The 273148-nt window shown below is 37.7% G+C and overlaps 7 protein-coding genes and 1 non-coding gene across 11 annotated transcripts in view; 3 read left to right on the top strand and 5 right to left on the bottom strand.

Moving 5' to 3' along the window:
* Window positions 1–47199: 47199 nt before the first annotated feature.
* LOC127416063 (transcription cofactor vestigial-like protein 2) lies at window positions 47200–53895 on the bottom strand. 3 transcript variants are annotated; one of them, XM_051655179.1, is made up of 4 exons: window positions 53698–53895; window positions 51960–52251; window positions 49863–50379; window positions 47200–48375 (listed from the first exon to the last, which is right to left on the bottom strand). In XM_051655179.1, exons 1-4 carry the CDS (start codon window positions 53779–53781, stop codon window positions 48237–48239), a joined length of 1032 nt encoding a protein of 343 aa, XP_051511139.1. In that variant the 5' UTR covers window positions 53782–53895; the 3' UTR covers window positions 47200–48236. The 3 variants fall into 3 exon arrangements, with proteins under 3 accessions (XP_051511139.1, XP_051511141.1, XP_051511140.1); XM_051655181.1 differs by having other exon boundaries at window positions 49897–50379; XM_051655180.1 differs by lacking the exon at window positions 47200–48375 and having other exon boundaries at window positions 49792–50379.
* A 49532-nt stretch (window positions 53896–103427) lies between these two features.
* On the bottom strand, window positions 103428–123441 carry rfx6 (regulatory factor X, 6). Its single transcript, XM_051655203.1, has 19 exons — window positions 123177–123441; window positions 122862–123015; window positions 122650–122773; window positions 122358–122419; window positions 122181–122258; window positions 121966–121993; window positions 120956–121063; window positions 119760–119837; window positions 119561–119674; window positions 118758–118807; window positions 118079–118238; window positions 117865–118003; window positions 117655–117764; window positions 117085–117202; window positions 114958–115080; window positions 114657–114863; window positions 112648–113166; window positions 111547–111756; window positions 103428–103928 (listed from the first exon to the last, which is right to left on the bottom strand). Exons 1-19 carry the CDS (start codon window positions 123370–123372, stop codon window positions 103750–103752), a joined length of 2757 nt encoding a protein of 918 aa, XP_051511163.1. The 5' UTR covers window positions 123373–123441; the 3' UTR covers window positions 103428–103749.
* An 18274-nt stretch (window positions 123442–141715) lies between these two features.
* On the top strand, window positions 141716–149482 carry tdrd15 (tudor domain containing 15). The gene is made up of 4 exons (XM_051654361.1): window positions 141716–141789; window positions 142124–147723; window positions 148942–148970; window positions 149082–149482. Exons 1-3 carry the CDS (start codon window positions 141716–141718, stop codon window positions 148953–148955), a joined length of 5688 nt encoding a protein of 1895 aa, XP_051510321.1. The 3' UTR covers window positions 148956–148970; window positions 149082–149482.
* Window positions 149483–149655: 173 nt separating this feature from the next.
* trnal-cag (transfer RNA leucine (anticodon CAG)) lies at window positions 149656–149738 on the bottom strand. Its single transcript has one exon. It is a non-coding gene; the product is annotated as a tRNA-Leu (tRNA).
* A 995-nt stretch (window positions 149739–150733) lies between these two features.
* LOC127415590 (cation-independent mannose-6-phosphate receptor-like) lies at window positions 150734–219086 on the top strand. The gene is made up of 43 exons (XM_051654360.1): window positions 150734–150900; window positions 159484–159602; window positions 160391–160489; window positions 161788–161920; window positions 162230–162341; window positions 168823–168925; window positions 169076–169235; window positions 169551–169737; window positions 169868–169971; window positions 170185–170340; window positions 174060–174206; window positions 174811–175098; window positions 175943–176097; window positions 178303–178418; window positions 178686–178845; window positions 184796–184972; window positions 185516–185617; window positions 185740–185841; window positions 185986–186160; window positions 187453–187626; window positions 187985–188128; window positions 190506–190681; window positions 191347–191434; window positions 191522–191725; window positions 196898–197028; window positions 197114–197217; window positions 197326–197459; window positions 197722–197918; window positions 199226–199352; window positions 199960–200091; window positions 201171–201433; window positions 203791–204003; window positions 205250–205399; window positions 206626–206784; window positions 209290–209488; window positions 209734–209886; window positions 210335–210572; window positions 211813–211949; window positions 212026–212143; window positions 214686–214832; window positions 215041–215225; window positions 217240–217426; window positions 217540–219086. Exons 1-43 carry the CDS (start codon window positions 150870–150872, stop codon window positions 217682–217684), a joined length of 6531 nt encoding a protein of 2176 aa, XP_051510320.1. The 5' UTR covers window positions 150734–150869; the 3' UTR covers window positions 217685–219086.
* A 950-nt stretch (window positions 219087–220036) lies between these two features.
* Window positions 220037–227991, top strand: slc22a2 (solute carrier family 22 member 2). Its single transcript, XM_051655819.1, has 11 exons — window positions 220037–220954; window positions 221068–221171; window positions 222112–222266; window positions 222578–222746; window positions 223305–223419; window positions 223506–223609; window positions 223698–223912; window positions 226919–227027; window positions 227160–227272; window positions 227487–227586; window positions 227686–227991. The coding sequence occupies exons 1-11, from the start codon at window positions 220538–220540 to the stop codon at window positions 227771–227773; spliced, it is 1689 nt and encodes a 562-aa protein (XP_051511779.1). The 5' UTR covers window positions 220037–220537; the 3' UTR covers window positions 227774–227991.
* A 978-nt stretch (window positions 227992–228969) lies between these two features.
* On the bottom strand, window positions 228970–250854 carry plg (plasminogen). Of its 2 annotated transcripts, none has more exons than XM_051655702.1 (20): window positions 250757–250854; window positions 250559–250588; window positions 250025–250151; window positions 248909–249015; window positions 248301–248415; window positions 248039–248178; window positions 240438–240558; window positions 240240–240358; window positions 239991–240153; window positions 237550–237674; window positions 236438–236594; window positions 233652–233851; window positions 233403–233551; window positions 233220–233313; window positions 232956–233070; window positions 230853–230930; window positions 230506–230646; window positions 229823–229929; window positions 229560–229705; window positions 228970–229312 (listed from the first exon to the last, which is right to left on the bottom strand). In XM_051655702.1, the coding sequence occupies exons 1-20, from the start codon at window positions 250803–250805 to the stop codon at window positions 229151–229153; spliced, it is 2445 nt and encodes an 814-aa protein (XP_051511662.1). In that variant the 5' UTR covers window positions 250806–250854; the 3' UTR covers window positions 228970–229150. The 2 variants fall into 2 exon arrangements, with proteins under 2 accessions (XP_051511662.1, XP_051511661.1); XM_051655701.1 differs by having other exon boundaries at window positions 250025–250160; window positions 250757–250846.
* Window positions 250855–271447: 20593 nt separating this feature from the next.
* gpr31 (G protein-coupled receptor 31) overlaps window positions 271448–273148 on the bottom strand; it is a 4432-nt gene continuing 2731 nt past the window's right edge. The window contains exon 2 of the mRNA XM_051654359.1: window positions 271448–273148. This exon is cut by the window's right edge and continues 117 nt beyond it. Coding sequence (XP_051510319.1) covers window positions 272226–273148 — 923 coding nt within the window. The 3' untranslated portion in view covers window positions 271448–272225.

Genomic DNA, 273148 nt, shown 5'->3' with positions numbered 1-273148 from the left:
GATATGTGGTATGCAGTGGTGGGGCCAAAAGGGTGGCACGGGGTGGCAGATGCCACCCTAAAAATGAGCTTTGCCACCCCGACTCGGACCCCACTCGAGTCCTGTAGACGGTGTGCAACGGCTTAACCCGTCTGTGCCATGCATGTTCCATAACAACGTCTGCCCGTGTCTGAGAAGACACACCTCCCAGTTTAATTTTTTGTAGATACTAATAGATTTTATAGTATGAAAATGAAATTACAGAATATATTAAGTATAAAACTAGTATATTGTACAATACTGTATTGTTGTATAGTAAATACAGTATATTATATACAGGTGCATCTCAATAAATTAGAATGTCGTGGAAAAGTTCATTTATTTCAGTAATTCAACTCAAATTGTGAAACTTGTGTATTAAATAAATTCAATGCACACAGACTGAAGTAGTTTAAGTCTTTGGTTCTTTTAATTGTGATGATTTTGGCTCACATTTAACAAAAACCCACCAATTCACTATCTCAAAAAATTAGAATATGGTGACATGCCAATCAGCTAATCAACTCAAAACACCTGCAAAGGTTTCCTGAGCCTTCAAAATGGTCTCTCAGTTTGGTTCAATAGGCTACACAATCATGGGGAAGACTGCTGATCTGACAGTTGTCCAGAAGACAATCATTGACACCCTTCACAAGGAGGGTAAGCCACAAACATCCATTGCCAAAGAAGCTGGCTGTTCACAGAGTGCTGTATCCAAGCATGTTAACAGAAAGTTGAGTGGAAGGAAAAAGTGTGGAAGAAAAAGATGAACAACCAACCGAGAGAACCGCAGCCTTATGAGGATTGTCAAGCAAAATCGATTCAAGAATTTGGGTGAACTTCACAAGGAATGGACTGAGGCTGGGGTCAAGGCATCAAGAGCCACCACACACAGACATGTCAAGGAATCTGGCTACAGTTGTCGTATTCCTCTTGTTAAGCCACTCCTGAACCACAGACAACGTCAGAGGCGTCTTACCTGGGCTAAGGAGAAGAAGAACTGGACTGTTGCCCAATGGTCCAAAGTCCTCTTTTCAGATGAGCAAGTTTTGTATTTCATTTGGAAACCAAGGTCCTAGAGTCTGGAGGAAGGGTGGAGAAGCTCATAGCCCAAGTTGCTTGAAGTCCAGTGTTAAGTTTCCACAGTCTGTGATGATTTGGGGTGCAGTGTCATCTGCTGGTGTTGCTCCATTGTGTTTTTTGAAAACCAAAGTCACTGCACCTGTTTACCAAGAAATTTTGGAGCACTTCATGCTTCCTTCTGCTGACCAGCTTTTTAAAGATGCTGATTTCATTTTCCAGCAGGATTTGGCACCTGCCCACACTGCCAAAAGCACCAAAAGTTGGTTAAATGACCATGGTGTTGGTGTGCTTGACTGGCCAGCAAACTCACCAGACTTGAACCCCATAGAGAATCTATGGGGTATTGTCAAGAGGAAAATGAGAAACAAGAGACCAAAAAATGCAGATGAGCTGAAGGCCACTGTCAAAGAAACCTGGGCTTCCATACCACCTCAGCAGTGCCACAAACTGATCACCTCCATGCCACGCCAAATTGAGTTAGTAATTAAAGCAAAAGGAGCCCCTACCAAGTATTGAGTACATATACAGTAAATGAACATACTTTCCAGAAGGCCAACAATTCACTAAAAATGTTTCTTTTATTGGTCTTGTGATGTATTCTAATTTTTTGAGATGGTGAATTGGTGGGTTTTTGTTAAATGCGAGCTAAAATCATCACAATTAAAAGAACCAAAGACTTAAACTACTTCAGTCTGTGTGCACTGAATTCATTTAATACACGAGTTTCACAATTTGAGTTGAATTACTGAAATAAATGAACTTTTCCACGACATTCTAATTTATTGAGATGCACCTGTATTATATATAATAGTACAGTATATATAGAATATAAGTATATTATAGATACTGAGTGTAATATAGATATTGAGTGCATAGTGTAAATAGCATGCAGAGTAAAAGTACAGAGCATACTATTGTTAGTAAATATAGCATAGATGATTAGTATAGATACTGAGTTTTGTAATTTCCTTATTAAAATTAGTATGTACTGTATAGTGTATGTACAGTATAGTGTATTTACTGAGTATAGTACAGGTGTTTAGACATATTGATGTAGGATATGTGGTGTGTTAAGATTTTTGGTATAAAACCCTATAGAGTATAGTATAGATAGTGTATTTATAGTATACTGTAGATATTCAGTATAGCTACTTAATATGTAGTATGTCATGTAGTATAGTACATTGAGAAGGCTATAGATATTGTAGCCTATTAAGTTGTAGTACATACTAATAGACATGTGATATAGTATGACAATCAAATATTAAGTATGAATATTATATTGTACAATACTATACAGCTCTGGAAAAATTTAAGAGACCACTGCAAAATTATCAGTTTCTCTGGATTTACTACTTATATATACTGTATGTGTTTGAGTAAAATGACATTTTTTGTTTTATTCTGTGAACTACTGACAACATTTCTCCCAAATTCCAAATAAAAATATTGTCATTTAGAGCATTTATTTGCAGAAAATGACAACTGGTCAAAATACAAAAAATAAAAAAATGCAGTGTTTCCAGACCTCGAATAATGCAAAGAAAACAAGTTCATATTCATTTTTCAACAACACAATACTAATGTTTTAACTTAGGAAGAGTTCAGAAATCAATATTTGGTGGAATAACCCTGATTTTCAATCACAGCTTTCATGCGTCATGCTCTCTACCAGTCTTTCACATTGATGTTTGGTGACTTTTGGCCATCCATCTTCCTCTTGATCACATTCCAGAGGTTTTCAATGGGGTTCAGGTCTGGAGTTTGGGCTGGCCATGACAGGGTCTTGATCTGGTGGTCCTCCATCCACACCTTGATTGACCTGGCTGTGTGGCATGGAGCATTGTCCTGCTGGAAAAAAAAACAATCCTCAGAGTTGGGGAACATTGTCAGAGCAGAAGGAAGCAAGTTTTCTTCCAGGATAACCTTGTATGTGGCTTGATTCGTGCGTCCTTCACAAAGACGAATCTGCCCATTTCCAGCCTTGCTGAAGCACCCCCAGATCATCACCGATCCTCCACCAAATTTCACAGTGTGTGCGAGACACTGTGGCTTATAGGCCTCTCCGGGTCTCTAAACATTAGACAACCAGGTGGAGGATCGATGATGATTTGGGGGTGCTTCATAGTATATTAATAGTATATGAGTATATATACTATACACTATGGGCTACTATACTATTTTTTTACATACCACATATCTTATATCTGTCTTTCTAAACACGTATACTATACTCAGTAATTAAACAATAAATACACTGAATATTAACTAAGTATATATATATATATATATATATATATATATATATATATATATATATATATATATATATATATATATATATAATTAATTGGTATAGATAATGAGTTTTGTAAGTTACTTAGTTAAGTTATATACCTTCTTAATATGTAGTATGCACACTATATTATGCTTCTTAACAGTAGCATAGTACACTGATAGCAATAGATACTGTAGCCTATTTAATTTTTTGTAGATACTTATAACAGATACATCATATAGTATGAAAATTATATATATTAAGTATGAATATATTGTATTTAACAATACTGTAGATTGTATATATAGTATATTATATGTTATAATACAAAATGTATATTTAAAGTTTATGAGTATATCATAGATACTGAGTATAATTAGATGTTGAGTGCATAGTATAGTATGTAGAGTAAAGGTTCTGAGCATAGTATTGTTAGTTAACATAGCATAGATAATTGGAATAGATACTGAGTTTTGTATCGTTACTTAGTAAAGTTAGTATGTATAGTGTATGTATAGTATAAAATATAATATAGGAATTGAGCATAGTATAGTATACTGTTAACACATTAAATAATCTTGATACCCAGAGTAGATATTTATTATATTATAAATGGTCATAGAGATAGGCCTATTTGGTATAGAATTAATACTGAGAATGAGTGCGAATGAGAGTTAATAATTCATAAGAATCCAGTCGTGTGAAGTTTTAATGATTAGGTAAATCTGACTAACCTTCATCAGTTTATGGTGGATTTAAAGCACTTTCAGAGATGCAGATAGTCTGTTATTAAAGACAACGGATCAGTACATATTTAAGTTGGGCCCCCATTTTATATACTATATATGTTATATAATATAAGATATATAAGATAGAATTATTATTATTGAAAATGGACTGAATAAAAACAAAATCATTATATAACTATTTATTCTATAAGGCTTTCTATGTAATTTCAAGCAGTGACCAGTGGATTTCCCCAAACATATAGCTCTTTACAGTCTCTAAACCATATGACACGTCCCCTGTCCCAGGACAGCACAGGCCTGTCTTTAACTTCCTAGACCATAAAGTTTTATTACAGTAATTTGACAAACCCAGTGGCCACTTATCGTGCAAAGATCAATTAATGATTATACCAGAGAGACGCTAATCTTTCCAGTTTAATAGTTCCTTTTAGATTTATTCCTATAAAGCCCAATGAATACAACAAACTGAGATTGTTTGTTGCAGTTTTAGCATATTTATTATTGTATATAATAATATTTATATTAATTAACTAATTAATAAATGTTTAAAATGTAATAATTTAAAATTTTATATAAAACAACAGTTATCCAGACTTTTTTCAGATCTGTATACAGTACATCTTACATGTCACTCAGAAGTGGAGATCAGTCTGAATAATTCTGATGAGCTTGACTCTTCAGGCCACATTTCTAAAGCTATTGCACCCTCTTGTGGAGACAAATCACACCACACACAGAAATATGTGTGAGGTAGTATGGAAAACATATTATTTTCCACCTGAAAAAATCTGTTGTTTTATGCCACCGTTTTCACTGCAGCAACACTTTCAGCACAGTGGCAGCATAAAATAATTTGTTTTGAAGACTGCACTGTTTTTATGTATATACTTGCAAGAAAATAAAGCAACACACATACTACAAAACTACAAAAAAAAACATAGGCCTAGATATATGGTGAATAGAGGTAAAATCTTGTAATTTTACACCATCTAAAACATCTGTAAATCATTTTTTTTTTTTATCTAACACAACCAGAAAGGTTGTTATATAATGCATTCCTTTCACTGACACACTGATTTGAAACACTAAATTACTTGCATACTCTTGTTGTTGCAACCTAGTGAAATCTAGAGAAAAGCACTAGATGGCGCTGTTGATTATATTTCTTTGATATTAGCACTTCTGAAACTTCTGGATCAAAGCAGTCTTATTTCATTGAGAAGTAAGTGAAAATCTATACAAGCATAAGCTAAGTAATAATAGATGCAATTGCTCTGCATCTGAGAACTTTGACAGAAATACATAGAACCACAAAGTAATGTGTAATAATCTGAGTAGTAGTGGCTCAGATCATTCTGACACCTGTACAGTCATAAGCACAAGTGCAGCTCATAACTGTATCATCACAGACATTTGTGAATGAAGGCCTGTAATGTAATACAGAGGCTGTAAGAACATAATGTCTCATTCACACTCGGGTTTCTACAGCTGTCCGAGCTCCCTGTAAAATTCAAAATGTTAACAGAGCAAGTACACATCACTCAATGCAAACACAATGTTGCTTATTCTGTTTATTCTTTTTGAAACTTTCTTTCTTTCTTTCTTTCTTTCTTTCTTTCTTTCTTTCTTTCTATCTTTCTTTCTTAAAAACAGTTGGAATATACAAACATAATTAGACTATTACTATAATGCAAAATCCAAATCTGACATTTATATTGTGAGTAGACTGGAAAAATGCTATTTGGTCACCTTGCCAAATCAAGAAAAACAGGCTTTGTTCTTTTTCTATATTTCATTGTTAAAGTACAAACTCAGCTAACAATAATTAGGTTTTTTTAGAACATTCTGGAAACATTTGTTTATGGTTATCAAAATAAAACCTAAAAAGAACGTTCCTTAAATGTTAGGAATTAGTTCCCCCCAAACAAATGTGAACCATACACTAACGTTCAGAGAACATTCTTTGTTTGCTGGGAGTTACATGTATATCATTTTACTCCCTTGGAGATGTATGTAAGAAATTGTCTGTTATCGCGACAGGTCTGTCTCTCTAATGACACACAAAGGTAAAACACTCTGCTGTAACATAATAATAACATACCAATAACACAAAAACCTTTGTGTTTATTTCAAGACGCTCTCGCAGAGTTCAACAACTCAGTCAGTGTTTGACTTCTTACTTTTCTTTCAACTACTTTAATTTCTTTAGAGGAATCGTCTGGGACCCCTGCTGCTGAGGATGACATCATGAACAAATGCAATAGTTGTAGATTTATTTATCAATGACAATAAATCATAACACAAATACCACAGCTTTCCGAGGGTCCACTGTAACACCACAGGTTAGTGTTTCACCTCATTGCTCACATACTACTTTAAAGATGACATTTGTTAAACTGAGTTATTTAAAGAAATAATTGACCCAATGATGAAAATTCTGGCATATTTACAGTACTCATATCTCACGTCTAGCCCATGTCTGCATTCAGGTGACGTCACGAGACTCCCCCTTTTCATTCTGGACCCAACCGCAGGCGTGAAAAATATCAGTGAAATAGCTTGCATATAATAGCATAAATGTGCTGTTCGCTGAAAAAAACTCATGTTTTTTTTTACATGTTTTCCAGTAAAAATATCTAAACATTCTTAAAGTAAGATACATTTACTTGAGAAGCAGAAAAGACATACAAGGCAAATAGTATTTTCTTGTTTTAAGCATAAATGTTACTTAATATTGTTAGATTTATCTGAAAACAAGACTTAATGCCATTCTTTTTCTCAAGCAATTTTTTTTAAGCATGTTTGATTTTAAGGATGTTTGCAGCAAAATGATGAAAGAAATAAAAGCTGAAATAAATCATTCTCTCTACTATTATCCTGACATTTCACATTCTTTTTTTAAATTTTTTTATTTTTTTTATCCCCTTTTCTCCCCAATTTGGATTGCCCAATTCCCACTATTTACTAGGTCCTCGTGGTGGCGCGGTTACTCACCTCAATCCAGGTGGCTCAGTCAAGTCTCAGTTGCCTCCGCTTCTGAGACCATCAATCCGCGCATCTTATCACACCACGGAGACTCCATGTGGAGGCTCATGCTACACATCGCGATCCAAGCACAACTTACCACGCACCGATTGAGAGCGAGAACCACTAATCTCGACCACGAGGAGGTTACCCCATGTGACTCTACCCTCCCTAGCAACCTGGCCAATTTGGTTGCTTAGGAGACCTATCTGGAGTCACTCAGCACACCCTGGATTCGAACACGCGACTCCAGAGGTGGTAGTCCGCGTAGTCCGCGTCAATACTCGCTGAGCTACCCAGGCACCCCCGGCCTTCTACTTACATTAAACACCCCCCTCTCACCACAAGGATCTGTGGCATCACATTCCACACATACAGTTCGTTTAACACAATTAACTGCTTCCAGAGTAACCATGTGACCATTCTTGAAAATATCCCTTTTGAAGATTTCAGAATTGCGGAAGATGAAAAAAAAAACAAACACAAGCTGAAAAATAAAAAGTGGAAGAAACTTATGGATGTGTTTATATGCCACTGGAGTATTTGTGATGCATTCCAGAGGATTGCTGGAATACCTGAAAGATTTCATCTATAGAGAACAAAGAAAGAATGGTGTAAGACCTTGAAAACCCATTTTTACATGAAGGATAGGCTATTGACAGCACTTTTAAACTGATGTCTGGCTTTTTAGCTGTCGCTACAAGTATTGCCATTCACTTTATTGGAGCATGGAGTGATGTTATGTGTTTGATGAAGGGCCAAAAAACACACCTCCCTTTTTTGTAAAAGAGCAATTTAGAAGAATGAAGCAGATTTTACTGAAGAAAGACAAGGTTAAATTTTTTTTTAATGAAGCTTTATTAATGAAGTGCCATTCAAGTCATTTGATGGAGGTGAGACTTGTGACGGTAATTTTTCAAGTGTACCAAATTTAAAGACAAATCAAACCGCAGTATGGATTGATCAATTAATGCAACTTTGTGTGTGACTTACATGTTTCAGACTGATATTAAATCCTTCATGCTATGTTGACCTTTGTGAATTATTCACATATATATGATAATAATACTTGATTGCATTTTGAAGCTTGTATAGACTTTTTTTATTTTTTTTTTTTAACCATATGTAGGCTTTGCTTTTGTGACACACACAAAGTATGTGCACATTTGTGTAATTTGTTTTAGATGTGTATTACTTGTGATATTCAAAATGTGCACAAACTCATGTTTTCTGAGTGAGGGACTTTTATTATGACATTTTCATATCTGGTGAGGTGCCATATGAAACAAAGTCCAGTTTGAGGGTCCACAGTGCAGCCGTCTCCACGAAGGAAGAGAAATCGTTACAGTGGGATCCACCGGTTGACCTCATAGTCTAACTCAAGAACAGCAAACAACAGCCAGGAAAATGCTGCATGAGGAGTCCGCTGCTTTCACCCGAGACAGTAATGATATTGGTTGCATACCAACCCTGCAGATGTCTATCAACCTTCAGGATGATATACCCATACAGAAAGCATACTCATGGGTGCCAAAGCCCTTATTCAAGGAAGTTAAATATTACATCCAGGACCTCCTTACAAAAGGGTGGATAGTCAAGTCTAAGTCTCCCTACTCTGCCCTGGTCGTCTGTGTCAGGAAGAAGGACGGTACATTACATCTCTGTGTTGATTACCGCCTTCTAAATAAGAAGACCGTTCCTGATAGGCATCCATTGCTAAGAATCCAAGACCTGGTTGACACCCTCGAAGAGTATTCCTGGTTCGGTATCCTTGACCAAGGGAAGGCTTATCATCAGGGCTTTATAGCAGAGGGGTCCAGGCACATGACAGAGTTTACCACCCCCTGGGGACTGTACAAATGGGTGAGAATTCCGTTTGGGCTGTCCAATGCTCCTGCGGCGTTCTAACGTAGCATGGAAGAAATGCTGGATTCACTCAGGGATGAGTGTTGCATTCCGTATCTCGACGATGTCCTGTGTTATGTGAAGTCATTTGAGGAGCATGTGGAAGGAGTGCGGAAAGTCCCGGAGTCTCTTCCACGCCATGGAGTCAAATTTAGGTCTGAGAAATGTGAACTGTTTTGAAACAAAGTCAGGTATGTGGGTCGCCTAGTGTCTGCTGAGGGAGTACGGATAGACCCAAAAGACCTTGAAGCAGTACTTTCTTTGAAAAGTAAGACTCCACAGACAGTTGGCGATGTGAGGAGACTCCTGGGATTTCTGAGCTACTACCATGCTTTCATTCAAGATTTCTCATGTGTAGCTAAGTCTATCTATGAGCTGCTCCAGGTACAGTCAGGAACAGTCCCCAACCATAAGGGTCAAAGGAAGTCCAAGGGTCCCCAGATGTCCTCCATGACTCCTGTTGAATGGACAAATGAACACCAGAGAACCCTTGAAAGACTCATTGACATGCTGGTGAACCCACCGGTATTGGCCTACCCAGATTTTAATCTGCCATTCACACTGCACACGAATGCATCTGAAAGAAGCCTCTGGGCAATCCTTTATCAGCACTAGAATGGAAAGTTAAGGGTCACTGGTTATGGTTCAAGAACGCTGACTCCAGCTGAAAGAAACTACAGGTTACACAGTGGAAAGCTTGAGTTCCTCACTTTAAATAGGGCAGTGTTTGAGAAATTTAGGGACTACCTATTCTACGCTTCATACTTCACTATCTATACAACCCGCTGACTTATGTCATGAGCACGGCAAAGCTGAACGCTGTTGGCCACTGCTGGGTGGGGGAGTTGTCTGATTTCCAATTTGACATTAAGTACCAACCAGGCAAAGCGAACACCAACACGCTCTCTCGTATACCGGTTGACATAGAAGAGTACATGACAGAGTGTACTGAAAAGCTGACTCAAGAGGTGGTACAAGCAGCCTGGGAAGGAAGTCATGTTGCTCAGAGGAAGAATGTGCCTTGGATTGCTCTCTCGCCATGTATTCTCAAAGTAAAGAACAAATGCCTCACTGCTTATTGCTGCCAATGATCAGTCATAATGAACTTATCACAACTCAAAGGGAAGATCCAGTCATTTCCAAAGTGATCAAGCTGAAAGAAGAATAGCTTGGTAGCAGATAATGACACCAAGAAGGGAGTAGCTGGTGTGACCAGAAAACACTTGTACGAGTGGAGCAGATTACATATGGAAAATTGACTCCTCTGTCGAAGAACCATGGAGAGGAGACAGCTTGTTCTCCCTACTAAGTACAAGCAACTGGCTCTAGAATACCAGCATGATCGGATGGGACATGTTGGAACTGAACGAGTGCTGCACCTGGTGAGAGACAGATTCTACTGGCCTTTCATGAAGAGGGAAGTAGAGGAGTATATCACAAGAAAGTGCCCATGTATCAAACAGAAAAAGCCAGTCACCAGTGTCAGAGCACCAATTGGGAGCATAACGTCAAATTCACCTCTTGAAATGGTTTGTATTGACTACTTGCATCTGGAGCCGAGCCGTGGAGGTTATGAGTATATATTAGTAGTTGTGGATCACTTCACCAGGTTCTCTCAGGCTTACCCAACAAAGAACAAGTCGGGGCGGACTGCAGCTGAACGCCTTTTTAATGATTACATCCCTCGTTTTGGATACCCCGGCAAATTACACCATGACCAGGGCATGGAGTTTAAAAATGAGCTCTTCCGTACACTTCAGCAACTGTCAGGAGTAAGACAATTGAGGACGTCACCATATCACCCTCAAAGCAATCCAGCCGAGTGGTTCAACAGAACACTCTTGCAGATGCTACGAACATTCGCTGACAAGGAGAAGGAAAGGTGGAAGGACCATCTCCTGCAAATTGTACATGTTTACAATTGTACGCATCATGAGTCCACCGGATATTCCCCTTTCTATCTATTGTATCCACACCTATCTGTTGACCTGATATTTGGTCTTGTCGAGAAAAGTGATCCGGTGTCACCCAAAGGATTTTCTGACCAGCGGACGAAAAGAATGACCGAAGCTAATTGTACAGCACAGGAAAACAGCAAACATGCTTGTGCACGAGGCAAGGTGCTCTACGATCTGAAAGCCAAAGGTGTAATGCTGAAACCTGGTGACAGATTTCTTGTAAAAAATCTCAGCGAGCGAGGGGGTCCAGGAAAGCTGAGGTCCAACAATCAAGCTGAAGTTAGACGATCTGCCAGAGATAGGAGGCCAAAACAAATGTTCACATATGAAGCTTTCATTGCAACCACACACCACCCTCAATACTGTGGCAGCCCATACACTACCTCACTTACCTTAATGGGGCACACCTTATTACATTCCCCAACCTTTCCATCACATACACTACACATCATATATTGACTGGAGTTGGGTTAAAAAAAATATGGGAAAAAAGAGTTTTAAGAGTGTTGGGACCAAGAGTTTTGGAGTTTAAAGAAGTGTTAATAACTGGAGCTTGATTTATTTTGTCAGGGAGGATGTGACACACACAAAGTATGTGCTCATTTGTGGAATTTGTTTTAAATGATTATTACTTGTGATATTCAAATGTGATAAAATATGTTTATCATTTATATGAATTTATTTTTCTAGGAAATAGCAAAATGCGCACAAACTCATGTTTTCTGAGTGAGGGACATTTATTATGACATTTTCATGTCTGGCGAGGGATTTCAGGAGATCACGGGTGAAGCAGCACTACTGCGCATGTCTCCTCATAACTTTTGAGGAGCTGAGAAGAACAGACGTCTTTTCCCCTGTCTCCTTATTTTCTTCTTGTTTTTACATGTATGCCTTACAAATAATGTATGAAACATATCAATATTGACTGATTTACCAACTAAATGAGTATATTGACTGTGTAACTGTTTTTTGTTTTTTTGTAATTCAGAGTGGTAATTTGCATTTTTTTTTTTGTTTTGTTTTTTGTGAAAAGTGCTGATTCCCTGATGCTCCAGCGTGTTAAAAGTTAATTTTTGTAGACTTCAAATGACCTTTAAAAGAGTTATAATGCTGTATGTTTGTATTTTAATGTTATAGTCATTTCATCTGCTCAATTTTGGACTTAACAGTTTAAATAAGTTCATTGCACTTAATGTTCTCAGTTTGGCGTGCTCCTCTGGTCACGTGATGTATTGCTCACAATAGTGAATGTCTAATAAACATGTTGTATGCTGTGAAATACACTGGAACTAAAACTTATGGAACTTTAAGGGGTGAAATTAATTTACATTTATACAGAGTGTCTCAGATATGCATCAGTGCTTACAGATACTGAATATTCTGTCACTTTTCAATGTTTAATGTAACAATTATTTTCAGTGTACTTGAAGTTGAATTATTGTACAGATTTGGTTTACTTAATGCCAGAAAAGGAAAAGAGAAAATACTGAATGTGTGTCAAGATTAGTGCATGTTGAAATTGTGATTATTTTTTGATAAAAAAGAGCTTCAGAGTGTATAAGAGAGAGAAAAAGAGATGACACATGAACACTGAAAAAGTGAAACTTTATTTGCTCTTAAGAGCAAATGTGAATTCTGACAAATGTTTAATAAATAACAATTGAGGAGCTGAGACGAACAGACCACTTTCCCCTTGTTTTCTTATTTTCTCCTTGTTTTTACAGATAATTCTCATCTGTTGAGTTGGCCTCCTGGGTGGGGTCAGCAACACTTTATGTGAATTGAGTTTATGTAACATCTTGTCACTTTATGTCTCTTAATAATGACTATTAAACAAAATACCAAGGCCTTTTGCCTGTGTTTTCTGTAAAGTCTTTAAAAAGAGATTTATATATAAAATGATTCCAAAATGAAATTTATGCATTGCAGTTTTTCTCAATCGCTTTGGCTCAATTTTCAAATGAGAATTATTTGTTTTTCAAAACATTAAGTTCAAGTCTCTGAACAATTAGTTTCTTGTTCACACCAGATTTGAATTTCTTATTAATTTAAGCAAATTGCACGTGTTTTGGCACATGTCTGCAAAAGAGTAAATACAATTGTCTACAGTTTGCACAATAACTAAATGTACATGGCTTGCTGATCAAAACTGATGAGTTGATTCTCAGTGAAATTGTCATACTCTTCACAACTTCTAAACATCATCATGTGAGCCATCACATACAAAATTATCCATTTAATTATCAAAATCTGTCAGACATACATGTACAGGTGCATCTCAATAAATTAGAATGTCGTGGAAAAGTTCATTTACTTCAGTAATTCAACTCAAATTGTGAAACTCGTGTATTAAATAAATTCAGTGCACACAGACTGAAGTAGTTTAAGTCTTTGGTTCTTTTAATTGTGATGATTTTGGCTCACATTTAACAAAAACCCACCAATTCACTATCTCAAAAAATTAGAATACATCATAAGACCAATAAAAAAAACATTTTTAGTGAATTGTTGGCCTTCTGGAAAGTATGTTCATTTACTGTATATGTACTCAATACTTGGTAGGGGCTCCTTTTGCTTTAATTACTGCCTCAATTCAGCGTGGCATGGAGGTGATCAGTTTGTGGCACTGCTGAGGTGGTATGGAAGCCCAGGTTTCTTTGACAGTGGCCTTCAGCTCATCTGCATTTTTTGGTCTCTTGTTTCTCATTTTCCTCTTGACAATACCCCATAGATTCTCTATGAGTGGGGTTCAGGTCTGGTGAGTTTGCTGGCCAGTCAAGCACACCAACACCATGGTCATTTAACCAACTTTTGGTGCTTTTGGCAGTGTGGGCAGGTGTCAAATCCTGCTGGAAAATGAAATCAGCATCTTTAAAAAGCTGGTCAGCAGAAGGAAGCATGAAGTGCTCCAAAATTTCTTGGTAAACGGGTGCAGTGACTTTGCTTTTCAAAAAAACACAATGGACCAACACCAGCGGATGACATTGCACCCCAAATCATCACAGACTGTGGAAACTTAACACTGGACTTCAAGCAACTTGGGCTATGAGCTTCTCCACCCTTCCTCCAGACTCTAGGACCTTGGTTTCCAAATGAAATACAAAACTTGCTCTCATCTGAAAAGAAGACTTTGGACCACTGGGCAACAGTCCAGTTCTTCTTCTCCTTAGCCCAGATAAGATGCCTCTGACGTTATCTGTGGTTCAGGAGTGGCTTAACAAGAGGAATATGACAACTGTAGCCAAATTCCTTGACACGTCTGTGTGTGGTGGCTCTTGATGCCTTGACCCCAGCCTCAGTCCATTCCTTGTGAAGTTCACCCAAATTCTTGAATCGATTTTGCTTGACAATCCTCATAAGGCTGCGGTTCTCTCGGTTGGTTGTGCATCTTTTTCTTCCACACTTTTTCCTTCCACTCAACTTTCTGTTAACATGCTTGGATACAGCACTCTGTGAACAGCCAGCTTCTTTGGCAATGAATGTTTGTGGCTTACCCTCCTTGTGAAGGGTGTCAATGATTGTCTTCTGGACAACTGTCAGATCAGCAGTCTTCCCCATGATTGTGTAGCCCAGTGAACCAAACTGAGAGACCATTTTGAAGGCTCAGGAAACCTTTGCAGGTGTTTTGAGTTGATTAGCTGATTGGCATGTCACCATATTCTAATTTTTTGAGATAGTGAATTGGTGGGTTTTTGTTAAATGTGAGCCAAAATCATCACAATTAAAAGAACCAAAGACTTAAACTACTTCAGTCTGTGTGCATTGAATTTATTTAATACACAAGTTTCACAATTTGAGTTGAATTACTGAAATAAATGAACTTTTCCACGACATTCTAATTTATTGAGATGCACCTGTATATTCCATAAACATAATGACATGGAACGTTTTTTTTTGTTGCTTTTTTTTTTTGCATGAATGTCATTTTGTGGCAATTTTCTGTTTTTCTCATTTGCTAAGACACGCTTACAGTTTTTTTTTAAATTGGTTTGGTGCAGTTTTCACAAGCAAGTGGTACATTTTCAAAACTCTTAGTACAAAACTTTAAACTGATCACACTTGTAACATCGCTAGTCATTTTTTCAAAACCTGATCTCATGCTTTCATTCTAGTTGCACATATTTTCATTCCACATAATCATTGTTTCAAAACACAAGATCATCGTGATATGTAATGAGAACATTTGGTTTAATCACCAAAACACAACAGTAAGATCTTCTTTCAACTTAGTACTTTTAACAATCAGTTCATTCAGTAGCAAACAATACAAGGTACAGGTTTCAAATCACCCTCGGTGCTGAATGAATGTTACTTTACTGTAAAACTATACACAGCCATAACAATGGATGTTACACTTACGTTCAAACAAACTGACAAAAGCCGTAAAAAAAATAAATAAAAAACTGTAAATGGAGATCTGAAATACACAAAATATTAATTAACATCAAGCCGGTCTTCAACATTTGGCCATAAATTTATCAACATCACAGTGAATGTCCTCACTGATCAGGCACCATGGGAAAAACCTTCTGGCATGATGAATCCAGGCTTGACATTGCTCTGCAGTTATATCATTGCAAGCTTAATCCATGGCTTGAAGAAGGGTGACATGCTCATGGGGATGGCGATCATACACCTTCCACCTCCATGTAGAGAAGAATTCCTCAATTGGGTTGAGGAAAGGGGAGTATGGGGGAAGGTAGAGGGTCATGAACAGAGGATGTGCCTGAAACCATTCCCGAACCAGCTCTGCATGGTGGAAACTGACATTGTCCCACACAATAACAAAGATAACATCTTCACCCTGACAGGCCTGCTCAAGCTCATTTAGAAAAGCTATCAGGTGTTCAGTATTGTATGATCCAAGAACTGGTCTATGGCCTACCACACCATCTTCAGATATAGCCGCACACATTGAGATGTTTCCCCCACGTTGTTCAGGCACTTGGATGGTTGCCCTTTGGCCAATAAGGTTACGTCCACGGCGTCTGGTTTTTGCCAGATTGAAACCCACCTCATCAACAAAAATATACTTGTGATGATTCACAGCAGCATCCAGCTCCATCACCCTCTAAAATAATCTGGTTAGCTCTTTTACAAATAATAGTTGACATTGTTGTACATTTCTAAATTGCATGTCTATCACACAGTAAAAGCTGAACATACAGTACACCGATTTAGTGTTGTACCTGAACATATTCTGAACGCAGTTGTTTCACCTGGGCTTTGTTTCTCTCAAAAGGCACCAGGTAAATTTGTTTCATAGAAACCTGGTGCTTCTTCAAAAGGCAGGCAATGGTTGGAAGGCTAATTGTTGCCACATTGGAAAAGGTGTAATTGCTCTCCTTGATAGCCTGCTTGATTTCAGACAGCCGTATTCCACCTGACCATTTCCACCACAGCCAACTCCTGCTGGTCAGTCAGAACACGTGGGCGACCACCACCAGGTTGTCTCCTGTTACTGTAATTCTGAGTGTAAAACAGTATGCTGTCAATATTTTACTACTATAAATGACATAAAACTGTGACAATTACATGTTGTTCTTCTATACAGTAATGCCATTTACAGTACTATATTGGAAAAGTATAGTGAATAGTTACTGTAGCAGACTTACCGGTTTTCTTGGCGAAAAGTTCTGATGATAGAGCTGACAGTTGACCTTTGTAAGTTAGGCTGAACTAACCTGGTCAACCACATGGTCAACAATGATGGCCCAGACTTCATTTGGGATGACAGTACGCTGCCTTCTGCCTACATTTCTCTGAAGACCACCTCTTTGTTGAGGAACACCACCACCTCTTTGTCTAGGCCCATGGCCACCTCTTTGTTGAGGAACACCACCACCTCTTTGATGCAGGTTTTCTCTCTACAAATCTATCCTGCTCCATGTTTGAACATTGCAAATTCTCACACACAGTTCTACTTATATGTTATCTAATTGTGATCATCGGGTGAAAGTAATTAGTAATATTTGGGATTATTATAATTGGTCTTTCTTGACTGAAAGCTTTTACAGTAATTTGTAACTTACAAATTATCAGACAACAATCAGACCAGTTGAAAATCTGTGGACATAATAAATAATTAATTGATTAAACATTCAAAGATCAGTTGAATTAAATGACAGACAAACTGAATGATAAGAGATGCAAATCAAAAGTTTGATATTGATAAGATTATGAAAGGCAGTTACTATGAATGAATAGTTGATATTGATGAAACATAATAAGGATACTTTGTGATTTTGTGTTTTGTACTAACACAATTGAAAATATGCTGAAATGTTTGAAAAAAGTGTATTTTTGATGATCCGTTGTGAGATTAGTACTAAGAGTTTTGAAAATGTACCATTTGCTTGTGAAAATTGCACCAAACCAATTAAAAAAAAACTGTAATGAAACTGGGATCCACTTGATCTTCATCATCACCTTCTTAGCACAGCAGAAGCCTTCTCTTGCAAATGTCTTAACATTTTTTAATTGTTTCACACATTTTTCACACCCTTTGTTAAAACAGTTACCACAGATCTCATTGAAAGACTCCAAACTCTATTGGATTAACTGTGTTGAACAAAAGGAAAACATCTATTCACAGCTGATAGAAAGTACTTGCATAATTATGAATCTCTAATGCACCTGTGTGAAACTCGTTTGCACAACTCTTCAATCAGCAATCAGTCCTCATCCATCTATAAAAGATGCCACCTCTGTGTTGCTATTTGCAAGCATGGATCAAAGAGGCCAAAGGCATGGAAGGAGAGTAAGAGGCCATAGCAGAGGGACCCGAGGAAGAGGAGATTGCATGCATGCATGTGTGGTGGAGGAGCCACAGCAAGAGGAGAAAATAGAGCTCAAGTTTCAAATGAAATTTGGGCAGCAATTATTGACCATGTCATCAATCATGGCTTGTCCTTTCAGGAGGCTGGACAAAGGGTCCAGCCCATTCTGAGTCGGAGCACTGTGGCATCTATTGTCAGGCTTTTTCAGAATGAGAACAGGTAAGTCACAGTGTTACTGTATACCATTGTGTATTTCAGCTTTACTGTATTGCCCTGTTGGTAGAACAAACTGTGCGATTGGACTGCATGAAATCCAGGCAGCAGTAATTGCAGATCAGGGAGCATTTAGAAATATCAACAGTGAGTTTGGCATCTATTGATAGAGTCCTTAAACGAAACCATGTCAGAATGAAGCAGCTGTACAGAGTTCCATTCCAAAGAAACTCTGACATCATGAAGGAGGCAAGATTCCAGTATGTGCAGGTACGGATTTGCTATCGTAATGCCTTGTCATACCATACAGTTACATGCAACTGGAATAATTTACTTTATGAATTTGCTTTTTTTCTTGGAGAATAATGGAGCTTGAAACTGAAGGGGCACATCACAAATTCATTTGTGGATGAAGCCGGCTTCAACCAATCAGTCAGAGGGGTGCCAATATCACCATGTGTGCTGCCATCTCCAATGATGGTGTCCTTTGCCACATACCAACTATCGGCCCATACAGTACAGAACGCCTCACCACATTTCTTGATGTACTGAATGAAAGATGGGTTCCACCCGAAGAGAGAGGGCTGTTGAGGCCTGGCATGACTCTGTATGTCATAATTTGGGACAATGTTGCCTACCACCACTCTCGCCTTGTGAATGAATGGTTTGCAACACAGCCCCATATGATGATACAATTCCTCCCTGCATACACTCCTTTTCTGAACTCAGTTGAAGAGTTCTCTGCTTGGAGATGGAAGGTGTATGATCACTGGCCATATGAGCAGATGTCCCTCCTGGAGGCAATGAATGCTGGGTGCCTGGTGATTGGTGCAGAGGACTGCCAGGGATGGATACGCCATGCAAAGAGGTATTTCCCTCGGTGCATTGCAAGGGAAAACATCCAATGCGATGAAAGCTGTATTTTGTTGTCCATTGTGTAATGATTGATTGAAAGAATATTAATTTGACCACAAGTTGTGGTGTTTGATGGAAATATTTGCTTTTGTTGCGTGTTTTTAATGTTTTGTGAGTGTTAGAGCATTTTGCAAACAAAGTTAGTCATTTTGGCCAGTGAGCTTCAGTTTTAGCCTGTGTGTTAACTGTTTTGAAAATGTGATGTCAGAGTGGACAAATGTGTTTAAGCAATTGAGGAAAAACTGTAATTAAAAATAACAAAGCATCAAGGCAAAATCCTAAAAGCTAAGCTTTAGTTCCTCTTCATAAGAGGTCTCTTTAGAGTGTGCTTTATTGAAAACAAACTCAAAGTAACCTGATGTTCAAGGAGGAAAGAAATATAATAGATTTGAGCTTTCTTACAGGAGATTAAACTTTAGTCCCTTTACTCTCTCTACTAATTTGTTGCTTAATAATGGACTTCTAGATGAGGCTTCAAAGACATCAGAAACACTATTGAAAGAAGTGAGGTGATGGAACTTACTTTCCTGGTCTTTGAGATCCACAGACTCTATTATACGAAACCAAGCACATGCTGTTGTGCTCACTATACCTTCATCTGGTTCAAGGTTTTTGGGGGATAATAGCTATTTTAGGCCGAACAAAAGAGACTGTACAGATAAATTGTGTCTAAGCCAAAACCGGTTTAGGTTGACAATGAAAGACACTTGTTTCGACACAGGACTGAAAGGATGAATTTGAGGGAGAGGTGCAAGGATAAGGCCCTTTACTGTGAGCTTACACTTCTTTTCCAGGGGCCCTGACATCTCTTCATATCCTTGCAGTCTTTATAAATGCTGAGGAATCATTACTAAATTACTGTAAGAAAATGTTTCTATGAGAGACCATTCAAAGTCAGGTTTATAGTCATTTTTAACACTTTAACATAGCATAGTTGAGGAAAAAATGTCATTTGTGGTTCTTCAGGAAACTGCAGTGCATAGTTATAAAGTAGATTGCAGACAATAAATAAAATAGATAGGCAGATAGATAGATAGATAGGTGGACAGACAGACTGACTGAATGATAGATAGATAGAATACTGTTGATAGACAGACAAATAGATAGATAATACTGTAGATAGACAGACGGAGGGACGGACAGACAGATACATAGATATAGATAAATGATATGTTATGAGTTTAACATACTCTTTATTTTTTTGTTGTAACAGGTCAATTATACTCAGCAAAGTGAGTAAATCCAGCCAGGTCTAATCATGTTCATTCTTTATAATTGAAATGAAAACATCAGGCTCCAAATTATTTTTTGGTTAGGTTTTTCACTTCTCTCAAAAACTGGTAAAGTTACACTATCTGCTTTATAAAGCCAATTACATGGCCAATAAAATGGAAATAATCTGTTAAGAACAATGTTTTCCTAAGGAAAAATGAGAAGGAACACTAATCTCCATAATGGTGACTTAAAATAAAACAGAAACACTCAGCTAAAACAAGAATTGTTTTTTTTCTAATTGACTTAAACAATTGACACACGTGCATTAAAAACACAGAGAATACAAACATGTCATTCTTTAGTAAAATGAAAAACAATTAAAATAAATCAAAAATCCATATCATATAATTCAAATAAGCCACATATATATATATATATATGGTGTAGACAGATGCATATGTAGATGGACAGACAGACAGACAGAGATAGGTAGATAGGTAAATACATATAGTTTTATGAGTTTGACTCAATCATAAAGCCAGTTTTGTTAAATAAACTGGAACGAGCAAGGTGAAAGTGTAAACATGTCCCTGTAAACGTATCCAGGCCTGATGTACAAAGAATTAAATGTAAAGATGAGATTTAAGTTGTTATTTTCAAGGTGCTAAAACTGGGGTCAGAAGTACCAAAATGTAGGTATTTCTCTTCTTTTTAAATATATTTGAGGCCTCTGAACCTCCTTTATTCTCAGCAAATTTGTGCAACTCCAGGTATGCTGAGTCTATATGTTTGAAATATTGCTGAAAATGAGCTGTTTTATCTTGGCTGTCCTATCTGACCTGAGCTGATGTTCAATTATACCAGTAAAACACCTGTGTACCTTTTCTTTTCAACTTTGAACCAGATGGAATTTTAATTAAACTCATGGCAGATGCTGAAATTAAAGGAATCTTATTTTCTAATGGGAACTGCTTCTTGGACAGCTATATCACAGATAATTGAATTTTTCAAAGGGCAACATTTATTTACTGATTATTGAGGGTTACACAATTTTAACTGCAGGTTTCTGTCTTTCTTCTTAATCTTTAAACTAATTTATGAGAAAGTGATGTTTGATTCTACTGATTTAAAAAGGAAAAATGTCAAAATAGGATACTGAACAACCGTTCACAATAGGAAGACACAGAATGAACACTTTACCATCCCCACATTCCACATTTAAGATATACAGTGTTTCTCTTCTGGGAGAAGAGAAACAATGGACCAAATGGACCAAAAATGTTCAATAGGAAATACATCAACACAGTAAGGAAAACTCTGCTACTCAAGCCATTTCATGGGGTCTTGAAATTATTTGACCTAAATTATTAGCGTAAACTTTGAGGAAGAAGAAGAAGAAGAAGAATTTGAGGCAAATCAATCCAGTATTAAGCACTGTAATAAATTAAATGTTTCTATGACACTGTTTAATCATAAAAAGTAACCTACTCATGACCTAGACAAAGACGGTTCTTGGACCCAAACTCACTGGAGAATTTGAAGGGCTCTGGTGTGTTCTGTCCCTATAGGAGACAACACATCTCCCTTCAGAGCTGCACAGCTGTCTGTGCAGAAAGAGAATACCAAGCAACACTGTAACCATCACATCAATCTCTGCCTGCTTGACAGGCGCTATGCCCACCTGTTCATGGGTGCTGCAGTCCTGGCCACAGCTTACGTGTATGATAGCTAGTGGCACGTCTGCTGGTGTTTCTCAATCCTCGGATTACAAACAGTATGTGAACTTTAAGAACCAATGAGTTGTTATCTCACAATCTTTTGTATTTTATCTCCAAATGGTTAGCTGACCTGACATGTCAAGCAGTGGCATCAGTGAGTGCATTTACATGAACACCAATACACTAATAACAACCAAAAATCATCAAAATCATCCAAACATTTGACAAAGAGAAATAAAACATTTACATTTGGGTAATTCTCTACTTTGACATCAAAACATAAGCAAGCACACACACAACACTTGGATAAGCTGGTAAAAACACAAAATTGGGGTAATGGGCAACATTCTACATGTGTCAAAAAACATTTATGACCTTACCCAGATAGAAGAAAACCATTTACATGACCATGCACGTTACACGATTATGCATAATAAGCTAACAATGCATAAGGTCATGTAAGCACCGTAATCAGTTTTCCGTTGTCAGGCAAAGGTAATAAATGGCTTAAGAATAAACCAATCGGCACACACAGATTTTGTCCCATTACCCCGATTTCGTGTTGCATTTTAACACGTTTACATGCAACGCGTTCTTCCCGGTTTATCCAATATGCACAAGCATTGTGCGCATGACTGATTACGTTTTAATATCAATATCAGTGAATTTTCTTGCATTGTCAGATTTTAAAAAAATAAGCTGATTTGATAGTTATCAGCGTATTGGTGTGCATGTAAACTTTGTAAATTCGATGGCAAAATAAAATTTCAATATCATCATATTTTTGCTATAGTTGTTGGGTAAACACAATAAAACCACACTGGGATACATTCAGGCAAGGGTCAGCTTTATAATGAAAGTAGATTTTAATCAAAAAGTTACAATGTGTTTGATTAAAATGCAGGTGTTTATTGTAAATGTCAGGTCGGGGCACATTGGCACATGTATTTAAATGTTTTAATATTTATGAATTTCACAATTTATTAATTACAATTTCTGTTGACCAAAAAAAGTTTTCATATTTTTGTATGCTGTTTTTCATTTTTGCTTGTTTTGGGAATTGTTTTGTGCTTCATAAATGTTTATCTATTTAAATTTCTTTGCAAATCAACCAAATAGCCTATAAAAGCTGCAGGTTCCCATTTGTGACACAATTTACCCCAAATAGTGACAACATGCTCCACTACTATTCAATAAACAGTATCTTTTTGCACGGCCAATAACTGTGGAAATATTCAATATCTTTTTGTAGTCTATACTGTATGTGCTTACACTGTACAAAATTTTACAGTATTTTAAGTTTAAATCTAACTTAAGAAATATTCACTGGAGTAAAAGGTGTGACAACTAGCCCCGGTCTCCCCTACACTCAAAAGTTAGCAATTCACAAGCATTTTTACACATCTGTGGTGATTGATTTAGCAGAATGAACACATTCACTCTTCACCTTCTCAAGGCATTACTTGCTCTTGGAAAGGTATGCAAATCACATTTTAGTTTCACACCCTACCACCTCTCATCCCAGTTCTCTTTCTTCTCCCTAACACTATACCCCATCCGTTTCCCCTTCAGTTGCTGCTTTCAGCTTAATGTAGCTAAAGTCCATTAGTAGCCATCCCATCTCCCCCCCCCCCCCATCACGTAAAGGCCCTGCACCCTGGGGCAGAGGCCTAATGGCAGGGGTGGCTAAAACTGAGCTCTTAAAAATCCACAGCAGTTGGGGCTCTCAAGTTACCTGTCCAGGCAAGACAATGTTTGTTTACTTTTATAGATGTATGTCTGAAAGTCACGGGACATGAAGAAGTGCTGAAGCGTTAGAAGTTGGAGGCTTGTTTACGTTGAAATAGGTTGACACTCAATCCCGATATTGTGTGAGATCTAATGTTAGGACACTAAGGTGAACACATTCCCAAAACCAGTCATGTATCTGGGCTGACATGTGTTGAGGTTCTGCATGTGTTGTGCAGCTTGATCCTTGATCCTCTAATCTTCACTACAACCTAAACAAACATGTGTGTCCACCCAGGTAAAACAAAAAGGATGTGTCATTTTCTGAAAAGAGTCTCATCAATCATCATCTTACCTGGCAAATACTTCCAATACTGATGCTGTATCAAAAGGATCAATCCTGAGATAAAAATAGCAATTCTGAAGTTTAAAAAATAAAAAATAAACTAGTGATTTTATTATTAATTGAACATGAATATTAAAACATCTTATAATAAAGAAACTTCACTAAGTTGTGACATTTTAAATAATACCAAGCTATAGAAAGTCAGATTTTTTTTTTTTTTTTTTGCAAACAAAATCTTAATGCTCTCTCTTTGCACTGTCAAACAAACAAGTGACAGCCAGTGCTGAAGTAATCAGAAATTAGCATAATTCATTCTGGTACAAGAAATGGCCAATCACTGCCAGCCATGTTAAAATAAAATGATACAGTACAAATTCTGAATCTATGTACTGACTACAATTGTCCCATGTCTGCCAAACATGTTGAGTGGTCCAAACATTAGCATGAAACTGAACTTTTGTTTGGATGTTAGGAGCGAACCACATGGCTGCATAGGAAAGCTAAAGGATGCTCCTTTGCTCCATATTTAGTCAATGAATTAACCTCCAGTGTGCTGTCTGTCTGCACTGGTCACAGAACAGTTTGAAACCTTATTTTCATCCTAACTCCATATAAAGCCTCTGAAAGCAAAATTTTTCAACTTTTGGATGAACCCACTGATTCCCAATGTGATAATGCACAGTTAATATAGGATTTCTAAGGGAAAAAGGCCTATAGTCCTCCTAAGAAGTCATTGTGTTTAACAGCATGCCATTTCACTCAAATTCAAAAAATGGCATATTGGATGAAACTAGAAATTTGACACTTTTGATACAAACCGGTTTCTATGTAAAAATGTAACAAGGTTTCTTACCAGATGTAGTTTTGTTGGCTTTTCTCACAAAGACAAACTCCGCTGAGAGACATATATGCTTATAACAAAAAAACGATTTGCCAGTGGGGTAACATTTCTTACAACATTGGCAAATATATATATTTTTTCTTGTTTTAAGCATAAACCCCACTAAATGTTGTTAGATTTCTCTGAAAACAATAATTTATATTTTAAGTGATTCTGCATCTCAAGTACTTTTTTTATTGTTTTAAGTATGTTTACATATTTTTTTACTGGAAAATAAGTCAGAAATACTCAGTAAAAAAATATTTTTGCAGTATATAAATGTAAAAAGAAAAGAAAAAAAAGATGGCTTTTAAATATCATTTTAAATGGCTAAAATGACCCAATTTAGGATGGGTCTGTTGTTTAAACCATCCAGCCCACAATTGTTTTTCTGCCATTAACTCCTGGCCCCAGTGCGGCTGCATGCCCTGTACTGCCTGTGGTTATGCTACTGATTCTGCTCTACAAAGCCAAAATGCAGTATATCAACAGTGAAACTGTGGTCTGCGGTCGAAAGTTTGGTGCGTGCTTACCAAAACTGAAGTGAAATTGCACCCAGTTGGCTACACTGCAAAAAATTATTCTCAAGACAAGTATTTTTGTCTTGTTTTCCTGTAAAATTATCTAAGCATTCTTAAAACGTGATTTATTTACTTGTCAAGCAAAATGGGATAAGATATTAAGTCTTGTTTTAAGATAAATCTGACAACATTTTGTGAACTACAAGACTTAAAATCTTATGCCAGTTTGCTTGTCAAGTAAATAAATCACATTTTAAGAATGTTTAGATATTTTTACTGGAAAACAAGACAAAAATACATTTTTTGCAGTGTAAAACTGGAAGTGTTGTTGACTAGTTTCACTAGGATGAAATGTCCACAGTGTGGCACCACATGCGAGTTGTATTTTCAGTTGTAAATGGTGTAATACAGTCAAAAGGAATGGATATTTTATTAAACCTACCCCCTTCACCCTAACCTTACCATCAGCAGAGTAAAAATGTAATTTAAGAGCAAGAATGGAACCCCCGAATCATGCTCACCATTGTTTATGATGTGAACACGTTGCTTACTTGTTTCGATGTCTTTCTAGGCCGTACCATCAGGCACAGTCTACCCCTTTGAAAGGAAAAATACACCACCAAAACAAATCACAGAAGGCCCTTTATCACTGGCAGTACTTAAGCCCGTTTTAGGTACTTTTCCCCGGTATTAGTGCTTTTCGCCACTTTTGCACCTGAGGAACTTTAGTTCCTCAAAGCCATTTTAGGGGACATTTTTAGCTCCTACTCCAGGGTAGGTACTTTTGGGGTGTATAGGGACTGTGGCAGACTATGGGAGGTGCTGCAGCCTGTGACTGGTCAAAAACCATGACACACAAAGCATTGAGAAAGGAGAGGAGCTTCACAGCTGCCAGTGGTAAACAAACTAGCAGCTAGCCTGCTATTCAGAGTTTTGTGCTAATTTTACAATTCTCTTAACAGAATATATATAACAAAGTATCCAATGAGAATCGTCCGTTTCACATATGTATGTGTGTGTGTGTGTGTGTGTGTGTGTGAGACTTCATTGGGAGACACATTTTAGTTTTCATCTCATCTGTTCCGTTTGTACTGTATGACTATACATAAAATAAAGTGATTTCTGGATTACTATATACAGTTGTACTGAGATGATGGATATAAATAATCAGCTGTTTATCGAGAGTGAGTAACTGAATTCTGTTCTAAACTAAACAGTCATGAAATCTAGTTTACATCAAGGAAGTATTGTGTGCCTGTTACTGCATGGTTACTTGCATCAAGGCATCTTTAAGTGAGCATTTCAGTACAGTAATTTATGTTGAGTCATAAAAGCCTTTATCGTAATAGATCGTGTTGATAAATAGGTTTAGTGAATTTTCAACATGTCGCTGCTTTCAGCGTGTGCTCCGTGGTCAAAGAGTGCTTTAGACGCCTCGTCTCTCCTCTCACTCTGACTGCAGCATGGAGAACCACAGGCACGGCTCATGAGCCCAGGTTAAACTGTAACCTGAAGACACAGGCTGCATCAGAAAACTGGAAAATGTTGTCTTTGGAGGCTGTATAAGGATGGATGAAGGTAGAATGAAATAAACTGCTTTTTAAACTGTTCAGAGGGTTCCGATCAAACAAAACCACTGTTGTTTAAACCATTAACTGATTAGGCAGCTGTCTACATTTTCTGATGCAGCCAAAGTTAGTATAAAACAGCCCTAATAAAAGTGTAACTCTGATACCGGAGTCCTCCTCCATCGGTGTTGTTGATTTTGTTGCCAAGGAATCACACGTGCAAATAACATCACAAGAAAAATGGTTGATACTACATGATGTCACAACAGGATTACTTTGGTGTGTGCAAATGCAACAGGGGAAAAGACTCCACGGGTTTCCAGCTCCTCTTAAGGGTTCTCATCTAGAGAGTTACTGAGGGAAAAGTACCAGGACTGTAGGTGGGAAAGGACCTGATACTTTTCCCTTTCCACATTTCAGAATCACTGCAATGCTGGCACAGGATGTTCCTCTAGATGCCAAGCTTCCAATGTTCTTCCAAGTCTTCCGAAACAGCAGTGAGTTACGACATAGCTTCCCTGAGTTGGCCCGGGCTGCTTTGGTGAAGTCACTGTGAAGACATTAACACTGAGAACATGCCATGTGAAGACGCAACTGCCCAGTCGTGATTGGTAGCAACTTATCCTTGATCCATAAAAAGACCCAAGGCCCTGTGAATTCAAATGCACAGAAGAGGTCCTGAAATAGGAATAACCACATGAGCTGGCAACTCATCAGAATGTAATTTATCCTTTCTATTTTTTAATGTCCTAGCACGTTCTGTTAATTTAATCTGGTGGTGGTGGGCCGGTGGAGGTTACCGTGTTAACACACAGATACAGCAATGTGATAGATTGTGAGCAGACTTATAAAGCAATGGCTTACATGTGATTGGCTAGGAGTTACCTAGCTAATGGTACGACGATGTACATCTGCTAGTCTTCCCACTAGAGCTACGCTGCGCTTATATTTCTTGGAGTGGAAGAGAGGAGAACACAGGAATAACTTTAGACTAGGAAATCTAGGAAACAACACAACATTGCAATACATAACCAACTAAATAACACTTTAAGAACTGACAAGGAATGAACAAAACAGGAGGGTATTTATACAAAAAGGTGCTGATGAAGGAATGGAGAACAGGTGAGGAGGATTGGGAACAGATGGCAGTGATGAGGGCAGTGCATTATGGGAAGTGTAGTCCGGGGGAAACTAAGGAAGGATGACACAAAACCAATTCAAAATAAGATTCCATGGAACAGAAGGCTGAATAACTGAGACAACAACTTGATTTTTCCAGTAATGACAACGCAGGGGTTTGCACTCAGTGTATATAGGCTGATATAGGTAACAGGAAAATTATTAGCCAGACAGCTGAGGGAAAAAACTTTTCCAATACAATACTAGTGATTAAACAGGAGGATAAACAGATATTTGCAGCTAAAGATAGAAATAAAGTATTCCAATAATATTATGAAAAGTTATATACATCGACAACATATACTAATTCTATCCAAGAAGAAATTGAACGGTTCCTTTCAAATGTGGACGTACCTAGGCTGCAGCCTGATGAGGTAGAGTAACAGTAAATTAAATAAAAAAAAGAAATTTCTTCAATGAAAATTGGAAAATCGGCAGATTATGACGGTCTTCCAGTTGAGTATTATAAAGAATGTACTGACATTCTTGCACCGATACTTCAGGAGTTGTATCAGGAGATGTTTAGGAAGCAATTTTCTCTCTACTTTGATCTCTCTACTTCCTAAGAAAGGTAAAGACACTATGGACCCGTCTAATATTAGACCCATCAGATTGCTTAATCTTGATCTGAAAATTATGACAAAAAGCCACTCATTTGCAAAGGGTTTTGCCAAATATTATTCACCCCAACCAAGTGGGTTTTATGAACATTAGATCTTCATCCGACAACATGAGATTGCTGTTTCACCTTATGTGGTTGTGTCAGTCTAAAAGTACCCCAATAACTGCTCTCTCACTGGATGCAGAGAAAGCCTTCGATGAGGTGGAATGGCAATTTTTGTTCTCCACTTTATCGCACTTTGGTTTTGTGCCCAACTTTATCTCATGGGTAGAAATATTATATAAAGAACCAAAGGCTGCTTTGATTACTAATGGAGTAGTCTCTCCCTTTTTTAACCTCTCTAGAGGGACATGCCAGGGGTGCTCTTTAAGCCCACTGCTGTTCATAATTTTTTTTTTATATATATATATATATATATATTGCCGATTACTATCAGAGCACACCCTGGGATTAGGGGGGTTGAAGGAGGCGACAAGGAACACAAGTTACTGCTTAATGCAGATGACATTTTAGCTGTGGTAACTGAGCCCTTGACATCCTTACCATACCTGGTGGATACCATACAATCATTCTCAAAATTGTTAGGCTATACAATTAATTGGAATAAATCTGAAGCCATACCCCTTTCCAATCTATGTTTACCATTTATGGTAGAAAAGTTCAAATTTAAATGAGTCCTTAAAGGAATGAAATATTTAGGAATAAGATTGTCTCAGGAGATAACAGAACTAAATTTTAATCCATTAAAAAACAATCTGGAGAAGTGCGAGAAGATTAAATTTACATTATGGGGAGAAATCAGTATGATCAAGATGGTAGTGGCCCCCCAGTTCAGTTACATATTAATGATGCTCCCGATTAAAATACCAACAGCAATTTTTAAACGATTTGACAATACAGTACAACGAAGCATTTCCTGTGGGATAGGAAAAGGCCAAGGATTAAATTAAGTTCTGTGCCCCAAAAGAGAAAGGAGGTTTGGGTTTTCTTTACTGTAGACTATATCATTTATCTTTTGCAATGGCAAAAATAGCAAAATACTGGAATCAGGTAGAGGATAAAACAGACTGGATGGATGTTTAATATAAATTCTGTTCACCTTTTACTCCCACTTAAGTATTATCGCAGACTGCTGTTAATATTACAAATCCTGTTCTCTTACATTCAAAGGATGTCTGGACCAAAATTTATAAAATGTATAAACTTTCACACAGTTCACAGAAATATTCTTCACTATTGTACAACCCTGCAATCTGTATTGGGAAAAAATGGCTTATTGGAAGCACTGGCATCACAAGGGTATAAGTACAGCTGATGATTTGTATGAGGTTGGGCTTTTCAGGTCATATGAGAATTTAACAGAGCGATTGTAACAAGGTTGACATGGGAAAGGAGGAGGCGGGAACCGGCTGAACCGTCAAAATAATAGTTTAATGAAAACTTAAAAAAAATACGGAACACAAACGCACACACTGCAGCTGCGTGTCTCTCTCTCTCTCCCGAACTGCTGCATTCCGCTGCACTTATCCCTCTCCTCGGCTGACTCGTACTACGCACACCCGGCCCCACCCTACTCCTCATCACAGCGATATAATCTAGTGGGGAAAGATACTTTCTTGAAGTACTTACAAATACGGAACTGTATAATGGCCATATTTTGCAATGTGACTGATAATTTCATCATAGAATACCTCAAACAACCACAGGAAGCTTGTAAGCCTCACAATTTTATAAAATGGTCAACACTTTTAGGAACAGCGATTTAGGAAATTTTAAAATGATATGGATAAGGGACCTTGGTGAAGAAACTGATTCTGAAAAGTGGTCTAGCATTCTGCCTGGGTGTGGGAAATATGTAAAAGAAGCAAAGGGGAAGTTCACACAATACAAGCTACTTCATAGATATTACCAAGGATGGATTTAGAACTGAGAGGCCCATGGGCCGGTACACCATGGAGGCCCCCCCATGACGTGTCACGTGACTACATTTACTTTTATGTGTTACAGGACACTTGCCAGATTTGGTTGGATTTTTCAAATTTATGGAATAAAAGTTTGGAGCAATGTCTTAAACGGCCAGTTATATGTAATTTTTAATTATGAACCGATCCAAAATCATGCATTATTAATAGGGATGTGCATGGTATTCAAATACCAAAATCACTATTCGGTTGTTCTGCACGTGTTTAGAGGTCTTCAACCTGATCTGAGTCCAACGGTACCCGACAAACCTACATGTTTTGGGCCAGGCTCAGAGTGTCGAGGCCATGTAAACACACATCTTTGATCGTTGTCCCACAACTCACTGTAAAGTTTAAAAGAACTTTAATATTTATAAATGCATCTCAAGACACCTGCGTTCTGTTTTACAATTTGTTGTGCAGGACCGTCACATTTTTTTAGACACTGTTAACTTAAAAATAATTTCAATATTTATTTATGCATCTGAGACACCTGTGTTCTGTTTCACCATTTGTTGTGCTGCATCAGACTTTTTCAGCGCTGGTGTCACAAATCAACATTCTGATGAAGTTCAAGTTGCAAAGAGGACCTAATGTGACTGTTACACATGATTCCAGATTGTTTTTCAACTGGCAAAGTTTCAGCAATTTTTGCACTTCTGTTTCTTTTTTCTTTTCTTTTTTTGCAGTTCTAAACAATAGATATCACATTTAACGGAACATTATAAATTCATAATATGCATATTTTGATGTTTTAATTTTTCTAATTTAATTTATTTTGTTAGGTGTTTCTTTATATCACACACAGAATTTTTAAATTAATACAACACATTAAATGTATGTAATGAATTGTAAATAAACCATCAGTTTTTCATATCAACATTTTAATGCTTGTTTTGACCGATATGCTAATGGTTTTAATTTGGTCAATAACTGGCTGATGCATTTTTTTATAATTGACAATGGTCAATTATACAGTTAGCGGTCATTATGAAAGAATATTTGACCACAAAATGCCACGATTAACTAATCAGAACCAAGTATTCCATAGAGCTGTGTTATATGTACAATATACTGTATATTTATATATAAAAGTATTTATAAAAAATAATTTTCCCCAGGAAATCAAAGTAAAGAATTCTTGCTTCACCACTTATGTGAAATTTAACAACGCAATATTATTTAATCTTAAGAAAACCAGGCTTTACAGGGACGCCATGCGAGGAGCAGACATGTAAGCGACGAGCTCTGCGCACTTTGCTAGTTTTTTAATTATTTTCATGTTATAATCTGGTGAGATTTGATACACCCAGTTACATAATTGTTCTTTGAGGTAAACATGGCAAAGAAGTCAAAATCCTCGGGCTCTGGAGACATTAAAAGACACTTACATGCTCAAGATGAAACCTCTGATGGGCCTGCTGACCGGGAACTCGATTTGGATGGGTCCATCGTCAACTGTCCAATATGTCTGTGATGCTGACGAAGGTTGTTGCTGACTTGGAGGATCTCGCTGTAATACGTCGATCGATTACAGAGATGGAAACAAAATTCTCTGAGTTGGTTACAAGAGTGGCAGATGTTGAGAAATGGATGGATTATTTGGAGTCATTGGAAAGGGAATTATCCGCTAATCTGCTCACGACCAAAATAGATGCAGGAAATATTTTGGAAAAACTGGAAGATCTTGAAAATAGGAGCCGAAGAAATAACATACGGATTGTTGGAATTCCTGAGCATGAAGAAGGCAGAGATATGGTTAAATTCCTAGACGAGCTCTTCCTGAGTCTGCTTGACATAACAGGCTATAAGCTGGAAATTGAGCGAGCTCACAGAGTCCCGGCTCGCAGATCGGCTAAGGGAAACAGGCCCCAATCAATCCTGGCCAAATTTTTGAGATCATCCGATAAAAATCTCATGTTGCGTGACGTGAGGAGCAAAGGAAAGCTTTCTTGGAAGAATCACAATATTTTCTTGTTCCCGGATTTTGCGAATTCAACGAGAGAAACACGATCGATTCAAGGAGTGTAAAAAACTCTTGCATCAATGGAAGATCGCTTTTGCACTGATGTTCCCGGCAAAACTGAGAACAGGTACGAAGGATGGCCGCAAAATATTTACGTGTCCCAAACAAGCACTGTCCTTCATACATTGGAGTAAGTAAGCCATTTGTTGTTTCTCATGTGAGTGGATTGACTCACTGAACATACACTCGATGGCCTGAGCTGGGCGCCATTTTTGTTTCTGTTCGTGTTGGTTCCACCTAGTGGCTGGAGTTTGTTTTGTGGAATAACACTTCTCCTTCAAGAAACTTTTGCATTGACGGAGGATCGCTTTTGCACTGGGGTTCCCGGCCAGATTGAGAATGGATGCTGTGGATGGCCGCAAAATATCTACATGCCCACACAAAGGATGTCTTTTATAAAGTTGACGGACTGAGTAAGTCATGGAGTATTTTTTCATGCAGCCTCAGAGTGAACTTCACTCTTGACCATCCGAGGAAATGGGACGCCTGTTTTGTTTCTTTTTGTGTTGGTTCTGCCTAGGATCTGGAGTTTGTTTTGTGGAATAACACTGCTTCGGGACAGTTGTGGAAGAATCTTTTCATTCTTTGTGCTTATGCCTCCTGTTGGCTGGAGTTTGTTTTGTGGAGTACTTTTTGTAGGTCATTGGAATGATTACGTCATCTGCTGCACTCATATACAGCTGGCTTACTGAACACTTGTTTGTCTGTCTGAGGAAACTGAACGGCTTTATATCGGTTGGGATTTGTTTTGTGGAGGAACACACTTTCGAGACAGTTCTGTGAATGAATCTACACTTTCTTTGTTTTATTCTGCCTATTGGCTGGGGTTTGTTTTACAAAGTATTTTCTGTTATGTAATTTTGCCTAACAAAATTTGTGCAGAAGCACCGGACTTGAGCAATCCGATGGCAAAGTTGTCGCGGGGGCTCTCGTAGGCGTACATGGACCTTTTGAGTTTAGAGGGATTGACGCTGGTTGGCGCTGTCGTGTGCGGGGTTAATGCACACGTTTTTTTCTTTGTTGCACTAATGTTGGAATGTGGTCTGTATAATCTTGTTCTTGACACACAATTTATTTTGTCTATTATATCAAAATGTTAAATGTTAATATGAGTGGGTTATCTTTCTCCACATGGAATGTGAATGGGTTATTTAATTTCTTAAGCGTAAGATATGTGATATAGTGTTTCTTCAAGAAACCCATCTTTCCCTGCAGGAAGCTAAAAAAATTGGGAAGATATGGGGTGGACATGTTTTTTTAGTGCTGGCTCAAGTAAGAGTAGGGAAGTCATTACATTGATAAGTAAACATCTACAATTCAAATCTCTCAAACAGATTAAAGATAAATTAGGGAGAATCATTATTGTTTTAGCAGAAATTCAGGGGCAAATGTTGGTTTTGGCTAATATTTACACACCTAACATTGATGATCAGGGTTTTTTTATTGATCTTGAAGGGATGTTGCAAGCCGCTGGCACCCCCATGATATAATATTGGGAGGAGACTTTAATCTTTTGATGGACTCAGTCCTTGATCATAGTGAAGCAAAAGTGTGTAAGCCCCCTAGAGAAACACTGACGCTTCACAGGATGTGTAAAAATCTTGGTCTTGCAGATATTTGGTGACTTTTGAACCCAGCTGGTAGGGACTATAACATTTTTTCATCAGTCCACAAGATTTATTCTAGAATAGATTTTTATTTATTTATATCTAAGTCCCTCATTTCATCTGTTGTGGATTGCTCAGTTGGAAACATCTTAGTCTGAGATCACGCCCTGGTGAATTTAGAGATGTTGCCACATATGGAGAAAAAGAAATCATATAGTTGGTGCTTTAATGTGTCCCTGTTGCAAAATCCTGATTTCCAACAAATGTTAAAGACTGAAATCAATGTTTATATGGAGACCAACAGGTCCTCAGTATCTTCTGTGGGTGTGGCTTGGGAGGCACTTAATGTGGTTCTTAGGGGTCGGATCATACAGTATGCCTCATTTACCAAAAAATCCAAAGCACGAGAACTCGTGGAGTTGGAAGGGAATATTAAAAGTGCCGAGGCAGAGCTGAAGCACTGAATGTCATCTGATGGAACCATTAGCAGCCACGATAAGAAAAGAGGATGATTTTCCAGGGGTGATGGCGGGAGGTGTGGCGCATAAGCTTCTGCTTTACGCAGATGATATTTTATTATTTGTCTCTGACCCTACTAGATCTATGCCTTGCCTCCACAGAATTATTAATTCATTTTCCAAGTTCTCAGGAGACAAAGTCAACTGGTCTAAATCCGAAGCTTTGGTTCTGACAGCGTACTGTCCAGTAACGGCCTTCCAGCCGGGTGCCTTCCAGTGGCCCAAACAGGGCATTAAGTATTTGGGTATTTTATTCCCAGCAAATTTGGCTGGTTTAGTTAGAGTTAATTTTGACCCTTTAATAAAAAGGTTTTCGAGCGATGTGGACAGTTGGGCTTCATTACATTTATAGATGATTGGGAAGGTTAATGTTATTAAAATGAATTGTATTCCAAAATTCAACTGCCTCCTACAATCTCTCCCAGTAGCAATTTGATAGCATAGCGAAGTCCTTCATTTGGAATGGTAAACTTCCCAGACAACATTTCAACAAATTACATAGGCCAATTGACAAAGGTGGGCTAGGCCTACCCAAGATTTTGTTTTATTATTATGCGTTCGGTCTCAGGCATTTGGCTCACTGATCGCTTCCACCTGAAAGAGCCCCTCCCTGGTTTTCTATTGAACAGGAAGTTCAATATTTCGTCACTGCAAAGCCTTTCTATTAAACTAACCAGAGAAGTTAAGTCACACCCCGTTATTTCACATTTGCACGTGATTTGGACAAGAGTGGCCAGAGTATTTAATTCAGACATTTTTTTAAATGTTGCCTTGAGCATATGGCTGAACCCCAAATGATGTATCAACAAGTCCCCTTTTTGCTGGTCAGAGTGGATTGGGAGGGGGGTTACTACAGCTGTGCCACCTGCTCTGTACTGTTTTTGGGAGTAGTTTACACCCCCCCTAATGCAGCAGATACTCTGGGAGTGGTGATTACTGCTTTTGGAAAAGGTCATAAGGTATCAGTGTATTACTTCCTGCTAATTCAGAGTCTGGGGGACAGAACTTCAACTTCTCTTAAGAGATTGTGGGAGAGAGATCTAGACTTGGTGTTGGAGGAGGGAAAGTGGGCTAGGATTCTAAAAAATGTCAAGTCTGCATCTAGAGATGCAAGGGTTCGCCTTATGCAATTTAAGAGTCTACTGGACCCCCTCTAGATTGTATAGGCTTGGTCTTAATGATACACCCACCTGCTGGCGATTTCAGTCAAACGATGGAGACACAACCTATGTCTTTTGGGGATGTGTTAATATTCAAGAGCTTTATGTGCAAGGTTTTGACATCTCAAATTGTATTTTGCCCCAGACTCTATATTTTAGGAGATGGGGCAGTCATTAATTTGGAGAATGAGCACGTGAAAAACTGGGTCCTAACTAGTCTTTATGATTGCCAGACAAATAAAATTTGGTTCGGCAATCATTATTTTAAGGAGTTGGAAGTCGGCTGGAGCGCCCCCATTTCAGGAGTAGTGTTCAGAAATGGCAAGAGTGGCAGCTTTTGAGGAGGGGGTAGCCAGAAGACTGGGGAGTCTAGACCTGTTTGTGGAGAAATGGGGCATATATCTTTCTTTTTTGGAGGGCTCTCGGGGAGGGACAGTGGAGAGATGTGTAGTGGATGTGTGTGATTAGTGTGTATATATATATATATATATATATATATATACAGGTGCATCTCAATAAATTAGAATGTCGTGGAAAAGTTCATTTATTTCAGTAATTCAACTCAAATTGTGAAACTCGTGTATTAAATAAATTCAATGCACACAGACTGAAGTAGTTTAAGTCTCTGGTTCTTTTAATTGTGATGATTTTGGCTCACATTTAACAAAAACCCACCAATTCACTATCTCAAAAAATTAGAATACTTCATAAGACCAATAAAAAAAAAACATTTTTAGTGAATTGTTGGTCTTCTGGAAAGTATGTTCATTTACTGTATATGTACTCAATACTTGGTAGGGGCTCCTTTTGCTTTAATTACTGCCTCAATTCAGCGTGGCATGGAGGTGATCAGTTTGTGCCACTGCTGAGGTGGTATGGAAGCCCAGGTTTCTTTGACAGTGGCCTTCAGCTCATCTGCATTTTTTGGTCTCTTGTTTCTCATTTTCCTCTTGACAATACCCCATAGATTCTCTATGGGTTTCAGGTCTGGTGAGTTTGCTGGCCAGTTAAGCACAGCAACACCATGGTCATTTAACCAACTTTTGGTGCTTTTGGCAGTGTGGGCAGATGCCAAATCCTGCTGGAAAATGAAATTTAAAAAGCTGGTCAGCAGAAGGAAGCATGAAGTGCTCCACAATTCCTTGGTAAATGGGTGCAGTGACTTTGGTTTTCAAAAAACACAATGGACCAACACCAGCAGATGACATTGCACCCCAAATCATCACAGACTGTGGAAACTTAACACTGGACTTCAAGCAACTTGGGCTATGAGCTTCTCCACCCTTCCTCCAGACTCTAGGACCTTGGTTTCCAAATGAAATACAAAACTTGCTCTCATCTGAAAAGAGGACTTTGGACCACTGGGCAACAGTCCAGTTCTTCTTCTCCTTAGCCCAGGTAAGACACCTCTGACGTTGTCTGTGGTTCAGGAGTGGCTTAACAAGAGGAATACGACAACTGTAGTCAAATTCCTTGACATGTCTGTGTGTGGTGGCTCTTGATGCCTTGACCCCAGCCTCAGTCCATTCCTTGTGAAGTTCACCCAAATTCTTGAATCGATTTTGCTTGACAATCATAAGGCTGCGGTTCTCTCGGTTGGTTGTGCATCTTTTTCTTCCACACTTTTTCCTTCCACTCAACTTTCTGTTAACATGCTTGGATACAGCACTCTGTGAACAGCCAGCTTCTTTGGCAATGAATGTTTGTGTCTTACCCTCCTTGTGAAGGGTGTCAATGATTGTCTTCTGGACAACTGTCAGATCAGCAGTCTTCCCCATGATTGTGTAGCCTAGTGAACCAAACTGAGAGACCATTTTGAAGGCTCAGGAAACCTTTGCAGGTGTTTTGAGTTGATTAGCTGATTGTCATGTCACCATATTCTAATTTTTTGAGATAGTGAATTGGTGGGTTTTTGTTAAATGTCAGCCAAAATCATCACAATTAAAAGAACCAAAGACTTAAACTACTTCAGTCTGTGTGCAGTGAATTTATTTAATAAACGAGTTTCACAATTTGAGTTGAATTACTGAAATAAATGAACTTTTCCATGACATTCTAATTTATTGAGATGCACCTGTATATAGGTAGTGAGGGTTAAATATTGATTCTGTATGTATATGTTTTGCTGTTCTTTATTTAATAGATGAATCAATAAAAATGTTAATCGCAAAAAGAAAACCAGGCTTTGTAAGAAGCAAACCAAAGAGGCCACATCCAAGGACAATGTTTGTTCAGGAGGAGTTCTGTGTTATCTATCCTCTGCTGAAGAGTGACTGTTCCAGGCTTTGGGGTTTCGGTCAATGAAAAAGTTTTCACAAACCTGCTGGTCTTAGATGGAGGATCAACAACATTCCACAGCCATTAAAATAGCTCTCTGACTTTATTAAGTCATTATTCTTGTAATTAAAATTATAATATCAATCCTAAGGCATGCTCATGGTTGAACATTGTTTGTGATATTTAGTTAGTTATTCTATTTAATGTGATGAGTGTAATGTAAAAATATTCTCTCCCATCCCAGCTTAATATGCAGGGACAACTCAGTATTGCTCTGTTTGAGCATCCTGACTAGCCCGACACAGCAACATTTGTTCAACCAATGGTGTGAGTTTGTGACGGGACTTTATGTTTGTCCAACCAATGGTAAGAAAATTAATGTCAGCCTCAAATATCTTATCTATAAAAAAGGCAAATAGCCCACAAATTAAAAATCAACAATATGTATTTTATGAAAAGCTACAGTATCTGTCTTTGTACGCTGTATGCTCCACCAATGTTATCACACACACTCCAACATCTACCTCTTCCGCCCGCAAGGTGAAGGTTCTTTCTTCTCGTGGACATGTGCCACCTAACAAACCTCAACCCTGATCATTTACTTTTGTTTGTAACCGTTTCAAAAAAGACCACACAATAAAAAGGTGACTGTACTGGTTGCCATGAGCGTGCTTTTGTAAATAAAATCAACAGACTGTATAATTTGGAAGGGGTAAGTTTAGGCCAGTGGTTCTCAAAGTGTAGGGGCGCAGAAGGCTGTTGTAGTTCTCAAATCTCGTTCACTTTTTGTCACAGTCCCTGTGGGTCTACCTGTTTTTTTCCTGTGTGTCTGCGTGTTGTTGTTTCTCCCTCGTGTGTTTTCCTCTGCCACATGAGCGGTGTAATTTGCATCTCCATGGAGACGCTCATTCGCACTGTTCATGAGCTGAAAATCTCCACCTGTCCCTCGTTTCCCGCTGCCTATTTGAGGGCCACCACGATTTGAGGGTGGTGTTCAGTAGGTCCCAAGCTGCTTCTCTTCCTCCGCACCACCCGTATGACTGTACGATTGATCTGCTTCCTGATACTTCTCCACCTCGAGGTCATCTCTATTCTCTCTCTACCCCTGAGAGGGAGTCCATGGAGAAGTACATCAGCGATTCTCTGGTGGCAGGTATCATTCGTCCCTCTTCCTCTCTTGCTGGGGTGGGGTTCTTCTTCGTGGGGAAGAAGGATGGCTCCTTAAGACCCTGCATTGATTATCATGGGCTGAACGACATCACGGTAAAGAATCACTATACTTTGCCGTTGATGTCTTCAGCTTTCGAACTCTTGCAGGGAGCCACTGTCTTCACAAAGTTGGACCTACACAACGCTTACCACCGAGTCCGGATAAGAGAGGGGGACGAATGGAAGACAGCCTTTTAACACACCCACTGTGCATGCTGAATATTTGGTTTTGCCCTTTGGCCTTTCCAATGCCCCGGCCGTCTTCCAAGCACTCGTCAATGATGTGCTCTGGGACATGGTCAACTGATTCATGATTGTTTATCTTAATGACATTTTGATTTTCTACTGTAATATCAATGACTATGTCCAGAATGTCATGCACTGCACCTCTGAGGAGTCTAACCTCCACCAAGACGTGTTTCTGTTGATTTTTGCATGCGCAGTCTGCATTTGAAAAATGTAAAGGCTGCTTTGGTTCAGCTCCCATTCTGATTAATCCTGACCCAACTCGCCAGTTTGTGATCGAGGTTGATGCGTTGGAGGTTGGGTTGGGGGCGGTTTTGTCCCAGAAATCCCCATCAAATGAAAGGTTGCATCCCTGCACTTTCTTTTCTCATCGTCTTACCCAGACAGAGCGGAATTACAACATTGGTAACAGAATTACAGGCTGTCAGGTTGGTGTTGGGCGAGTGGCATCATTGGTTGGAGGGGTTGGGGTCCCTTTCGTGGTTTGGACCGATCACAATAACCTTGAATACATCCGTACCGTTAAACGCCTAATTTCTAGACAGGCACACTGGGCACTTTTTTTGGGCAGATTCAACTTTTCCATCTCTTATCGCCCCTGGTAGAAGAAAGGCAAACCTGATGCATTGTCCCGCTCTTTTGAGATCGAGAGCACCTCGACTTCCCCGGATACCGCTCTTCTGCCCAGTCAGGTGGTGGCTGTGGTATCTTTGAAGATAGAGTCCAAAGTCTGCTCAGCCTTGTGTGACATCACCACTCCAGTGGAGTGTCCAGCAAATCTGTTATTCATTCCTGAGTTGGTCTGAAATCACGTCCTCCAGTGGGGTCATTCCTCTAACCTGGTTTGCCTCCCAGGAGCTGCTCGCACCCAGAAGTTACTTAAGCAGTGGTTCTGGTGGCCTTCGCTGGCACGGGATGTTCATCAGTTTGTTATGGCCTGTCCAGTGTGTGACTGTGGCAAGACTTCTAGTTGATCCCCCGCTGTCAGTCCCTTCGAGACCCTGGTCTCACATTGCCATGGATTTTGTTACTTGTTTACCCTCATCCAGTGGCAACACAGTTATCTTGACTGTGGTGGACTGTTTCTTGAAGGTGGCTCATTTTATTCCCCTCCCCAAATTACCTTCAGTGAGGGAGACAGCGGCTATTGTCATTGATCACGTCTTTCGCATTCATGGCCTCCCTACAGATGTGGTCTCTGACAGGGGTCCCCAGTTTGTCTCTAAGTTTTGAGCAGAAAACTGTTGACAACCGGGGGCAACTGCGAGTTTGTCTTCTGGGTTTCATCCCCAGACCAATGGGCAGTCTGAGTGAGTCAACCAAGATTTGGAGAGGGTCTTGCACTGTGTGGCCTCCCGGGAACCGTCGAATTGGAGTTCCAAACTTGCCTGGGTCGAGTACGCAAATTCCCTGCCGGTCTCGTCTACGGGTCTGTCACCCTTCCAGTGTTGTTTAGGCTACCAGTCCCCATTGTTCCCTCCCAAGAACCTGACACTATTGTTCCAGAGATTCAGTTGCACCTGAAGGATCACCAGAGAAGCCCTTCTCTGGACTAGCGATCGGAAAAAAGTCCTAGTGGGTTTACCTGTTTTTTTCCTGTGTATCTTCGTGTTGTTGTATCTCCCTCATGTGTTTTCTTCCGCCACGTGAGCGGTGTAATTTGAGTCTCCAAGGAGACATTCATTCCGCCATTCACAAGCTGATTATCTCCACCTGTCCCTTGTTTTCCCCTGCCTATTTATTCCCCTTCATTTCTCGTGTTCAGTGCCAGATTGTCATTTCATGTTAGCTTTTCAGTTTTGCCTTGTCAGTCGGTCTTTTTTTGTTTCTCTATCTCAGTTTCTCTGAGTCAAGTTTTGTTCCTGTTATCGGCCATCTCTAGATTACCACTCTGTGGATTATTCATTGAACTGTCTAACCTGTTATTACTTACTGCCATCGCCAGCTCTCTGCCCGGGTGCCCCACATGGTTCTTCCTCATCATTCTCACCTCTGTCGTCTGCAGTCATCCAGACATCAGCAGCTTGAGCCGGAATTATCATCATTATATTTCCATTTCATTGTGCTTTCAATAAAGACTGTTTACTTGTATTCTCCGCATCTGTGGGTCCTACCCTTACTACTAGTAACACTTTTACTCATTCAAATCTGCAGCGGTGACAAATACACAAAAGAAACAATGAAGTGTGTGCGCATTTTCTTTTTTTCCACCACCTTCTGTCAGGAGCGCACACTGTGCTAATGTTAACTAAGACATTGTTGTGTGCACACCAGATTCGAATGGGTAAAGGGAAAGATTATTAGTGATTAACACTTACATTTCAGTCTGTTCCTCACACACCACTATAATATGGCTTCAGATGACTTGAAATATACCGCATGGGTGGAAAAATTTTTATGGTGCTTTTATCTGACTTCAGGAGAGTAAATGTCAGAATTTTTCATTTTTGGGTGAGCTATTCTTTCAACATTGCTTCTACAAAGTAGCATCACTTTTTAATTAATTCCATTTTTGGATCTTTAAAAAAGTGTGTTATTAAAATGCTTAATTTATATATGTTTTTCTAGCACAGAATAAATACAGTAAATAACAGAACAATGTAGACAAGGGATGCCAACTTTTCACCAAAGCATTTTGAGTGCATCAATATGGGACGTTTCACTGTCCTTCCACCTCGAAAGTTTCACCGCTGAAATACAGGACAAATTTTGGGCAAAATATAGGACATCCTGCCTAAAATTGAACAGTTGGCAACCCTAATGTAGACCAAGTGACAAAAAGTTTATTTGTGATTTTTATTTAGCAAAATGGAAGAATGTGTGTAGATTCCATTATATTTTTGCTAAAACATATTTTTTACATTTCATTTTGTTTTATGAAATAGACTTGATAAAACTCTTTTCGTTGTTCACCAGAAAGAGTGACATGACGCTGAAAGAAAAAGCAGTAAATGTTTTTGAAGCATTTTTTTTTTTCTTTTTTACAATATTTTGTTTCATGGTTTTCTTTTCTTTTCTTTTCAAGTTTCCTAGAAATAAAATTTAGAACTTCTGGTGTAAGCAGAACAGAACTACAAAACTGAACTACAAGAATTAAAGGGATAGTTCACCAAAAAAATGAAAATTATGTCATTAATTACTCTCCACATGCCATTTCTAACCTGTATGACTTTCTGTGTGTGCGGTTTTGCGAGGGCGTAAAGCACAAAGTTACGGTGCTTGAAGTGCGTGCCGAGATGGAGTTACTATGAACAGGAAGGGATCTGCTCAGATCTACATCGGCTAAGATTCCAATCAAGTTATTTGCAAAATAGCTTTCAGGGGTGTCTCCAGTTCTTTCTGGGGGGTCTCCGGTTCCTTCCGGGGGTTCTCAGACCCCCGTAATTCGCACCGTGGATTTGGAATGAAGTGAGGGTGAGTTAATGATGACAGAATCTTCATGTTTGAGTGAACTATTCCTTTAATACACTCACTTGTCTCTGAAAAAAGATTTGTCATAAGAGGAAAGCTCCTTTATTAACAGTAATCTAATCTGTGGCACGGTGCCTGGAGTCGAGTGTGACGGATGTTCAGTGGCTCTGTCTGTGTTTGTACAACTCGAAGTGAGAGATTTATTCACAAGCTAAATAAAAAGCACAATTCCCTCAGTGATTTGTCCAGCATGTGTTTACATTCGCATCTCGACTATTGAGGTTGGATTACCGCAGGAGATATATGGAGATTATGTTTTGGCAGAATTTAGTTGACAGCTCTCTGATCTCTTATTATAGAATAAATGCTGAAATGTAGTTGAGCGCATTCATTTTGGGGGCGGTGTGTGCTGGGGGGGAGGGTGGATGGGTGTCGCTGTCCTTTTTTGCATATCGCGGCCCCCTTCAGCATATCTCGGCGCCGTTTTGCAGCCCTCTTCAGCCAGTCGCAGTCCGTTCGGCCCACCGGGAAAAGTTCCTAGTCCTATGGCCAGTCCGCCCCTGCCCCAAATGGCAGGCAAAGTGACAAGTTACCACGGATTACTCGACGCCACACCAAAAAACTACATGGGAGTGCGTTTGATTTTTGGGGGGGATAATGTGACTGACAGCTCACCCTCTCACCCCTAATTAGCGCTTGGGAATTTATGAGCTACTGCTGTGAGATTGTCACATGTTCACAAATCCTCCAGTCACGGAAATGGAAAATATCAAGTGTCACGCGCTGAACGGATGTGATGAGAGTCCAATGCATCCAGTTGTAAATAGTCCAGTCATGCTAATATTAGCGCTGGAGTTACCAGGCAAGAATTAAAATTAGCTCAACAGCTTTGCGTAATCATATGCTTTAAGCCTATATTTTTGGTAACACTTTACAATAAGGTTGTATTCATTAACTACATTAGTTAGCATGAACAAGCAATGAACACGTGTAGGCCATTTTCGTAGAATAACATTTTCATTAACTGCTTTACAGTAAAGGAACAATCCAGGTTCAATACAAGTTAAGGTCAGTCGACAGCATTTGTGACATAATGTTCATTACCACAAAAATTCATTTCAATTCATTTATCCTTTTCTTTAAAAAATAAATAAAATGCCCCATTCACTTGCATTGTAAGTACCTCACTGTAACCACGATATTTACATCTTTTTTTTTCATGTTGAAATATATTTTTGTGGTAATCAACTATTTTGTCACAAATGCAGTTGTATTGAACCCAGAATATTCTTTTATATTAGAATGGGCTAATTTTTGGAATTGTCTCTTCAAAACAAAAATTCCATATTGTGACATTTTTGTAATATCTGAGGTAAAATATTTGGGTAAAAAAAAAGAAAATGAACACAATAACCGGCATAAATTTTCAATAGGGTTTCAATAGTCATACTTATAAAATACCCTTACTGTCCTTACTGGTCAATAACACAATTTAGCTTCGTAGCTGCTGCTTAAAAACTGTAGCAACTCTTTACAAAAAAGTTTGTAGTCGTTAACATTAGTTAACAACATTAGTTAACATGAACTAACAATGAACAATACTTTTACAGCATTGATTAATCTTGGATAATGATAATTTTACCATATGCTAATACATTTTAACATTAAAAGTTGTCTATGTTATTGAACTAACATGAACAAACTGATCCATAGTATTTTGATACATTTACATTAACTGAGATTACTAAATGCCGGTAAAGATGAATGTTCACTGGTAATTCTTGATACTTAATTAATTAACTAATGTTAACGTATTATTCTAAAGAGTTGGCCTCCCAAAAAGGATTACAATATTAGGCTAACAAATGTACCTGCTTAATTATTCTTGAACTGTTTCACAAGAGTCCTTTTGCAAGCTCTCTCTACTTTCTGACAGTCCTAAGTGCCACTTTTAAAAAGATTCCATTGTTTCACCCACTTAAGCAAGAAAAACATCTGGCCACCCATCTCTTATCCATCATTGCTGTTGTCATAAGCCAGTATTAATCTTCAGCTGTCCAGTATTCACTGCAATTGCAACCAAAAAGAAAGGGATCAAATGGCAGCATGATCTCCCTCTTTTTTTCCTCGCTTTCCATTTGCTTTTCTTTGCCTGTCTCTATAGTTCAGTGGGAAAAAAAACAACATATAGACTAGAGAGTATTCTGTGTTTACATTTTACCATTTTTGTGTTGCAATGAGAGAACACATCAACATAGAAACTCATCTTTTGTGTTGCCTCTCATTGACCAGTTACCGTTTTCTGTGGGTTTTTCTTCAGAAGGTCAATTTTGTTCTTTACATGTACTGCATAATCTAGCAAATGGTACAGTAAGACCTTCACTTGCCTTTAGAATTCAGACTCCCTCAACTGAATGTCTGTAGCAGTGGCAGTATTTATAAAACTCTGAGAGACAATAAAGGTTACCAAATTCATTCAAAGAAACCCTGAACAGGGAATAAATTGGTAAAAAAATAAATACATTTTTTTTTTTTAAAATGAATGGTAAAATGAAACTCTGATGGTGCTGCTTTTGAGGGTTTGAAGGTTGCAGTCAAGTTTATCGGGTCTGTAATACACTCTCTTTTGTTTCCTTCTCGGAACCCAGAGCAGAAATAATAAAAAGATGAGTGAATATGCTCAAGTTTGTAAAGTCAATTGCAAAAAAATCTGTGAGGAAAGCAAACTTTTGTGAGCAGCCTCAAAAATACTGAAGGGCAGCCAAAATGTGCAAATTTGCATTTTATTACAGTGCTTGCAAGACAGCCTTGTATTGATATTCCTCAAATATTTTGGTTAAAGTTTATTCTAAAGTACACATTAAGCTTCTGAAGCTTAAAGGACTATTCCAGGTTCAATACAACTTAAGCTCAATCGACAGCATTTGTGGCATTATGTTGATTACCACAAACAATTATTTTGACTTGTCCCAAAAAAGCTCAAATCGATGCTACACTGAAGCACTTACAAATCTAGTGAATGGGGACAATCCGTAAACATTAAAATACTCACTGCTTCAAAAGTATAACCATGTTTTATGTGTAATAAAATGGCTTACTAACCTTATCTGTGTAAAGTTCAATCCAATTTTAATGATGTAACAGCATAAACCCTGTAATCCCACAAAAACTATGATTTAAAGCTCTAATAATACTCAAGTTTTAAAGGTGCTGTCAGTGATTTTAGTCGTTCTAACTTCATTGAGATAGATCCGTTGAATTGGCCACGCCCCCTCTTCCCAAAGAAGTAGAAGACCAACTGGAATTCATAATGTAAAAATTACATTGTTGTTGGTTAGATTTTGAACACAGACCACCAATGAAAGTCAGTAGACAATTATGGTCAGTCAGTTATTAAAGGAATATTCCAGGTTCAATACAAGTTAAGCTCAATCGACAGCATTTGTGGCATAAGCTTATATTGATTATCACACAAATTAATTTGGACTCATCCCTCCTTTTCTTTAAAAAAAGCAAAGACCTGGGTAACAGTGAGGCACTTAAAACAGAAGTGAATGGGGGCCAATATTTGAACAGTAAAATACTCACTTTTTCAAAAATTTTGCCACAAGACATAAACAATATGCATGTTAACATGATTTTAGAATCACTTACTTACCTTTTCTGTGTAAAGTTAGAGCCAGTTTTACAACTTTGTTGCCATGAAGGTGTAATGCCAACATACTCTAAAACACTAAAATGACAGTAATATGACCATTTAAACAACTTCACAGCTCAAATAATACATGAGTTTTAACAGAAGAATTAAATTAAATGCTTTTATAAAATTATAAGCTTCACATTTCTGCCTTGAAACCCTCCAAAAATTGGCCCCATTAACTTCCATTGTAAGTGCCTCACTGTAACACCAATTATTGCTTTTTTAAAGAAAATAGGGGGGAGTCTAAATTATATATTTTTTTTGGTAATCAACATTATACCACAAATGCTGTCGATTGAGCTTAACTTGTTTTGAACCCAGAATATTCCTTTAAAAACTGACTGACCATAATTATCCACTGACTTGCATTGACAGAATGTTCTGTGATCAAAATCTAACCGACAACAATGTAATTTTTGCATTATGAATTCCGATTGGCCTTCTTTCTAACATCTATTTGCATACTAAATTGTGATTGATCTTGTCTTGCTTGTATCTGTTAAACCACCTATTGCCAGATCACTTATATTATTATGATTTATTATTATTAAAATTTTTGTAGGCTTATGCTATTTTTGTAGTCTTATTGTAGATTTTTTAGTTACCATTGTGCAAAAAGCCATAAATAAAACAATTATTAAATATCAGTTCTGCATATCAGTTATCAGACATGTAAACAAATTATCGGTCATATCTTAAAAAAAAAAAAAATCAATATCGTTCAATAAAGCAGCAGAACCAAAGCCTAAAATATAAGCTTACCTGACACGTTTACACTTTTCTTTGTTTGCCTTGCAAGCACTGGGTTTCCTTTAGAAAATGTAAATCTAGTTTCAACTGCTCTGTTGTTTATTAGAATAAGGAGAGGTAAATAGACAATAATATATACAGCTAAATGGTGTTTGTCCACTTCCTGTCAAACAGCAACACAAGCCCACACTTCCCTAGCAACATCACACCTCCCAAGAAATTAAATGCCAAACCAGTTGTTCCCTCTTGCTGTGTCCAGATACAACAAAATGCCTCTTTCATGAAATCCAGGGCACTCGCTTGGTCAAACAGTGCACAGTGAAACTGCCAATGTGTGTGCGTCTGCTAAGTTCCACAACAGTTGTCCATGACAGGTGCTGAAAGCAATATAGATAGAGTCAAGTGGCTTCAAATAGCCTCTCTATGTCTTCTGTCATGATAGGGAATGCTGTTATCTGATCCGAAACTCTCATTTCTAGTCAAAAGAAAAGTCTTCATATAACACGCCCGCCACATTTCCGTTCTCACATGTCCCGCAAAAGACATATCTGTTCTTTTTCAGTTTGTTTTGGGTCCGTTTTGCTGAGAGCATTCGGTTGGTGGGGGGCATGGACGGGTGAGAGCAGCTACCAATCGCACCACCAAATATTTCTGGAAAGCTCATGTTTAGTCTCATTGCTTCTTTCTCTTTACTGTCTTTTCTTTCTCAAGAGTCATCCGAATGGTTCTTGAAATGGTTTGGAGAGATATTATCCCCTGCTGCTTAATGTTCAGCTTAGGATGGTCCCACTGCAGAGGGTGAAGCGCCGAGCTGCAAGTGAGATGAAAAATCTGTTACAGACAAGCCTGTGATTGTCTAAAAGGCAGAGAAAGACAAGCCAGTGGAGGAAGAAGTGGCTGCAGTGCATTAAAACCAGTACAAGTCCTTGCTTTTATCCTGGCTCTGTAGACCTGAGAGGAAGAATAAGGAAAAGAAGAGAGAAATGCAGCAAATACAGAGATTTGAGAGGACCTGAAGCGAGAAAGCATTAGAGGTTTAAAGTCTAAAAGATTAAAGAGTGAAAAACCAAGTAAACAGTCAGCTAAGCATGTTTTGCACACAGCGTTGGGCCTTCTATAATGTCAACTCTACATTGGGAATAACTACACTAAACCTAAAAACTATGCTTCATGTGGTAAAATGAATTAAAATGTATTTAACATCACTGAATTAACCCTGAATACATTAGATTACACCAACAGGTAGAAATAGCTCTTTAAGGTAACAATTGTTGGTTACCACTTTTTACAGTGCCTAAAAGCTCTTCAAGAAATATTCTGTTACCACCAAAAAATAATTTTGACCCTCCTTTTCTGTAAAAACAGCAAAAATTGAGGTTATAGTGAGGCACTTACAATGGAAGTGAATGGGGCCAATTTTTGGAGGGTTTCAAGGCAGAAATGTGAAGTTTATAATTTTAACAAAGCACTTAATTCTTGTGTTCAACTCGGCTATTAGTGTTTGAAGCATTCGTCAAGGCAACAATCTTGTAAAATAACTTTACACAGAAAAGATTAGTATGCTATTTTATCACACTAAATTTCATGTTAACATGAATATTGCTAGCATCTTATGGCATTTCTTTTGAAACAGTGAGTATTCAACGTTTACAGATTGGCTCCATTTACTTCCATTGTAAGTGCCTCACTGTAACCCAGATTTTTTTTTAAAGACAAGGAGGGACAAGTCAAAACAAATTTTTGAGGTAATCAACATTTTGCAACAAATGCTGTCGGTTGAGCTTATATTGAACCCTGAATATTCTTTTAAACTTCCTTTAAACTTATATTCACAATAATTTCACAAACTGACCTTGTACTTCAAGAAGCACTAGACATTTTTTTTAAGTATATTTTTTTATATTTTTTATATTTTACAGTATCTGGACACTTAAATCACACTAATAAATGTCTGAATGTTATTGCATTAAAAATCTTCCTTTCAAATCAAGTGTCATCTGGAAACAAATGATGGTAGAGCTTTTGTCAGAACTAACTTTACTTTGAACTGTGTGATTTTTAGCCAAAATATGACCAAAAGATGATTTTCAGTTGATGAATGAAGTCATTCCACATAGATTTTCACTATGAACATTTTAACATTTGATAACCAAAAAGTGTCCAATTACTGTTTCTTGAACATTATTTGTGTTGTTTCACCATTTAAAAATGTAAAAGTGTACTTGTGGACATCTTTCTTTCAAATGAATCCAATGCAATCATATTTAGACATTTTAAGAATGCCTTAAGTGTCCATACTTTTTTTGACCTCTGTATGTACTGTAGTTCACACCTGCATCCATGTTCAGACTGAGGCTCTGGCCCATGTCAGAGCTTGTTGCTGTGAAAGCTCCGGTCCATGCTGAGCTGCCTGGTTCGCTCTTACTGATATCGCACAGTGAGGCTCCAGGTGCGGGTACCGTAGCTGGGGGCAGTCTATGCGGCCGCACCGAGGGAACAAGCAGAGAGCCGTAACGGGGGTCAAAGTGTGTTCCATACATATCATGCATGGAGGGTCGTGAGTATGCGGATGCCTGGGTGCTGATAGCTCCACTGAGCGAGTAAGGGTGATGGTGGTGAGAAGGGTGCCAGGGTTCTGGGGTGGCCTGGTGAAGGTGGCTATGTAGGGGGGTAGTGGAATAGGGGTCTGCTGGGAAGGGAAGATCGGTGTGGGAGGTACTCAGGGTGCTGCTGAGAGATGCAGTGACTGATGGCTGATAGGCGCTATTCCAGAACGAAGGAGGGAAGCTCCTCTGGCTCATAGGGAATGATCCTTCTGGGGAGACACACATCCAGATGTACATATGTACTGTATAAAACCCTTAAAATCAGTAAAATCTCACATATTTAAAGGGAGAGTTCACCCAAAAATGAAACTTCTCTCATTTACTCACCCTAATGCCATCCCAGATGTGTATGACTTTCTTTCTTCTACTGAATACAAAGATTTTTAAAAGAATATTTCAGCTCTGTAGGTCTATACAATGCAAATGAATGGTGATCAGACCTTTGTAGCTCCAAAAATCACATATAGGAAACATAAAAGTAATCCTTAAGTAATCCTCCAGTGGTTAAATCCATATCTTCTGAAACAATATGATAGGTGTGGGTGAGAAACAGTTAAAAATGTAAGTCCTTTTTTTTTTACTCTAAATCTCCACTTTCACTTTTACATCTCAAAGTCACATGTGTTTCACTTTCACATCTGAAAGTAAAAGTGAAAGTGGAGATTTATATTAAAAAAGGACTTAAATTTTGATCTGTTTCTCACCCAACCCTATCATATCGCTTCTAAAGATATGAATTTAACCACTAGAGTCATATAGATTACTTTTATGTTTGCTTTATGTGATTTATGTAACTACAAATGTCTGATCACCATTCACTTGCCTTGTGAGGACCGACAGAGCTGAAATATTCTTCTAAAAATCTTTGTTCATGTTCTACAGAAGAAAGAAAGTCATACACATCTGGGATTGCATGAGGGTGAGTAAATACTGAGATAATTTTCATTTTTGGGTGAACTATCCCTTTAATTCTGTCATCATTCACTCTCCCTCATGTTGTTTCAAACCTGTATGAGTATCTTATATGGAAAACAAAAAGAGATGTTAGCCAGAACGTCATCTTGAAAGTAAAATGTGACTGCCGTTGCCATTCTAACATCTTCTTTTGTGTGACATAATGGAATGAAAGTCATATGGGTTTGGAACAACATGGGGGTGAGTAAATAATGGCAGAATATTCAGTTTTGAGTGAATTATCCCTTTAACAATTAAAAATTAATGTCTAAGATATTAAGATATAAAAAATAAATGGTTATTTCTTTGGATTAACAAAACATGTCTGTTTTCAAACCAATCTGTTTCAAAAATCATGAAAAGCATGCACATCCAAGAAATGACTAATACATGAATAATGGATACCAAAATGCAAAAAGGTTGGAACAAATTTGCTCTGGAGACATTTTTTTTAAATTTTTCTCACCAAAAACACAATTTTAAGTTTTTGGTGAGAATAGGCCTACAACTAAAATTAAAATCAAATGTGTTGACCTTGTTGTGTTTCGGTTTATCTGTATGCCATAATTTAATACATTTGCATTAGGTTTAAAAACAACTGTGAATTTCTAGTATTAATCTAGTATTTGTGTTTTGAAACATTGCTGATCAAAGCATAATTGTATAAATGAGGCAAAAAGCAAACATTTATCAAGTTCCACTAGATAGACGTGAAATACAAAAATGGAAAATCTTCCCCATTTTGTCTTATAACAAATGACAGTGGTATCTTAAAGAAAAAAATATTAACTGTTACATAGCACAAATGATAAATGCAGGTACGTTTGATTCCCACCTCTCCAGGATGATGTACCTCTCGCAGTTTTGCTGTTGATGGATCCAGGTGCATAGCTGCTTGACTGACTCAAAGACCGGCTGAAATGTTCATCCACCACAGAACTGATGTCCCCCTGGAAATAGGTTAAGAGCACGCATCTAGAGCTGATGTACTCGGCCTCTGGCGGGTGATCTTTCTCCTGGGTGCAGTCCTCCTCTTTTATGGGTAGCCCGGAGAGGTTGGGAAAAGATGAGCTGCTTCCACTGACCATTTCTGGTGATTCTTGCATTTTTGAGTAAAATGCCAATTTCTGTAAACATGTAAAAAAAAATATAAAAATAAAAAAATTAATAAAAAATTGTAAAATCAATTGGCATTAGACTTTAATATAAACAATATGCATATAAACATACACTCACACACATATTCTGTTAACACAAGAAAGATTCATGGATTTATGGAATCAACAGTCATATATTCCAGTCTATGTGTTTTGTGTTGCACAGTTTGTGCTGCTGTATATTTGATCACTGCAAAAAAATAAATAAAATAAAATAAAATAAAATAAATTCATTTGCATAATTAGCATTTTTGTCTTGTTTTCCAGTAAAAATATGTAAACTTTCTTAAAACAAGAAAAATTTACTTGACAAGCAAAATGGCATTAGAAATTGGTCTTGTTTAAAAAAATAAAATAAAATAAATCTAACTACATTTAGTGAAGTTTATGTTTAAAACAAGAAAAAATAATAATAATAATTTTGCCAATGGGGTAAGAAAAATAAACTTGTTTTCCCTTTTAAATAAGTACATTGGTAGATTTTTTTTCTTGTTTTAAGCATAAAGTTTACTAAATGTTGTCAGATTTCTCTGAAGACAAGACTTCATATCTAATGCCATTTTGCTTGCCAAGTTAATGTGTCTTGTTTTAAGAATATTTACATATTTTTACTGGAAAACCAGACAAAAATACTAATTATTATTATTATTTATTTATTTTAAATTTTATTTTTTTGCAGTGTTGATTATATATACAAAGTTGTATATATGATGAAAGATGTATATATATATATATATATATATATATATATATATATATATAGATAGATAGATAGATAGATAGATAGATAAAGATACAAATGACTTTACATAAGACAAAACTGTTACACATGCCAACAGCATTATTTATACCAATTAGAGAATTATCCAACTATGTTCATTTTCATGTCCATCTTATCTTTTATTGTATCATTTTAAAAATATTCTCATTATTAAAAATATGCCAGCTCATAACTATTCAGAACAACTAAAAAAGCTCTTTTGTATATTTAACTTAAAAAAATAAATAATAATAATAATCTAACTGTTAACTCTAACTTTTATGTATAATGATAATAGCCTATTTCTTACCATTATAGCCTATATATATGCCAGTACACTGTCAACAACAACAACAAAAAACACACTTTGTGTTTTTGACATATATCTTTAAATAACACATAAAACGCCCTTAATCAAGTTAACATCTGCCAACACTTCTAAAAATCTAACTATGCGATTAATATACATTTTAATTAAGTTTGAAACTGTTATATAATAGAGCTGTTTGTGTAGGATCACAGGCGCAACAGTCCTGGAACGAAAGTTTTTACGCACGGAATCAAAAAAGCAAAAAACTAAAACTGCAACAAAATAAAATTAAAATAAATGTTCTTCTCATTCAATGGAAACATAATACACGTAGCTTATAACATACCTGATGGTGATAAGGTGTGTATGCTGCGGCAAAATAAGTCTGAGGTGGACCATAAACTTGGTACATTACATCCAAGCAGCTCATGGCGAAGACAGCTGTTGTATCACGTATAAAACCTTAGTAACGGAATGAGAGGACGCTTCATCTGAAATAAAGCGGCGGTTCAGTGTGTACACACAGAAAAAAACAGAAGCGCCGTGCGTTGAGTCCGCCTGAAGCGTGCAGTGAGCACATCTTATGTTCCGTATTCTGTCCTTATGCACGAGTCTTATTCAAACCCACGACTCGGTTCATTCGGACAATTCAGTTCAATGAACCGACTCGTTTGGTTCATCACTCAAAAGTGTTCACAAAAGTGCAACGGAAGTGCTCTTCCTTAGTTATGTACATATATAAATAAATACTGCTGTTTATCACTATGCTTTCGATTAATGCTGTCTTGTTTGGAAAAAGGTTATGTGCGAAAAGTGGGGTTATTTGTGCTTCTAAAATATTTCCTACCTCAGTTTTTCACTCTCAAATTTCGAGGAACTTAAAATCCTTTTGCGGTTTATGTAACATGAATTGGTTAAAAAACGACTCCTTCTGAATAGGATGTCTTTATTAAACATGCGTCTCTCAGCAATTCATGTGCAGCCATACAGTTGCAATCGAAATTATTCAACCCCCCCAAAGACAGTAAGGATTTACAAAGGTAAGCTTTTCTGATGACCCAGAATTTTTAAACTTTACATCTATATCAGTTGAGTGACACATTCAAAGTCATAGTGTGAATATATAACCTAATATTTGAAAATAGCAGGATTTTTTTTTTAAAATACAGCCATGTCATAATTATTCAACCCCTATTTTATGTAGCTGTTTCTTAAATATGTAAGGCTACACAAGTAATTGTTTTAAAACAAAATTAAGTCATCAATCTGCAATGGCACTTATTTAAGTTTTAAAATGTAAATTTAGGGTTGTAAGCAAAAATGTATTTCTATGCAAAAAATGCAATTAAAAATAAGCTGTCTCAAAAGCTAATAGAGGAGGTTATTTCATTACACAAGAAAGGTCATGGCTAAAAGTACATTTCCAAGGCACTTCAATTTCCAGTAGACAAAGTTGGCAGCACCATTCATACATTTTATAAAAATGGTACAACAGCAACGTTCTTGGGGTGTGAAGAAAGCAAAACTTCACCAAGGGAAATGTTGACTTGAATATTCAAGAAGTAATTAGGAAATACATGTGGAGTCCTGGAAGAAGGTTTTATTGACGTATGACACTAAACTGAAAATGAGTTTTAGACCCATGGGTCAGCAGTACGTCTGGAGTAAGATGACAAGGTGATGACATGAACGACACCATTCCCACAGTCAAGCATGGAGCTGGGTCAGTCCTGTTATGGGGGTGTTATGCGGCTGCAGGGAACGGCTATCCTGACTATGTGATTGACACCATGGATTCTTTCAGGTATCGGGCCATTTTGGCATGAAAAATGTGATGCCTTCAGTGTGTAAATTGAAGCTCGGTGATCACTGAACTTTCCAGCAAGACAGTAACACCAAGGATACGTCCAAGTTGTCCAAAATCTGGTTCAGGGATAGGTCGTTGAATGTTCTTAAATGGCCCTTTCAGTCCATCATTAAAATCCCATTGCAAACCTTTGTTGGGATTTCAAGGAAGCAGTGGCAGCACAGAAACCAAAGAATGTCAATGAGCTGGAAGCTTTTGCTCATGAGAAATGTGTAAAAATTAAAAACTTACTTTGACTGTTTACTGAGGTTTTAGTTGGGGGGTGGGGGGGTTGAATAATTTTGATTGCAACTGTATGTGTGATTTGATTGCAACCTCCCAATTTATGTTTCGTTATTACAAAGAAATAAATAGCACTTTTTATTGATATTCCTCATGTTGTATATGGTTTCTAACCCCGCCAATAGCAAAATTTGTGCAATTAATTAAACCCAAACTCCACTCAAATTTTGTTTAGTGGATCTTTTTAGGCTAAGGTGTGCTATCTATTTTTGTTTTCATAACTAAATGCTTTTTAATAAATTCATGATTAAAATGTGAAAATCTTCCATTGACACTGGCTGTGTCTCGTTTCGAAGGCTGCATGCTAGGTAGGATGCATCCTTTGAAGGCTGCAGTATACCGAGTGTCCTCCTTTAAACAAGCCTCATTTAAACGAGACGGCCTTCCTAGGACAAACGGAAACGGAACGTAACATGGTTGCTATGACAGCACGCCATTCTTTAACAAGCGCGAGCGCTTTGAGTGAGAAGGGAACAAAGTCCTTCTGGAAGGGAATATGAGGTACATTTTAGGAGAGTTATAATGATGTAAAGAGAAAAGAAAATAGATTTTACAGGTGTACTTTTAGTCTAATACTTTATTTTAATTAAACATCATATTTACGGGCAAATTGCCGTCATTTTTTTGTTTTAGACATTTCTGTTGAAGCAAAGAATTGTGGGTTGTGAGTGCCCACGAAGGATACACCTCATGCATCCTCCGAATTCCCGTGAAAGAAGGTCGCATTCAAAGGCTGCATTCGAAGTGTCCTACTTGCTTTTCTGAAACGAGACAGCCTCGATGACGTATGCGGCCGACAAATGCGACCTCCAGAGGACGCATCCTTCCAAACGAGACACAGCCATTGATAGCATTGATAGCATGGGGTCGTAATAACATACTGAACTCTTGATTGGGTGTCTTTTTTTTAAACGTAATTGCAAACTGAATTGTGATTTGTCTCTTTTGCCTTGTATCTATTGAACCACATAGCCACCTTTACACTCACATTGTTCTTTAGCTGCCTTGCAATCAGTGTTATTTCTTCCAGAAAATAGTTTTTAGGTTAAGAACAGTTGAAATAGTTCTTGCAAAAGAACTGTAGTTAATCAACAAAACATTTAATGTTAGCGGTGTTCAGAGCATTTAAACAATGAACAACCAATTTACAATTGAGGCAACAGTGATTTAAATTTTATGGGGAAATTTTTTTTTTGGCTATAATATTACAATCTGATCACTTGTATGAACCAAATAAATTAATGCTAAAGTGTGCTGCCTACGGTCTATTTAAAGGAATATTCTGGGTTTAATACAAGTTAAGCTCAATTAACAGAATTTGTGGCATGATGTTGATTGCCACAAAGAATAATTTTGACTCGTCCCTCCTTTAAAAAGCAAAGAAAAAAAGCAAAAATCGAGGTTACAGTGAGGAACCTATAATGTAAGTAAATGGGGCCAATCCGTAAAGGTACAAATGCTCACGTTAACATGAATGTAGTGTGATAAAATCACTTACTAACCTTTTCTGTGTACAGTCATATCCAATTGTGCAAATTTTTATGACAACGTAATGCCATAAACACAAATAACCGAAAACAACTGAAAAAAATGACGATTTAAACAACTTTATAGCTCAAGTAATACAAAAGTTATTTTAAACATGTTTACAGAAATTGGCATTTTACTCAGAAATGCAAGAATCACCAGAAATGGTCAGTGGAAGCAACTCATCTTTTTCCAACCTGTCCGGGCGACCCTTAAAAGAAGAGGGCTGCGCCCGGGAGAAAGATCACCCACCAGAGGCCGGGTACATCAGCTCCAGATGCGTGCTCTTCACCTATTTCCACCAAAAGTTTTAACAGAAGTATTGATGTAAGTGCATTTTATAAAATTCTAAGCTTAACATTTCTGACTCTAAACCCTCCAAAAATTACCCCAATCACTTCTATTGTAAGTGCCTCACTGCCACATCTGTTTTAGTTGTTTTTTTTTTCTTTTAAAGAAAAGGAGGAACAAGTTGAAATATTTTTTTGTGGTTATCAACATTATGTCACAAATGCTGTCGATTGAGCTTGTGTTGAACCTGGAATATTTCTTTAAAATGCCATAGTTCCCTGTGCCTATTGCACTGGGCTCTTTAGATTTTTGGATCAAAGGTTAAATAGTTTTCAAGCAATTGGTGCTGGGGTCAAGGGGCTGATTATTTCTGTCATTAAGACCCTTAAAATTACCAATATGCTGCAACTAAGAAAACACTGATACACTGGCCAGTCTGAGACAATGACACCGCTGCTGTAGTAACCAATACACTTGAGCAGAGCAGCTGAAGTGGTGTAGTTAAAGCGCATCATGATTTTACTGGGAATTTCACAGGAATCTTTGGTATTTTGGCACTATGTACCCACTTCATGGAGTCTTTCACATATTAAGCTAAACTAGCGCTGTCCAGAGTGCTGGAGGCCAAATATTCAGGTTATTTCTCAGCAAACACTGATACCAGAATCTGAGGTGTAAAGTGATCCTCATTACAGTTTTTAAGCCCTGTACTTACTCTTCCTCAGATAGACTTTCCCAGACATTCTTGTGTATTTTATAAGGGCCCTACTTTTTGTGTACAGTTAGAATAAAATGTTTCCTTCTTGTACGGTACGAGATCTATCCACATTTGCAGTACTGCATGTTTGTTTGCCAGTTAAGAAACATATGGTTTTCTATTCAATAACAAAACGTAAAACTTAATCTGTATGCTGCGGAACGACTCCTACCATAGAACTGGAAGTATCAGTTTGGACAGAAGAATACATTTTGCATTGTGTCGGTCCATCTCGTCCACTGTGACACTCTCAAATGACTTCAAAATACCAAATTGAAATCACAAACACAATGACATCAAAAGCTTGACGGGAATGTGATCAGTGGTGATTTTAGTAATTTTTTACTCCTACAAACAATAAAACTTTCCTAAAAATGTGTACTGTACTGTTAAAGAGAAAAAGTGAAACTAAAAACATGTTTTCATGGTTGTTTATTTCTTTGATCAAGTTGCAATTTAAAATTCAAAACATAAAAATAAGCACAAAAAAAAAAAAAAAGAGGTCACATTCAAAATAAATCTTTAAACACTATACTGTAAGTGCTATAATAAACAATGTAAAATATATATATTTTTTTTAATATTTTTTTTCTAGTAAAAAAATATACAGAGAATATGGCAATAAAAATATATACTATTAGCTACTAATTCAACTCAAATTCATTGTTCCCACTTCAAATTTAGCCATTTCACTGTTCGTGGATAGAGTTACAGTGTTCTGAAGTGACAGCTCTCAAACAATGGGGGTTTTAGACTGCTAACCTGACAAGGTTTCTATTTCTACCCAAATAGCTTAAGGACAAGGAAATGTTGAGTTCTAACACCCAGCGAATAGGACCTAACCTGCTGAAACAACAGTGCACTCAACACATCTAATGAATAAGAGAAGATCAGGGCACATCACTTATTTTTTAACTGCCTCCTGTTATCAACATATGCTCTTTTCTCAAGACTAATATTTGAGAATAAAGTAGTCTCCTGGCTTTGTGCTTCTTCTGGCAGAGGGGACCCTTGGCCCCAGCCGTCCATTTGCAGGTAATCTGCCCGGGTCCATCCAAGTGAGGGTGGGGCCGAGGAGGGGAGATGAGAGAAAACGAGAGCAAAGACATTGTCAAGGCAAGTTGAAGAAAGGAAGGAATGTAAACATATACTTGAGAAAAGGATATAGAAATGTTTCAGCTAAATGGTGACACTTGGCTCCTACGTTCCACACACACATTTGTGAAAGTTTTGTACCTGCTTGGCACACAAATGTTAAAAGAATAGATCACAGAAAAAGGAAAATTCTGTCATTATTTACTCACCCTTGTGGCTTCCTTTTGTGAAACACAAAAGGAGAAGCTTAGCATAATGATCGCACTGCTCTTCTCTTACAACAAAATCATAGTGACCAAGGGCTGTCAAGCTCCTAAATGGACAAAAAAGTGCAACCTGGTCTCATAGAATGAACATTACTTTATATACTGTACATTTTTGCAAACTGACTTGTATGTTTTGCTGCAGTTTCCTGGTGAAATGAACACAAGAGGAGCTACAACAACTGTGTGGTTTAATCATTGTCACATAAATCACTAGTTACAATTGCTGATTTAGATTTTATAAAAACGTTTTTTTTACTCTATTACTCACCCCCTGCTATGTAATGATATCAAAAAACTTTTACTTTAACGCATGATTTGAAAAACGAAACATTTTAACACTTGTATTACAGACCCACCTACATTTACGAACTTATTCCTCTATCGTTAGTTTACTTGGTAGCTCACCTCCTAGTGTTGAACTTTGAGCTTGACGGCTGTGGATTGAGTCCAGCCAAAGACGCATGGAAGTGAAAATGGCATAGAAGCGACACAAAATGTTGTGGATGCTTCAGTTTATGTGTGTTTTTTTTTTTTTTTTTTTTGCATTTTAAAACACTATCGGTTAGGTGTTGGTTAAGGGTAAGGATGTCTATTTTGTTAAACTTTCATTTATCTTTCTGGTCACTATTGGTTAGGTTTAGGGTAAATTTTATTTTAGGGATGTACGTTTTATTATTAAAACCTCCATATAAAAAACACCTTTATAAACCATGTCTGAGTACAACCTAATTTCACTTGTTTTTGGCACCCCCCGCTGGACATTTCACTTTAAAACTGCTGCCAAACGTGTAATGAAGCACGTAATTTCAGTTTGCAAAAACTCTAAGTAAATTTCATGTGACCAGGCTGAAAAAGTACCATAAAAGCACAGTGAAAGAAGAGAAACAGTTGTATTCTATGTCTCTGACTCCTCTTAAAAATAAAGGTTCTTAAATGGCTCTTTGTCGGGGTGTTTGGTTCCATAAAGAACCTTAATCATCCATGGAACCTTGCCACAAAAGTTCTTTGTAGGAGAAAAATTACTTTTTCAGTGAATAACTACTGAAAGTTTGGTCTGTGCCTCACAGAAAGCTATCATATGTCTTAAGAAGTCTTGGAATGTAGTGCACAAGTAATATAGAATACTTTTATTATGCTCTTTTTCCTTTTTGAACAGCTCAAAAAGAGGAAACAAGTAGCATCAACATTTTGCTAAACTTCTATGTTCTACAACAGAAAGAAAATCATATGAGTTTGGAACAAAATGAAGGTGAGCAAATAATTACAGACTTTTAATTTTCGGGTGAACTGTGCCTTTAAAGGAATATTTCATGTTCAGTACATGTTAAGCTCAATCGACAGCATTTGTGGCATAATGTGAATTACCACAAAAAAAATAATAATTTCAACTCGTCCCTCCTTTTCTTTAAAAAAAATAAAAAAGCAAAAATCGATGTTATATTGAGGCACCTACAAGGAAGTGAATAGGGGCCAATTTTAGGAGGGTTTGAAGGCAGAAATTTGAAAATTATAATTGTATAAAAGCACATTCATTAATTCTCCTGTTAAAACTTGTGTATTATTTAAGTTGTAAAGTTGCTGCAATTGTTGTTTTGTGGTGGACTACCAAATTACCTGTATAACATGGTTTACGGTGTTGTGTCTTCATAGCAACGAAGATGTAAAATTGGATATAACTTTACACAGAATAGGTTAGTATGCAATTTTATACCACTAAATTTATGTTAACATGGATCTCAACATTGTGCCACAAATTCTGTGGATTGAACTTAACTTGTATTGAATCTGAAATAAACCATTAACCTTGGTAAAATGTGCAGGTCTCCTCAAGAAACAACCATGTAAAGACAAGTAAGAAGTGACTGCAGCTGGACTGTAGTCAGGGGAACAGTTGAGGTCCATGTGTTGCTGATGAGGCAACAGGAGACTTCATGAATTGTGGAACTGTGACATGGAAGTGATCCACTGCACTCTATGTGACCAAGGCAACTGTTGAGGGATGAGGGGGGTCCGCTGTGAAACATGAAACAGAGAATGTCTGTTATAACTGCCATGGCACCTGTCCCAGCCAAAGAGAGAGAACAACGTATGGCCAAACTATTTCAGGGCCACTGAGGGTCTTTAGATCCGAGGAGGCCTTAAGAACTTGTTGTTTTACTGTGTAAGGGCTGCTGTAGGGGCAAAGGTCAGATTTAGGAATTGTCTGATAATTTTCTGTTATGGATTAAAGGTTGCAGGTCAGTTCTGATATAGTCATGAACAGCAGGAGAAAAAAAAAACAATGCTTAAATGCAAATACTTAAAGTGAGAAATGTTAGGCAGAATGTGAGTCTCAACCACCATTCACTTTAATTATATGAAACATTTTATTTTATTTTACATCTTAATATTTTTATTTAAACTAATTTGTAATTTAAAATTCAAAACAATAAAATACAAAAAACTAAACTAAAATAGTTTTTAATAAAATATATAAACAATATACTGTAAGTGCTTTAATAACCAAAAATGTTGGAAAACCTTTTTTTAAATAAAACAATGATTTAGTTGCTAAACACAAACAAAGATTTTTAGAAGGATTTTTCAGCTCTGTAGCTCCTCACAATGCAAGTGAATGGGTACCAGAAATCTGAAGCTCAAAAAAGCATATAAAGGCAGCATAAAAGTCATCCATAAGACTCCAGTGCTTAAATTCATATATGAAATGAGATATGAAAGGTGTGGGTGAGAAACAGATCAATATTCAAGTCCTTTTTTACAATCAATCTCCACTTTTGACTCACATTCTTCTTCTTTTGTTTTTGGCAATTCACATTCTTCAGACACCAGTGAAGCAGAGCTGGAACTACAAGCCTGCTTTGACTGCACTGATTGGAGTGTTTTTGAAGCTGCAGACACCAATCTGGATGAGCTCACAGATACTGTGACATCATATATCAGTTTCTGTGAGCAGCGGCGGGCCGTGCATTTAAAGTCTAGGCCTTCAGTGTGATTCATGCCATTAAGAAAACACAGTTTCACAATGAATAAGACACCCTATGCCTTTGGGCATCATACATTATGTCACAGCTAACTAGTAAAACCAATTGACATTTTAAAAACACGTTCACGCACGAAAGCCAAAACTTGAAACGACACTTAATGCTCAAGCAAGCCTAATTTTAACTGTCTTAAAATTCATTGTCTCCCGAACAGACATTCAAATAATAATTTTTCATATGAATCTACCAAGGAGGTCTATAATACCTGGAAAATCTATCTAATAATATTTGCGATTTAAATGTTGCTTGCAATAAATTTAGTTTCGTCAGGGTACACAGGTTATGCCGCGTCCCATTCAAGTTGGATGTGGGATATTCCTACTTAATATCTCCGACCATAAATGCATTCCATTCCCCGATATTCGGAAGGTGACGTTTAAGGAAACAAAACTGCAATGCTCCTGTCAGCTTAGCAGGGGTTTGACTCTCATTAGAGATGTCTCCTAGCAACCCAACTGATAAACAATGCTGCAGCGCTAGCATTTGTGCTTCAGGTGTACAATTATCAAAAGAGATTATAATGTTTTATACACCTGTTTCTGCAGGCGTTTGTTAAACAAGCTTTAATATCATGTAATGTGAAAACGAACACATTTATCGATGTTACTTAATATAGTGAATGTTTATCACTCACTTTATATATCTCCCTGAGTGTCGACATGTTTGTATGACATCATGCCCCTGAGTTGAGAATTTCTGCACAAGCCTACAAGTTGTAATTCTGACTTCAAGATGCATTCCATTGCACTTTTCCTAGTAGGATGTTGTAAAATCTGTTGAGTTGAATGGAACGCAGCACTATTCAAAACTTGATCCAACACTGAATGCTCAAGCAGCCTAATTTACACTTAGAAAACTCCTGATGTTGCTATAACAATGCAAAAACACTTACCAATTTTCTTGAAGTGAAAATCAGTCCTCCTTTCCTGTTTAATAAATTAAGCAATCACACGGTCATGCAGAACGTCTCGTGTTTTTAAATCCATAAGGATCTCTTTCTCAATGGTGATAGCGGCAGTGATGATGATCTCACGCTCTTTGCTTTCAAATTACGTACATCACTTAAAGCGTGATTGCGTCACTCAAGGCCAGCTAGAAGGCTTCGACCGGGATATATCCTAAAGATCACACCCAACAAGAACAAATAAATCAGTCTGATTGGCTGATGAATCTGACAATCTGACTTTCGTTGCCCATTCATTTGCAATGTTGAGGGATTCTGTGGAAATTCTGAAGGCCTGAGGGGGTGGAGCTCAGACTCACGCGCTGCTTCGGGCATGCGATTTGTGAAACAGTTGTCACACTTTGCTTGTAAGTATCAAGGAATAAATTCTGACTGGATAAACTTTTCATTTTTCTCTATTTGTTTGTAGATTAATTAAGAGTGGAAAGCGATTAAAAATACATACAAGGCGATTGAGAATGAAAATATGAAAAATATTTTTTTATTTGGCATGTTAGGCCAGCAGAGAAGGGTTTGCTGGCCCTGAGAATTCGCAACTGTCTGTGATGATATGTGCATTCTTACTAGGACTTATTTAACATTCAACAATGACAAACCATGGTTTAGCAAAACTCAGGCAGCTTCGTCAGGCCAAAGAGGATGCTTATAGAAGTGGGGATAAAATCTTGTATAATCAGGCCGGAAACACACTGACAAAAGAGATTAAAGTGGCTAAAAGAAGCTACTCTGAGAAGCTGAAAAACATGTTTTCAGCTAATGACCCTGCATCAGTGTGGAGAGGCCTGAAAGACATTACTAACTACAAGACACCATCCCCAACACTGTAGGGAATCAATAACTGGCTGATGAACTGAATGTGTTTTACTGTTGATTTGAAAAGCCCAGTCTCACACCATACACCCGCTCTGAACTTCACCTCACACAAACATCAACACCTCCTGCAACCATCCTCCTTCCCCCTCCTGCTACTCAACCTGCACTTGAGATCTGTGAAGAGAATGTGTGCCGGGTCTTCGGAAACAAAAGACAAAGAAAGCACAGGGTCCAGACAATGTTTCACCAACTTGTCTAAACTCCTGTGCTGACCAGCTGGCCCCCATTTCACACAGATCATCAACAGATCACTTGAGCAGTGTGAAGTTCCCTGCTGCTTCAAATGCTCCACCATCATCCCTGTCCCAAAGAAACCCCAAATCACAGGACTTAATGACTACAGACCCATCTCTCTGATGTCTGTGTTCATGAAGATATTTGAGAGACTGGTGTTGGCCTACCTGAAGGACATCACTGGACCCTTTCTGGAGCCCCTTAAATTTGCTTATTGAGCAAACAGGTCTGTGGATGATGCAGTCAACATGGGATTGCATCATATCCTGCAACATCTGGACAGACCAGGATGACGATGAGTCTGCATACAGAAGGGAGGTTGAACAGCTGGCTTTCTGGTGCAGTCAAAACAACCTGGAGCTCAAAACAATGTAGATGATAGTGGACTTTAGGAGGAACACCCCAACATTGAGCCCACTCACCATTCTGAACAGCACTGTGGCAGCAATGGAGTCATTCAGGTTCCTGGGCTCTACCATCTCACAGGACCTGAAATGGGAGACCAACATTGACTCCATTGTGAAAAAGGCCTAGCAGAGGTTGTACTTCCTTCGCCAGTTGAGGACGTTCAACCTGCCACAGGCGCTGCTGATACAGTTCTACTCAGCAGACACTGAGTCTGTCCTCTGCACTTCAATAACCATGTGGTTTGGTTCAGCTACGAAATCGGACATCAGAAGACTACAAAGGACAGTTCGGACTGCTGAGCGGATTATTGGTTGCCCCCTGCCCTCCCTTCAAGAACTGTACACTTCCAGAGTGAAGAAAAGGGCTGGAAAAATCACTCTGGACCCCACTCACCCAGCCCACTACCTCTTTGAACTGTCTTCTGGCTGGCGCTACAGAGCACAGAGCACCAGAACCGTCAGGCACAAGATTACAGATTTGTGTTTGTACATATGTATATATATATACATATATATATATATATATATATATATATGTATATATATATACATGTATATGTATATACATGTATATGTATATACATGTATATGTATATATGTATATGTATATATATATATATGTATATATATATGTATATATATATATATATATATATATATATATATATATATATATATATATATATATATATATATATATATATATATATATATATATATATATATATATATATATATATGTCTTATTGTGTATTTCTATATACACTTATTTTTTTCTATTCACTTTTTATTTTTATTCTATTTTTTTATTATCTCTGTCTTGTTGTATTGTTAGTGCACTGGAAGCTTCTGTCACCAAGACAAATTCATTGTATGTGTAAGCATACTTAAAATAAACTCATTCTGATTCTGATTCATGCATTTCGCCACCTACTGGGCAGGGTGGAGAATTTATGGTAAAAAAAGGACTTAAATATTGATCTGTTTCTCAACCACACTTATTATATCGCTTCTGAAGATATAGATTTAACCACTGGAGATGCATGGATTACTTTGATGCTGCCTTAATGTGCTTTTGGAGCTTCAAAGTTTTGGTCACCATTCACTTGCACTGTGAGGACCAACAGAGCTGAAATATTCTTCTAAAAATCATTGTTTGTGTTCTGCTGAAGAAAGAAAGGCATATACATCTACAATGGTATAAGGGTGAGTAAATAATAAATTTACATTATTGGGTGAACTATTCCTTTTATGTCATTTTACTTTTCAAGTAAATTTATATTGTTTTAAGGATGTTAAATATTTTTACTGGAAAACTTGACAAAAATACTCATCATAAGCGTAGCCAAGTGGAGAAATTTCATGACATTTAACTCTAGTCATAAATTGGACGTGGCCCCTTTAAGAACTGGAGTTGTGCAACACCGAAGTTTTGTGACACCAGCTTTCTGACACTCTCTCGTGTTAGAAACGTGAGAACATATATTGTGCAAGAGAGCTCCTGGTTTTGTTCATCATTTGAGAATTCTTTGGGTAAATAGTAAATTTGACAAAAAATGCTTATAAATTGCATTAAATATTTTTAGAAGAGTTGTATGTTAAAACTGAGTATTTGTTATGTATAATTTTTGAAGGATGCATATGGATTGCATGTGTGGAGTTTGGCCACATTTTGTGCACATGCGAGGACTGGGTATGAAAATTTTGAATTAATCATATCTTATATGATTTATAGCCCAGAGTATTTTCCAGTTGTGTGAATAACTGTGATACATTTTATATGTGAAAATATGAGTGATATTGTTGAAACTGTTATGTCCTTTAAGCCTGGTTAAAAATGCATAAAATGCTTTGAGTGATTTAAGCATGTGTTAAATGCATGAAATACTGTGAATGATATAAGCATGTATTAATGTGATGTTTGCTGAATCATATGGGTAGGCTAATGCCCTGTATGTATTTTCATTTGACATTAGCCTCAACCGTATTTCATTTTCATAACTGTTTTTTATTTTTTATTTTTTAAACACAATACCACATATAACCACAATAACACATCAACCACTGTTTTTTTATTTATTATTTTTTTTTATAAAAAACGTCCATCAGATAAAACCTCCCAAAAAGAGTTTTGTATCCTGTGTGATTATTTACAACTCACCGGCTACATAAGAAAATTATTTCTTGTAGTGTATTCAATTAAATGCATGCAGTGGAATTATATGAATGTCCATTTTTTAGCTATACTTTTCAAAGTTTCCTGAAATACAAAATGAATGCAAGCTTTTATTTATGTCCAGCGGAAAACAAAATAATGGAAATGACTAATGTTTTCAGGCAATATTAGAGACTGAGTTGATTGACCTGAATAAAATAGTAATTTGATGAAGCGTGTGACACAACTGTTGCTGCTTTCGGGCAGCGATGAAGCTGTGACCCAGACTGAGGAGGAAATGAGTAAATCTATTCAGGCTGGATCAGCTCTTCACTCACTGAGGACACAGTGTCAGCTGTGAGTTTAGCTCCAACTCCAGTTTGAGTGTCAGCAGATACAGTGAACTCACAGATCCACACACACTGTCTCCATACACTTGTGCTTTTAACACGCTCTTCATGGCCCTCACAGGTCTCATTGTCAAATCAACCCCTGGCTGTACATTATTCAAATGATATACACTTCCATTTAAAGGTTTGGACACACTTGACTGAATTTATGTTTGTCATGATCTCAAGGTATGTGCTTACACTGGTTTTGTTTGTCCAAATATGAAAATTCTATTATCATTAACTCACCTTATGTCGTTCCAAAACCCATAAGACTTTCTTTCTTCTGTGGAACACAAAAGGAGATGTAAGGCAGAATGTTAGGAACTGATAGCCTAAGTTACCATTCAAGTTGATTTTATAGAAAAAGACAACCCGGTCTCAAGACAAGCTGTAATAGTAGTACAATACAACAAAATCGTAAGAAATTGTATGTTGAAAAACATAAGAAATCATAGTTGGTGCATACAAAAGCGTACAACTTTTCCTCCAATAGAGAAAAATAAACAAACAATGTTATTAAGATTTTTCCTAAGTTTAACCCCAAAACTTAACCTTGATTTTAATAGGATCACTGTTGTTTCCATAGAAGAAAGAAAACATCTGGGTTTTGAACGAACGTTCTTACGATTTTTACAAACAACAGGATAACGGGTGGGGCCGGCTGTAGGCATGGGCAGGGGTGGGCTGAGCCCACCCAAACGTGAGTCTTGCCCACCCAATCAAACATTTGGGAAACATGGTTTTAAATAAAATATATATTTTTTTCCAATTTGTGCATTGGTTAAAAACAATATGGGGGTGTGCTGTGTGTTGAAAACATTGAGGGTGGTCTGTAGACTGCCCAACCAATCACAAAACAGCACCTGAAATGTGTAGTGCTTTTTATTTTTGCATTAGCCGAAAGCAACGCTACACATTTAAGAAGCGGCTGCTGCAATCCAGAGAGTCCGATACGTTACGTGAGCGAGAACGGTAATAAGAGATATTTTTGTGCAATGTATAGGTTTTAGTGCCCATATAGAAGCCTGGTGCTGTCTCAGTGTGCAGTGACCATGTGGCTGCTGTGAATGTATAACAGCTCCCTCTTATCAAATATCTCTCTCCACATCAGCTACCCAAAATCACACTGCGGGTGTTCGTGAAGTACTGGACCTGAATTATAAAGTAGATGTATGTGCGGGATGTATTTTTCAGACCTGCTCACGAGAGATTCTGTCCCGCTCCCGCAAAAAAATATGCAATATTTTGTCCCGCTCCCGCCTGCAACTTTCACGTTTTGTCCTGTTTCCGCCTGCAAAAGCCTGCAGGTAGTGGTCTGCACGAATTTTTCAGTTCCACTCCCGTAAGATTCTGTCCCTTCGAACTATTTTTATTATAATCCCCATCCGAAAATGGGTAGAGAGAGAAAAAAACACATTTTGTTAACTAAGTTTTGTTTGTACCTTTCTTTAATAAAGCGTTAACATCCATAGCACTAAGGGACTTTCCGCTGCATGGAGCACAAGGAAGAATTTGTATGAATCAACCCTGCGCCTGTAAATCGTTAATTTTTTGGTTGCTCTTGTGCAATAGACGGATAAGACGAATAACACTCTGTACCTTAAATACATGAAATAAATCTGTTTTATTTTTTAAATAGATTTATATTTATATTTTGCGGGAGTCAAGCGGGTCATTTCTTTCTCCTGTTCCCGCACACACATCATCCCGCCCACACCTGCACTCAGCATTCAAAACATGTCCCGCACCGCACTGTTGCGGGACGTGTGCTTCTGTTTTCCCTGTTGTTAATTCACAACAGCCATTGTTTCAAAGCAGCTGAACATGAAATTATGCTATAACAGAAAATGAATTAATATAATGCTAATATTAGTTATGTTTAGAACTAATAGTGGTTATAATTAGTAAACTAAGTAAGTGCGTATGATTATATATGTTTATCAGTTTATTTCAATATATTTTTTAATATGGGGAAAAAGTGTGAAATATAGCTATATTGGGTCTTATGATCTTGACAATTACGCCATGTTACGCCAATTAAAGACATTAAATTAGTAGTCTGACTAACCCTTCCCCCATCCCAAATGCCCACCTATGATATACCCACCCCACCCTAGCATAGCTATCAGAAGCCGGGCCTGATAACAGGATTTTAAGCTTTTATTCCCAATAATGTAACTAAATGGGTTATTGACATTCAATATGGATAATTGTCTGAAGTGTTTAAAAGCCTTTAATATGGCAGTGCATTGAGAAGTTGGTTGTAGCATTAATGTGGGCATAAGCAAGAAAAAAGATCTATTCAGAGTTTAAATGAACTGACTAAATCAACTCTGCATATTAACTAGAAAAAGAAATGTGCCAAAATGAATCACAGACTATTTTTAATTACATTTTCATTCACGGTCAATGTTTAATTACAGAAACAGATTATTTATCCTTGCCAAGTTCTTCTATTATTTCGATTGGGCTGTGTTAACTTAAAACATCCTTTTTAGAAAACACTTTCTCCTGCCTCAATAAGCCACTGCCCAGACATTCAAACTAGGGATGGACCGATACCACTTTTTTCTCTTCCAGTCCGATTCCGATATCTGAAATCTCAGTAACGGCAGATACCAATACCAATCCCCATCCCGATCCGATACAAGTGTTGTTGTTTTTTGCATAATCAGTTTAGAATATCTTTTACATTGTTGTGTGGAACTAATTGGGGGTACTCTGTAATATGTAAAGAAACACAAACCTCTAATTACACATTATTTCAATATAAATGTATAGCTTATTAAGAAAAACTTTATTTTTAACTAGTCTACTGGATAGTATAGCAGCAAAATTAACAGTAATTCGAGTCTAAGTGTTCAGTAGAAAAGAAGGCAGTTTTTCTTTTTTTTTTGTTTTTTTGCAAATTTGTTCAATTTTGTATCTGGATTTTAAAGGATTCAGATACATTTTTTGTTCAATTTAATTGTAAGATATCAGTTCAATTTTCATTCACAGTTATTTTTTGGAACCCATTCAACTTAAATATTGTTATAATTTATAACAAATAACAACAACAATAATAATAATATTACTATTATTATTGACTTTTAGAATTTTAAATACAACAGTAATATTTCTCAATCGTGCATCTTTAACTTTAAACCCCTCAGGCTTTTATTTTGACATTCTGAACTCTCCAGTAAGTCCTGTATGTGTCTGTTTGTAGGCACACAGTTCACAGTAGTTTAATTCGCTTCTTATTCTAATTCTGGTAAAATGCACCTCTGATGCCGTTCATGACTAATATACTGTATCGTATTTGGATCGGTCTCGTCAGACCGATACCCGATCCATTTAAAAACGTCAGTATCGGTGCCATCCCTAAGTCAAACATCAAACTCAATAGCCCATTCAATGCAATTTCCTTTCATTTTTAAGTTATTCTTGTGCTTGCTGCACAAGGCCAGCTATTTAAATTGAGATTTGAATAACCAAATGGTTTGTTGGAGCTATTTGGCCATCCTAGCTGATGTAGAAAGGACCAGTGTAGAGTTTCTGCAATGAAGACCTTGAAAGTTCAGGGCCTGGTACGCAACCGATAAGCGTTCTTTCTTTTCCTAGTACTTATGAAGTGTTAACGTGTTTCTGTTGAAGTGAAGAATTCCTGTACCACACACAGAGTCAGTCAGTGAGGTTCATTCGTTTATTTGCAATAAAAAAAAAAAGAAAAAAAAAGAAAATGTCAACTCAAGGTACCAAAAGAAAATGTGAATCTTTGTTAAAGAAATCATCAAGGCAAACTCATGTTTTACCCCTTTTGAAAAAAATAAACCAGATGGAACAGTATTGACCAATCTGGTTATATTTGCTTGGGGTTTATCAAGTAGCATTTTATCTACACTTATTTTAGTTCATCTGATGATAACGTTGCAGGGTACTTCAAGGTACTGATGCTCAGAGGGACGTTTTTGGTTTCAAGTTTTTTCCGTTATTGCAGAAAATTATGTTGTTTACCTGAACAATGCATTGAAAATTGCTCCGTATATGAGCACCGACATCCAATTAATCAGGATTTTGAAGAGCATAGCTTGAGATGCTTGTTTGGAGCATAACTTAAAATAATACAGACCATTTCATTGAAGAAAGAGTGTTCTTCTCTGATTAGGAAGCGATTTGGAACAACTCTTGAGTCTCGTCTCGTGAAGATTACAAGAGTACCTTCTCATTAAACCAGAAAGTCCAAAAAAAAGTAGAAATCATTTGGATGTTTACAACTAGTAAAGGTCATGCTACAGTTGTGTATATAGTATATACTGAGCGCAATCTTTCTTAAATGGCAAATTTCACATTGAAATACCAAGGCCGTAACCAAGTCTTGAACACTGGGGAAACCAAATAATTTTGAGGTTGGGAGGGTCATGGGTGTTTAGGTCAACAATATAATGGTCCTCTTTGGTCCTTTAAAATAGTAAAGGCGCTGAATGCAATAATTTTCTGAATAAAGGCTTTAAATGTGATAAAGGCCCAAAATGTGATCATTTTTGGTTTAAAAAAATTCATGATTTTTTTTTAGTTCACACAGTAAAATACAAACACTGTGTCTGCATTGCTAGCAATTTGCCTGTTTCAGTCATCTTTTCTTTCATTTTTTGTGCTGTCTCAAAGAAAAGAAGAATATAATTTTAATTTCTTTTCATCACTGATGTCTCTGTAAAATGACATGACTGTGTCAGCTGGTTAGCAAAAACAAAATACACAAAATTATTTATTTTCCACATGTTGTCCCTCATTGTTTTTCCTCCCAGTACAATCTTTATACACAATATTTTCTTCAAGAACACTAACAGTTCACATTGATCACTGCTGTCAAGGTCCAAAGAGAAAAACAAATCATTATAAAAATAACATAAAATTAGTCAATACAACACAAAGCTGTTGTGTTGCCCCAGAAAGCTTGGAATAAAGTGCACAAGTCATATGGGCTATGATGTCTTTAGACTGAACCTTTAATAGTACTTTATAGTATTTGTCCTTTATGAAGCTCGACAGCTCCTGCTCACTATAAACTGTTATTCTCTGGAATAGAGATGCTTAAAATATCTGTTTTTGTGTTCCAAGAAAAAGTAACAGCATATGAGTTTTGAATAACATAAGGTTGAGTAAATAAGTGAGTAAAAGTAAATTTTCCATTTTTAGGTGAACAACTACTTTAACTGGTGGCTCATTTTTTTGAGCACAGACCTGACAAGGACATACTCAAAATAAAACGGTCTCTTATAAAAGAAGACTCTTAAGAGATGCTGTACAAAATCCAGAATTAATTAAAGACAAAAATAAATTATTTAGAAAATCTTTATTAAATTACCTTATAATATTTGAATTATAAATATATGACACTGTCCTTGCCACAATCTAAAAACTCACATTCATACATTGTGTTCGTCACTCACGGGAACGAGCTCCAATTTGCTTATGATTTCGGGCTTTTGTCGGCGATCTCCACAAAACTGTCGGCGAGTGAAAATCAGGCCTAAAATCATGTAGTGTAAACTCGGCATTAGCTGTTTATATACTCTTACACTGGCTCTGTGATTGGTTGGATTAAATAAACTTGCTCCTCCTGAACCTTGTTAATACAACTAAATTTAAAGTTTTATCAGTATTATGCAACAAATGCTTTCTATTGAGCTTAGCTTGTATTGAACCCGGAATATTTCTTAAAGTAATTAGTACAAGGGTTGGATCTGGCCCCCAACCCATGGTGAAAAACCCCTAACACTATGTTAAGTGACAATGAAGTTTCTAGAATTATTCCAAATTTGGAAAGTTGTGTTTTGTTTGGCTAACATGAGATGGCTTCAAAATGTACCCTAAGATGTGAAAGTCCCCCTCTTGACCTTTCCTGACCAAGCTATCCTAAATGCACCAAAGGGTCTGGCCCAGATGATCCCATTATGATGTATCATCACAAGGCCCTAATCAGCTCATACTGTATTCAACAAAGGCTTGGGGACTCTAGTGGTCAGCGTGTGCTGTATCAGCCAAAGGTCCCGGGGTCCCAAGTGATGAGCTTGCACTGTACTTGCCATGGGTCTGGGGCCCTAGTGGTCAACTTGCACTGTATTAGCCACGGGCCCTGGTGTTCACCTTCCTTTGGCAGTCCAGAGGCTTTGGACACCCCTGGTAGACTGAGGCCCTCCGGTACTGTCTGGCCCCACACTTGATCTTGATCAGTACCATTATATAGTGATGGTATCAGATGGTAATACAGTAGCACTTTAAAAATTACTACATTATCTCTTTTTATACCCTGAAAGGGCAGGGTATCCTGGGGCACACAAACAATAAAATCGAAAATACTAGCAGTATTTTTAAGAAAACATGAAATTATGATATTCAGGCCCTAGCAATAAATACATTTTCTGAGGTTTCTTTATGGTCTTGCCCTTTTTAGGGTTAAAGTTTCGTTCAGTTATTTTGGGCTACTTTAATAAGTTTTATACATTAACGAATGAATTGTTTTTTGTGAAGAGTAATCTGAATGGTGTACACTCACATGAGATGAAGACTGTACTCATAATAGTTTTCTATAAAAAGTGTTTTTATTATACATGGTGCGGGTCACCCCCTTCAGTATGTTTTGCCATGTTGAAATCACCCGCTGTGTTTCACTAAACATCGAAGAAGAGAATCCTTGCGCTCATTGGCTGCCGCCTATGTAGACATGCTTGGCTATGCTTAGCGCAGTGTTGTTTGGTGATGCAAAGGGCGAAAAGAACACAATGGAACATATTTATTATCGTGCTTTAGCAGCGGAGACAACGGGAGATTCAGTAGCTGTACTGCAGAAGAAGCGAAAAAGGACTGAAGACAGAAAGACCGGCAAAGGCAAAAAACTAGAGTAAATATTGGTACGGCATACACAAGGTTGAAAGATTTGATAATGGAGAAAAACCTGATTAGGGATGCCGATGTTGCTTCTTTGTTGGACTGGTAAGGAATTATTAATTGTTTAGATCATGCACTCTCTAAAAAAGTATAAGTAGAACTAACAGAAAACTCATACAAGTTTCCCTCGAACTTTTTACAATGTGCAGTCAACGTATGACAGTAATGGACAGCTTTCAGTGGCATTTACAAACACAACCAAAAAGCACTTTTCTTTTCTTTGTTATCACAACTATAGTAAGGGTTGCCCATCTATGAAATGGCATACATCATCATTCGTTTAGTGCAAAGTATCTTGGCACAGCGATTGTTGTGGATTTTGTGTAAACCATGACTTTGGTTGCTTGGAAACAAAACAAGTTCATCAAATACAGTATTCATGGCACAATTCTAATCTTTCGTTTACAACGACATACTGTATCGCTAGATAATTGAGGTTTATTTTATGCTAAGCAGTAATAAAGGTAATAACTGTCTTTAGAAATAAAGTGAAACTTAGACAGTCTCCAAAGATTATTGATATGAGGGACAACAATAATCTGTCCTTGACTGTAGTTGTCTGTTCGCTTGAATTCTAACATTTGTTTTTAGGAAAAGCAATTATACTATAGTAGTAATAACTTTAGAAATGACCTCAAACTCTGACATTTTCCAGATGCAAATGTTATTCCAAAGCTGGCAGGGGCAGCAGAGATGAGCATGCTGATCCACGTTGCTAGATGGCAGTACAGCATCTAACACCACTGTCGTATTGGTACTTAAAGTACACAAAGAAGAGCAATGCTAACGCTACCTAAAGAACTACTGAATGCCCCTTTAAAAAAAAAAGCATTGGTTAACAGTGAGGCACTTAAAATGGAAGTGAACGGTGCCAAATGTAAACGTTAAAATATTCAAAAGTATATCCACATGATGTAAACGATATGCATGGTAACATAATTATAGTGTGATAACTAAACTGATTTACTCTTTTCTGAGTAAAGTTATATCTAACTTCGTTGCCATGACAACTTAACGCCGTAAACCTTGTAAATCCGCAAAAACTATTTTTTAAACAAATTTACAGATGAAATAATACAGTTTATAATACAAAAGAGTTTTAACAGAAGACTTAAAGTAAGTGCTCTGTCACTCTGGAAGTCACTCTGGAAACCAAGTTGTGTTTACATACAACGTCAACACAAAACTGGCATATCTCAGTGAACAGGGACCTGCACTGTTTGTCATTAAAATGCAAGCAAAAACAGCTAAATCTCATTGGCATAAGGACCAGGAACAAAAACGGAAACGATCTGAATTTGTTTTGCAGAACAAAACCAAAAACAGAAACAAAGTCATTTTCAATTGTTCCGGAGTGAAAACGATGTTTTTAAATGCCGATAACCCATTATAACCAGTAAATGTCGTTCCGATCATTTGTTTATCACAGTAAATGTCTGAAAAAAATTAAACATGTGCTTTGATCCTGATGGAAACTGCTGTACATTTCTTTGCCTTATTGTCCGTTGTGGATGTTGCATTCTGTGAATGAAGACCTTTTTGACAACTATGTACAGTATAATTACCACATACAGTATACTGTACATGCACGGCTAATTCAGATACAAGAAAAACATTATTAGAGGTAAAAAGTATATTTCTCAGATGTTTCCAATTCTTCACTGAATTCTTGTTAGATATGATAAATGAATACAGATTAGATACTGCCGGGTTTTGACTGAGAAGCAGATCTGTAATTAAAATTATACTTAACTGTTAATTAACTGCATGCTTGTTATGATTTTTATGCTGATAAATCCACCACACAGGAAAAAATATTAATTGCTTATTTTCGCTTATTTTGGTGAGGGAAGTGGCTTATTTTGGGCTTGTTTCCCCATACCAGGTTACTTGTTTCTCTTGCGAGATCTGGCAACACTACAGTTGGTATTTCACCCACCCCATAGCGCAGAGTCTTGTCATTATAAAAAGAACGTTATTAACTGTTCTTTTATTTTGTTCCTTCTTTGAAGGAAGGCTACGGAACTTCTGAACCGGAACGAAAAAATACTGTTTTTGCACAGAACGACCTGAAATTAAAAACATTTAATTTTTTAGTCCCTGATAAGGATAATATATATATATATATATATATATATATATATATATATATATATATATATATATATATATATATATATATATATATATATATATATATATATGTATACACTATACAGGCCAAAGGTAAGAAATATTTATGGCTGGTAAATTTTCTCAATTCACTTTGGATAAAACTGCTAAACCATTTAATTTAAATGCACTGTTTGCATCTGTAATACTAAGGAGAGAGGATGGCATTTAGGTCTGAGGGGTCAGGGATTAGGGTGGATGGGTCACAAGGGGGGAAACTGGGAAACAGAGCAACAGGAATCGAGGAAGACGATATTATTACTGCATTTTCACAGGGGCAAGAAATTCCACCCGGCTCAAATGTGTTTTGGCTGTAGTCCTGACTCCTTGTCAAACCCATGACTGTCAGTCGGTGAGCTATTTCTGGCAGGGTCTTGGATCCAGGCAGGGCTGAGGCTGGGCCCATTAGTGGTTAAAATTAGGGTGGCCCGCTTCTAACAACACACTCTCTTCCAACAAAGGAGGATAGAGGAGCACTAGGGTGCGGTGTCATTGTCATGTGCTGTCCATCATCATCGGATCCTGTGATTTGGGAGACAGCTGGGAGCGAGGGGAGTGGGAGGGTATTCTTGGGGTTCTAAGGGAACTAGGTAATGGATGACACCGTTTTACAATAGTCTGCATGTTCTTAAATTGTTAGTTCACCTAAATATGAAACTTCCAACCCAGTTATAATTATAAATACTAAATAATAATTAATATGAAATGGCGAAATTGAACAAGTTGACTTTTACTCCCATAGAGTAAAATAATTTCTCCTAAATTTAACCCCAGACCTAAACCTAACCATACATTCTAAGACCTTACCCAAATCCTTAATCTAACCAACATTTTAATAGGAAAATACCTTTTGTGTATCATGGAAGAAAGAAAACATCAGGGTTTGAGTCAAAACAAGCGAAGTGTACTACGTGTTATTGGCTTACTTCAGTCATTTGTACTGAATAAATACAAATGGAATGAGTAACTAAATTTGTTCACTGACATTTCCCTTCTTAAAATAAAGTGTTGGATAGGAGGCTAGCTAAAATGTGATGCCTGTATTAATGCCTGTCGATTTACAATTCTCTTTTAAAGATTAAAAGTCTTACCTTTTTGTACGAGCCAAGTCATATGATATCTTATGATTTTGACTCCTTGTACGAATTATTCGAGAGTCGTCACGAGACTACATTGAAACCTCTTTCATCATTCACTCTACCTGGGTTCCAAACCCGTATTAATTTTTTCTTATGGCACTTTTCCACTGCACGTTACAGTTCGACTCGACTCGACTCTGCTTGCATTACTTTTCTGAGTTTGCTTTTCCACTGCAGTTTAGTGCCGCCTCAATGTGGGTGAGATTATAGGCTGATCGTCATAGTTGCGCCGCCTCTACTGCCGTGACATCATCTTAAACGTGACACAAACATTACTGACCATAAACAATAACACGACCGCTAGCTGTTAGCTACTAGCTCATTGTGCTGCATAAAGCAGTTGTTGCATGGTGATTTTACACAAGTGTAACAGTTGAATTGGCCTGGTTGTTTTAGAAGCAAGCTTTCCAGTAGCTGGTCAACTAAATAAAGTGAAGCTTTCGAGCAGAATATAGAGTTAACGTAACAAAACGTACCATCCTCCATCGTAGACTCCAACAACGCCGAGTCCAGGGCACTCTCCCTCCCATTGCTCGCAGGTCTATTGCCATAGATAGCGACCATTTGGTCGAACCACTTCCACTTTCTTCTGTTTGAACCACTCCGGCTGTTGTGGTCCTTGATGGTTCTGTAGTCACTTTTAAGTTTTTTTTTTTTACTTTTCCCTACACTGTTGGTAGGTCCGGTGCGGCCAACAGCTGAGACACTTCCTGAAAGACTTTTTCGCTTCGCATCGTTTCATTCGTCGCTAAAAAGAGGAACGGCTGCACCTCATTTATTGACCACGGCGTGGTTTTGCGCACAGCCATTTCTTTTTACAATTCGAAAGTTGCGTCAACAAATGATATTGCTGTCGCTGTTGCTAACTTTAAAACTAGCGGGTTGATGTCCCGTGTCGCAAATCCAGTGACGCTGGTAGTGACGATTCTCTCTGACCAATCAGTGATCTGCAGGGTTTTGATGTCACATTTAGTATCGGCTCGGCTCGCTTGGAACCTCGACTAAAAAAAGTATCCGGTACCAGGTACTATCCACAGTGGAAATCCCCCAAAAAGCGAGCAGAGTCGAGTCGAGTCGAGCTGTACCGTGCAGTGGAAAAGCCCCGTAAGTCACTATTCACTGTCATTATATGGAAAAAATATGCAATAAAAGTGAATGATGACTGAGACTAACAAACTGCCTAACATCTCATTTTGTATTCCACGCAACAAAGAAAGTTATACAGGTTTGGAATGGCATTAGGAAGAGTACTGGCAGACTGTTTCTTTAAATAAGGCTTTAAATAATATTTGCTAAAAATCTAATTTGTGTTAGTGAATGAAGTCAACAGAATGATTGAACTATTGCTCAGCACTGTGAATGGGGTTCGAAAAACATTATCAGTGTTGGTTAATTTAAAGTAGCCAATTGAAAGACTTCTAACACATATGTGTGTGGTGTGAGTTTGGGATCAAAAGGTTTAGTTGTGTGTTAGTACACATGCAAGCACTAATCTTTGTGTTTTTCAGCATTGCCAGTGGCGTCTGGGACACCTAATGGACAATGCAACACAAAATAAAATGAATTGATTGTGCCTCTGCAGACCACATGGGCAGATGTGTCCTTGCTCTCTGAAACCTCCTTTGAGGTTTTTGTTTCTGTACCTTATTTGTAAGGGGCCATTCTGGTTCTGGGGGTGGGGGGTGGGGGCGGGGATTAGCAGAAAAACAAGTGTAAGGTACATACCATGAGAGCACCTAGAGTAGCCCTGCGCCTGCAGACAGAGGCAGCTGTCCCGTCTTTTTTGCCCTTCTCTGTTGCCAATCATTTCCCACAAAGGCCCCCAGTGACAGTTCCCTCATAGTGGCCATACTTGGAAGCAAGGTGCATGACAGACATTGGGAGAATTAGATAGACAGTTTATGTGCAAACAGCCGCCATGAAACCACAGACAGTAAGACCACTGTCACCTAGATGGAAAAAGCTAAAGAAAGACTGTATGCAATATAAACGAACACCTCTTTTTTATGTCAAATTATGACATCATATATATTGTAAAAATATAAATATACAGTATATAATTATAATATTATTATTATTTAAAATATAATTAAAAATAATATCATATAATATAATCACTCAAATTATATATACATTTATTTTAAATATACAGGGATTAAATGTGTATTTGATTGAACAACAGCAATTTGAAAGTCATTTAAACTCAGTTAACAAAATATATTATCTTTCATATACCAACATGGAAACGAACAAGAAAATAAGCAAGTAAGCCTTACAATGTTAAGAGGAATAATAAGGACTGTAAAAATGCATTATGTATCAATCTGACAATGAAAGGACAATGCACTGATTATCAAATTTAATAATCAATTATTATTATTATATTACTCAATGCATTAATTTCTCATCCATAATGCATTAAAAAATATTTTTTTAAATAACTTTTTCAAAGGAATCATACCAAAATTATCAAATCAAATTGAAGCAAATTTTGACCAAATTTTTGATTTCATGATAGATTGCATCATTTAGTTAATTGTAATAAAATTGAATTGTTGTCAGGTTAAATAGTTACACACAACTGTATGGGAAGTTTGCAAGTTACAGAATTAAAGTTTGATAAAATTCTGTGTTCGTTATTTTTTTCAGATCCATGTTTAAACAACTATCAAAGTAACTTAATTATGGTTTCTTCTGAAAGGATCATCTCTCTTGCAGTGGCTCCTTGGGGTCCGAAATATTGCCTCTCAGCTATGTAAATGAGATATGTTAATGAATAGCTCCTTTCATCACATGGAGTGCAAAGCAACAATTCTATCTATGTGTACCTAGGCTTGTGTTTATGAAGAGAGTGTGCCAAGCACTCAGAGTAAATGAAAATATACACTGGGAGAACCATCCCAGGCATCTCCTATAACAAGCTGCAGAAACTCTCTAAAGCATTGCTGCTATGTTGTGGGGAATCTTGAGAATCTAAAGCTTAAAGCACCATGCCTTCAAGCCTTCAGCGAGACCTCAGGGGTGAAGGGGTGACCGTGGATCATCACCAGTGGCTCACACGATTAAAATGATTTTCCAGGATATGGGCCACAAAGGTTTATGTCATGGACAGCTGGAAAGTGATTTGCTGGAGTCTTAGTTGAACGAGTCGGGCAAGGTGGCATCGCACAGTGCCCATGTGTGGTCTCTGCCACAGTGTCATTATTGTTAACAAAAACAAAACAAAAAAACATGAAAACATGAATTCAATGAAATAACAATAAAAACTTGCATAATTGGAATTAATGCTAAACTTTTTTTTTTATGACTCCAATGCAACGTCCACACTAAAACGTTTTCATTTGAAAACTGATTCATTTTGCTACGTTCACGCCTCTCCTCCACACTAGAATCGTGTTTTACTTCTCTGAAAATGTATTAAAACATATTTATAAGAAATAAGTAAATGTATTAACTTTGACAGGCCTAAAACGCTAATACTACAGCATGATCACACAGGAAATCAACATGTAGGCTCCGAATATACCCTGAAATCAACCCCATACTGCCAAATTACTGACAAGTGCCAACCGCCTTCAGACATTTTTGCATCAATCAAACCATGATCAATCGTGTACACTACCTCCAAGACAGCGGTTCTGGTCCCACATGAACAACAAATTAACTGTGTTACTATGAATAAAAAAGTAAATGGTGAGAGTGATCATTTGGAGGCTGAATTTTTGCTCTAAAATTAAATTTTTCTCCATTGACGGTAAGGTCTAGGGTTGGGTTTTGGGTTAGGGGCTGGAGTTTAAAAAAATATGCATTCCTGTTGACTGTTTTACATCATTGACAAATAAAATTAAACTCACTTCTGGTGCCACTCTGTGGACATTTCACCCGGAAACTGGAGTTCACGTATTCTCATAACAACACTTTCAGCTTCAGGAGGCAGTGATTTAAATTTGGTATGCACAGACCGATTTCAGCAGCAGAGCATTCAACTTTCATGTACTGTTGCCAAATTCACAGTGTGATCATTTTGAATATTAAAATTAAAAACTAAATATACAGTACAACAGGGCTATTGCTCCCTCAGGGTAAAAGGCACTTTTGATTTTATTTTCTCCTGAAACATTAAATAGCAACAAATTCTACCAGAGCGCTTCCCTAAACTTCTGTTTGTCACTATGCATTGCAAAATTTCCCTGATCCATGAGGTCATCGCATGCAATGTCTAAATGTTGACTCTGAGGTCTTGATTTGATCTAACAATTAGTAACTTTTAAGATGTTGCAATGTATGCAATTAATACTTAAACAGCAAAAAAAAAAAAAAAAAAAAAAAAAAAATCCTCCATCGTGGACTCCAACAACGCCAAGTCCAGGGCACTCTCCCTCCCATTGTTCGCAGGTCTATTGCCATAGATAGCGTCCATTTGGTCGAACCACTTCCACTTTCTTCTGTCTGAACCACTCCAGCTGTTAAAAACTAAAAACGTATTTGTCATTATCTGTTTTGTTCAAGGTGATTTAATTACAAGTTTTTTTTTTAAGTACTGTCCAATAAGTACAGTACACTGTAAAAAAAAAAAAAATAAAAATCCTGTTAAATTTATAGTAAAAAAAACTTGCAGCTGTTGTTGCCAGAAATTCACCATAAAATATAGTAACCACGTTTAGGGCTTTACGGGATGTCATTTTGATGCCTGTATACTTTATGGTGCATTAACGTCATTTATATTATTCAATTATAAACTTGATACATTAACCTTTTGAAACTGTAAAAATCTGCTTTTAACTTAATAATGTATTGTTAAATCACCATAGTAATTACAGAAGGGCACATGATGAAATGAAGTTCATCAGTAATGGCCCTTCCAGGAGCAATAACCAATAAACATGTAGAGACAGTGCTCAGTGTCACTCACACAAACACTTAACACCATCAGGGTAACACATGTGAAATTAAACAAATGCAATAAACATTTACTGAACTACATCAAATATAACACAGAACACCCTTATTTTTAATACATAACTGATTTTAAAAATAAGAAGAAACATAACTGTTACCATAAAATATAATGAAATGTAATGGGTCACGCAGGCAATTCAGGTAACGCCCGATTGTTTTTTTACCATAATTTTAACAATTATTTACCATAAAAGTATATGTACTCTCTTGTTAAACATAATATACATTTTCACCGTTAATTATACGGGAAAATCATACTTTTTACAGTATGATTTTTTTTTTTTTTACAACATTTTACCGTAAAACTGCATGTATGTCTTTTTAAATATATTTTTTTACAGCATAAGTTTTTTTACTGTAGCATTTTTTTAATCTTTTACCGTTAAAATTGTGGACATTATTTACACTGTTTAGGGATGGTATTTAGGGTAAAAAGCCTTTGTTGCAGGTGGCTAATGGTTCCCATAAAACACATTATTAACACTTGAGATGTTATGAAATGATTAAATTTAACAGGAAATGGTGCACCTTTTCTGAAGTATTTATTTTGAATAAGCACTATATTACTTTTTTACTCAAAAAAGCATCTTGCTGTCTTAAAAGTAGGCTATTTGCATAAGTTGACCAATGACACTATACCTGTATCACTACAACCCCCAGGGTCTTTTACCCCAAGTGTGAGGTTAAATTATTTTATTTTATTTATGAATTTTAAATCAAAGCAGCCTTCTGGTTTTATTTTCACACAAAGTATGTTGCTCCATCAATATTCAATACAAATACATTTATTTTTTCAATCTTGATACACTTTGCGACCAGAAAAAAGAACATTGTCTTTAGCCCCATTGCACCTTACTGAAAAACTATAACAAAACTGAAACTAGAAAACACTGAAAACTCTAAAGCCAAACTAAAACTAACAACCAAAGAGTGAAAATAATGAAAACAAAACAAAATGTAAAGGACAGAAATACAAACTAAATAAAAAATTCATGCAGCATGGCAAAGCTGACTATAACATGTTGTTCAACCTGAACTTACACCACATGGGTCTTGACTAATAAGCTAGAAGCTGAAAATGCACAATGCTAGTGTGAATACTGGGTGATAAATTGAGCACTGAACCCGGGGAATGAAAACTTTTACAGCATGGCACCTTGGGAAACATGCCCCAAGAGTAATAGGCTTGTTCCGCTCAGAAGCACACTAGTAGCAGTTATATACGGATCATGGCAAGAATTCCTGATTCTTGTGGTGTCTCAATAAAACCAGACACAGCCAATAAATCATAAACATACAGTATTAAAAAAAACGAGTCAATTTCAAAAAGTCAATAATAGAAGCTGGTTAATAAAACGCATTATTATATGGCGAAAAAATCCAATCGATTTACATTGAAGGAGGGAAGTGAGCCATATAGAAACCAGGATAGAGACTTTGGGGTGGGATTTTTGAGTATGGCCAGTAAGCAACCACAGAGAACACCCTAGCAACCGCATAAAAATGTCCTAGCAACCTACCATAACACCCTGGCATTGTGGTGTTGAGTTTTGCATAGGCAAACACCACACACATTTTCTTCAACAAATGTAAAAATTTACAGTAGTCTTTTAACAACCTAGCTTCATAAATGGCCGCTGTCCCTGTCATGTGTACACATAAGTCATCAATGTGAATTTTGCTTTGACTCGATCAGGTTTCATGTCAGAACCTAGAAAAGCACTTTTATGTCAGTCGCTTGGGTCCTGTGACCAGCAGGGCCAACATTTTGCAGTATTTCAGGATGAGGTCACAATCTTTTTCTTTACTCAGGTGCTCTGCCAGTTTCTCGACACCTGGCTTGGGACTGACAGCTCTATGAGTGTCCCCATGAATCAACGGTCATGTGGCAGAGCCTCCACACACTAGGACAGACACCAAGTTATAAACAGCCTTGTAACCCTAGCTGGACAGCTGAAAAAGACACCCAAGACACAAAATGAGAGCCTCATAGTGAGGAGCCGAAGAGTGTAGTGTATTTGTGTATCAATTTAAAAATATGAGGTCAGCTAACAGCACCTTACAGAAAAAGCTTTTGGCTGACCTCATATTTTTAAATCGGACCCTGATCTATCTATCTATCTATCCACCAACATCTGTCTGTCTGTCTGTCTATCTGTCTATCTATCTATCTCTCCACCAACATCTGTCTGTCCGTCCATCCGTCCATCCATCCATCCATCCATCTAGCACTGACATCTGTCTGTCTGTCTGTCTGTCTTTCTACAGTATGTATCAATCTATCTGTTAATCAGATACATCAGTCGTAATCTATGCAAACTGGTACTGAGGTGGCCATAATTAGCTCATTAGTGCAAGTATTTGTATTAATTAACTTCTTCGTATCATTAAGATCCCGATCATTCTTTAGTATGCTGATACTGCAAAAAGACATGAACGTGTGAATTCGACCCCGGCGGGCAGCGGAGACTTTTTTGAGGAATACATTTGAGTTGCCAAGGGCCCAGGTATTCATCAGCTTCAAGTCAGACAGGTAATTCATTCTGTGGCAATAAAAGGCTTAATTATACAGCCCTAAATACACCATTTGAAAAACATTTCTGACATTTTAGCTTTGCACCATTTGGGATAATATGAGAATTTGCTCATTGACGTTATAATATCATTATACCGGCATCACCTTAATTAAACATCCAGACCAGTGGTTCCCAACCCTCTTCCTGGAGGCCCCCCAACATTACACGTTTTGGATATCTCCCTAATTAAACACACCTGATTCAACTCATAAGCTCATTAATGGAGACCCCAAGATCTGAATTGGGTGTGTCAGAAAAGGGAGATATACAAAATGTGCAGTGTTGGGGAGCCTCCAGGAACAGGGTTGCGAACCACTGATCTAGACATATCTCCTAATTAAGACCCTTTTCAAACCTATTCAATGTCCGCCTCGAAGAATAGACCTTTTTTTCTTGCTTGTCTCCTGCCCAGCATTTTTCTGCCTCCTCCAAAGACTTTAATTGAACGCTCATGTAGTGCTATTGCTGTAGGTGAGGCGGCCGCGACAAAAGACAGGGCAGACAGCGAGATGAAAAGGATGTCACCAGCTTGAGGAGCCATTCTACAAATGTAATCATTAACAGACGAAAGATCTGCGCTCTACATATTCTTCTAATTCACGCTGCAACAGGTGCAAATCAAAAAATGATTGTGTCTTGGTGATATGACTCTTCCCCCCATTTGTTTGGACAACAATTGTGGGTTTCCATCCAACTATTTTTATGCGCATTTTGAAATTGCGCATAAGAAATCCTGAATTGAAATGCTTGATATTCGAATAAACGTTCTAAATTCACTTAAAATGTTATGTGATAGGAGGAGGTGGATTTGCTAAAGTTTCGCATTAGTTAAAATTCTCATTAAGGTGATAGATATGGTTTATTTGGCTCCGACTCCCCTGCCAGAGCAACGCACATTTCACATCTCATTGCTTTAGTGCAGGACCCATACTGCATATTCCCTTTAATACATTTCTAAATTCAGGCCAGTTAGTCCCCAAAATCAGCAGATGGGTCAGTCGGGAACTAACCGTGGCCTCCACTCTATGTTTTGTTCTACAAAATTTAATCACAAGGGTCACCACAGGGTAGTTGTGAATATCCCCATGCACACACTTCACCCTCACCATTTTATCTGTGCCCAAAGCCTCGTGTTGAACCAAGTGTTGGTGGATAGTGGTTTGATTACAACCTGTGTCCACCAATGCTTGGTGAGTACACCCCTTGACACTTACCGGTATCCGGTATGCTCCGGCCTGGTCGGGGGCAGCCTGCGGAGCGTCGGGGATCTGGACCACCATCCCCAGCTCCATCACAGGGCACTGATCCCAGAAGTGTTCTGGATCTCCACAACTCCAATAGGCTGGCCCAGGCGCTATGCCCGCACCTGCATCGGCGGGTGCCTCCACCTGAGAGGGAGAGCGGCGGGGCACCATAGATGTTGGGGGTACCGACCCCCGCACGCGGGGAACTGGCCTCGGTGACGGGACTCCTCACCTCCGCGGGGCAGGAATGGGCTCTGGGGAGAGAGCAGAATGAGAGAGCAGAGGGGAGGGGGAAGAGAGTGGGGAAAATACAGGGGGAGTGGAGAGAGAGTAGGAGGGCTCTTCCGCCCTCGGGTACACCGTCATATGGTCCTCCGCCAGTCAGACAGCTTCCTCCACCGATGCCGGGCGGTGGCACTGGACCCACTCCGCCGTTCCTCTTGGCAGTCGATGGATTAGCTCAAAGAACCGGCGATCTTGGTCTTGGCGAAGCTCAAGCAGGGATTGTTGGTGAGTCTGGTGTAGGCTGGCGAGGGACTTGAGGATCTCTGCCAACTGCGAGGACTCCATGGGGCGTACTTCAGTGTCCTGGGTTTTGGCAATAGTGTAACACAACTTCACAGCAGAAGAGAAGGAGAACACAGGGAAGCGGGTATTCCAGGCTCAAGTAAGACTTTTAATCGGCCACTTCAGTGCTTTACAACTTCACAAACTCATCAGCTTCACAGGCACGATAGATTAAATGCAACAGCTTCAGGAGCACCGTGGCCTTCCTTCTGCCAGACTCTCTCTCTCTCCCTCTCTGCTGGTCACATGGTTGCTTATATGCTGCACTCCCTATGCTCACTGGAATTAGAGACAGGTGTTAAACATAATCTAGCTCAGGTGCAAGCACCCTTACCGCTTTCTCTCTCTCCGGACTGACGCTTGACCATGCCTCATGAACGAGAGTGCGCAGTTGGTGCTGAAATGTCTGAAGGCATTCAGATGGAGGATAGCGGTTCCACTGAAACTTTATCAGAGGCTCCTGGTGCATATGGCAACCTCAGCGGCGGCCACACCGCTCGGGTTGATGCATATGAGACCGCTTCAGCACTGGCTTCAGACTTCAGTCCCGAGATGGGCATGGTGCCGTGGGACTGTCACCGCCTCTTCAACCCTTGGACCGACCTTGCATTTCTATGGGCAGGGGTTCCCCTAGAGCAGGTCTCCAGGCGCGTCGTGGTTACAACAGACGCCTCCAAGACGGGCTGGGGCGCCGGATGCAATGGGCACACAGCCGCCGGCTCCTGGACTGGCCCGTGGCTGCGTTGGCACATCAACTGCCTAGAGTTGTTGGCAGTACTTCTCGCCCTGCAGAGGTTCCGGCCATTGATCCAGGCAAGCACGTGTTGGTCCGGACGGACAACACAGCGACGGTAGCATACATCAACCGTCATTGCATGTCACAACTCGCCCGCTGTCTCCTCCTCTGGAGTCAGTAGCGCCTCAAGTCGCTACGAGCCACTCACATCTCGGGCGACCTCAACACCGCAGCGGACGTGCTGTAATGTCAGGTTTCCCTCAGGGGAGAGTGGAGACTCCACCCTCAGGTGGTCCAGCTTATTTGGAGTCGATTCGGTCGAGCACAGGTAGACCTGTTTGCTTCCCGGGAGTCCTTCCACTGCCCGCTTTGGTATGCCCTGACCGAGGCACCCCTCAGTATAGATGCACTGGCACACAGCTGGCCCCCTGGACTACGCAAATATGCGTTTCCCCCAGTGAGCCTACTTGCACAGACCCTGTGCAAGGTCAGGGAGGACAAGGAGCAGGTCGTCCTAGTAGCAACCTACTGGCCCACCCAGATGTGGTTCTCAGATTTCATGCTCCTCGCGACAGCCCCCCCGATGAATACCCCTAAGGAAGGACCTTATTTCTCAGGGACAGGGCACCATCTGGCACCCGTGACCAGACCTCTGGAATCTCCAAGTCTGGCCCCTGGACGGGACGTGGAAGACCTAAGTGGCCTACCACCTACAGTTGTAGACATGATCACTCAGGCTAGGGCTCCCTCTACGAGGCACCTGTATGCCTTGAAGTGGCATCTGTTCACTAAGTGGTGTTCTTCCCAACGTGAAGACCCCTAGAGATGCACAGTCAGATCGGTGCTTTCCTTCCTGAAAGAGAGGCTGGAGGGGCAGCTGTCCCCCTCCACCTTGAAGGTGTATGTAGCCGCTATTTCGGCTCATCATGATGCAGTAGATGGTAAGTACTTGGGGAAGCACAACTTGATCAGCAGGCTCCTGAGAGGCGCTAGGAGGTTGAATCCCTCCAGACCGCGCCTCGTCCCCTCGTGGGACCTCTCTGTAGTCCTTCGGGGTCTAAAGGGAGCTCCCTTTGAGCCCTTGGAGTCAGCTGAGCTTAAGGCACTCTCTTTGAAGACTGCCCTCCTGACTGCGCTCACTTCCATCAAAAGGGTAGGAGACCTGCAGTTGTTCTCTGTCAGCGAATCGTGCCTGGAGTTCGGTCTGGGTTACTCTCACGTGATCCTGAGAACCCGACCGGGCTATGAGCCCAAGGTTCCCACGACCCCTTTTAGGGATCAGGTGGTGAACCTGCAAGCGCTGCTCCAGGAGGAGGTAGACCCAGTGTAGAGCCGAGGAGGGCGGGGCCGGGCTGGAATGAGACACACCCGGTCTCCAATCAGCCTGATGGGGCGCGCGAGGGATAAAGGCGGCCGGGGACGACAGTTCAGGAGAGAGAGAATTGCAGACAGCTGTACTGTGTGTTTTTAGTTGTGTGTTTTTGGTTGTGTTTTTTGTTTAATAAATTGTTATTTAAGTTGTCAAGCCGGTTCTCGCCTCCTCCTTTCCACTAAACCCCCTTACACTGGTGCCGAAACCCGGGAAGGAGGAGGGATTCCCGTCGCAGGGTCCTCGACACTGCCGTCCACCCAGGGGAGCGCCGCTGCTGTCCGACGGGGGACGGAGTAGCCCGACCACCCGGACGCGGGGAACGGCCGCCGTCCGCGAGGCGAGTGGGGACGGGACTCCTTGACCGCCTGGAGTGAGGGAGCCGCTGCCGGGGGCAGAGGAGTGCCCTGCCGTCCCCCGGGAACACGGAGGGGTCGAGAGAAGACCGCCGTTCGCAGGGGGAGGAGGGAAGCGACTCCCCGACCACCTGGAGTGGTAGGGCCGCTGCTAGGGGCGGAGGAGAGTCCCCACGGGACGCCGGGAACGCGGAGGGGCGTTCTGTCTGCTGGGGATCGGAGGTCTGACTCCGGTCCTCCCGGGGAGGAGCGGCTGCAGTCCGCCTGAGAGGGTGGAGTAGTGATCAAGGACCACGCGACGGCGCATCAGAGAACCGGTGAGGTTTTTTTTTCTCTCTCTCCTCTCTCTCTCTCTCTGTCGCTCCGTGTTGGCCTTTCCCTCGCCATTTTGTGTTGTTTTTTCCCCTCCTGTCTCCTCCCAGGTCGAGGAAGGCGGGGAGGACCCGCCGGCAGTCGGGGCATAAGGCACGCCCCCCCCCAGAGAGGAAGGGTGGGGGGGATGTACGTCATGCCGGGGGCTCCCCGGCCTGAGGCAACACCGGGAGGAGTGTAGAGCCGAGGAGGGTGGGGCCGGGCTGGAATGAGACACACCCAGTCCCCAATCAGCCTGATGGGGTGCGCGAGGGATAAAGGCGGCCGGGGATGACAGTTCGGGAGAGAGAGAATTGCAGACAGCTGTACTGTGTGTTTTTAGTTGTGTGTTTTTGGTTGTGTTTTTTGTTTAATAAACTGTTATTTAAGTTGTCAAGTCGGTTCTCGCCTCCTCCTTTCCACTAAACCCCCTTACACCCAGATTTGGCAATGCTGTGTCCGGTGCGAGCTTTACGCATCTATTTGGATTGCACGCAGAGCCTTAGAAGCTCCAAGCTGCTCTTTGTCAGCTTTGGTGGACAGCGGAAAGGAAGCGCTGTCTCCAAACAGAGGATAGCCCACTGGGTCATGCCATCGCAATGGCATATCAGGCTCAGGACGTGCCACCACCTGCGGGGTTGCGAGCCCACTCTACCAGGAGTGTTGCGGCCTCCTGGGCCCTGGCCAGTGGCGCCTCTTTGGTAGACATCTGCAGAGCAGCGAGCTGGGCAACACCTTTGCGAGGTTCTACAATATCCGGGTTGAGCCGGTCTCGTCCCGTGTATTGGCAGGCACGAGCAGGTAAGTTCCGGGACAGCTGGCCAGGTGTACCGCTTGTGCATAGCACCTTTCCCCTCCCTTGAGGTGAAGACGTGCGCTCTTGACTCCCAGTCGTGTTCACAGACTGTGATCCCTGGATGACTTTCCTCCTCAGCCCTCTGGCAGTTGAGTTTGCAGAGAAACTCGCTGACTGGCCCAGTAAGTGCGCTAATGAGCCCCTTTACTGAGGTAGGTGCTCCACATGTGCTGGTTCCCCGAAGGTGACCCCATGTGATATTTTCCGCAAAATCATTTCCCTGTCGACAAACTGCGTCTTCCTTGGGCAGAGGCCCCTCTGCCCCCGGTCGCCATGCTCTGTAGAAACTCCTCCCCCTTTGGGTAGGACCTACCATGGGACCTCTCCGCATGACATACTTCCAACAAGACTCGGTAAGACCATGTGACGAATTCCACTCAAAATACCCCCCCCCTTTTTGGGCAGGGTGTGGTCTCCGCAGGACACCCCCTGACACAGACACTTATGGCTCCCTGTCAGTTAACAAATTCCACTCTTTTTGGGGAGAAAAGAGAGGGAAAGAGGCCTCGGCTGGGCTTGCCTGTCCCTATAGTTGGGCAGTTGACTTGTTCCTGATGGACCGTTTGACGCTCATAAGAGTGTTGGGGGAGGTTACATGATGGCCTGGTGTGCTAGCTACGAGGCACACAGTGGTCTGCCCATCACACACCACCAGTTCATGTAACACAGTTCAGATAGTTGTGGCATTTTGTATAGGGACCACTAGTGTCACTACATTGACACAACGTCTTGTGAGTGACAGATAGGGAATGTCCTGGTTACTTTCGTAACCTCTGTTCCCTGATGGAGCGAACGAGACGTTGTGTCCCTCTTGCCACAATGCTGAACTACCTGCTGAAATGGCCTGGACCTGGTCTAGGCTCATCAACACAAAACCTGAATGAGTGGTTGCATACCAGCTCCTTTTATAACTGTGTGGCATGCAAATACCACTCACCAATTCTCATTGGCCTTTTTTCAAAAAAGCAGAGCTGTTTGGGGCTCCCAAGAGTGACCCTTAATGTCACTATATCGACACAACGTCTCGTGCCCTCCATCAGGGAACGGAGGTTACGAAAGTAACCAGGACGTTTTTGGCCATTTCAAGCATTGTATAGCCTTCATACCTCAAAACAATGACGGACTGATGAGTTTCTAGAGAAAGCTGTTTCTTTTTAGTCAAAAAAAAAAAGTCCTTAGTTTTATCCTTAAGCCATTTTTCCACAACTTTGGAGGTATGCTTGGGGTCATTGTCTATTTGGAAGACCCATCTGCGACTAAGCTTTAACTTCCTGGCTGATGTCTTGAGATGTTGCTTCAATATACCCACATCATTTTCCTTCCTCATGATGCCATCTATTTTGTGAGGTGCACCAGTCCCTCCTGCAGCAAAGCACCCCCACAACATGATGCTGCCACCCCCATGCTTCATGGTTGGGATGGTGTTCTTAGGCTTGCAAGCCTCACACTTTTCCTCCAAACATAACAATGGTCATTATGGCCTAACAGTTCAAATTTTGTTTAATCAGACCAGAGCACATTTCTCCAAAAGTAAGATCTTTGTCCCTATGTGCACTTGCAAAGTGTAGTCTGGCTTTTTTATGGTGGTTTTGGAGCAGTGGCTTCTTCCTTGCTGAGCAGCCTTTCAGGTTATGTCGATATAGGACTCGTTTTATTCTGGATATACAGTAGATACTTGTCTACCTCTTTCCTCCAGCATCTTCACAAGGTCCTTTGCTGTTGTTCTGGGATTGATTTGCACTTTTCGCACCAAACTATGTTCATCTTTAGGAGACAGAATATGTTTCCTTCCTGAGCGGTATGATGGCTACGTGGTCCCATGGTGTTTATACTTGCGTACCGTTGTTTGTACAGATGAACGTGGTACCTTCAGGCATATGGAAATTGCTCCCAAGGATAAACCAGACTTGTGGAGGTCCACAATTTTTTTTTTTCTGAGGTCTTGGCTGATTTCTTTTGATTTTCCCATGATGTCAAGCAAAGAGGCACTGAGTTTGAAGATAGGCCTTAAAATACATCCAGAGGTACACCTCCAGTTCAGTACACCTCCTATCAGGAGCTAATTGGCTAATTGTTTAAAGGCTTGCCATCATTTTCTGGAATTTTCCAAGTTACTTCAAGGCACAGTTAACTTAGTCTATGTATACTTCTGACCCACTGGAATTGTGAAAGTCAATTAAAAGTGAAACAATCTGTCTGTAAACAATTGTTGGAAAAATTACTCGTGTCATGCACAAAGTAGGTGTCCTAAACGACTTGCCAAAACTATAGTTTGTTAATATTAAATCTGTGGATTGGTTAAAAATATAAGTTTTAATGACTTCAACCTATGTGTATGTACATTTCTGACTTCAACTGTAGCTATTTTTGATGTACTATGCTTGTTTTCCACTTTCCAATGAACTTTTTAAAATATAATTGTTCTGTAAAATGACTGATTAATACTGTAAATGTGCAGACATTTGTCTTTGGTTTTATGTACTTATTGCAATGTTATACATTATTTCTTAGTTATTGTACATGAAATATATATATATATATTTCAATAGAAAATTACTGTAGATAGACTGGGTAGTTTAATAAAGTAACTAATAAAAGCCCTAAATTTACAGAGATTAACCTGAAGTGGTTTTAATGTATATTGACATATCTGTTTTGTTTTGTTTTTTCGCTAATTAATGAACATTTATCAACAATAATATACTGTAATTTAATTAATTTTGACTGTAAAATCTGCCCTGTATTTTTACAGTTTATTGCATGTAATTATGTGGTTATTTACTGTAATTTGACGGTATCTGTCTGGAAACTTTGCTGCCAGACTTTTTACAGTTTTTTTATTTTATTTTTTATTTTTATTATTATTATTATTATTATTATTATTATTATTATTATTTTTTACAGTGTAGCACTTTCAATAAGACAGCAGCTTTATTTTCCCCTTCCATTTTTAGAATAAAATTTAGCTCAAAGAACATCAGAACACAAGAAATTTCCTGCTCAGAATGCTGTAGATTCCACACAGACACTGAGCGCTGACTACTCAAGGCCAAACAAGAAAAATGGTGCCCCTCAAAGGACTTCAAATGATTTTCAAATTACATTTTATAGGCAGGCAAACAGTTTTCTGCTTGTATATATTGTTCCCTAGTTGCACAGCCCTCAACAGATCTATTAGTGTTCAAAGTGAAGAGATAGTAAGCAATCAGTGAATGTTGTGCATCATTGTTGATCATTTTTTTTTACCTTTTAAAAGAATAGTTCATCCACAAAAAAAAAAAAAAAAAAAAGAAATATATATATATATATATATATTTAAAAATTCTCTCATCATTTACTCACCCTCATGCCAGCAGATGTGTGTAATTTCCTTTCTTCTGCAGAACATAAAGATTTTTAGAAGAATATCTCAGCTCTGTAGGTCCATACAATGCAAGTGAATGGTGGCCAGAGCTTTAAAGCATATAAAGGCAGCATAAAAGTAATCCATACAACCCCATGTCTTCAGAAAAAAATATGATAGGTGTGGGTGAGAAACAGATCAATATTTAAATCCTTTTTTTCCCTATAAATTCTCCTTCCTGCCCAGTATGTGGCAATATGCATAAACAATGCAAATAGCCAAAATCAAAGTAGAATGTGAAAGCAAAATTGGAGATTTTTAGTATATATATATATATATAAAAATATCTATTTTTGGGTAATTTGAACAATCCCTTTAAATTACATGCAGTCCAAGCAATTTTAAAAAAAAAAAAAATTATTTGACAAAGTTTATGGATTGACAAATTTAAAACAAAATGTTTTTGTTTTCATTTCATTTTGCACAGTATGAATCAAATGTGCACAAATTTGTGACACTGAAAATGTTAACTTCTTTGTACAAAACTTCCGATTTATTTTTTCCATTGAAGCACATAAAATGCTCTTTGAAACATTCTCAGATCATTCTGGAATAAAATGGTGTGTAAACTTAATTAACTGTAAAGTTAATTGTTAATGGAATACTCCGGTTAAATGAAGCTCAATCGACAGAATTGCATATGCAGAATCTGCATAATGTTGATGACTGCAAAAATGTATTTCTACTTTCCCTTTTTTTGCCTTTTTTATCCATCAATTTTATAAAAACTATATAGCAAACCATGTTATTATATAGTATATAATGTTATGGTATTATAATAAAATAATTGTTAATTAGTTGAATGCTATGGTGTCTTGTTCCTGCATTCGTTGTATTGTCTATAAATAGAAAAAGAGTACATTACTGCCCAATAGTACATGGTACTTAAAAAAAATCTCTATATATTTTCATTCTCCTGTTGGAAAGATTTGTTTCGACACATCTCTACAACCCCATTCAAAAGCCCCCCATCACACCTGGCCATCTCATCCAGACATCACATGTCTTGCCTTTACTGAACCTCATCTAGGCTGCCATAGAGACATGGGACATCCTCACAAAAGAGACACAGTGACACAAACCAGTGAGGCAAAGGGTCTGTAACAAAGAGACAAGGAGGGTGGAGGGGCGTCCATTTTGCTTGACATACACAGCCAAAATGCAATGGCAAAATATCAAAAAGCTACACAGAACAAAGAAAGCCGGACTCATTAGGAGTTTCATGTATTGCACAAAATCAAACAGCTGAAATGGTTAAAGCTACAGTATGTGCATTGTGGCACATGTTTATATATATATATATATATATATATATATATATATATATATATATATATATATATATATATATATATATATGATTTTGTTCAAATAAATGTCAGGTTCCATTTTGACAACTTATCCCAAATAGTGTGACAACTTGTTCCACCATTGGGACTTGTTGTCACAAAAAGTAAATGTATGTTCATTGAACTGTATCTTTTTTCCTGGGCAATAACTTTGGAAATGTTCGAAGATTTTTTTGTGTCCAAGACTTGTATGCCTAAATAGAAACTGACTTTCAAAACCTAACCTACCATGAGAAATTTCACAGGAGTAAACAGTGTGACAACTAGCCCCGGTCTCCTCTATTCATTTGATGTGACCTGTTTGACACTTTTCTTTCCATTTGCATCAAGTGGCCCTCAATGGCCATCTCACCTCACGCTCTTATTTAAACTGATGTTATGAATAGACTCCTTTCAGTCCACCCTGCTAATAGATAAATGTGTAAAGTCTCCATCTGCAACAGAACCATCGTAAAAATGGAGATCATACAGGGTGAAAGCTGGAGAGCAGCCAGCTTTTAGAGGGGTTTCAGGAACTTTTTTTACCTGGTCAGGCTGGGAGAACTGCTAGACCATCTTGGACTGGCTGGGTGACCAGCCTAAACCAGCTTAGACCAGCCAACCAGCTGGAAAGCATCTTATTCTCGCCAAGAACCAAAAAAGATCATCTGAATAATATGAAAAGTGACTAATAACATGCACTTTGCCTTTTGACTTTCCTATGGTGGACATGGAGAGCTCTGGGAGAAACTACAGTCAGAAATTTTCAAAGGAAGTCTACGGTCTTTTAGCTAAATTTGATTGCCTGCCACAAATTAGAAGGAAAAAAAGGTATAAGAGGCTAAAATATAATCTGACTCTTGATGGATGTACTGTAATGTCAACTTCTACAGCAAAAAATGTTGGTGTTATATTTGATAGCAATCTAATACCTTAATCTTTGTAAAACAAATTTCCAATATTTGTAGAACTGCATTCTTCCACCTCAGAAATATTGCTTAGTTACAACACATGCTCTCTGTTTTTGATGCTGAAAAATGAATTAATGCGTTCATGACCTCAAGACTAGATTATTGTAATGTATTACTAGGTGGATGTCCTGCAGGTTTAATAAATAAACTTCATTTGGTTCAAAATGCAGCAGCTAGAGTGCTAACTAGAACCAAGAAATATGATCATATCAGCCCCGTTTTATCGGCATTATATTGGCTAATTGTTAAGTTTCGTATTAATTTTAAAATTCTGTTAATTACTTACAACGCTTTGAATGGTCTAGCTCCAAAGTACTTAAGTGACCTTCTATCATGGTATAATCCATCACACTCACTACGATCGCAAAACTACGGCCTGTTAACAATACAGAGAATATCAATATCCACAAAAGGAGGGAGATCATTTTCATATTTGGCTCCTAAACTATGGAATAGTCTTCCTAGCAGTGTTCAGATCACACACTCTCTCAGTTTAAGTCTAGACTAAAAACTCATCTATTCAGTCAGGCATACACCTATTTTATCCCTCAATTCATAGTTATGCTGCTTCAGTTAGGTCTGCCGGAACCAAAAACTCTTCTCTTATTCTTTAACCCTGCTTTAAAGTGAATGGCATCTATGCTAATTTTAGTCTATTTCTTACCAGAGCCTGCCAGATCCATCTCCGGTCCTGCCTGATGTCCGACTCCCACTGTGTCGCTGAGTGATGATAACCAACTGCAGCATGCACCAGCCAGACTTCACTTCAGTCTACTTAAACAGACTTCACAGAGGATGAATTGATGCAAACTCAAAGACATGGGATTCTTCATGAGCCACTGTCTGAAGCATGGGCTCAGGATGGAGTTCACCAAAATTACCTGCCATAAGCTTCCAACCGGACTGCGATGCTCCTCATTGAATGATACCTATACCAACTTGGTCAAAGTAGGAACAACACTCTCTTAAAAAAAATACATAAATAAATACATCGAAAATGAATTAACCACTAACAAAAGCCTTCATTGGCCAAAATCAAATGACAATGACAATGCAGATACAAGGCAATACTTGTAATTCCTCAGTTAATACAGGATAACTTCAAGAGCTTTAACACTAAAACTTATAGTTCACACAAAATCATTTTATTTAACCATTGACCCACAACACTTACTTAGTGTACTAATTTTACCACTAATAGTTCTAAACATAAAATATAGTTCCAAGCAGCAATTAAGGGGCCAAGCACATCAACCATTATTAGGCACAAAAATGGCAAAATATAATTAATTAAAGCAATCTGGTCATGATTTTAGGCAAAATGGTTGAAAAACCATGAATATTATCAATTGCAATGGGACATAAAAGCTTATTGCTTTTGACCAACAGGTGGTGCTGTCACCAAATTGATATGGTGTGGGCAAGGTCTGGTCATGATGACACATATAAAGGTTCATGTCAATACGCTTAAGCGTTGCCGAAATAGAGCCTGAAAACAATTCTGGCACAGTGCCATCAAATTCATTGTTGTGTTAAACGAAAATGGTTGGGTCTATCAACACGACATCCGTCGGCATGGTCTGAAGGTGGTCTGATTCGATTTAGGTTAAAATCTGACAAACGCTCTAGGAGGAGTTTGAAAAAGTAAGTTTTTAAAGGATTTCAAAATGGCGGACAGGAAGTTCAATCGATCATGGGTAATTGGTATCCATGTTCTCGGCATGACCCACGGAATCTACCAAGACTGGTCTCAAGACAATAGCACAAAATAATCAAAAGTTATTAGCATTTTATGAAAATTTGGTATAATTTTTGACCAGAAGGTGGTGCTGTCCCAAAACATTTTGAGTACCTTCAGGGCATTGTGCCAATGACACATAATGAGTTTAGTAAAGATATGACAATGCGTTTGAAAAATAAAGCATTTTATACAAAATTCAAAATGGACGACGCCCAAAATGGCCGACATAGGAAAATTTGGTAGCATTCGACTCAGCATCCCACACAGAATCTAACAAGACCAGATTTGTGATCATTAAATTTTTGTGATTCTACGTCGAATTTGTTCGTGCATTATTCGAGAACTGTTTGACTAATCAACTTGAATTCCATAACTTTTCGTCAGCCTGGTCTGAAGATGATTTGATTAAATTTTCGTGCAAATCGGACGAACGGTCTAGGAGTTGGCTTTTCGAAAAATGCCGGAAAAATTTTCAAGACGACATAGACGACATAGTGTGCAGTCGATTAGTCTCTAGCCAAGGAATCAGAGGATTTTTAGAATAATAGAAAAATGTGTGTAATTTCCTTTCTTCTGCTGAACACAAACAAAGTTTTTAGAAGAATATCTCAGCTCTGTAGGTCCATACAATGCAAGTAATGGAGGCCAGAACTTTGAAGCTCCAAAAAGCACATAAAGGCAGCATAAAAGTAATCCATCCAACTCCAGTGGTTAAATCCATATCTTCAGAAGCGATATGACAAGTGTGGGTGAGAAACAGATCAATATTTAAGTCCTGTTTTCCTATAAAATTCTCCTCCCAGCCCAGTAGGTGGGAATAAGCATGAAGAATTCAAATAGCTAAAAAAAGAATGTGGAATGTAAAAGTGGACATTTATAGAAAAAAAGGATTTAAATATTGATCTGTTTCTCACCCACACTTGTCATACCGCTTCTGAAGACATGGATTTAACCACTGTAGTCGGATGGATTACTTTTATTCTGCCTTTGTGTTTTTTGACATCTGGGATGGCATGAGGGTGACTAATGATGAGAGAATTTTCCTTTTTGCATGAACAGTTTTTTTAAGAACATCTTTTGTTGTGCAACCAAATACAGTTGCCAGATCTGAGTCATACTCCTTAGAATTCATTGTGAAGATTTGTTTATTTATCGACTTAATTCAAACTGGAATTCATTTGTTTTTCTGCAAAGTACTCTTGAGAAACAATGTCTGGAAAAATTTTTTTTTTTTTTACAGCTGATATAATCGAGAGCATTGACAATAAAAAACTCTTTGTACAGGGTACTCTGTATTTTGTACGATCCACCAATATATAGTCTTTTAAATGATTCATAAACTCTACAGCATACATTAAAACTCAATATAATAATCTAATAATTACATTATTTTGTATCTAACAAATAACACTCTTCATTTTTTATTCATGTCATTATTAAGTTACTGTAATTATAAGTCACTTCATACATTTTTGCAAAAGATTTTCTCCACTGGATCATAATTCCTCACTTTGACACATCTCCCGCAGCTATCCATAACCATTAATATTTCTGTGCTTTTCGTAGAGAAGTGCGCACTGTCTCTCTTTGGTGCTTTGCTGCAGGATGTCTGATTTTCCGTGCCAGGGAACCCATGAGAGATTCCTATTAGATATTTTCCACCAATGAGAGAAATGCCTGAAATGCTCTCCAAATACTGTTACACCCACCTGCTGCTCACTCCAGGTTAGGACACATGCAGTTGTGGAATTCTTGGGCTTCTTGTTAGTCAAAACCTATGAACTGATAGACAGCCTGTAGCTGTACGGAGCTGTGACAGCAACTGTGAAGACCCAAATGAATATTGAGATATTTAATATAATCATCACTTGGATGTCAGAACAATGATGTAAACGATCTCATACAAAGCGAGGCATTTCTTTCCAAAAAAGCAGTCAGATAGGTCTTCATGACGGTGTTAACATGTAATCATTATGTATGTATGTATATAACTTAAGATAATATTTCAGTTTTTAAATAAATGCATTTTATTTTTTCAAGTAAAGGGAATTATAAATGTTGGTGAGACAGATTGGAGTCTTTATGTCTCTAAAGTTCTTCATAACTTTTAGGTTGATTTTCTTTTATGTTCACTTAAAATAATAATAGCTCTTTGTTTTACTTTGACATTACATTTATATTTTTTCAACAGACGCATTGACCCAAAGTGACAGATGATCATAAATCAGTTCATTTAAAATCAATCATTAATGTTAAAACATTTCATATCTGTGCATTCAGCTCTAAATACTGTAAAATAATGTAAATGTGAGCTGTTTATATTCATCATCATCATCATTGCGTGAAGAATATTGAAAGACATAATGGACTTTCACACTTCTTGCACTACACTGCCCCTTTGTGGATTGATAAAACCCACCACCAAAACCTTTAGTCATGCAAGATGTATAATGATGCATAAGGCCTTATGGAAAGAGTAATGTTATTAAATAGAAGACAAGAAAAAGATGGTAAGTTGGCCAAAATGATTGCAATTGAAAGTAATCCAACTTGTTTAACATGCAACTTTTTGATGTCATGGACCCCCAAATAGGCCGATTCCCTTGCGAGAGACCTACTTGCTAAAATATGACAGCAGCTATGTATTTTCATGTTTAAAGACTCATTTATACTGTGTAAGAAAAATATTAAGCATGATATTAAGACATGTTTTTTGTTTTGTTTTGTTTTTTGCAAAAATTACATAATATATTGTCAATGTACTAAAGCTAAAATAAATTGTTCTGTTATATTACATCTAAAATATTAACTTTGTGTTTAACGTTATAATAAAATATTTAACGTTGTGTATTCCAACCCCTATTAGAGTAGTTACAATTGCCTACCTAGATCTACCAGTAACCTGAAGTTAAAAAAAAAAAAATACATTCAACTGAAATCTCTAGAAAGCAGAATGAAACAATAATGATGTCAAATTTGGCAAATGTTTAGTTTTTTCTTTTCTTCTTTTTCTCCTGTTTTTTTAGTTGTATTTTTTTCTATTGAATTAAACAATAATTATGTCAAACTTGGTAAACATTTATTTTTATTTATTTTTTATTATTATTCTTTTTTACAAATTTTATTTTTCTTCTGAAATTTCCACGGACCCCCAGCGTCCCTTTGCGGTGCCCTTGAGGTCCCTGGACCCCAGTTTTAAAACCCCTGGCCAAGTATGATTTTAAAAGGACTACAAAATATGCATCCAGATATTTCATCATTTCATAATCTGTGTCAAAAGGTTCTATTAGACATTCACTGGCTATTGGTACTTAGAAACCTATTTTAACAAAAACCCTGTTGGCCAAATCTAATCAAAAGCCTCCTCTGCAAACTGCACACACTGATAAAGTTCCCTCATGGATGTGTTGCTACAGATTGCTACCTCCCAACCCTAAAATCTCAAGTGTTGAGGAAACACTTCCTCGAGCTGCAGAGCTGAACTTACTGATAGATTTGTCAACCTTATCTGTGTGAATACAATCTGTATAGCAGTTTGCTACTTATTACTGATGATCTATATGTGATTACAAAAATCACAAAGTTATTATGAAACTTACAGCTCTTAATCCGTTATCCTAAATCAAAGCCCTCAAGTCTTTAAAAGTTCGCCCTGATTTACATGTTTCCAAAAACATTAATGTAACATGGTATTTAAATAGCACTACCAAAAAACATGATTGTACCACTTTTTTGTGTGTATGCATTTTAAACCATGTGGGATATAATGTTTGCACAAAATCAGTCTGTAGGTTTGTTTTTACAATGAGCAAGAAAGGGGTCGGAACATCACACAAGAAACAGCTGAGAACTAAGATTTTAAATATGTTGTAAGAAAACTGCCGATCATAAAAGCATACGTGGTAAATTTGATTGTGTCAGGATTCGGGTAAGCACACATTATTGCACTAAAGCATCTCTGTCTCTCTCTCACTTCTCTTAAGCGGCCATTATTACCCCGGATCTGTTGATCTTTGTTCTGGCAGAGGTGCATATGGAGTCTCCCTGCCTAATGCAAAGTTCTGGTTAAACATTCTCCCAAAGTTTGCGTTCTGCCTTCTGTTGTTTTTACGCTGAAGCCCTGGCAATTGTTGGAGGCATTATTGACTTTGTAATTAAACTATTTTAACGTCAGGATTTTGTAATCATTACATTTCAAGCCATCTGTTCCAGTCCAAGGGCTGAAATGGATTTTCCCCTCGAGTAAATAAAGGCCAGCACAATGTGGCTGATTTTTTTCATTAATTGTCAGGTCTTTACACACAGTAAAGACAAATGCAGAAATCCTTATTTAACCCTTGGTGAGTTTACATACAAACATACAATATATTATGAGGCTTTTCAATGATATTATTTCTGCACAGAAAGGTGGCTGTTAATCTAATGTTACTGATTATGGATTTATTAGCCCCCATCTGCTCAAAGACTAACAAAGCTTAATTTAAAGAACCCAGGGATGAATAAACCATAACAATGAACAGCTTGAGGTCTGCACACCTCTACTGGTCCTGGTTTTAGTCAACAGCTTTATCAGACTGTCTCTTAACCTCATGAACAATGGAGAAATAAACTAATCTCATGTTGATAACACCCGACTTTTAACCGCAACTTCACCAATTGTGTAATCTCCAGCAGCACTACGAAGGACAATGTTTTATCCAGCACTGAATAGTAAGAAAAGACTAAGTTAACTAATGATAGAAAATTTCCCATCCTCAAAGTCAGCTCCAATTATTGTTTTCTGTCCTTCTGTCACTTTAAAAAAAAAAATTTTTTTGGTAACATTTTATAATAAGGTTCCATTCGTCAACATTAGTTAATGCATTAGGTATCATGAACAAACAATTAACAATATATTATTTACAGCTTTTATTAACATTAACTAAGATTAATAAATGCCGTAAAAATATTGTTCATTGTTAGTTCATGTTAACTAATGTTAGCTAATGTTAACAAATGGAACCTTATTGTAAAGTGTTACCTTTTTTTTTTTTATTTCGACATTAGAAAAATGCTTCGTGAATGAATACATTTTTTATATATATATATATATATATATATATATATATATATATATCAGATGTTCACAGTGCATATATATATATATATATATATATTAGTTGGAGTTCATTAAATAAAAAACTTTGCCCTCCAAAGTGCAAAGAACGGAGATGTAAATATTTATATATGTTAGAGAATAAACAAGAACGCAAAATGAGAACATGAATAATAAATTACATTAAAATATAAAAACTTAAATAAAAGATCATTAATTACTGGACAGTTATAAATCACAATCTTGGGGTCTAGCACTTAAAGCAAAGGTAAAAAAAAAAAAATAGTCAAACAATATATACACAATACCAGTTAGCAATCTACAGTGTTTCGCAACAAAATATTTACTGTTTACTTTAAAGACATACATATGAGCTAAAACACATCTCACCTGCTGTGAGTATAGCATTCAATAGAAGTTGAATGAGAGATAAGGGGTGTTTTAGCAACAGTCAGGGTGGCCCACCAGCTGACCCCATGAACACAGTGTTTATGGGTGGCAGGGAGGACACCATTTCTCGCACCTCTGTGGTCACCTGGTGAGGAAGCAGTGTGTTCTGGGAGTGATATGGAGCAGCAGTTCCATACATGCAGGGTGCAGGGACGGAGCAGGTATTGGCTATGTTGGATCCTGTTACATAATAAAGAAAACAACATATCAAAACTCAGAATCTTTTCCTCATTAAAAAATGTTACTCCTTAAGGAACGAATTGTAATTCTGAGACATATGTATAAAATAATGAGTCCTCGCATAAGATGAAGACTCCAGTCATATCAGTAACCATATAAAAGCTGTTTTATTCTATATGTAGGGGGTCCCCTCGTGGGGGATTTCATGTTAGAATCATATGACCAGTGGAATACTACCCACTTAATCTCAGTGTGAGATCTCAGCCCTGTTATTGGACACTTTCACTCATGGATTAAAGTAATCATGGCTGACTGCAGTGGTGGATTGGCCATCTGGAGCACCGCAACTTTTCCCGGTAGGCCGGTCGAGTATTGGGGTGGTTAATCAGCCCACTCATATTTATTCAGCACTGCTATTTGCTGCTGTGCATGGAAAACACAAAATACTAAAAAGTATGACGAAACCCCGCTACCCAATTAAACCAAGCAGCATGAGAGCAGAGCCACCGGCCCACCCGCACAGCGCAGATGAACCTGCACCACGCAATCCCGTGGTAAAAAACAGCACGAGATATGAAAACCTTAAAGGCTCCATGCAAAGCTCTTTGAAACCAATGATTAAACAGCCCCGACATTCCAAGGCTCCAGACTGCGACTAAAATGGTCACAAATGCGACCAAAAATAATTGATTGCGACAATAATTTAAAATCTAGTCGCCATTGGCAACAGTCGGGTTGTGTGCGTTCATATGAGGTTTCGTCAGATATCATCTTGTGAGTTATTGAATACATCTTTAGAGCGAGCACCAGTGTGTCTCGTGCCGCTTTTCACCCGTTCTGTTGTGGTGATGAGTAGGGCTGGGAATCGATTAAAAAAAAGAATCGATTCCGAGGCATTGGGAATCGAGAATCGACTCCAAAGATGGAGTTAATTCCTTCCGGGGAAACCGGTTGATATTTCCTCGACCACTGAAATACTACACATTTCACCATATAAAATGACTGCATCTTAACGAGTCTATTTCATTTTTAACGTGTATTTAACATTTTTGTTTTTTAATTATTTTTATATATATATATATATATATATATATATATATATATATATATATATATATATATATACAGGTGCATCTCAATAAATTAGAATGTCGTGGAAAAGTTCATTTATTTCAGTAATTCAACTCAAATTGTGAAACTCGTGTATTAAATAAATTCAGTGCACACAGACTGAAGTAGTTTAAGTCTTTGATTCTTTTAATTGTGATGATTTTGTCTCTTGTTTCTCATTTTCCTCTTGCCAATACCCCATAGATTCTCTATGGGGTTCAGGTCTGGTGAGTTTGCTGGCCAGTCAAGCACACCAACACCATGGTCATTTAACCAACTTTTGGTGCTTTTGGCAGTGTGGGCAAGTGCCAAATCCTGCTGGAAAATGAAATCAGCATCTTTAAAAAGCTGGTCAGCAGAAGGAAGCATGAAGTGCTCCAAAATTTCTTGGTAAACGGGTGCAGTGACTTTGGTTTTCAAAAAACACAATGGACCAACACCAGCAGATGACATTGCACCCCAAATCATCACAGACTGTGGAAACTTAACACTGGACTTCAAGCAACTTGGGCTATGAGCTTCTCCACCCTTCCTCCAGACTCTAGGACCTTGGTTTCCAAATGAAATACAAAACTTGCTCTCATCTGAAAAGAGGACTTTGGAACACTGGGCAACAGTCCAGTTCTTCTTCTCCTTAGCCCAGGTAAGACGCCTCTGACGTTGTCTGTAGTTCAGGAGTGGCTTAACAAGAGGAATACGACAACTGTAGCCAAATTCCTTGACATGTCTGTGTGTGGTGGCTCTTGATGCCTTGACCCCAGCCTCAGTCCATTCCTTGTGAAGTTCACCCAAATTCTTGAATCGATTTTGCTTGACAATCATAAGGCTGCGGTTCTCTCGGTTGGTTGTGCATCTTTTTCTTCAACACTTTTTTCTTCCACTCAACTTTCTGTTAACATGCTTGGATACAGCACTCTGTGAACAGCCAGCTTCTTTGGCAATGAATGTTTGTGGCTTACCCTCCTTGTGAAGGGTGTCAATGATTGTCTTCTGGACAACTGTCAGATCAGCAGTCTTCCCCATGATTGTGTAGCCTAGTGACCCAAACTGAGAGACCATTTTGAAGGCTCAGGAAACCTTTGCAGGTGTTTTGAGTTGATTAGCTGATTGGCATGTCACCATATTCTAATTTTTTGAGATAGTGAATTGGTGGGTTTTTGTTAAATGTGAGCCAAAATCATCACAATTAAAAGAACCAAAGACTTAAACTACATCAGTCTGTGTGCACTGAATTTATTTAATACACAAGTTTCACAATTTGAGTTGAATTACTGAAATAAATGAACTTTTCCACGACATTCTAATTTATTGAGATGCACCTGTATATATATATATATATATATATATATATATATTGTATGAAATAAACTAGTACAACAATGAGGATTTTTTAATAAATCTGAAGTGTATTGTTTGGATATTTAATTCAGTGTACAAAAGGTAGTGGACAATTACTGTACATTCTAATTTAAACCTCTTTCTAAACAAGAACTCATGAGTGGTAACAAACAATTTCAATATAGGTTAAATGGTGCTTTTAAGACTATTTTCAGTAGTTCTTGGAAATATAGGTGGATCTACTCAAATGTATCTCATGGGATTGAAGCATCACGCTTCGGTATGTGCATACAGGCCCTGATTTAACTTTAGAATGGACCTATTAATAGTAAATGTCATTCATGCTATTATAAATAGTGCAAAGAACGCTTTGTAGTGAGCTGTATATTATGAGATTTAACTTTGCCTCCCATTTTTTCGAAATTGAAATCGGAGTCGATTCACAAATTTCTGGAATCGAACAGCCCTAATGACGAGCTCGCTGCACCGCATGCAACAACAAACCCAGCGCGAGAGAGTCGTGAACAAATGACTCTTTTGAACCGGATCTTTTTCATAAATCACCCGAAAAGAACTGAGGGTTTGAACTCAGGAGCTCAGGTTAGCCGTTTGAATCAGATTCACTTTCTCAGTGAATCAGCCATCAGTGAGCTCACAAGAGAGCGCAGACATTTCAGAATAAGAGTTCCGTGTGTATTTCAGGCTTCTTTATAATTAAAAGTCCCGTATTGTGTACCACTTTTTTCTTCTGGCAATTATTGATTGGGATTGGAGTAGCACAATAAACTGCATCTGGGATTTCATTCAATTTGCACTCTTGTAGTCTCTGTGTCTGGGGCCATCTGGTAACAGTAAAGAAAGACTAAGGCAATATTTTAAAACAATTAAAATTATATATATATATAATACACACACTGGTGGCCAAAAGTTTGGAATAATGTACAGATTTTGCTCTTATGGAAAGAAATTGGAAGTTTTATTCACCAAATTGGCATTCAGCTGATCACAATGTATAGTCAGGACATTAATAACGTGAAAAATTACTATTACAATTTGAAAAACATTTTCAGAACTTCTTAAACTACTTCAAAGAGTTCTCATCAAAAAATCCTCCACATGTAGCAATGACAGCTATGCAGATCCTTGGCATTCTAGCTGTCAGTTTGTCCAGATACTCAGATGACATTTCACCCCACACTTCCTGTAGCACTTGCCATAGGTGTGGCTGTCTTGTCTGGCACTTCTTACGCACCTTACAGTCTAGCTGATCCCACAAATGCTCAGTGGGGTTAACCCTCTGGGGTCTGAGGGTGTTTTTGGGCCCTGGAGAAGTTTAGACATGCCTTGACATTTGTGCTTTTTTCAGTTGCTTAAAAATTAATGGCTAAAGTCTGATAACACTGTATTCAGCACAAACTAGGCTACAATAATATGTGAGCAACATGTATGTACACGTTTGTATTTTTGAGAAAATAATGTTTATGCGTGGTTTTTGAAAAAACAGTCACTGAACTAAGGCCATATATCACATACTATACATTTGTTCACAAGACTTTTGAGGACTGGATCTTGTAGCCAAGAGTTTTTGCTACAAAATGATGTGAAAACCATCCTGATCACTCATTCATACAAAACAATATAGTCATTTAACTTTTGTAAGACACTTTTAGTGTTAGAAAGGCCATATGCGAGGAGGCGTGAATGATCATGAATATTGATGTGATTCACACCTGAGGATACAAAGACCCCTCCCCTGGGAACAGAATAAAATGTAATATCTGATATAGGGTAATATCACACAATATCACACAATATATATATATAAAACAATCAGGATTCTTTGATGAATAGAAAGTTCAAAATAACAGCATTGAGCTGAAATAGAAAGCTTTTGTAACATTATAAATGTCTTTACTGTCACTTTTGATCAATACAATGCATCCTTGCTGAATAGAAGTATTAATTTCTTTCCCAAAAAAAAAAAAATATATATATATATATATATATATATATATATATATATATATATATATATAAATAAATAAATAAATAAATAAATATATATATATATATATATATATATATATATATATATATATATATATATATATATATATATATATATATATATAAAATTCTTACTGACACCAAACTTTTGAATGGTAGTGTATAATGTTACAAAAGCTTTCTATGTCAGATAAATACTGTTATTTTGAACTTTCTATTCATCAAAGAATCATGAATTTTTTTTAATATATTGTGTATATGCCCTATATCAGATATTACAGCAAATCAGCATATTAGAATGATTTCTGAAGGATCATGTGACACTGAAGACTGCAGTAATGATGCTGAAAATTCAGCTTTCCATCACAGGAATAAATTGCATTTTAAAATATATATATAAAACTTGCCTCGGGGGTATTTACCATTTGTATTGATCGCACATTACCGTATGAATAGCGCCCTCTGCCCGTGGGTGTGATCACATCAGGGATAATTAGCTGAGCCAGGAGAAACTGTACATTGCTTTGTTTCATACAGATTACATTGCAGGAGAATATTTGTTATAAATTTGACTTGTTTTATTTAAAAATAGACATTTTAAGCTTTCTTTAGACATATGTTTCATGTTTGTGTGATACGTATTCGCGGAGTTTCACTTCATTTTTGTGACGTGATTCAGAAAGATGCTCGCGGAGACCGACGGCTGAAAGCGCACCCTGTTTATTTTCTTTATTTTACAAAAGTACAAGGTTTTGTTATTGTGAGTGTACACAAATAAATGTAGACCCTTTATAGTTTCTAATGATGTCTTACACTTATCTGTATGCCCAAAAATGACGGAGTATTTTAAGATGTTTCTGCTGAGGAAAAAATCCAGCAGGACGCGCCAACGCGTCCGTCGACCCCTCAGGGTTAAGATCCATAACACTCGTTTCCACTTATCTGTTGTCCAATGTGTGTTTCTTTGCCCACTCTAACCTTTTCTTTTTCTTTTTCAAAATTGTCTTTTTCTTTGCAATTCTTCCCATAAGGCCTGCACCCCTGAGTCTTCTCTTTACTGTTGTACATGAAACTGGTGTTGAGCGGGTAGAATTCAATGAAGCTGTCAGCTGAGGACATGTGAGGTGTCTATTTCTCAAACTAGAGACTCTGATGTACTTATCCTCTTGTTTAGTTGTACATCTGGCCTTCCACATCTCTTTCTGTCCTTGTTAGAGCCAGTTGTTCTTTGTCTTTGAAGACTGTAGTGTACACCTTTGTATGAAATCTTCAGTTTTTTGGCAATTTCAAGCATTGTATAGCCTTCATTTCTCAAAACAATGATTGACTGATGAGTTTCAGGAGAAAGCTGTTTCTTTTTTGCCATTTTTGACTTAATATTGACATTAAGACATGCCAGTCTATTGCACACTGTGGCAACTCAAAAACAAACACAAAGAGTTAAGTTTCATTTAACGAACCAAATAGCTTTCAGCTGTGTTTGATATAATGGCAAGTGATTTTCTAGTACCAAATTAGCAATTTAGCATGATTACTCAAGGATAAGGTGTTGGAGTGATGGCTGCTGGAAATGGGGCCTGTCTAGATTTGATCAAAAATGACTTTTTTCAAATAATGATGGTGCTGTTTTTTAACATCAGTAATGTCCTGACTATACTTTGTGATCAGTTGAATGCCACCTTGGTGAATTAAAAGTACCAATTTCCTTCCGAAACAGCAAAATCTGTACATTATTCCAAATTTTGGCTGCCAGTAAATTATATATATATATATATATATATATATATATATATATATATATATATATATATATATATATATGGCTTCATATGATCACTATCCTTAAATAAAAGAAAAAAAAGTTTTTTTGCATGATCAGTCATATTTTCAAAATCAATGCCAAAATTTCACAATTTCTGCTAGGGTATGCAAACATTTGAGCACGACTGTATACTGTTTATTAAACCTCTGATTAATGGGTTATCAGCTGACTTCCTTTTCTTTCTATCTTGTTTCTGAACAGCAACCTAAATTGAGCAATTCTGTGATTTGGCGACTAAAAACAGTCATTTGGCTCCTAAGTAATTTTTTAAAATCTGGAGCCCTGCATTCTAAATGGCAGTGACGAGGTAAACAGGAAAGCATTGTATTCACAATGGTAATTACATTCTTTTCAATCCACACATCACCATTCTTATTGCATTGCATTTAGTAACATTAACTGTAGAAACTATGATGTTTTGGCAAAAATATTGTATACAGCATATTTGAAATAATATGTCACTATAATTATATGAAAAATATTGTATATTAGGGGAATATAAGTCACTTTTATATCAGTTGTTTTTTTTATAGTCTCTGCATGGATATTGTTTTTCATAACTTTAAATTCCATAGTTTGTTTTTTAAAAACCACAATCACATCTGGTAATAAGAAGCATGGTTTTACCTGTGATCACCATGTTCTTACTAATACCACAGTTAAACTCTGGATACTATGCAAGAACTGTGGTAAACTTTCATAAGGGCAAGTACAAAGTAGAATTTAACAAGAGTTTCAAAGCCTGGACCCCCGTGAATTAAGGATGAAGCTATGAGTTTTTCCTCTGTAAATATGTTCAGTTCTAATGAACTTTAATGGAAAAAGTTAATTCAACAATTAAGATCCCGATGAAAGAGAAATATCAGTTAAGAAGTCCTACTGTCATCTGCCTCTCAGCTGAATGCTTCTCAGCCAAATGTACATTTCAATGCGACAGAAAATATGCAGTATTGATATTGACTGTATAACTGTATTTGCAATTCAATAATAATATCACTATATACAATATTATCAACTATATTATTATTATTGCTATATGACAAGGCTATTTACACTAAGTGTAAATAGCAACAAAAAGCATCTTCTCTGCACTAAGTGCAAATAATGTTAAATGCTATTTGTACCCCGGTGCAAATAGTGGCAGATACTATTTACACCACTAATTAAATACCAACATACAGTATTGGGGCATTACTGCAGTTTGTTTATTGTGTTTATTTAGAGTCCTGCATTTTTCAAAGCTTTCCTGTTTATTTCCAGGTTTGAATGAGATTTTGAATGCCAGATTTTCGAAATGGACTCCGACATTTGAACTTTCAATGTATAGGATTTTCTCCTAACCTGCAGTGTGTGTGCCCAGTGATGACAGTTCAGTGTAGTAGGGTCTGGCTATCTTTCTGCTCGTGTCGTCCAGGATGTTGAGAGGGTCGTGCACGTCAGTATATGCTGAGACGGAGCGAATGCTGCTTACGCTGCTGATCACTGACACATGCTGGTCAATAAATGTGCCCATCCTCTGAGCATCCACATACCCACTACTGCTGTAATAGCCTGGCCAGAAGATAGAGGAACATTACATATTTCAAAAAGAAAATCAGCATATTTACTCATTTTTATCTTTCTGAGCAGCATACAAACATGATATACTTCAGCTTCCTCACCGAGGACATTATTTGTGTTTTTCAACTACATCTTACATATAAATCTAAGTGGGAAAGGCAGGGTAAATAATACGTGTTCTAAATTTACACTCCAAAATGAACTCTTACGGCATGTTCTTTATATATATATATATATATATATATATATTTTTTTTATTCCGCTTTTTGGTCACATTTTTGATAGGGATTGTAAATGATAAGAAAAATGGAATATGATGCGAGCCAGACTTGAACTCACTTTTCCCACATAAGCAACAAAGCTTAACATGCAAAACACATGTGCTACTTCCCAGGCCATGGTTTACTAGGCATATTTCTTCTTTTTATTAAATTTTTTGGCTTTTTGCCACTTTTTACTGCAAGGACAGATGACAGACAACAGGAAACGATATGGAGAAGAGGGTGGGACGGGATTGGGAAAATGTAGGCTGCAGTGTTCAATATTTTCAATGTTAAAATAATTGTATCCCAGTTTAATATGCAGAGACAACTATAAGTAAGCCATTTCTAGACTGATTTCTACAAAAAATGTAAACAGTGTGGCTTTGACGCATTATCAAAACATTGTTCTCTTTGTTTGAACATCCCGAACAGCCTCATTGACCAATTCCGTAAATTTGGGGCGGGTCTATCTGTTTGTTCGACAAACGGAAGGTGTGGGAAGTTATCGGGAAACCTTTTTGAAAACAATAATCATTTTTGCAATTCCATTTGGTGACGCTAATGGCACAGAAATGAAACACTTCGGCTTTAACTGACCAATAATTCTAGCTTTTCTCACCACTGTGTCCTGTACTGGTGCAAACTGGACCAGAACACCCTTCTCCGTTGGTGGCACTTCCTCCAAAGCTGTACCCTGCAGACTCCAGTACCTGTACACCCTCAACATCCATCACGGGGTCACCTGTGGTTGTATATCCAGTCGATGAAACTCTGGAACTATAGGGAGACACCGTACAGCTGCTACTGAAGCAATCTTTGGCCAGCTGGTGCCCAGAGAAGGATGTGTAGCGCCCGCTTTCCGCCCGAGCTTGATAGGCTGATGTTGGAGTGTGTGTCTGTGGTCTAAACACGGGCTGGTAAAAAGAGGGGTTGGGGTAGGAGCCAGAACTGGCATTGGGCAGGTTCTGGTACATGGTATCAGGGAAAGCCTGGCAAGACACTTGGGGCTGGATGGAGCAGCTGCTCTGGGGCCTCACAGCCATCGGGCCCTGGTTGATCACACTGCTATGGTTGATCATAGCAGGAGATATCGGAGGGGTCATAAGGGGCGCGCTGTTCTGCGAGTAATCCATTTCTCCTGGAAAATATTAATGCGTCATGAGCAATAATTATGACAATATGCAATATTTTTAACAGGTCTTGTTTTCCTACTTTTACTATATTTAAAGGGTTCATTTTAAACTCTTTTTCTTATTTATTTTTCCACTTATAGTGTTGGTAAAAGTTTCTGAGTCAAGACATTTTTCCACACTCCTTCTGAGCCTTTTTGTAAAACAGTGTATTTTTTGAGCTCATACACCGGCTTGCGGGTTTGCAGTCGTTTCAAACATACTGTAGTTTTTAAATACACCATCCTTCAACAACAGCCTCTTAACAAATCCTGCATTACATTGTGACAGATTCACAAAACAATCCATGCTGAAATAGGCTTAAAGGGATAGTTCACCCAAAAATGAAAATTCTCTCATGATTTACTCACCCTCATGCCATCCCAGATGTGTGTGTCTTTCTTTCTTCTGCAGAACACAAATTAAGATTTTTAGAAGAATATCTCAGCTCTGTCAGTCCTCACAATGCAAGTGAATGATGACCAGAACTCAGAAGGTTCAAAAAGGGCATGAAGGCAGCATAAAAGTAAATCATAAGACTCCAGTGATTAAATCCATATCATCTGAAGCGATATGATAGGTGTGGGTGGGAAACAGATAAATATTTAAGTCCTTTTTTACTGTCAATCTACACTTTCACTTTCACATTTAGCCAGATACTGGTAGGGGCTGGTCAAAGGTAGAGATTTATAGTAAAAAAAGGACTTAAATATTGATCTGTTTCTTACCCACACCTATCATATTGCTTCAGAAGACATGAACTTAACCACTGGAGTCATATGATTTACTTTGCCTTCATGTCCTTTTTGAACCTTCTGAGTTCTGGTCATCATTAACTTGCATTGTGAGGACCTACAGAGCTGAAATATTCCTCTACAAATCATTGTTTGTGTTCTGCAGAAGAAAGAAAGAAAGTCACACACATCTGGGATGGCATGAGGGTGAGTAAATGATAAGAGAATTTTCATTTTTGGGTGAACTATCCCTTTAACTTAGTTAAAAACATCAGGATCCTTCAGAAGGATGTACAGAGTGGAAGGTGCTACACGCAGCCAGGAATGAACATGGTTTGATGGAATTTCTCCCATTATACTCTTATATTAGGAAAACTTACACATATCTGGCTTTCTCCTAATTACTTCACAATGACTGGGCTGCCGAATTCCTGATCAGCTAACAGGCATCATTGAAGTGTAAATGTAGACAGTCATGTTATATGGTCATGTTTTATCTGTGTGCAACTTTGCAACATGAAAGATGCAGAAGTACAAAATAAGTTGGTTTTGTGGCTCAGTTTCGATAAATGCTTTTGGACTGAAGAGCAAGTTTTGAGTTCTGAAATGTACAGTTTGTTTTCTTAGTACATCAATCTCAAGATGTTAAAAGATCAAGAAAAATTGGATTCCTCATGATATGACCCCTTTAAAACATGCAAATATAAAAAGCTGTTTGTAAGTACCAGATACAGTGAAGCTGTCTGAATCGGTACCATGGTACACAACAGTATTAGCCCCAAGTCCTTGCTGTGCAGCCGTGATCGACAGAAAATCATGTTCTTGGGGGTTCTCGTCCTTGACAGTTGAATCACTCAGTGCCACACAAGATTTATTCCGATTGGCCAAAAAACAGGAACTCGGTGAGGCTGTGAATGCAGCTTTACTGGCATCTGTCAAAATTGAAACATCACAGTTAACTGGGTTAAAGATGTTCATGTATTAAATTACATACTGATGAGATAAATAGGGAAATAATTAGGATACCTGCATTCCTCATATATTTCTCCAGCAGGTTCTGAAGGTCCTGCTCTTTGTCGTTGTTGAATTGTGTTTCAATTGCTAGTAGTATGTACTCATCCAATAGCATCCGAATGAGGTGGAACGAGCCTACAATTAACATTAAACCCGGTTTATTTGTTTTAAAAAATGTAGCAAAGATAATTTCCAAAACTTTTACAGTAACAAAAGTTATCCGACTACATCTCTGTTTTGGTTCCCCAAAAATGAAAGTTCTCTCACCATTTACTTACACTCATGCCATCCCAGATGTTTATGAAGATTTTTAGAAGAATATCTCAGCTCTTTATGTCCATACAATGTAAGTGAATGGTGACCAAAATGTTGAAGCTCCAAAAAGCACATAAAGGCAGCATAAAAATAATCTCCAGTGGTTTGTCTTCTGAAGCAATCCAATCCAAAATGTCTTCTGAAGCAATCCAATTGTTTTGGGTGAGAAGAAATCAAATTATTACTCCTTTTTTACTGTACATCTTGCCATTGCAGTCTCTAGGCACGATCACGATTTCAAGCTCGATTACATGTCCTAGTGCATTATGCAGCGCAGAGTGCTAGATGGCACTAGGAAGTGTAATCAAGCTTGAAATCATGATCGCCAAAGAGACTGCTGTTGTCAGAGTTTATAGTGAAAAAGGAGTTATATTTTGGTCTGTTTTCACCCAAATTGATTGGATTGGTTCAGAAGATATGGATTAAACCACCGGAGTGTTATGGATTACTTTTATGTTGCTTTTATGTGTTTCTTGTAGCTTCATAATTCTGGCCACCATTCACTTGGACCTACAGAGCTGAGATATTCTTCTAAAAATCTTTGTGTTCTGTAGAGAAAAGAAAGTCATAAACATCTGGGATGGCATGAGGTTGAGGAAATGATGAGATAATTTTCATTTTGGGGTCACCTGTCCATTTAAGATGCACACAAACTAAATAAATAGTATACTAAAGGGTTTTCACACTTTTTGACCAATGAATTTCCATTACTTCAATTTCATTTCATTTGTGATCACTGGATAAGGATCTATTAAAAAAAATGGATTTACACTGACATGCTAATGAATCATTTCTGATTTCAGACTGATTTGTTAACCAGTTTGACAGTTTAGAAAACTTTACTCACAATTTGAACATCACTTTGGCTTGCGGACAAGTTTTACTCTACACAATATATTGCTGATGAAATATTTTAGAGCAGAGCATAACTTGAAAAATGTATATTCACTATAGAAATTTCCATTATTTTTAAGATTTTATTAGTTTCCATGACTTCTACAGGCCTGCAATTTTTTTACATCTCTAATTTAAATCTTTATTTGATCCGATCTGACTGTCTAAAGTTAAGACATTTTTACATAAAATTGAATTAAAAATACAACTGTATTTAATTCAAAGATGATAACTGGACGCCACTTGCATGCAATGTGGTGATTTCGTGTGACAGCAATGAAACGTTTGTAGTACATAATTCCTTCCAAAAAAACAAAAAAAAAGACATTGAAAAATAGTAAAATATTAAATAAAATAAATAGCATAAGTATATTTTTCACTGAACCATTTTCAGTAAGTAGTAAGCTATGATTAGATTCCAAACATAGCCTTAAATTCCTAAGATTTTCACATATACTCTTCTAGGGTCAAATGGTTGGCCTTGTAGGTGATACTGTTTGGCTTTGTGAACACCTGTTGGGTCATCAGATGCTAGGAGCACTGGGAAAGGTCACTCTCTAATCAAGGCACGCAAGATAAAGGTTTGTTTGTACAGTCTGGGTGAATACATTAAATAGCTCACTCTCAACAGTGACTCTCTGGTTAAACAGTGCCAAACAAATAGTACAGATTTGATTTTTGGAAAGGGAACAATCATGCTCTAATCATATCTACAGAATTCAGAAAGCAGGAAAAATTAAAAAGGTTTTTACAAATGGGCCCATGAAGTTACACTATAAATAAACATTAAGATATTTCATTCAAATATACAAATATTGCACACAAAAAAAAGCAAAAAAAAAGCAAAATGTGTTACTAAATGTGAATGTCTAGAGCATTTGAAAGCAAAAGAAAGAGTGTGCAGCGTAGGAAGGCATGCTGAAGGCTTACCAAAGCTGGTAGCATTGTTTAGGGTGAGATTGTGCATCACTCGTGCTCCAAAGAAACTCCATTTAAGAAGAAAATCCTGAGCTCGCTTTTTAACCGACCGACCATTTTGCTTGCTGGGCTGAAAGAAAGATTATGTGTAAATTCAACATAACAGTCATGGCTAGATTGGATTTTTGGGGTTTTGGGGACAATACCAGCATAGCGTGTTTGCTGGTCTTATCTGGTCTCCTGGTCTGGTCTGTTTTCTGGTTTTAGAGGGATTTGGGGCACTTTAAGCTGGTCAGAGTCGAAGACCAGCTAGCCGACTTGGCCAGGCTAGGAGATGAGCTAGACCAGCTTAAACCAACTAAGACCAGAAGACCAATTCATGGTGGTATAAGATGGCATGCTGGTGTTGATTCAGGGTTCTGAATCAGCAACATTTTCTCAGTCGAAAAGCTTCAACAGCTTGGTTTTGCTATTGAATAGCACAGCTATTAGCACGAGAATAAACTAAACTAGACCAGCATGGAAATTGCTATTGGTCTTTTTAGCAGTGTCTTCGGATAAAGCTCTTGCAGTGCAACAAACCTTAATAACTTTCTGCTCCACAACAGAGTCTAGCCATTCAATAAAGGACTCTACTGTGGCATTTTTCCTAAGGAGGTCTTTCAGCTCTTGAAAAACTGAAATGGAGTCATCTAGTAAAAGAAAAGCAAATATATTTTGAGGCAGATTTTATTATCAGAATGTCTAAAAGTTTACCAAGAACAAAAGACTACTAAGCTACCAATAACTCACATTCAGTGTAGAAGTCTGAATCTTGGTCATTTGTGATTGAAAGGAGCGCTTGAGAACCAATACTGTTCAAATCCACCTTATCGATATCATTCACCATAGAGGTCACCACATTCTGGTCAAAAAGGGCAGGTCTTGCAATCTAAAACAACATGAAACCATTAAGAGCGCATCACTATAAAAAAAGAAAACAAAAGCAAGAACAAAACATTTCTACCTGTGCAAGATGTAAGAATGAAGTCTGTCTCTTTAAGGAGGACACAAATCGTCGAGCTATGGGCAATTTCTTATCTGAGAGAATGTCTGGGAGATTCTCCAAGGAGGACACCATCCATTGTTCCCAGTGCTTGGCAAAATTCCGAATATCTGCCAAAAGACTGGAGATATTTTCCTAAACTCATTTAAAAACACTTGAATTTGACACTTATACAGTATTCAATGTTTTATTTTCAATTAAAGCAATAGTTCAGCCAAAAAAGAGCAGTATGTGGCATGCATGCTCACGCAAGAACTTACATTGTTTTAAGAGCTAAACAATGCAAATTCTCGTGTGAAAACTCCAGCCATTACGAATGAGCTTCTCATGCACTCATAAACGTGCAACAGAGGTCAAGATTTTCACTGAAAACTGAAGTCATGACTTTATAAAACTTGGAATATGATGCAGCACAAATCACATTAACTGCTTTTATGATACTTTTGGGTCCTTTTTTTAAAGCTTTATAGAGGGTCACTATCCATTGCTATTGTATTGAAAAGACGGAACGAATGAAGGTGAGTAAACAATGATAGAATTTAAATTTTAGGTGAACTATTGCTTTAAGTATTTTCTATTTTCTAGTCATTTGTTGATAAAAATGGTTAAGAGTATAATGTAAGCAGTTCAACACACAAACCTCTCTGGCATATCTTGCATTGTAGCAGGGATGAGAACGTCAGTCAGAACCTATGAAAAACAATTAAGCCAGTTTATGATAACCTTATACAACTGAATGCTTCTACACTGATATACTGTATTTACATATGTATATATAGTATATTAGAGGTCGACCGATAGTGGATTTTTCAGATACCGATAACTAAGGTGGGGGAAAAGGAAGATAACCGATTAATCGTCCAAATGTTTTTTTTAAAGACTTAGCCTATAGAATTATAAAAAATATATTAGTCTTTCCGTAGAATGAAGGGCACGGACACTGAATAAAATCCCAAAAGCCGTTTATTGCACAACCAAAATCCCAATAATAATGAGAACAATTAAGATTTGGTGCATAATGCAGAACTTCTAACATTAAACAAGCCTGAAATACAACCAGAACTATTATTTTGAAATGAAAGAGATTTGGCTGCATTACAGTGCTCTACAGTGTATGTAAGAAGCTTTTTATAGCCTTTATATTCACCAGATGAACAGTTTTGTACAGTTTTTGTATATATGTAGCTTTGTATAAATAGTTTATATATACAGTATATTTCACCAGATGAGGTTTACTGATTAGGGAATACAAAAATAAAAAAACTATAGGCAAATATTGGTATTGATTTTTGCAGATAACCGATAATTCTAAAAAGCGTCATCAATTAATCGGTAAAACCGATATATCGGTCTACCTCTAATATATACTGTGCATATACATATATATATATATACATATATATATATAAATAAAACACATATACACGGTTCACTGACACTCACCTTGTAAAGTATAGAGTCACAAACACAGAAGATGTCCACAATAACTGGATTCTCCAAAAATGGAAGGAGATGTTCAGGCATCCCCTGCCAGAAGTGAAGCAGAAAGTTCTGGATCTGAAACACAAGAAAAGTTGGTACAGTTAAAGTGTATTTTTATAGAATATAATAATATAGGACAACACATTCGTTAAAATAGTACCTCCTCAAAGTTGACATTGATGGCGTTGTCCAGAATGCATTGACAATGAGTTTTGTACATCATAATCAATGTGTCAACCTAACAAATAAGAAGTATAAAAGAGTTTGAGGTATGTACAGTCATGGTTGGGGAGTAATGGAATACATGTAATGGGATTACGTATTTAAAATATGTGTGTGTGTACGTATGTGTATAATTATTTTTTATTATTATCTATGTCTTGCTGCTGTTTTTGTATTGTTTTTGTATGGTTGTACACTGGAAGCTTCTGTCACCAAGACAAATTCCTTGTATGTGTAAGCATACTTGGCAATAAAGCTCATTCTGATTCTGTTTCTGATTCTGAAAATACAAAATATAAGTAACTGTATTCCACTACAGTTACAATTTTAATCATTGGTAATTAGAATACAGTTACATTCAAAAAGTATTTTGATTACTGAAGAGATTACTTTGGATTTTATTGTTATTTGTTTCATTTAATATTTAGTCCTTTCAGATAGAAAACATAAATGATGCAATCCAAAGTGCATTTGAACAGCGGTGAAACACTTTCTTATGATTTGTTACATTCATACGAGCAGACAGAGAAGTAAGTTTGAAGTAAGTTTGGAGAGGAAGAAATAGAAATAAACCTTGTGTAAATTGTCAGCTTAAATAGCTAAAATGCTATTTCTAGCAATTTTACATGCACGTTACCAGGCACCATCATATTTTTTTATCAAGAAAATTCACGTTGGATCATAATTTCTTTTTTTCTAGTAAGACCTTTGATATTAGGGCAAAAATCATATTCTTTATAATTTTTGTATTGTTTTCCTGTAAAAATATCAAAAAATCCTTAAAACAAGATCAGTTTGATTTATCTTGTTTTAGAAACAACACTGCATAAGATATTTAGGTTTTTCAGAGAATGTATTTTTAACATGTGTATTTTGTCTTACTGTACTGACAGAGTTTTTATAGTCAAAACAAGTGAAAAAATCTACCAGTGCTGAAGAAGTAATCCAAAGTATTTAGAATACGTTACTGACCTTGAGTAATCTAACGGAATACAAATTACATTTTACAGCATGTATTCTGTAATCTGTAGTGGAACACATTTAAAAAGTAACCCTCCCAATCCTGTGTACAGTAAATAGGAAACATTCATACATACAGTTTTTTGGAAATTGTCTTCATGGAAATTAACGAACCTTGTCTTTTGAAACAGACTCCTGTAGCACTAGATGTTGCGCACATGGAAATTCAGGTAAAAGCGTTCCTGTTTTAGAACTAAGGGAGTATTTCCTGGTGAATCCTCCCTGTAAACAACAAAGAGCATGCATATTACATAATTGTTTGGCTTTTTAATAGTAACATGGTAATGTTTTCTCATAACTCATAACATCAGATGCAAAATGAAATTACGTGCTTCATTACACGTTTGGCTGCAGTTTCCCAGTGAAATGTCCAGTGGGGGGCGCCAAAAGCGAGTGAAATTGTATAATAATCAGATGTGGTTTTTAAGATGAATATTAGATGGATGTTTTAATAAATAAAATGTACTTCGCTCACCTAAAACTTTAACCTAAACCTAACCAGTGTCCTAAACGCAAATGAGAGGTGAAGCAAATGCGAAATGAAAAACACGTTTTCTGAAGCAACCACGTCACTTTGTGTCGCTTCTATGACACTTTCGTCTCACGTGTCAGCTTGCGTGCTTAGCTGGGCTCGAACCTGGTTTTCCAGACCAAAGTCCAACACTCTATCAAGCTACGGCACAAGCTCATCACATTAAAATAAGTATGTAAATAAAGGTGGGTCTGTAAAACAAGCATTAAAATGTGTCATTTTTAAATTGTTTCGTAATCATAACATAGCACAATGTGAGTAAATGTATGAAAATAAGTGTTTATAAAGTTGTAATCAGCCATTGTACTCGTGATTTGTGTGAAAGTGAATAAAACGCACAGTTGTTGCAGTGCCCTTTGGTGTTAATTTCACCAGGAAACTGCAGTGAAACGCAGAACGCGAAACGTAAAAATCAGTTTGCAAAAATTGTGTATTAGATTACAGATTAGGTTGGTATTTTCCTACTCTGCAAGCATACATTAGTATTCCATCACAAAAAAGTTCAAATATTAGTTTCTAACAAATGTTTCCAATATTACAATCCAAATTTATATGAAAAATCTTAATTGATTTCTATAGTAAAATCGCCAACCTCATTTTTTAGCTTGCTTCCAGAGAATCTGTAGAAAACACATAAGAGAGATTTTTATTATGATGAAACATTTTCGAACTATAAAGCATCAAAATACAATGCATGTCTTAGCATCACATGCATTTTATATGGCATATACTGTACATTTTCAAAGGGATGTAACACTGAAATGAGAGATCAGAGAATGTAGTGAAATCAGGAAGGTCAGCGCATACCGTGTCAAACCTTTTCCCGAGTAAACAGAGTGATAATACGCACTGCTCTCCTTAATTCCAATTCCGTAATAATGATACCTGGAAGATATTCGTAAGCCAATGTTACCAAAAACTGAGAGGTTCAGATGTAGTCATAAATAGCACAGTAATAAATTTAGTCATTTGTCTTTTTCTTACTTTGAATGGCCTCTGGTTCCAAGCCTTCGTGTCGTAAGCAGAGGAAATTTTTGTCGTATGGTCTGCAATAATGAGAAGTTCTAACACTATAGTACAACTAATCTACAAGTAAAATTAATAGCTAATTGTATGCACTGAATTGAGATATGATAATGTATATACTTACAGTACTTGTTGAGTTTAGAAGTTGGATATTATCATACTTTTTATAATCACTTAGAATCATCATACTTTAATGCCATTACTGTCTGGCAGATAACTGGCACATAAAAAGCTTTAGAACTCCTCTTACCTTTCCAAAAGTGGCAGCACACGCAGGATCTAATTTCTCCTTCCGACAAAAGTCCAGATAATGAGCATAAAGGATACACCGTGGCAGGCAAACACCTTCACAAACAATGTAATTATCCTCAAGCCTAAGGGAAAGAAAAACAAAGTATAAAGTACTGTAATATAATTTGTTTCATACACTCTTGGACATCATTTGTAATGGCAAGCGAATACCATTGTAAAGTAAGCTGCGTCTGTTTCTTTTTGTCCTTGATGATCTGACTGATGCTTTTCTTTGGCATACTTGGTTTCAGAGAGAAGGTCTTTGAATAATCCAGGTGATCCAATTCATCTTCTGAGGATATGCTTCCATTGCTCTCATCAGCTTCTGTCAAATAAATAACATACATAGCTTCCAAATGGCTTGTACAAAACTATTCATAATATATAATTCATAATATATACTGCTAACTAAACACAATTTAGCAATAGTTTAATCAAAAGCCAGTCTGAAAACAATTTACAACAAATGAACAAAGATGTCCCCACCTGATTTAATTCCAGAATCCTCTTCTTCATCCAGTTTGGTTTTGAAAAACATGCTTTTTCTGAGATCCTCTTGGTCAGCAATAATCATCGCATGGAGGTCATCTGCGCTTTTGCAAGCTCTCTTTGTCTGTGATGGTTGTAGTTGATGAAACGTGTCATTCTTTGATGGACTGCCAATATTTCTTTTCATCGGCATGTTCAAGGAGAAATTAAAAAAGAAAAACTGGAATGCGAAATTAAAACCACCTAGTGAAATTAAAAAAATTATCCCTCAAAATGTAATGTTAAAACATTCCAAAATCGACACAGCCCATTCTAACGTTTGGCAATGTGACACACATATCCATTCCTGAAATAATAAACATCTTCGAAGCTTCCCAAAGTATCTCCAAAAAAGCATTTAAACAATTTGACAACTAAGTGTGTTGTTTTTCATCTTTCTTCATTAGAAACCAATCTTCACCTGCAGCATAATGGAAACACTAAATGTAACACTTTGAATATAACATGAATCCTCTAAATGTTCACATGAATCCAAAAATTGACGAAGATAACACCTTCCAGTCTTAATTAAAGCTCTGCTGTCTCTGAAATGGTGTGTCACAGAGGTGAGCGCCTTAGGGGCATTTATCTTATTTACAGAAGACTGGCAATGGGATTTAATGATTAACCAAGAGGGATATCATCTCCTTGAAATCTGGTACTGGTTTTGCTGCTTGGGTATTGAGTGAATCAAGCCAAACTCCACAATGTTTTTTGCACTTCAATCACATGTATTCAAAGACTACATTTGGCTGTTTCTTTGCATTTTGTTCAAAACAGTATAGAATTTACAACTAGGCAAGGCAAGTCTAGGCAAGTTTATTTATATAGCACATTTCATACACAGTGGTAATTCAAAGTGCTTTACATGGAAATAATAAAGAAAATAAAAGATAACAAGCAAATGATGACAATTATTTTTATCTAATCTGCTTTTCTGGATCGAATTTAACACTTAAGTTTACAACTCCAAGGTTCACTGTTACTTGGTTGTGGTGTTTCTTTAATGGAAATATACCCTCAAAAGAACCTATCAATCAGGTTCAAACTATTATTGATCACGAAATATAAAACATAACGAATCAGTAAGCTATAAAGTGGTGCGCACCCAAAACCATGGCTGCTACTCCAGGATCCAACTAACGGCACCGAGATCCGCTGGATTACAAAGATTCTATACTTTCTTATACCAAAAAGCGTCAAATTTATGGGACTGATCACGCCCAATCAGTTAACAGATTAGGAGAGATTACAACTAGGTAATTCACAACCATTCAAATGTTTTGACATTTTTTTAATGTATTCACACAAGTAGCATTTCAAGGGATAGTTCATCCAAAAATGAAATTATGTCAGCATTTATTGACACTCATTTTGTTCCAAACCCATGAGTTTTTTCTTCTTCCGTGGAACACAAAAGATGTAAGGCAGATTGTCAGCCACAGTCACCATTCACTTTCTGTGCATCTTTTTTTTCCAATGAAAGAGAATGGTGACTGAGTCTAACATTCTGCCTAACATCTCCTGTTTTGTTTTACAGAAGAAATTCAAACCGATTTGGAACAACATGGGAGGGAGTAAATGATGAATTAATTTTTCGGTGAACTATCCCAACCTTGTTCTACTGCATATTATTATTAGGCTACTTTTTGAAGTAAGTTTTATAATTCATTGATATAATTGATAATTTTACCAGTAATGGCAAAGCACCATTTTTAGCTGACATTACTCCAAAAAACACTGTCACCTCAAGGCCACTCCATGTGTGCACTACTGTCTTGAAAGAAGAAAGCAAACTTAATCTTCTCTAGAAGGAAATGGGCAGTCCATACACAACAAAAAGACGTGTAGCCTACATCAGAGTCTGTATTTAGAGAAACCCACTCCTCTCAGGTCCTCAACTGGCAGTTTCATTAAACGGTACACTCTAAACACTTTTAATTTGCAACAGGAGATAATGGATGTATTTTTTTGTGAAGTTTGTTGTGTAAATCAATTTGATCTTAAAGTCTGCGAGAAGCGCCCAACAAGCCAATCACACCATGGAAAGTGCTTCAGAAAGCATGGAATGAAAATCTTAAAGGGATAGTTCACCCAAAAATGAAAATTCTCTCATCATTTACTCACCCTCATGCCATCCCAGATGTGTATGACTTTCTTTCTTCTGCTGAACACAAATGAAGATTTTTAGAAGAATATTTCAGCTCTGTAGGTCCATACAATGCAAGTGAATGGGTACCAAAATTTGGAAGTTCCAAAATTACATGAAGGCAGCATAAAAGTAATCCATACATCTCTTGTGGTTAAATACATGTCTTCAGAATCGATACAATAGGTGTGGGTGAGAAACAGATCAATATTTAAGATGTTTTTTTTCTACTATCAATCTCTACTTTCACTTTTACATCATCATTCTTTTGTTTTCGTCAATTCACATTCTTCGTGCATATTGTCACCTACTGGGCAGGGAGGCGAATTTATAGGAAAAAAGGACTTCAGGATTGATCTTTTTCTGAAGACATGGATTTAACCACTGGAGTATTATGGATCACTTACAGTATATACATTTTGGTACCCATTCACTTGCATTGTGAGGACCTACAGAGCTGAAACATTCTTCTAAAAATCTTTGTTTATGTTCTGCAGAAGAAAGAAAGTCATACACATCTGGGATGGCATGAGGGTGAGTAAATAAAGTGAGGATTTGTAAATTTTTGGGTGAACCATCATTTTTATTAACCAACTGCTGGAATGACTATCTGCAAAGCTGTCGTAGTTGTTTGAGGAGTAGCCACAGCATGTTTTTGATTTCTCACAATCTTGGTAAATAAAATTATACATTTCTTCCAAAAACATTATTCAACAGTGATTTGAAGCTTTTGAATACTAGATGAGCCTTAATATAGCTATTTCTTGCTGGTTTAGGACTGGCTGACCGATCGGTTACTCGATAATTCATTATTCACTGTCAATAAATGTATAATATAATTGAAAATTAATTGGCAGACTGTGTCTGATTGTCTTTGGCACTGTGTTGCTTCTTTGCTCAACAGGTTCATGTATATGTGGATCCTGTGCTGCTGAGTTGATGTAGAGGCTTTTTGTGCATCATTCTGTTGCACACATAAATACAAACTCATGATGCATGGATAATTTTCCATTTGTCACGGGTAACAGTCACCTTATTTGCAATATGTGTCTTCTTTTAATTTGTTTGTATTTATATATTATATACAGATATTGTTGTTTACAGTACATTCTCTGTCTTATCTGTAGTTTGCTCTGAAAAAAATAATTTTGCTCAACATTTCGCAGCTAAACTAAACCTCAAAAGGAATGCACATAAAAACGCATCGTGGTGGTGCCATTTTACGGTGATGTAATTTGCGATAATGATGGGTCGTTCATGAAGGATTCGTTCATTTTGAACGAATCTTTTATGTGACTCAGAAGAACGAGTAGTCTCAGCGAGTGATTCATTCATTTTGTGTTGGCTGCGCATGTGCATTATGCAACCTCCGTTCGTTTGTTACATGAAAACCGCATAGGCGCTGTACAGGAAACAGAAATGATCAGTTAAACTTTCAACTCTTTTGGTCTGAGTCGTTCGTTCTTTTGTCATGTGACAGCCGTATATGCAATGCATGGCTCACACAGGAAACAGAAATTATTATTTATTTATTTATTTTTAGTAAACAGTAACATTTACAATTGTGTAAATATAACAATAAATGTTATACAACAAGATATACATAAGTATATAAAAAAAGAAACAATAACAAAAAAGAAGTGAATAACTGAAAAGAAAAAAGCCAGGGATTAAAGAAAACTATACATAAAAGTGTCGTAAAAAAATGTAAATAAATATATTGTAAAGCTCGCAAATACTCATTGTTTTTAATGCTTTCTTACTGAAATAGTCTCTAATATTGTTAATGTACATCTTGAATTCATTTAGCAAAACCATAAAGTTGGGTTTTACGCTGATAAATTTAGATTTATGGATATGAACTTTGGCTATAATTATAAGATTAACTAAATGAAAAAACTGTTCATCTTCTTTTGGATAGTCAGTAAAGCCAAATAGTACATTTTACCATAATACTGAAAATGTTCTTGAATATGGAATATTCTCAATAATAAATTTCTGCACATGTTGCCATAGTGTAACTGAATAATTGCAATGCCAAAATAAATGTAAAGAAGTTTCATGATAAACTTTACAAAAACCACAATTTGTATTAATGTCTTTTTTGAACTTTTGTAAATAATGATTAGCTAGATAAAATCTACGTATGAGTTTAAATGAAACTTCTCTAACTTTGTTTAAGAATTTAAGAAATTCTTCATAAGTAAATAATAATCCTTCTGCATTATATAACTGATTAACTAGCCGAATGTTATTGTCAAACCAGTTTTATGTTTATACAATATATTTCGATTGGTCCAAATAAAGTAGTGGTGAGGGGAAAAATCATGCTTATAGATTAAAGACCATGACATAAACATTTGTTAATGAAAAGCTGACAATTTTACTGGAATTTTATCTATATTATAATTACACATTAAGATCAAATTAAGACCACCGAACTGTGAAAAAATGTAATGGGGAATGAAGTTCCAGACAGAATTGGGATTTTTTAGATGGTGCCTAATCCAGTTGATGTTGAATGTGTGATTCATAGTGGTAAAATCTAAAAAATTAAGACCACCATTTTCATATGTATTCATCACTAAAGATGTTCTAATATAGAAAAGAGCATTTGATCAATTACTTTGCTAGTTGGATTGTCCAGGTATAAAGATATTGCTGCATATGTTAGTCTTGCTATACCCTCAGCCTTTGCAAGGAGAACTCTCCCTTTTAATGATAAATCCCTTTGGAGCCAGAGATTCAGTTTAGAAATGATTAGTTCATCTCTGGAATCTTCTTGTCGGAGTCGTTCATTCTTTTGTCACTGCATAGCATATATGGCCTCCATGACACAAGGTCTAATATCCTTAATTCCAAAGCCTGATAAAGACCTATTATTACTAGATAATTGGCGACCTATCACCTTAATTAATAATGATTGTAAAATTATTGCTTCCATATTCGCTGAAAGGTTAAAATCAGGATTAGAATCTATTATTGATGAGGTGCAATCAGGTTTTATAAAAGGAAGACATATTCGTAATAATATTAGACTTGTATTAGATTTTATAGATTATAATGAAATTATCAATGAAAATAGTTTTATTCTGTTTGTCGATTTTTACAAGGCCTTCGATACAATCGAACATGACTTTATTTTTAAAACCCTTGAATTTTTTGGTTTTGGGGACAAATTTAAAAAAGTAATCAGAACCCTATATAATAAGATTAATAGCTCTGTAAAATTGGCATATGGAAATTCTCATAGATTCGAAATCACAAGGGGGATTCGACAGGGCTGCCTTATTAGTCCATTGCTTTTTTTGTTGGTTACACAAGTTATGGCCATTCATATTAAGAAAAATATTTTTCGAGGTATCAAAATAGAAGATACAGAAATTAAATGCACACAATTAGCCAATGACACTACCCTTTTCTTAAGAGACTATACTGCAATTAAGTGTCTGCAGTTATTTTCATCTGTATCTGGTCTAAGTTCCTGTAACTTTACAGCAGTATGCAATATTCCCGTGAAAGAAGTTGTCAAATATTTGGGTATCAAGATTTCTATAAATATGGAAGTCAGAAATGAGTTAAACTTCGCTCCTATCATTCAATCATTTGAAAATCTTGGCTGATGAGAGATATCTCTTTAACTGGTCCTGTGTTACTGGTTAAAGCTGAGGGTTTATCTAGGTTGGTTTTTACTGCTCAAGTGTTAGATATATTCCCCTCATTAATTAAAATGATAGACACCAAACTTTTTAGATTTATTTGGAAGAACAAATCACACTATATTAAAAAAGAAAATATTTGTAGGTCAAAAATTTAAGGAGGATTGAATATTTTGGATTTTAAGACCTCTAACATGATATTTAAAATAAAATGCCTCCAAAATTATTTAAAAAATAAGCAAAGTATATGGTATACAGTACCTAACTTTATATTTCAAAAAGTAGGTGGTATAGAGTTCATACTGAAATGTGATTATGATATTAACAAAATACCCATTAAACTTGCAAGTTTACACAAACAAGCATTACTTTCATTTTCCCCCCCATAAATGTACCATATGGAATAATAGATACATAAGGGTTAGAAACAAATCAATATTTTTTGAGAATTTGTTTGAAAAGGGAATTATTTGGGTTAAACAGCTGATCAAAAAGGATGGTGTCTTATACAATTATCCTGAATTTGTTCATATTTATAACTTTTCAGTTAATCCCATCCAATATTTTTTGGTTTTACATGCAATTCCCAAGGAAATTTTGAGGCTATTAGAATGTAATAATAATAATTCTTTACAAACAGTTGAAGAATTTACTGCAGGGCAAGGATTTCACAAGTTCTGGATGTAATAATATTTTCTTCTCTTCTTCATTCTAAAAATATACTTGCTGTTACTACTCACTGGAATTCTCTATTTAAAAAACATCTTGATTGGAGTAGTTTGGATGACACCTCATAAGTATTGCATCACAAATAAAGTGAAAGAGGTTTCATATAAAATTTTCCATCAAGTTTACCCAGTTAAGTCACTTGTGGTACAGCGTTTTAAAGTGAACATGGAAGATATTTGTGTTTTTTGTAAAATTTCCCCTGAGACTATAAATCATCTATTTTGGGAGTGTTTTGGAAAGAACTTTGGAAGAATAATTACTTACAAAGAAAAGCTATGATTCTTGTTAACTTTGAAGAAGTTGATGTTATGTTAAAATGTTTTTCATTTGATGGTGATAAAAATATTTTGTTTATATTTGATTTAATTATTATAATTGCCCATTATTATATTCACAAAGTCAAATGGAATGAAAAAATGCCAAATTTTTAACAATTTAAAATCGATGTTAAAATATATTTAGAAACAATATCCAAAAGTAGAAAATGAAAAACAAGAAAAACTTTACAGCTGTTTAATAGGTATAAGTTTTTTCTGTAAAATGCCTTTATTTTTTTTCCTTTTTTTTTTTTTTTTACCCCTGACATGGTTATATGTACTCTTGTATGTAAAGTAGGTTTTGTTCTTATTAAAGTTCAATAAAAAAAATACAAAAAATAAAAAAATAAAAAAGCATAGCGTATACGGCTGTCACGTGACAAAAGAACGAACGACTCGGACCAGAAGATTCGAAATGATTAGTTCACCTCTCGAATCTTCTTGTCCGAATCGTTCGTTCTTTTGTCACGTGACAGCCGTATTCGATATGCAGTGACAAAAGAATGAACGACTCGGACAAGAAGATTCCAGAGGTGAACTAATCTTTCTGTTTCTCATAATTTGTCCTTGGCTGCATTATCAGTTTTTCCTTATTGGGACTATAATCAAAGTTTGTGTAAGTAGACGTGTTGGGGGGAATTTGGCTACTGAAAATGTAACATTTTAATTTCATTCTGCTCAAATGAACGAAATGAACTAAATTACTTGAATAAATATTCGTTCATTTTGCTGAACGAGACTCAAATATTCAAGTCAGTAAAATGATCCAATCTTCCCATCACTAATTGGCGATTTCTTTCCATTTTTTTTTAATATGACTATTTCTGATTGGTTCACACACGCGCCCCATTCCAGTTCCAGCAACACTCACGTGCAAACGCAGCACGTGGGAAAACATGCGCATGTAGAGATTCCTGTCATACATGGAGGTAAATAAAAAAAATAAAAGAACTCATTATAACTAATACAAGACAGTTATTCCCTGTAGAAAGTGCCTAATTTAGTCGGTATTAATTTTTAAAGAATCGCCGCAGAATAGAGATCATGTTTACTTTACTTTTATGCAATTGCACCTGAGGTTGTCCACAAGACAGCAAGCGCGCGATTCAATTTAGCGCCAATTAAAATTATTTTGACAAGTTGTGTCATTCGTAGAATATTGCAGAAACAATGCAAAAATTATGACATGCGATTAAATTCAAAGCTACTTACCGATGGGAGTTGTGCATGATGATGGAAATCATCAGCGCTGCATTTGAAGGAGTCAAGTTGCAACAGTCATGTCCCTCCAGTAAGATGGTGACATAGTTGTGCAACTAGATAATTAATCAGGTGGTATGTTGTATTATTTCAGGTACTTCTGCCCATGCATTAACGTGCCAATCATGCCCGATTTTAAATCACTGGAGTGACCAGTAGACGACCTGCTGCATCCTCGGACTGTGGCAGACATGTTCTCGGTGCATCGGTGCAGGACTGCATGATTAGGTTGGATTTATGTAGATTGAAGTCAAATGGAGAGGTAAGGCTGTACTTCTGGATCTGTTATGTTTAATGTGTTTCGTGATCTTGACTATTTTTCTGTCACGTGCATAAGTAACTTTAATGAATAGCATATGGTAGAGCTACTATGTCATCTGGTGCTTTTCAAGAGTGGTGAAGTACAGACAGTTTATCAGGGTGGTGTTGCTTCCAAAAGCCGCTCAAACAGCTACTCAAAAGGTGAAAATAAGTAAGCTCAAAGCTAAAACTTGTAACGCTGTCAGTCACATACATCGCCGTTTGTTGCGAAGTCCCGCCCATTTTGGCGATAGACCAATTATCACAATGTATGAGGAGCAGTGTAGGCCATAATTGTTGAAAAGTCTCTTACAAACACTTGTGAAAAAAATTAAGATATTGATATAAAAAATAGTGAAATTTATTAATATGCATGATTGAAAAGCTTACAAATACTGGGAAATGAATACATTGATAAACATTAGATACATTCATTTATACGCATTATTGAATAGCTTCTTACAAATGCTAGTTATCAGTGGTGATTTCTCAGGGCCAGCAAAGCCTTCTCTGCTGGTGTAACATGCCTAATAAATAAATAAATAATTGTTAAAATTTTTAAAAAATGTTCATCCTTTCATTCTCATTGACCTTTTTGCCTATGTATTTTCAATCACTTTCCACTCCAAATTAATGTACAAACAAATAGCAAAAAAACTAAAAAGTTTATCCAATCAGAATTTATTCCTCGATGCTTACAAGCAAAGTGCGACAACTGTTTCGCAAATCGTATGCCCGAAGCCGAAGCAGCGCGTGAGTCTGAGCTCCACCCCGTCAGGCCTTCAGAATTTCCACAGAATCCCTCAACAATGTAAGTGAATAGGCATCTAAAGTCAGTTCTTTGCGTTCTTTTCGAAGAATTTTTGGAGCCTACAATACTACAAAATACGCTCGATGTTACAGTCACTGCCCTTGCCATCCAGAATAGCAGAGAACATCCCAATCGAATGAAGGGATATGTGGAAACTGTGGTTCCTAATTATGGTGATCCAACATTTGCCTCACATTTCAGGATAACAAGGCAAACATTTCTTTTAATGTCTTCAATTGTTGCATACACCAATCTGCAGTGGACACATTTGTAAAGGACTTTAGTTGGAACCATTGTGCGCACTGCTTTTTTAATCCGGCGGGGTTTATATACAGGTCGCTGCTGATTGGGTAACAATCACGCTTTAAGCGATGTACATAATTTGAAAGCGAAGAGCACGAGATCTTGCTGACGAGTCGGCTGTCATCACTGCCATTATTGCTGTTGAGAAAGAGATCCTTATGGATTTAAAAACCTGAGATGTTCTGCATGATCATGCGATTGATTAATTAAACAGGAAAGGAGGACTGATTTTCACTTCAAGCAAATTGGTAAGTGCTTTTTGCATTGTTATAGCAACATCAGGAGTTTTCTAAGTGTAAATTAGTCTGCTTGAGCATTCAGTGTCGGATCATGTTTTGAAAGTAACTGTGTACCCTGACTAAAAATTTATTGCAAGCTAAATTTAAATCGCAAATATTATTAGAGATTTTTTTCTGGTATGAGACATCCTTGGTTCTGGCTTTCGTGCGTGGACGTGTTTTTAAAATTTCAATTGGTATTATTAGTTGACTGCCACGTAATGTATGATAGGCATATGGTGTCTTAATGAAACTGTGTTTTAATGGCACGAATCACACTGAAGGCCTAGATTTAAAATGCATGGGCCAGGGCTGCTAGTTATATAACATTTTTGTTAGTTAATGTTTATATAACATTGATATAAACAACACCCTGGCAATCACCCAGAACACCCTAGCAGCCACCTAGCAACACCCTAGTGACCACCCTGAACACAATAGCAACCTCCTAGCAGCCACTTATCAATGTCCTTGCGACCACCCAGAACACCCTAGCAATGCCCTAGCGAACACCCTAGCAACCACTTAGCAACATCCTAGAAACCACCCAGAACAGCCTAGCAACTGCCTAGCAACTACCTTACAACTTTTTACAGGGCTCCAGACTGCGACTAAAATGGTCGCAAATGCGACCAAAAATAATTGCTTGTGACAATAATTTAAAATGTAGTTGCCATTGGCGACAGTCGGGTTGTGTGCGTTCATATGCGGTTTTGTCAGATATCATCTTGTGAGTTATTGAATATATTTTTAGAAAGCACACATCCAGTGTGTCTCGTGCCATTTTTCACCCGTTCTGTTTCTGACGAGCTCACTGCACCGCACGCAACAACAAACCCAGAGCGAGAGAGTCATGAACAAATGACTCCTTTGAACCGGATCTTTTTCATGAATCACCCAAAAAGAACTGAGGGTTTGAACTCAGGAGCTTAGGTTAGCAGTTTGAATCAGATTCATTTTCTCAGCAAATCAGCCGTCAGTGAGCTCACAACTGGGAGCACAGAACTTTCAAAATAAGAGTCCCTTTTGTATTTCTGGCTTCTTTATAATTAAAAGTCCCGTATTGTGTACCATTATTGATTGGGATTGGAGTAGCACAATAAACTGCATGTGAGATTTCATTCAATTTGCACTCTTGTAGTCTCTGTGTCTGGGGCCATCTGGTAACAGTAAAGAAAGACTAAGGCAATATTTTAAAATTGTGTGTATATATGTGTGTATATATATATATATATATATATATATATATATATCAAGCTTTTGACACTTAGGACAATTGAGGGACTTGTACACAACTATTACACAAGGTGAAAACATTCACTGATGCTCAAGAAGACAACACACTGCTATATGTACACTATACTTTATGTAAATATCTGTAATGTAGATTCTGAAGAGCAATACTAAATAAATAAAATCTTTTATCTCTTATATTTGTATAAATTATAAAAGGGGTGTGAACATTTATGAGACAAAAGGGAATGCAAACTTATCTTCTCAACTATATATACTGTTTATTTAACCTCTGAGCAGTGCGTTTAACCCTGCAGAGAACCATTACAATATGTTCCATATACATTCCTCCTAATCTTACTGTAACACACAAGGACCTGGATGGCCTAGTAGCCCAACTCCCTTCTCCATATATACTCATGGGAGACTTTAATAGTCACAGCACTCTATGGGGAAATCCCCATTGTGACACCAAGGGGAAGAGGATAGAAGAATTCCTAGACAATCACGCCTTATGTCTTCTAAATGATGGATCCAGCACTTACCTACACCCAGGGCACTGAACATACTCGGCAACTGACCTAACAATTTGCGAACCCGAATTATTTTTGGACCTTTCATGGAAAGTATGGCAGGACCTATGTGGTAGTGACCATTTTCCATTAATGCTAACCCTAAAAGGAAAAGAAGAAGCTCTAAGAATACCAAGATGGCAGTTTAAAAAGTAAACTGGTATCATTTTCAAACGCTCTGCAATGAAAGGTTTAATGAAGTCTCTGAAGATGATCCAGATGTTGAGGTCCTGACTTTAAGTACCTCAACAATAAAGGTCTGGAATCTGATTCAAAGGATGAAGGGCAGGAATGAAGACTCTATTCTAACTCCAAAACAAGAGATTGCAAATACCCTAGCAGTAAATTTCGAAAAGAACTCCTCCATTGAGAATTGCCTTAATGCCTTACAAGTTTTTCGAGCACAGGATGAAAAGAAAGGTATCAATTTTTCATCTAATAATAAGGAACCCTATAATCAACTATTCACAATGGAAGAATTGACACAAGCTATAAACAGAGCACATGATACGGCAGTTGGACCAGATGATGTACACTATCAGTTTTTACAAAATTTGCCTCACATTATCCTGTCTCTACTTGTAAAACTTTTTAACTCTATTTGGATATCAGGGAATATTCCACTCTCTTGGAAAGAAGCGATAATCATTCCCAAAAACAGGAAAAGATCATAATGACCCCAACAATTACCACCCAATATCCCTGACAAGTTGCTTATGCAAAACCATGGACAGAATGGTTAATTAACATCTAGTATGGATCCTGGAATCACAGCATCTCATAAGTAAAGTTCATTGTGGCTTTAGAAAAGGGAGAAGTACTGTAGATCACCTCATCAGCCTTGAAAGCTACGTACGAGATGCTTTCATCAGGAAAGAACATGCAGTGGCTGTCTTTTTTGACTTGGAGAAAGCTTATGACACCTCTTGGAAGTTCGGTATTTTAAAGGATTTATATCAACTAGGTTTTAGAGGACACTTACCCATTTTTAATGCTATTTTTCTATCAGACATACATTTTAAAGTCAGAGTAGGTAATACCCTATCTGACCCTCATAAACAAGAGCTAGGAGTACCACAAGGAAGCATTTTATCAGTTACCCTTTTTAGTATCAAAATCAACGGCGTTGCAAAAGCCGTCGGGTATCCATTGCAGTCTTTATGTTGATGACATTGGTATTTGGTACAGAAGTAAAGCCATGAATAACATTGAACAGAAAATCCAGCTGAAAATTAACAGAATGCAGTCCTGGTCAGTATCATGGTTTTAAGTTTTCAAAGACTAAAATGGTTTGTGTACATTTTTGCCAGCTATGCTCTCTTCATCTTGACCCAGAGATATTCATGGATGGTGAACACATCAGAGTTGTTAAGGAAACCAAATTCCTTGGAATAACTCTTGAGAGTAAACTGAATTTTATCCCTCACATAAAGATTTTAAAAGATAAATGTCTTAAAGCCTTGAACATTTTAAAGGTTTTAGCTAAAACAAAATGGGGTGCAGAAAGTTCAGTTCTTTTAAATCTCTACAGAGCACTAATTCGATCACGCCTGGATTATGGAAGTATAGTCTATGGATCAGCCAGGAAATCATATATCTGACTCTTGGACACAGTATATCATCAAGGCATACATCTGGCTTAAGGGGCCTTTAGGACATCGCTAATTCAAAGTTTGCATGTAGAAGCAAATTAACTTTCTCTGGAGAACAGACGCCTCAAACTAGCCCTACAGTATAAAACAAAGCTGAAGACCAACAAAGAGAACCCAGCCTACCATCCTGTTTTCTCAACCCCTTTGTCAAGCCTATACGAACAAAAACCAAGACATATCTGTCCTTTTGGACTACGGATCAAACCACATTTACTAAATCTCAAAGTAGATCTGAGCATACTGGATCAGACACACTTCAGTACAATTTCCGCCCTGGAACTTTAAAAAACCCAAAATAGTCTTTGACTTAACAAGAAACAAAAAATCTGAAACCCACCCAAATTACTTTCAACAACAACTCCTTTTCATTAGAGAAATATTTCCAATCTGAGGAACATGTATCATCTGCATTTGTGATCAACCATAAAAAAAAAGGAATATCTATCCTGAATCACAGCTCAATTTTTACAGCAGAGGCAAACGCTATCGTCTTAGCACTGGACTTCATAAAGACTATGCAACAGAGAAACTTTCTGATAATTTCAGATTCAAAATCATGTCTTCAGGCAATGTCATCTTCAAAAAATTATCACCCAATGCTTGAAAAGATTCTATGCAGTATGCTGGATTTGGAGGCCTAAAATTTCAATATCTGCTTCTGCTTGGTACCTGGACATTGTGGAATCCCAGGAAATGAGGAAGCAGACACTGCTGCAAAAGAGGCCTTATCAGCGGATTTCAAAAAGTGTCCAATACCTCCCACTGACCTAAAACCCAAAATAAATTCATATATTAAAAACAAATGGCAAACTGAGTGGGATCAATGCACCATGAACAAACTCCATGAAATCAGCCATATTGTTGGCAAAAGTTCCTCTCTGTTTTCAAATCACTGGGACCAGATCGTCTACACCCGCTGTTGAATAGGTCACTCCAGGATGACACACAAGTTTTTAATATTGGGAGAAGATTCACCAACATGTACCTTCTGCCAGAATCCATTATACCTGAAACATGTTTTATTAGACTGTACTGGTCTTAACCCTGTGAGAAACCTTTTTTATTCAGTCAGCACTCTGGAATAAATTTTTAACAAAGTCAAACCGAACGCAATTTTAGAGTTTTTAGGAAAAATAGATTTTAAAAACCTTTTTTAGAATTCCTTACACATTTCTCGCCATGGAAATAGCCATAGAAGCTGGCATGGCGTTAAAAACAAACAAACAATTAAACCTCTGATTAATGGGTTATCAGCTGACTTCCTTTTCTTTGGCTTTCTATCTTGTTTCTGAACAGCAATCTAAAACGAGAAAATCTGTGATTTGGCTACTAAAAACAGCCATTTGGCTCGTTAATGTTTCAGTTTGGCTCCTAAGTCATTTTTTAATTTATTTTTTTTTTTATCTGGAGCCCTGCTCTAGCAACCACCCAGAATTATAAGTGTGGTATCTTTTTTTATAATCAAAAATCTTCTGTGTAAGATATACACTCACAGCCCACTTTATTAGGTACACCTGTACATCTACTTATTCATGTGATTATCTAATCAGTCAATTGTTTGGCAGCAGTGTAATTTATAAAATCATGCAAATATTGGTCAGGAGCTTCAGTTAATGTTCACATCAACCATCAGAATGGGGAAAAATGTGATTTCAAACGTGGCATGATTGTTGGTGCCAGATGGGCTGGTTTGAGTATTTCTGTAACTGCTGATCTTCTGGGATTTTCATGCACAACAGTCTCTAGAGTATATAGAGAATGGTGCGAAAAACAAAAAACATCAAGCGAGCGGCAGTTCTGCAGACGAAATCATCTTGTTGATGAGAGAGGTCAATAGAGAATGGCCAGACTGTTTCGAGCTGATAGAAAGGCTATGGTAACTCAGATAATCCCCTCTGTACAACATGTTGAACATTGGTGGATGGGGTACAACAGCAGAAGACCACGTTGGGTTCCACTTCTGTCAGCCAAGAACAAAAAACTGAGGCTTCAGTGGGCCTACCATTTGTGTACCTCAGCAGAAATCCAGATTTGTCAGACCAAGTGATGTTTTTCCAATCATCATCTGTCCAGTTTTGGTGAGCCTGTGCCCAATGCACCTTCAGTTTCCTGTTCTAAGCTGACAGTAGTGGTACCCGGAGGGTCTTCTGGTGCTGTAGCCCATCCGCCAATTTTCAACATGTTGTACGTTCAGAAATGCTTTTCTAAATAGAATTGTTGTAACGTGGTTATTTGGGTTACTGTCACCTTCCTGTCAGCTTGGACCAGTCTGGCCATTCTCCTCTGACCTTTGTCATTAACAAGCCGTTTTCGCCCACAGAACTGCCGTTCGCTGGATGTTTTTTGTTTTTTGCACCATTCTCTTTACACTCTAAAGACTGTTGTGTGTGGAAATCCCAGGAGATCAGCAGTTACAGAAATACTCAAACCAGCCCATCTGGCAACAACAAACATGCCACGTTTGAAACCACTGAGATCACATTTTCCCCCATTCTGATGGTTGATGTAAACATTAACTGAAGCTCCTGACCCATATCTGTTGAACTATACATTACAATGCTGCCGCATGATTGGCTGATTAGACAATCGCATGAATAAGTAGATGTACAGGTGTACCTAATAAAGTGGCCGGTGAGTGTATGTGTAGGTTTAGAGGACTGATAAAAAAAACAAATAGACCTACAGCCCCACTATCAACAAGCATCCAGTCCACAATAAGTATGGGTGACTGGCCTGGGGCCAGTGTGAAAGAGATTTGGGCCAGTTGACGGAACTTTCAATTGCTCTATTAGGCCAGTACTGCATTGTCAATACTTCTTACCTTCATTGATCATGTACATGTGTTTTTATGTCTTGCAAACTTTTATGATTTTGTGTGATGTATTGAACATCGTTGTTGCAAATTCTGCTGATTTATATACGTATGTCACCAAGGTAAAGATATCTAACATATAAGGTACATGTAAAATATAACATATAAGTTCATGTTGAAATTGTGATAGTGACTTGTGATAATCTTAAAAGCATAATTTATAATGGGTTGAAAATTATGCACAAATCATAATGATTTTTTCCCCACAGCAAAAGTGTTTATGAATTTATAGCTTTCATGGAGTTACAATATAGCCACATATTTTCAGCTATTATTGCAAATTGAAAACTTGATAATTAATTAGTTGCAACTTTTTTATTGTTTTATCAAACTATATTTTATTTCGCACAAAAATATGCCACTAGAAATAAAGTTTTTATTTTTGTGGATGATTGAAACAAATTTGAAGGCCATTGAAAATATCAGTTTACATATGTTAGCAGAGCTCAATAATAGGGATGGGATGATATGGTTATCTCACGATTCGGTTCGATATATGATATGAGGTTCTCGATACGATATTATCTCGATTCAATATGATAATACTTAAGTGACGAAGTACAGCAGAAAATTGTGTTTATTTTTTGAAAAATGTTTGCGCAAAATGCACATTATAATTTCTCATCAAAATAAAGTTCTTTAATACACAATATAAATGCTCAAAGTTTAAATAATAAGAGTTTCTCATATACCTTTCACTATAAGAAAAGATCACAAACAAATGAGCCTTCAAAAATAGTGGGCTGATTAGGTGCAGAAAAAGCAATAGAACTGAACAGAACCTGTCCTGAAAAGTATGTGAAAATGTATATCTATTTTTTTATTATTTAACAAATTTGTTTGTCTTGATTATTATAATCACATTTTAACTTTTTAAAAATTCTACTTTCTATCAATGAATATTATTTATTGAAATTGTATAAATAATAATGTGTTGGCAATGTTTGAAATAATGTGTACAATTTACAAGTAATTACATTAAGTTTACATTCATTTGTATAACAAGCACTATAATGGTACTGTAAATGTAAGAATTGAACATGCATCTTACAGACTCGCACAGCTGTTGCGCTTCATTTATTAACGTGAGAGAAGTCTCGTTTTTTCAGCGCATCCGTTCTATTTGTGATTAATATTTCTTTTTACCTTTTTAACTGACTGTAAAGAACAGAGGGGGTATTAAAAGACACATTATTCAATGAAAGTGGAGTGCGGGATTTCATGTTTGTCCACATATTGCACGAAAAAAATGGTCCATTTTAATCTCAAGCACTTTTTAACAAAAGGTGATTTTTCAGGTATTCCAGTACTTAAATTTCTAAGAGCTAAATTCAAGCACTTTAAGCACTTAAAGGACCTTGTGTGAACTCTGTAAACAGTGTGGAAAAAAAAGCACAGTAGGGGTAAAATCAAGTGACCGAGATTGTGATGTTTGACGGGTCATTTCATTTATGATCACATGGACAGGAAACAGTGTTTCAAATATCGAAATATTGAGTTTTGCCTCAATATGGTTTATTTTTTGGGTTCGCAATATATCGAAATTTGAAATATCGTCCCATCACTGCTCAATAAGGTTTTTTTTTTCTGCTTGCCTGGTTGCCCTGACAACATTCTCACTAGCCCTACCACAGATATGATAAATAGCACAAAAAAATAATTTCATATTAAAAGAAAAAAACTATTATAACTCCATGTCAGCTACAAAGTGATAAACACACTTTTGCTGGAAAACAATACAGCATGTGCCATCCAACTGATGCTTCAAAGACTATCACAAGTCACTCTTTAATTTCAACAAATCATTATCTATGCCATCCAGCTACATAACGCTACCTTGTTTAGTTGCTGGTTGTTTTATTTTAAGCCATAAAACACATACACATGGATGATCATGATTATAGTAGATGTAGTGATAATGCAGGAGGAGCGTGGTCCACCTGGTTTGTGATGTAACGTACTTTGACCAACTGTGTGAAAACATAATTTGTAATTGGTCAGTTTCAAAAGTTTAATTAGAAAATGTAAAGTGCAGTTGTGCTCATAAAATAAGGTGCGCAGCACCTCTTGCAAAATCTGTACAATGTTTAGCTTTTTTTTTTTTTTTTTTTTACGTATTTGAATTTTATTTTTTTGCACTGATTTGCAGATATTTAAGTGTATTTCACAATACAAAATTATAACTGATAACTGTTCAGAACATCATGAACTATCCCTTGAATATGTTGTTTCCTCCTCGAGTGTCAATGACTGCTTGCAGCATTTTGTGATATTTGTGTATGAGTCCCTCAGTTGTTCTTAGTATCAACAGTAAAAAAGTAGTTCCCAACATCATTGAGCCATTGTGTGGAAAAACTCAAACATGCATAGCATGCAAGGAAACCAAAGAACCTACAGTAACTGGAGGCTTACTGTCAAGAACCGCTTCACTGCACAGTAAAAACGATGGACTAATGCGCAAGCTTATCAAAATCTTACAAACAGTCATTGATCCTTGAGGGGGAAAAAACATGATATTAAGAACCAAGGGTATGTAAAGGTTTTTACAGGTTCATTCAGTTATTATTTTGCCTTTTGGATTAAATGAAAATATCCGATACAGCTGAAATAGCTGTAGGGCAATACTAAATAAAATGATTCAATTTTTATGATTAATTTTATTTTTTATAAAATGATAAACATCTTGCAGACTTTGCGAATGGGTCTGTACACTTATGAACAGAACTTTATATTATCATGACTTCATAGTGTTGTTTAATTTTCATTTTAGGCTAAAAGATGAGTCAAAGCTCCCTGCTCCATGTGCACTGTGGCCCGTGGAGCTGAAGCTGACTCACATTGACTTCAGTCCTGAGGACACACTGGTACACTTTCAGGGTCAATATATGACCATCTGTGAATTAGACTACGACATTCTACAAGTTGAAATTCAGAATGCTGTGAAAACTCAAGCTTCTGTTCAAGTTGGAGAACTTTGTCTGGTAAAAGATGCCCAGTCTGGTCGCTGGTACAGAGGAAGAGTCCAGAACCAACAGGGAGATTCGTTTCATGTGTTTTTGCAAGACCATGGAGATATATTGACTGTTGGGTCCAGCCACTTGTCCCCTATATCCGAAACTCTGCTAATGCTCCCACCAAAGGTTGTCTGCGGTTTCTTTGCCAATACTCTGCCAGTCCAGGAGCAATGGAGCAGTTCAGCAGAGAATTATTTGTTGTCCTTGATAGGCAGCCAGATCAAAGGATACATCCACGCACTTCTGCCATTCCAAGTCCTCATACTTGAGGTGCCAGAGATTAATAGGGACTTACTGAAACTAAGGCAAGGGAGACACATAGATACCAGTACATTTCTGTTACTGGTTGAGATGCTTATAGAGGTACCCGTTCAGCAAATCAAAGAGTCTGTCCCTGATTTGTTGATTGACAAGCAAACAGGACAAGAATATTGCTTCAAATCTTCAAGCGTGATAGGATTTGAAGAGATTCTTTCACTTAATGGCCTAAAGCTGAAAGTTGGTCAGAAGGTACAAGTTGCTGTAACGGCAGCTGTAAACCCTGGCTTATTTTACTGTCGCTTATCATCCATGGGAAAAGACCTGCAAGAAATGTCAGACAAATTGGCTCTTGCATGTGAGCCAGGTAGTGGTTACTTGAGCAATAAACCACTTGAAAATCTCGGGTTACTCTGTGCAGTGAAAGGGAAGGATGAAAAATGGCACAGAGGTTTTGTGCAATGCCTACCTGTCAACTCTCAAGTCCGAGTTGTGTTTGTTGACAGTGGATATTGTGAGTCAGTGAAACTTGAAAACATCCTTCAGCTACCATTAGAATTCCTCTCGACACCAATCATGGCTTTCCCATGTTCACTTTCATGCTTGGCTGAACAAGATGATACCATTAAAAACCAGCAACTAGAGGCTCTCAAGAGTGCTTTGTTGGGAAAGTCTCTTGAGGTTGGAATAAATGACATTTGCAAAGATCAGAACTTCTACTTGGTCACCTTGAGCACTGTTGAGAAGCATTCAGAGAAGCAAGTTGAAGATTTTGGTAAATCGTTTGGAAGTGACGTTTTTGAGAGCAAGCCCAGTGTTCCTCATGACATACTTTCAAAGTGGTACACTACAAAGACGAAAAAGATTCAAAAGTCTGATTCTGTTCCTCTGGAAGCAATCAAGGAGGGCTCAATACTTGAGGGATATGTGGTGCATGTGCAGAATCCAAAACATTTCTGGATACGAACGAAAGAACAAAATCCAAATTTTGAAAGCATGATGAAGGAAATGACTGAATACTTCAGCACAGTGCAGCTGCACGAGGAGGTTTTTGAAGACCCAGTACCTGGTGCACTTTGCGGTGCGATGTACGAAAAAGACATGCATTACTACAGGGCTCTCGTAGTAGACACTTTGGAAAAAGGTGCTGAGGTGTTTTTCATTGACTTCGGGAACACTGAAAAGGTGCCAGCCATGTTAATCAAGAAACTTCCCAAGAAGTTTGCCATTGAACCAGAATTTGTCCTCAACTGTGCTTTGGCGCATGTTGCTCCGTTTCAGGATATTTGGCCGACTGCATCATCTGATTTTTTCAGGCAAGTCACATCAAACAAAACCCTGTTAGTTCACATCATTCACAAGAAAAATGATAAATACATTGTTGACCTATTTGAGAAAAGAGCTGAAAATAATAATAGCATTGCAACAATCATGACCGCAGCAAATATGGCAGAGTACTGGAGATACAACCCGGCACTAGTATCTATTGAATTGGAGAAGCAATGTAAAGACAAGGGGGGAAATGCTATGAAGAAAAACAAAATGAGAAGGGGCCCTCATGTGGTGAGCTTTTGTAAACGCACGTCTTTAAAGCCAAATCTTTCACAGAAGAAGCTAGAATGTGTGCGAGAGAATAGCACTGAACAAAGTACTCCCAATGAGGCACCAAAACCAAAGGTCGTTGTCCCTGAGCATTTCAAAGCAATCCATTTTAAACCTGGATCTGAAGTGAGCGTTGTTTGCTCGCACATAAATTCGCCATCTGATTTTTGGTGCCAAAACAAGAGCTCGAAAGTCTGTTTGGACAAACTGATGGAAGAGATGCAGACGTTCTACCAAACGTACACAGTTATGCTCGAGGCACACGCAGTATGTTGTGCTGTGAAATCTCCACACGATAACAGGTGGCACCGAGCATGCATATTAGGAGAAGATAATGAGAAATTTAATGTGATTCTGGTTGATTATGGAATATTGATCAAGGATAGGATGCAGAACTTTCGAACTCTTGCACCACAGTTCTTTGAACTAAACGAACAAGCTTTCAGATGCAGTTTAAACCTGATTGAACCTGCAGAAGAAAGTTCATGGAGCACAGAAGCATGCGATTTGTTCAGGAATCTTATGTCTGGGGATTCACCCAGTATGTTATGCAAAGTTTTTTCCCAGGTTTATGAGCAAGGAAAAGGTCTCTTCAATGTGGTTGACATTCATACACCCTCTCAGCAGGCCTCTACATTCCTTGTAGAGAAAGGCGTTGCTGTGATACAGACTCCGAAGCAACTACTTTCATCAACGTACCCTCGCTCATTTGTTTACTCTTCATTCGGCGTACATTCTGGAAGCGAAGAATTGGTGCATGTTACTAATGTTTCCAATCCGTGGGAAATCTATTTTCAGCTAGATAAAAACACTGAGATCATTGATAAGCTGATGGAGAGAGTTGCTGAAGAAAGTCAGCTCTTGATTACGACATCTGACTTGGACAAAGGTAACGTTTGCCTTGCCAAATACTTTTGTGATGACCAGTGGTACAGGGCTCGGACACAACCCGTCCAGTCTAATCAGCATGTGAGTGTGTTCTTTGTAGATTATGGGAATAAGCAAGTTTCGGAAAAAAATAATGTCATGCCAATTCCCAGAAGGGCTATTGATTTGCTGATGACGCCCATGCAAGCTCTGAGATGCAGTCTTTCAAATGTTCCTGAGTTTGAGCATTTACCAGAAGTCAATGCATGGCTTGAGACAGCCATTCTCAACAAGTCATTTCAGGCCAAGTTTGTGACAAAGGACAATGGACATTTCATCTGTGATCTTTATGATGGATGTGTGCACATCAATGAAAAAGTCAGGGAGCTCATGGCAATTCATGATTTAAAAGACCGTGATCCATTAGACAGCAAGCCTTCTTTCAAATCCAACAAAGAAAAAGCGGACGGCAGCAGTGTGGCCAGAATAGTGAATTCCAAAGAGAACAACCGTGGTAAAATCAAACAGGGCAGTAAGCAAACTTCGAAACCTGTTAAACCTCCACAACACAAAGGACCAATTAAACCAACATCTTGCTCTCCTAAAGTGGTGCATTCAAACGTAGACTTACCAAAGCTTGGTGATCTTCCTGATATAAAAATTAAACCTGGTTCTAGAGGTGTAGGCTTCATCTCTCATTGCAGTTCTATTAGAAGTTTCTTTGTTCAAATGAAAGATGATGAACCAAGGATCCTTCAAATGGGTGAGGAAATAAATGACACTGGCTTCAAAGAGAGTATGAAAAATGTGGTATCAGAAGTAAAAGTTGGGGACCTTGTCGCAGCGGAGTATGAAGAAGACTTGGCTTTGTACAGAGCTGTTGTCACCACTGTGTCAAGCTGTGGCCACTTGACAGTTGAGTTTGTTGACTACGGTAATACGGCAACTGTTGACAGAAAGAACGTTCACATGCTAATGAGTATATTTTTGTCTCAGCCCAGATTAAGCATTCCCTGTACGCTTGCAACACCTCACTCTTTTGAAAACGACGAGTCTTTTATCAAAGAAGCCATTGGTAAGCCATTAATGGTTAAATTTATTCACAAGCTTGAAAATTCATGGGAAGTGAGCATTCAGATTCTTGAGGGCGGCCACACAAACGAGGACTCAAGACGATATGATGTTGATCAGCAGATAGATCTTGCTGTAATGTTAAACGGTCAAGACAAATGTGCAACAGTACACCAGGATAAAAGCAAGATGTATGATTCTTCCACACACAAGACTAAAGAGTTGAACTTCCAGGAAAGGAAAAGTGAACTCGAAAGCAAGTCAAACATCCAGAAAAGCAAGAGTGAATCATCATCAAAATGTCAGAAAAAAAAGAAAGCATCCACTTACTTGCCGACACATGGTAAACCCAAGGGATTTTGGAAGAGGAGCTACAAGAAGAAACAAAATGGCTCAAAGCCAGAGACCTTAGTTAACTTCAAACTACCATGTGACCCAAGCATTTCAGTGACCAAAAACTCAGGAAACTCTGGAACACAGGAATATGCCTCAACCTTCAATCCAAATGCCCTTGAAACCTCTGTAAAGTCACCAGGCAATGCTAAGCTACCTCAGCAGGATGGAAAAGAAAATGAATCTGTGAAAAATCTTGATGTGTTGCTTGTTCTTGATGACCACTCTCCTGTATCAAATAGTTCTTCAGAGAGCAGTTTGGACCTCGAAACTCAGATGCATACCCTATTCCATGCACCTGTTCAAATGAACTTTGAATATAAAGGATATGCAGCGGCAGTCACCACCCCAGCTGAATTTTACATTATTCTGGAGGACCTGCTTTTGATCTTAGAAACTGTCTCGAGCATTCTTGAGAATCTTCCAGAAGTGCTGGTGCCATTACCAGAGGTTTGTTTAATTCCTGGTGCAAGCTGTTTGGTGAAATCAGCAGAGAAGAAAAAGTGGTGCAGAGCTGAGATAGTGCAGTGCGATTTTACATCTGTGCTCATAAACTTGGTTGACTATGGACAATATGTTGTTGTGTCTCAAAAGGATATTTGTCAACTACAAAAACTTCCAGAGGAACTCTCTAGATTGCCTAAAGTCACCTACCATTGTTTACTCAGAGGAGTTAAACCCAGCGGTCAGGATTGGTCTGATAATGCCAACGTTTTCTTCCAGTACTTAATGTGTCAGAGGAACCTTCAGATACGCTTCCGACAGTATGTTTCTGAAACACAGTGGGAGGTTGACATCATCACAGGAAACCAAAATCTTGCCAAAGAGTTGGTAGATGCTGGTCATGCCACTTATATTGATAATATGCTTGGAATCAGATTTCAGCAAGAGCTGGGCCCTAATTGGGACTCGCAAGAAGCCATCTCAAGCATTGTGAATGATTTGTCAGAAGTTTTATCCATGAAAACTGACCAAGCTGCTTCTGTCCTTGGAAATTCACAAGAGGTCCTTTTAAAGGGGAATGTGTCAAATGAATCCATGTTTGATCAAAAATCATCTCAAGATTCTGAAGTGGAGCAAGACACTATAAACCCTTGGAAAAGCAGTGATGATCTTGGACTTATGAAGATGGCAAAGCTTGGTCCAGCATTAGGTAACAAACAATGTAAGTACAACTTTTAATAATTTACCCTTTTTTCCTTCTTTGTTGTCTACAGTACATACACTAACAATCAAAGGTTTGAACACAGCTACTCATTATTTTTACTTTTTTACATTGTAAAGTAATAGTGAATTTGTTAAAAGACTGAAATAAACAGAATTTTGAGAATTATGCAGTGACCAAAAAACCTCATAAAAATCATATTTTCAACCTGATCTCATTGGAGGATTGTGATTAAACGTGTTTGAAAAACCTAAAAAAATTCTAACAGCTATGGTGCTACAGTTTCCAGTGTCCACTGGGTAGCCCCAAAATATTTGTATTGCAATAGTTAATTAAAAATTAAAAAAGGCGGGAGCCTGGTTCGCTGACTACCACATCTGGAGTAACGAATTCAAATCCAGGGCGTGCTGAGTGACTCCAGCCAGGTCTTCTAAGCAACCAAATTGGCCCGGTTGCTAGGGAGGGTAGAGTCACATGGGGTAACCTCCTCATGGTCGCTATAATGTGGTTCGTTCTCGGTGGGGTGCGTGGTGAGTTGTGCGTGGATGCCGCCGAGAATAGCGTGAAGCCTCCACACGCGCTATGTCTTCCCGGTAGCGCGTTCAACAAGCCACGTGATAAGATGCACGGATTGACGGTTGCAGACGCGGAGGCAACTGAGATTCGTCCTCCACCACCCGGATTGAGGCGAGTCACTACGCCACCACGAGGACTTAGAGCGCATTGGGAACTGGGCATCCAATTTGGGGAGAACATCTTTTTTTAAAAGTCAGAGCCACGGCCTGTCAGTGTCACAGCCTTTTGTTGTCTGATTTTCCTATTAAGTTCAAATCATCCATTAGAAAATGAAATATTCAATTAAAGTTTTAGATTTTCAGTCAAATCATTTTATTTAATAGGATAAAAAAAACTAAATATTTTAAGTTTTATTCATTTAATTTTGGGAAACATTAAACAATTCAGTTTGATGTAAGTGTACGAAATTGAAATGGGTAAACCTTAAAATAAATAGGCTAAAATTATTATTATTTTTTTTTTGAGTGTATCTAAATATATACAAAATATTGTAATATTGAACAATTGTGATTTTAACCATGATTTTGAGAGAAAGTGCATATGAACTAATTTTAAGCTTTAACCATTCCCACAACATGGTATTCCATTTGTTTTGTTCAAGTGAATAGCTTTACTAAGCTATTGTTGTTTTTCATTTCTTAGGTGTGCTGATGTGAGAACGCTCATGCTTTGTGAGTATAAAAAAAACTAATTACAGTAGCCATTTTGATTACAGTATAATTTTACTCTTTAGAAATTTAACCATATTTAGGTGAACTTATTTTGCCATTGGTCTATTTCAGTTTCCAAGTTAAGCTTGGCACAGCATTCCAGGAATCGTTTGTCACTTTTGGAATGGCTGGATTGACAACTTTATTTTTATTTTTTTACCTTGCAGTTGTGAGACTCTATAAGAAGAATTGTGTTCTGTTGAAATTGAGTTTTTGTTTTATGGAATATGTTAAGTTTTTCAAATTGGTCTCATTAGTCTACAAATGACTCATTATATTGTTCAAACACTATTGTCACAAAAGATCTTAAAATCTTGAGATTTTAAAATCTCTGTCCCAAATGAGAACATAGGAGTTGCATCATTTTGATGATAGAATCTAGTTTTATGTCCAAAGAGTGGACTTCAGCTTTTCACACATCTATAAACTGACAAAGTCTACATTTATGATGTGAATGCCTAATGGAATAGACATCAGAAAAATTTTGTGTTGTAATTCTGCAAGGAATAACTTTTTGACATTTGTTTGAATGTGCTGTAAGAAAAAATGGTTTGGTTTTGTATGTTTAGACTCTGTTCAGTTGGAGCATGCAATAAAGAGCTATTGTAAAGTGTTGGGAAATATATGTTGAAAAAAAAAAAACTGTTGTCAGAAGTGGGATTCGAACCCACGCCTCCAGAGGAGACTGCGACCTGAACGCAGCGCCTTAGACCGCTCGGCCATCCTGACTGTTATTATTATGATCATGTTCTAGTATATGGAATATATCTTAGCTCTCTAAACGGAATATGCTCAACATTTTCCGTAACGATGACTCATTGGCAAATATTGTGTGGCAATTTAGCCTAGGACATAACATTGTTATGATATTGTAAAGCAGTCTTCGTGCAGGGGGCGCATGACGGCTCAGACAGCAAAATCCATTGAGCACCATTCAAAATTTAGAAGGTGTATTTTGTGTCTTTTGATACACTTATGCACTTAAAAATATAATCGTTTAAATATATTATTTTCAAGAAGTGGTGCCTATCACACAAATAAATGTATGCCCCAGCAGTCACTATAAAGTGATTAATACAAAAGTAAGGATAGTGTGATCGGAACAGACACACCTGTGATTGGCCCACGAGCACAAGCGATGATAAAAGTAACAGGTATCACGTGACGAAGCGATTCCGTTAGAAAGACCATTTTTAACTCTTTATGTGAGTTGCAAATTTTTATTATTAATTAAAATTAATTACATTTCGTTCTGTAAGTATTTCAAGACCACCAAAATTCTGGATATTTTCTACTGAATTATTCCTAATGTGTCTTTGAAGTTTGATAATAGCCTATAGGCCTTATTCTTAGTTTTACAGGCTGTAAATAAGAAGAGTAAGATTTTACAGTTGTATCTGCTAAATCTTGCTTGGCAAAATATTTTATACATGAGTGTAAATTTAACCTGTATTTAGACCTAAATCGTAGGAGATTTTTGACGGTAATGGAAACGAGGCAGTGATGGCTCATCAAATGTTCAAAACTAATGTTTTCTAAAATAGATTATTAACACTGAGAAACTTTATAATCCGCGGAATTAAAATAGTGGTTCACTAAGCTCCGCCCATTTCCCTAACATTTACCACGTGACCTATACCACACGCCGTCCCGTCATGTGACCGTGAGTGGTTCCTGTTAGTACATGGTCAGTAAAGTGAGGATTGCTGTATCATGTCGGTCTGTGCGCACTAGTTTATTTTTTGACATAAAATATGAGTCGTTTGCGTGTTTATAGATCGGCACTCCTTCGCCGAGTCTCTGCTAGTGTTGTATCTACTTTGATATTGCTTCAGTGTGTATCATCAGCAGTGGGGTCGGATGACAGCCCATGGTTCCAGGATCTGTGCAAGTGAGAATAATAAATAAACAAACCCTTAAGACTGATCATTGCTGCCAAACACTGATTTATGTCACGGAAACACTTGTTTAGAAATAAATGCATGTGTTTAAATATGATGCAGGAAGCTGATTATTGCATTGTCATTTTGAGAAGTAGTTTTGGCTCTTTAGCATTTAGGCTAGCTTGGCAGGTTTAACACACTATTATATTATATCAGTATAATTTCATTTTAAGGGTTAGTATTCGAATTCTGTCATCATTTACCAACCTTCGTGTTGTTCCAAACCTGTTTAACTTTCATTCATGGAACACTAAATGAGATGTTAGGCAGAGTGATGGCCTCAGTCACTATTCACTTTCTTTGTATGAAAAATACATGCAAAGTGAATGGTGACTGAAGTTAGAAAAAAAGTTAGAAACAGGTTTGGAATGAAACGAGTTTAAGTAAATGACATGATGTTCATTTTTGGGTGAAGTGTCCCTTGAAAGTAGTCACAAATCGAACTATCTGTAGATGGAGCTGACTGGATGACGTCACAGTCATCAGACTGCCATGCAACTGTAATACATTCTGATCATGTAAATCTGGTTTTAAATGAGATTTTGTGTATATGCAGTTACAAGTGGGAGGCCATTGACCAGGACAGCAATGTGAGATACACACTAAAGCTCTGTGATTCATCACCAGACACAGACTGTGGGAAAGACAGCGCTGTCTGTGCACAAAACCTAAAGAGTAACTTGAAACAGTCAGTGGCTAAGTGCAATACATCATTGTACCAAGGCAACATAATGCATAACCAAAAGCATTTATAACAGGCCTAAAGTGTGTTTTTAGTGTACATTGCTTAAAAAATACTTTGCCTTCCCTCAGTGACATCATCTGTAAGAGTAGTCCTGATTTCACCATTTAAAATCTGTAAATCAATTTTTAACTGTCTCTGCATGAGCTATGCTACCGAATCTCATATCTCATACCAAAATCCAAAGAAATATGAAAAAAATTAAAGTAAATGAAAGCTTGATTATACATCAATATAACTATAACATCTCCTACACAAATACTGTAATGTGAAGAAATTATATGTTGTGAAATATCTGGCAGTTTGTTGTAATACTTTTAATTTGTGTTCAGTTTAATTAAATAAACTGTATTATAGCTATTTTTACTAGGAGTAGTTCACCCAAAAAATTGAAATTCTTTCATCATTTACTCACTCTCATGCCATCCCAGATGTGTATGACTTTCTTTCTTTTGCAGAACACAAACAAAGATTTTTAGAAGAATATTACAGCTCTGAAGGTCCATACAATGCAATTTGAATGGTGATCTAAACTTTGAAACTCCAAAAAGCATGTAAATGCAGCATAAAGTCAAGTCATTTTATATTTGTATAGTGCTTTTCACAACACACATCGTTTCAAAGCAGATTTACAGGAAATCATGCATTAACAAAAATAAAACTAAAACTAATATCTATAATGTTTTGCAGTGATCATTGTGTAGTTTGATTAAATATGATTGTAAAATCTGTATATAATTAAATAATAATTGTATTTAAATAAAAGTAATCAATACAAATCTAGCTGTTAAATTCATGTCTTTTGAAGCAAGATCCAATCGATATTGGGTGAGAAAAAGCTAATTATAACTCCGTTTTCAGTATAAATCTTGATTGCACTCAAGCTTAAAATCATGATCATGCCTACAATGGCCAGATGTGTAGTGAAAAAATTAAATTTTTACGTTTTTATTTTTTTGTAAACTTATCAGTTACATTTTGATATGTTCTCACCGAAAACTGATTGGATTGCTTCAGAAGTTTATGGATTCAATCGTATGGATTACTTTTATACTGCCTTTATTCGCTTTTTGGAGCTTCTGATCACCATTCACTTCCATTGTATGGACTTTCAGAGCTCACATATTCTCATAGAAACCTTCGTTTGTGTTCTGCAAAAGAAAGAGAGTCATACTGGGATGGCATGAGGGTGAGTAAATGATGAGATAATTGTCATTTTTGGGTGAACTTTTCCTTTATACAATAAAAAAAAAAAATTTAGTTACAGTATACAGTACCATACAGTGAAACACCATTAAATATAATGAGAACTCAAAAGTTAAATATCCAAATACATTACAGTCATGGGAATTTGGGTGAAAAGTGTGCTTAATTTTCATGAAAATAATGTCACAATGCAATATATCTATATTTGAACAAAGAAAGAAGTATTGATTTTTACTTAGTCTTAATATATTTACATGTTAAACATTAACTGTAATTGTGCACAACATTGCACATCACCTTGAGCTACTAAGCTTGAGTTCTATGACAGAGCACAGACAGAGTGCTTGTTTGTTTTGCCTTATCCAACAAGTCAGGTGATCTCCATATGAACCTAACAATTGAATACTTATACAAATAGTAACTCCGTTTTATTTTATTTTATTTTTTTCATCCCTTCTCCCAAATTGGAATGCCCAAATCCCACTACTTAGTAGGTCCTCGTGGTGGTGCGGTTACTCACCTCAATCCGGGTGGCGGAGGACAAGTCTCAGTTGCCTCCGCTTCTGAGACAGTCAGTCCGCGCATCTTATCACGTGGCTCATTGTGCATGACACCGTGGAGACTCTGCATGTGGAGGCTTATGCTACTCTCCGTGATCCATGCACAACTTACCATGCGCCCCATTGAGAGCGAGAACCACTAATCATGACCACGAGGAGGTTACCCCATGTGACTCTACCCTCCCTAGCAACCAGGCTAATTTGGTTGCTTAGGAGACCTGGCTGGAGTCACTCAGCACACCCTGGATTTGAACTCGCAACTCCAGGGGTGGTAGTCAGCGTCAATACTCGCTGAGCTACCCAGGCCCCACCAATAGTAACTCTGAGTTTAATTGCACTAGCCCAGGTTTACAAGCTTATTTGTTGTCACAACAAACACCGGAGGTTTTTTGGGTCAGCTACTTCTACATGTGAGTGTGGATGTGTCCTGAGTTCAGCTGTTTTCTTGTGCTTCAGAGAACTTCTATAGTTAGATTTGTTTATTTAGTGTGCATGCTCACTTGTCCTAGTATCTATTATCTTGTATTCCTGCAGTCTTATCTTTGTTTGGTGGTAAGTAGGTCACAGTTATCAAGCAGCAGGTGCTGTAGTTGAACATGACAGTAAGAAAAATGCCTCTGTGTTATAGCTGACTTAACAGTATTTTAGTAACTGGTAGTAATCTGCGGTGTTTGCAACAACTGTTAAAGTCAAGCAAAATGTTGCGTATTGAACCAAGCCGTTGTATGACAGACTTGGGCTATGTTTGGAATGTCATACTACCAAAGCAGCCAAAAAGTGCCCAACATAGATGGGAACACCTTCAATACTGTTTAAAAAGCATCCCAGGGTGATACCTCAAGAAGTTGGTTGAGAAAATGTCAAGAGTACATGTCTGCAAATTCTAGGCAAAGTGTGACTACTTTGAAGATGCTAAAATATAACACAGTTTTGATTTATTTTGGATTTTGTTTAGCCTCAACATAATTCCCATAGTTCCATTTATGTTATTCCATAGTTTTGATTACTTTACTATTATTCTAAAATGTGAAAAAAAATTATAATAAAGAATGAGTAAGTGTTTCAAAACTTTTGACCGGTAGTGTATATATGTATATGTATATATATACATACACACACACAGTTGAAGTCAGAAGTTTACATACACTTAGGTTGAAGTCATTAAAACTCATTTTTTAACCACTCCACAGATTTCATATTAGCAAACTATAGTTTTGGCAAGTCATTTAGGACATCTACTTTGTGCAAAAATTTTAATTTTTCCAACAATTGTTTACAGACAGATTGTTTCACTTTTAATTGACTATATCACAATTCCAGTGGGTCAGAAGTTTACATATACTAAGTTAACTGTGCTTTTTAAGCAGCTTGGAAAATTCCAGAAAATGATGTCAAGCCTTTAGGCAATTAGCCAATTAGCTTCTGATAGGCTAATTGGAGTCAATTGGAGGTGTTCCTGTGGATGTATTTTAAGGTCTACCTTCAAACTCAGTGTCTCTTTGCTTGACATCATGGGAAAATCAAAAGAAATCAGCCAAAAAAATTGTGGACCACCATAAGTCTGGTTCATCCTTGGGAGCAATTTCCAAATGCCTGAAGGTACCATGTTCATCTGTACAAACAATAGTACGTGAGTATAAACACCATGGGACCACGCAGCCATCATACTGCTCAGGAAGGAGACGCATTCTGTCTCCTAGAGATGAACGTAGTTTGGTGCAAAAAGTGCAAATTAATCCCAGAACAACAGCAAAGGACCTTGTGAAGATGCTGGAGGAAACAGGTAGACATGTATCTATATCCACAGTAAAACAAGTCCTATATCAACATAACCTGAAAGGCTGCTCAGCAAGGAAGAAGCCACTGCTCCAAAACTGCCATAAAAAAGCCAGACTACAGTTTGCAAGTGCACATGGGTACAAAGATCTTTTTGGAGAAATGTCCTCTGGTCTGATGAAACAAAAATGTTACTGTTTGGCCATAATGACCATCCTTATGTTTGGAGGAAAAAGGGTGAGGCTTGCAAGCCAAAGAACACCATCCCAAACGTGAAGCATGGGGGTGGCAGCATCATGTTGTGGGGGTGCTTTGCTGCAGGAGGGACTGATGCACTTCACAAAATAGATGGCATCATGGGGAAGGAAAATGATGTGGATATATTGAAGCAACATCTCAAGACATCAGCCAGGAAGTTAAAGCTCTGTTGCAAATGGGTCTTCCAAATGGACAATGACCCCAAGTATACCTCCAAAGTTGTGGCAAAATGGCTTAAGGACAACAAAGTCAAGGTATTGGAGTGGCCATCAAAATGCCCTGACCTCAATCCGATGTTGGCAGAACTGAAAAAGTGTGTGCGAGCAAGGAGGCCTACAAACCTGACTCAGTTACACCAGTTCTGTCTGGAGGAATGAGCCAAAGATCCAGCAACTTATTGTGAGAAGCTTGTGGAAGGCTACCCAAAACGTTTGACCCAAGTTAAACAATTTAAAGGCAATGCTACCAAATACTAACAAAGTGTATGTGAACTTCTGACCCACTGGGAATGTGATGAAAGAAATAAAAGCTGAAATATTTTTTCTCTACTATTATTCTAACATTTCACATTCTTAAAGTAAAGTAGTGATCTTAACTGACCTAAGACAGAGAATGTTTTCTATGATTAAATGTCAGGAATTGTGAAAAACTGAGTTTAAATGTATTTGGCTAAGGTGCATGTAAGCTTCTGACTTCAACTGTATATACATTGAATTACCTTAATTTGGGGACATTTCTCACCAAATATTGATAGCCAATGATTTGCAGTTTAATGAATCAGCATGTCATGTAAATCATTTGATTAAAAAAATTTAATTGGGTGACAGCCTTTATTTTGAAACAAAATTGGATCAAAAATGCTAAATAACCATTTTTATTTGTTTAATACAACATAAAAAGATTCTATGTAAACAGTGTAGCATACTACTGTTATAAACATTCATTGTTATACAATGCATGATGTTTCACATATTATTTTTAAAGGAATATTTGTGTTCAGTACAAGTTAAGCTCAATCAACATCATTTATTGCATAATGTAGATTACCACAAAAATCGAGTTTACAGTGAGGCATTTACAGTGGAAGTGAATGAGGGCAGTTTTTGGAGTGTTTAAAGGCAACAAAATGAAATTAATAATTAAAAAAAAGCCCAAACATGAACTGTTCTGTAAAAACTTGTATATTATTTGAGCTGCAAAGTTTTTAAAATCGTTGTTTTTACAGCCGTTTTTGGTTTTACATTGTTACGTTGTCATGGCAACAAAGTTGTAAATTTGAATTCAACTACACAGAATTTATTTATTTTTAAAGAAAAGGAGGGATAAGTAAAAAAAACAATTTTTTTGTGTTACTCAACATTGTGCCACAAATGCTGTTGATTGAGCCTAACTAGTATTGAACCTGGAATATTCCTTGCCACCATATATCCTGCACAGTAATCAGTACGCTAGTATTTCTTTCTGAACATTTGAAAGTTTTTGCACGTGGCATGTTGAATGTTCTCATGGTTTTGTGTTCCAGCCATAGTTTGTCTGGTATGTTTACAGAACCATTTGGCATGCCGTCCCATTTTGTAGGTCATCTTCTCATGTAGTATGTTCCCATGGATTAAAGGCACTAGACATGAACATTCAGCCTGTACAGATCACACACTGCAATATTTTAACCTTGTTATGTTCCATTGAGACATACGAATACACTTGTTGTGCTGGTGAACTTTGGCTGACTTTTTTTTCTGTCTGTGTTACAAAACAAGTCTCCGTTATTAAGGCATATTATGGCTGCTTGTTCATGTGCTGTGCTCTTCAGCTTAAAAAGTGTGTTGACAAATGACTATATCTGACTATATTAGTTACTAAGTGAATGTCCAAGTGCAGAAAGTTTGGATCCGTTTACAGCTTTAAATCTCAGCAGCATTTAAGCCTAAGTTTGTCTGATACTGCATTATGTTACCAGCTTGATGCAAAACAATTCCAATATTAAAGAAGCTTTGGTGCCTTTTCACTTTGCAGGCAGATTCTGTTTTGCATGTGGGCAGTTGACATGACATGGTAATTTACTGGCCTCGTAGATGAAAGGCCAACATTTTATTTCTCAAATATTTCAATAATTTGATTGGATATATATATATATATATATATATATATATATATATATACTCCTCATAATTTGACATACAGGAACATCAAAATGAACAGTGTAGATAGAAATCCAATTTAAACATAGGCTATAGGAGTCTATTTTCAAGAATGACTGGTCATGAATTTACATATTGCCCGAAACATAAAAAAAAAAAAAAAAAAAGTCTATACCCTTGTTGTGTTTTGGCTTTTCTATGTATAATTTAATTTCATTTTAGCCGACTTATCTCTGTACTACATAACTTTCGATTTTTGAGTCATGTCGGCAGCTATATTACCCTGCAGCTCTCGCCTGGTTGCCCACTAAAGCTAAGCAGGGTTGAGCCTAGCCAGTACTTGGGAGACCTCCTGGGGAAAGTAAGGTTGCTGCTGGAAGTGGTATTATGGAGGCCAGCAGGGGGTGCTCACCCTGTGGTTTGTGTGGGTCTTAATGCCCCTGTATAATGATGGGTACACTATATTGTAAAACAAAAAAAAAAAGAAAAAGCACCGTCTTTGAGATGAGACGTTAAACCAAGGTCCTGACTCTCTGTGGTCATTAACAATCCCAGGGCAATTCTCGTAAAGAGTAGGGGTATAACCCTGTTGTCCTGGCCAAAATAACCCTCATTGGCCCTTACCTATCATGGCCTCCTAATAATCTCCATCCCTGAATTGGCTACATCACTCTACTCTCCACCAATAGCTGGTGTGTGGTGGGCGTTCTGGCGCACTATGGCTGCCATCGCATCATCCAGGTGGATGCTGCACACTGGTGATGGTTGAGGAGATTCCACCTATCCTATGTAAAGTGCTTTGAGTGCCTAGAAAAGCGCTATATAAATGTAAGGAATTATTATTATTATAGTGAAGTTTGTCTTTGGGAGAAACGGCAACAAAACTACATCTTGTAAGAAACCTCATTAAAGTTTTACATTAAAACCTGTTTGTATCAAAAGAGTACATCTCTACTTCCATCCGATATGCCATTTTGAAAAGCGATTTAAAGAGAATCAGCACACTGTTAAACACGATGACCTTCTGCGAGGACAATGAGCCTTACTTACCTCCTCTGTGCATTATCACTTAGAGAATCAAGGGGTTCATCCAAAAGCTGGAAAATATTGCTTTCAGAGGCTGTATTTGGAGTTGGAATGAAAAAAGTTGCATTTAAAACTGTTCTGATACCAGTGCAGTCAGAAAACACAGGAGGTTAAGTTATTCACTAATTAGGGAGCAAGGAAGCATCCTATAGCTTTCCTATGCAGCCAGGTGCATTCACTCCAAACTTCTGGTCAAAAGTTCAGTTTCAGGCTGCAGATGAAGTTTACACCTCTCAACATGGTTGGCTGACATGTTACAATGGTAATCAGTACATAGATTCAGAATTTATATTGTAAAAATGTATTTTAACATGGTTAGCAGTGATTGGACAATGCTGGCCATTACTTGTACCAGAATTAATTATGCTAATTTCTTATTGGTAAAATCTTCAGCACTGGCTATCACTTGTTTGGTTGACAGTGCAAAGAGAGAACATTGAGATTTTGTTGCCAAAGTAAAAAAAAAAAAATTCAAAAATCATCTATGACTCTGCTGTGAATAAGGTCCATATGTGCTTGGACCCCAATGATTGCCGCTTGCGGCTATATTATCATTTGTAATGTTTATGCACTACTGCTGTTAAATTAATTTGCCACACCGCAAGACCATTTACAATCAGCTAGTGAAAGGAGATTAAAATGGTGAAAAACTAAAAGAAATGGTGACCTGTAACAGTAAATGTTAACCTAAAATCTTCATGTTAGGTACTAAAAAAGTTCATGTCCATGTTGTGGTTTAAACAGTGTTTTTTTTTTCCTCTGTAGGGGAGCTCTCCTTGCAGAAAGTCTCGCCTGCTGTGCTCGATTTCAACAGCTCGAAGAAATGCGACGGCAAGAGCAGCAACATTCAGAGCAGCATCACCTTTCACTGCGGCAAAACAATGGTACGCTTTCTCCTGCCAGAGATGCCTGAGAACAGACTGTGACATTTGCAAGGCTGCTTGTTTCCTTCCAGCCTCGCAATGATGGGAAAGTTGTATAATATTGAAACAAACCGAGAGTCGGTTTAGCTGCCCACTTCCTTTCCAAGTGAAAGAGTAGAAATTTCGGTCTGTACTCAGATGTGTTTTTGATAGATGTATGAATTACTTTTGCTTAGCCACATGACTCATGGTAAAGGCAGACCAGAGTGTTAATGGATAGATTGGTCACACTTTAAAAGATCATAAAAAAATATAGTGAATAGCCAAAATACAGTTTGATTGGACATACATAATTTGATGTTACAACAAAAGTTTTCACCTCCCAAGTTGATAAGCATTTTGCAAGTATACAGGATTATGTGATAAGTTACATTTCATTATTTGCATTGTTGCATCGTTCTTTTTCCCTGCTATCTGCGACCCTATCAGAACAGACCTGTGACCCAATTTAGGTCACGGCCCAGCAGAACCACTAAAACGTATTATGCAACTAAGGAACTGAAACAACAATTTCTCCTCTGCTCTATGCATAAGGATGAAATAGTTCTCTAATTGTAACACCAGCTCATGTGCAGTGTGTGTGTAAGGCACAGAAAGACAGGAAGTTAAGAGTGCTAGAAGTTGTTAAAGAAAATGAAGCTTGCTTGTAAATCTACTGATTTTATGTTTGTAACCCCAAGTTTGCATGCTAATTATGACCACTTTAGCACACCATTAATGATCTGCTTTTTTTTTGGTTTTGAACAAAGGGCACACCAGAGTTCGTCACCGTCTCTGAGTGTGTGCATTACTTTGAATGGAGGACGTATGCTGCCTGCAGAAGAGTTAAATTCAAACCACATAAAGAGGTGAGTGAAGCTGATGAGACAATGACATTTCAGTCTGAGCGTTGAGGAGGGGGCAAGTGTGAATGTGCGACTGTATGTGTGGGTTAAAGGCATTAATGAGCTCCTTTTTAGCAACATGCTTTGACAGCGTGACGTTCTAAATAAACAACTGAATAATGCGTAATCTGCAGAAAAAAATATGAATCTGCTTGCAGAGGAAGTCTTATTTTAACTATTTAATCAGTACATATGAGCAATTAAGCAACGTTTTAATGATCTAGATATGCTCTTTAGTATAATATTTGCGAATTTATCCAATAATTAATGCAGTTTTTTTTAATGATTTTATCATTTCAAGGACCCCAAAAAAGGATGATTTCTTTGCAAGAAACCTCCCTTGCCAAAAAAATAAAATAAAATTGAAAGGCAGCGATTATTTTCATAAACACCTATTTATAATGTGATAAAAATTAATAAGTGTGATATTAAGTAATTGAACAAAATTATTCAATAATCTATTAAATTAATACTTTTTAATTAACAATTTATTAAAAAAACAATTAAAATTACTTTACAATCCAAATAAATAATTGGATTTTATATTGTCATTATACTAAAGTCAAAAGAAATTAATAAAATATTATCTGGAAAATATTTACTTTGTATTAAGTTGACAACTTATCTTTTTTCTACCCACTTTTAGAGTAATGTTACATGTATAAACCATCTAAAAACCATTTTCAGTTAAATTAAAATCAATGTGTAGTTCTTAGAAAACAGGATGAAACCGTAATAATGTAAAATTTGGTAAAAGTTTTTATTTTATTTTATTTTTTATACATTTCTTACACATTTAATTCTCTTAAATTTTCCATTGACCCCCTAGCACCGCTTTGTGGCCCCCTGGGTGTCCCGGGACCCCAGTTTAAAAACCTGTTCTATTACATTTGTATAAAAAGTATTAATTTTATTTTATATTGTTTTTATTATTATTTTAATACTTTTTTATATCTTAAGATGGAAATTTAATTTAAACGGATAGTTCCGACTCAATTCTGATTAGGTGAGCCATTTTTGAAGCTGTTATAAAATGACAATAAACATTCACTTGTACAACCCACATGTTCTATATTAATTTGCCAAGTTGCTACATTGTTTGCCAACTGCAAACAGCTCTCAATTAGGATATTGCCACCGTTTTATTAAAGCAATAAGCTACTCAAGTCTGTTCATTACAGTGATTTTACCACGAGTAAGGGGTGTTAGCCACTACTTTTAGACTTTTGTGACTTCCTTTTTTTTTTTTTTTTTTTTTAAAGGTCCCCTGCTATGTCTTTGACACGGATGGAAAGAAACACGACCTGAACCCACTGATTAAACTCACGGATGGTTACCTGGTCGATGACCCAGATGACGACATTGATTTCTACATTAATATATGCAGAAATCTAAGTGAGTTGTTTTTATTTTGTGGTTTTTTTATATCATTTATGCATAGCAGTGTAAGGACACAGAATTGTACAGCTTCTGCGGCCTGCTCATGTCAATGGTTTGGCTCCTAGTCAACATACACCTCACTTATTTGCTTAAAAGCTGCGTTATCAAGCAAAAGATCTGCAAAGTGTCTGATCAGGTTTTTATTTAAATTAAACAAACAAAACATCTGAAAGTGCAGTATGTGTTTTACATGTACAGATAACTGATTTTCAGTTGGCCATCTTTTTTTATTAAAACCCATTTGTGGTAAACTTCTCTGTTTAGACCGAGCCGGAAGTCTCTGTCCAGAGGGATCTGCTGCTTGTCTCACCTCCGGCAAAGGTTCCTTTGACATGGGTCAGCCCGTCAACCAGCTCGAGCGGCTCTCCAATGACAAGTATGTGCTCACCCTCACATCACCCTCATGTCGCTCCAAACTCATGACTGACTGACTTCTGTGGAACACAAAACAAGAATTTTTGAAGAATAACCTGGCAGCTCTTTTATAATATAATGAAAGTGATATTTTAATGGAATTTTTTTTTTGTACATAACTTAAATTTAGTTTGTTCTGCACACAAAGTTGTCGTATGTCTTCAGAACACTACAAATATAGTGCATGAATTGTATGGTCTATTTTTATGACACTTTTATGATTCTGCTTTGTCAGTTTGGAGCTCCAGTCCCCATTCAGTGTCATTGTATTAAAGGAATGTTCCGGGCTCAATACTAGTTAACCTTTACAAAAATTGAGAGTTTACTGCAAATTTGCCGCAAAATCGGCAAATTATCTATCGTTGCCGAAGGTTTGCTGGAGGTTCACCACTACCGGTGAAGAGCTGCAAACTTCTGGCAAACATTTGCGGCGAATCACAAGCTCATTTGCATGTGAAAATAACAAGTGGCAAATTTGCGGCAAAAATATTTTTATAAGGGAAGCTCAATCGACAGCATTTATGACATTATGTTGATTACCACAAAAATTATTTTGACTCATCCCCTTTTCTTTAAAAAAAAAAAAAAGCAAAAATCGAGGTTACATAGAGGCACTTAGAATGAATGTGAATGTAGCCTGTTTTTGGAGGGTTTAAACACAGAAATGTGAAGCTTATAATTTTATAACAGCACTTTCATTAATTCTTCTGTTAGAACTCGTGTATTATTTGAGCTCTCCCAGATAGCACACATACATCTCCGAGATGTCTGTTTTAAATCTTTTCATCTGGAAAGCATCACAATCTAATTAACATCTGCTAAACATCTTAAAAAGATCAGATTTAGAAACATTCTAAATCATAAACGTCTCAAAGACATCTGCTTAGTGTCTTATTGACATCCGAGACACACTTATTGACATACGTCTTATAGATGTATTGCAGATGAGCAAAAAACCTAAAAAAATATGCCTTCCAGATGTAAACACACACATCAAATAGACGTCTGGGTGATGTACGTATGCTATCAAGGAAGCAAATTGTAATTTATACAATCGTTTGTAGGGTTTCAGGGTTTGTTGACATTACATCGTCATGGCAATGAAGTTGTAAAATTGGCTATAACATTATACAGAAAAGGTTGGTAAGCGATTTTAGCACACTAAAATCGTGTTTACATGCATATTGTTTATGTGTTGTGGCTAAACTTTTGAAACAGTGAGTATTTTAATGTCAAAAAATTGGCTCCCATTCACTTCCATTTTAAGTGCCTCACTGCAAGCCAGATATTTATTTTTATTTTTATTTATTTTTTTAAAGAAAAGAGGGACGAGTCAAATTAAATTGTAACTCAACATTATGCCAAAAATGCTGTCGATTGAATATAACTTGCAGGGCTCGAAAATAAGGACTGCCTGATGGCCCGGGGCCATTGTGAGAGAGATTCGGGCCAGTTGCTAGAACTGTCACTTGTCTGATCAGGCCAGTGCTGCACTTATAACGTTATAGCTTGTTTGACAACAAGTGTGAAAGCACAAAAATTACATGGAACAAACACAGTCTTGTAACCGAGCACTCGGGAGTGGAGTGAGCGCGCACAAATATATAGAATGCGCAGATATGAGCGAGTGCATAATATACTGGACGCGGCAAGGAATAGTCGCGTGAGTGCAAAAGAACGTGTTGAAACAGAGCGTGCTGTTCTAGAATTGTCCTCGCTATGTTCCTAGCCACATCTATTACGATGTGTGAAAATTGCAGGAAAAAAATACCATACTTAGTGAATTTCAGAGCGGGATTGCACATCTTACGCAACATTTAAATTATCCCCACACATTCCATGTTCACAATGTGGAAATTCACACATTCTTTTTAACATATTGGTGAAAATAAATAATCCATACATACTGTAGGACAGGAACACAAGAAATCAAAATTTTCTTTCTATTTGACTGTAAATCCATGTTTCTCCATGCATCTCTCTCATCATCTCTCTCCAGCTCTGCATGAGCACTTGCAAAGGGACAGAGCAGTAGTATTGTTTGCACATGGAAAAAAAGCATAAAAAGCTAAAAGCTTTTAATAGCTTTTAGAGATGAAGCACTGATGAAACATAATAAACTTTGTTAAACCCCTGTTCTATTTATAACATTCCTTCGGTATCTCACTATGGGAATTCGCCTCAGCAGTGAGAACAGCCCATGGGATCGGGTGGCTGGAGTCTCTGATGATCCTCCGAGCTTTTTTCACTCACCGCCTTGTATATATTTCCTCGAGGGAGGGAAGCTCACCTCCAATGATGTGTCTGGCAGTTCGCACCACCCTTTGCAGTGCTTTGCGGTTGTGGGCGGTGCTATTGCCGTAGCAGGCGGAGATGCAGCCAGTCAGGATGCTCTCTACAGTGCAGGTGTAGAACCGTGTGAGGATGTGGCGGTTCATTCCAAACTTCCTCAGCTGTCTCAGGAAGAAGAGGCGCTGATGAGCCTTCTTCACAACGACTTCAGTGTGGATGGACCATGTGAGTTCCTCAGTGATGTGGACACCCAGGAACTTGAAGCTGCTGACTCTCTCCACTGGTGCTCCATTGATGGTGATGGGACTGTGTTCTCTGTCTTTTCTCCTGAAGTCCACCACAAGCTCCTTTGTCTTGCTGACGTTGAGGGAGAGGTTGTGCTCCTGACACCAGTGTGTCAGAGTGTGCATCTCCTCTCTGTAGGCTGTTTCATCATTGTCAGTGATCAGACCTACCACCGTCGTGTCATCAGCAAACTTAATGATGGCATTGGAGCTATGTGTTGCCACACAGTCATGTGTGTACAAGGAATACAGTAGTGGGCTGAGAACACAGCCCTGTGGGGCTCCAGTGTTGAGGGTTAGTGATGAGGAGATGTTGCTGCCTATTCTAACCACCTGGCATCTGCTTGACAGGAAGTCCAGGATCCAGCTGCACAGCGAGCTGTTTAAGCCCAGAGCCTGGAGTTTCTCATCTAGCTTGGAGGGCACTATGGTGTTGAATGCTGAGCTGTAGTCTACAAACAGCATTCTCACATAAGTGTTCTTTTTTTCCAGGTGGGAGAGAGCAGTGTGTATTGTAGATGCAATGGCATCATCAGTGGAGCAGTTGTTGCGGTAAACAAACTGCTACGGGTCAAGAGAGAGAGGCAGCACAGAGCAGATGTAATCTCTGATTAGTCTCTCAAAGCATTTGCTGATGATGGGGGTCAGAGCAACAGGACGCCAGTCATTTAAGCAAATTATTTTTGATTGCTTTGGAACAGGCACAATGGTGGATGTTTTAAAGCATGTGGGGACTACAGACAAAGAGAGGGAAAGGTTGAAAATGTCCGTAAAAACACCAGCCAGCTGGTTCGCACACGCTCTGATGACGCGGCCCGGAATGCCGTCTGGGCCCACGGCTTTGCAGATATTCACCCGTCGGAAGGATCGGGTTACATCCGCTACAGAGACGGAGATTGAACTAACCTCTGTAGCTTCGGCCGCGAGAGCTCTCTCCGCGTGGGCGGTATTATTTTCCTCAAAACGAGCACAAAAAGTATTTAGCTCATCCGGGAGAGAGGCAGCGGTGTTCATGGTGGAGTTTTTATTCCCTTTAAAGTCTGTGATGATGTTAATTCCCTGCCACATGCTTCTAGAGTTGGTGGTGTTAAACTGTCCTTCAGTCTTGCTCCTGTACTGGCGTTTTGCGGTTCTGATAGTTTTTGGAGGGCATAACTGGCTTGTTTATGCTCCTCCGCGTTCCCGGAATTAAAAGCGGAGGTCCGCACATTAAGTGCCGTGCGAACATCGTTATTTATCCATGGTTTCTGATTCGGATAGATCTGTATTGTTCTGGTCGGAACAACGTCCTCTACGCACTTTCTGATGAAACACATTACGCTATCAGTGTAAAGCTCGATGTCGTCATCAGAGGTGGACCGGAACATCTCCCAGTCCGTGTGTTCAAACCAGTTTTGTAGCGTAGAATCTGATTGGTCTGACCAGCACTGGATCGTTCTGAGGGTGGGTGCTTCCTGTTTCACTTTCTGCCTGTACGCGGGCAGAAGCAGAATGGAAGAGTGGTCCGATTTGCCAAATGGTGGGCTGGGGAGGGATTTGTAGCCATCCCAGAACGGAGAGTAGCAATGGTCCAAAACCCGGTCCCCTCGTGTGTTGAAACTAATGTGCTGGTGATATTTTGGTGCGACTGATTTTAAACTGGCTTTATTAAAGTCCCCGGTCACAATGAACGCGGCCTCAGGGTGCGTGGTTTCCTGCTCACTTATCCTCCCATACAGTTCCTTGAGTGCCCGGTCTGTGTCGGCTTGTGGGGGAATGTACACAGCAGTGATAATGACCGCTGTGAATTCCCTCGGTAGCCAGAATGGTCGACACAGAAGCGTGAGAAATTCCAGATCAGGAGAGCAGAAAGACTTGATATAATGTACGTTCCTCTGATCACACCAGGATTTGTTGATCATAAAACATACTCCACCACCTCTACTTTTATCTGAGAGGTCTTTCGCTCTGTCCGCTCGGTGCACGGAGAACCCCACGGGTTCAGTGACTGAGTCTGGAATCTCCACAGACATCCAAGTTTCCGTAAGGCAGATAATGCAGCAGTCCCTCGTATCTCGTTGGAAAGAGATCCGCGCTTTCAGCTCGCAGAGCTTGTTATCCAGAGACTGAACATTTGCCAGTAGAATAGTGGGTAGTGGGGGTCGATTTGCACGGCGTCTTACTCTGATGAGAACGCCGGCTCTGTTTCCCCTTTTCCTCCTGCGTTTCCGCGGCCGTGCTGCCCAAACAAAGGGCTCCGCTTGCGTGTTTGTAAACAGCGGGTCGGCATTGAGGAATTTGAAGTCCGGTTTACGGTGTGAAATTGCTGAACCAATGTCCAAAAGTGTTTGTCTGTCGTAGACAATAAGGCAGACAACATCCAATACAAAAAACATAAGAATTGTGAACAAAACAAACAAAACATTACTATGTTGTGTCGGAGCTCGCAACTCAGCAGCCATACTCGGCGCCATCTTGAGCCGCAGGAACAGCGCAGCTGGGGTGATTTAATGGCCGAAGTTTCCACCGATCTGCCTCCCCTCTTTGAATCTGCCACTTTAGCGGAGACAGGGAAAAAGGGGAAGAGGATTACGACGATGCTCGCCTTTTGGAGGACGATGGCGAGGAGAATGAGGATGATGCTTTTCTCCCAGCTCGTTCTCGGCCGGACAGCACCTGTCCAGGGAGTGCTGGACCTGGTTGAAATGTGTAGATGGGCGGCAGCCAAACTCTCCATCACCTGGCCGTCACAGCAGGCAGGCCAGGGAGAGACCTGTATGATGGTAAACGGCTGCTGTCTCGTGATGCCCTGTTAAAACAATTGATTTCTGCCATACCAGCGTGCGTCGAGATGCTACATTTTTGGGACAAGCTGTTTTCTCACAGAGTTCCTGTTAAAGATTTCTCTAGGCTGGATGTGCACGGGATGGATGATCTAGGGATGTCCAGCCCCCCTCCGGTTGAGGCATCGGTGGCAAATCACCTCCACGCCAATCGTCGGGCGGCCTTTTCATCCACTCCCCCTTCATTGCCGGGACGGACGGAGAGATTGTCGACCTCCATTTATCAGAAGATCTACCGATCTTCAGCCTTAGCCGTAAGGGCTCTTAATGCCACCTTGCTCCTCACAGCATATCAGACCGAGCTGATGGAGGAGATGGGACGGCAAATTGACTCCGGGGCTCCGGACGCGGTATTGTGGAAGGTGATCTGCATCATTGCGGATCTCAACCTGCACACGTCAAAAGGAGCCATCCAGAGCTGTGGCCGCAGCATGGGTCTCGCCATCGTGGGCGAACAGGCTCTTTGGCTAGGTTTGTCGGGTTTGTGTGAGAGAGAGAAGACAGACTTCCTGAACGCCCTGGTGGAACCAAAAGCCCTTTTCGGGGCTACGGTTTCTACGATGTGGCAGCAGTGTGATTCAAAGAAGAAAGATGGGGAGGTGTTTAAAAACTTACATAAGGCATAAAGCTGTAATTTACAGCTGTCTTGCAAATTGTAAATGTGATACAATTTTGGGGGAATTTGTCTTAAAAAATGTAGTATATATATATATATATATATATATATATATATATATATATATATATATATATATATATAATAAACATTTTGTAGCTTCGGACACAATTTTTTTAAAGCCATACTGGTAAAAACAGCGAAACAGTGAAACTGAATTGTCATTTTTGGGTAAGCTGTTCCTTAGTCAACTATTAGATGCTTCTATCCAAAGCGAAAGGGGGACTTATAGTAACCTGGTAGTGTCTTTCTCAAGGGCTTAAAGGAGATAAATGGAGATTTTGGAATGGTTCATTAATTGCCCCATGCATGAGAGCTTTCCCTTGTTGTTCACCCCTGAGTTTCGGGTTGTTTTCTTCTCTCATTCAGACTAAGGCTACGGTATGAAAATGTTAAAGAAAGCCCAGAATTCTGTGATGGTCACAGTCCAGCAGTGACAATTACATTCATTTGTCCATCTAAAAGACAAGTGGTAAAAGGACACCTACCTATTCACCTCCAGTATTGTTGTTATATTCAATTTAAGTCATGATATAGAGAGGCCATGGGGTACTAACCACGTTCTTCTATTCTGTGCCACTTGCATGGTTTTAATGATTTCTATGGTTAAATGGTTCCACAGGGCAGTATCCCAAAGATGATAAGCAACTCAAACTGTCGTTATGAGATCGAGTGGGTGACTGAGTACGCCTGCCACAGAGACTACCTTGAGAGTCACGAGTGCAAACTGACCAGTGCTCAGCATGACATCGCCATTGACCTCACTCACCTGACCCGTGGAAGTAAGTCACTCGCTGTTAGTGTAGAATGTTTGGCAACCTGCTTAGCTGTTGCAATTGCAAGTGATTAAATTAGACAGATTAAAGGATAGATTGATTCAATATTGATTCAATATTTAGAACATGCTGTAAACTCAGCAGAACATTAATTCAATCAAGGCATATTGTAACCAGAAATTTAGAATAAAAAAGACGTTCCTTCAAAGTACATTTAGCTATGGTTCAAAATTCATGTGAAAAGTGAAATAAAGTAGCTTGTTATCAATGAAGAAATACAAACAGTTTTGCTTGATTTTTTTTTTTCTTTAACTTTTGCAGTTGCAGAAGGAGCATACATGACTGAGGCTAAAAATGGCAATGACACCTATATGTTTTATATGAATGTGTGCGGGGAGACCAAGGCTGGTGGCTGTGATGATGGCAAGGGTTCCGTATCCGCCTGCCAAGTCAAAGACAAAAGCAATGTGAAGAAGATTGCCGGCAGATTCCAGAACCAAACACTGAGGTAAACACTTGAAGAAAATTATAGTTTGTAATGGAGTAATAAAGGAGTTCATAAAGTCATTATTTTTGCAATTATGATTGGTAAGGTTAGAGATACAGTACAAGGAAACTCTTTGCTTCTGTTTGTTCAGGTATTCTGATGGGGATCTCACACTGATCTACCCAGACGGCAGCAGATGCAGTACTGGATTTCAGCGCATGACCATCATTAACTTTGAGTGCAACTCAAACGCTGGTGAGTGACACAATGACTTATAGTGACTCAGGAAGTCAAGTGCCAATATGACCACAAGACATGCTGTTTAAACTTGACCTGATTGAGGAAGATTAAGTGGATGAGAACCGAGAGGATGGAACTGCCACCACCTGGAGACCTAGACAGGTCTCATGTTGTGTGGGGGGTTGGTTTACATTTCACCTGTACTTAAACCGGTTTTGTGATTTTTAGGTAATGGCGAGCCGGTGTTCACAGGAGAGTCTGACTGCACATATTACTTTGACTGGGAAACAGCATATGCGTGTATTAAAGACAAGGAAGATCTGCTGTGTCGAGTCACAGACCACAAAAAGCGCTATGACCTCTCACCCCTAACACGCTTCCCAGGTAGTGATGGGCACGAGTGCTTTGAGGGCTGGATTGTGACACCAATGATTATGAAAACATGATAATTATGTGGTTTTATTTTTTTACATTTTTTTAAACAAGTAAAAGAATCCTGTCAATATATTATAATGCCAAAAATCTATTTTTTTGTTTCATTTTTCACATTACATAGATTGGTCACACACAGAGCAAGTGTGTGATTTTATTGTCAAGCAAGTAATCATTTCCCCCAAGAGCTTCCTCATTGCTTTAGCTAATCCTTTTTTTTTTTTCATATTTGTATTTTATTGTTTTTTAATGCATTTTAGTAACAATAACTGAAACATACTCATAACACAATCTTTAAAAAGAAAAAAGGTAAAGTAAATAAAGTTGTAAGTGAATAACTAAATTAAAAATAAAAAAGGAACATTTTATGTGTGCATACAGTATATGTTTGTACAAAAATCTATATACGGATATGCACATACACATTTTATATATATATATATATATATATATATATATATATATATATATATATATATATATATATATATATATACACACACACACACACACACACACACACCTACAATTTTATTAGGAACACCTGTACATCTACTGATTCATGCGATTATCTAATCAACCAATCATGTGGCAGAAGTGTAATGCATAAAATCACGCATATACGGGTCAGAAGCTTCAGTTAATGTTCACGTCAACCATCAGAATGGGGAGCAAATGTGATCTCAGTGATTTGTGACTGTGACATAATTGCTGTTGTCAGACGGGATGGTTTAAGTATATCGGTAACTGCTGATCTCCTGGGATTTTCATGCACAGCAGTCTCTAGAGTGTAAAGAGAATGGTGCAAAAAATTAAAAACATCCAGTGAGTGGTAGTTCTGTGGGCGAAAATGGCTTGTTAATGACAGAGGTCAGAGGAGAATGGCCAGACTGGTCCAAGCTGACAGGAAGATGACAGTAACCCAAATAGCCACACGTTACAACAGTGCTATGCAGTAAAGCATTTCTGAACATACAACACGTTGAACATTGAGGCGGATGGGCTACAGCAGTAGAAAACTCTCCAGGTACCACTACTGTCAGCTAAGAACAGGAAACTGAGGCTGCAGTGGGCACAGGCTCACTAAAACTGGACGGTTGACAATTGGAAAAACATTGCCTGGTCTGACGAATCTTGATTTCTGCTGCGACATGCAGATGGTAGGCCCACTGCAGCCTGAGCTTTCTGTTTTTGGCTGACAGAAGTGGAACCCGATGTGGTCTTCTATTGTTGTAGCCCATCCACCTCAAGGTTTGATATGTTGTGCATTCTGAGATGCTCTTTTGGTCACTACAGTTTTACAGAGGATTTATCTGAGTTACCGGAGCCTTTCTGTCAGCTTGAACCAGTCTAGCCATTCTCCGTTGACCTCTCTCATCAACAAGCCATTTTTGCCCACAGAACTGCCGCTCACTGGGTGTTTTTTGTGTTTGGCTCCATTCTGAGCAAACTCTAAAGACTGTTCTGTGTGAGAATCCCAGGAGATCAGCAGGTACAGAAATTCTCAAACCAGCCCGTCTGGTACCAGCAATCATGCCATGGTTGAAATCACTGAGATCACATTCTGATGGTTGATGTGAACATTAATTGAAGCTCCTGACCCGTATCTGCTTGATTTTATGCATTACACTGCTGCCACACGATTGGCTGAATAGATAATCACATGAATAACTGGTGTACAGGTGTACCTAATTTAACTGTAATCTACTTTGTGCATGACACGAGTAATTTTTCCAACAATTGTTTACAGACAGATTGTTTCACTTTTAATTGACTATATCACAATTCCAGTGGGTCAGAAGTTTACATGTATTAAGTTAACTGTGCCTTTAAGCAGCTTGGAAAATTCCAGAAAATGATGTCAAGCCTTTAGACAATTAGCCAATTAGCTTCTGATAGGAGCTGTACTGAAGTGGAGGTGTACCTGTGGATGTATTTTAAGGCCTACCTTCAAACTCAGTGCCTCTTTGCTTGACATCATGGGAAAATCAAAAGAAATCAGCCAAGACCTCAGAAAACAAAAATTGTGGACCTCCACAAGTCTGGTTCATCCTTTTTTCAATTTTCAAACGCCTAAAGGTACCATGTTCATTTGTACAAACAATAGTATGCCAGTATAAACACCAGTGGACCACGCAGCCATCATACCACTCAGGAAGGAGACGCATTCTGTCTCCTAGAGATGAATGTAGTTTAGTGCGAAAAGTGCAAATCAATCCCAGAACAACAGCAAAGGACCTTGTGAAGATGCTGGAGGAAACAGATAGACAAGTATCTATATCCACAGTAAAACAAGTCCTATATCGACATAACCTGAAAGGCTGCTCAGCAAGGAAGAAGCCATTGCTCAATACCACCATAAAAAAGCCAAACTTTACAGTTTGCAAGTGCACATGGGGACAAAGATCTTATTTTTTGGAGAAATGTCCTCTGGTCTGATGAAACAAAAATTGTACTGTTTGTCCATAATGACCATCGTTATGTTTGGAGGAAAAAGGGTGATGCTTGCAAGCCGAAGAACACCATCCCAACCGTGAAGCATGGGGGTGGCAGCATCATGTTGTGTGGGTGCTTCACAAAATAGATAGCATCATTTGGAAGGAAAATTATGTGGGTCTTCCAAATGGACAATGACTCCAAGCATACCTCCAAAGTTGTGGCAAAATGGCTTAAGGACAACAAAGTCAAGGTATTGGAGTGGTCATCATAAAGCCCTGACCTTAGTCCGATAGAACATTTGTTGGCAGAACTGAAAAAGCGTGTGCGAGCAAGGAGGCCTAGAAAACCTGACTCAGTTACACCAGTTCTGTCTGGAGGAATGGGCCAAAATTCCAGCAATTTATTGTGAGAAGCTTGTGGAAGGCTACCCAAAACGTTTGACCCAAGTTAAACAATTTAAAGGCAATGCTACCAAATACTAACAAATTATATGTAGACTTCTGACCCACTGGGAATGTGATGAAAGAAATAAAAGATGAAATAAATAATTCTTTCTACTATTATTCTGACATTTCACGTTCTTAAAATAAAGTAGTGATCCTAACTGACCTAAGACAGGGAATGTTTCTACGATTAAATGTCAGGAATTGTGAAAAACTGAGTTTAAATGTATTTGGCTGAGGTGTTTGTAACTTGTTACTTGATGTCTTCAAGTGTGTGTGTGTGTGTGTGTGTGTGTGTGTGTGTATATATATATATATATATATATATATATATATATATATGTATATTATATAATTTTACTTGAAATTACCATATTTGTGTTTACCTCTACTTTGAATTTCTCCATACTTGCAAGTACTTCCATGTAGGCCTACATGATTTATCCACTCTTTTTTTTTATAAATAACTTAATTATAATATAGATGAAATTGAATATTTTTTAAGTTCTACATATCACATTTTTGTTGTAAGGTTTAATAGTTCCAAATAACTCATAACCTAGTAGTCTCTTACTACAAATATTTTTGGTTTCTTGTCCTTTATGTTCTAAATTCCACATTATATATTTCAGCTATTGCCGTTTCACATAATAAACATAAATCCGATCAAATCAAATAAATTCTTCCATGATGAAAAGAAACACAAAAAATCTGCAGTTCTTCTTCTAGAGTATCCCCAAAAAGTGAATCTATCACCACTTTAAGTGACTAATTGTGCTTGTTTCTCAGAATCTAATGGATCTCAAAACTGGGAGGCTGTGGACGCCAAGGCAAAAGAGTCTGATAAGAAGAGAATTTACATCAACGTTTGTCATAAAATTATCCAGAAGGGGACAGCCAGCTCTTGCCCGGAGGATGCAGCAGTATGTGCAGTGGGTCAGTGCATCACTTAAGATTTTCACCTAGACATATAAATCTTTCTTTAAAAATCTGATATTTAAAATCTAGTTTAAACCTGGAAATAAACTGAAACAAAGTATTTCAGTATTTCTGTCTTGTTGTACAGTAACATATAGAAACATCCTTAAAACAAGATTAAGCTCAATTTAATTAACATTACAAAGTTTTTTTTTTTTTAAGATTTCAGGTATTTACCACATTGTCAAACAGTTGTTTTAAGTATAAATCTAACCTGATTTAGTTATGTTTTTGTTAGAGCATGAAAAAACTATTGCCAATGAGGTTGGAGAAATAAACTTATAGATACGTTTTCTGGAAACAGGTCTTAATAGTTTATGCTGTTTTGCTTCTCAAATTATTGGATCTTGTTTTAAGAATGTTTAGATGATTTTACTGGAAAATAGGACAAACATTCTTGAAATTCATGTTAATTTCAATTCACTCAAATTGTTGTTCTTATAAAAATATTTTATCAAACAAGACAAATGCAAAATAGAAGAATTTTCAGACTTTTGGTCCCCACATTATATATTTTTCAGTTGTATTTTATTCGGGACTAACCCAAATTCTCCTCCCCTAGCAAATGAAAAAACAATGAGTTTGGGAAAATTCCTCTCTTCTCCACAAAAAGCATCTGAAGGTGATGACATCCGACTCATATACACAGATGGAGAGGTATGCCGGGGGAAGATGAAGGTTCAGACCATCATCACTCTAAAGTGTAAGCCTGGAGACATTGAGAGCGCTCCGATCTTGAGGAGCACGTCCAGTGACGGCTGCATATATGAGTTTGAATGGCTCACCGCTTTTGCATGTGTCCTCTCCAAAACTGAAGGGGACGACTGCAAGGTTGAAGACTCTCAAGCAGGTACAGATCTATGGATTATCAAGCATTAATTTTGGGGGGTGTTGTGGCCTAGTTGTTTAAGATCTAGGCTTTTAACCGAAAGGTTGTGGGTTCGAACCTCACAAGAGGTGATCTATGATATATCAACATTGTGGACATGAGCAAGGCATTTGATAGGGGAACTGAATCTGTAATAAGTGTCCAGTTAGATGCTTTGGTTAAATGTGTCTACTGCATGACTACTTAAAGGGGTCACGACATACCTTTTTTAAATTATTTTAATATGTTCCTTGAGGTTCACATAATATTTGTAAAGTTTTTTTGGCCAAAAAACAGTAATAGTTTTGTAAAACATGATCATTTTCCACCCACATTCATACCCTGTCAGAAACGCTCGGTTTTAGACAACGAGTCGTTTTGGCAGCTTGGTTTCAATAAATGCTGTTTTTGCAGCGAGGAGAATGTTTTTAGTTCTGAAACTTATAGTATTTTTTTTATAGTACAGTGGCCTCTTATATGTCAAAAGATCAAAGACAATTTGATTTTGTATGTCATGACCCCTTTACTGAAGTTGCTGTGATATTAGGCATGCAAAATGACTTAGGACCCCATAATGAATAGCAGCAACAGGGTATTATGGCATGCTCTATGGTTTCTGTTTTAAATAAATAATAAATTAACTAATAATGAAATAAAAATGTTAAAATAACTGTTTTAAGATCAAGCCATCTAATGATCTGCCATCAACATCCTCAAGTCTTTTCAAGTCTATAGTGATTTGCAAGTTAGAGTTCATCATATGTGAACTTTAGTCATAGTTGGGGTTTTTTAAGAGCTTCCTCACAGTTTTCCCATTTCTTTTCAGGGGTTTCATTTGATCTGTCCCCCTTACGGAAACCTAACGGAGGCTACTATAACTTGTCCAGTGGAAATTATGATTACTTCATTAATGTATGTGGCAACATTAATGCCGCAAAGTGTCCAGAGACTGCAGGGGCCTGTCAAGTTCACCAGAGGCAAGTTTACTCTCTATATTTAACACTTGTCTTAACCAGGCGCAATGCAACAAGTTAAAAGTGCAACACGACAGAATCCCACAGTGCCGTCCAAAAGTCTGAGACCACTAGTTAAAGGAATAGTTCTCGCAAAAATGAAAATTCTCTCATCATTTACTCACCCTAATGCCATCCCAGATGTATATGACTTTCTTTCTTCTGCTGAACACAAATGAAGGTTTTAAGGAGAATATCCCAGCTCTGTAGGTCCATACAATGGAAGTCAACAGGGTCCAAAACTTTGAAGCTCAAAAAGCATATAAAAGTATATAAAATAAGTATAGTATTTATTGCTTGTCACTTTATCCTGTTGAGCCTGGTTTGGTCACAGTGTAAAATTCTTTGCGACGTTATAACATTTTTTAAAGGGAAAGTACACCCAAAAATGAAAATTCTGTCATTATTTACTCACCCCTATTTTATTCCAAAACCGTATGACGTTGTTTCATCTGTTGAACACAAAAGTTTATGTTAGGCAGAATGTTAGCCTCAGTCATCTTTCTCTTCCATTACATCTTTTTCCCATACACTGAAAGTTAATGGAGATGGAGGCTATCATTCTGTCTAACATGTTCCGGTGGGTTCCATAGAAGAAAGAAAGTCATCTGGGTTTGCAACAGCATTTTTGGGTGAACTGTGAACTTTAACTTCTGGTGCTTAAAGTTTTTTTTTTTTTTTAGTGGGACAAGTTCTTTCTTCTGCAGAACACAAATGAAGATTTTTAGAAGAATATCTCAGCTCTGTTGGTCCTCAAAATAAAATTGAATGGTGACCAGAACTCAGAAGGTCCAAAAAGGACAAAAAGGCAGCATAAAAGTAATCTGTAGGACTCCAGTGGTTAAATCCATATCTTCAGAAGCAATATAATAGGTGTGGGTGAGAAACAAATCAATATTTAAGTCCTTTTTTACTATAAATCTCCCCCTTTGAGCATCCCCAACCAGTAGGTTGCTGAATGTGAAAGTGAAAGTGTAGATTTACATTAAAAAAGGATTTCAATATTGATGTTTCTCACCCACACCTATCATATCGCTTCAGAAGGTATGGATTTAATCACTGGAGTCTTACTTTCTTCACCAGAACACATTTGAAGAAAATTAGAAAAATACTCCACTCAGTAGGTCCTTAAAATGCAAGCGAATGGTGATCCAATTTTTGAAGCTCCAAACATCACAGTCAGCATAAACGTCATCAGTACTACTCCAGTTGTTAAATTAATGTTTTCTAAAGCGAAAAAGATAAATATTTAAGTAATTTTTATCTCTAAATCATCGCTTCCGGTAAGCTTCACGAGAGGGTGGAGATCACACGGTCTCTCGTGTGACGTATTACCATTGCCATGCTAATCTCACGTTCTCCTCTCGGTTGAGACATCCAGGAGAAGCACACAAATGTACCATTGTGAGTAAAGGAACAGATAAAAACACATCTAAATCAAAACCAATGAAACTTCTATACAGCATTCCTCCTACTCACTTGAAACAGCGCTGCTCTTCCGGCTGTGACGCACATGCATCAGTTCTCGTGTGTTTCAAATGCCAATGTGATTATGTCACACGAGCGTACTGCTTCTGACCAGAAGCATGATTTAGTAGTTAAAAAAAAAGTACTTAAATATTTATCTTTTTCACACCAAAAGTGAGCGTGTTGCTTTAGAAGATATTAATTCAACATCTGGAGTCGTCTCGAATTACGTTTATACTGACTGTCTGTGATTTTTGGAGCTTCAAAAATCGGATCAACATTCACTTTAAGGGCCTACTGAGCTGAGCTATTTTTCTATTTTTCTTCAAATGTGTTCTTATGAAGAAAGAAAGTCATACACACCTGGGATAAATGAGTAAATAATGAGACAATAAAAATTTTTGGGTGAACTATCCCTTTAAATTCTTTCAGTTTCAAACCTGTATGACTTTCTTTCATCTGTGAAACGCAAAAAGAGAGATAAAATGTTAGCCTCAGTCACTATTCACTTTCATACTTACATACTGCCTAACATCTCGTTTTGAGTTCCACGGAAGAAAGTCATATGGGATTGGATGAACATGAGGGTAAATCGTGTAAATAAAAGAGTAAATGATGACAGAAATTTTATTTTCAGGTGAACTGTCCCTTTAAGTCTTGAATTTAAACCAAAAATGTCTTTCATTTATAAACTTTCTTCCTGTAGGATGAGGACGAGCACACTTACAACTTCAAGTGGTACACATCCTACGCCTGTCCAGAGAGACCACATGAATGTGTCGTGACGGATCCCAAGACTCTGCAACAGTATGACCTGTCCAGGTTAGCTTGCCTTTCTCAAAAGACACAAATGTCCTAGTGAATTTTTGCAATTCTTGCAAGGCTGCACTGTATATTCTGGTTATGGTGCCTTTTTTTGGCATGGTACCATGATACTACCATGGTATTCTTTGAAGTACTTTGGAGTACCATGTAAATGCTATGTTATACATATGACTATGGTAATCATTTTATACAATTACCGTTGTTTTACTTTCTCACTCTGTAAAGGACATTATACTAAATCCCATGTTTCTCCCTCCTCTGTAGTTTGTCTATATATAATGGTGGCCGGAACTGGCAGTCCATGCAGACCTCTGACCCCAGCAGCCCCAAGAAGTACTACATAAATGTGTGCCGGCCACTCAAACCCGTGCCTGGCTGTGACCGGCGAGCTTCAGTCTGTGAGATGAAATTTGAGACTGACAAGGTCAGTTCACTGGCTGTACTCACACACACCTATTCGGTATCGTTTAAAGCACAATGGAAAAGTATGATAATGACATTTGCTGGTATTTAACAAGAAAACAGCAACATGAACTAAAGCAGTGAGACAGGAAATGAAATTCTGACTTTACGACTTTACACAGTAGGACTGCTTAAAAATATGGATTTTCCCATGCATCACAATCTTCATTTGAACTATCTTGATATCAATAACTAATTCCCAAGTTCAGTCATTTTTCTATATGGACAGCTCTCTACAAGGCAAGTAAATCTCTCTACAATATTAGACCACATTTCCCACTATGCAACTAAAAATGTTATGAGCCACTGCTGGTAAATGTTCAGATTTCACTCACCAGTGGTTGAGTAGCCAGGTGGTGAAAAAGTTTAGCATCTTTACTGCCTGTTGAGATTTAAGGATTGATTTGACCGTGTATTGTGTGTCCAAAAATCAAGATCCACGCAATCCATTTGTCATTGAAAAGTGTTTTAATACCTATTCTGTCGTTAATAATTAATTGTTAATCAAAAACAACAAAACATAAACATTGAATTCTAATTACGAATAATACGGATGAGTAAAAGACCCCATTCGAGTCCTCTCTCGTTCATATGCGCTCATTTACAGACGCTTTTTACAGAACTGCCGGTTTTCTTAAAGAGACAGTATCAATTTTAAGCACGCGGTCTACAAACCAATATAAATACTTGTAAATAGTGAAAGTGATGCGTTAAACAACACCGTAAACATGTAACAAAATATAATATAAACAATACCATATCATATTTATTGATGGGATACATGGATTTGTACTTTTTTTAAAGCTAAAATGTGATGAAAATGAAAAAAAAAACAAATAAAATATAATTTGTAAAATGAACATTTCTGTAATGTAGCTAGTTAGAAGGTCCTCTGTATACTTCACAGCATTAGCTGGGAGATAATTTTTTTCATATGTACTGGTAAGCAAAATGGATATTATAACTGAAATATACCCACATGAGTCGATATCGAATTGAAATCAGAATCAAATCGAATTGGGAAATCTGTATCAATACCCAGCCATATTACACAGTGACATCAGTATGCATTGACAGCATGCAAAGACATCGTCAACACGTTTTGGCTGAGAAATAACAAGCATTTTTGCCCCCCTAGACTCTCAATACATGCTTCTTTTTCAGAAGCCATGAGACAAGCTCTGTGGTGTTTAAATAAGTGTGTGTAGCTCTGTTCAAAAACCTGGTGACCTTCCTTCTAAGGGACTTTTCAGACCAGAAAAAAATTAAGCAGAACACATCTTGAGACATGCTTTTAAAAGCTGACATTCATTTTAACCTGATACGACAACTAAAAAAAAAAAAAGCACTCCTGCTTGAGAATCTGAAAGAACATGGAGATGCGGTGACATGGTCAAATATGTCCGTATAGTGTATATTCGCATAGAAAAACAATGGAAAAAACACAGACGGACATAAAAACACATTCGGTGTGAACGGCCCTTAAGGCAGCATCCTAACTGAATAAGTGACCGATTTGTAGCACACTTTGGTAAGACTTTCTATGAAGCCCATATTTATAATGCATTATAAAGGCATTATAAATGCATTTTAACCTCCTGAGACCCAAGCGTGACTGCTGTGTGCATTTTCCAATTCCAAAGCACAAATAAAAAATACAATATATACGTATTATATACTAATTATATACAAATAAAAATTAGCTTTTAAAAAATATATAATATAATAATTATATACAAATAAAAATTATTGTATCTGATTGTACTTTTGTTACAATGTATTTTTCTACTTCATCAACAAAATCTCAATGTTCTCTCTTTGCACTGTAAAACGAACAATTGATAGCCAGTGCTGAAGCATTTAACCAATCAGAAATTAGCATAATTAATTCTGATTCAAGTAATGGCCAGCATCATCCAATCACTGCCAACCATGTTTTAATAAAATACAATTATAAATTATAAATTCTGAATCTGTACTGATTACCATTGAACCATGTCTGCCAACCATGTTGAGAGTTGCAAACATCATCTACAGCCTGAAACTGAACTTTTGACATGATGTTAGGAGTGAATGCACTTGGCTGCATAGGAAGGCTATAGGATGCTCCCTTGCTTCCTTGCTCCCTTTTTAGTGAATGACTTAACCTCCAGTGTGCTGTATGTCTGCACACCTCTCAGAACAGTTTGAAATGCAGCTTATTTTCATCATAACGCCATATAAAGCCTTCTGAAAGCAACATTTTTCAGCTTTTGAATGTACCCATTGATTCTCAATGTGATAATGCACAGTTAATATAGGATTTCTAAGGGAAAAAAACACGTCAGTGGTCATTGTGTTTAACAGCGTGCCATTTCGCTCAAATTGTATAAAATGGCATTTGAGATGAAACTAGAGACTCTAAACTTTTGACTCAAACAGGTTTCAATGTAAAAACATAATTAGGTTTCTTACCAGATGTTGTTTTGTTGGCGTTTCTCCTAAAGACAAACTCCGCTGATATCTCCGCCATGTTGTTTTATCACATGACTCTGTGTCCTGAACTGAGATCAGTCGATTAAAATTAAATTTAATTATGCGTAGCGTATAGGGAAGACAAAACACAGTCCACGCAGAAGGATTTGGGGTCGCACGAGGATTATGCATTTATAATGTCTCAATAACATCAACTTCTCATAAATAATTGTATTTGTTATAATACCTTATAAGTTATAATACTTAACCTGCTCATAGTTACACCTTAAAGAGTATAATGCGTGATGATACAATCGGCATCCAATTTTATCCGCAGAAGTTGTAATGTAATATATACAATTCTGTGCAAGTTTTAGGCACTTGTAAAAAATGTTGCATTTATCAATTAACATCATACAAAGTCCAGTAAACATAAAAAAAAAAAAAATCAAAATCAATATTTGGTGTGAACCTTTGCCACAAAACAGCACTAATTCTCCTAGCTACACCTGAACAACAACGTTCCTTGTTTGTTGGCAGATAAGATGTTCCAAGCTTCTTGGAGAACTTGCCACAATGCTTCTATCTATTTAGGCTGTCTCAGTTGCTTCTGTCTCTTCATGTAATCCCACATATATTGGGGCTGTCAATCGATTGCAATTTTTAATCAAATTAATTACACGATATGGCGATTAATTAATCGCATATATAAATATTTGCTGAGAAAGCCCCTTAAATAACAGTAATTCTATATAATGATAAAAAAATTGTTATATTGAAATAATTATAAATATACTGTATATTATGAAAATATATCTTTCAGATAATTAAAGTGCATCACATTATTGTGGCAGACGAGCAAAGCAGTGAAAAGACAAAAAAGTAGCTTTAGAAGGGAACATATTTATTTCCATATTATTGAACATAATGCAGTTGAATTTGTCAATCTGTCATAGATATATTTATTATACAGGCTTTTCTAAGGACTCGTCAATGTACACATGCATCATACAGATGCTTTTAGAGCGCTATGGTTGCGTCGCTTCATAAACCCAGCGTTTGTAGGTCACTGTGTCACATTAAACATAGTTTGAAATTTAGTAAAACATGTCTCGAGATTTCTGCATTTGGAATTGCTCTCCATCAGCTGTGTTTGAATGCAAGAATGCAAGCAATGTCTTCTTATAAATAGCCATAACATAAACTTTTAACAGACAATACATAAGTATAGTTTATAGAATGAAAGTTATTTAAAAATGCATAGAAAACAATGAAAAAAATATTCACTATGTAAATTTTGAGAGATTAATAAAATTCCCAATTTTGCCCAACAGGTTGTTATTTAGGTGGAACATCTGCCATAGGCTAATGAAAAAATATAATAAATCTTGCAAATATTAGAAAAGATTTAAAAAGCATTTTACCAACTTGACTTGTAATGTCTTATAACCACTAAAAACTATTGGTAACATTTTACAATAAGGTTCCATTTGTTAACATTAGTTGTATTAGTTAACATTAGTTCATGCACCATGAACTAACAGTGAACAATTCTATTTTTATTTACTAACATTAACAAAGGTTAATCAATGCTGTAAAATATATATATATTGTTTACTGTTTGTTCATGATACTTAATGCATTAGCTAATGTTAATGAATGGAACCTTATTGTAAAGTGTTACCAAATATTTTATTGATGTTTATAAGACATTGTTTTTGTCACGTTACTTAAAGCATACCTAAGAGATATATATATATATATATATATATATATATATATATATATATATACACACACACACACACACACAGTTGTTCTCAAATGTTTGCATACCCTGGCAGAAATTGTGAAATTTTGGCATTGATTTGAAAATATGAGTGATCATGCATCATGTCTTTTATTTAAGGATAGTGATCATATGAAGCCATTTATTATCACGTAGTTTTTTTGGCTCCTTTTTAAATCATAATGATAACAGAAATCACCCAAATGGCCCTGATCAAAAGTTTACATACCCTTGAATGTTTGGCCTTGTTACAGACACACAGGGTGACACACACAGGTTTAAATGGCAATTAAAGGTTAATTTCCCACACCTGTGGCTTTTTAAATTGCCATTAGTGTCTGTGTATAAATAGTCAATGAGTTTGTTAGCTCTCACATGGATGCACTGAGCAGGCTAGATACTAAGCCATGGGGAGCAGAAAAGAACTGTCAAAAGACCTGCTTAACAAGGTAATGGAACTTTATAAAGATGGAAAAGGATATAAAAAGATATCCAAAGCCATGAAAATGCCAGTCAGTACTGTTCAATCACTTATTAAGAAGTGGAAAATTCAAGGGATCTCTTGATACCAAACCAAGGTCAGGTAGACCAAGAAAGATTTCAGCCACAACTGCCAGAAGAATTGTTCAGGATACAAAGAAAAGCCCACAGGTAACCTCAGGAGAAATACAGGCTGCTCTGGAAAAAGACGGTGTGGTTGTTTCAAGGAGCACAATACGACGATACTTGAACAAAAATTAGCTGCATGGTCGAGTTGCCAGAAAGAAGCCTTTACTGCACCAATGCCACAAAAAGCCCGGTTATAATATGCCCAACAACACCTTGACATGCCTCACAGCTTATGGCACACTGTAATTTGGAGTGACGAGACCAAAATAGAGCATTATGGTCGCAACCATAAGCGCTATGTTTGGAGAGGGGTCAACAAGGCCTATAGTGAAAAGAAAGCCATCCCCACTGTGAAGCATGGTGGTGGTTCACTGATTTTTGGGGTGTGTGAGCTCTACAGGCACGGGGAATCTTGTGAAAATTGATGGCAAGATGAATGCAGCATGTTATCAGAAATTACTGGCAGACAATTTGCATTCTTCTGCACGAAAGCTGCGCATGGGACGCTCTTGGACTATCCAGCATGACAATGACCCTAAGCACAAGGCCAAGTTGACCCTCCAGTGGTTACAGCAGAAAAAGGTGAAGGTTCTGGAGTGGCCTTCACAGTCTCCTGACCTTAATATCATCGAGCCACTGTGTGGGGAGATCTCAAACTTGCGGTTCATGCAAGATGACCAAAGACTTTGAATGACCAGGAGGCATTTTGCCAAGACAAATTCTCCAAAGGGTAGGCAAACGTTTGAGCACAACTGTGTATATATACATACAGTATATACTGTATATGAGGTTATAATTATTTATGAGAAATCATGTATAATAAAGTGTATTACGAGGCACTACAAATGCATTATAATGGATTTATAATGCTTTTACAATGCATTATAATTAGCAACTCAAATAACGCTCCTCACACGGGAGACCTGAAACGCAATTGATTCCAATAATGTTTGATGTTAGCATGTTTCTAAGCCAGTTATTCCATTAACTGACTTTATTTAAGAACAGTAGAAATCAATGGATGGTCTCCACCATAAATGCGTGTGTGTTACTTGAGCAGGAAGGACTGTCTGAGAAGGTGGAGGTTAGTAACTTGGGCATTGCGAAGAAAGCCCCAGTAATAGAGGAGGAGGGACAGCTCATGTTGGAGTACACAGGTGGGTCGGTGTGTGAAGCAGATGGAGAGATGACCACATACGCAACACGCATCCACTTTGTATGCTCCGCAAGGACAGGGGTGAGGGGCAATCTTGATCTTATACATTTTTTTAGTAAAGCAACAATGCTCCAGTAATGAGGGGCAACAGCAATGTGATAAATGCACTTTCAATAAATCAATAACAGTAATCACAACAAAACAATTATTCTGCTAAGTAATATAGTTCTATAGTCTAACTGAAGAGTGTTTGTTGGTTATTACAACTTGCAGCATTTAGTATAAAGTTCAAATTATGTGTGTTAACAGGTGTGTGTATATTTGCTATTTTTGACTATCAAACGTGGCTCATCCAATTGTTTTCTTACAATAAGGCATTATTAACTTACTTGGATGTGATTTAACATATAATGTAGTACTCTTATTTATAACTGCATGATACCACTGTAAAACTGTGGATAAAATAGCATATTAGCTCTTACTTGGTATGTTACAACAGTATGCTACTGCAAAAGCAATAAAGCAATTTCTATGTTTGCATTATTTCTTCAGAGTAAAGGAAATGTTTTCGTAATGAAATGTATAGTCATTTTTGGCTTGTTATCCCTTTTCTTTTACCTATAGCCATCTGGCCCTCGCTTTTTGGGGAAGCATAAATGTATCATCGAATTTGTTTGGGACACAGAAGCAGCCTGTGCCATCTCAACTGTTGTAGACACCAACCAGGTCAAGCTTTAGTTTGGCATTGCATTTTTGTATTTTATGTTTGCTTATGTGACTACTCTGTACATTTATTAACAAGATTTTGTTTCTCATTTTACTTATTTGAATTACCTTTTAACGGACAGACCTGCACAGTGAAACATCCCAGTACCGGCTTCGAATTCAACCTGAAGCCACTGGCCTCTGAAAAGGGATACCGCGTCAGTGCTCATGGAAAAGACTTTGTCGTATGAAACACTTCTTTCAGATCTTTCAAATGCTCTAAATTTCCTTCTCAGTTTCTTTTCACCTCCTTTTCAAATTTTTGTATTGCGTCGTACTGAAACCTAAACATGAAACTGAAAGTCACAAAACCTTCCTGTCTGCTGTAGGTGAATATTTGTGATGCTGTAAAAGACTGTGGAAGTGTTGATGGGAAAGCTATGACCGGCTGTGAGCTGGAAAATGGTAAACCTGTGAGTCAGGTCGGAGTGGAACGCTCTCTCCAGTTCTCAACAGATGGCTCTCTTACTCTAACATACAAAGGAGCAGTGGATATACCGACAGGTGTGTTACGAGGGCAAAGATGCTTGTTAGCAAAATCCATTGAATACCATTTTTGCTTAATTTTTAGAAATAATTTGCGTTCAGATAAAAATACTGCAGTCAATAGCTTAGAAAATTCTGTCATCATATACGCACCCTCATGTCGTTCCAATCCCATATTACTTACCATGGAACGTGGATCTGTACAATAAGGGCATATTGTGACCAGAGGCTTTCAATAAAAACAGTAAAGACCAAAAAAAAAAAAAAAAACACCATTAAAGGGATAGTTAACCCAAAAATGAAAACTCACTCATCATTTACTCACCCTCATGCCATCCCAGATGTTTACGACTTTCTTTCTTCTGCTGAACACAAACAAAAATTTTAGAAAACAGCTCTGTTGGTCCATTTAGTGCAAGTGAATGGTTGCCATAACTTTGAAGCTCCAAAAAGCACATAAAGGCAGCATAAAATTAATCCATAAGACTCCAGTGGTTATATCCATGTCTTCACAAGTGATATGATAGGTGTGGGTGAGAAACAGATCAATATTTAAGTCTCTTTTTACTATAGATTCTCCTATAGTTGGCGATGCACAAGAAGAATAAACAAAAAAAGAAGATTGTGGAAGTGAAATAGAGAATTATAAAAAAAAATAAAAAAAGGACTTAAATATTTATCTGTTTCTCACCTGCACTTATCACTTATGAAGACATAGATTTAACCACTGGAGTCTTATTGGATTACTTTAATGCTGCATTTATGTGCTTTTTTGAGTTTCTGCCACCATTCATCTTTGTTTGTGTTCAGCAGAAGAAAGTAAGTCATACACTTCATAACTGGGTAAATGTCAATGAGAATGAATGATGAGAAAATAGTCATTTTTGTGCGATCTATCCGTAGTCCATACAACTCTCGTGCTAAATTTAAGTTATTAACTAAAAATCTTGTCCTCTGAAGTAGCTCTCAATTTTAATTAGTTTATGCTTAGACATCAAAGCTGGCATGACACGCCTTGATGCGCCATGCATATTTGCATGTACAGTTTGGGTCTGTTTGTCAAACAAAAACTTTTTTGTCCTTTTTGGAGCTTGACAGCCCCTGGTCACAATATGCTTTTCTTGTATGGTAAAGAGCAGTTTGGAGATTCTTAAAAATATCTTATTTTGTGTTCCACGGAAGAAAGACAGTCATACAGGTTTGGAACATCATGGGGGAGAGTAAAAGAGGACAGAATTGTCATTTTTATGTGAACTATCCTTTTATAATGGTTATGGTACATCACTTTAAAACAGTTTCCTCTGCTCTAGGCACTGAAAACACCTTCATCATTAATTTTGTGTGTGATCAAAATGCCGTCACACCCTCCCTGAAGTTTAGTCAAGAAGAACTGGGCACGAGTACCCATGTAACCCACAGCGTGTTCTTTGAGCTGTCCACCGCACTAGCCTGTGAGCCCGCCCCTGTGGATTGCCAAGTCTCTGGTAAGCTCTCCCACACAGCAAGGATCCTTTTCACAGACTGTGATGACATATTTTCACCGTAATTTAGCAAAGTATATCTAGCTAAATTAAACCTAACATTTGTATTTTACATTAAGCATAATTTACATTATATTTTTTGTAACAATACCCATTTATTTATTTAATTGTTTTTCGATTAAAAAAGTGCATAAATAAAAATATTTGCTGTGGTCTCCCATTCATGGCTATAGTTTATTTCTACATCCCAAACCTAGAAATGTGAAAAGAGTACATTCATGCAAAAAACAAAAAACAAAAAAACTGCTCTTTTGAAGGCTGCAAAATGGTTGATACCTAATGACTTGTCTTGTATTTCCAGATTTACAAGGTAGAGAGTATGACTTGGGTGACCTCAGCCTGGACGGTAAATACTACGTTCCTCTGGACACCTCGGATCAGGCCCAGTCTCAGAAGTTTTACATCAACGTGTGCAAACCGCTGCCTCACGTCCAGGGCTGCCCTGGTTAGTGACTACGGACATGTTTTTTATTTTGTTTGTTTTGATGGTCTTGACAAAGTAACAGTAGCTATATTTCCATCCAAGTTGCAAATCCGATTTATGCGAAAAACAATAATATCACAAAAACAATGTGCGAGTAAATCCGTGTTTCCATCCCATGTGTTCAAAAGAACAAAATCGTCACTTCTGGATAAACTTTAGCCACTGTGAATCTTGTATTAATAATAAACTCATGGTTTAGAGCACACTGATAAAACACTGTAAAGAACTTTGTCTCATGTCTGGCAGAGACAGCACGTCACACAGTTCTGGGAGCACAATGTGTGTGCGTTCATCCACCCTTATGAGTTTACTGTGTGGATCTAAAAGATATTTTTCAAAAGTAGGGCTGAAACGATTAATAAACTTTATCGACAACGTAGACAATAAAAAAAATGCAACAAAAATGTTCGTTTGTCGAATAGTCATTTGATCTCATTTAACATAACATGAGATCACATTAAACTCTGATGACGCACGAGAGCAGAACTGCAGTTCATGCCTGACTGAGGAGAGAAAAAATTACACATCTCACAGTCCAGATGCACTCTAAACTTTCCAGAGAGCTTCAGGTGATGTAGAATGCAAAGTATGAAGGAATTATAATGCAAAAATACCAAATAAGTAAATACAGAAGCACTCTCGTTGTGGAATAAGCGGAGCCGGAGCTCTTTAAAGGAAACACCCCATCATTACATCTTAAATGCAGTTATATTTAATGCATTATAGCTTTATTAAAGTTCAAATAATATGGAAGCAGATCATGTAAATAACTACAAACTCCGAAACTGACATATCTCTGTGTAGTCAGCGCTTCTATGAGTTGCACGAATGTCCCGATCTAAGGGGCAGAGATTGAAACTGCACCCGGCTGATGCACACTCTGTTGTGGGGACACGCGTCCCTCGAGCGCGCACGCTTAATGCAGCTAGATTATAACGTGATGGCGACTTATTGAATCATAATATGTCACTGTGCATTTCTTTTCGTGAAGAAAACTGGCAATACGCAGCTTTTTTTAGAGTCTTCGTCCCATTATACACTGCAACAAAATAAGTTTTTGATTTGTTTTTGTTTTCCAATATAAATATATAAAACTCCTTTAAAACAGCTTACATTTTCTTTAGCAGCTATACTGCAGAAGAAAAAATTGTTATCTGAGAATGTTGAATATAATATTAAAAATACAAATATTTTAAAACATCTAAAAATCCTTTAAAAAAAAAAGATGCATTCACCTGAGAAGCAGCATATAAGATATTTAGACTTGCTTTTAGAGAATAGATCTTGAATATATACAAAATATTTTGTCTTTTGCAGAAGTATAACCAAGTGAAAAAATGCACTTATATACAAAATACACTTATATTTAAGATATATTCTCTTAAAGCAAGTCTAAATATCTTATATATTACTTCTCAAGTAAATGTATCTTGTTTTAAGGAATTTTAGACAATTTTAAATGGAAAACAAGACAAAAACACTTGATAACAAGAGGATTTTTTGCAGTGAATTTCTTTGCTGAATTAAACTTAATAAAAAGTATTTTTTTTCCCTTTAATTCAGTGAATGTCATTTAGAGGTATTTTTAAAAGATGATTTTGTCCTCTTTATTGTTAGTAAGCACGTTTAATACAAGCTTTTATGTCGGGGCACAAGCTGAATAATCGGTTAAGAGCTAATGATTAATCGTCGCAATAATCCCCGAATAGTCGAATAATCATTCTAATAATCGTTAGATTTATCAATTATCAAAATAATTGTTAGTTGCAGCCCTATTCAAAAGTGCTCTTCTGCACAGTTCAAGTTTGTACTCGACTTATTTGCTTAGCAAACTCTTTGCAGGCTTTGGATTTTCTAGACACTGTTATTTCAGGGTGATCAGAGCAACATTTCAGATGCAATTATTGGTCTGCTGGTTAGTCCAGTTATGAACGAGTTAATCTGTCACATTACTTTTTTGATGCGCATCTTGTATTCCTACTAAATTCAATGGTTTATTCTGTAAATGTGTTTCTATCATAGTTTATGCACATTTTTTCATATCGAATAAAACATTTATCCACCTCAATTGAGCGGATACATTTTTTATGCACATTTTAGAGATTTTATTCGCATCTTGGTGTTTCTATCCAGCAATTTTTATGCGATGTCCCAAAATGCCCATAAAAAACGTTGATGGAAACATAGCCAATGTTTGGTTTGAGTACCAAGCACTTTACAAAGTATTCTTTATCTGTCCCGGGTCAAAAATGACCCTAAGACAATAGGAAGGTTAAGCTGCTTTGGATAGAAGTGTCTGCTGAATGACTACTCACTATTAGATTTGTGTTGTCGACAGCTGGTGCCATAGGAGCATGTGGCCAGATCAGTGGCAGAGGGCTGAACCTGGGATACGTGCAGTCTAGTCTGCAGACCGCGGCGGATGGCTCAATCAGTATTGTATATCTGAATGGGGACAAGTGTGGCACAGGGCATTACTCCACCCGAATCATCTTCCAGTGTGACGACAGTCCTGTAAGCAAGTGTACAGTGTCTCTCTTAAAGGAATAGTCTGCACAAAAAAGGAAATTTCTGTCATTTCTTCAATTACAAACTGATTTCAAACCCATATCACTTCCTTTCTTTATTTCTTTCCATGGAAAATAAAGTAGATATTTTGCAGATTTTTGTTTTTAGTAATCTTCAGCCAGTTTTTTTCTATACAGTGAAAGCATACAGCAACCAGTGGCTGTCAAGCTCCAAAGAGTACCACCAGAAAAGTAGTCCATACAACCCATGCAACATATTACAAGTTTTCTTAAGATATTCAGTTGCGAATGGCAACTTATATATTGGTGTGTTCCCCACACAAAGCTATTGTATGTCTCCAAAAGGCGTTGAATAAAGAGCATGGGTCGTAAGGACAACTTTTATGGTAATTTATGTGGTACTTTTAGGAGCTTGACAGTTTGTGGTCACTGTATGCTTTCATTGTGTGTAAAGAAGCCGCATGGACCGCTAAACTTCTCCCGATGTGTTTCACTGAAGAAAGAAAGTGATACTGGTTTGGAACAGCAGAGGTTTAAATAAATGATGATGTTTTGAGTAAACTAGCCTTTTAAATGCAAATTCATGTGCAATGGAGGTGCATCATATTGCATCACTTTTTAAAACTCTTTTTTTCTTTCCTTTGTTAAAAGGGTGCACCCATGTTTGATCGCAAAGACGGCTGTGAATACGTTTTCATCTGGAGAACCTCAGAAGCCTGTCCAATCAAAAGAGTGCAGGGTAGGACTAACAGTCAATCAGATCACAGGACCATGGAACAAGACTTCCTCTTTGTCTCTTATTCAGTATAACTCCTGTCCCTCACAGGTGAAAATTGTAAAGTCAAGGATCCCAAGAGTGGCTATGAGTATAATCTTTCCCCATTGTCTGGAAAGGACTATGAAGTGAAGGGTTTGCATTATGAGTATCACTTTGCAGTGTGCGGACCAATTACAACTTCAGTCTGCCCTCACGGTCCCAGCAAACTGGTTTCCTCCTGTCAGGTAGAGGACCAAAGTCACAGGATTGCAGGTGAGTTTAATTATTTTGTAGAGTATTAAAGATGAATTAAATTGAATGCCCAGACACATTATATAAATCGTCTCATTAGTAGTAGTTTTGCACACTAGATCTTTGACTACATGGAATAAGGGCTGGTGCACATTGCAGCTTATTCTGGCAAAGAACCAGATACATAGACCGGAAGAGGCAGTGGCTATCTGTGACTGAATTTTCCAGAGAGGCAAATATATAAATTAGGGCTGCAACAACTAATCGATAAATTCGATAATTATTGATAATGGAAATCATCGACAATGATTTTTATTATCGTTTAGTTGGATATTTGCGGTAAGCACGGAGAAGCCCCGTCAGTGATGTCACTTCACAGCCAAGTGAAAAATATGTTGCTTTATGAAACTCATTTGAAAAAAAACGGAGACGAGTTGAAGCGGAAAAAAACATGACCCAAGTTGTCCAGCGCACAAGAGCACTTTATAAACACTTCAAAGAAGATGATAATAAGCATACAGTTTAATGTGGAGCGGTTGCTGTGTCAGGTGCATTGACAGAGTGTTTGTGCTGTTTGATGCGCAAGAGTTGTTTCTCTCCAGCTCATCACTTACATTTTACTGCTGTTTTCTATGTTTTATCATGTAAACATGTTATGAATTCAAAATCAGCTGCGTATTCCGCAAAACTGTTTGTTCTTACCACAAACGAGTCTCCGTTAAACTCTGAGCAATCGAGCACGCGCATCCGCATCAATCAAACTGATCGCAATGGAGAAAGGGAGCGCAATCATTTTTATTAAACTGTCCAGCATCATACCACGATTGTAATCAATTGTGCAGCTTTCACGGATATCAGACTTGGGTCTCAGCAGTCAAGGTGTGCCTCTTTTTAAAGTGTTTTCTCCTGCTTATGTAAGCACATGTAATACAGTGAGCACTGGGATGAGTCTTTTCAGTGTGAGAGTGAATTTGCACAGGGTTTACAGATAATTGTACTATATTAAACTGTGTATAATTCTGAATATAATGTATAATTAAAGCTGCAAGCAGCGATGAACGGGCCCTCGCACCCTGGTGCATGTTGGGGCTGCTGTGCAAGGAGAATGTCACTCCAATTCTTTTTAGCATTTTTTAGCACTTAAATGTTGTTAAGAGTGTATCATAGTGTAAAACATGTCATTTCCTGTTGCCAGTAGGTGGCGCTATGACTATAAATGAATATTGGCATATAGAAGTGTTCAGGCCGGGACTCTTATAAAATATGTAAAGTTTGGAGCAGATTGGACATTTTATGTTTGAGTTACAACAACTTCCTGTTTCATGGCGAAACATCGAACTTTGTCAGGCCGCCACGGACACGCTCTTCAAAGAAAACTCAAAAGCTTCGCAATTTAGCTTCGCCAAGGTAGATTAGACAGACCGAATATGATGTTGATCTGATTTAATCTCTAGGAGGAGTTTGTTAAAGTACGAGGCCTGGAAATGGCAAAAACTGAGCAAAAATTGAAGAGAAAAATCACAATGGCTGACTTCCTGTTGGGTTTAGGATATGGTTCTAAGAGACTTTTTTGTACATGTTGATATGTTACATATGCCTGCCGATGTTCTTATGTGTAGGTGAAACGTGGCATGAGGGCTGCTTCGTTGAAATTTTGTAGGTGGCACTATCGAGCCATTTTGCCACAATTAATTCTAAAACCAGTATCAGATGTAAATTTTCCCCACTTTTGAGATGTGTGCAGAGTTTCATGAGTTTTCGAGCATGTTTAGGCCTAAAAAATGTGACTCGTTTCATACCGAACTTTGTCAGGCTGCCACGGGCACGCCCTTCAACGAAAACTCAAAAGCTTCGCAATTTAACATCACCAAGGCATTTAGATTAAGACTGACTAAATATAATGTTGATCTGATTAAATCTCTGGGAGGAGTTTGTTAAAGTACAAGACCTGGAATTGGCTGTTGCCAGTAGGTGGCGCTATGACTATAACTGAATATTGGCACGTAGATGTATTCAGGCCGGGACTATTATCAAACATGTGAAGTTTGGGGCAGATTGGACATTGTATGTATGAGTTACAACAACTTCACTGTTTCATGGCGAAACATCGAAATTTGTCAGACCGTCACGGCCACGCCGTGCAGTGAAAACTCAAAAGCTTCTCAATTTAGCATCGCCAAGGCCTTTAGACTAAAATAACCAAATATGAAGTAGATCTAATGAAATCTCTAGGAGTTCATTAAAGTACAAGGCCTGGAAATGACAAAAACTGAGCAAAAATTGAAGAGAAAATCAAAATGGCTGACTTCCTGTTGAGTTTAGGGCATGTCTCCAAGAGACATTTTTGTAGGTATTGGCATGTTACACATGTGTACCGATTTGCGTACGTGTAGGTTGAAAGTTTTTAGGTGGCGCTATCGAGCCATTTTGCCACACCATCGGTGCTCGGGCTCTAATAATGCTAAGGGTCCTGATATTTGAAAGTCTTCCCGATAACGCCACATGTAATGTCTGATTTCACTAGTAAATGTATACTATTGCAAACATTATTATAATGGATAAACATACACAATTAAAACTATAATATTAAAATACTTAAATGTATGTAATCAGTGACAGTGTACAAGCATATGTGTCTAACATAATTATGTATTTTTCAGTTGGGCAGAATTATTAATATTTCTATTCTCCTGTCACTGTTGCCTTCTGCTGGGCTGATTTTCTTTTTTCTTTTTTGTCTCACTCCATGCCCTATGGATAATTTTACTCTTTAACCATGAGCATTTTTTTGTTAAGTTTTACAAGTAAAAGTTTCGCATATGTCCTTTAAGTATTAATAATAATAATAATAATACATTCAAACTTAACCTTTTGATGATTCAGGCTTTGTTCAAAGTTTTGTGAGAGTATAGAATCGTGAATTCAGTAATATAAATCAAACCAAATCCTTACGCCCTTTATCATTTGTTTTTTGAAAAATTATATTTTAATAAAATACAGGAAATAAAATTCCATTTTATCCGATTAATCGATTAATCATAGAAATAATCGAAGATTAATCGATTATTAAAATAATCGTTTGTTGCAGCCCTAATATAAATCAGTATTGTAAGATAAAACCAGTAAAAGATTGCAGTTGGTTTTATTACATGTTTTTTTGCTGGTAATTATGCTCCCGTTCCCAAAAGATCTCTCTCTAATTTATTTAAATAGTCTTGATAACTGTTGTTGTGTTATAATCTTTCCGATCACCAGCTCAACACTTGTCAATACAACAAACCAAAGGAACAAATGACACAGCGCCAGTTACAGACTACGATCAATTTAGAAATGATTGGAGGGCCCCATTCTATGTAGTAACATCTACTCACCTTATACAGTATGTGTAGATTAACTCCATCCTCCACTGCTTCATTGCTTCAGATTTAAATATGATCCTGTCATTCAGTCCTTCACATGTTTTTAGATCTTCCAATAATTTTTATTCCATTGATATTTTGGCATATTTTGAAAGTTTCTCTTCACCTGTCGCATTAACCACAAGTAGTCTTGATTAAGCAGAAACGTGAGACTGAAAGCTAGAAACGGTTACTTCTGATAATGATTGGTTAAGAATGCAGAATTTCACTTTGCCTCTGTTTGGCCTTTTTTGGATGCTGTTTGAACTGAACCAGATGACGTTGCGTCATTTGAATATCCATTTTGATTTGTCAGTTGACTAATGACAGGAGGCTTTATGCCGTCAGCCTGCTCTGACATTCATACCGATTCAAACAGTAATTTAAACTCACCTGGCTACCATGCATGAAAGAAAAATTAAAAAATACATAGTAGGTAAATTGATTAAAACAGCTGTTAATTTTTTCAATTTTGTTGTTGCGTTATTTTTTTATACATATTTGTGGAGGCTCAGCTTCTTCTGACGAGCCGCCACTGGGAAGAGACCATCTGACTTGCATGTAAAGCAACCAAACACAATTCATTCTGTTTTATATGAGCCATTTAGAGGTGGTTTTATCTGAAAAAGATTATACCACAATAATAGACCACCATGAAAATAATATTTAAGTTAATGGCACTGCGAACAGTCATAAAGCAAATGCTACAGCAGGGTTCCCGCGGATCCTTAAAATGCCTTGAATTCGGTTTTCCAAAATTTAAGGTCATAAAAAGACTTAATTTTTATTTAAAGAGGTCTGATATGACCTGATGTGATTATCAATCTTCAAAAGAATACGATTTAATTAAATAAGTGCATGCGCTGCGTCCTTCAGAGTGAAAACATGGCACTGTTGTATTTTCTCCAAGCACGCGGGGGCTTGTGAGTGTTTTCAGCTGTTGCAGAGCATTTCACAATCATTAGGTCATGTTGGAAATTTATGGCAAGCGATCACTAATGATCATCTGTTAATGATGATGGTATAGAGTTGATGAAATATGACAATGTTTACTTTTAATTGTTTATATTGCAATATGCTGTAGATCATTGTAGGATGATTAATTTTTGTTGTAAGCAATATTATGCCACAAATGCTGTCGATTGAGCTTAACTTAAACATCTTGAACCCGGAATGTACCTTAACTTTTTATGTGTTAAAATACTTTCTTCTGTCTCCGCTTAATATGCAGAGACTATATATAATATAAGTAAGCCATTCATTGGTTAATTTTCTCAAAAACTGTAAACACCGCATCTATGTAGCGTTATAAAAATTCCTGTTTTTGTTTAGAACGACCTGCTTAGACCCAACCCAACAACATTACTTAACCAATGATGTGAGTTGGGGGCAGGACTATCTGACTGTTTGAACAACAGCAGATAAGGGGCGTATTCAAAAAGCGTTTTTAAAAACATTATTTACTTTTGCAATTCTGTTCGGTGGCGCCAAAATCACATACATCAGCAACAATCCTGACAAACTTGAGCAAATACTGTGATTATTTCTTCCTTAAAATGCTTGTATCAACCTGGTACCTTGTAATCATGACTTTGTTTCCAGGCAGACAAAAAAAAAAAAAAAAAAACCTGACGTGCCATTACAACCGAAAGTTGCATAAAGTCAGCCAATCGATTAGAGCTTGCTAGATTAAGAAAGTGTTTTCCAGTTTTGTGTGTGCAATATGTATCAGAGGCTAAGACTAGCCAACAGTGGTGATGTTTTAAGTTTATATCTTTCCTATGATCCATTGCAGGGATAGCCAATCAAAACCTCACGTTTGATGACGGGATTATCATGATCAACTACACACACGGAGAAACCTGTCACAAGATCTATGAGCGATCCACGGCCATTCTCTTCTCCTGTGACCACAGCAAGAATCCTGTGAGTTCATTTCTGCCTATGAATGAGAAACTAGAATAGGTTAATTAGTTTCCTGGATTCATTTATCTCATATATTGTTCATCAGGGTAAGCCAGAATTTATTCAGGAGACCGCCGACTGCACGTATCTGTTTGAATGGCACACAGTTTTGGCTTGCCCTTCGTTCAAAACCACAACCTGTTCCTACAAGTGAGCACAAACCCTTCCGCTGATTAGTTCACTCATACACACAATACATGCTTTTCTACATCTTGAGTGTATCTAAATTTTATTATTGAAATCCTTCTTTTCTGGCAGTGACGGAAATGGCCACTCCTATGATCTTTCCTCATTAGCCTTGCACAAATCGAATTGGATGGTCGTGCCAGAAACAGCCAATCAGAACCAGCGGTACTACATTAATGTCTGCAAGTCTCTGGTGCCTCAAACCGGTGGGTGGTAGCTTTGAAATTGTATGATAGTTGAATGGCGGTATGTGTTCTTCTCTTGCGTATCTACACAAATACATAGCACATTTTATTCATGAAAAATGAACAGAATAAAGTCAAATCTATGCGATAGTTGCCGATAGGTTTTTTTTTTTTTTTTTTTTTTTTTTCATTTCAAGGCTTTTTGCACCAAAGTTTTCATTATCATTGCTGCATTGCAGTTTTGTTGGTGGCAATATTGTAGCTGGTGTTCAATTTGTCTCAGGTTTGTGGAGCTGCCCATCCAGCGCTGCTGCTTGTTTGAAGGATGGAGATGAGTATGTGAGTCTGGGGGAGGCAGAGACCGGTCCAAAGTGGGATAAAAACATCCTGATCCTGAAGTACACAAATGGACAGGCCTGTCTTGATGGCAAGAGAAACAGAAGTACCATCATCCGCTTCAGCTGCGACCCTGATAAAGTGGTGTGTGATCATCTATATGTTTCTTTACGCTCTACACTTGTGAACAAAAATCTCACTGAAAACCACGACCAGCGCATATAGAGCCAAACCAGCAACCGCGATACACTAGAAAACTATTGACTTGTATGAAATGAATGAAAGCCCCCAAAGGGGATATGGAGTCTGCAAACAGTTTGAGGTTATTAACCTCCTGAGACCCAAGCGTAACTGCTATGTGCATTTTCCATTTCCCTTTTTGTTTTGTAATTAGTAGCACCTAATAGACATGCAAAAAAAAAAAAAAAACATTTTATTTTTTTTCTAGACCAAATAGTTTTTCTAAAAATTGATGGCAACAAATGTGGACAGTAGGACTAAGTTGTGAAATTTTAAGTATACCAAGCTATAGAAAGTCATGAGTGTTGGTTTTTCATGTTTTTGAGACGTTACATCAGAAATTAGCATAAATAGTTATAATTAAAAGTAATAGCCAGCATCATCCAATCACTGCCAACCATGTTAAAATAAAATAGTACATTATAAATTCTGAATCTATGTACTGATTAGCATTGTCCCTTGTCTGCCAAACATGTTGAGTGGTCCAAACATCATCTGCAGCCTGAAACTGAACTTTTGTTCAGATGTTAAGTGTGAATGCACTTGGCTGCATAGGAAAGCTAAAGGATGCTCCCTTGCACTCTGACTCCCTGTTTAGTGAATTACTTAACCTCCAGAGTGCTGTCTGTTTGCACTGGTCTCAGAACATTTCAAATTGCACCTTATTTTCATCCTAACTCCATATAAAGCCTCTGAAAGCAACATTTTTCCACTTTTGGGTGATCTCATTGATTCTCAGTGTGAAAATACACAGTAAATACAGGATTTCTAAGGGGAAAATAGCCCTATATTCCACATCAGTGGTCATTGTGTTTAACAGCATGGCATTTCGAGTTAAATCTCTCAAATTTTAAAAATGACATATTGGATGAAACTAGAGACTCTAATCTTTTGACTCAAACAGGTTTCAATGTAAAAACGTAATTGTTTCATACCAGATGTAGTTTTGTTGGCTTTTCTCAAATGTGAAGTGTGAAATATGATCTCTGTAAGATAACAAAGCTGCCCACGTCTTCTCATGAATTATTGAAATTTTTCTGGATTTTTTGCAGTTAGTCTACTGTATGTGTGTATGGTGACACATAAGACCCCTTTATGATCCTTTTTCCTTGTGTGAACTTCCCCTCACAAATCTGCTTTCATACACATAAGCACTCAAACATGTTTTGATGTGTACAGTGGGAATAATGCCACCGTCTCTCTGTCTGTAGGACTCTGAGCCCACTCTTATCACGGCGATAGAGAACTGTGTCTATAGCTTTGTGTGGTTCACTTCTGCAGCCTGTCCCCTCAACAGCACTGAACACGGCGACTGCAAAGTTACAAATCCAGCTACAGGTGAGTCACTCGCCCTTAATACACAATAACACACATGACCAGTCAAACCATGAACAACTGAGTCATCTTAGACACTTCCTGTCTGCTCTGGTAGGCACACAACCAGTCGAAAGTTAAAGAGCTTTAAAAAACTTTTGATCTAAAGGCTTTTGCTTAAATGCTTGCAATTTGTTTTGTAGACAAAATCTAAAATTACCAGAATTTGCAGAGCTGCAATCTAGTGAAAGAGTGGCTAGCATTGCAGAATCTAAAATCTAAGAGGGTTTTGATTTGTTTCACATTTTTTGGTCACTACATGATTGTCATACTTTCATTTTTGTTATTGTATACTTCTAATGGCTTTACTCATATAGACTTCATAATAAAGACTATTACTTCTTAAAGAATGAGCATCTGTGTCCAAACTTTTGATTGGTAAAGGTTAATTAATTGTAATTACATTAATTTAACACATGTAAAGGTTTGATATCACACAGTTGCTTAAAGTTACAAGCACATAGTAATTCCTGAATAACAGCCAAGCATTACACATACATTGTGTCCAATGAAAGTAATGGCATTTTTGGAGTTTTTTTAATTGATCTGAGATGCCCTGTTCATCCCACAGGTCATCTTTTTGATCTGAACGTCCTCAGTCGGGCTGGAGGATATATGGCCTATGATCCAGTGGACCATAGAAAGATGTTCAGACTGAATGTGTGTGGAGAAATAGCCAACGCTGGATGTGTCCCAGGAACAGGTGAAACAGAAATAAATCAACCTTTTCAGTGTATCATTTTTTGAAAGTTTGATTATGCAACCTCAGACTCATGCTGTTTCAAACCCGTATGACGGTCATTCTTTTGTGGAACACAAAACGAAGTGTAAGTCACAATGTTAGCCTCAGTCACTATACACTGTATTTATTTTATAGAAAAAAGATGCATTGATAGTGAATGGTGACTGAGGCTGACAGTTCATAACATTCTGCCTAACATCCTTTTGTGTTCCATGGAAGTCATACAGGTTTGTGAGAACATGAGGTGCGTAAATGATCTGAGTGAACTATCCCTTTAATCTTGCAAGCCAAAGGGACCCTTGTTAAAGCATTAGTTCACCCAGAAATTTAAATTCTCTCATCATTTACTCACCCTCATGCCATCCCAGATGTGTAAGACTTTCTTCTGCTGAACACAATCAAAGATTTTTAGAAGATCACAGCTCTGTAGGTCCATACAATGCAAGTGAATGGGTGCCAAAATTTTGAAGCTCCAAAATCCACACAAGGGCAAAATTAAAGTATTCCAGATGACGCCAGATGGTGGTTAAATCCATATTTTTTGAAGCTATTTGATAGGTGTGGGTGAGAAACAGATCAATATTTAAGTCCTTTTTTTAACTATAAATTCTCCTCCCTGCTCAGTCAATTTCCACTTTCACTTTCTCATTTTCCTCCTCCTGTTTTTGGTGATTCACATCCTTCGTGCAGATCGCCTCCTAGTGGGCAGGGAGGAGAATTTATGACAAAATATTATTTAAATCTTGATCTTTTTCTCACTTACACCTATCATATCATGTCTGAACACATGTATTTTACCACTGGAGTAATATGGATTACTTTTATGCTCCATTTATGTGGATTTTGGAGCTTTAAAATTTTGGCACCCATTCACTTGTATGTGTACCTACAGAGCTGAAATATTTATCTAAATATCTTAATTTGTGTTCTGCAGAAGAAAGTCATACACATCTGGGATGGCATGTGGGTGACTAAATGATAAAAGAATTGTCTTTTTTGGGTGAACTATCCCTTTATACCAAGTTTTATTTTTGCTGCAGGAGTGTGCATCAAGAACGCTCAGACGGCCATCAGTGGTGGAACAGCTACAAGAAAGCTGGTCTATAAGGACCAGGTGGTGGAGCTCACCTATGAGGGCGGAGACGCATGTGCCGCAAACCCCTCCCTCAAACACAAGAGCATTTTCAGCTTTGTCTGCAAGTCTGAGGGAGGAGGTACAGATGAACCAGTGTTGGTGTACTCTGATGAAACCAAATGCACTCATTTCTTCTCCTGGCACACCCCTTTGGTCTGCGAAAAACTGGTCATTGTGGGAAATTGAGCCTTTATAGCTTTCAAAAGGCTTTTTTTTTAATGTTTACATAAAGATAGGCCTGTCGCAATTATTAAATGATCAATTGCGATTAATGTGCACTTCAAAATCCAATCATAAACCAGAGAAGCTCCTATCCGGAAGAGCACGTGAAGTGCTTCTTAAGTGCTCTGATGTGCGTGGTCAGCAGAGACTCGCTCCAGACTCCCGCAAAAATATAAACAAACAAATATAAACTTTGAGAGTGAACGCAAAGCACTCTGGTTTCACTTTAATTTAATGATCGTGTAATGGCAAATGTTTGTGGTCATATCGGGTTCGTACACACTGTTTTAATGACATGCAGTGACACACAGAAGGAGCCACACGCTTACTCTTTTTCTGTGGAGTGATAAAGTGATGATACAAACTCTCAAAGGTTTTGCTATAAGAAAAAGGGGCTCATGGGTTTAATTAAGAGCATTAAATTAACATGTGAAAATGAAGAAATTAGGACAGAAATATTTTACTATTGCATTCAATAACAAAAATATATTAACATTTATATTTTATTAAAAAAAAAAAATAATAAAATAAAAAAAAAAAATATATATATATATATAAAATTAGTTCCAAAACCAGCAGTGTAAATGTAAAATTGACCATAACTAAAGATGAGCAAAAAGAGACATATTTTAAGTATTTATAAATATTTTGATATTAAAAATCATATATCTCTATTTTATTATTTGATTTATATATTTGAAGTTAAATATGTAAAAATGACCTCTGAAGGTGTATGAAGTACACATGCACCTTAAGAAATATGATAATTAATATGGCAATTAATCGTCAAAGCCCTAAAACAGACAATCATCAAAATCGCAATTATTTGTTTGAAAATTAATCGTCAGCCAAATTTCATAATTGTGACAGCCCTACATAAGGACATTAAATAATTTCAGCATTTACAGGTGCTTGTTTGCTTTCAGAAAAAATCCCCAAAGGTACACCAACTTTACCTTATTTATACCTTAAATTCTTGTTGTTGTTGTCCACATCTGAAAGGTCAGAAATGAGTTTACAAGCAGAAATTGGTCAGAAAAGTTTTGAAAACTGCTAGTAATATCGAAAACTATGTTGTAATGAAATGTTTGTGATTCGGCACAATGGATGCTTGTTTCAGAGAACTGTTGAGATGAACTACATAAATAAAATTACTAGGGCTCGGTATCCATACAGATTTCCCAATTCGACTTGATTTCGATTCACAAGCTTTCGATTCCGATTAATTTGGTTATATTTCAGTTGTAATGTCCATTTTGTTTACAGATAAAACCAATTTGACGATTCTCAGTACCAATTTTGATACCAAAAAGAAAATGCTAATTTGAGTAAACATCAAGTTAAGTCATTATTCAAGACAGATAAACTGGCCTTCCTAAAGTAACAAACAAAGAAACAAACAATAGAACAAGCAATAGAACAAAGATGCTAATTCAAATGAAGAAAAAAAAGTGCTTTGTTTTAACAGCAATATCAAGTATTCAAGTAAACTTTCAGAAATTGACCAAAGTAATGAGATGAAACCTAAAATTACTTACATTTATGTTATTTACTATATGATTATAATATGTTTAAGGGATAGTTCATCCAAAAATCAAAATTCACCCATAATTTAGATGACTCATAGGGTGACTCATATTATCCCAGATTCCATGACTTACTTTTTCTTTCACAGAAAACCACAAACAACATTTTTTTGAAGAATTTCTCAGCTCTCTAGGTCCATACAATGCAAGTGAATGGTTGCCAGAACTCTAAAGGTCCAAAAAGTAAAAAGGTAGCATAAAAGTAATCCATACGACTCCAGTACTGAAATGAGGAAATAAAAAGTCATCTGGAAGATTCTCGTTATTTGTGTAGTTCCTTTCTCTACTGTCATTTCCTTTTGACCTGTTAACGATATCAATCAGTGATTGTCGAGCGATCGACCTTTTGATCGTGATCGACATAATGAGCACCCATGGCATAGATTGATCCTCTGATTTCTAAGAATCAGTATTGGGATTGATCGAATGAAGATCATGCATTTTTTTTCTTACCCAGCAAGAGGAAGAAGCTCAAGAATCTAATAAGGTAAACTGTTAAAATTGGCCATTATTATGGCAGTAACAGGATGGAGGACTTCTCAAAGGCAAGGATGGCAAAACTCCTAAATGCCACTTCAATTTATGAGTTTTATCACTGAGGAGCCACGTAAAAGTTGTTTTACAAACTTTAAAATTTAGAAAGAATTACCATCTGAAAGGGGCAAAGTCTTTCAACAATCTGAAACTCACAACTAATTCACTCTCTCTTCTTTGCAGGTTAAGTGCTCTGTTTGGAATGGCACCAAACAGATTGACCTGGGTCCTCTGATCCATCTCACCGGTTACTATACAGCTATAGATGAGGATGTGGACAAGGAAAAGTCTCCTGACTTCTATATCAACATCTGCCAACCCCTTAACCCCATCCCAGGGGTCAACTGCCCTCCAGGTGCCGCCGTGTGCATGGAACCCGTTGATGGGGACCCGATTGTAAGTAGACAACAGATCACCGTAAACACCTGCATAGAAAATTTACAGTATATTGAACATTGAATAGCAACATTGAAAAGTAAACATTTCTGACAATTATTGCACAAAATAATTATTATTTCCAGACAGGTTTCCCTTCCCTGTCAACCTACGCATTACTTATTCACTCATTTACTCACTCTTGTCATTCCAAACCCTTATGACTTTTTTCTTCCATTGAACACAAAAGAAATGTCAGAGCTGATGACAGAATGCTGGTCAGAGATGCTTTCGAGCTCCACAATTGACAAAAACGGCACCATAGTAAATGATGACAGAATATTCATTTTTGGGTGAGCATGTCTTTTTAGGAAGTGGATTGATCAGCAGTGAGAAGCCAGAAGGTCTATAGTGACATGTCCAAACTTCACTAGAGTATACACTGATGGGTCAAAACAGTATGACCACTCAGAGGTGAAGTGAATAACGTTGATTGCACCCTGCTGCGTATGGGGCTGCGTAGCCGCAGACCGGTCAGAGTGATGACACCTTGATGACCCCTGTCCTCCGTCAAAAGCAACTACAGTGGGCGCGTGAGCGTCAGAACTGGACCTTGGAGCAGTGGAAGAAGGTTGCCTGGTTCGATGAGTCCCGTTTGCTTTTACATCATGTGGACATGTGTATGTGTGCGGCATTTACCTGGGGAAGTGATGGCATCAGGATGCATTGTGGGAAGACGACAAGCCGGTGGAGGGAGTGTGATGCTCTGGGCAATGTTCTGCTGGGAAATCTTGCGTCCGTTTTTTCATGTGGACGTCAATTTGACACGTGCCACCTACTTAAACATCGTGGCAGGCCAGGTACACCCTTTCATCCTTCTTTCAGCAGGATAATGCACCCTGCCACAATGCATACGTTGTTCGGGAGTGGTTTGAGGAGCATGATGAAGAGTTCAAGGTGTTGCCCTGGACTCCAAATTCCCCAGTTTTCAGTCCGATTGAACATCTGTGGGATGTGCTGGACCAGCAAGTCCGATCCACTGCAGCTCCTCCTTGGATCTTACAGGACTTGAAGGATCTGCTGCTAATGTCTTGGTGCCAGATACCACAGGACAACTTCAGGGGTCTTGTAGAGTCTGTGCCTCAGCGGGTCGGCGCTGTTTTGGCGGCACCCGGAGGACCAACTGCATATTAGGCATGTGGTCACATTGTTTTGGCTCATCAGTGTAATTTCTGTTGTGGCTTGTTTTGTTTTTGCTGCTGTGCAGGACATCGGACGTATCACCTCACCTCCGCGGTATAACTTGGACACTAAAGAGGTGGAGATCACCTTCGACAGCACAACTGTCTGCCCCTCCAATTACACTTCCAACTACACCTCCAAGATCATCTTTACTTGCCAGAAAGGCGCAGACCTGGTAAGAGTTTGGTCCAAACAGTTTTGTGGCTGTCTAAAAATTATATAGCACAATGGTTATGATCTGGGCTGTTAACCAAATGGTTGTAGGTTCCAGGGCTGTGCCAAAAAAATTATATTGAAATATTGCAATTCTTTTGCTCACAATTTTAATAATTTAAATCTGTGAGTTTTATTTAATCGTGCATTTGTAATTTCCTACAGTTGAATAAGGAAGCAGGTCGATTAAGTGCAAACTTTGATATCACTGTTTCTTAGTGTGGTCAGAGGAGCGAGGAGAGCTCATCACGGTGCATCGATCTGTCAAATACAATTTGATGCATCGATTACGGAATTTAATAATCAATTATCATTACTATATTAATACCAGATGTGATCGTCTCGTATTACACAAGCCTACTCACAACAGACGCAGAGCATGCAAGATTGAACGGAAAGAAAGCACTCTTTGAAATTAAATAAGTTTATGCTGTCGATTTTATCTGGGTGCACATGACAGTTCATCTGTAATTATTGGTGCAATAAATGTTAATGTTGCATGGTATGCAAATCTGTTACACTTATTTTATGGTTTACCATCTGTTTGAGTGTGCATCAAGTCATTACGTTGCATCAGACATTCTTTTTTATTCATATCTATTATGCATGTAACATATCTATATATACCATGTTATGTCTAAATAACATATTCATATCTTTAATGCATATGATGTAATGCACTTTTTTGTCAATATATGCAGCCACACATACAGTATAAGCCAATCCTCCTTGGTCCTAAATGCATCTGTGACTCTAGTGCTCAAGTATGGTGCATTTCTGTGTTGTCTAAATTAGGAATGTTCAGTAAAAAACTTTGAATCTTTTTTCGGCATATTTTTAAAAATAATTATGAATCATTCCAAAATAAAAGAATCGTATCGGATCTGTTTGAATCGTGACCAAATTTCAGATTTCACAATGCATCATAATTATTAGGTAAAGAATTGTAATCAAATCATTGTCAGAGCAAATCGTTACACCCCTAATTGAAACTGATTCCCTGAGTTTGCCGCTGTTTCAGTCACAATACAGTCATAATATCATAATGCATTGTGATGTATTGAATTGTGACATATCTATATCATTGTGTATTGTATTGCTGGGTACTTGGTGATTCCCAGCCCCAGTAGGTTCAAAGTGCTTTTGTCTTTTCTGCTGTACATGTGTAAATCTTTGTTCTATGTACAGGGTTCTCCTCAGATGATCCGGGCACAGGACTGCATGTATATGTTTGAGTGGGCGACTCCTGTAGTGTGTCCAGAGACCATTATATCACAGGGCTGCAACCTAACCGTTTCCCAGCTGCGCTACACCTTTGACCTCTCAGTGCTGTCAGGGGTCGTTCAGGTAATGACCCCAACACACAAGGATACAACTGTCTGTGTGACTAAAATTCAGTAGCCACTTTCACATATGAAACTCGTTAAATTGCTGTAATATTGTAAAGTTATCATATCTGCAGTGTTGGGTAGATTACCTCTGAAATGTAATCAGGTACTGCTTAGAAATTAAATTTATAATCTTTTAGATCACATATTTTATATAATCTAATCTGGTTACTTTCGGATTACAAATTACATGTTTTGAATATAATTTTAAGTGCATGAAATACCAGTTTCATGTACCCCAAATCAAGATATGTCGTGTAAACAAAAGTAACTGTAATCTGATTACACACAATTTATAATGTAATCTAAATACAAGTACTTGATTTTTGTAATCTGATTATGTAATCCAGATTACATGTAGACCATTACTGCTCAACTCTTCATATTTGTTATTCACACAAACAACTTTCTGTGATTTATACTGTACATTATGCATTCACTCATATCTGCCACCGAAATGTTTTCGAAACTTTATTTAATTTGCCTACATTTTTACTTTTAACCAGCTGTGGAAATATTAGGCTATTATTTTTTTATTTATTTATTTATTAATTTTTTTTTTTTTTTAAATGACGGGGCATTTTTTTTGTTTACATTGCAATTAAATTTATGGCAAAGTTTGTATGTGGCAGCACCTATTAATTCCAAGTGAAATACATTGTTTAACTATGCTACATCCCTTAAAGGTTTAGTTCACCCAAAAATTGTATTTCTCTCATCATTTACTCAACCTCATGCCATCCCAGATGTGTATGACTTTCTTTTATCTGCTGAACACAAATGAAAATTTTTAGAAGAATATTTCAGCTCTGTAGGTCCATACAATGCAAGTGAATGGGTGCCAACATTTAGAAGTTCCAAAATCCTCATAAGGGCAACATAAAAGTATGCCAGACGACTCTGGAGGTTATATCCATAACTTCTGAAGCGATATGATAGGTGTGAGTGAGAAACAGATCAATATTTAAGTCATTTTTCCTTTACTTTCTCCTTCTGTTTTAGGTGATTCACTTTCTTCATGCATCAAATGGTCAGGGAGGATAATTTATGATACAAAATGACTTAATTATTGATCTGTTTCTCACTCACACCTATCATATTGTGTCTGAACACATGAATTTAACCGCTGGAGTCATGAGGATTATTTTGATAATGCCTTTATGTAGATTTTGGAACTTCAAAATGATGGCACCCATTCACTTGCATTGTGAGGATCTACAGAGCTGAAATATTCTTCTAAAAATCTTATTTGTGCTCTGCAGAAGAAAGTCATACACATCTGGGATGCCAGGAGTAAATCATGAGAGAATCTTCATTTTTGGGTGAACAATCACTTTTTAAGGCCCCGGCATACTTCATACGATATCTAAGAACAAACTGGCTGTGTGACATCATTTAGAACATAGTCTGGCCAAAACTAAGGTGTATTTGAGTTAATTTTGTTGGTTCGTAACAGTTTTCCAGCACAAACTTTCAGAAAAACGTTGTATCGGCTGCTATAAACCTTCTTACGTCATAAGATGGTTTATGTCATCGGTAGGTGTGACCTGGAGCTCCACCTGCTTGTGTTGTTCAGTCAAAATAAACACACCGGTGTGCTGAGTTATTAGCGAACTGGTGCAAACTTTCCTACATCTGTACAATAGTTCACGTAGAGACATTTTCCAAAAACTTGTAATGAGATTTTGTTTGTTTGATTAGTCTACAAAAGGAATCAGATCTACTCAAATGCTCTTAAGTCCCCATTCACTCTGTTGTTTGATATGCTGCTTCACTCTTGTGCCATCTGCAGCTGAAAGCTATTCACACATCTGCCCAAAGTGAGATATGCTTATCATCATTCTTTTGTCTGTATTCTACCCATTAACACTCTTTTATGCACCCATCTTTGCAGTAGTAACAGTGCCATCATAAATTACAATAACAGAGTGTTATTGTATATATTATGGCCACACATAGCTTGTTAGGGTATTAGCGACATGAATGCAGAATGTAAACATGACAAATAACAGTAAACATTTTCTACTGCATATATATTACTATAAATCATCATCGAGTGGTAAAAAAAGCTTCTTTATATATAAATAATAATGTCACATTATTTAAGGCTTTACATGCAGTCTTGTGCTTCCTCGTATTTAAATGCTTCCCTAAACGCCTCCCCCAGCCGTGTGGCCAGTGTCTGAATGTTCGCAAACTGTATACCGTTGCTCAGCTGTTTCGAACATCTTTTTGTCTCTGAGCAAAGAACGAAGAAGAACTTCACCATGAGTATGTCTGGGCCTTCGAACTCCAGTCTTTTGGAATTCAAAGAAATACCAAAGCTGTTTTATTACTCCCTTAGCATTCACTTTTCACATATTACTTCAGTGCATAGCATTTATAGCTGTTCACAGTCATCATCGTGTGATTGAGTGGAATGTACCACATGCTGTTCTGCAGCTCAGTTTCATGTGTTTTGTAGGTTCCTGGAAGCTCTGGCTCCTATAAGATCAATGTGTGTGGCACTGTGACGGATGCCACATGTAAAGACAGTGCTGTATGTCTGATTTCCACTGGCTCATCAGCTTCATACGGGAACAGCAGAATTATGAACCTTGACTACAGGAGAGAGGAGCGGACTGTGATCACGCAGTATAGTGGAGGAGACACCTGCCCTCCAGGTCAGGCAAACACACTGAATAGTTCCAAAACCTAGTGAGTTGCCTACCTAGGCAGCATTTTAAGGCATCATAAGCACGCTTCCAACATGAATGTTCCAAATGTTAGACATGTAATTATGGAAGCATAATTATGGCAATTGTGAAAAACGCTGCCTTCTAAGTTGTGTGGCACGTTTAAAACTGTTACTCTCAACTCCTTTAGGAAAATCCCTAAGAGGCTAACATTTGTATTTATTATCTTTCAGTGACAGATAAAGCTGAAGTGTGCACTTTCCCCTTTAACTTCTTGAGAAAGTCTTATACTGATTGCACAACTGAAGGCAGGACTGATGGCAGGAAATGGTGTGCCACTACAAGCGATTACGACAAAGATAAGAAATGGGGCTTCTGCTCTAATGGTACGAACATATGACAGCCTAAATACTCATGAAAACATGTACAATTATTTTGCATTGCTTTAAATCTTCATTGTCAAAGGCACATGAGAATAAACAAAACAATAAAAACAAGTATATATTTTATATTTTATAAAGTCTAGTCATTATAAATATTAGCTGTGTTGCTTGTTTCTATACAATATTACCTTGTTTAAACAGATTTAGTTGGACAAATGTTGCTAACTGTAAATGTAATACTATTTTAGGCATTACATTTTTATGGTGTAGATTCCACAACTTTGTGATATTTGCATATTTAAAAAAATATTCACTGTACTGGCCCTTTGCCTGCTTGCCTTCCATTGTAAGTGCAGTACTGTTAACAGGTTTCCACAATTTTTTACAAACTGAGGGACAAGTCAGAATTATTTTCGATCTCATTTCATGTTTGTTTTTAAATAATTCACAGCTCAAAGAGGGAAAAGGCAGTCGTCCATTTTGTTCTCATGTGACCGAACAGCTGGTCGCGGGAGACCTCAACTAATGAGCGAATTCCAAGGTTGCTCTGCCATCTTCCAGTGGCGAACAAACATGGTGTGCCCACCCAAAAAGATGGAGTGCAAGCTGGCAGGCCGACACCAGACATATGACCTGCGCACTCTCTCCTCTCTCACACTGCCCTGGCAATTCAGCCATAATCAAGATTTGTGAGTTTTACACCTGTTGTTTTATTCATGTTGATGTGGACTACTTTGACTCTGGATGGGAATATTTTGTAGGGATGTACGATTTATCAGTGACAATGTCAGTAATGGCCAGTATCAGTAGGGTATTTTTGGAATTATCTGTGTTGGTTTGATTATTGGATTGATGGGTTTGATTGGCTTTTTTTTTTTTTTTTAACTCTATATATTCTTGTGTCAGGTTTTTAAAGTAATGAAAGTGGCGGACTGATATGGATACTGCAACGATATCAAATGTTTATCGCCCAATACCGATAATCTCAAAATGGCCAAATATTGGCCTGGATGATTTATCAATTTACCACTCATTTCTATGGTACACTAACATATTTTGATGCACATCAATGTTTTCTGTATAATCTATATGAATGGTACCCATTACAATACAGTACATTACAATATTGGCAAACATATCAGTTATTGGCCATAAGGAAAATATTGGTTGCCAGTAACAATCACAATCTTCAAATGTTTGGAGCACCCACTGTTTTGTATCGTTTGACCCCATTCATGTCAGTGGAACTCGTCACCCTTGGGCACAATGCATTTACTGGATTGCTTTATTTTTACTTTTTATTTTCTTGTGTCAGGTTTTAAAAGTACTAAAGGTGGTGGACTGATATGGATACTGATACAATATTTAGAGAGCAGAGTGGCCAAAATATAATGCAGTTTAAGAATAAAGGAAAAAAGACAAAATATGAATTTAAATGAACACATTTTTCACAAAATATATATGCACTGTCCATTAACAAGGGCATTGGTTGATTTTGGAACTGACACAAGGAAGGCGGAATGACCACTTCTGTTTATCCGCCAAGCGGACATGCTTATCAGCAAATACCGATAATCTCAAAATGGGCAAATATCGGCCTGGCAGATATAAACTGTGAGTTTTCCACACATTTCTACTTTATACTAATATTCTGATGCACATCAAAGTTTTCTGTTTACTTTATATGAATGGTACTGATTTACAATATTGGCAAACATATCGGTTATCAGCTATAAAGAAAATATCGGTTGCCAGTATCAACCACAATCTTTAAATTCTTGGAGCACTCACTGTTTTGTATCGTTTGACTCTATTCATGTCAGTGGAACTCATCACACTTGGGCACAATGCATTTACTTGTTACATAACACTGGTGTTATATAACCTACACGAGTTCTGAATGTGTGAACTCACCTTTGCCCCCGACAGGTACTACTTTAATCTTTGCCAGGCGATCCATGGAGGCCTGACAAGATGCCCAGAGGAAGCCGCCGTATGTCGCAGACATGCCAGTGGGAAAACTGAGACTCTCGGCCGTGTGCACACGCAGACCATGGAGTTAATCGGTAAGTGTTTTTAAATCTTCCGTTATGTAAATACTGTTTTATTGGTTAACGTCAAATCGGCGTGTTTCCCATCCAGATGGAAAGATCCTGGTCAATTATTCCATGGGCGACGATGTGTGCAAAAACCAACGGTCAGCCAAAACTATCATACAGCTGACGTGTGGAAGCACAGTGGGGCATCCGAAATTACTGCGGTGAGACAGATCAATGGAAATTGGCCACATTTAAACAGGACAGGAAATAATGGAGAGAACATGGGGGAACAGGATTGGGAATTGTTCCTATAGCTCAACTCTTATAGCATGGCAATAGCAACACCAAGGTCATTGGTTTGATTTCTAAGGAACACATACTGGCAAATGTTTACTTTGAATGCAATGTAAGTCGCTTTGTCACTGTGTCAGACTGGGCTACAGTTTAAAACTTAATCCATACTCAACAACACATCAAATTCATGTTATAGAGATGCTTTTCATCATATTGTACACTCTGTATGTTATACTGTGACTGCTTTAAAAAAGACCTGATTTGGAGGAAGTTAATGACATTGTAGTTACTGGTTGCAACTTTATACATTTGTGTAACTGTATTCTTAACTAACTGTGTTAGTGTTTAACATTTGTGTTAAAGATGTTAATTGTTTACCGGTCTTTGCGCAACCATTCAGAGAAATGTGTGTGTGTGTGTGTGTGTGTACCACTGATCAGCCACAACATTAAAAACCGCCTGCCTAATATCGTGTAGGTCCCCCTCGTGCCACCAAAACAGCTCTGACTCGTCTGGGCATGGACTCCACAAGACCTCTGAAGGTGTCCTGTGGTATCTGGCACCAAGATATTAGCAGCATATCCTTTAAGTCCTGTAAGTTGCAAGGTGGGGCCTCCATGGATCGGACTTGTTGGTCCAGCACATCCCATAGATGCTCAATCGGATTGAGATCTGGAGAATTTGAAGGCCAAGTCATCACCTTGAACTCTTTGTCATGTTCCGGACGTCCACATGATCTAAAAGAAAACGTGATTCATCAGACCAGGCCACCCTCTTCCATTGCTCCATGGTCCAGTCCTGATGCTCACGTGCCCATTGTAGGCGCTTTCGGCGGTGGACGGGGTCAGCATGGGCACTCTGACCAGTCTGCAGCTACGCAGCCCCATACGCAGCAAGCTGCGATGAACTGTGTGTTCTGACACCTTTCTATCATGGCCAGCATTAAGTTTTTCAGCAATCTGTGCTACAGAAGCTCTTCTGTGGGATCGGACCAAACAGGCTAGCCTTTGCTCCCCATGAGCATCAATGAGCCTTGGGCGCCCATGACCCTGTCGCCGGCTCACTGGTTGTCCTTCTTTGGACCACTTTTGGTAGGTAATAACTACTGCATACTGGGAACAGCCCACAAGACCTGCCGTTTTGGAGATGCTCTGACCCAGTCATCTAGCCATCACAATTTGGCCCTTGTCAAAGTCGCACAGATCCTTACGCTTGCCCATTTTTTCTGCTTCCAACACATGAAATTCAAGAACTGACTGTTCACTTGCTGCCTAATATATCCCACCCCTTGACAGGTGCCATTGTAACGATATAATCAATGTTATTCACTTCACCTGTCAGTGGTTTTAATGTTGTGGCTGATCAGTGTGTGTGTCTATATATATATATATATATATATATATATATATATTGTTTTTAGGGCCTCAGTGAGCAAGCCAAAGGCAACGGAACACAAAACATAACACTTAAGATGTAGTTAATGCAGAGAAATGACCTTAAGGGAAACTAGGCTCATGGGGGGGGGGCAGTTCCACTCTGGCTAAAAAGCATGAATGTAATACAAATATTAGTTATCAATGTGTAATACAAGTCATAATTAACATTTGTAAAATTAGAGTCCAATGAGATGCTGTTGTGTAATTTTACAGTATTTGTTCAGGGCTTATCAGCAGTACTGAGTAAGGACAGACGTTCAGGAAATTTTAAAACGGGGATTTTGAGGCCTGGAAACTGAGTTAAAGTTGTTTAAAATGTATTATACATCTCCATATAGTGTACATTTTTATTTAATTATTTTTATTACATTTTTTTTTTATTTGTGCTATGTAAAATGGCACAGCTATATAAAAATAACGTTTATTATATTTTTATTATAAAATTTTACATTTTTATTATTATTGTTATTAAATTTTGTGACAGATCACTAACTCTCTTATGAAGGAGGAAGCGGGGGCCAGGTAAACAGTTGACATAAATCTTTTATTTACAATGATTTTCAGCATTCTACACAAATGTTTGCTTTTCAGTACAACCATCACACATACACAAGACTGCTGCGTGCGTTGTTCTCCCTCCCCTCCAGCAGTCTGGACTGACCCTTTTATCCCTCTCAGCTCTCACTGCGAACACAAACAGCTGTTAGAGATAATTTTCCACAGGTGTCAATCCTTACCGTTCTCATTCTCCCGGCCTCGCTCTCCACAGATGTCACTCGGTCATGCCCCCATCACCACAAATTATTATTATTATTATTATTATTAAATTAAAAAGTCAAGGAAATTTCTGAAGTGAATATAAATTTATAGTTATGCTCTACTCTAAAATATTTTATTGCTATAATTGCTCTTTTTGAGTATAATCTCTGTAAAAGATCCAAACGACTAGAAATATTTTGTGGAAAGTAATTGGTCAAGAAGTGTGCAAGCCCTGTACAAAGTAAAATTTTCATATTCTTTGTGTGTGTTTTAGGGAGGATAAAGCAGCATGTGAGTTTTGGGTGGAGTGGGAGACTCGATCTGCATGTGCTGTGAAACAGGAGGAAGTGGAGATGGTCAATGGAACCATCAAAGTACCAGAGACAGGAGCCACTGTTAGTTTGGGAGCGCTTTATTACCGGTGTGTATCTCTCTCTCTTTTAATGGTCACTTTCCACACTTTAACAACTTTCAACCATTAACACAAGGCTGTGTTGGGTTTGACTGGGTTTAAGTGCCTTGCAAGTCTTAAGGGCACAATGGTGATTCCATGTGCAGAAGCATCAGAGAAGTATTTCAATATGTGGAGAGGTGAGACAAACTGGGACCTTGTGTTTCTGTTTTTTCAGTTTCCACAATGCAACAGGAGATATCCGTCCTAATGGAGACCGTTATATTTACCACATCCAGCTGTCAGGCATCACTGACAGCTCCATAACTAAGTGCCTGGGCGCCAATATCTGTCAGGTCAAGATTAATGACAGTTACCGCAGAAAAATCGGCTCCTCCAGCAAAGCCAAGTACTATATCAAAGGTGAGTGGAAATCTTTAAGGGATTGTATTAAGAATTACACTGAATGATCAGTGCTCAAATGTTTTTCCAACTGTACCATGATGGCACTGGTATGGAAACCCAATTTCTACATCAAAAATATAGTTTCTGTTGAATTTTTCAGTTTCTAAGTCCTTTTGGAGTTTCTTTCGCATACACATGTTGCGGAGCATTCTGTTCTATTTCGTTGCGCTCCATCTAGCCGTTTTTTGATGTGAAAATGCATCCTTTGTGAACCTGTGTCTTGAACTGATACAATTAGTTTTTATTATACAGGTGCATCTCAATAAATTAGAATGTCGTGGAAAAGTTCATTTATTTCAGTAATTCAACTCAAATTGTGAAACTCATGTATTAAATAAATTCAATGCACACAGACCGAAGTAGTTTAAGTCTTTGGTTCTTTTAATTTTGATGATTTTGGCTCACATTTAACAAAAACCCACCAATTCACCATCTCAAAAAATTAGAATATGGTGACATGCCAATCAGCTAATCAACTCAAAACACATGCAAAGGTTTCCTGAGCCTTCAAAATGGTCTCTCAGTTTGGTTCACTAGGCTACACAATCATGGGGAAGACTGCTGATTTGACAGTTGTCCAGAAGACAATCATTGACACCCTTCACAAGGAGGGTAAGCCACAAACATTCATTGCCAAAGAAGCTGGCTGTTCACAGAGTGCTGTATCCAAGCATGTTAACAGAAAGTTGAGTGGAAGGAAAAAGTGTGGAAGAAAAGATGAACAACCAACCGAGAGAACCACAGCCTTATGAGGATTGTCAAGCAAAATCGATTCAAGAATTTGGGTGAACTTCACAAGGAATGGACTGAGGCTGGGGTCAAGGCATCAAGAGCCACCACACACAGACATGTCAAGGAATTTGGCTATAGTTGTCGTATTCCTCTTGTTAAGCCACTCCTGAACCACAGACAACGTCAGAGGCGTCTTACCTGGGCTAAGGAGAAGAAGAACTGGACTGTTGCCCAGTGGTCCAAAGTCCTCTTTTCAGATGAGAGCAAGTTTTGTATTTCATTTGGAAACCAAGGTCCTAGAGTCTGGAGGAAGGGTGGAGAAGCTCATAGCCCAAGTTGCTTGAAGTCCAGTGTTAAGTTTCCACAGTCTGTGATGATTTGGGGTGCAATGTCATCTGCTGGTGTTGGTCCATTTTGTTTTTTGAAAACCAAAGTCACTGCACCCGTTTACCAAGAAATTTTGGAGCTTCCTTCTGCTGACCAGCTTTTTAAAGATGCTGATTTCATTTTCCAGCAGGATTTGGCACCTGCCCACACTGCCAAAAGCACCAAAAGTTGGTTAAATGACCATGGTGTTGGTGTGCTTGACTGGCCAGCAAACTCACCAGACCTGAACCCCATAGAGAATCTATGGGGTATTGTCAAGAGGAAAATGAGAAACAAGAGACCAAAAAATGCAGATGAGCTGAAGGCCACTGTCAAAGAAACCTGGGCTTCCATACCACCTCAGCAGTCCCACAAACTGATCACCTCCATGCCACGCCAAATTGAGGCAGTAATTAAAGCAATAGGAGCCCCTACCAAGTATTGAGTACATATACAGTAAATGAACATACTTTCCAGAAGGCCAACAATTCACTAAAAATGTTTTTTTTATTGGTCTTATGATGTATTCTGATTTTTTGAGAGAGTGAATTGGTGGGTTTTTGTTAAATGTGAGCCAAAATCATCACAATTAAAAGAACCAAAGACTTAAACTACTTCAGTCTGTGTGCATTGAATTTATTTAATACACGAGTTTCACAATTTGAGTTGAATTACTGAAATAAATGAACTTTTCCATGACATTCTAATCTATTGAGATGCATCTGTATTTTTAGTTTAGGTTATTTGTTTTGAAAATTCACATGATGTTAAACCTCTGTTCAACATGGCTTACTTTGTGGAGAAAATGCATTTATATTTATTTCAATAATGATGTAACTATTCTGTGATGTGACTGGGTTTTGTATGTTTTTAGGTGCAAACCTTGACGTACTGGTTCCATCTGAATCGGTATGTGGGCGTGACAAAACCAAAACAGTGTCCTCGACCATCCTGTTCCACTGCAGCACCACGGCAGGAGAGGGCATACCAGAATTCCTGCTGGAGACGGATGGCTGCCAATATCTGTTTGTATGGCACACCTCTGCCATCTGTAACTTTTTGTGAGTATCACTAAAGACTAAGAGTAACTTTCCACTTTCATTTACCAGTTTTGCTGCATAGAGTTGTAAGCGATGTAAGTTTGAATCAAGTCACTGTGTTGGATTTCACACAGTTCGACCAGCATTATGGACCAGAGGGAGGAGCAGTCTGGCTTGTCTGGGCGGAGTCAAGCTTTAGGGGTGGTGCTTAGTCTGCTGCTGATTGTGCTCTCAATCTGTTTGCTTGTTCTGCTGCTTCACAAACGAGACAGGAGGTAAAAGAAAATCAACTTCTACAGATATTGTGCCCATTGCAGCTGCATTAAAGGTGCACCAAGTAAATATTTAAATTTTTTCACAAGCCGAAGTAACAGTGGTCTTGAATTTAATACTGCCGTTAAGGCAGAAAACACGCAAAACATTTTGGTTACCAGTACCATTGTAGAAATGTCATATTCGCAGGCAGATAAAGGCAGGAGTATTCAGCCGGTTATGTGACCTTAAAATTGTCAATGAGTAAAATGAATCCACTTTTATTAGGCTACTGATTTTTCTGTAATTTAAATGCAGTGTTGTGAGAGAACTTTAAATATTACAAACATTTGTCAAAAGTACTATTTCTTTAGGTAAAACATTTTTGATTTTTGGAATTCCTTCTGCAGATAAACTGCTGGTCGGACTGTTTAGACTGAAACACATTTTCCAAAATCAGATGTAAAGACATATAAATGTGGTTTGGATCAGGATTGTAAGAATTGTATTTCATGTGGGTTTATTTATTTATTTTTTTTTAAATGTTTCTGTTTAGACTAAAAAAGCAAAACCGATTTCCAGATATGGCAAAAAAAAAATATATATTTTTGGTCTGAACTCGATTTTAAGATGAAAGACTGATCGTCTGTTTAGGCATGTAAAAAGCCATATGTCTGCTTAGAACCGTACAGTTGAGCTCACAAAAAAAAAAAAAAAAAAAACCTTTACAAGGCAATTTATTTTTGAGAGATGCATACATTTGCTCAACCATGTTGCAAGAGTTGTAGTCAGCGGGCATCTAAGGTTGCCAGGTTTCCAGAAATGATTTGCCAAAATGTTCTTCTCACGTGGGCAGTTGAGGTACAACTGTACATCGGTTCTGTTTGACAGCATGAAGTATTTTTTTCTCTCTCTCTGGCTCAACATACAGTACATTGAAGTAGTTTGTTGTCTTATCAATTCTGAAAATGTATTTCACACCTATATGGTCGCCAAATAAACCCACAACAGTTCTGTATGTTTGTCTGTAACTCGCTTCACCTGAGAAGGCACTTTCAAGCTGAGGTTCAGTACAGCAGACCTGTGTCATTAAAAAAGCTTGTTTAGTACTTTGCACTTTGGTGGATGTTTTTGTTCTGTCCTTTAGGGCAGAAGGTGGACAGTGGGCTTGACTGCTATTGGTCATTATAGGTTTTCCCATTTGCTTATTGAAAATGTCTGAATCTGCTGTATTGATTATCATATGGTACAATTCTCCAAAGTCTTTGAAGAGAAGGTCCCTGGATCCTTAACTGATGTATTTTTTTCTGATTGAGACTGGCTCTTCTGAGACTAGTATTTGTCATGTTTTACTGTGTTTTGTTTGGGTATTTAATTTGTTTATGCTAAGATATTATGAGATTTTCTAAATAAAATGATCAGCTCCTCAGCATGCATTCTTACTAAGAGTTATTGTAGTTTTGATGCCTTGTTAGTGGTCTCAATATATGAAGAAATGATCATTTAATAACCAGGGTTATTATAGTTTTGAATTTTTTTATTTCTGTTTTTCATATTGTCCTTTTGAATTTAATTTTGTGTTCATTCGATGACTTTTTTAGTTTTTTATTTTTCAATGTTTTTAAATTTTCAGATGCATCCACACTAATCCATAAACCATTTTTATTCTAAAACTCATTGTTTTTCAAAGTATGCGGCAATGGAGAGCTTTTCCGAAATGTTCCGTTTTCGTAGGTGAAAACACTGTTCTAGTGCTGATGAGAGGCATTAACGTAGCAAAATTAACGTGTTTTTAAAAGAAAACGTATTAGTGTGTATGTGTGCTTAATTTGTTTGTGTATTTAGTTTTTGCTTTAGGGCTTTGGGCATTTTCATGTTAATTGAAGGCAGATTGTAAAGTTTTAAAATTTCTTAATTTACTGTGAATCAAAAACTAAAATTAATTTACAATTGTTTTATTTAGTCATTATTTTGTTTTGGGGTCATGAAAATGCATTTTATTTTACACTCAAAAAATTTAAAATTTATACATTTCAATATCATAACAAAATTCTATCAAATTGAATTGAGTAATCTTTAATAAAATAAAACAAAATATTTTTTTCAAAATTATTCAATTTTGTTAAACATTACAAAATTCAATTTGATGGAATTTTGTTATGAAATTGAAGTGTGTAAATATTAAAACAGGCACACACACAAGAAAAAAAATCAGTGTTTTTTTTTTTTTTTTCAGTAATTAAATTTTTTCATTTCGCTTTTGTTAATGATAACCTCACATATTTTAAAGCAATTTAAACAGTCACAGCTAACTAACCTGCAGTTAATCGTTGTGCATGGTGCTGGTGGTGTACTGGTTAAGGATCTGGGCTATGATGCTAAAGATTCTTGATTCAAACCCAAAAAAGTTGCTGAGCTCCCCTGTAGCCACTGTGCAATTGACCAAAGCACTAAACTACAAGATTCTTCAAGTTATTTTGGGTGAAACATGCTCATTTATTCCATTGCAACATTGCCAACCACTAAAAAATCTAAAAGTCTCGCCAGACACCTTCGGGTTTTGTTAAACGTGTAATGGTTTAGTTATACGTATTTTTGGCATTGTATCAATGCTACCTAACCGTTCAAAAATAATACAGTGACAATTATATAAACTTGGTGACATCTGAGGCCTCTTCTATTAAAATGTAACTTGGTGGCCCCTGTGCTGCCTCAACGCATCATTGGTCAGTCCCAACACGAGTGGATCAAAGGTCAACCTCCTCTCTGGACTTTAGATCATCCAGGTGTGGGTAAATACTCTGTCCCAGAACTTTACAGGAACTCCAAAGCTGCTCACTCCTTTGGGTCCTCCACCATCACGCATATTATACTGTGACCATGGCAACTTTCGATGACATCTTGGAGGAGGCTGGCAAGTTTGGTCGGTGCCAGATGCGAATTGTTGCCATTTTCTGTTTTGTCTCTATGCCTTTTGCTTTTGTCTATGTGGGGATTGTGTTCCAGGGGTTCACCCCTGAGCATTGGTGCCGTGACCCGGGTGTCAGTGAGATCCGGGGGCATTGTGGTTGGGGTCTTCAAGACACACGTATGATAACTGTACCCCTGGTGAACAGTTCTGCTGGTTTGGTGTACAGCCAGTGTGAGAGGTATGACATAAACTGGAACGCCACTGTTTTCACCTGTGAAAATCCCGAAAACAACCTCAGTCATCCCCAGAACTCTGCAATGACTGTGACGGCTTGTACAGATGGTTGGGAGTATGATTATGATGGGAAACAGTCTTTCGTTACTGAGGTGAGTGGTAAAATCACAAAACAGGCACTTACCTATGGCGATAATTGTAGCAAATGTATTTATACTAAATAGAATAAGATGTTACTGGCTGATATAAGACCTGTGTGTTACAGTTTCACCTAGTGTGTGCAGACGCCTGGTATGTTGACATGTTCCAGGCTACACTCAATGTTGGTTTCTTAGTGGGAAGCTTTGCAATTGGATACCTGGCAGACAAGTATGGCAGATAATAATTTTTAACCTTTCCATTATCGCATGGATGTCTTATGTCCACATTTCAAGAACTCCCCTTATTATCCACAATCAAAATGCTGATTGACTGATTCAGTAAAAAAAAAAAATCAAGGTTAACACTAGCTTTATCAACCAGGGTACAGTTTGTAAAAAAAAAAAAAAAAAAAAAGAAAGCAATGCTTGCTGCTGAAAAAAAAAACAATAAAACATCTTAAACCAGCCTAAGCTGGTCTGCTGGTCATAGTTGTTCTCATAGCCTGGCCAAACAGGTGTTTGGCTGGTTGGAAAGCTGGTCTCTCAGCCTAATCAGCGGACAAATGCCCAAAACCCCTCTTAAATCAGCCAAGAGACCAGCCTCACCATGCTTGGTGACCAGCAAACTAGCTTTTGCCTGGCTTAAGATGTTTTTCCAAAATCCCTAAACCAAGACCAAAATTACCATTGTAACTTTTCCTATAGAAGGAGTGGGGAAACTTTTTCCCATTAAGGGCCGTTCGAGTATTTACAAAATTATTCTCTGGCCATTTAATTGCGTGCAATTTCTGATTGTGGTTTGAAATTAACATACGCATTCTGTTATACAAAATGTTTTATTATGAAAAATTATTTGTAAAGAATTACAAATCTTTTTTTTTTTTTTTTTTTTTTTTAATGGCCTTGCTATATGGCCCTGAGGCCAGACGTTCCCCCACCCCTTTCCTAGAGCTTTCAAGCTACATCCACCAAACTTGGCACATACCTTCAGACTGTTATGTCTCGGGTTCATTTGTCTTTTCTAGCTGATCGTACTTACAGCTTTCCTGAAATGCGCAATGGTATATGGTGATTGTTAAATGTTACTTATCTAATTTTCCTTTGGCATGCACAAAATGAGTGTTTCAATAACCATATGTCTGATTCACATTTTGTGTTTGTTCTTTTAGATTTGGTAGAATGAAGAGTTTCCTTATGACAAACATCTTCATTGTAGTAACAGGAATTCTGGTTGCCACATCCCCTAATTACATCGCTCTGCTGGTGTTCAGAGCTCTGTTTGGCTTTGGAGTGAAGGGTGGCTGGATGGTTGGATATGTGCTAAGTAACGAAACATTTAATTATTTGATAATATAATCAATTTTTATAACATTTTTGAATTAGAAGAGCCCCTTATACACCCAAAAAGTACCTTTTTGTGAAGCCTGGACTGGTGCGGTCTTCACAGCACTAACTTACAACATTACTAAACAGGGACATGACATTGATATTTATTTATGAAAGAGTCGCTTTTATCCAAAGTTACAAAGTTATCTTGCATAATCGCACAGCCTGAGATGCAGTGGTATTGCATTTAATGTTTACTGCAGTATTGAGATTCTTGACAATTTAAATGTCTTGCTTTCTTGGCTGCAGTCACAGAGCTGGTAGGGGTGGAGTACAGGAGAACAGTCGGAGTGACCTATCAGATGTTCTTCAGCATCGGCCTTCTTATTCTTCCTCTCTTTGCTTACCTCATACCAAACTGGCGCTGGTTACAGGTGGTCTTCACCATACCTTACCTCTGCTTCCTGTCATACTATTGGTGAGGCCTGTACACAGGTGGCACTATGTTCAATAAAAATTGAGACTGAGTCCTCAGAAGGAAGTAATTAATGGATTGTTTTTTAAATGGATTTATTTTGTAACTTTTTTTGCCATATGAATACGGGAAGCATTTGAATTTTGCCGATTCAATACAGTATGTATTGCCAGGATGTCTTGATTTCAGCCAAAATACAGGACGTCCTGGCTAATATGGAACAGTTAACCCTAATCTACACCTTCTAAAATTTAAAGGAATATTCCAAATTAAATACAATTTACAATACAATCCATCAAGAACATGAACATCGGCCAGATATCTATTTGATGTGATTAAAATATTCCATGGAATTAAGGGGTCTCAGCCCCCTCGAACAGCCCGTAATTCACGAACACTGTCTTTTATAAACCATATGTAACAAAATTCCTGTGAGTTTCTTCTCAAGAATAATTTTGAGTAGAAGCTAAATTAATTTTGACTGATTTACGGCAAGTTAAATATTTAAATGAGTTTCTATTGAATAAACTTTTGCTTTGTTTAAATACACTATGATTTCAGGTTTATTCCCGAATCACCAAGATGGCTCCTCTCCCAAAACAACAGAACAAAAGCACTAGAGATCACAGAAGCAATAGCCAAAGAGAACAAGAAAACACTTTCCAAGAACATTAAAGTAGGCTTGAAAAAATATACATTGATAGTGTTTCTGTTGAGCATAAAATGAGTGCGTCACATTAATGCCCAAATTCATTAATTTAGACTCTCAAGGATGACAATGAGGTCTCTGCCTTAACAGCTTCTTTCATGGACCTCATCAAGACTCCCAACATGAGAAAATACACGTTCATCCTAAGTTTCAACTGGCAAGTCAATCCTCAAACCACAGACATTTTACATGCATTGGGAAGACCATAAATCCATAAGCTACTTTGTATCTTGGGACCCTCACAGGTTTACCAGTGCTGTGGTTTACCAGGGGCTCATTATGAGGCTGGGAATCCTTGGAGGAAACGTGTATGTGGACTTCCTCATATCTGGAATCGTGGAATTCCCTGCAGCTTTCCTCATTCTTTTGACTATTGAGCGGATTGGCCGACGACTTCCATTCGCATCTGCGAATATCACGGCGGGGGCTGCTTGCTTAATCACAGCTTTTATACCAGACAGTAAGTACTGTGTATTAAACACACATCATGCCATCCATTTGTCAAACAATTCAAACCCATTCTAGCCACGAGATGCAGTGCGTTATGCACAGTGGCGGATTTAGGCATGGGCGACATGGGCAGTTGCCCAGGGCGGCATCTTGCAGGGACAACTGCCCATGTCACCCATGCCTAAATCCGCCACTGTGTATAACGTGCACCCCCGCCCGGGTGCGTGATGAATCGGGTTTCACCCAGGGCGCCATACAAGCTAGAGCCGCTACTGGTTATGCACAACACAAAGCTTCTCACACTTGGTGTAAAACTGCGGCAACAGCAATGTGGTAAAAGACATCAATGTTCAATAAGGGGTTAATTTTTTCCCTAAATTATAATCGGAATAAACCATTCTTCCACCAAGTAAAAAACGTAATTATCCTAACTGAAGGAATTTGCGGTTGCCAAGCAACTTAGCAACTTACTGCATCAATATACAGTAAAATCTGCACACGGGTATGATTGAATGCGGCTCTTTTAATACGAATTTAGAGTGGCAACAATCTGTTCTATAACAAACGTTACCTATCAGATAAAACAATCCTGAAGAATTCACTTCAAGGGTGTTTTTTTTCATTTTTTTTATATTTAAACATTTGGGGCATTTTGTCATTTCACCTGGCATTTTTGCCCTGAGCCCTTGTGCTTAAAGGGATAGTTCACCCAAAAATGAAAATTCTCTCATCATTTACTCACCCTCATACCATCACAGATGTGTATGAATTTCTTTCTTCTGCAGAACACAAACAAAGATTTTTAGAAGAATATCTCAGCTCTATAAGTCCATACAATGCAAGTGAATTGTGATCAGACATTTGTAGCTCCAAAAATCACAAAGTAAACATAAAAATAATCCATAAGACTCCAGTGTTTAAACCCATGTCTTCAGAAGCGATAAAATAGGTGTGGGTGAAAAACATCAAAATTGAAGTCCTTTTTTTACTCTAAATCCCCACTTTCACTTTTACATCTGAAAGTCACATGTGATGCCTGTTTAGTTTCACTTTCACATATGAAAGTTAAAGTGGAGATTTAGAGAAAACAAGGACTTAAATATTTAGCTATTTCTTACCCACACCCAGGGGCAGACTGGCCTTCGGGAGCACCGGGTGTTTTCCCGGTGGGCCGCTGGGTAATTTGGGCTTGCCCACTGCCGCACAAGTACTGGCCCGTCCTACAGGCGATATAGGCGGCTGATCTGGGCTCCAACATGGCCATACGGACCCGTAACAGAGCGAGACTTCATTAAACTTGCTCATGTCAAAACAATACAATGGCTTTTATTTTCACATCATGTAATGACTTTTATTTTGTAATCATTTGCAATCAATCAACTGTGCACGGTGGCACAGTTTCTGTATGATCATACTTATGCTGTATCTATGAACTTCATCATTTGACATACAAATCACAGTAATGGTGACAACCAAAACAACATATTAAGTATAAAATGAACTCGGTATAATCACAAAATTACTAATAACTGCAAGTTACAACAATAACAACAGCATATATAAAATCTGCAAACAGTAAAGCTATGAGCAGTACATAGTAATTTGCATAATTTATTCATACCACAAAGAATTACCGGGAGCTGAAGTGTGGCTTGCTGAATAATGCTCACACCTGATTATAATGCAGAAAATAAAAATATTACTTTGTGGCTTTTTGAGTCTTTGAAGCTTACTTTGTTTAAATGACAGCAGAAACAGCACTTGTCAAAGCATAGGACTTTTCACTTTTTCTCAAGAATAATCTGGGGAAGGAATTAAACACTCCAGATATAAAGACGCAGCAAAATTGCATAGAGTGAAACTATGAGAAATTAATCTTCAAAATATCTGCAAAGATCTACACTTTAAGAGGTAGGTTATTATTATTATTATTATTTTTCACATATATTTATATTTGTTATATTTATATATGTACATCTTCTGGCCAAATTTGTTTTCATAATTTTTTTTAATTTAATTTTTTTTTTTTAATAAACATTTACACATAGTTATGTGAGTAATTGACATGACATTTTAAGCATTGTCATCAGTGTCCTGCTGTGTGACACTTTTTTCATCTAACTATTTTAAACAATATTTTATGATCTTGTATAGCAATATATACATATATAATATATTATTATTATACTTGTTGTTTCCACAACCTCATATTAACTAAGACAAAAATTTATTGCACTTCTAGAAAAAAGTTGAAAGGTGATTAAGATCTTTAAAAACTTAGATCTTTAAGAAATGCTGACTTGTCACAGCACCTAAATTACACACTTTCCCTTGTACATTCATGTACATTTTACCCTAACATCTGTATGTTGGGGAAAAAAATTCAGACATGTTATTTGTTTGAACTGTAACGTGCTTATTTTTAGTGCTTTCTCAAAAAATCCACCCATTTACAGTGGTTTGATATGTTTTAAAGATATGACCATTTTTGCACCGGTGTGCTCATTGTCATGACTAGCAGTCAATAGAAATGTCTTTTTTTTTTTCTCCTTTTTTTTTTTTTCAAAACAAAAATCTGAAATTGAGCCGGAAAATTAAATCATTGAGCCGATGTGTTTATGGTATGGTGTGGTGTTTTGAGGGCCGGGTTTGGTGGGCCTCTCTGGGCCAGAAAATCCAGGGCCACTTTTTAGTTCCAGTCCACCCCTGCTCACACCTTTTATATTACTTCTGAAGTTATGGATTTAAACACTGGAGTCATATGGATTACTTTTATGTTTCCTTTATGTGATTTTTGGAGCTACAAATGTCTGATCACCATTCACTTGCATTGCATGGACCTACAGAGCTGAGATATTTTTCTAAAAATCTTTGTGTCCTGCCAATGAAAGAAAGTCATTCACATCTGGGATGGCATGAGGGTGAGTAAATGATGAGAGAATTTTCATTTTTGGGTGAACTATCCCTTTAACCATGGCAATATTTGTATATTTACTTCTGTGCATGTGATCTACAGGTATGTTCTGGTTTAAAACCGCTGTTGCTTGTATTGGGCGACTTGGTATCACTATGGCTTTTGAAATGGTAGTGTTTGTGAATACTGAGCTATATCCCACTGTTATCAGGTAAGTTATAAGGCAAACCCTGTATGTCCTTCATTGCACATTTTACTAAATATAATTTATACGCTTTACTATACAAAAGATTGTTTTTGGTCAGGTTTGTCAGAAATGTATTTTATATTTTTATCGCTGCAGAAATCTGGGCGTGTCAGCCTGTTCCACATTGTGTGACATTGGAGGGATTGTAGCTCCATTCCTGCTCTACAGGCTTGCTGTCGTATGGCTAGAATTACCTCTCATCATTTTCGGTACAAGCAAAACTTTCTTTAAAATCCAATTGAATTTGTAATACTTGTGTTGTCAGATGGGCTACCCAAAGTGATTTAGCCAAGTAGCCAAGGCCTTTGTTGTCCTGGTGAATGATGCCCCTAACCATAAACATGTCATGTTATGAGAAGGTAATCAAGAGATGTTATACTCATCCCAGTTTGAGGTCGGTGAAGTGAAAGTTTATTCTCACAGGTGCTCTTGCATTTGTGGCTGGTGGACTGGTTCTGCTGTTACCTGAAACCAAAGGTGTCCCTCTTCCAGAAACTATTGATGACATTGAATGTCCAGACAGGTAAGGTTTTTCTACCTGCACATATTCACCATGGTAATATTTCTCACCTTGAAACTTTTTTTTTTTTTTTTTCACAAATGTAAACTGTTTCACACACAGAAACAAAGAAAACCATCTGAAGAGTCAACAACTTGAAAATTTGCTCCCCACTGATGTGACAACAAACAAAGAAGTTACAAGTGTCTGATTTTTATAGTTTTTGATTAAGAGACAGAACATCCCTTTTCATTTAAGGATTTAATTAAAATATCTGAATTGAAATACATTTTTAATTTTCAATATGTAAATAAATGTTTTTAAATTAACCATTTGAAAGATTTTTAAGGTTTTTTTTTCTTAAAGTTGATCATTTTATATTTTTGAAAAAAAAAAAAAAATCTATTAAAGATCACAAATTAAATCAAAGGACTTTAGTTTTTAAGTTATTGCTTTCATTTTAAAATAATAACCCTCCATAAAAATATCTGTTTTAAAATGTTGCTTTAAATTATTGTTCGGTGATTTACTATGTTTTGAACTAGTGGTTGATGAATAAAATACAGTATAGATTTATATGCAGTATATACAGTATATATATATATATATACTCCGATCAGCCACAACATTAAAACCACCTGCTTAATATTGTGTAGGTCCCCCATGTGCTGTCACAACAGCGCCAACCCACATCTCAGAATAGCATTCTGAGATGATATTCTTCTCACCACAATTGTACAAAGCGGTTATCTGAGTTACCGTAGACTTTGTCAGTTCGAACCATTCTGGCCATTCTCTGTTGACCTCTCTCATCAACAAGGCATTGCTCACTGTATGTTTTTTGTTTCTGGCACCATTCGGATAAACTTCTAGAAACTGTTGTGTGTGAAAATACCAGGAGATCAGCAGTTACAGATATACTCAAACCAGCCCATCTGGCACCAACAAACATGCCACGGTCCAAATCACTGAGATCACAATTTTTCCCCATGCTGATGGTTGATGTGAACATTAACTGAAGCTCCTGACCCGTATCTGAATGATTTTATGCACTGCACTGCTGCCACACGATTGGCTGATTAGATAATTGCATGGATGATTGTTGGTGCCAGATGGGCTGGTTTGAGTATCTCTGTAACAGCTGATCTTCTGGGATTTTCACACACAACAGTCTCTAGAATTTACTCCGAATGGTGCCAAAAACAAAAAACATCCAGTGAGCGGCAGTTCTGCAGATGGAATCGCCTAATTGATGAGAGAGGTCAACAGAGAATGGTCAGAATGGTTAGAACTGACAAAGTCTACAGTAACTTAGATAACCGCTCTGTACAATTGTGGTGAGAAGAATATCATCTCAGAATGGTATTCTGAGATGCGGGTTGGTGCTGTTTTGGTGGCACGAGGACGACCTACACAATATTAGGCAGGTGATTTTATTGTTGTGGCTGATCGTGTATGTGATACAAGTTTGTAACAACATGAGGGTTAGTAAATGATGACAGATTTTTTTTTTTTAAATGTCATGCTTATCAGTTGTAAATTTATTGCACATATGCAAGCATATGCTTGTGTTTAGTTTGAACCATTCTCAGTTTTCCTTTATGCTTCGTTCAATCCAGACGACAAACTTGGAGACGCGTACATACACTCCTGGTTTCATGACATTAGCACATCCAAGACCCCATGATGTCACTCCCTGAAGAAAGTATGTGTTCTGTGAGAAGCAAACAAGAGGCCCACCGCTGTCACCCTAAACAAGAGAGAACAAAATGCACATTGGATAACAACTTCCTGTGAAGTCTGACCATCAATGCAAATAGAATAAGCATCACAATTGTATAACCAGTTAGTAGCTCAGTTTCAAACCCTAGTGAGGTGCCTCAATGTTTACACCAGGGCGTCAAGTTTTGGCTGGTGAGTTTCTAAGGTTTGCCCCTGCTGGAAGATGCCATACACAGTAATGCTGACAAAAAGCATGTTTCTCCAGATTCCCTTACCTGACAAGTATCAGATCCACCTTCAATGTTTCCTGCACACATCTCATGGTCCTTCACGCGGCCATTCAAATATGATGGACGGTTGCAGATTTTATTTTCAATTACCGGGAGGCCGGTTTCTTTCAGAACACCTTCACCACCGGTTCCTGAGAAACAGAAAAGCGTAAAGCTATAATCGTCAAGTCTTAGGTCAGAAATGCTATTAAACAGTAAAGATGGTTCAGAAAGAGTAAATTTTTGGGGGGCATGTTAAAGTAACCTACCCTGTGTCTCCCCCCATCCTGTGACATAGCATTCAGTTTTACTTGGCACAATATAGTCCTTTTCTGGTAGGCAAGCAGGCAAAACCTTATCGTTTATAATTGCTGGCCTAAAATGAGACACACTCTTTGTTGTGAGTTTGCTCTTATAAATGTCATTTTAAATACAGTTATGTTGTTAATATGTATTAGACAATTTAGAATGCTGGAATTACATTTCATCTTCCACAATACAGAATTGGGAGGTCAAATAATACTTCAAAATGAAGTGTTTCTGTGCTTCTAGTTTGGTGAACGAAACTGAATTATAAACAAACAGGTTCAAACAAATTTCCAGAACATGTCCCTATCTGCCATCTGTCAACCAAACAAGTCCCACTCTAAACTCACACCACTGGTATAGCCTGTGTTGCTGTGTTGGGTTGGTTGGGATGCTCAAGCAATCAGTGCAATGTTTTGATTGCACCAGACATCTACAGTGTTAACACTTTTAGTGGGAATCAATCTGTGAATGGCACATTTCTAATTGGCTCAGCATATTAAGATGGGATAGGAGAACACATTTTAAAAATTACACACTTTACCTTTAATTAATATTTTTTTAGGTTATAAGTGGGTTATTTCAGTTGCAATGCAAGTAACAGACATTAACAATGGGCAGCAGAAGCTGTGTGTCTCTCTCTAACCTATCCAATTTGAGAAGAGCAATGTCAGCCCCGCCTGGTCCCATTATAATCTTAGAAATGTCTCGTTCCTGTTTGGATGTTTCACTCGCACGTTCTGTGTGGATTCCAAGGATTATCTTGTAGACAGATGGCCTCTGAGACCTGCGAAATGATAGGTACACATTTAAAGGGATAGTTCACCCAAAAATTAAAACTCTGTCATTTACTCAGCCTTGTGTTGTTCTAGACCAGTATGACTTTCTTTCCTTTTAACATTTAGTTATTTACTTTAGAGGCAATATTAACCAGACATGTCAAGCAAGTTTTTGCCTTTCTTATCCCCTCTAAAAAACAAAACAGTAACTCACCTCTCAAGGCAATGAGCTGCTGTCAGGACCCACTGTGCATCAATTAGTGTTCCACCACAGAAATGAACTTTGCTAGAGCTACAGTATCATAGAAATGAACAGGTAATAACTGTTGAAAACCATTCTTCAGCAGATAATTACAATAATCATAATTTATTTTTCTCCACAATTTGGAATGCCCAATTCCCAATGCGCTCTAAGTCCTTGTGGTGGCATAGTGACTTGCCTCAATCTGGGTGGCGGAGGACGAATCTCAGTTGCCTCTGCATCTGAGACCGTCAATCCGCGCATCTTATCATGTGGCTTGTTGAGCGCGTTACCGCGGAGGCATAGCGCCTGTGGAGGCTTCACGCTATTCTCTGCGGCATCCACGCACAACTCACCACATGCCCCACCGAGAGTGAGAACATATTATAGCGACCACGAGGAGGTTACCCCATGTGACTCTACCCTACCTAGCAACTGGGCCAATTTGGTTGCTTAGGAGACCTGGCTGGAGTCACTCAGCATGCCCTGTATTTGAACTTGGCTAAATGTATTACAGTGTGGTTAGTGTTTACTTGTTTACCCTACAGCTATAGCAAACATATAACGATATTAAAAGTTTTATGCAAAACAGAATTTACAAAATGTTGAACTACAGGAAGGTGTTTCAAACCAATTAATGTTGGAGAAAAGATAAATTTGTCTAACTGGAATCTCCAAAATGTAACATGGCTGGGGAAGACTTCATAGGTGTGTTCGACTTGAATGCATCTCGATTTACCGATCAGCGAGATTTGACGATTGCAGTCAGGGAAGGAGTTGAAAAGAGAGCCATCAAGCCGGACACTTTTGCGCTTACTGTCGAGTGAGGAACCTGCAGTCGCGGCAGATCACGTGATGTTTGTTTTCTTTATTGCAGAGGAAGTGGAATTCAGATAGACAGAGGTTTGAATTTACATACTTATTTGAAACGGTTATGTGCTGCCTGCTGTGTGTACAAGAAGAAAGTCCAATAAAAGCCTATAATTTTAATACCATTAAGGGAGTCGGTCTTTTTAATAATTTTTAATTGGTTTTATATATAAAAATGATATTACTATGATAAACATAAAATGATTTAAAAATGATGTACTGTTATAAGAACACAGATTTATTAGGGTTTAGGGGAGCTGGAGGCGTCAGAATAAACACCTTGGTACTGGTATACAACCAAACTACTTTTATTTCAACCAAACTACTCTTATTTCTGCCATAGAGTGATATAGCAAAAGTAGTAAGAGTAGTATGTGTAGTACGCATGAAACACATGTCACCATTGTTTCGTTGTGAGTCTGAACAATCACAAATAAGCTGTGTTGTCATCCAGAGATTGTGCAGCTGCTTTGGAGCAACTGCAGCAGCTGAGCCAGGCAGCTTTTCTCGAATCACTCTCACGGTACTTTGAAGGTGACTCCAGACAAAATTTCTAACCAACATGAACTGCTTCAAGTCCAGCGCTGATCGGTCTGCGCAGCACTGCATGAAGTCGAATACACCTATTTATATTCATGAAGAAAGCCATACTTTATTGGGTGAATTAGTAATATTCAGGAAAATGCTGGTCGGATAAATTTGAACGGCATTGCCCTTCTAGAATTTCCTAAGGGCAAAACAACCAATCCCAATCAGATGAAGACAGAAACTTTTGCCCATCCCAAAGGCCAAAATGTCCCCCTAAAGATCACATTCTAGTACCAGCCTTGACCCTAAACCTACCTCTAATAAATATGAACGAGTCTTCCCCTGCCATACTATGTTTCGGAAATCTGTGTCACGGTCTCCCCTAGAATTCTACTTCTTAGTTTTCATGCCTCTTGCAGAATTTTCAAGATGTTTTGCTTTTTTTTTTTTTTTTTTAAAAGGAATGATCATAAATATTTAACTTTCCACAGTGATAGAACATACTTGTGTCTAAATATCTGTTTATTTTTTTATGGTTTCTTTCTCTTATTATTATTGTTCTTTTGTTTTAGACATAGCACACATATTACAGACTCTACAAGTGTCTGTAGATTGGTAGTGTATTAAATAACTGTAAATGAGCATACCGTATGAGGAAGAGGAGGGAAGTTTGTATACCTGGTCCTAAGACTGATCTGCCATGGCCAGGAGTGTGGCTTGGAAACACATCCCCCAACAATCCGGCCAAAGCAGCGTTTAGGTTTTGTCAATGGCTGCCCACATTTCGGACTCTCTGATTAGGAGGGAAAATGCATTTAATGTATCTTTTACGTCAAGTAAATTTGATACTTGAACCTAGATAATAACAATTAGTTAATTGCACATGGAATTTCCAAGCCAATGGAATAAAGCATTTCCAAGAGGAATATTAAAAATCTTTACCACAGTCTGGGATCTGACAGTAATCCCACTTCTTCTTTTGATCTGTTGTATAGCACCAAGGTCCGTTCACATCCTTATCTGGATTTCTGCATTGCTTACACAGTAAAACCATGTTAAACTGTTATTTCCTTTGAAATTTGGCTCTCACCTTATGATTCAACTTAAAATTCTACCTAGACCTACATTAGACTCCAGGCCCTTGTCTGGATGTGTCTCAGGGGTAAAAGTGATATGCTGGTGGGGGGTCATAGAACTCCATGCTTGGCAGGTCACTCCCATTATGGTCGTAGATGTGGGACCCCTGTAATCTGCTCCATTGCCAACCTTACAATCTTAAAAAACAAACAAAACACATTGCAACTCACACCCTCGCTTGGGCAATACTGTGGCACTGTTGGCATTTGATATCATTGACTTGTTTGTAGGTTAAACCTCGTCTTGAAGAAGTGGACTGCTCTGTTGGTGGAGGTGCAACTACTGCAGGTTTGGTAGTAGACTGAGGTTTGGACGTGTTGGGTTTGCCGTCACATCGGTCAATGTTGCAATACTCCCACCGAACAGAGGGGTCAGTGGTGTAGCACCAAGGGGCTCGGTCACCATCTGGGTTCCTGCACAGGTTCCTCCTCAGATCTCTGCATGGTGGGGGAAAACATAAAATTATAAAACATAACATAAAATAAAATATGGTTTTCAGTCTGGGGCTGATGTATTTACAGTTTTCCTGACTAACAAGTGGGCGTCGCCATGATGATTCTCATTCCCGCTGGACTGTGTTCTGGTTCAGGTCTACATAAAAAGTGATGTAAAAACTACTGAAACTAGCGTTTCAACCATATTAACTTTTAGCCTCAACTTGTGCAGTGAACACAAACACTCGAAATAGTCAATGATCTTATTGTAACTAACTTCAGGCCATCGCTTCATGTCATCTACCCACTCAGGTGAGGCACTTCCAAAAGACTGCACTATGGAGCCACATGTTTTTTGTTTTGTTTTTATTTGCAATTTTACCAAATTTAATATACTAAACAACACAATATCTGCTAAAAATATTCATCGATGCAAGATGAAAACACTGTAAACTAAAACAGGCTTCCGTTATGAATCATGAAACACTTTTGCGTTCAGAAAAAGGTGGATTGTTATGCGGATGTGGAAGCGAGAGACTTCCCTAGATCCCGGAGCGGGTAGAACAGGAGTGTCACACAAGCAAAGACAGATCACGTTCACCTTAGCTTAATACATGAAGATGATGAAGATGTTCTGAAGAGCGAGTACTGCAATGTTATTTAATCCCACCTCTTTTTTAATCGCCCTTACAAAAATTGAGAGTTTATGGCAAATTTCCCTCAAACCGTACATTGTTGCCGCAAGTTTGCAGTTTTACCGCTTCACGTATAGGATGATGAGGAATGTAGTTTTGTTGCAAACGCTTGTAGCTGCATAAACCAGTTAAACGGGTGTTATTTTCAAGTTTTATCATTATAATTCATTAACAGTACAAAAACTGCAAACAAACTAAACTGCAAGGGGGGTGTCGCTGTCCTTTTCTGCAAATCGCAGCTTGTTTTGCAGCCCTCTTCAGGCAGTCGCGGGCCATTCGGCATAACGCGGCGGCCCGTTTCAGCTTATCGCCGCCCGTTTGGTCGTTTCGCAGCCGGCCCACAGGGAAAAGTCAGGGTTCTCCCTATGGCCAGTCCGCCCCTGGCTCACGTGCTCATTGTCGATGCAGACTTGTGATAGCAAAATGCTTTTTTTCTTTTTTAACACCCTCTTCAAAGTTTATGTTTGAGGTATGACTGTGTATAGCCTAATTTATGTTCTAGAACAAAACGGAAAAATCTTTTCAAATAATTTTAACCACAGACCTTATTTTACTCCAAAACTAATCAATCTAAAACTGGCATAATAAAAACCAGTAACTTGAAAATGCTAATTGTCTTCTCAGGTATTCTTACTACAACCTGAACACATTTATTAAAGCAACACATAATGTGTGAAGTCGGACTGCATTTCTAATGGCGTGCACTTGCTGTTATTTGAACGACAGACACATTAACATAATTTGTTTATCAGTCGATGTACTCAGTCTTATTTAAATACTGAAATGACATGTGTGAGGTACAACAACTTCATATCCCTTCCAAGGCATTATAACCCAATTGTCTGACTAAATTAACATACCAACTACTACCTCATTTTCAATTATATATATGCCAATGAAAGATGACCAAGCCAATGAGAGAAAGTTACGAGCCACCCCGTTTTGCAGGCTGCAGCCAGTTGTGACGGTCGCAGCGAGAACCAATGAAGTTTGTGCTCCAGTTCGTCTCCTCTGCCAGTCTTCTCCTTATATGGCAATTGAGAGCGCTCATTTTTAATAACGGACGTGTTTGCGCCGGGCGTGCCAGATTCGAAATTTTGAATGAGTGGAGGATATGATTTTGAGTAAAAACCCGATTTTATGTCGGTCCGCATTCCACACAAATCTATCAAATGACTTCAGAAGACTTTGAAAACCAATCATATATGGACTGCTTATATGGTGCTGTTATGTGAATTTTGGTCAATCGCTATCCTCTCATCCCTCATCCTTGTGTTCTACGGTTAAAAAAAAAACTGCATACGGGGTTGGAGCAACATGAGGTGAGTAAATGCTATCATTTTCTACTTTGGGTTAACAGTTTCTTTCATGTTGCTCCTGCAAAGTAATATTAATTTTTTAAATGATACATTTTAAATGTTAATTTAAAAGTCATTTTTATTTGTATAGCGCTTTTCACAACACACATCATTTCAAAGCAGCTTTACAGAAAATCATGCATTAACAGAAAATGAAACTGTAATACCTATAAAGTCTTAGAGTCATCATTGTGTAGTTTGATTAAATATGATTGTAAATTGTGTGTAAAAAATAAATAATAAAATAATAATTGTATTTAAAACCCCAGTGAGCAAGCCGATGGCGACTCCACAAGATGTTGGTTAATGGAGAAAAATAACCTTGGGAGAAATCAGGCTCACTGTGGGGGCCAGTTCCCCTCTAGCTAAACAGCATGAATAAATGCCAATATTAGTTTTGTGTGTGTGAGTGTGTGTGTGTGTGAACGTAACAGTATTTAGCCTAGCACTAAATAAAAAAAGAAAATGGACTGACAGCTGTATTTTGCTGCTGTGTAAATGTAGCCTGTGTCAATGCGGAAGGCGGAAGTTCTTACGCTTTGGGGAAGTCCTGAGGTGTTTTGGAATGTTTATGAGGTTCCATGGATGTCCAGAACTGGCATTTCTTTCCACTAATGGTCTCTGACATGGCTCCACGGTAAGAGCTTCCATCACCTTCATAACACCCCTCCCCGTCAGGGATGACCGGCTCCTCTGGGAATCACATACACTGATCAGCCACAAGATTAAAACCACCTGCCTAATATTGTGTAGGTCCCCCTCGTGCCGCCAAAACAGCGTCAACCCGCATCTCAGAATGCTGATCTATTCTTCTCACCACAATTATACAGAGTGGTTATCTGAGTTACCGGAGACTTTGTCAGTTCGAACCAGTCTGGCCATTCTCTGTTGACCCCTCTCATCAACAAGGCATTTCCGTCTACAGGACTGCCGCTCACTGGATGTTTTTTGTTTTTGGCACCATTCGGAGTAAATTCTAGAGACTGTTGTGTGTGAAAATCCCAGGAGATCAGCAGTTACAGAAATACTCAAACCAGCCCATCTGGCACCAACAATCATCCATGTGATTATCTAATCAGCCAATCATGTGGCAACAGTGCAGTACATAAAATCATGCAGAAACGGGTCAGGAGCTTCAGTTAATGTTCACAATAGCCATCAGTATGGGGAAAAAATGTGATCTCAGTGATTTGGAACGTGGCATGATTGTTGGTGCCGGATTTTCACACACAACAGTCTCTAGAATTTACTCAGAATGGTGCCAAAAACAAAAAACAGGCAGTGAGTGGTAGTTCTGTGGACGGAAATGCCTTGTTGATGAGAGAGGTCAACAGAGAATGGCCAGACTGGTTTGAACTGACAGTCTACGGTAACTCTGATATCCGCTCTGTACAATTGTGGTGAGAAGAATATCATCTCAGAATGAAGATGATATGCAGGTTGGCGCTGTTTTGGTGGCACGAGGGGGACTTACACAATATTAGGCAGGTGGTTTTAATGTTGTGGCTGATTGGTGTATTTACGTTACATACACTATGACACATTAATCAGTCCTAGCAGCACATGAACTAAATAATGATAAAGAAAAACAGAATCGATTATATGTGATACATATTTTGAGTCATGTAACAACCCCTTCAAAACACACCAGGTCCAGGCTGATCTCCACAGCTGGGCACAGTGCAGTACTCCCAGCGGGTCTCAGGGTCTGTGGTATAACACCAGGGACTTCTTTCGTCATCAGGATTCCTGCAGTAATTCCCTTCAAGACCCCTGGAATGGAAACAAACTATAGTTGCATTCTATGTGAAGACAAATAGCGCTCACTAGTATTCAGTACATGTCTTGGATACTCAAGTATTGTTTCATTGCTTGGTCTTGAAGAATAGCCTAATTCAGATAAAACTTTAAGAAGCTATTCACAGTATGTGGGCTGTCCATTTGTTTCTTCTAGTTCAGTGTTTTTTTAAACTGTGGTGTTCATGTACATGACTCTGGAACTTTACAAGACTAAAAAATATAGATATGTTTTGGTATTTTTATTTGTCCATGTTTTATTAATAATTTTGTATATAATGTATATACAATTTTATTATAACTTTGTATGTCTAAGCCTGCACACCATACTTATTCCGCATGCTACGAGTCTGACAAATAACTAAAGTTATCGACAGAAATGGCGAGATATTGTTCTGTTTGTCCCCAAAATCTGTGTGTAGCAAGGTGCTTGATTTTATGAAGCCTATGAGTTTTTAGCTTTAAGATTGTCCAGCTTTTGATTCTGAAACACTGGATTCAGCACTTTGTTTTGTGGAACCAGTCTGACAGAGCAGTTCTAATCACTTCTAGACATTTTAAGATCAAATTCCAAAATATGTTTCAATAGTTCACTGGCACTTGGAGCACAATAATGTAAACATATTTGGTGTACTGCCTACAACGAAGGGCCTCCCCACGTCTGCCCACGACCATTAACACAATTTTTAAATAATTGGTATAGGAGTTATGAAATATAAAGTTGGAGATGGGGAGGTGGAGGAAGAATCGCCAGAAGAATCATCACAACTGTTCGAGGGAAGAAGCCACTTGTAAATCCTGGGGATATGAATGGCAGGCCTAGATGAACAAGCTCCTCCCGAACTTACGTTTGGAATTTCGTTTAGTATTAATGCATGTGAATTGAATGGCACAATGTGTAGTTACATTCTAAATGTGATTATTTTGATGCTACTCTGGTAGGATCCTTCCAGAGATCTGCAAAAGAGAGCCTATCATGGGACAGGTGAGGGTCTTATAGCAGCATGAACTACAGGAATATTGATATGAATGGCATTATTAATGGTCTTAACATTGTGCTCAAACAGACGTCAATTTGATTAAAGCTAAAAAAGAAATGATTGGGATCATCGTTGACTAGGTGGTACTTTCAGGGCTCCAGACTGTGACTAAAATGGTTGCAAATGCAGAATCAAAAATAAATGATTGCAACAATATTTTTGTAAATATTATAAGATTGTAAAGATTGTAAATGATTAAAAATTATAGGTTTCCAATTCTGTAACCCCAGTTCTCTGAAACATCGAGTGGAGAGATCCACCTATGGTCAGGTACGGGTGTCCCTCCCATAGGTGGATCTTGAACATAAGACGATGAAAGAGAATGATAGGTTACCTGTTCTGTAACCCCAGTTCTCTGAAACATAGAGTAGAGAGATCCACCTATGGGAGGGATACTCATTCCTGACCATAGGTGAATCTCGAACACAAGATGATGAAAGAGAACAATAATTTAAAATCTAGTCGCCACTGGCGACAGTTGGGTTGAGTCCATTCATATGCGATTTCATCAGATCATCTTGTGAGTTATTGAATGCATATTTAGTGTATCTTGTGCTGCTTTTAACCCTTTCTGACTGTTGAGATGAGCTCACTGCACGCAACAGCAAACACCGCATTGAACTGGGTCTTTTTAATGAATCACCCGAAAAGAACTTGGGGGCCGAGTTAGGACTGGCATACTACCATACTACTCTTACTGTTTCTGCCATAGATGTGGCAGAAGTAGTAAGAGTAGCATGGGTAGTATGCCATTCCGAACTTGGCCCCTGAGTTCCATCCAGTCATCTATGATGTGAGATCCAGCTTCTGACATTTGAGGGACTGATACACAACTATTACCCAAGGTGCAAACATTCATTGATGATTAAGAAGGCAACACACCACTATATGCATACTATATGTAAATGTATTTTATGTAGATTCTAAAGAGCAGTACTAAATAAAAAATATATTTTATCTCTTATATTTGTGTAAATTCTGAAGGGGTGTGAAAACATATGAGGAAAAAGGGGAATGCAAACTTATGTACTCAACTACATATACAGTATTAAATCCGCGATTGATGGGTTATCAGCTGTCTTCCTTTCCTCTGGATTTCTGTCTTGTTTCTGAACAACAATGTAAATCGAGCAATTCTATGATTTGGCAACTAAAAACAGCAGTTTCAGTTTAGGAGCCATTGGCTCCAAAGTCTTTCTTTTTTGTTTTTTTGTTTTTCTGATTTGTTCAAACCTGCTGCTTTGATGCTTACTTGCATGGGTAGTTCTTTGGTGTTCTGGAATGTTTGTGAGGAGACTCAGATGCCCAGTTCTGGCAAGTTTTCCCTGATACCGTCACAGAAATAATGCCTCTGTAGGAGCTACCTTCTCCAGTCACACAGGTAATCTCTGGTACAGTTGTGGGTACTTCAGTTGCTACATATATAGATGACCAATGAATGATGAAATAATTATTTGACACATACCTTAGAGTGTTTCAGACAAACAGGAATGTAGCTTACTGCATCGAGGAATGGGGCAGTATTCCCAGCGTTTTTCTGAGGATGTGGTGAAGCACCAGGGCCTGGGCTCTCCATCAGGGTTCCTGCAATAGTTCTCCTCCAAGTACTTCTCAGGAAGACTACAAAAACACACCATATTCAAAATGCACATAATAAACAATATCTTGTTCATGCTATTAGTCACTGATAATGTCTCACGCTGAAGGGTTGTATCCATGGTTGTGAGGTTTCTGAGAGTCCCAGCGTTGGCAGGTCAGTCCACTCTCAGTGGTAGAGAGCTTGCCTCTGTAGTTTTCTCCACTGCATTGAATGCACTCTTCTGCAGATATTTAAGAGGAGATTTAACCTTGTGCGACCCCACGTCCTCATGCGCGTTTTGTGTTTTTGCGCTACATTATGTTTTGTCTATGCTATACGCTATGCATATTTTAATTTCATTTATACAGACAAAACTCAGTTCAGGACAATCAGGGCTGTCATCAAAGGGGTAAACTTTCAACTCACCAAGTCATGTGATAAAACAACATAGAGCCCATCTCAGCGGAGTTTGTTTTTGGGAGAAACACCAACAAAACTAGACTTTCTCTGGTAAGAAACCTCATTATGTTTTTACATTGAAATGTGTTTGAGTGAAAAGACTAGAGTCTCTAGTTTAATCCAGTATGCCATTTTGAAAATGTCATCGATTTATCTTGAAACAGCACGCTGTTATACAATGACTGCAAACAAGGACTATAGGGCTATTTTTCCCTTAGAAATAAAAATATGGTGCATTTCAAACTGTTCTGACACAAGTGCAGACAGATAGCACACTGGAGGTTAAGTCATTCACAAAATAGGGAGCAAGGGAACTTCCTATAGCTTTTCTGTGCGGCTAAGTGCACACACTCCAAACTTCTGGTCAAAAGATCAGTTTCAGGCTGCAGATGATGTCTGCACCACTCAACATGGTGTGCAGACATGGGACAATGCTAATCAGTACATAGATTCAGAATTCATATTGCTAAATTTTATTTTAACATGGTTGGCAGTAGGGATGCTCAGATATAAACCGATCGCTCATGTCGCAAAAGATGCACAACTCCTTTAGGACTTCAGCAGCACTGTCATGGCTTCACAGAGTGTGGGGAATACTGCCATAGTGTTATAAGCCAACAAACTTGATTCAGCAGAATGATGCAGTGGGAGAAGTGTGGTGAATATGAAAAGTTTGTATACTATACTGTTAATGTGACGTTTCACACGTGACAAGGCAAAGGGAAAACAGCGCTAGCTGTGAAACGGTCCTTATTATTGTTCATGGCGGCAGCTTCTCAGTCTCCGCCGGGCATAGGCATCTCAGTAATAACACGAGTTACAAGATGTGGTGTAATGCAGACTTCTTTATTAAATATCGACTGATTAAACGGCATTAACAATAGTAGCACCTGCAGAGTCCAGAAACACTCTTTCTCCACTTTCCTTTCATCTCTTGCCCTCATGAGAAAGTGCGTGCACCCTTCATTAAAAGGCCATTTGGATTTAAATAATGGTTATGATCTGGGGTTGCTTCAATTGGTCAGGTCTAGGCTCACCAACGTTATGCGGCAATAAAATGAAGTTAGCTGACTACCTGAATGTACTGAATGACCATGTTATCCCATCAATGGATTTTTTCTTCCCTGATGGCACATGCATATTCCAGGACAACAATGCCAAGATTATTTGGGCTCAAATTGTGAAAGAGTGGTTCAGGGAGCATGAGGAATCATTTTCACACATTAATTGGCCACCACAGATTTCTGACCTTAACCCCATTGAAAGTCTTTGTGTTGTGCTGGAGAAGACTTTATGGAGTGGTTCGACTCTCCCGTCATCAGTAACGTCTTTAGCTTTGATTACTACATGCATTCGTCATGGCATTGTTTCGACAACCTTATGCAGTCACAACATATATTTCCATCCAGAGTTGCATACATTTTTGGCCGAGATCTTGTTTTGACGACAGCAGAGTCAAACCACTCTGTAAAGTCTTCTCCAGCACATCCCAATCATCCAACTAAATGAAAAGTCAGGTAAGGCATTTATAAATATAATAATTCTTTATACAATATTAAGAGACATTAATATAATGTATTAAATATAAAGCAGAAATAAAATAGGGAAAAATAATAATTATATAAAAAAATGACAATGAATCAATAACCAAAAATGTCTTTGTTTTTTTTTTGTTTTTGTTTTTTTAACAAAAACTAGGCAAAGTAATATTGTTGGGAAGAGGAAAATTAAATTAATAGTGACCGTGTGCAGAAAGCTTATGTATAGCCAGTTATGACCTGATAAAAAGGTGAAATGATCAGGATCTGTATCTGCTGATCAGGTGACAAAAAAGATCGGTGAGCGGTATCGGCTGTAAAAATCCTGATCGGAGCATCCTTAGTTGGCAATGACTGGACAATGCTGGCCATTACTTTGAATCAGAATTAATTATGCTAATTTCTGATTGGCAAAATGCTTCAGCACTGGCTATCACTTGTTTGTTTGACTGTGCAAAGAGAGAACATTGAGATTTTTAGGAAAACTATTTGCTTAGAACTTGATTTTATTTATTTGAACTGTTATCCAAGATGGCAGCTCGTTAAGTCTGTTGATGTTTGTCACTCTGTTCATTCTAACTGATTTAGCACTTTGTGCATTTTATGTGCATTTTACGTCTCATTTTTGTAAACAGCAAATTTATTAAGAAGTTTGGTAGACACCAATGTTTATTTTTATGATTTTGAATTAAATTTCAACACCGCATCCACTACGTTATCGAACTCAAGCCTTCCAACTTAAGCTTGTTCATGGCCTGACGGAGATGCTGCACTCACTATGACATCAATGCTTCCGAACTTGGGCATGTTTGTGAACCAAACTTTGATGTTACAGTCATTGTGACTTCGAGCTCAAATCTAGGAATCGGATTTGTTCTGTGGACCAAGTCTTGCTGTTGTTTTCGGCTGTGGCTTCAAACCAGGGCCGAGTGTGTGCGTGGTTGCTGCTGGTGTTTCGGTGTATCGCGTGGGAGCCTTCTGCGGATTGTGCTGTTTCCAGCTGCTCAGGTCTGACTCGGCTGGTTGTTTCGCTAGGCCAGGCGTGTGTGGTGGACTCTGGTAGTGTTCCTTGGAGTATTTACACGTGCTCCTTCAGCCAGCAGTTCCAGTTTAACAGTCTCACCGGGTCTCCCTTCTTGTGGCCCTGCGGAGTCCCCCTTCTTGTGACCTATGGATTCAATTGATTACTGTGGCTCTTAAATTGACAATGCTGTATGTAACTTCTGAACGTATGATTCTGGTGGCTCTACTTCTTTTGATATTCAACCTAGAATACATCAGCTCCACTGCATCACGATACCTCAGCAGCTGTAAAGTGGACAAACTGGACATATATTGGAGTATATACAAATGTTTTAAGGAATGTTGATTTAATTTATTTTCTAATTTTGTGTATGAGGACTTCACAAGGTCTGTGTTCACTAAGAAAATTACAGCATTATCAATTACTCTTTTTTGTTGAAATTTACCTGTCAGAAATTATTTATCGAGTAAAACAGTAAGGCAACAGAGTTTTATATGTAGGATATTAGATGCAGAAGAAGCGAACAATTGCTAGCAATATGACTTGAATCTAGAAAAACCCAACCTTTTAATCCTGGAATTCCTCAGTGTCATAAATTGAAGGTCTATGCAACAATAAGCCTAGTGGAGGCCTGCCTTTGGACAATAAAATTGTCAAAGAGATTGAAACGGCATGATTTAAAGCAAAAAAGGTAATTGGTCAGAGAGGCCCCTCAGCATGACCTTCTGAACTTCCACACAGAGTTAAAACAAGCTTCCCTTGTGAGATCCTCCTGAATTACAATGAACAAACCAAGCCAATTCTATGACTCTTTATTCTGGATGATAATTAGTCATGAGATTTTCATTCTGTAAACAGCAGCTAAAAAGAAATGAATGAACATTTCACACAAAGTCCCAGTACTTGTGATTTAACCCTCTAAAATGTACAGAATGTATTTGGATCCAAATATATATACCATACCTAGCCTTGCTAGATAATTCTGAAAATGACTTTATGACCTGTGATTACTTTTATAAATGACAAATTAATGATTATAGCCGATGTACCTTTTAAAATATGTGTAGTGATTTGTAATCACTTCTAACTAACAAATCAATGATTATAATCTTTAATCTTGCATTATTCATCTCATTCTACTAAGAATGGTAACTATTCAAGGCTTAACCTGATAATATACCCCGACAATCAGGTTTCTCATAACGTATAATGTTTTATCCATGTTGTAAAACCAATGAATTAACCATACAGTATGATTTGTAATCAGGGATTTTCATGTTTTGTTACTTACACATATAATAGTCATGAGATTATGTCACATTTAGTATGTAAATGTTTACTTGTTTACATAGAGAATGTTGATGACAATGAATGTCATGTCTTTTGCACCATTTTCAAGATATAAAAGTTAATGATTAAACATGCACTATTTTTGAGCAGGAAGTGTAAGAATTCTCCACACAAAGGATTGTAAATCAACTTTAAAAAGGACAGACCAGTCGACCATGTGACTGAAAAGCCACTTCTGATTGGCTCAGGACACCTTTGGGGTGTGGCCAATTTCAATTCAAATGTTTCAAAGACAGGAAGAACTGTCTCTCTTGGAACTTTCTCTTAGAACTCGTCTCTTGGAACTGACACGGTGGTTCTCTTCTCTTGGTCGGCTCTCTTGCTTTTCACTCCTCCATGTCATGTAGAGTCCAAGGAACCTCAGGAAGTCCTGAGGAAGCTTCTCACTCTCTGCTCTACAGTTCACACACCCAACGGGAGTTGCGAGACTTCATTGAAGAAGGCCTCTCTTCAAAGCCCACCTCATCATGCATCCAGACAATAACTTTCTTCAAACGCCAAAGAACCAAGCAACACACGGAAACACAATGCAAGGAAATTCAACGACACGCAAGTACATCTCCAGACTTTTGCTCAAAGTGCTGGTGTATTAGTTAAATACTTTGGGTAATCCGATTGCAAAACGATTTAGACTCAAAGAAGGATAAATGGTTCTTAAGGCTTCATCTACAGACTCCATAAATTTCATTTTCTCTGTATTGATCGTTTATTTCACATTCTGTCACTACTCACCAACCTGTTTCATGTTGTATGTGTTAGATTAGTTTATGTTTAGAATAGCAATAAAGTTTGTTGGTATTTAAAGATAATTTGAATGTGGTATATTTTGATAAATAATCACATCCCTGTTTTTAAAAGATTTTGCTTCAAAGCTATACCTAAATATGTGTGATATTATTTTTAATAAGCCATGAGAATAATATTACTCCAATAAGTGAATTAATCATAATTCATTTATTAAAGCTAATTCCTTAAAATAGAAATTGTGAACGGATACAACGAGACGTTGTATTAAGATTTTAATGGTGAAGAATTTTATTCAGACAAATAATCTTGTTATTTGTCATTTATCTTGCTTATAATGGTTGTCGAACACGACTAATTTCATTATAAATTTCCTTACATAATAATGATGTAGAATAAGGACAGTTTAAATTAATTCCTAGCTCCACACATACTGTTCCTACATATAGTTCTTATGTTTGTTCCTACATATAGTTCTTATGTTATTGATATCAGGAAATGTCTTACCAAATCCTGGTCCTTACAATGATGGTGCTTTGGCTTTTAATGTTCCAGCTGATTTTAAATCTAGATTAGAACTGGGTTTCACTCATATAAATGTGAGAAGCTTGCTTCCTAAATTGGATATGGTGCGTATCTGGGCAAAAACACCAATGCAGATGTATATAGTAATATCTGAGACATGGCTTAATAAAACGATCTCGGACAAAGCCATTAGTATTGATGGTTACACTGTTTTCAGGGCAGATCGACCAAAAAAGGGGGGGGGGGGGTTACTGTGTTGCTTTCTGAGTCAGTGGTTAAACAATATGAATTATTAGCCTTAAACCTTATTGTGTCTAAGACTTTACATTTTACTGTAGTTGGTTGTTACAGACCTCCATCAGCGAATAATGATGCTCTTCCCTCCTTAATGCACTCTTTGACTTCCTTGAATTATAAGGAACTCGTCCTACTGGGCGATTTTAACTGAACACTTTAATTTGAACTGGTTGCAGTCGGCATCTGATGGATTTAAAGCAATCTATGATACTTTTAATCTCTTTCAGTTAGTCGAAACACCCACTAGACCCAATTTAAAAGACAACAAAAAAATCTTCACAAATGCTCCACATAAGTACTCATTGGCTTCTGTATATGCAAATGATGTTAGTGATCACTGTGTCATTGCCGATGTTCGAGATACAAAATTACCTAAGCAGAAACCATGTATTATTGCTAGACAGTGTATGAGACCTTTTAGTGAGCAAGGTTTTCTTTGTGATCTTGCCCAGTATCACTGGGATCGGATTTTCCTTATCCCTGATGTTGAGTGTGCTTGGAAATATTTTTATGATGGTTTTATATTGATTATTAATAGGCATGCACCTTTTAAAAAATTCAGAGTTAAAGGCAGGGACAATCCTTGGTTTTCCGCCTCACTATCTGTCCTTATACATGAGCGAGATGCTGCATGGGCAAAATCCAGGCAATCTGATTCAAACTCTGATTGGATTCATTTTAGACAGCTCCGGAACAAATGCACAGTTGCAATTAGAAAGGCAAAGGCTGACTATTTTATCGCTAAAACCGCAACAAATGTAAATAATCCTAAGAAACTTTGGCAGAACATTAAGTCTATAGTTGGTATAAAAATTCTTCCAATTTTTCTTCATGTATAACTGCTGATTCCACCAACATTTTCGATAAAGTGCATATGCTTACTGTTTTAATAAGCATTTTATTGCCTCTGGTTCACTATTTGAATAATGCAATTTTACTTGTTCAAACTCTGATTTTTATCCATGCAGAAAGCCATTTAAAGGAGGAGGAGTTTAGTTTTGAACAGATAATGAGTTCTGATGTCCACAAAGCACTCAAATCGCTTGACATAAATAAATCAGCAGGTCCCGACCATGTAGAACCTGTGATTTTAAAACTGGCAGCTGATATTATTTCGTCTCCCTTTACCTATCTCTTTAATCTTTCATTAAACACTAACGATATCCCGGAAATTTGGAAATCAGCTTTTGTAGTTCCTTTATTGAAAGGGGGAGATCCTTCTATATTAGAAAATTACAGACCAATCTCAAAGCTTTGTGTTCTACCAAAATATATTATAATGTTGTTTAAAATGTACCGATTTCATAGCTTAGTAATGGAATTAATTTGTTTAGTGTATAGACCTATCTATCTATTATAACTTTACTGCTAAAAAATGATTAAATAAATGTATTATATTAAGTTTTATATTGCATATTTCTGCATATTATTTTCATGTTTTAATGTAGTATATTTCATCCTCATCATTATTAAATCCTTGTTTATGTTTTTAGTTTACAGTGTTATTGTGTGCAGTGCATAGACGTACTACTGCTATTGTAGTATTACGGTTTATTTGCATTATTCGGTTTTTGAAGTACTAACCCTGCTTTGGAGCAGGGCTTCATAACCCAAGGTTAAAAACATTGCTAAAATTAAAAATTAGTTTTGGATGCAAACTTTCAAAATTACAATTATGAATCACTGCTTAACCCCAGAGTTAAAAAATGTTTAAACTCTGGCTATGTGTAATGTGAAAAGCCTAAATTTGAAACAGTTGAAAAAATTGACTTTATTGTATGTACCTGTGCAGTTTTGGATACTGCAGTGCTCCCATCTTTTCTCTGGATCTGTGGTGTAGCACCAGGGACCCCCATTGTTTCCATCTGGGTTTCGACAAAAGTTGGACTCCAGGTCAGCTTTTGGATGTGTCTTTGTTGTTATGCTGTGGGGAGTTAGTATTGAGGTCAGTTAGCTGTTTGATCAAGTATTGTTTCTGTATTTATTAAAGCTGTTTTTTAGAGTATTATAGACAAAAAAGTGAGATTAGTACATGAGGACATTTACTTTGGCTTATGGGGAAAAATTCCTTCCCATCGCTGACATGTTTTTCCCGATTTTGTCCTAGATATTGTCCCTCTGTAGTCTGTGCCAATGCCATTTACACATTCCAGTAAGTACTCTGTATAAATAAATCATTACAAGAACACAGAATTTGAAGGGAAAAAAAATCACCTCCACATTTATATTACAACATGAATTATTCTTTTAAAATTCCAAAACATACTAGAACTTAATTTATCAAAATGCCTCTTAAAACATTCATCAGACATAGAGAGAGCCACCCAAAACTAAAATATTTCTCAAAACTGATAAGAGACAGTCCTCAATGGATGATATATTTTTTAGATAATCCTCTTCACTTTGTTTACTGACCAAACTGCGCTTTGATAAACATGTGAAGATTAGATATTAACTCAGGGACAGAGAGACTTTTGAGAGGAAACATAGCATGTCCATTTTCTTATGTATAATATATTCATTATATACTATTTAAACCAATTTAAACAAAATTAGTGCACGTTGGAAAGATTTTAGGGAAGGGTTCAGTGTCATATGATATTAAACTTAAATCTCTAAAGTGTAATTAAATTGATTGAGCTATAAAGTCTTACCTTTTTTCTCATACAGGGAAGCACTCATTCTTCGCAGTATTTGTTCATTCTTAGAGTTGGCGGGAATTGTTACACATTCCTGATCCTTTTCAATGTACATAAAGGACCTGCAAAGCACAATATATATTATTGTATTTACAGACTGTATAGAGAGTATGGACTATACAAAAAATAATAATAATAATAATAATTATATATATATATATATATATATATATATATATATATATATATATATATATATATATATACACACACACACACACACACACACACTACCAGTCAAAAGTTTTGAAACACTTGCCTGAAATGTTTCTCATGATCTTAAAAATCTTTTGATCTGAAGGCGTATGCTTATATGTTTGAAATTCGTTTTGTAGACAAAAATATATTTGTGCCACCATATTAATTTATTTCATTATAAAACTAAAATGTAATTAAAAAAAAAAAAAGTTTTTGAAATTGAAGACTTGGACCAAATAATAAAAAAAAAAGCAGCCAATAAGTGCCCAACATAGATGGGAACACCTTCAATACTGTTTAAAAAGCATCCCAGGGTGATACCTCAAGAAGTTGGTTGAGAAAATGTCAAGAGTACATGTCTGCAAATTCTAGGCAAAGTGTGACTACTTTGAAGATGCTAAAATATAACACAGTTTTGATTTATTTTGGATTTTGTTTAGTCACAACATAATTCCCATAGTTCCATTTATGTTATTCCATAGTTTTGATGACTTTACTATTATTCTAAAATGTGAAAAAAAATTATAATAAAGAATGAGTAAGTGTTTCAAAACTTTTGACCGGTAGTGTGTGTGTGTTTGTGTGTGTGTGTGTGTGTATATATATATATATATACAGTATATATACTGGAAATACTATTTGACCTAGTCAATTATGAGAAATATATATATATATATATATATATATATATATATATATATATATATATATATATATATATATATATAATTTAAAAAATGGACAAGAGCAAATCACCATCTTGCATAGCACTTTAATATTAGATCAGTTAACACTACTAGTCCATTTGTAAAAGAAATGTGCTACCCAATATAACTAAAAAAAAAACTGTTTTAGGTGTGGTGTAAACTGCACCTGCATGTAAAGGAAGTTTCTTTGTTACACATGGTGGCACATTCTTCCACTGATTTCACAGTATACTGCATTTTGGGCAGTTTCAATATCCAGGCCCCATCAGTTTTAATATATGCATCTAGAACATCTGTGGATCCTCAAAGTAATTGCAAAAGGGTTGAGTTTCAAGCTACACAAATTAATTGGTAAGTCTAGCACTCTTTGGTTACAAACCATTTTTGATCAAGTAAAAATGTATCCATGTTGATCAAGACAGTTGTCTGGACTGTTGAGTCATAAGTTCTGGGGATTTTGCTATCTACCTAGATCACTAAAACCAAAAAAGCTCCACTGTCCAAAAAACATCCCTTGTAACATTCAGGAGGATTTTTAAAATAGAAACCCAGTTCTGCTTCTATATACATACTAAGGAACTGGGCATATCACATTAAGGAATTTGATTAATTTTGTATCAAAATACTGGGATAGGAATCGGAAGCACACTTTTGCTGGGGGAAAAAAAAAACTTTTTACCCTGAAAAAACTTCCTCTTACCTGTGCTTTTGGTGTGGCCCTTTAGGATACCTGGAGGTAACAGTATGAATCATTTTAATCACATCCAGACACAATTAGTGTTATTAATTATAGGTTGGTTTTGGTCAGTTCTTTTAATTCTTAATTATTTAAAGCATAACAGAAATAGACTAATTACTAAAGCATTTTTATTTTATTTTTAACAATTAATCGTCTTACCTGAAAAGACAAAAAGACAAAGTAAAAGAGCTTCTTTGTAAACCTCCATGTTGGAGCAATGACAAGCAGAGTGGACTAGTACTTTAGGAGGTTTTGAATCCTTTAAACATGACAGTTGAATAAACATTATAGTGCATTCAGTCATCAGTAAATCATTGTCGCAACAAGGACGTGGACCAGGTCATGTTGTGTTTGTCAATCAGTGTGTTCTGAACCCACCATTACTGTTTCTGATCACGATTTATCAGATCTAGACATTTGTTTGGGTTAGTGTCAGAAGCATCTTGCCCATTCATTAGCCAAGTGGATTTTGAATGCAACTTCCAAAAAAGAAACTAAACACATTTTTTGAAAATAATGGTGTACTTCACATAAGGCTATTCTTGTTTTGGAATTGCACCAAAGAAGTAAAACAGGTAATAAAATATGAATGAACAGAGAGACAGAAAGAATCATTCATTTTAAAGCAATTTTAATGCTTTTAAATACATCAGTGTAACAAATCAACAAGTTAGTGAGAGGCCAAGCGTCATCATAAGCTAACTCAATACACAAACAAACATCTAAATGTGCAATTGTGAACAAGTCCCATATGAGTCAAGTAATCCATCTAAAACCACTTTTATGATGCTTTAAGATTTGAGCTCACTTGAAAATACACCGGATGAGAAATAAAATCGCTTTCAAGTAGGGATTTTAATGATTAATTGATAATTGATGCCTTCAGCACCATCAATACTTCAGTTAGCATGCCTTGATTTGAAATCGTGTTATCCGATTATCTAATCAAACACCAGCACTTTCAGTGAAACTTTGGAGGTTTGTACTTGTGTGAGTTGCATTGCGTTACTTTGGTTCTTTGACTGTGTGTAGAAAGCCTTTGTCTGTTGCGTCAATGTTTTGGAATTAAGATTGTGGATACCACATGGGTGATGGAATGATGATGAGAGCTCCTCGGAACTCCGAATTCCAAGCTTTTCTGAACTCTACATAGTGTGGAATCTGGAGAACTCTAGAACTAAAGAGAACTTACTCTTGGTGTTCAGGCATAACCTTTTTAATTCTTTCTGCTTGGTCCAACCCCCAAATTAATTCTACCCATTCAGAAGTGTCTTTTGCTATGGAATGTGACTCTTTTTCCCTCCTTCTCAAGGTGATTTATGACTCTTGTTAGTTTTCTCAGTTTCCTGCTCAAAAGAGGGCATGTTTAATCATGCATTTTAATACAGTATCATGAAAACAATAGGTCATCTCAAAATTTAATCTACATCACCATTCTTAAAATGCGAAACTAAACTCGATGATAGTTGACATGATGAACTTATGATAAATGATTACCTTACTAGTGATACAACATGAATCACAAGAACACAAGATTAAAAATCACAATGTTCAACTTTGTCAGTTATAAAAGTTATTACAAGTCATAACACATAGGAAAGTTTACAATCAGGTTAAACTTTGTGAGTTTCCCACACTTTGGCATGTTCGTACACATGGTTGTGTATTTTGCAGTGTAAAATTATCATAACAGATTAGGGCTGGGTGACATGATGATATGATCGGATATCGACAATGTCTTATAAAAATCCCAATGCTGATTGCAAACAGATGATGATCGACAAAATCGGGAAATGGCAAAAGCATGGATCTGGGAAGTCGCCAAATATATTAAACAGTGTCCAGAATGTGAAACTAGCACCCACCACCCGCAAAATACGACGAGGCTGAATCCAGTTCAAAAGCTCCTCGTCCAAATTTATTTTCATTTTGTAAACCTGTAAGACATCTTGGAGTTGCACATGACAAGAAATGCTGTTAGTCCCAAAGACACGTGCTTTTAGAAACACGCTATTATATTTTTAAGAACAGACAACAAAAAAGCCATCAGTGCTCGTGTCTACCTCACTGTTTGTTCAGAGGCGTGCAGCACGAGCCTGTAAAGAGTTTTCACTCTTTTTTTTTCTCTGTTTCATTTGTCTGAAAACTGTTTGCAAGAATAATGTCATCTGTGAGAATGCTGCAAATGATCTTAGATCATCACGGGACGGGAAGTGCTGTGAGTTTAGTTTACTTTATTTCCACGGACCAGTTCATGGGTAACATGCATTGTGAATGCAACTCTGCAGGTTCAGTAATATATATCTTTGTATAAAATAAACAAAGACAAAAGTGATTAAATCATAAAGTAATGCTAGACATGTTCACCTTGAACCTAAAATTGAGTTATTTTCTTTTCTTTAGGCAGCATTAACTGTATTACCAAAATGCAATACAAACACAAATTCGATAAGAACACATTTGGCAGCATTATTTTGGGAACACAAGGGAATTTATTAGGCTTCTTTATTTAGATTATTATTGTCTTTAGTTCTTAATCTGTAGGCTATTAATCATTTTCCATCTGTTGTGTTGACCGATGCTTGCGTGATGGCAAATGGAGTCGTTGGAGATGGTAAATGTTTGGATTTGGGGAGGTGGTTAAATAAGATTTTTTGATCACTTTGTTATTTTATTGCTTTTTTCGTTTAGCTAAAGTCAATTTGAATTTAGAAATGTCTTTTGTTTATGTTTTTCGTGTTTCAATAAATGAATTACATTTTTAAACCAAAATCAATAAAGCAAAACAAATTCACCGACCCTCGGCAGAGGGGTTGATGATGTAATCGGATATTGCAATATTTTTAAAGGCAATTATCGATAAAATATTTTTGACATATCGCCCAGCCCTATAACAAATGTCTTACGATTGACCATCCATCCATCCATCCATTTTCCTCTGCTTATCCTGGTTCGCGGTGGTAGCAGACTCAGCAAAAACAGCCCATACGTCCTTTTCCCTGGCCACGACCTCCAGCTCTGCCTGGGGGATCCAAAGGCATTCCCAGGCAAGTCAAGAGACGTAATCCATCCAGCGTGTTCTGGGTCTGCCCTTGTTTCTCTTCCTAGTTGGACATGCCCGGAACACCTCCCTAGGAAAGCGCCCATGAGGCAACCACCTTAACTGGCTCCTTTCAATGCGAAGGAGCAGCGGCTCTACTCCGAGCCTCTCCCGGATGTCTGAGCTTCACACCCTATCTTTTAAGGTACGTCTAGCCACCCTGTGAAGAAAGCTCATTTCGGCCGCTTGTATCCATGACCTCATTCTTTTGGTCACTACCCAAAGCGCATGACCATAGGTGAAGGAAGGAACATTGATTGACTGGTAAATAGAGAGCTTCACCCGCTGACTCGGCTCCCTCTTCACCACAGCCTGACAATGCCATCAGAACAACATCATCTGTAAAAAGCAGAGATGAAACCCTGAGGCCCCTAAACTGGATACACTATGATCCTCAGCTGCACCTTGAAATCCTGTCCATGAATATCAAAAACAGGATAGGTGACCAGGGACAGCCTTACTACCTTACTTACTACCGAGAATGCAGACCCAGCTCTCGTTATACAGGGACCCAATGGCACGCATGTGATCTGTGATCACCATGATCCTAAACTGTGGACACTATGCAAGAACTATGGTAAAATTTCATAAGGGCAAGTGCAAAGCAGAATTTTGAAGATGAGCTTTAAAGCCAGGACCCTCATGAAATATGAAGTTATGAGTTTTTCTCCTCTGTAAATGCGTTCAGTTCTAATGAGCTTTGATTGGAGGAAAAAAGTTAATTTGACAATGAAGAGCCTGATGACAGAAAAACTTCTATCAGATTGTTTGAACATAGCTATACATAAATTAAATGTTAATTAAATGTTTACAGATTTTGTTAATACATTTACATCTGCATCCCAACTCGAAATAGATGCTTAACTGTCAAATGTGCATTTCTGTGTGACAAAAATAATGCAATATTAATTTATTAAAATTGCACATGCGAGTCAACAAAACTGCCCTTAAATGTTTTTCAATTTAAATGCCTTATAACCGACTGGTGCTACCTAATCAGGTGCTGTTTCCTTTTTTACATAAATACAGTATCATAGAATAAAAAGTCAGATTAGGATATGAGGACCTATACTTTGGCAAATGGGGGTAAGTTCTCTTCCAGTGCTGGCATGTTCTTCCTGATTTTGTTGTGGATTTTGTCCCACCGTATTCCGTGCCAATGCCATTCACACATTCCAGTATGTTCACTGTATGAAGAAGTGTAGAAAAGAAAGATTTATTAATTGATTTAAGCCAGTTTATAGGATATATTTATTGAAAAGACATTGTTTTGTAAACAGTATACTACAGCATGTTTGTTATGCTTTCTACGCTAATGAAATTAAGGCAATATTTAACTAATGCCATAGGTCAGATGAAAGGGAGCCTCATGGGAACAGTTTGTATTATTCTAAAAAGTAATGTCAATTGTGCTTTTTCCTTTGCCAATTATTAATTCCCATCAGTGGTGTAGATAATGTTGGGCCTGGTCCCACCCAAATTAGACCCAGGTCCACCCAGAATATCAGAAATATTCTTTGACTTCAAATATATATATATATATATATATATATATATATATAAAAGATTGAAAAATACATAAATTCTGATTTCTGAAAGTGTGAAGAACTGATTGAATGTGTCTCTTCTCTGTTAAGGAAAATTTGGTAAAAAAAAAGTTGGGAAAAACTTGGCCCATACATTTTTGAGGACCACCAAAATTAAATTCCCGGCTACGCCCTTGATTCCCATGATCAAACATTTACTCTATGCAGCAACCCTCTATGATGCAATTAAATTACTTGCATATGTGACCAAATTTCACACTAAATTGTCTGTCCGTGGTCAGGAACACTAACAAGCATGAAGAGGAGAGGACCCAAACGCAAGAGGACAATGAATGTGCTTTAACTGAAAACAATACAAAACAGAACACAAAACTCTCACGATGGAGAGGAAACCAAAAAACTAATAATAATAACAAAACCAACCACTAGAAAACAGAAACAAAAACTCACAACAGAGAAACAAAAAAAGATAAAAACTAACAAGCAAATATCAAACACAACAGAATGTCCAAGACAGGTGAAAACACAACGAGACTGACTAGGCAGAGTAGAGACATCGAACTGGCACCAGACAGAGCACACAAGGGAGAATAAGTAGGGAGAGAAATCAGAAGGGATAATGAGGAGGACAGGTGACACAGATGATCAGCTAATAAAGCAATGTCGTCACAAGGGCAGCGGGGCTGAGAAGATCAATGTTGCACCTGCAAAACACAAAGAAAGTGGAAAAACAGAAGGCGGGGTAATAACTGAAGACACACAAATGCACAAGGGAATGAAAAAACACAAACCCAAAGTGCATTCACACAGTACGAGACAAAACACAAGTGCCTGGACTCAGCCACAGAGGAAACAAACCAAACCAACCAAAGTGGCTGAATCCAGACACAAGACAAATCAGACAAAGAACACGTGTCAGGGCTCTGCCACAAAGGGGATATAAAATGTAATAAAATGTAATTTTATTAACAAAGTTTGGGAGGAGCAAGTTCAGTTAATACAACCAATCACACAGCCATAGTAAGAGTATATAAACAGCTGCTTACCTCTTCGTAGCATTGAGAGTTTCCAGCATTACACCCCACCTTCAACCAACTATGTCCATTGAACTTGAGCTCTTCACCTCTGACGAGGAACTTTCAATCATTCTGGACTCACCACACCAGCTCGTCGAGTCAGGGATCATCTCGCCATCTGCTCATGCACTTCCTCAACCTCCAACGGTAAACCGAGGCCTCCAGCCTCTCGCTCAGACACCATTTCTCCTAGGCGCCGTCGCCGATCTAATTCTCCCCCCATCCCTTCAAGACCTTTGCATACCTCCACAGCTTCCGCCTCTTCGATGTCCGACCGCCAAGCCATTCCCGCTATAGCCAAATGGATGGTCGTTGGACTCAGAAACGCTCTCGCAACTATAGATATCTCTTACCCTCAGCGCGCTAACAAAGCCCAACTCTGCGACCTGCTCATTGCCCATAAACTTCTTGTTTAAAGCAGCAAGATCACGTCCTGCCCTCTGGACCTTTCGCCACTCTCATGAGCCATCCTCCTCATTTGTCAAATACAGCTCTTCCTAACTCCTCCGTGTTTTCCTCACAACCTATCCATTAAGATAATTTTCATCCCTCTCTCTCCCTCTATCCAGGGGCTACGGGAGCGGATTCCCACATGAGGCTGCCTCTGCTGGAGAACTCAAACCCATTCCCTCCCCAACTTTACCCTTCTTTCTTCTATCATCCTAATCTCCCCCACTCCAGAGCCACTCCATGCGTGAGGCTGCCTCAGCAAGTGAATCTGGTTCCGAATCCTTTCTCAGCCAATCCAGACTTTCCAGCTCGACTTCCCAACTTTACTCTACAAACAGCTATACCTCTCGCCGTTCCCTCAAATCCTGCAGTCTCAGAACCTCCACCAGTCTCCAACCACCTCCACTCTCAAATCCTTGCAGGTGCAGACATAGATCTCTCCTTTATACTGTCAACAATCCCACACGAAAACATAATTAGGACCATAGATTGCAGTGAATTTTCAGTAAACCTAAAAAATCCCTCTCCCAGCGCTTCTCCCACAATAAACTTCGCCGAATTCTGTATCACCTTTGGGTGCTTTACTCAAGTTACAGTACTGTGCAAAAGTTTTAGGCACTTGTGAAAAATGTTGCATAGTGAGGATGTCATCAAAAATAATGACATAAATATTTTTCATTTATCACTTAATGCCATACAAAGTCTAGTAAACATAAAAAAGCTAAATCAATATTCGGTGTGACCACCTTTAATTTTAAAACAACATCAATTCTCCTAGATACACTTGGACACAGTTGTTCTTGGTTGTTGGCAAATAGGATGTTCCAAGCTTTTTGGAGAATTCACCACAGTCCTTCTATCTATTTAGGCTGTCTCAATTGCTTCTGTCTCTTTATGTAATCTCAGACTGACACAATGTTCAGTGGGGGGCTTTGTGGGGGCTCCCTGTTCTTCTATTCTGATCTTTTCTATTTGCAAAAGTAATGTTTGGGAGTCTAACATTTATATTTCCTATTGATACACTAAAGCTGAAGATATAAATAACCATCTTAAGACAAATGCTTTTGTGAAACATCTTATGTGCCTGAGACTTTTGCACAGTACTGTATATGCTCTATGTTTACACATAGACAATGCAAATTGACTATTTATCAATCATAGCCGAACTTTCACTCTCCTACGGCGGAAGCCATTTTTTCACGTACCATAAGCTCTTTTCAGCCAAATGCGCAGCACGAGTCTCACAGTGGAACCAATGCCAGTACTGGGGAGTGCTAGATTTAGACATCCATAATAAAGTATTCATCAGATGTAAGAGCATTTCATGCACGGTGTGCAAGTCAACAGAACACCAAACCACTTCCTGCCCCTCAAACCCACCAGGGGAGGTCCGCCACGACTGCCATCAATCCAACCAACTACATCCCCAAACCCAGCAGCAACCCCTCAAATTCATCCATCATAGATTTTAAAGGAAGAAGAGTAAGCTTTTCAGCAAGAAAACAAATCTGCAACAACTTTAACAATGTCGGTTGCATCAAACCAGCATGCCATTTTCTACACATCTACAGCTTCTGCGGAGGAGCCCACACTCACCCCATCTGTCTGGTCAAAAAATCTTCAATAAAACATTAATTCAGAAAGTACCTCCATACTCCTGTCATTATTGCAACACTAGCTTAAGAACAAGTCAATTATCCAGACAAAACTTTCACTCAATTTTTATTGTCCGGTTTAAAACACGGTTTCAACCCCAGTGTAGAAAGTCTGCCGACCTCAGACCTCATCTGTCACAAATCCAATCAGCCCTAGTTCAGCATCAAGTAGTCAATGATCTCCTTAACAAAGAAGTCAAACCAGGTTTCATGATAGGTCCCTTTGCCAAACCTACCCTTTGAGAATTTTCACATCAATCCCATCGGAGTAGCCACCAGAAAATTCTTGGAGAAAAAATGCCTCATCATAGACCTCTCAGCCCCTCACTGCAGGCCTCACCTGAGCATCAATTGCTTGATCTCAATCAATGAATACTCTCTTCACTAAATCAACGTCGATCAAGCCATACAAATGATTAAAAAAGTTGGCAGGGTGGCATGACTTGCTAAAGTCGGCATCACTTCAGAATTTAAAATCATGCTCCTGCACCCATATTTCTGGCACCTCTTCGGCATCCGTTGGAATAACAAATTCTATTTCACTATCCACCTCACCTTCGGCTGCAAAAGCAGCCCAAAAATATTCGATATGCTATTGGAAACAATCTGCTGGATTTTGTTAACTAATCACTCCATACCTTACCTCATCTACCTGCTTGACGATTTCCTTGTAGTTTCGCCCCACAACTTTCCCCCGGCTCTCCACCTTACCAAAGTTATGAACGTATTCTCCGACCTAGGAATTCCTATCGCCCAAGAAAAGACCCCCATCCCTTCCACTTCCATCGAATTCTTAGGTATCCAACTCGATTCAACCAAATTTCTTGCTTCTCTACCCAAAGAGAAAATTGACAGGATTATTTCTATCTCGTCCGACATCCTGTCAAACCCAACCCGCACTAATCATGACCTACTCTCCCTCCTCGGCCACTTAAACTTTGCCATGCACATCATCCTCCAAAGCTGCCCATTTGTCTCACACCTTCTCTCTCTAGCCTCTTCAATTCACTCCCTAAATGACTTCGTAGTCCTAGACCAAGCATGTCAGGCAGATTTACAACTTTGGCTGACATTCCTTAGACATTGGAACGGCCTCTCATTTTTCTACGATGACTTTATCTCCTCCCTCGAAGATATCCAACTGTATGCCGTCAATCGGTTTCTGAGGTTACTACCAGGGCTGTTGGTTTGCATCCTTATGGCCTCCCATTATAACTTAATCCCCTCCCCACTCGAAATCTTATATCCTGTTTGAACTATATCCCATCGTGGTAACAGCCTCCCTCTGGGGATCAGAATGGACATCCAAAAGTATCCTATTTCATTGCAATAACCAAGCCACCATCCAGTGCATTAATAAAGGCAGATCTCATTCACTAGAATTTTCGCTATTTCTCAGGCGTCTAATTTGGATTTCAATCCATAACCAATTCATCATCAAAGCAGAACACATTCCAGGATAAAAACAAAAACAGATTACTGACTCTCTCTCTCATTGTCTTTTTCAGAGATTCAGAATTTTGGCCCCAGAAGCGAACCCAACACCAACCCCAGTCCCTCCCTGTTCAGAACTGAAATTTCTATAAACCACCCTCTCAGACTCCTCCACCAAACTACTCCTTCCTTCATGCGTTTCTCCTTGAACTCTACAAACCTACCATTCCCAGATTTTTACCTTCTCTCCACATCCTCCTTCACCTCACACCTCAATCAATCAATAAACCTCCATTCAGGAACCATCAAAGGATACCTAAATGGCATCCATTTCTTCTACAAATTAATTTTCGGTCAAAGCTCCTCCACAATAAACCATTCCCAGATCTCACTTCTCCTTAAAGGTATCCACAAATCCCAACCCACCAGAACTGACACCAGGCTACCCCTCACCATCAACCTGTTAATCAGATGTTTAAATACTCTCTGACAGGGCTTAATTTCCCCAAACACCGCAAAAACACTAGACGCAACGTTCATCCTCACCTTCTTTGGCTTCCTCCTCTGTTCAGAAATCACTACCACAGCTAAATTTGACCCAAGAATCCACCCCACCATTTCGGACATTCATATCAGAGACAATGAGATACTTTCAAACAAAGATAAACAGATCATACCAAAAAAGGGCATCCAATTTTCATTTTCAATCTGCAAACTCCCATCCAGCCCTTCCATTCGCTAGCACACTATCTCCATTACAGAAAATCCCTTTCCAGAACACTTCTTGATCCACTTTTTGTAGATGACAAAAACCATGCAATTTCCCGATTCTGGTTCCAAAAACACTTCATCCGTCCTGACCAAATCTGGCATCCCTGAAAAACTATACTCAAGCCATTCCTTCCACATCGGCGGCGCAACCACAGCAGCCCAAAAAGGATTGTCCGAGCAAAAAATACATCTACTAGACTGCTGGTCATCTGATGCTTACCTCAACTACATCCATATGTAAAAAGTTCCAGGAATAAGGAAGGGAGCGGGGAGTGGGGTGGTAGTCCAGGTAAGTAAAGTTTTAATGGATTTTCAGCTTCACAATGGTATATGCACTTCAGCTTCACAACAGTATGTGCACTTTAGCTTCACAACAAAATAGGCTTCAGCTTCACAACTAAATACACTTCAGCTTCACAACTAAATACACTTCAGCTTCACACTTCGGGTTTCTTTGTTCCCGACTCTCTCTGACTCTCCGGCGTTCGCGGCAGCCTTTTCAAGCCCGTCTCCATCGTCACTATAATGAGACACAGGTGTTTAGTGTTAACAATCACCAGGTGATGGTCCTTACCGCTTCCTCTCTCCCCAGTGACAGACACATGACCACATCCCGCCCCACACCATACTAACCATCTCCATATCAGAATCACACAACAAGCCGTCATCAGCTAACCACGAGGCATTCCGGGACCCCCCCCCCCCCATCTCAAAATGCTGGACGGGCCTGCCACTGCACTCAAGGACCCTCCCATTCAAATCGCAGCAGGGGGTTCTCCCGTTCTAAAGTGTGCGAGCTAACTTAAGTTTATTTGTATCATGGGCTCCCCATTCGAAGTGCAATGAGGATTAGAATGCTGTGAGGTCCCCTCCATTGTGTCTGAAGGGGGAGCCAGGTCATTTTCGAGTGGCTAGGATTCACACCTTCACTCAGGCCGATCCTGCCCTTTCACGGGGGTGCCCCCCGTGATAGGTCATTGCAGACCCCTCCAACATAATCTATTCTAGGGCTCTCCCGTTCGATCAGCAGCGGGATATCCCGCCCGAACGAAGCGCAAGCTATTCCCTTTTATTTGTATCGTGGGCTCGCCCGTTCACGGCCGGGTTGACTCCCCCATCGAATGCTGTGAGAGCTTTTCCCATTCAAATGCTGGTTGGGCTTGCTTGCTCGAGCAGCTGCCGAGCCTCCTATGGAGCTCGCACCATTTGCCAGCCCATCGGGTGTGCCCTGTGTTAAGGCGTAACGATCCTGTGCACAACAGCTCTCCACGAGCTAATTTCTCTGCAGCCGATACCACCATTGTCCCTTCAGTGTTTCAACTTGCATGCCCTCTCCTATCCTACATCTCCCAGTTTCCTATCCCCTGACACATACCCTAGTGCGAGGCTGCCTCCGATAGTTTCCCAGCTCAATTCTATATTCTTTGGCACACCTGCTCATCACTCACAGGATAGGCAGGCGACACCCCCACCCCGTATCTTGTTCCGTTCCAGTTCATTTTTTGGGAGATAAGATATTCCATATAAATCACATCTCCTTCTAAATCCAAGGCTCCAAACCCTCCGCTGTCCTGCTTATAAGCTACTTTTGGGGGGTATTCGAGCTCATGTCAAGTCTCGAGCCCTTCACCATGGACAGTGAGCCACACGTTAACACTATCTTTATACAGGATTACATTAACAGCGAACTACTGAAATGTAGTTTTATTAACAATGTTCGGGAGGAGCAAGTTAATTTAATCCAACCAATCACACAGCCAGAGTAAGAGTATATAAACAGCTGCTTACCTCTACGTAGCATTGAGTGTTTCCAGCATCCCACTACCTCGCCATCTCCTCCTATCTATTCCATCAATACTCAGGTCAAGTCTCGAGCCCCTCACCCCGGACAGCAAGCCACACATGTTTACACTATCCTTAATACAATATGTCATGACCCCTTTAAACCTACACTATGTTACAAGTCATAGGCTTAAACAAACAAAATAAAATGGCTTATTATAGACTATTAAATAGAGTGCAGGTCTACAGGCTTAACAGGAATACCCATATACAGTACACAGCTGAGTGCCAACAGATAAACAAATAAAGCTATAGCACGTGTGGTGTTGTATTGATGATGGATTTGCAGCGCAATATGGCCGTTTACTGTACTGTGTGATTATAATGGGAGTGATTTGCTTTTGTTGCATCACGCTGCTCTTGTCTGGTGTAGAAAGGGTATTAATTTAAAAGTTTGGCTGGTGTTTTATCAAAGAGATATTACTATTCAATGGCTGTACATAATAAGTTATGTCCTCTTCCTCCCCATTCCACTGAATAATGATGTTTGAAATGATCAGAGCTTATTGTGTTGGCTGTCACAACATGAAAGAATTCTACAAGACTACATAAGTTTACACCAGCATTATGTAAACAAGATTTCAAGATGATCAAGTTTGTAATACTTATCAATACCTCACTCCTATTAACCATTGTATAACTTTATTTTCTGTATAGAGTGCAGCAGTTTCTGCAGCAAAACGCTGCCAGTACAAAAGCACAAGAGTTGTTTGCAGCGAACGTTGTCGTGACGTGCTGTATTCACGCTGTTTCAGCATGCTGTGTGCAACAGGCTTTAGAGCAAATAACCATCTGCCATAGCTCCTTAACATCAGATCAGACAATACTAAAAATGGTAAACATGCTTGAGCCGATGCAAAAATGTGTGATGGGAGATATCGCTTGTCAGTGAGTCAACATAATGTGGCCAATCCTTGGTTCTGAAACCTTCGAAAACAATGTGCCGACTTCTCATTTGATCATGCTGAATACAAATAATAAAACAGTTTTAAGTGTTGTGTGAACAGCACCTGCATGTAAAGGATGTCTCTCTGTTGCACTTGGTGGCACATGCTTCTGCTGTATTCACACGATAAAACCTGTTGTTGCAGATGTGCCACATCTGCCAAGTGGATTTTGATCTTCATGGGGACTTTTTTATTTATTTAATTTTTTTGCCTGACATTTTTTACCTGACATTTTGTATTAAATTATTGAAGTTGGTTTAGCTTCACAGTTTTTTTTTCACTAAGAATACACTGAGAGGGAAAATAATAAAATAGGGCAAAAACAGAAATACAGAGAGAATAATTCACTAAAGATTTCCTCCCACAATATCCCATCTCAATAAATATATATTCCCACCAGTGTCACAAATCAACAAGTTAACTATCAGCTGAGAGGCCAAGAGCCATCTTTTATTCATTTTTATTTTTATCCCCTTTTCTCCCAATTTGGAATGCCCAATTCCCACTACTTAGTCCTCGTGGTGGCACGGTTACTTACCTCAATCCGGGTGGCAGAGGACAAGTCTCAGTTGCCTCTGCTTCTGAGACCGTCAATCCACGCATCTTTATCACGTGGATTGTCATACACGACACCGCGGAGACTCTGCATGCGGAGGCTCATGCTACACTCCGCGATCCATGCGCAATTTACCATGCGCCCCACTGAGAGCGAGAACCACTAATCGCAACCATGAGGAGGTTACCCCATGTGACTCTACCCTCCCTAGCAACCTGGCCAATTTGGTTGCTTAGGAGACCTGGCTGGAGTCATTCAGCACACCATGGATTCGAACTCACAACTCCAGGAGTGGTAGTCAGCGTCAATACTCGCTGAGCTACCCAGGCCCCCAAGAGGCATCTTAATCTTAAGTATCGATCATTTTTCTTCTGACGTTATTTGCACACGCAAATACAAGTTAAGATCAATCGACAGCATTTGTGGCATAATGCTGATTACCACAAATATAATTTTGACTCATCCCTCATTTTCTTAAAAAAAGCAAAAATCAAGGTAAAGTGAGACACTTACATGCAAAGTGATTGATTAATTTTAAAATGTAATATAATCCAATTACAAGTACTTTATTTTTGTAATCTTATTACGTAATCCAGATTACATGTAATCCGTTACTGCCCAGCACTGCATGTAAACCCTTGTTTATAAGCACACTATGCAAGGAGGTGTATGAATCAAATGCATGCATGAGAAATCCTGATTAATTTTAGTGAACCTGTTTGTTCGGATGATTGAGAAAAAAAAGAAAAGAATGTCCTTCCTTTTACTATAAAATCTCTTAGGCTTATAATGGCCAACAATAAAAAAATATTTTAAATTGAATTGTGTGATATTTGACAATTTAATTAGTAAAAATCAAATATACTTTAAAAAAATGTTTACTTAATTTTTTTTAAAGATTACTCAATTCAATTAGAATTTGTACGTATATTTATTTGATTTCTTTTGGTTTAAATGTATGAATGTTTTTTTAAACTTTATTCATAACTTGATTCTTTATATATATATATATATATATATATATATATATATATATATATATATATATATATATATATCTTTATACATTTTTAAACATTTAAATGTTCAGTGAACCATAAACTCAAGAAATAAGAAAAAAATAAGTAAATAATATGTAATGCATGTAACGAATGTGTACATTTACTTAAAGAAGATTAAAGAACTGATCAAGTTAAGTATTATTCAATTTTATATTCAATTCAACTTTATAGTACACATATAAAAATACGCAGAGTAAATTAGTTGACACTTGTTCATTTAAAGATCAAATGTGTCACAAATGTGGGTTTGGAGAAATAAAAAAAGACACAAATGAGATAAATGTTGACATGCAGTAAGAGTATAGAGCAATAAAATGAACGTGGATAGCAAAGTTCAGTTAATTTAATTTGCTCATGGAAGATTTTAAAGAGATAAAGTCTTCATTTGCTCTCCATTTAATCTCACTGTAATCTAGGAGGATCTGATATGTGATATTTTTGTCCTATACGCCTAAATGGATTTTGTTTTAGCTCTTAAGTGTACATTGCAATATATTCATGCATGGCTGAGACAGTGTGTGTATGTGTGTGTGTGTGTGTGTGTGTGTGTGTGTGTGTGTGTGTGTGTTTGTGTTTTATTTTTTATTTTTTTACCTAGATGAGCCCGGCTTTCAGCTTTCTTTTTGCTCACTAGGTGAGATCATGTAGCTTAACTGGTAGAGAATAAATGTTGTTTACAATGCCTAGGTCATGGATTCGATTCTCAGAGAAAGCACATAGTGATAAAATGAATGTTGAGTGCAATTTAAGCACAATTAGATCAAACGATGAAGGGTCATTCCTACTATGCAGGTTATTTTCATGTCTTCAATCTCCAATGTTATTATTGGATTAAATATTACACTAAAATATTCAAAGATGAAAATCATTAGTTTTCTGTTATTACAATATAAAAATTAAATTATATTGCCATTTTTGCCATTTTAGCCATGTCCTTGGTGCTATGCACAAACTTCAAAAATGAAAAACTGGTAATATTCCAGGTGTTTATTTTTCCCCTTCCCTTCTCGAAATATTTCAAACAAAACAAGTTTTCTTGAATATTGGTTTATTTAGTACTCAGTTTATAGGTTTTTCCTGTGTCCTCAATTTAACTTTCCATACTGTTAGTCTTTTGTACTGTATTATCCCTTTAACTAATAGAAGCCAGTTTCTTAAATACATCATTCTCCAGGAAGTAACATAATTTTGGTGGGAAACTTCAGAAAGTCTTCACAATGGAACAGGAGTTCTTAAATGCTTTGTGGTATTGCTTGAAACATTCCATCCTGTTTGAAAAATAAAAAAATAAAAGAAATCTTGAAATCAGATTGATAATATCAAAATGAAAAAAGATGAATAAAAATAATCAAAATTAACTTCAAGTTGGTACCCTAATGTGAGCTAACTCTCAATTTGTCACTCAGCAATGGCAAACTTTAGCACTTTTGGTTTCTCCATCCTGTTAAGCATGATGGAAGCATTCATACCTTTATGTAGATAATCAAATAATTACCAAAGTGATTGAGATTGACCAGATCTTATTTCTGAAAGTCTGGCATACTCTTTTAAAGAAACACTTTCTTAAATTACAACACAAACATGTTTATGTTTTAAAAGTTACAGAATTCAAAAAGGTACTACATAACAGGAATGACCCATAAATGTAAATGGAATGCTACAGAGATTTTAAGTTACTTGAATTTAGTTGTCCCTCACTGCTGTATCTGCAAATGATAGCTAATTCATAAGAACAATCCAAAACCTCTTTTCCAAAAGTTCTGTGCTCAAACTTGAGGGCAATGTCTGCAGAAATACCCCAAAACCAAACTGCTGTAGAAAGCAGCTCTGGTCAGAAGAAAAACCCACTGGAGACCATACAGTCTGTCTGCTCTGTTGTTCAGTACTGTGAGGAAAACAAGCTGAGCTTCTAGCAACCTCAGATAAGTGAATCTGACCCCAGTTTCCCATCTCAGTCATTTAACCAGGAGGCATTTGAAGGAGAGAAGATCTCTGACTTTGGCAGTGGTGTCAGCCAACCTGCCTGATAGTTAATGTCTCGAAGATTTCCCCAAGAAGTTTGTCACAACACTTTTGAAATCTGCCTTTTAATTGGTACATTTTGTATTGTTTACTACAGAGTTTGAATGTGCCCTTTAGTATAAGCGAGACCAGGGCTAGTTGTTTTGCTCCAGTATATATTTCTCAGGGTGGCTTTGTTTTTGATAGTCAATTTCTATGCTAAATAGATGCATATCATTAAACACATGTTGAACTTTTGTGACAACATGCCCCAGTAGCAGGCTACAAGAGAAGACCCACTGCTAGAGAAAACCCACATTTGTGTAATTAGGCTTTTGACTCAAAACTTTATAGTTACTGAAATACTATAGCCCTTGTGACAACTCTTGCCTAACTCTTTTTTTCAGTTTTAAAGGTGTGTGTAGTGAAGCCATAAATCCAATGCCTTGTCACCACCTTTAGAGGGTATTGTTACATTAAGATATCACAGGTGCCTAAGAATGTGAAAAGGATGGATTTAATGGTCCTGGTGTTCACTGTAAAATAATACCTTTTATTTTACATTGAACTGGTAAAAACCAGCTTTATCATTATTCTTCTAATTCCATTCTTCCGCCAAAAAGTATAATTGTATACTTCATTTTCAGCTATTGAATACCTTTGCAAAAACTATTTATTTGTGTATAATTATTTGCATGGGAAAATATGAACTTGCAGCAATGTTCACCAGAAATTTCCCAGGGGGTTTGCAGGCACATATTTTTGCAAGGATAACCCCACAGATACCATTAAATGTGACACATGAAGTTCTCAGAATTTAGACTTCAGACTAAGGCCACGTCCACACTATTACATTTAAATTTTGCATTGATTTAGCTACGTTTACACATCTCATCCCCACTGGAACGGCATTTTCCTCCACCGAAAATTCAGACTTTCGAAAATACTCTCCATTAACTGCATACTTTAGAAAACAATGATGATGAGAAAATTAAACAGAATAATGTGGACGTGGCCTAAATTATGAAAGATCAGACCCACCACATGCATTTAGTATTTCCGCCAATTTATATAGCCACTTCAAACAGAAAATACTTCAAAAGTATTTTTTTAAAGAGGCTTGATCTATTGTATAATACCTCAGACAGTTGACTCTTCAGATGTAATTCAAACGAATTTTGTGATATACTGTATTTTATTATTGATAAATAATCAAGATAAACAGTATTGAGGAGAAATAGAGATTTTAAGAATTCTATTCTAGATATACAGATCTAGATTTTATATCTAATCAGTTTGCTATTTTATGAACAGAGTCCAAGCCTAAACGAATATCAAACCACGTGGTACAAAAACACATATTTTTCAAATGAAATAAGAAAACAATCAATATATATATTGTTCAAAGTAAAGACAAAAAGTATTTTGACACTTTCTGGTTGTCATACTTTGTGGAACATGCCCATATTGTTGTGTTGAACTACACCAGTGGTTCCTCTGCAAGAATGCCTGTGTAAACCTGAGGGGAACTGACTTCATACAGCTGTACTTTACTTTGTTTTAGTAGAAAATTCAGTTTCACATACCATATAAGATCATATTAATACACAAAATCATAAACACATATATACAGACTTTGTTAGACTACAATGAAGGAAAGTGGTCCTTCTCTGTGCCTGACAGAGAATTTTCTCACATCATAAGGGGCCGTTCACACCAAGCCATTTCTGTGTGCTGTTTTTCAATTGTATTTCTACGTAAACCAGCGTTAGATTGACATTGTTGAAAGCTGCATCTTGTCTCGCTATTTTTTCAGCACCTCACACAGGAACGCCACATTTTTTAAGATCCCATGTCTATTATTCGTCTCCGACCCTTCTAGATTTATACCTTGCCTCCACAGAATTATTAATTCCTTTTCTAAGTTCTCAGGATACAGAGTCAATTGGTCTAAACCTGAAGCTTTGGCTCTGACAGCGTACTGCCCAGTAACAGCTTTTCAGCCAGGTGACTTCCAGTGGCCCAAACAGGGCATTAAGTATTTGGGCATTTTATTCCCAACAAATTTTTGAGTTAATTTTGACCCTTTAATAAAAAGATTTTTGAGTGATGTGGGCATGTTGGCTTCATTACATTTATCTATGATTGGGAAGGTTAATGTAATTAAAATGAATTGTATTCCAAAATTCAACTACCTGCTACAGTCTCTCCCTATAGATGTCCCCCTCTCTTCAAATCAAATCACTTTATTGTCACACAGCCATATACACAAGTGCAATGGTGTGTGAAATTCTTGGGTGCAGTTCCGATCAACATAGCAGTCGTGACAGTGATGAGACATATACCAATTTACAATAACATCAAATTAACACAACACAATTTAAACAACACAATTTAAACTCTTATTTCAAGCAATTTGATAGCATAGCGAAGTCCTTCATTTTGAATGGTAAATGTCTCAGATTACATTTCAGTAAGTTACATAGGCCGATTGACAAAGGTGGGCTAGGCTTACCCAAATTTTATTTTATTATTATGCATTTCAGTCTCAGACATTTGGCTCATTGGTCGCTTCCACCTCTGTGAACTCCTCCCTGGTTTTGTATTGAACAGGAAGTTCTTGCCCCTATTTTGCCATTGCAAAGCCTTTCTATCAAACTAAAGAAGTTAGTGAAGTTAAGTTACACCCCATTATCTCGCATTTGCACGTGGTATGGACAAAAGTTTCCAGAGTGTTTAATTCAGACATTTATTTAAATGTTGCTTCAAGCATATGGCTGAACCCAAAATTATATATTAATATGTCCCCTTTCTGCTGGTCAGAGTGGATTGTGAGGGAGGTTAATACGCTCGGTGACTTGTATGAAAGTGGAATGTTGAGATCCTTTGAAAATATGGTTCAGCATTTCAGGATTCCTAGATCTCAATTCTTTAGATATTTACAGCTACGCCACCTGCTTTGTACTATTTGTGGGAGTAGCATACACCCACCTATAGCGTCAGATACTCTGGAAGTGGTGCTCACTGCTTTTGGAAAAGGTCATGAGGCATCAGTGTGTTACTCCCTGCTAATTCAGAGTCTGGGGGATGGCGCTTCAACTTCTCTCAAGAGATTATGGGAGAAAAATGTAGGGAGTGTGGGCTAGGATTAAAAAAAACGTCAAGTCTATATCTGGAGATGCAAGGGTGCGTCTTATGCAATTTAAGATTTTACATAGATTCTATTGGACCCCCTCTAGATTGTATAGACTTGGTCTCAACGACACACCCACCTGCTGACAATGCCAATCAGAAGATGGGGACACAACCTATGTTTTTTGGTGGTGTGTTAAGATCCAAAATTTTTGGTTGAGGGTTCAGAGATTTATGTGTGATGTACTGTGACATACATACACTCTGTATTTTAGGTGATGGAGCGGTCATTAATATAGGGGATAAATATATACAAAATTGGGTCCAAGCCAGTTTTATGATCAGCAGTCAGGTCATCCTTAGGGGATGGAGGTCGGCTGGGGCACCCTCATTTCGGGAGTGGTGCATAGAGATGGGAAGGGTGGTGGCATTCAAAGAAATGTCATAGAAGGCAGGAGAACTTGGAGTTGTTTAATGGAAAATGGGGCAGCTATTTGGCATATTTGGAGGGCTCTCGGGGAGGGGAAGTGGAGAGAGATGTGTAGTATTAAATGTGTGTAGTATTAAATATGTTTTTTTTATATATATATATATATATATATATATATATATATATATATATATATATATATATATATATACACTACCGGTCAAAAGTTTTGAAACAATTGACTGAAATGTTTCTCATGATCTTAAAAATCTTTTGATCTGGAGGCGTATGCTTAAATGTTTGAAATTAGTTTTGTAGACAAAAATATAATTGTGCCACCATATTAATTTATTTCATTATAAAACTAAAATTTAATAAAAAAATAAAAAAAATACGTTTTTGAAATTGATGACAAATAATAAAGAAAAGCAGCCAATAAGTGCCCAACATAGATGGGAACTCCTACAATACAGTTTCAAAAGCATCCCAGGGTGATACCTCAAGAAGTTGGTTGAGAAAATGTCAAGAGTACATGTCTGCAAATTCTAGGTAAAGGGTGACTACTTTGAAGATGCTAAAATATAACAGTTTTGATTTATTTTGGATTTTGTTTAGTCACAACATAATTCCCATAGTTCCATTTATGGGAATTATGTTTTGATGACTTTACTGTTATTCTAAAATGTGAAAAAAAAATTATAATAAAGAATAAGTGTTTCAAAACTTTTGACCAGTAGTGTGTATGTGTATATATATATATATATATATATATATATATATATATATATATATATATATATATATATATATATATATATATATATAATTTGTTTTTTGTGTGTGTGTGTATCCTCAAGTTAGACCACAGGGATGTTTGTTGGGGGTGGGGTTGGGGATTGGGAAGGCGAAAGGGAATTATGGGGGTTGAAAGTTGATTCAATGTATATATGTTTGCTTTTCTGTTTCATGTGTCTGAATCAATAAAAGTGTTAATCAGACACAAATATTTTTTTTGCGCAAGAACACATTGTCTAAATGGCCCTTACGGTGGTACAGAGAAACCACATAGCTGTCTGCAATCACAGAACATGACTCATATTTACATTAGTAACATCAGCTTTTGTAGAAAGTACATTATGTGCAAGCCACATATGCAATTATTACCCAACCCTAAACGGATGATTAATTAAAGAACTACGGTGGTGATTTACATGAAATAGGCTACTTTTGGGAATGTTAGATGTTGACTTTTAAATAGTATACTGCTGATTCTTTTATAAATATACATTCGGTTTTATGACCTCACATTAGTTTAGAGACTATATGGAATATTTGTACTTTTTTTTTTAAATGCACTTGCCACACCGCGGGACCATAAAATAAACTAGTGAAGGCAAAAAGATGATTAAAAAATGGTGACCAATAACAGCATGTAAAACTTACCTTTTATATAAATTTTAATCTAAAATATAGATTTTTTAAAAGTTTATGGGCAAGTTATGCATCAGCAACATATTTACTATTCAAAGGGTTTTCAAAGTTAAAAAAGTGCAACATTAATGTTGAAAACAACACAATTGCGAGTCTTTTCAGGGCATCTTTTTGACACTATTTTTGTTCGACCAGTCATTGGGAGTTATCTTCTGAAGTTTTGGTTTGTTCCTTCTTCAGTAGACAGGGGAAATATATTGACTCGTACAACTTTTTAAATTTAGTGCTGCTCAGACAGTACAGGATTGGATCTAAGAGGCAATTCAGATATGAGAGACAAGTAAGGCCGTCAAATACTTTAACAAGAGTAACTTTTTCCTCTGACATAACAAGTTTGTTGCGCTGTAGCTGCACCACCCTTGTAAAAGCATATGGCAAAAAGCAGAGAGCAAAAACGAGAACAACTGAAGTGACAAGGAACATTGCTCTCTGGAGCTTCGTCCTATCTCCCACCGTCTTCTGTTTAAGCCTTTTGATAATCCGTATGGAACAATAAACAAGAACAAAAAAGGGGATCAGAATCTGTGTAAAAAACACAATTTCCCTCAACAGAACCGTAACATTCAGTTGGTCATTTTCATTGCTGTTGCATCTGATAAAGCTCTGTGTCATCGCCGGAATGGTCAGAATCCCAAGCAGCACCCAGATGAATATGGAAATTTGAGGTGATCTTTTCAGAATCCTTATGACTCTCCTCTTCTCAGGATGGACCACGCTTAAGTACCGATAAATGGAGATGACGGTCAGAAAGGCAATGCTGGCTCCTCTGTTCAGAAACTGCAAGAAGAGCTGCACTTTGCAAACTATCTTATTTTCGCTGCATTGCTGAAAGTTATACGCCTTCACAGGCAAACCAATCAACAACAAAATGTCAGCCAAGACCAGATTGAACAGGAAAATGTAGATGGTTTTAGATTTCCAGAACTTGAGCTTGAAGATGAAGACATGGATAACAGTAATGTTTAGAAGGAGACCCAAAATGAACTCAAACATTACCACAGAAGAGTAGAAAATATATAGCGGTCTGTTGTTGTCTATGTTATCCTGACATCCTGTGT

The sequence above is a fragment of the Myxocyprinus asiaticus genome, chromosome 25, assembly GCF_019703515.2.
Source record: "Myxocyprinus asiaticus isolate MX2 ecotype Aquarium Trade chromosome 25, UBuf_Myxa_2, whole genome shotgun sequence".
Taxonomy (NCBI): Eukaryota; Metazoa; Chordata; class Actinopteri; order Cypriniformes; family Catostomidae; genus Myxocyprinus; species Myxocyprinus asiaticus.
Note: the sequence above shows the minus strand (reverse complement) of the source record. Positions and strands in the feature narration are given on the sequence as shown.

Bases quoted from the DNA above. Each gene is read 5' to 3' on its own strand.
- LOC127415590 (XM_051654360.1), top strand. From the start codon at position 150,870: ATGACAGCCCATGGTTCCAGGATCTGTGCAA. The intron at 160,490-161,787 runs GTGAGTGAAGCT...TTTTTTTTAAAG, and splicing joins AATTCAAACCACATAAAGAG to GTCCCCTGCTATGTCTTTGA. The intron at 188,129-190,505 runs GTTAGTGACTAC...TGTTGTCGACAG, and splicing joins TCACGTCCAGGGCTGCCCTG to CTGGTGCCATAGGAGCATGT.
- slc22a2 (XM_051655819.1), top strand. From the start codon at position 220,538: ATGGCAACTTTCGATGACATCTTGGAGGAGGCTGGCAAGTTTGGTCGG. The intron at 221,172-222,111 runs GTATGGCAGATA...TTGTTCTTTTAG, and splicing joins ATTGGATACCTGGCAGACAA to ATTTGGTAGAATGAAGAGTT. The intron at 222,267-222,577 runs GTAACGAAACAT...TCTTGGCTGCAG, and splicing joins GATGGTTGGATATGTGCTAA to TCACAGAGCTGGTAGGGGTG.
- plg (XM_051655701.1), bottom strand. From the start codon at position 250,805: ATGGAGGTTTACAAAGAAGCTCTTTTACTTTGTCTTTTTGTCTTTTCA. The intron at 250,589-250,756 runs GTAAGACGATTA...TGTTACCTCCAG, and splicing joins TTGTCTTTTTGTCTTTTCAG to GTATCCTAAAGGGCCACACC. The intron at 240,359-240,437 runs GTGAGACATTAT...GTGTTTTTGTAG, and splicing joins CATGGATACAACCCTTCAGC to TCTTCCTGAGAAGTACTTGG.
- rfx6 (XM_051655203.1), bottom strand. From the start codon at position 123,372: ATGCCGATGAAAAGAAATATTGGCAGTCCATCAAAGAATGACACGTTT. The intron at 122,774-122,861 runs GTATTCGCTTGC...TCTTTCCCTTAG, and splicing joins ACGCAGCTTACTTTACAATG to GCTTGAGGATAATTACATTG. The intron at 117,765-117,864 runs GTGAGTTATTGG...TTCTTTTACTAG, and splicing joins TTCAGACTTCTACACTGAAT to ATGACTCCATTTCAGTTTTT.
- LOC127416063 (XM_051655179.1), bottom strand. From the start codon at position 53,781: ATGAGCTGCTTGGATGTAATGTACCAAGTTTATGGTCCACCTCAGACT. The intron at 50,380-51,959 runs GTGGGAATCAAA...GTGTCTCCCCAG, and splicing joins AGGTACATCATCCTGGAGAG to AAGGATCATTCCCTATGAGC. The intron at 48,376-49,862 runs GTATGGACACTT...TCTCACTTGCAG, and splicing joins ACATACAGAGGTCAAAAAAA to CTCGGCGCTTCACCCTCTGC.
- tdrd15 (XM_051654361.1), top strand. From the start codon at position 141,716: ATGCATAGCATGCAAGGAAACCAAAGAACCTACAGTAACTGGAGGCTT. The intron at 141,790-142,123 runs GTAAAAACGATG...TTTTCATTTTAG, and splicing joins AAGAACCGCTTCACTGCACA to GCTAAAAGATGAGTCAAAGC.